The sequence below is a fragment of the Lipophrys pholis genome (genome assembly GCF_963383615.2).
Source record: "Lipophrys pholis genome assembly, chromosome: 19".
NCBI lineage: Eukaryota > Metazoa > Chordata > Actinopteri > Blenniiformes > Blenniidae > Lipophrys > Lipophrys pholis.
In genome coordinates this window covers 5,825,664-6,033,830 of record NC_137647.1, presented here as the reverse complement: position 1 = coordinate 6,033,830, position 208,167 = coordinate 5,825,664, and the positions used below count along the sequence as shown (strand labels likewise).

Genomic DNA, 208,167 nt, shown 5'->3' with positions numbered 1-208,167 from the left:
TCGCTCTTTCACCTGTTTCAAGTTTGTCATTTGTAACCTTTTTTTTAACCTCAAACACAAATTATAATAATAGACAGATTTAATCTTTTCGTACTTGTGTGCCATATAAGAATCACCATAAATCTTAATAAATCATCAATTTAAAACAAATAAGTAACTTTGTGTGTTGTGAAATGAGATGTGAAGTAACACTGTAGAGGCAAAGCGGGAGAAAACACATGGACAAAATTGAACTTCAAGGACAAAAGTAAATTTTTATTTGCAGGTTCAGTCCAAAAACAGCACCCATGTTAATAAGGAAAAATGAAACCTTCCACCTCTCTTTGTGCAGGCACTGTGGCCTTCAGAACCAGTCATCCATAATAACAACAACAACAATAATAATGAATTTTATTATTATTATATATATATCAGTGCCTTTCAAGACACACAAGGTCACTGTACACAATTAATGTGCTAAAATACAATGAAAAAAAAAACGAGTAAATTCACAGTAGAGTGAACAGGTGAAACATTTAACATTGACATATTTAAATAAAATTCCTCTCTTTTAAACAGACTCATAACAAAGTCAGCTTTAAAAGTATCAAATAATTTGTTCATTTAAATTTAACCTATGTAGTATATATGCATTCTCATCTTCATATGCAGTTTTGACAAGACTTCAGTTTACAGATACAAAAAACCCAATAATTAAATAAGCTGCACACGAAAAGTAATGGAATTTCGATCTTATACCAAAGCCTGTATATTTCCCTTTTAAATTGTGCCACCTTCGTAAGGAACATGCATGTTTAAGATGAGCAGCAGGGCCAATTCCAAACAGCTTTTCTTTGCTATCGTCTCTTGTTTTGAGACTCGGGTGCCCCTATGTGCAGACAAATCAGGGCTCTGGCAATGCAGGGATATCAAAATCTGCAAGCAGCGGTAATCCTATATTTCCATAACACCATCCTCCAAGATGACACCATTGTCACCCAAAGAGGGACGTTTATCAGAGCACACCTCCAGAGTTTGAGGGTGGAGAGTTAATTGACTTGCCTCACCCAAACTCCATCAACAGAAAATAAAAGTGGTTTGGCACCAGAAAAAGAGGTGAGGCTCATTTTAAGTGATACACGCACATAATCAACTCTGATGCTCATCCCACAAATGCATGCACCATTTAAAAAGTGACATCACACTTAACAACGGTATGAAGAAGCATCGGTACAACAATGATATAATAAACCAAAAACACGTTTCACCTTCTTTATGTGCATTTAGTGAACACAAATAATACTTTTAAAGTCTAAACGAATCTATAAAATTGCGCCTCCAACACCTTCACCGTTTACATGTTCTTGAGCTTCTTTGTCCACTAGGGGGCAGCACCACATTGCACCAAATCATTTGAGCATTGGAGGCATTACTTTGTCATCAAAACTTGCCTCATGCTCAATATTAGGTTTTTAAACACATTCAGGCAAACATTTGCTCGAATGTTTCGACATTTCCGAGGATCTGACCTTTGCCCTCAAAGTTTGTTACGCTTGAACCACGAGGTCGCAGAGGAAGAGAACGCCACCACAAGACATGTGTGGCATTCACATGTATTTACAGGTTATGGTTTTATAATTGAAGTGCGATTTTAACCCCATAATTGCCTAATGCTTCATTCATTCATGAAAACAGGCGGTTTTGTGGTGGAAGCGAGATCACCTGCGCCTGCTGGCTCGCCATCCGCCCTACCGGTTGATGGAAGGCGGCTGCTGTTGACCCCGTCATCAAATTGTGGTCAAGATGTCATCAGCTGAGGGCAGAGTGGTTGGTTCACAGTCACAGTTAAGGTCAGACGACCCACCTCCACCACCTAGTTTGAGCTGTGCTGGCAGCCACACTTCATAAAGAGGCTCTAAATCTGTGTGTGTGTGTGTGTGTGTGTGTGTGTGTGTGTGTGTGTGTGTGTGTGTGTGTGTGTGTGTGTGTGGTGGAGGTGGGGTGGGGTGATCAGTTGATGATGGGCGAGGCGGTTGGATGACTCATATTTGGAGTTGCCTAGCTACAGCCAGGAGTTGTTTTCTTTAGACTCAGTGCTGGAGTACAGTGTGTGTATGTCTGGATTTCATTGAGAGAGCTAGAGAGAGAGAGAGAGAGCGAGAGAGAGAGAGAGAGAGAGAGAGCGAGAGAGAGAGAGAGAGAGAGAGAGACCGTGTGGGTGGCACTCAGCAGGGAAGAGGAGGAGCAGAAAAATCGTCCCAAAAGAGGAGAAGAAAAGTCACGTGAGGAGAAAACTGGAGTTAAATGTAGTAATAGGAACAAGGAGGGGACAAAAAAGGAGGTTTCACACAAATGAAGAGAAGAAGAAAAAGAAAAAGAAAGGAGCACCCAGGGTGAGCAAGTGAATCAGGAATGAAAACCCCGGCCAGTAACCATGGCAACGGGTTGGCTCGACTAAATAAGAGGAATTTCTTCTTTTTTTCCCCAATGTAAACGGTGGCTCGGGCACCACACACACACACACACACACACACACACACACACACACACACACACACACACACACACACACACACACACACACACACACACACACACACACACACACACACACACACACACAGGAAGTTGTACAGTGGCTCACGTCTCACTGTTACAATATATGCAGCTCGTCTCCACCTGAAGCTGCTCCTGTCTGATTTCTATTCAAGCCACTGGCAGGCTGCCAACGGGGCACATGCTGATACTCCGAGAGGAATTCTCCAAGCTGCACGTTTAGCATATTCTTTCATGTCTTAATTTGATTTTGATTGCCCCTTCGCTCATAGTTCACTTCTGTTTATCACAGACATGTTTAGTGTCATTTCAAATCTTCTCTCCTCCTCTCTTCTCACATATCAACACATTAAACTAATGCTGTACATATAGCAACAATGAGGATATACGCACACAAATACACACACACACACACACACACACACACACACACACACACACACACACTGAAAGACAATAATGACCCGAAACACATGTTTTTGTACCTCCCACAGACAGACTCCTTAACTAAAGACTTGTAGGTATTCAACTACATCATGATGTCGACGACCAAATAATATGAAATAATGATAGAACATCATAGATATGAAAGGGAGTTTATATGTTGACGCGCCATGATTGTGTAGCTTGTCTCCAGATACTCGGTTCCCCCGAAGCCTGGACTGGGACGCAGTGTTGGATATATCGTTTTAGCGCCTGTAGGTTGTAAACTCCCCCCACATATTTAATATTTAATGGCTTCTGAAATGGGCATATAAAGTCAGGATAATGAACCCAATGTTCATCTCAGTCCAGAGCAGTGGCAGGATGTTGGAGCCAATCCCACCCAACAAAAAGGAAAAGTAAGAGGGAACCCTAGACCAGTGGTATCCAACCCCGGTTCTGGTGAACTCCTGTCCTGCATGTTTTAGGACTTTCAAGCGAAAAGGTTTCGTTTTGGATGTCCGCTTACATGACAAAGGCAGTTTGTACCAACGAAACGCTCCCAAAGTGGAACTTTTTGGAAACGTTCCGACTGTGTCGTCAAATAAACGGGGGTAAACACAACTATTTGAAAACGCTCGGGCTCTGTCTCCATGTACACGGCAGAGATGCTGCTTCTGCTGCATGTGCACCATGACATGTAGGAAATAGTTCTTCTGCACATGCTCAGTAGTTTTTACAATAACAACGGTTGACAGTCGCTGGAATAACAATCCAACTTGGGTCGTCCTGTCCATCCATACGGAGGTCCCTGTACTCGACATTAACATTAACAATGTGTGCATGTTTTCATTACAAAAACAACCAACAGCACCCACTAGTGGCCGTTTTCTTTCAAACTGTGTAAATGCTCAATCAGGTGTGGTGCAAGAAGAAAAAGTATAAAACAAGCAGGACCAGGACCAGGACCAGGGTTGGACATCGCTGTCCCAGACAGATACACAGAAAACCACACAGAATGCAGAGTCCCCGATCAACCCGACAAACTTGAAAAATGCGTGCAGGCATAATGAAGACATGATGAGGCGACGGTGCTAACCGCCGCTCAGCTGTACGCCATGGTATGTGCAGTACGGCAGGGTGACGAGTGCGTTTACATGTACGGAGGCATGCGCGGAGTGCGACTCTCAATCCTCGACTGACATGCCTGCACGTCCGTTTGTCAGCTGCAGCGGTGGGACGGCCCACTCCTCCAGTCCGCCCGCCTGCGGGCAAACGCCGAGAGTTTCGACATCCGACGTTTGGGGCCCCCCTCTTGTTTGTTTATGCCCGGTTCAGAGAATCGCCTACTCCACATTTCTTTGACGTTACTCCATCAAGTAGACCCTGTATGGGTGTGTTGGTTTTTTTTTTTTGTTTGGAAATCTGAGGGCAGGGTGCGACATTGTGAAAGATGGAAAAGGAATGAGCAGAGTTGAGACAGGCGGCCACAGACATGGAGCTTTATTATTGTGTAAAGCAGCAGTGACTGGCTGTGGTCAGGCTCACTCCGCTGGCATGTGAGCGCCGCCGTTCTGCTGCCGCTGGTTCACACACTCCTGTTGCAATCTTCCCCCGAGACTCCTCGCATTGCAAACACCTTAATTAAGAGATTTTGACACGAGTGACTCAACCACAAGTAGAAAATACAATCTGCTACAGGCCTGGCTGTATCCGCTCATCAAATCATTATCTAAAGAGGTTGGGGTTTTTTTTGTGTTTTTTTCTGGCACACATACGAGCGATGAATAGAACAGATAATTAAGAATTGAAGGCTCAAGATCTGATGGGTAATCTGTGATAGAGAGCTGCTTGTCGAGGATGTCGCAAAAGTCAGCCCCGCTCGACACGCCTTGTAACTCATTTTTCCACCACGTGAAACGTCAAAGTGTGATGCAGTTCAGTCCAGCAGATTGTTAGCTCTTGTTAACGATCCCTCTCTGTATATTAAACTGTGCACTGGAACTAATAGAACCGCACTGAGGCAGCCTGAGAGCGCGTCTCGAGAAGCCATCGTTAATACTTGTGCACACAAACAGTTGGCAGATCAGACAATATCACAACTGTTCCAAGTGATCCTTCATGACTCTGGTTTTTCCAGTACTGATCTGCAACAGCAGCGTCGACAAAGGGCTGATTGTTGAGAAAGCCTCCCCATTGGTCTTTTATCGAGCGCAGTGCCGACATGTGATTTGTCCACTTGTGTTTGGATGTGGAAAACGTGTTGTGGCTCAGCTCCCGCTCCTCCTCTCCATACAAGCAGCAGCAGATACTGATGTGGTTAAACGTCGCTTGGGTTTCTGCTCTGAGAAAACGATAGCTAACTGATTCATGACTCACTGCATTTCCTCTCCCCCAAAATACACCAGGAACTGAGAAATGAGGTTTGATTCTTACGTAACTCGAGTGACTGAAAAGGCGTTTTTTTTTTCTTTCTTTTCTTTCTTTTCTTGTTAACTCAGGAGCTCCCTGTGCTCTTGTGAAGTTATTCAGCGCTGAACCGGCCGAAGGGAGTGTCCTATCACGCTGAATAGTACATTGCAGAGTTAAACCTACGTGCCCCAGAAGAGAAGCAGGTCCAACCACATTCCCGCTTCGTGCCTCTGCCTCTCGCTCGCCCGCGTCTCTCGCTTCTGGCTTTTTCAAACTCCATATCGTCCTCGGCTCACGTTCCACATGCAGCCACAGATTAATTACCGTGTCAATCTTGTAACACGACGGAGAGAAAAAAAATTCCACGTGACGACGTACAGACTGATGTATGTGTGTGGGGTACGCGCGGTTGTTAGGGACATGAGCCGACCGGCTTCGCAGGTGCAGCGGAGAGCTCCGAGGAGATTGGGAAACCCCGATGGCACAGTCTCAACGGACACACATTCTTTCCCATGGGGATCTGGGTGGGAAACGTACGCGGAGCTGTCGTGGGAAGTTAAGTAACGTGATCAAGTCAAGGCGATTTAAAACAAGCAGCTAAATCAGGGGTGTCAAACTCATTTCAGTTCAGGGGCCACATGGAGCCCAGTTTCATCCCGAGTGGGTGAAAGAGTGCCAGAATTAGATTTAAATTCAAACTGAAGTTTTTCCTTGGTCGTGTCGCAGAGTACAAGTGATGAAAATGTCTATATTTTCATAAAAAACCAAAGAATAACTCGTGAAAATTACTACAATCTCAACATAAAGTCAGTTTTGATGATGCTTAATGGTGCAAAATGCAGTGAAATGTCATTAAAATAAAATAAAAAAAATAGTTGCATTATTCATGTTTTTACAAACTCAGCCTGACAGCATGGCTTTCAGGTTAGTTTGATAGCAACGAGGGAGCTTTCTTTCATGGCAGCATTACTGATATCTGAGCTCGGCTCTCAGTGTTGAGAAATTTTATTCAAAAGAAAATTGCTTTTTTGAGTTTTATACTTTTCCTGGAGGTTTGACGGGCCGGATTGGAGCTTCTTCCGGGCCGGTTTTGACCCACAGGCCTTATGTTTGACACCCATGAACTAAATACATGACAACGTCGGCCTTCTGAATTCTCAAGGTTGACATGAGACGATTCTTTCGGTTTAACACGGGACTGAAGCACGGCCCCTCAGCTCTCTCAGGTCTTTATTTGTGGGTAAACAAATTCCCTGAGCCTGTTATCATCCCGCTGGCTCACACCTGAGGCCGACGCGATACTGACCAGGTACTCCGCTGAGCCTTTGACTCACACATTTGTTGGCATATGACCATAGTTTTGTGCACACCAGAACCAAACAAGTGACCTCAGGCTCCCAGGCCACACCCAGATTATTTCCGTCTGCTTCGTCTTAGTTGTGTTCATGACTTTCCCGCCTGACTTCTTCATGTCTCCGGGTTCCTCCTCTTTAAAGTTATTGTCTAACAAGTTTTTTTTTTGTAGAAGGTCACAACTTTCCCACGCTTATTTCTGTAACCTTCATCCCCACTTTTTTTTGTTATTTTTTTACATTCAGATAAAAGCAGACTTCACAAAACAGTAAAATTTCAGAAACTATGAGCGATCTCGTCACCTCATTTTTCAGCCTTTTCCATTCCACAATCAACCAGGAACCAAATGCAAGCTTTGACAGCGGTCTCCACCCACTGTGCTTCAAACACCGAGAGCCTGACATCATCCAACTCACAGCACATTTCAACCATTGTATTGATTAACCCTTCAACTGATCATTCAGGTGCTGTCACAGACTTTTTTTTTTTTTTAATGCACATCTATGCAGCTTTCACCTGTTTAATTGATCGTCAACTAAGAGTTGATTTTCTTACAATTCCACTTACGTTCAAAACACTCTTGGGTACACGAGCCAAGATCTGTTATCTTTATAGCTGCCCACTTACGGGCTGACAGTGATCAGTGGAAGCTTCACGACCGCTGCCCAGTGAAGTCAGTCACACTGATTTCCTCTCGGTTCAGTTGCATCTATGAGACAACGAGCAAACAGCCTCGGAGCCCCTGAAGGAAAATGTGAGGGACGTTAATGACTTTTACAAGAACCTAATTGTGTTGGTAAGCCAAGTGAGTCAGCGTCTCTGAGATAACCCTGACATTAAGTGGTTGGTACCTGGCAAAAGGTGCTTTAGAGGAAGTATGGGCTGTTAATGGGGCACAAACCCGCTGATTCATGCAGCAGGTGAGGCTTTTTCAAAGGAGAGTTACTCCAATAAAATATGCAGACACTAGTGATACTTAGTATGATTGATTGATGTAAGAACTCACAATTAATATGTACAGTGACCGGTATACACATTGTGTCCTGTCTTATCACATCATTTTTACCACATACCATATAGTACTGTACTGTATCTTACACATCATGTTATATTGTCTCGTATCTGGTTGCATTGTGTTGTTTTACATAGTATTTTATAGCATTGTGTTGTACCTGTCCTATGTTCCACATTGTTGTTTCATTGTATTGTGTTGATTCATGTTGTGTTATATATTGCATTCTATTGTGTTGAAAGATTCCAACTGGTTTCTGTTGTTTCATCCTGTGTTGTATCTTGTGGTACGTTATTGGGCTGCATTGTGTTATTACAGGTTATCATGTGCGTCATATCGCGTTGCATCAAGTTGTATCACATCACAACACATTCCCCTGTGCTGTTGTGTGTTGTACTAAAGCCTTGTTGACACGACGTTATCATATGGCAAGAGAGAAAACTTTCGGAGCGTTTTAAATGTCTGTGTACTCCCATCGTTAATGCGTATAGCGTACTGTTCTCCGCACATGTGTGTGTGTGTGTGTGTGTGTGTGTGTGTGTGTGTGTGGGGTTTCACTACAAAAACAACCAACGGCACCGACTCGCGTCCTGCCGTGCTGTCAGGAGAATTTCCCCGTTAAAAAAACATCGGGGAGACAGAATACACAGGAATCAATCTGGGAGCGATTTAAAGAGAATTCATTACATTATTCTTGCAAGAAGTGACAGTGTCACAGTACAACCTTTACATGATTGTCCAGGAGATTGTCTGACTCTGAAGCATTGTTTTGAGGAAGAGCCACCTCCTTCCTGCGCTGAAGACTCTCAAGGTTACAAAAAGTAGCACAGAGGTTCAAAACGTGCTGACACAGGTGATCCTTGAAACGCAGGCCTCGAAATTACACGTCATTCTTTATGAGACAAAAACAAGATTATAACTCACATTATTAATACTGTTTTCAGTGTTTCTGCCGTTTCCGTGGAAACAGACATGTTGCCATGTGAACGTGAAACTTTTCTGAAACGGAATCCTCAAAACGATGACATATCCCGTGAACAGGGAATCACCTTCATCTCACAATGGCGATGTAACGTATCTTATCTCTTATTATATTGCGTTATAGTGTATATTTTCCCATTGTACTGCATTGTGGTGAAATGTGACATATCTTGTCCTATTGAATTGTTTTAATTGGTTTTGTATTATGTAATACGGTATCGTAATTGAATTGCTTCATACCACATTGTATTGTAACACAACATACTGTTGTGCCTACGTGTCATATGTGTATCTGGTGAAGAGACGGCAGCAGAAATCAGTAGAAGCAGTGGCGCAATACATCTTATAACAAAGGCAGTGGGCGTGTAGTCAGAGTCCTACATTATTACGTAGAGAACCGGTGAAGTTTGGCACACAATCTAGACAATGTTGTGCCGGAAAACCACCCATATAGATGTTTAATACCATTTCTCTACCGACCGTTAGAGACCCTGCACCCTCTGGCGAGTAGTACTGCTCGAGGTCGATGACCTCTTTCTACCAGACAATGGTCCTTGCCGCAGGTGGTTCATAAAACCCGACAAAAGACTTCACGACTCGACCTTCAAAAATTCTCAGATCTACATCTGAGTTAAGATGTGTGGGATGTGCTGCGGTCAGATCCAGCAAGGCCCAACCTCAGAACTTCAAATATCTCAAATAGTTTAGTGCCTGACACCACAGGACATCTTCCGAGGTCTTGTGGAGTCCACGGCCTTGAGGGATCCACGTTGTTGTGGTACCACAAGGAAGAACAGCACAATGGCGGTCATTTATTTTCATACGAGTAAACAGCAGCAGGTTTTCAGCTTCCGGCAAACTTAAATCTTTCTTTTTCACTCTCACTCTCTCTCTCTCTCTCTGTGAAATCTCTCCTCGTCTTTCTGTCCTCAGCGAACAGTGAACTGAGGAGTTGTTTTCCTCCATTTAAAGGTCTCAACTTAACAGCTGTCCCTGCCCAAAACCCCAAAAACAGTTTTAAGATCAAACCACATTGTAAAACTTTAGCCATGAGTAAAAGCTGGTTAAAACGAGCTTGTGTGCTTTCACGATGATGTGTTGTGTTTTTTTTTTTTTTTTTTTTTTTTTTTTGTGAAGCATTGCCATTGTTGTTCTACTAGTTCTCCATGGACACTTCTTTGTTAGTTGTTTTTTTTTTTTTTTTTTTTAAAACAGTCTTCCTCTTTTACTGTGCCTCATGTTAAAAAGGGAACTGACTACGTATTCTAATCCGGTATTCTGAGGCCCGGCCCCATTAATATCCGATGCGCCACAGGAATTCGAGCGCGCTTTCGCACCAGCGAAGACCATGACGAATGACTAAATGTGATTATGTGTTAATAAAGTATTACACGAAGTGGTTAAGAGGTTTGTTAAAATGCCCCCCCCCCCCCCTCCCCAGCCTTCAGAGTCAACTATTCCACGTGTGATCACTCAGCACCGGCAACGAAACAATGAGTAATAATTAATGAACAAAGTGACCCACCCACCGTCCCACCCAGCAGCCCCTCGCTACTTCAGTTCCTCCTTTAACCCCCCCCCCCCCTCCCCCCTTCCCTCCTTTTTGCTTCAGCAAAACGACTTGCACTCATTTGCCCCCACCTATTTTTCCCTTGATGGCACCCGGCAACATTCCTTCGTCCTGAAACTTCTTCCTCTGCAACAAAAGCGGGAAAGGAGAGAGGGCGGCGATCAGGAAGAAACACTACCAGCTCGTCAAGTTTGAGTGTTTTCCCTCAAAATACAGCGCCTCACACACGACGGGGGACATTGTGACTGTGATTAGCTGCAGCCTGTTGCCATGCCAGCACGCGAGGAGTCACAGTCAATATTTGCCCCCACCGTTTCCCAAACGTCAAGTGAGTCATGAGCCGCCTCACCGGACAAAATCACCAGCATCAGCTGAGTGACAAAGACGTGAGACAACAAACGAGAAGGAAGGGGAGGAAAACAAAAATCTGTCCGTTTGAGCCTTTGTGTGGGTGTGTGGGTGTGTGTGTGTGTGTGTGTGTGTGTGTGTGTGTGTGTGTGTGTGTGTGTGTGTGTGTGTGTGTGTGTGTGTGTGTGTGTGTGTAAAGCACATTTGAAAAAAGAGTGAGAGGGTGGGACAGGCAGCAAAGAGTGCAGCAGGAGGAGGAAGAGGAGGAGGAGTCGGAGTCGGAGGAAGGTTAGAAAAAAAGATTATGTGATCAAGCAGCCAAGAGGCTTGTCTGGGGTGTGTACTTAAAAAGAGGGCCGGGTAAAAGTGGGCGGATGGGTAGTTTCTACTGTTTGCACTTTTAGACGGCGAGTCTGAAATTAGTATCTTTGAGAGCAAGAGGAATTAGACTTGAAGAGACCAGCAGCCATCTGACAGTAAGTCTTCTTTTACTTTATTCCTTTCTTTTAAAAAAAAAAAAACCCAACCAAAAACAAACTTCTCTTCATCTGGTTTAAACTCTTCAAACTAAGAGCTAAAGCTGCCCTGTAGTTTTTTGTTTTCTTTCCCCCATTATAGTTAAGTAAAGTTGTCAAAAGTGAAGCAGTATGGGTAAAAACAGGTGTGACCACCTCCCAACATACCTGCTCACCTCGGCCCAGTGAAGCTGCTTTCCAGATGTGGCAGTTCCTGCACTATTAGTTTAAATGTTCAAAGTACGTTCAGAGTGAAACCCTTGATTTAACCTCGCTTTAATGATATCTTCTCTTGCCCAGAAGTTTTTCATTAAAAAAAAAAAAAAAAAAAAAAAAAAAAACTTTGATTATGTCGACGACTGTGCGCTTTCTGCTGGGCGCCCTCGGGCTGAAACGGCTCCATCTTTTTCATTAGCGAATGAAAGATTGGGGAGAATATCCGTGGGGATGTGTCAGGCACGATCACGTGCGTGAGCTGCCACCCTCCTCTTCCTCACCGCCGGAGCTGGGGAGCCTGTATTTGGTTGCGTGTGAGAGAAGGCTGGCGGGTGTTTGTGTGTGCGAGGGCCCAGCCCTTGACCACTCCTTCGCCCGTGAAGAGAAGTAGCACATTCCAGATGTGCCTCGTCCTCTGTTCGCACTCAGGCTCACATATGAATGAGGTTAAACACAAATCTAAAATCTGTGAAAATAACATCACGGGGAAGGTTTCGAAGGAGCAATTATAGTCACAATCGTGACAAACAGTCGAAATGGAACGTTCTTAAAGTTTGCCGAAGTGACACTTTTTTTGCGTGAAAGTAAATGTGCAGAAACGATCAGCGAGGTGAGAGAGTGGCGTGTATTCTCCACAGTTATTTTAGGGAGTGGCGGGTTGCTCGCAGCGCTCCAGACAAGCCCAAACTCATCTGCCCGCGGCGCGCTGAACTCCAAACCGTCTCTCTCTCTCTCACACACCAGCAGGCTCTGTTTGCTCAGGGAGGAACGGGTTTTGTTTTACACATCGTCAAATATCTTCTCAAAAACGTCCCTCGACACCCTCTCGTCTGATCCCCCCCCCCCCCCCCCCCCCACCCACCCCACGCTTGTCTCTATTTCCGTGCGTTTTACGGGGAGCCGTGTACGCCGGGGCTAATTAGAAGCTGAGCAGCCGCGCCCCGAGCGGCTGCCAGGTTCTGGCTCTGAATGAGTGTGTTCACCAGCAGCTTCCTCGCTCACAACTCGGGGTTTCTCCTTCATTGTTTGATGTATTGACCTGCGTGTTTGTTTACGTGGCACAATAAACACTTCTTTTTTTTTTTTTCCTTCTCCCCTTCTTCTCTCCTGTCTCCAGCACCGTCATCATGCTGATTCTGCTCGCTGCCATCTTCGTCCTGCACATCTTAGCCATCATCCTCCTCCTGGTGGCTACTATTGACAATGTAAGTCGGACTACTTTTTTTTTTATTTGTTGAGGTTTTACCCCCACGTACCTCTGGGTGCAGCATTGTTACCGAGCAAATCCCCGACTTCCTCCCGACTGCAGCGGGCCGTAACGCCCACGAACGGCAGGCTACTCACCTTTCTTTCATCAGCGGAGGCCTTCATTCCTGCTCCGTTAGTGGTCGGCTGAACTCCTCAGAGCGCTGCATATTTCACATTTCTGACCGACGGGTCGTCGTAAAACAGTGTCGTCTTCCTGCGACACATCTGTACACGCAGCACACGCATTTTGTAATGTAGGCGAGCTCCTGCTCAAGAGCCGCTGCATACCGAAGTAACAGAGAGAAAAAGATTTACAGAGTGCAGCGCTCCAAGACAGACATGCATTCCTCCGTCTGACTGTCACTCCTTCCCCCTGAATGCAAGTCAGAACACAGAGTGATGCACAAGCAGCACCGACTTCCAGTCACTTTTTTGCCTTTTTTGTTCACGACCATGCGACGCGAATTGAAACCTTTTGTGCCTCTGCTCTGTGTCTCCGCAGGCTTGGTGGGTAACCAATGACATCTCCACAGACGTGTGGGCCCGGTGGATTAATCAAAACGGAATCTGGAACTACACGGACCTTCCCGATCACTACCCAACAGGTAAGCAGCGGGAGGAGGAAACACTTCCGCACATAATCTCCAGGGTTTCTTCGGGGAAACAGGATGACAGTGAATGTTCTCCTGATATTTACTAAAAACATGGATCAGGGCGTCGTTGCCTCAAGGGGCACGTACATCAAGAGGTGTGTCTTGAACTCCCCAAAAACTCAAGCTGTGTTTCTGACACTATATTCCATTTCTATATTCAATTATTTGTGCCCTCAAACGACAGAACCCGACTCTGTAAACACATTAATCACTCACAATTAGAAGGTAATTGAGAATTTAGTCAGTCTTTACAGTTCTAGCTTTACTCAAGCTCGAACTTTCAGTCAGTTTGAGCAGCATTGATCCCACTAACAACAGAGCCAGGCAGTGGCAGTTAAACAAAGGTTCTAAAAGGTCAAATGAACTGTGACTATGTGTTGTTTGAATCTGAGCTGTTTTTAAACAAAACATCAGAGACACTGGAGCCCGGCGAACCTGCCACGTGACCCCTGAAACGTCTGACAGCAGATTTGAGAGACAGTTTCCAGGGAGTGCCAGCAGCATGATGTTTTAGCACATTTCTGGCCACACCTCTTCCTCCTTCCTCCCTCGTGCTGTGTCAACATCATGTTTCTCTCTCTGGCTCCCCCTGCAGAGTACCTCCAGGCAGTGCAGGCCAGCGCAGTACTAGCCTGTATATTCTCCATCATTGGCATCTTCGTGTTCGTGGCTCAGCTCTTCACCCTCCCGAAAGGACAGAGGTTCACCATCTCCGGCGTCTTTCAGATCCTCGCCTGTGAGTGTCCCCCCCCCCCCCCCCCCCCACCGCCACACGTGTGATTCCTAAACTCTGACCTCTGTCGATCACTCTCACTCATGACCTACTCTCTCCTCTCCCGGCAGGCCTGTGCATCATGATCGCAGCCTCCATCTACACAGATCGCTTCCACCTCGACGAGGCCCAGGGCTGGTACGGCCACTGCTACATCCTGGCGTGGATCTCCTTCGCCCTCACCTTCATCTCCTCCATCATTTATTTCGTCCTACGTAAGAAAACCGCGTGAGAAGGACACTAGAACTCGCTCCGGCCGGCCCCTGAAACCCCCTCGGTTGGGTCGACTCTTCCGGCTCCAGTCTGGTTTTGGCTAAAAGATGAGTCGGCGTTCCTATTCGTCTGTTTTAGATTCATCAGATTTGAGCTGTGAGTGACAATCCAGCCACTGATCCTCTCTGCTGATCCCTTCTCATACACACCGGCGTTTAACTGAGTCTGCTTTCAGGCTGTCGGCCTCGGCCGATTGTTTTGGTTCTTCCTGCTGTAAAAAAGAAAAAGAAAAGAAAAAAAAAAGCCGACTCATTCAATCACAGTCGTATTTGAGGGCATTTTAAAAGCAGAGTCGGGCTGGGTTTACTGAGGGCATCTGACAATTAAGAATATTTTTGTTGTTATCTGAAATAAAAAAGACCTTAATGTTTATAAGATAAATTAAGATCTATCACTAGTCCTGGCTTACAAGAAGAGTCAATTCTGTGGTCTTTTTTTTTTTTTGTATGTACATTTACACATGAATACATGAGTGTTAGATAAAATAAAAAAAAAAAGGGGGAGAGTTTTGATTTTAGTTTTATTGTTTATTTGTATTGTTTTTGTTCCTGTATCTGCTCTGGTCTTACTTCCTAAAACCTGCCACGAAATAAACAGTGATGGTGTTAAATGGCCTGAAACTCCTTTATCATGCCTCACATTACAGATTTACGTGTAATCTGAGAAGACTACGCAATAATTTAAAATCGAAAAACAACGATGAACATTTTAATGCAGCCGAGTTTGTTTTTGCGACACTGTAAAGGCTGTAAACCCGCCAGGACACTTTTACACATTATTATGCTACAGGTTTGTTTTCTCTGACATAGGTCGAAGCAATTAACTCTTTCTATTCGAAATCAAACCGTTCAAATTCGTCCTTTCCACATGGCAAAGAGGCTTGACTCCTGAAGCACGAGATGTTATGTGTAAATAGCATTTGTTACGCTCAAAGCTCTGTATGTCTGATGCTGTTTTATTTTTGCTACCATTATTTGTCTATATGAATGGCAATGAAAATGATTTTTACAATATTAAAACTTGATTTACAACCACCTGCTGAAGACCTGCGTGGTTCCTTCTCCGGTGTCCGTATCACTCAGCAACAAGCGTCTACGACGGTGTGTTCATTCCATTTAATATCTATGATTGTTCACATTTTCAGGACATTTCTGTATTTTTCTCAAGCGACACAAAACAGTGAGGTCTGCGACACCATTTCTAGAAATCTCAAGTGTACAAAAGCGATGCTTAATCTGTTATTTTAATTGGATAAGTAAGAAACTATAGTGAATGAATGGCTTATGGAGCGTATTAAAAGCACACGGCGGGATTAATGTGGATTTGAAAGGTCAAAGTGGGCTGTAGTCCTCGTCCTCCCGGCGTCCCGGCGTCACCCCGCGGGCGGGCGAGGCGGCCGGCGAGGGCAGGGACAGGCGGTGGAACGGGGAGGCGGGCGCCTGGTGGGCCGGGGGAGAGGGGAAGAAGGCCTCCGAGTGGGGGAGGGGCAGCGACTGGGAGTGTGTGAGCCGGGGCGTCCCGGGCGGCGACTCCGCTGACGGGGGAGGCTCATAGTAGGGCGACAGGTGGGAGATGCGCGGGGGCGGCGGGAGACAGGTGAGGGCGACGCCCGGGTTGGGAGGGGTGTAGTAAGGGGCCGGCGGCGGGAGCCCCACGAAGTTGAAGCTGCAGGCGTTGAGGTCGGAGCTGCGCCGGGGCCCCACCATCAGGACCTTCTTGGTGTAGTTGTTGAGGGTGGAGACTCCGGCCGACATGCAGACGGTGAAGGCGATCCAGGCCACGCTGAGGGAGACACGGGACAAACATGTGCTTCCCTGTTGACATCTGTGTGTACACGTGTGCTCATCTCGGCCATTCACAAAAAGAAGGGAAAAGGACTCAGTCCTCTTAAAAACATCCTCACACGTCCCCACACATCTCACATGTCTCCACAATCCTCTTGTCTTTCCTACAATAATAAATAAATAAAAACCCCTCCGAGTGAAAGGAAATCTCCGGCCAACCAAACCGCAAGAATGCAGCTCAAGTGTTGTTGTCGGGGCGCCCGCCAAACCAGCAGCCTCTTTCCAGTCGCCTGCCCTTCGATGTGCGAGCGCGGCGGCTTTTTAAAAATGACAACAGCCTCGTCCCTGACATGCAACATTTCTGTTTTAGCACCAGCTGAACATCTAACTCCAGCCAGTTCATTCTGAAGCCTTCTCTCCTTTAACTGCGAGCTCATGTGCCAAACAGATAAAAGTCCTGCGCGGCTTCAGCCACGTCCACACGGAAACAAAGGAAGTGGCTGCATTTCATCCCACGTGAATAACATCACTGTTTTGCCAGAGAAGCAAATCTATCACCTGGAAATATCTTCTTTTTTTTTTTTTTTTTTGAAAGTACCATATACTGTATATTTATGGGTGTACTAAAGGCTACGCAGCATAGAAGTAAACTAACTGAAAATGAATTAAAGTGACATGCTACTTCTGTATGAAGCATTAAATTTGTCTTTATGTTGGGACCGTAGTCATTTTCTGTGGTAATTGTTGTAGAAACATTTTCATCATATATACTCTACGCCACAACAATCAAAAACTTTAAAGTTGAATATAAAAGTTATACTTGCACTGTTTTACCGGTCCCGCCCACCTAAGACGATGAAATTGAGCTGTATGTTTCCCCTGAACTAAAATGAGTTCGACACCGCTGATATAAAGAATAATGAGATTACTTCATCGACTACAGATCATGAAAAAGGAAGTAATGAATTGCTACAGTAACTTTCATTACTTTTACGTCTCCTTCGGTTAAAAGTGACGCATAATTATTCCCTCAGTACTAAAAGAAAAGGACCTCTACTGTTTTGCGACAGGATATTTTCAGTAACTATCTTATTAAACTTTATTAAACCCTTGTATGCCATATTTTTATGACTAAATAAAAAATATTAAAAGTGTTAAATGATTCTATCAATTATTTTCTCAAAATAGAATATTGTTCTCACTGGATTTCTATTAAACATTATACAATTATTAGACTATCGTGAGCTACAGTGTACTTAATGGATGTGGTGTTACTAATTTTTGTATAATGTACATAATCCAGCACGGGCTAATAGTTTTTTAAGCATGACGCCAGTGAAACTACAGTCCAGGATCTAATAAAAGTGATGAGTTTCTGTATTTTTACACTTTAATCTAAGATTTTCAGTTTAGATTATGAGGCTGTTGGATGCTGAGAGGGAAACAGACGGATCCCACAGTTAAAGTCAGTGTCGTGGAAAATCTCTGTTCAATCCAGACGATCACGCAAGAAAAGAAATATCATTCCCATGTTGTCATTCCTAACACGAAAACAAAGTTTCACTCCTTATAAATGCAGCGGCGACGCGGAATTCAAACCTCGGCTTCACAAACACAATGAAAACGGCGTGTCAGCAAAGTTTTCCCCCAAATCTGAGAGAAAACAGATGCTTTGGATCCGCGTGTCGATATCTAGTGAGGAGAATGAGGCCCAACGCAACGATTGTTTTGCAATCATTCTTAATTTCCAGAGGGAAGCGTGATGCGGCTCCCTTTTTGAACTTACTAGAAAGCCCACGAGTAGCCGAAGCTGTGGGGTTTGAAGTCTTCCGGTCCCATGGAGGCGGTGGTCTGAAACACCTGCATGTACATCATGTGTCCCACCATCCCGAGCAGGCCTGAGGAGTAGATGCTTTTATTGTCAACGTACGCGAAACACAACAAAATCCGGTTGCAAATCTCTGACAGTAGAGAGACCTAGTCATAGTGTGCATTGGAAATCACAAAAAGAACATGAAAAGCACACATATATACAAATTAAAAACAAATAAATAAATGAGGATATGTAAGATAAAGTGAAACAAGGCAAACCTGGTTCAAATGATACGCCCAAGGCCTCGCTTACACGACAACATTACAAGTGGTTTTTTTCATTTTAGAAAAGTTTTGCAGAAACCCTGAAAAAGGTGTAGTTTTCATGTTGGGCCACTAGTGGGTGCTGTTGGTTGTTTTGGTAATGAAAGCACTCATTTGCACAGAGAACAATACGCTATAAACATCAACAATGGGCCAGACGACCAAGTTGATTTGATATTATGTTACTCTACAAAAAAAAAGAATCTTTAAAATACACTTGGAATCACTTCTGCACCGAAAATCCAACGAAAGAAAACGAGACAATTAGTACCGATTCCCACTAATTTCCACCCTGCAGTTGCTTAAATCGATCACGCCAACGTCGATTTGTTTACAAACAAATTTGTAGCCATCAAACTGTGTTTACGTTTCGCTAAATGACGTCATCTTCGGAAACCTGCCGCAAGGGTTTCTGGGATATCAAGGATGGCTCAAGAGAAAATATCAACATTTGCCCGATTCAGCCGATCGATCGATGATCGTTTTTTTTCCCCGTGTGAATCGAGATCTCGCGGGATCGAGTGTACAAACGGGATCTTGTGACAAAATGCGTCGGGTGTCTTCTGGAGTTTCCGTGACGCTAAGACATCAACAAATCGATGTTCTCCCAAATTTAAATGCCGAAAATAAGCGTTTGTATGAGCGTGATGACGAATTTTCTTCAGAATGGTATTGACCACCTATTAGAGATGTACATCCTCAACTAAATGGTTTCATTTCTCCCGTGTTGAGTAACTAAGACCCGGGAGAATATCGCAAAGTTTGCATTTCCCCCGTTTCACTTGAAGACATTGGGCCTGATGCAACTCAAAGTCCAAGGTGTCTCTTTTTGGGGGTATGTGGGGGAGTTAAGCCGTACCTCCAAGAACTGTGAAGACAGCTGCAAAGGCGTTGAGCAGCTGGCCCCAGCGCTGCGTGGACGGACACCAGGCCCGGATGCACAGCTGCATGGACAGCAGTGTGCAGCTGATCAACAGCAGGCCGATATAAACCAGCTCCAGCGACAGAGACAGCCACATCATGGCTGCAGAGGCGAGCGGAGCAGAGAGGAGGAGGAGGAGGAGGAGGAGGAGGAGGAGGAGGCTGAGGGCGCTTTTCAAAGAGTCCCGGCTCACATTAAAAAAACATATGAGAGGAGAGGAGAGGTTACCTTTCTCAGATCCTGGAGTCAGATTGTAAAATCCTCGGCACTTCTCCTCTGAAGGGGAAAAAAACACAAAACAAACAAACAGGAGAAAGTTCAGTTACAGCAGTAAACACACACACGATGAACCAATTCTGTATTAAACCTTCAACTCTTTTAAACCTAAGGTGTATTTGGAGGATATTCCTATACTGCAGTGTAAAGATGTACAATGACTAAAATCACACATATTTCACCATTTTGACTTACAAATGAGCTCAAACCAGGGATGTACCGATACCGATACCGATACCGATACCGATACCGGCCCGATACTGCGCGGTGTATCGGTACTCTAATACTTCTATTACGTGACGTCATCCACCAGCAAAATCCTCAGCAGGTAGACGAGAGAGATTCTTTAATAATAATGACAAAAGACCCACGGACTGTCGTTTATGTTCTACCAAAATATCAAGAGGGGGCAAAAGCTCGAACGTACAAAAACAGAAACTTAATCACCAGAGACATTCGGACCTGCAGAGTTAATTCAACTTTTAATCTAGCTGCTCAGCGGCTCGATTTTATTCCGAGCCGCGCTACATGCTAATGAGTTTCGGGTCTCACACATACAGCGATGCCACACATGACCAAAGTATGACTGAGCACTAAAAAGTACTCATACTTTTAAAAATTGGTATCGATGATTCCCTAGCAGTATTAAATACCACAATCCAGTACATCGTTTACAAAGAACAGTGCTCTAAATGCGACTTACAAGATTATCGTCACACGACGTTCAAGCTTGTTTGTTTTCGTCTTCACATTTTTAAGATTAATTAATCAGATGCACAACCTTGGAGAATCAATTTGTTAGTTTCGTAACCAGTGAACGGTTAATCCAGGACGCGGTTGTTTTTTTTTTGTAAACACCTCAGCAGGTGAGTAAGTGACCATTACGGCAACAATTTCCCGCGGCGCGCGCTCTCTTTGGACCCCGTTCATTCAAAAGCCCACCGGTCCGTGTTTGTTATTCATCTCCGTCGTTAATGAGTCTCAGTGATGTGTGAATACCCAGGAAGCCTTTGCATGAGTGGGTTTGTACTCCCCACTACCGAGGAGATTTTTTGGGGGGGATTTGTGCACATCTGGTAGAAGCTGCAAAGGGAAATATTACCGGTAAACATAAAGTGTAACTTTTCTCTTAGTTTCTCTCTTTCCGTTCCACACGCTGAAATTCAACATGAAAGCATTTTGTTCTTCGACCACAAAGATGTGCTCATTAAAAAAAAAAGAAACAACCTGTTTCCGCAGCTTCTCCGCGGCTTGTTTACCAGCCGTAAATAAAGGTGGATTCAGAGAGAGAGAGAGAGAGAGAGAGAGAGAGAGAGAGAGAGGAGGAAACATTCTCATAAAGTAAAAGAAAATGAGGAAAACATCTTGACCACACGTGCAGCATAACGCTGGAAAAATGAGAAAACACAACCAGTGTCAAGTTAGTTTGCTGCATGTACTTGTGTTTTGGCCATTTGTATTGTATTAGGATGGAGTTTATTTTTTTACAGTCCCTCCAGGATCTCGTCTTTTAAATCACTGTGGTCAAAAACACGTCATTTTGTTATAAAAAAAAAACTGCAGAAGGCGACAAAAAAAACCCTGCAGGTCAGAGGAAAAAGGGGGATTATTTTTTAACGTGCTGCATTCTATAAACGAGTCAAAAAGTAGCTGCAAATGTTTTAAGGCTTCTTCCCTTTTTTTTCTTTTTAATGACGTTTACAGAACTCAGATGTTGTTGGCAGGGCAGGCTGTCGTCCAATCCAAAAAGGTCGGTGGTTTAAGCCTCATGTCTGCACGTGTTGTTTGGAAAGACGCTGAACTGTAAAGAGTTATGCATACTGAGCAAGAAATATAGTTCATTTTACTCGAAGGACAAACAGAGAAAAAAAAGACTTACTTAGGAGTTCTGTGACGTATGAGATGTCGGGGGATGGTTTGACTTTCAATTGCACGGCTGAAGGTTTGCGTTTCCATCGTGCCCTGCCCACATGTTTTAGCGCCGGTTAGAAGCCGATATGTGACAAACGACCCAAAATGTATAAAAACGACCCGAATTGTTGTGAAATAAAATGTAATAAAACCCGAAATGTAATAACGGGTGAATAATGTAAGAAGACGCTGAGCCCGAAACTTAAAAACTTTTAATATTACGTTATGGGGCCGGCTAAGTGCTTCCCCCTAATATAATTAATATATAGACTTATATTTCCATATACAGTATATGGTTTTTATGTATTATTATTGCTGTTGCCCAAGTCATTTATAGTTTTCTGTTCTCTATAATCTGTAATCTATTTCTCTAATCATCAGTACAAAATAATGCATATCAAGAATTAATCATAATAAGATCATATTTAAATTCTTGTTAAATCTTATTTTTTACATTATCAACCAGTTATTAAATGTTTTTTTTTTTTTTTTAAGTTTTCATTTCAAAAGTTTTTGCGTTTACACAGCAGCGTTTTAAAAATGATGTCCATTTACACAGAAATGCTCCAAAAACATGTCGTTTTTATGTTGGGCCACTAGTGGGTGCTGTTGTTTGCGTTTGTAATACAATAGGTGGCCATGTGTCTGCATAGTTTCATTACAAACACAACAAACAGCACCCACTAGTGGCCAAACATGAAAATATCTTTTTTTTTTAAGCATTTCTGTCATCATACGTTTCCACATGGAAGGTGTAATTCTAAAACGGTTCCTTGTTTTTTCTGAGGGGGATACGAACGAACAAACAAAAATACATCCTGCTCCTTGAAGAAATGTACTACAAAGAGCTGACTAAACTTTGAAAATCTTATAATAATGTGACTAAAGTCATTTTGTACAATAAAGAAAATAACAAGTGTGACGTGCCTCCACAGGGAAACTAAAATGTACGTCTCTGGCAGATTAGTCCTGCTAAATCTGAGTCCACATTTAAGTTCCATATGATTAATTACAAAACGCAGAGTGATTTACTTAATTGACCGTATAGTAAGCAGATATTTTTGGCTGCACTTCAATCTCATTCAGGCTCAATCCTCAAATCAGCTGCAAAATGAGACGGCGAAAACACCCGCCCATGTTTGCGAATCCTATTAACCTTTCTCTCTCTGGGTTATAATCCATAATTGAGTCATGCTGTTGGAGTCTAAATCTCCGCGAGCTGAACCCACACGGCTGATAATCCTCTTTTATGTGCCGAGCGCGAACCCGAGTATCCTCGCACAATCGCGCTCGTACGAATGCAAAGCAAACACACCTGAGACCTACATTTGTCTTGGATTTTCTCCCCGTGACCTCTTTCATCACGATGTGGTGTGTTTTTCTTTTTCTGAGCCGATCCTCATCTCACCTTTGGGAATATCCTCTACCACACACACACACACACACACTCTAATCAGTAAGCAAAGACCAGCGTGGTTTCTAAGTCCTGTACATGTTTCATTGAGCTGCTATCGTAATGAAACAGGATATTTACTGTATTTTTTAACACTTAAATATATCTTTATATTTATATATATACTTTAAAATTAGACAACAAATAAACAGAGGAATTGTCCCGTTTTACATAACGTTGCCTACATCCTTTTGGATGCTCGGGTTCACCTGCCTCTAGTTTCTGTCACTCTTCCACTGGGTTGCATTCAAACTCTTTGAAGTACGCAGGCGATCTTTTCTTCGGGTTCATTTTTCAAATATTAAAGGTTTTATGATTCATTTTGTTGTTGTGGTTTTTTCTTTTTTTGGTGCTGTTGGACGGAGTTGCGATCCCTTCAGTGCCACGAGAGAAGCTTGACATCATGATGATGCCTCCACCATGTTCAACATTGGACAGGCTTTAGGTTGGACTCCATTCCCAAAGTGCTCTAGATTGGTTTAATCTGCCCATTCAACATAATCCCAGACAGATTGGGTCTTATCAGGGGTTAAATGGGCTTTATTGACCGATAGTATTGTTTTTAATGTGAGATCCTGAAGGGAGCGGCTGAAGGATGATGACGGACCATTGAAAGCAACCCGGGCTTCAGCGTCGTCAACACAAAGAAAAAGCAAGATAAGGAATCAAACTGGCAGCCTTGGGATTGAATTGGGATTACCCATTTCACCACCCGTAGACACATCGTCTGTCCTTATTCCATCTTTTAAAAGTCCTCTCCCTCTTACCCCATTCATCGGCGTAGATGTTCTCCTCGCAGATCATGAAGAGGCCGGTGTGAAACGCCGGGAAGACGAAGCGGTCGTCCCCGGTCTCCCAGAAGAACTGGATGTTGGAGGAGTTGGACAGCCCAGGGACCGGGATGCAGTTGGTGTGCTTGGTGGGCGAGCAGAGCGGCTTGGGTACCTTCTGACTGCCTTCGCACCAGTAGGACGACAGGAGGGCCACGGTGCTCAGCAGCAGAGAAACCACCGTCTGGACGAAGGAGAGGCGAGGGGAGCGCACCTGCTCCAGGAACGCCATCGTGCAAGGATCAAACCAGAGTGCCGGCTGCTGGACGGGACGCAAGGACGGAGGCAGATGTGGAAAATGAAACTGTGGAGAGTATGCAAACTGATGACGAGGTCAGAGTATGCGTGAAACTGCAGCTCCAGTGGGGCGTACCCGCACAATAAAAGAAGGTACCCAGATCTGGTGAGTTAGATTTACTTCTACATCATGAGGGTTGCTGACCGCCTGTGCGGCGCATTGCTCAATCCAATCAGCGTGGGACGTGCTGGAGGTAAAGGATGTGTTAACCTCTGCTTCCGAAGCAAACCGTCCGAGGTCCAACAATCGGAGAATCAGAGCAGTTTCATGTGGGAAAAGAGGGACCGACTTAATATCAGGCAGGTGGTGCAAAGGTACGTAGTCATCAGCATACGCTAAACATCCAACAATGGAGACTCTCAGTCAAGTCAATCACCGCCCTTGACTTAAGGTACAACTTCCACTCTCGCACGCCGCTAAAAACATCGCCGGCACGTTATTAGTTTCCAAGGAGAAGCAGCTCTGCCCAGTTGCCCGAGATGATTAGTGAGGCGTTTGCAGGACGGACGGCGGGGGAGAGCCAGAGGTTTTAGATTACTAATCGTATTTAGAGAATGGAAAGACTGTGGCAGAAACATCACAGGGCGAACTGGTCATCAGGAGGAGAAATAGGTGAAAATTGTTGTCGCCATGGAGCCTCTCAGGGAGACGGATCCTCCAACAGAGGCATCAGAGCTCTTCGTGTCGACCAGTGAATTACATGTAATTGGAAAAAGGGTAGAGAAAAAAAAAAATAAATGAAGTAGTACTCACCAGCCTCTTTTACTTTGTCCTCAGTATCTTCATCAAGCAGATTGGAAGGTGAGAGGACGGAGGAAAGTGACTGCGATCTCTTTCACTCCTCGTCGGCTACTGAGGGCGACGGAGGTTTTTGGCCGTCACACTGACCTCTGCGAGCAGAGTGACCGTCGGTCTTTATGAGCCGACCCCGGCCAGTCGGACACAACTGTGAGCGCGCGCGCACACACACACTCTCTTCTTTAATCCATCCTTATAAATCCCAAACAGCCAACTCTCTTCCATCTGTTTTCATTTTGATTCTTAGCCTCATTTTGTTCCATTTCATTCACCCCCCCCCCCTCCTGCACCTTCTTTTTCTACCTTTCCTTGCTCCCTCTTTCAATACTTCTCCAGCCTGTAAAAACATACAACACCGCTTTGATGTGAAAATCAACACGACCTTGAAAACTGCATGAAAACGGCACTAATACTCCAGGATACCACAACGATGGGACACCGCGGGGGCTGCAGGGTGGGTTATTTAATAACTGCAGTCATTTCTCAGGCTTTAAACTGTCAGATGAGGGCAGTGTGTCAATTTTCGAAAATAGATTAAGTACAAAATCGGGCGCTCCAAATCGCATCATCAACACAATCCTCGTCTTCCAGATGCTTTAAGTCCCGATGATGATGTCTGGCTAGAGTGGTAATTAAAACTAAATCTCAGCAGTCCTGCTACGTGGAGATAATCTCAGGGACGTTAGGCAAACGTAGGAGACAGGAAGTGAAACAGGAAGCACCAGTGTTTGAACTTCGAGATAAAGAAAATGGATTTTTTTTGGGTCGTAAAAGTGCAGAGAAGAAAAAGTGAATCAGTGGACAAAACCAACAAGAGGAGAAGCCTGGTTGAAGCATTTTGTAAGTGTATTCATAATTCATATACATATTGACAGGTTTCTAATACAGCATGGTTCTCATAGTGTAACTGTCTTCTCTCAGCTCGCCTTTTTTTTTCTTTTGTTTTTTACAAGAATAACAATAAAAAATGATAAAGACAACACCATGTACGACTCACTTTTTTTTTTTTTTTTTTCCTTTTCTTTTTTTTAAATCTTATGGCAATGCTTCTTTTTGAATGGATTTTGCATCTCCCGATTCAACCGCGGCTGAAGAATGAACCCGCTGGAAAGTAACTCGGTCGGACTCGCTCGCAGCTCCACGTTCGAGACTCTCCGACGGCCCCCGAAGACTCTGCGGCGTCCTCTCCTTCATCTCGTGTCCCCCATGTCCCCCCCCCCCAGTCGGCACAGGTAGCGACGGCGGCCCCCATAGTGTTATCTCTCCTCTTTAAACAAGTCTCTTGTCCTCCTCCTTCACGAACATTTTGTACTTGAAAAATAAGCTCGCGTCCATGTGGTTTTTCATGAATACTATCTGTACCGTAAAAACCCCCAAGTGATGAAAAATAAGAACACTTTTTAAAAGGACCAAAATGGAATCAAAAGACCCGGTGTGTCGGCGTTTTTTTCTTCTTTCTTTCTTTTTTTCCTCACCCGCCCCCCCCCCCCCCCAGCAACACGCACTCATTTTCTCACTCGCACACGAGACTTTTTGAAAGGCAACAGATGTCCGTTCTCCAAGGCAATAATGTCTTTGTGGCAAAACTCGACCCTGACATTCCAGGCAAACAGCGCTCCGGCTCCCCTCTCCTCTCCAGGAATGAAACAAAAACAACAAAAAAACCCAAACAAACAATCCGATTCACATGTCGACTGAATATAAAGTGAATACATCCATTTCGTTTTCATGAGTAAATACTGACGAGGATACAAAATAATAATGAGGGCTAAAATGATAACTGTGATTGTTCTAGTATACGATAAAACACTACTTGTGAGAGGATACAGAAGTGTCCTCCTTGCTCCCAAAACTGCTTCTTCAAAGCAAAACAAACTGGAAAAAAAAAAAAAATTATGTAAATGATAATACAGATCATGATAAACAAGAGTTTAAATCAAAGTAACCCCAGAGAGAGAGGCTGTTTCTTTTTGTTCTTCATAGAAAAGTTCCGTTCGCTCCTCCGTCAGGCTTCACGTCTCGTTCCATTTGATCTTTGTTGGTTCTTTTTAAAAGTCTTTTTTTCTTGTAGCGCCGCTCCTCAATGTTGCAAATCCTTGTTGTTTTTTTCACCCCCACTTTTAAGTAAAGAGCAATATTTCTTTTTTTTCTTAAAAAAAAGTTTCTTTTTCTCCATCGTCTTTGATGTAAATAATGCTGATTCCTGTTGAGAAATTGTACATTCCCTTTTGTTGTTCTTCACCGCGGATGCCAGTCGTGTCTTTTCACCGTCTGCTCGTGTCCCAAACTAACCTGGAAAAATAAACAAAACAGAACATCAGCGAACACGCGTTGGATTTATCACAATCAGAACGAACATGACTGGTCGGCTGAGGAAATAAGAGTTGTTCGTTTTTTTTTATTATTTTAGTTGGAAGTTTAATCATCGACCGGCCGGTTAATCAGACAAAAGTTGTCAGATTGACGCTGATGTTCAAGACTTATTTTTCACTAATAAAATGAAGGTAATGTGTTTTTTGTCCTGATGTGCTTGTGTTGCGTATCCAGTAGAAGACGCTCCGACTCCCTTTTATTTCACGCTCCAGTCACCTGCAGAGTGAAGTAGTGAAGAGTGAAAAGTCGACGGCGTATTTACTGAACCGAGCGCTTTGCCTTCATGGTAAGTTAACTAGTTTGTGAAATAAACAACAACTCGGTAATTTCCCCATCTGCCACAACCCGCCTTGTTGTGTCATTCACGCCTGACTGATATGTAAGCTCGTTCTCCGCCCATGTTTTTATCGCTGCTGCAGCACTGACTGGACGTCGCCATCTTTGATGTGATGCACGCCATTACTGACTGACGTACACACACACACACACACACACACACACACACACACACACACACACACACACACACACACACACACACACACACACACACACACACACACACACACACACACACACACACACACACACACACACACACACACACACACACACACACACACACACACACACACACACACACACACACACACACACACACACACACACGAAAAAGTCTGGCCGACATATCGGCTATTAGAATTTTCTGACTCTAGTTTTATCCAAGTACAAGGTGTCGCTTAACTGCCATGCATCCTCCCAACCAGTAGTTGGCGCTACGGAGCCATCAAACCACTTTAAGACGTTCCTGAGAACTCCGTCTCGTCTACATGAAAGCTTTCAAGAGAAATCAGTCACCGGGAACATCCCGAATGAGAAAAGTTTAGTTAAAGGTGGAAAAACAATGAAATTCTTCATCATTTTAGATTTAAAAAAAAACAAACAAAAAACCCCCCCACAATCTCAAAATATTCAAGTCCATGTCTCGAAAACGTGCTGCACATTAAAAATGACGTGTTCTCAGCCACGTTTAATAAACGTTTTTAGGTTTTGCGAGCCACTCGTGCTTATGTTTGTTTATGTAATGACACACGATACGCTAGAAGAACTGAGAATGCGAGTTTGCGGATAATAGTTGGGACAAATGACCAAGTTGGATTGTTATTCCACCGTGTCTCTCAACTGTAAAACTACCGAGTCCCAGGAGGATATGGACGGGGGGTCATGAGCAGGGAGCTAAACCATGCGGGACAGGGGTTCCACAGGGACAGGATTGGGCAGGTTGGGTTTTCAGTGGCTCTGAGCACCGTTGCCATGTCAACAAACACAACAAAGGATGTCCGTTCTCACTCGAGAAACGTTGTTGTGTGAACAACAGTCTCTTCCTCGCTGGTTCTGCTCCAGCCGTCGTCACACTCATGCTTCATTTCCCCCGCCGCTCCTTTAGAGCGTCTTCTCCGCCGCCATACAAGCACTGGAGGCATTTTAAAGCCTTTCAATGGCTTTTTAACACGGCCTCAGAACAAGACTGGAAGCCGAATATAAAACGAGTCCACTTTTTCAGGACTATCTCCAGGGGAAAAAAAGCAAAAATTGAAAGAGCCTTGAGTGATTGTTAGTTGATACGGCAGGCCAAAGAAGATATACAACAGAGTAGTCCAGTGGCCCAGTCGGCCTGAACAATGTGTTGCTCTGATCAGCAGCAGTGTGAATGTTTAATACAGTAGGTTCAATAAATACACGAATCATTCGCTTAAGTCCATTGTCTTTGGCTCTACTTGTCACACACAGAACCATATCATTGCACAGATCTAATGAAAGAAGGGGAAAAAAAAGAAAGAAAAATCCCTCTACTTCTTACATGTCGAGAAAAAGAGTGAAATGGCGCACATTCAGTTTCCATGAGGACAGGATGGATTGAGAGTGAGGGGGAGGGAGTGACGGGGAGTGACGAGCAGCAGTGCAGCTGCCGAGGTGAGCTGAGGAGGAGTGTGAGAGCTGGATGATTCTCCTCCACCAGGAGTCCAGGAACCGTTTGCAGGAGGAGGATTTTTAAAAACCCAATGTGACGCAACAAAGTTCAAACAAGATCTAATAATGACAAGAAACGATGGAATAGAAACTGGTTTTTCCAGATGAACGTTTGCCGTTGTGGCTGGGTGGTGGCTTTTATCCACTCAACATTTTAGAAACCTGCTGGCATGTGGTTAAAAAATAAATTAAAAGAAAAAAAAAAAGAATCGTCCACGAAGGCCTAGTTGGACAATATGGGTATAATTTTGCGACACAGCACACAGATAAGAGTACAACCCATGTCCACATGGCTTTTTTTTCTTCTTTTCAAGACTGTCTCAACAGGTGTTCACTTTGCATACAAGTTAATTTGTCAGTTTTGAAAATACTATACCAACATTGAGATTAAAAAAAAGACAGTTTTTTTTAGTTTATCACAGGCTCTGCTTTAAAAACATCATCAGCAAGGTGCTTCGTGTCAGTGCCAAGGTCATTCTACATTATTAATCATATTTTATCATCGAGCACAAAAAAACCTTTTGTTTTCGGTCCGAGATGTTTATTTCACACATCAACTTTTCAGCCGAGGTGAACTACACTGACTGCGTTTTAAACCAGGTGTGTGTGTGCACCATCAACACATCTTTTAGCTGATCCGTGTATTTACCGTGTAGAAGTGTCAAATTTACCCAGTGTTGTTTAATAAATAAAGTTTGCTGGAAAGCGTTAAGCTGTCCCGGAGTGGTGGTGATGAAATTAACCTGCATGCACTAATTTAAAGGTTTCCGGGATTAAACATCTGAATATCTGATCTTGATTCTTTTTCTTTTTTTTTTTTAAATCAATTATGCAGAGTGGGGCATAAAATAGATAAAAATTATCAGAAATAAAAAATCTTTTCAGAATTTGTAGCCTCAAAGAATGACGAGTCATCAAGACATTTCTTAAAACCAACGATCAAATAGCCGCAGGTGGATAAATCTGCAGAAACTCCAGAGGTGTGCTTTAAGAGTCTGATTCATTAACATGACAGGTACTGCACTACTAATAAGCTGCAGTGATTTGGACTAAAACTGGTTCTCGGGGTGGTTTTCAGCTCTCGCCGACTCTTCACGCTTCAGAAAAGCGACGTAACGATCGGTTCGTGTCATGCGCGTGTGTTTTCAGTCTGTGGATGATGAGGACTTTTACAAAAGGACAACAAATGCATCAAATCTCAGAAGCTGTTTTACACGTTCTGTATTTAAAGCCGTTTTCTTGTGCTCGGTTTCATTTGTGTTCAGTTTATCGGTTTCCTGAAAGAACTTTGGAAAAATGTCTATTTTGAATATTCTGTCGAGTTTTTATCATCCAGTACCTTTTTCCATTACATTCTGGAATGTGCACATTAATTTTCTAAATAAACTAAAAGCCCAGATTTTTTAACAACAGAGAAACAACCAGTTTCCTGGTGTCTTGCTGAAAACTCCACAAACAGAATAATTCCTCAAACGGAGGATAAGGGCTTCATGAACTTGAGGTATGAGGTTTACACGCACAAACACAAAAGGAGACTTTAAAACCATTGCCACAATCAGGATACCAAACACCTCAGCATCACAGCTAATTTGATTTTAACCAGTTTTCAGTTCTTGGAAGAAAATGTTGCTGATTTTTATTTTTCCCCAGTGTTGTCCACCCCCTGTTAATTGCCTGACTGTCTCCAGGAAAAAAAAAGCTACCCGCACCCAGGCAATTACCCATCTTCATATTATATTGACTGGATTTAATTTGATTTTATGGCTGTAGAATGATCAAAAAATGTGCAGTGACTGTTCGTGTCCTTTCCCCCCAAAATAACTTTCAATGTCCTTCAATATTGTTTGTTATTAAAGCTACACGTCTTGTTATTGAACAGTTGTACTGCAGAAGTCCTGTAGGCCACTTCAATGACCAGAACACAAACACAAACCTGGACTTGTCTGCATTTTAAAAATTATCTCTATATCATAAAGAGTTGAGGAGTTACGGTCACGAGATGTAGAAATACTTCCAGTGGGGACAAGACAGGAGTAAAAAATAGAAACATCTAAACTTACAGCTCCCAGACGCCTGTGTCTCGTCTTCCTCTCCATTTCTCTCAGCCTCTTTCTGACTGCTCCAGGTACACTGACTTGGCTGGCCGGATGCTCTGGGTAAACTGAATGAAGTAGAGAAACAAACCAAAGGGGACAGAGGAAGATCGAAGAACGAATGAGACCGAGAATGAAGTTAAAGGGCTGGGTTAAGTGATACCAAGCTGTGAAACTTCAGCAGGAATAGAGCAAGACTAGATTACGGTAACCAACCTCTCTTTCTTTACCTTGTGCTTCGGACACCGCAGTGAGAAGTTATCTTCATTCAGAGAGCAGTCTGACAAAGGGGAACAGAGAACAACCACACTGTTTAAACACTGTGCACATTATTTGTGTTCTACGTTAACACTTGTGTTTAATGCGCCCGCTCACCTGCTTCAATAGCACACAAGTGGTGATAGCGGAGCGTACAGCCTTTACTGTAGCAGCCCAGGGTTGATCCAACCATCTCACAGTACGAGCAACACTGTGGACAGAGGACATCCGATTGTCAGTGAAAAGAGGCTGAGGTAAATTATGAAAATGGCTGCTCAATGTAACAAAATGAACATAAAATTATACAACAGGACATACTGTATGTATTTTGTCAGCTGAGCTATTCCAAAATATACCAGGTCAAATAAACACAGGACACTCACTGTTTCTCTGGCGCCATCTAGTGCCTCCTGCAGGCCGTACAGTCTCCCATTGACGAGATACACCCCACTGGTCCACACTATACATCCTTCATGGACCCACAGCTCCTCGGGGTCCATGGGCATTTGAGGCAACTGTGCGAGTTGTGCCAGGGGTCCCAGGGAGTCCAGGGCCGGGGGAGGGGGCTGGAAGGGCAGAGACGCTTTACTGTTGGATGGAACCATTCTGGGGGAATCCTCACTGGACTTGTGCCTCCTTTTGAAGCGAGGATGCGAGGTCAGCTTTCTGTGTTGAGGTCGCTGTTGAGCTTCGTCTGCTGGCTGCGGCCGCTGCTTCTGAGCCTGCTGCTGGTCAGTTTCAAGGTCGGGCTCCCTCTTAAGTTCAGGGATCGGCCGAATGTCTAGATTCATGTCCCAGGTTAAAGACGGTTTGATGGTGCTGGAGGAGGAAGAAGACGATGTGGTGCTACCAAACTTTCCAGCCAAAGGCATCATCATTTCCTCCAGCCCAGCAGGGGAGGCAGTTCTGAGTGTAGTGTTAACAGTTGTTGGGTTAGGATCTAGGCTGAGGCTGTAGTCACTCTCACTCGAGGGCTTGGTAAGCGGAGCATCCTGTGTTTGTGCGTCTTGGATAGCGCTCAAAGCATTTACGCTCATGTCTGAATTTGGTCCTGCTTTGTTTGTGCCTGTGGTTGTCTGACACTGTCTGACCTGCGGCTGATTCTTGGGGAGCTTCGCAGCATATTCAGCTGGATAGAAAGGCCCATAGAGATCTCCGAGGTGCTTGTAATTTGCCCATTTCTGGCAGAGACAGCAAAGCAAGCGGCCAGAGTGATTGGTCTCTGTAATCACAGGGCCTGAAACAACATAGCCAGATGAAGGAAGTGCTTTTCCTGACTGAAGTCTAGTTTCCACCTCATCTGTCTCCCTTTTCTCTGATTCTCTGTCTCTCCGAGATAACTGGGAGGAAAGAGCCGAGGTCATGAGAGAATCAATTCCACTCGCTTTCCCTCCAACTGCACTGCGCTCTCCTTTCATCTTGTCCTCCTCAGCGTTCACAATGGTGCACACTGCCCCAATCTCCGGTACTTTTTTTTCCACATGTATGTGAGGAACAAATAAGCCTTTTCTATTTGGATCTGCAAAAACTCTATTTGCGCCAAAACTCCCTACTGCCCCTAAAGGTGTGTCTGGGTCATCTTTGGCCATGGGTGGTAGTGGTGCTGAAGCTGCCGGTCTCCTCCTCCTCCTCTGTCGTCCTCTTGCTTCCAGCGGCTCGCCTTCATCCTTCACACCTCTGCGTCTCCGTCGCGCTGGTTTGACTTCAATCTCAGGCTGTGTGTCTTCGCTCTCAACATCCACCTTCACCACCTGGGTCAAAATGGGTGGGGCGAGCGGGGGAGTGTCTTCGTTTTCGGCTTCGTTTTCGGGCGGCGGCGGGGGTTCTGTGGGGGCTGATGTGCTGCTGGCAGTCTGCACCTCTGTCTGGGGTGGGTCAGCAGCTGAAGCTGTAATGGGTGGAGTAGGCAGAGCAGTCATAACTGTGTTCTGTCCTGGGACTTGAGGCTGACCCTGGCCTGGCGTTTGGACTTGGTTCTGAGTCCGTTTTTGTTTATTCACGCTCCCAACAGGCCTGCCCTTTTTCTTGCCAGATGGGAAATAGCCTTTAGGCACAAGGCTCTCCAGTGGCTTGTCTTGTGGCGACATACTGGACCTACTACTGGACATCTGATGTCTGCTCAGCATGTGTCCTTGAGTTTGGCTATGGTGGGGTGAGGTGGTCCCATAGTAGTCACTGCCAGGATAATCATCAAATCCAATGCCAGATTCTTGAAGTTTCTGTCGAAGAAGGTTAGCAGCAGACTGCTCTCCCCTTCTCGTCTCCAGCTGTTGGTAAGTGTTAGTGAAATGCTGGATGTCCGAAAGAGCAGATGAAGACGGAGGTGGGGAACCCTGGACTGGGCGAGGAAGAGGGGGGGGAGGGGGTAAAGGACCAAGCAATGCGAAATCTTCCTTGTCGCCCGACACTACAGCAGCACCTAATCCAAAGTCAAAGTCCTGCTGTTTGAGGACTTGAGATGACTGATGGGGATCACACGGGTAGGCAGAGGGAGGTAAAGGTCCAGCGTCATCAACTCCTCTAAAGGGAATCATGTCATTTAATGAGTGACTTTCATCCATGTAACTATCATCCCCTCCTGTGGCCCTGGGGAAATGTGCTAAGTCTTGGTCCTGTGAATCATTAAATGTTGGTATTTCAGGGTGAGAGAAGCCTGGGTAATGATTTGAGTCATCATCAGCATGGACTGCTGGCTTTTTAATATTTGGTGTGATTTTCTGCACAATTGCCTCAAGTTTCGACCCCCTTCCTTTTCTGGAAGGCAAAACATTGGTGTTGCCACTTGATGGAGACAGAGGTTGTGAAAAGGTATTTTCTCCAAGTAGAGGGGACGAGAGCCTGGGACATGGAATATCTGAACTGGATGAGTCATCTTCATTGTGATGGCTCGACTCAGACTGAGCCCCGGGGGAGTGATGTGAATTTGTGGCAGCCCTCTGCTGCGACGCATCCTGGAGTTGCCTTTTGGCGGGAATAGGAGAGATAAAAGAACGAACTCTCCTCCTCAATATTAGTGGATTTGTGTCTCCAGAAGTCCCGGATTTAGTCTGACGATGCACCTGTGGCTGAATGGAGTTCACGTCAGCAGGAGGCTTAGTGGAGCTGGATGCAGGGGGAGGAGGGGGTGGAGGAGGAGGAAGGGGGCAAGGGTGCTTGACATCCTCTGTAGCTGCTCTGGCTTCAGTTTCTGCAGCACTTTGGCTAAGAGACAGGAGAGAAACGGGGCCGTGTGACACTACAGGTGCAGGAGGAGGAAGAGGGGGAGGAGGGGGAGCAGGCTGTGTTCTGAAGTAGGAGTCTGCCTCCATCAGTCGAGCGCCTTCTCTTCCTGGGTGTGCCGACTCCCACATTTTCATGTCATAGTAAGTGCTTTGATGATGGAGTGAAGTTTTACTCGGGTGTGGTTCACCCGGAAGGTCAGCTTGAGAGATCATCCTCGGTCTCTGCTCCGACTGGCTGACCTTGTGTCTTCCAGGAGAAGAGCCAGGCTGCAACATCATCTCCTTTGTTGGCCTATTCATTGCTTTTACCCACTCGCTCATGTCATGTGGGTGATGAGGGGGGCCACGAGGGTGAGGGTACATTTGGAGCTTATTTGTGGTCTGAGCTTGAGGGGATAAATTGTGGTAGGGATGGTGAGAGGGAAAATGGGGATTACTGCGCGACATGATGCCACCTTCTCTCGCATCGCCGTATCGATAACTAGGAAAAGCACTACTGCCACTGGCTGACAGATCAACGCCGTGGAGATATGACTGATGCCTTGACGGTGAAGATAACGGATTAGTGCTGATAGGATGAGAAGACAATGAAGTGATATCAACACTCCCTCGCCTATAGGGGTCAGGATTCATTACAACTGATGAATGAACCGACTTGGTATGAAACTCCATATCTGCCTCATTAGCCCCACTACTGCCCTGATGTTCACTTTGTAAAGTTGCAGGATCTACTCCAACCTCTTTAGGTGTCATTTCCATTTTTATCACTTGTTTACCTCCAGTATCTTTTTTACTTAGATCGCTCGCTATTGCAGGGGAGGAAAATGGTTGTTGGATCACGGAGGCTCCACTCTGACTTTTCTCCCGCTCCCTCTCTCGGTCGCTCTCCCTGTCCCGCTCTGGTGTGCTGCGTCGGTTTGGCGACACATCACAGATGACAGAGCGGCGCTCTGATGGGGCTAACACGGAGCCTGTTGATTTCTGAGACTCAGTTTGACCAATGCTGCCAGTAAGTGGCTCTGGCTCCTGTAGAAGCAGCTCCTGCACAGCAGAGGATGGCGTAGACACATTTGATAAGGCTTTTCTCTGAGGCAGAGAATAGTCTGCTAAGTTTATATGTTTCGGAGGCGGTTGCTGAGGCTCTGCAGCCTGTGGTGTATGGCTCTGGGACACACCCACTTCAGTTTTTACAGCGTTTTGCAGAATCTTAGCGTTGGACAAATCTGTCTTAACAGAGGACTGAGGATCTGTGGTAAAATCAGGCTCACTTCCATGCCTCTGGGTTGGGACTTTTCCAGAGCTACTCATCTGGGTGGAATGAGAACCTTCAGCTACTCCACTCTGCATTCTCATACTTTCAGTCATGCCATATGGATGTCTGCTTTGAAACTGTTGTTGAACTTGGAGATGTGCAGAATAGGCCTGTTCCTGTCTCCCATAACGTCTGTCTAAATTGTAACCTTGAAGAACCTCCTGCAAAAGGCTTGGAAATTGCTGCATCTGTGAATTTTCCTCATGACCTTTAGCCCCCACTCCTTGTCCTCTCTTCACCAAAGGATCTGGCATGGAAGTTGCATCTTTTGAATGCGCAGAGCCATAACCAGTTTGTGACTGTTGAAACCCTAGATATCTGGGATTTGATTCCATTACACTCACTGAGCCCGCCCTCCCTTTGTTTTTAATGGACAAATCTGACCCATATGTTGATTCTGGGTAGCCGTATTTATGCGAACCAGAATGCGGAGGATTCTGAGGCCTTCCAAAGTTTAATTTTTGGTGATGCGAGGAATACATGGTCAAATCTACCCCCTCATCTCCATTATGACTAGTAGACTCTTTTAAGTAAGCGTGTGGCTGTTTCTCCTCCACACAATTGTCTTGAGGATGCTTACTTTTATCAGTATGAGCTCCCTCAGACCGAGCTGAAACGATCACACCGATACTGGCATTCTGCTGCTCCTCAGACGTGTGCTTTTCTTCCCTCGCATTATTGTGTAATCTAGATGCCGAATGCAACATATTTTCTTTGTCCTGGCAATTTTGCGTATTGACTTCTCCATCTTGCTGCATGTGGCTACAGTCTTTCTCTGATTTCTCGTCAGCACATTCACTTTCATTTTTGATTACTTCATTTTTGATTTCTGTTGTCTTCCTCAAGCCTCCTCTGTGGTCATTATATGTTAAAGCAGGCTCCGGGACACAATTGGGCTGGGGAACACTGGAGGATGTGAATGAAGGGGAAGATGAAACAGGAGGTGTTGAATGGGAAGTTGGGCCCGTTTCTGATGACTGACATCCAAAGGATGGCGATGATGATGAAGGAATGTGAGCTTCATTTACTTTTGCTTCAGAGGCAATGCATTCTTCAGACTGCGACTCAGAAGTGACAGTTTTAACATTTGAGGCTTGTCCACTCTGTGGTTGGGTCTGACTCTGAGAGGGGTAACCAGTCGTTTCTGAGCCGCTGCTTGCACCACTCATCTGCCTCATTCTTGCATGTTCCCCTTCAGAAAACGGCTCCTCTCGCTCCATTTTGTTCCCTAATGAACCTCCGACAGATATCAATGAGGAGTCTTCATCAGCACCAGTATCTAAGCTGGTACCATCACTGGTCAGCGCTGCACCTCCATCTTTGACTGTGCTAGTGCTCGAGGCTGCACTCGCGTTTCGACTTCTGGATTGAGACGGGGGTATGCCATGGGCCCCCTGCTGCATCTGCCCACCATCTCTCTTCCTCTGCGAAAACACTGTGTCAGTGAGGAGCATGTGCTGGACCGTGTTCGGTAAATTGGCTACTTGTGAGCTCAAGGCATTAAGACTATTCAAGCCGGCATCTTGCATTTTGTCGAGAGAAGAGGAATAAACAGAGGAGCTCTCCTCTCGGGGTCCGATTGCACCGAGACCCATTTTACTGCGGCCTGTTGCAGAAAGATTGCTTCCTCCAACAGCACTCAGGTTATGAGCTTTATGACTGCCACTGCTACCACAACTACTGATGCTGCTATTTGAGTTGGGTGTGGGACTTAGCTGAGGCATGGTGTGCAGTAACCTACCATGACCATGGCTGCTACGAGGGTTTGATGTCGGGGGATGTGAAGGACCATGACCTGAGGGGTTCCCATGTGCCTCGGAGACACCCATCAAAGGCGAAGGAGAAGAGCTACAGCTTGGGGAATGCACTGCAGAAGCGGCTGGACTGGGGTTGGATATCGGGCTAAAGTTTTGGTTGATTTGAGTTTGTTGCGCATTCGGGTGCATCGGGGATTTAGCCATTTCTTGAGATGCTGGCTGAGGTATACTCGGATTAGAAGCTTGATGATGTTTAGCGTACACTGAGCCTGGAGATGGACCCTGGTGTTGCATCTTGAGCGAGTTGTCATAACCTACTCCTAAATTGTGCTGCGAGTTGCGGTGCTGTAATGCGGCCTGTTTGTGAAGTGAATGCGTCTGCGGAGAGTATCCAGGGTAATTTGAAGCATGGTAACTCTGTGGAACGTTCTCCAATGGCCCTACATTGTTAGCAGCAACTGAACTGGAGATTGAGTTTGAACTGGAGTTTACGCTCGGAGAACTGTTGACTTTCGGATCAAACCCGGCACTAGCAGCTCCATCCAGATATCTCTGTGGAGGGGGGCTGTACATTCCTGATGACCCCGTGGAAGCCGCACCCTGTGGAGAGTAGTGTGCGTACTGCGGGGTCATTCTGTGCCCGGAGTGCGGGTAGCTCCTATGCTGCTGCGCATGGTGCACAGCTGGGAAGGTCTGCCCATGCTGGCGGTGTTGCATTTGAGAACCAGGAACTGACTGCATTGCAGGGCTCTGACTGATATTATACTGGGAAGGAGAGAATCCTCCGGCACCTCCACCAGAACCACCACTGGAGGCATAGTCCACTGGATACGGTGACATGAGGCCCGGCGACGGTGTAGCGCTCGATCCAGGGTGCCGGTACTGGTGAGGTATGTGTCCATCAAGGTTTGGGTAGCCGAAGCCGCCTCCATAAGGCATTCCTCCTCTTCTGTGCCTGTCCTTGGCTCCCATTGAAAAATAATAATCCATGGCGTCCTTCCTGTACGGGTTGCCGCCGCCGCCACTGTGAATGTTACCCTGTGACGGCGGCAGCTCCAATGCTCCTCGGTTTCTCGCGCTGTAAGCGAGAATGTGGCTTGCTTGACTTGGGTGGTGATGGCCTCTGTGCAGACTCTGCTGTTGCATCGCCACGTAATCATCCGTCATCCTCGGGGAAATCTGGGGTTCTGCCGGCTGAGGGGGATAAGGAGGTCCGCCTCCACCCCTCCCACTGAAGCCGGGCGGCAGAGAGGGGGGAGCGGGGCTGTTTGAAAAATTCTGCATTGTTTGTCCAAGTCAGGATTTAAAAAAAAAAAGAAAAAAGAAGGAAATATCTGTCCGTGTCTATATCAGGGAATGATTCTGATTAGAAACTGGAAGGCCAATGGCAGTAACCTTAAATGACAAAGAGCTTGAGCCTGGCAGTAAAACAAGGAAATACTTTTGAAATCCACCAAAGAGCAAAAGCGACAAAATATATATATATATATATTGCAGATGTTATAATGTTGTTGTAACATATGTAGTGGATTACAAAGCTGATGATAGAAAAATTAAATAAAAAATAAAAGTAGGTTATTTTCACCTAGCTGGGACCTCAAAAAAAAGAAAAACGTAGTGAAGCAGACTTCTGAAAAATGAGGAATCATTCCCACAAAGCTGAAGCAGTTTGGCACTAAACGGGCAATGAAATCACAGACCACTGCCTCATCAACATGTGAGATTTTCAACCTTAAATGTCTTAACATGTATACACTCCACTATAATAACGGCTGGAGCGAGCGGAGCTATTTTAAGATTGAAGCAGCCCCGGATCCAATAGCATCTCGTGAAAAAGGAAAAAAGAAAAATCTGAATAAAAACATTGAGGCTGTGTTCTGTCACTGCAGTCCTTCAGTTCGTCAACATGTGCGAGTCTGCCGGGACCTGGCTCACACCTGTGTGAGACAAAAACTCCAGTAACAGAATCACAAGGTCTGAATACAGACCTTCACTGAACACTCCCGGGGGCAAACACTCCATGGATATTCTCATTGGCTCGTGGACTGCAGCGTGAAACACTTTTTCAGATGCTCTCTTTCTTGGTCGTTCCCTTTTTTTTTCTTTTTAGTTTTTAGCAGCATGCATTCATTCGGACTGTAGAAGTATTTGGTCCCTGTTTAGCAGTCGTCCTTTTCCTCCGGCTGCGTTCAGGTTCTCCACTCTCCCTCCTTCGTCTTCAGCATTTAGCAGCCTTACCTTTGTTTTTCTCTGTCAACCATCATTTAATTCTACCTAGTTCCATGGCAACAATTTTCCAAAGGGAGGGTAATCCATTTATTCCACTTCAGGTTCAGTCAATTTGAGCTTCCATTTTCTGTTTCTCCTCAGTATTTCCATGCAGATAACTTCATTTTTCCAGGAGCGGCCGACCAGAAGCCTTCACAACTCTGAAAATACAACAGACAGATCATGAGAGTTAGTACTGAGAAATTAAGGAGCAATGTTTGCTAAAGACATTTTAGACAGCAGAGTGTTCACAGACAAAGGGGGGAAAACACATTTTAACATAGCAACAGTTTGAAATATCACAATCATATCATTTACTGCAACACTAAAATTGAACAGATTTGAAGTCAGATTTGTTAATCGTTGACCCCGGGCTCTGATCTGGCATCACATGTTTCACATTACATCAGCGTTTCCCATTAGAGGGCTTTTCTTTCCTGGTCAACAACAAAATAATGACAGGGCCGTGGCACAGATACCGATATTCGCACATTGAACCAGCATTAACATACACATCGCACCATGTTGCACACAATCCATTCAGCTACATAAAAGGCTTCCTGGCCTCATATCAGTGCTTTTATTTGGTTATGTGCTGCGAGAACAGCCTTAACTGTGGCAGGCGCTTAAACAATACACGCTTAAGCTGCTTCTTCTGACTGATAACAAGCCAGAGAAAAAGTGGGTAAGCAGTGGCATGCAATTAAAGCAGCAAAGCAGCCCAGACAAGGTCACAAACACTTCCACACATGTAAACAAACAAGACAGGGGAGTCAAGACAGGAGCACACCATCGCCCACTTTCTTTCTTTTTTTTTTTAACAATCCAATTCACTTCACTGTGTTTAACTTGTGTTAATGGGATTTAATTATTATGGGGTAATAATTAAAGGGATGACGCCACCTTTATGGGGTCAGTGCCTTTAGTGTGTCTCTCCTGCACTGTAAAACAGTTAACGACTTCTCTTGTGTTGCAGATCCCACATTGGGAAGGTGATGAGGAGAGGGGGCAACAAAACAAAAAAAACGATCCCATTATATCCATCAGGAGAGGAGACAGAAAGACAAGACAGACATGCTGCAACACCAAATGGGTCTGAGCTCCCACTGAAGCCAAAAAGAAATGCACAAGGAATGATGCAGTGTGGTAAAGTAAGAAGGACAAGGATTGATCTGCATCCGCCTATTAGCCCATATCGAGATTACTAATTAATCACAGCAGCTCACTGTGCACATCCAACAGCACACGGAGCAGTGCAGCAATAACACACTCTGCCAGACACTCAATCAATTGCAAACCTAATTGATAAGACCATACGCAGTGTTTTTTTTTTTTTTTGCAGATGGAAGATACGACGCAAGCTTTGTTGTGTTTCGTCTGTTTAGCTTCTCACCAAACACAGGCTCTCCTCCGACTCCCCAAGCAGCAGCATTCTAGCCGAGATAGACGCAATACAATAGTGGAGCTGGGCTGCTTTAGCTGGGCTTTTAGCGTTAGCTCCACATTAAATATGCGAGCTGGGAGCTAGGCTAGGCTACCGTTAGCATCCTGGCAAGGCAGCTAATTTCTCTGTTTCGCGGAGCATGCACGGGAGGTGGGGGGAAAGAAAGAGGGGATTAAAAGCAAAAGAGGGCACGGCAAGAAAAAAAAAGAGAGACGTGATTAGTTGCAGATGTTCTCCCAGAAGAAACACACGCGGGCTCTGTGTGTGTGTGTGTATGTGTGTGTACGCGGGTTAGCTTGAGCAGCTATGAGGGAGCCGCATCAGAACACGTAGCGAATAAACACGGCTAGCTGATGCGTTACCTGGACCGGAGCAACACAAGGCCCCTCGGAGGAGCGAGAGGCTCGTTTTGTGGCAGGAAAACCCCCCAGACTCGAGTCGACTGCTCCGCCGCGTTTCCCCCTCCGCCTGCTCCGAGTCCAGACAACCCCGACCGGCGGGCGGAGAAGTCGGGAGGGAGGGGGGGACGACGGCCGTCACGACACGATCCCTGGGCCTTTTTTTCTTCTTCTCGTTCCCCCTTCTTGTTATTTTTGTGTTTTTTCTCCTCCTTTTGTCCTCACCTCCGAAAAAGATGAGAGCGGAGCTGGATAAGCGGGGTGGCTGTGGGTCCCGTCAGCAGCTCGGTCCATACACCCCCTCTTCCTCCTCCTCCTCCTCCTCCCCCCTCACCCTCCTCCCGTCGCCTCGCTCCTCTGAGGTGATTCCACCTTTTCTCCAGAACTCAAACCTTCGCTAACAACACGCCAACATTCCCCGTGTCACTTTCACGTCTCCGGGCTGCAGTTTGCATGGCTTCAACCGGCAGCTATTCCTCTTTACTGTGTGTATATGTGTGTGTGTGTGTGTGTGTTTTTTTTTCACTCTTTCCTCTTGCAACAGAAAAGACCGCCTTGAAAATGCACACACACTCATATTCCTGCACCCCCCCCTCTCCCCTCCTCCCTCATCTCTCTCTCTCCCTCCATCACATCCCTCCATCTCCCCTCCCTCTCTACAGCTTTCTGCTATTTCATTGATTTCCACCTATTCCTGCCATTAAATCTGATGTTGCACAGCAGTTTTTTGTTTTCCTTTATTGTATGTGTGTGTATATGTGAACATGTTGCCTGTGATCCTTTGTTCTGGTCTCGTCTCCAGTGAAAGGGAATGAGCCTGATGAAGGCACCAGGCTACAAAGCCAATATGGAGAGGAGACAGGCTTGAATGGAGGTTGAGTCTTGTAATGAGCAACAGATAAAAGACAATTTGTGTTGGAAAATAGGTGTGCCCAACTGCTTTCACAGGAAGACCGAGCCGGTGAAGTTCAGTGTGGTCTCTTAATACTGAATCACAGAGCGATCGCAGCCCCGGTGCAGCTATTTATGTGAGCCTGCACAAAGGAAATCCACTTAAATCATTAGGGTAATATCAAGCCATTGGTTAATGTTTGACACGACGCACTCGGGACATCATCACCGCCCGGCCAACAATGGAGGTGCTACAAACAGAATCCTCTCCTCATTTAATGTATTGTGTTGTCTCAGCCTCAGCTTATCTGCTCACACAGAGGGCCAGCCAGTGCAGTGCCGACCCACTCACACTCTCCCATCCTCATAATGATGTGCCCTATGCCCCCCATCCATGGTGCTGCACTTTTAATATACTGCAGTGTGTCATACATGCAAACACACACTGTGACCGTTTGTGTGTGTGTGTGTGTGTGTGTGTGTGTGTGTGTGTGTGAGTCTCACAAAACCTGCATACACACAGACACACAATCTCCAAACTCCAGTCAGTCCGCACACAAGCAAACACTCACTTAACCTGTCAATCACCAGAGTAAATCTCACTGTTTCCAACCAACAGTTCAATACATTTCATTCCCTTGCAGATACATGTCTATTTCTATCATAGTTGCCATAGCAACTGCATCACAGAGCCTTAACTGTGGATAATTTTTAGGCTACGTATCTGTCTACGTTTGTGTTTTTTTTGTTTTTTGTATTCTTCTTCTTCATGTGAAATTCCGTGCAGACACTGTGGTTTGCAGGTCCGAAAATTCATTAAAAAAAGAAAAAAAAGAAAAAAAGAAGAGAGAATCACCTTGCAAGCAAGCAGTTGTGCGTACTTGTGTTGCCTCTAAAGTCGAAGTGAAAGAGCTGAGAGGCGAGATAAAGGGCACTGATACCCTGGGCAAGCAAGTCAGCCAGCCAGGCCTATCCAATCAACAGGAACGCCTGCTGGGACACACACACACGTACACACGCACACACTCTCTTTCCATCACTGACAAGGTCACAAAATCTTGCACAGAGGAGGCTCTCGGTTGTAAAGAAAGCGGCTGCTTAATTCCACATCTTTTTATGCTCATAAACACATAACAACTGCACTGACACCAGAGGACTCTTTTTTTTTTATTATATACTTTTAAAAAATACACAGTTTAAATGATTCATAGATTTACTCATATGAAATTCATACTGTGCTTGGTGTACGAAAACAAGCTTTTCTTCAGAAAGAGAGACAGGCCCCCGTTCGACTCTGCAGTCTCCTATCGATCAGTCGGGTTTATTAGATTGAATGGTGATTGAAAAATATTCACTGTGATTGAACTACATACATTCATTACAGCTAATGGTTGATAATCAGCATCTGCCTGCAGAACCAGCTGAAATATGAGGGCACTCTTATTAAATACTTTAAAATGTCAGCCATAAAGTGCGATTTAGACATATTAAAAGTTTAAATAAAGTCTTACAAACTTTACTAAATACGACAAATCTGAATTTCTTAAAAGATTGCCTATACAAAGTGTTGCGCACCGCTCTCCGACTATACAGTGAATTATATGCTATGAATCCAAGTTTTTATTTTTTTTTAGAAGTGTGAGATGTTGAGATACACTTTGCAATCGTTGGTCTGGACGAAAAGCAACTCGTCTGATAAAAGCTTAAAGATCATGCGATGAAATGAAATGGCACAGTGTACATTTACTGTTTACCATCAGGATCAATCAGAAAAATAAAGCAGCCTCAGGCTCAGTCTATACAGATTCAATGCTTCACAAATGCTTTCACAGGTTCAGACCAGGGATGTCAAATATAAGCCCTGCGGGCCAAAGCCTGCTCTCAAGAGGCTCCGATTCGGCCAAAACACCAAGAATATTCAAAAAATTTAAAAGAAAGAAAGTATATTATTTAACCACAATACAAGAATGAGGTTTGAGCTGAGATATCGGTGATGCTGACATGAAAACTAGCTCTCTTGTTGCTCAAAGCTATGCTGTCAAGTTGATAAAAACATGCATAATGCAACAGCTTTAGAATTTTAATATATTTTTTTTTTTTGACATTTCACTGTATTTTGCACCAGAAGGTTTCATTAAAATTGGGTTTATATTGAGACTGTCGTCATGCTTTACACTAATTTTATAAAAAAAAATGTAATATATACATTTTCATCATGTATCCTCTGTGCCACAACAACAACAAAAAAAAAATCTAAAGTTTTAATTTAAAGTTGCTATGGCACTGTTTTACCGCTCCGGGCCATTCAAGATTAAATTGGGCCCGTATGTGGCCCCTGAACTAAAATGCATTTCAGGTTAGTATTCTGGCTTTATGGTGAGAGTAGTCCTTGTCCAGATTGGGATTTGGGGCCCTTCCTTATTGAGTTTGCATGTTCTTTCTGTCCATTCTCTCTGGGTGCTTTGCACAGTGAAAGTACAGGAAGTTAAATCACTACCAAGAGCTGTCACATGCGAGCATCTTTTTCAGGGGTGTTCCTAGACACTCCAGGGCCACGGGCAAGAGGCATCTTGGCCCCCCCCCCCCAATCAATATCAGGATTCAACATTGTTTTTTTTTTGGTTTTTTTTAAGATGAATACAGATTATTGATACAAAAAACATCAACACAGACTAAAACTGTGTTTGCTCAACAACATTTCAAGTGAAGACACTTTTGTTTTGGGTTTTTCATTTCAGAAATTCTTTGCGTCATTACCATGTTGGGCAACTATAGGTGCTGTTGTTTGTTTGTGTCATGAAACCACACACACACACATGTGCGCTGAGAGAACAAAACGCTATAAACATTACCAATGGGAGTACACGGACATTCGTATGGCCAGACGACCAAGTTGGGTTAATATTACAGTTGACTCTATGAAACTATAAAAGTACCAAGTTCTCAGGAGAACACGGAGTGGGAGTCATGACACTCTGGAGGCGAACATTGTTGTTATTGTCCACGTACTCATGCATGTGCAGAAGAACTATTTGCTACAGCTGTGGCGGCTCATTCAAAGTAGCAGCCTTTCAAAAAGGGGCATTTTCTCCCGTTTCCATGGAGACGGAAACGTCAAAAAGTTCCACCTCGGGTGTGTTTTCAGTGGCTTGAAAGCGCTGTCGTGTAAACTGAGCCTTTAGTGTTCACTTTTCTGTCGTTGTCACAGTGCGGGGTCCAGCCCCCCCCCCCATCATATCCCCCTTTTGTTCACATCTGTCACCATTGAAATCCAAAATATCTAAACCTCCACCTGTCAAATTTAAACGTATCTCCACAAAGATTTGGGGATATTTTTCTCCCGTGTGTGCAATTTCCTTCCTCACTGAAGGCCTGCAGGTTTGAAAAGCAGGCGAGATGGATGTCATTCAAGCCAGTGAATGGGTAATTAAACCTCTGCTGGAACTTAGTCTCACCAGCCCGGCGCATGTGGGGAAGGAACGGCGGCTAAGTGCTTGTGCACGACGTGCTCGCCGCTCAGCCTGAATACAATCCAATCTCAAGTGTCAGTTTTATGTGAAAGTTTGAGGCTGCTTAGAAAGTTCCTCCTGCCGCTGATTATTCTGAGTGCGGGCACTGTGATAATGTGTAGAGTCACTTGTTCCTGCAGCAGAGCCGTCACCAGCCGGCAGGAATAAAAAGCACTACAAATATAGCATATTACTCTCCTGTTTGTTCCATACAGTCACATCAAATCAATTCCAACAAAATTAATTTGTTGCTATTTTTAAACATGTCTGCAGTTTATAGAGGGTCAGACATGCAGTGAATAGTAATAATAATAATAATAATAATAATAATGATAATAATAACAAAAGAAGAAATTCATAAAGTTGATTGTTTGTTTGAAATATATATATAAAGATGTATTTTTCTACAACTAATTCACCACAGAAACCGAGAAAGCTGACAAGATAGACTGAAATAGTAATAATGATTGTTTTGCATTTGCAAAGTTTATTCTGTTAAATGGGATTTATTATTTTTTTTACTTAAAAAAGCTCAATAGCGACATAACTTTAGAACTAAGCTCTTTCCATAATTTATCTTAAAAGTCTAAATCCCTCTAAAATAATCATTTCCTTTCTGCAATGTAAAAAAATACTGACTAGATTCAGGAGGTTTTTCATTCCCACCTGGAAATAGAACTTTAGATGACTTTAAAGACACAATATCACCACAACTGAAGTTGCGTGACTCTATTAACATTTGGTTCAAAAGATCACAGCAGCATAAGTGAATAATGTAATATGTGTAGACAATTCCTATTCAGTAAATCCGGTTTGTTAAAGAACAGCAATAGATTTGACTTCCATCCGATGTATTTTATATTGCAGTTTTATCGTCTATTATAAATTCCAAGTATTTTGTTTCATAGACTCCATAACAGCAACTCTATTGCACCAAAATATAAAGCGCTTCTTACAATTCAGGAGGTTCTGGATATCTTTTTTAACATATTGTTCCTTGTTGCAGTTTTCTACATATTTGTTCACAACTGACTGTTTAATCACAAAAAGCGTTTGTGATGTAGGGAAACGTGTTGTAGTACTCGAGATCAGTCCTGAGACCACATTTTCCAGGTCAGGGATCCTTAAAGTCTTGGTCTTGGACTCAGTCTAGGATTAGGTGATCTTGTCTACAACCCTACCTGGAAGTGTCCGGTTGCACATAGAAAAACATTGCCCAGATCTAAAGTTTACACTGTGAACATGTGCTATCTGCCAAATTATTAATACGGAAACGATCCTAACTAAGATCAAGCCTGTCAGTTACACTTTGAATCTACATACAGGTGTGCGTACAATATTAAATGTTAATAATAAAAGGTGATTTTGATTGTGTAAAACAGGTTTAGTGAAAGCGCTTCTCAGAAATAGAATGAATACGAGGCATTTCATGTGCAAAGGTTGATTTGGAGAACGTCACACTGACCAAGACAACATTGGCATCTTGCAGCATTCACTGTACACAACTTCACCCAGTGATCCACTCTATCGCACAAGCAATTTGCAGTTTCCTTGATGACCACATGGAGTCAGAGTCATACAACAAACATGATCCAACATCAGATACTGGCCTTGCATTACAGCAGAACCCTGAATAAGATGGAAAATAACCCACACATTATTTTTGTTTGAAATCCCAGTCCATCAGTCCCTTTGAAGTGCACACTTCTACAGTTATGCTTTGGTACAATTTCACAGTCTTTGATCCTTTTCTTTGCACAAAGTGTCTTACAATATCACAATTAGCGTCCCACGGACTTTACGCGTTGTGGCTGCACAATGGGCGCTGCTTTGATAACGTCTGGCCCCCAAAAACCGATTTCTGAGGACACGGAGAAATGAGATGCTGAACTTTGATTGCTGCACGGTGTGGTGACCCTCTCTCCCAGTCTCAGAGAAACTCGCTTAGATCAAAGTGCATGATGCAGCACAGATGAAATCCAGCTTGTAATCTGTAAAATCTGTGACCTCAACAGAGTGTGATGATGATGCAAAGATGTTTCCTCCTCAAGGGGACATGGGCGATACATAATCAGTATTCCCTCTGTCCAGCACCATTAGAGAGATTGTTCCCATCCGGCATGTGATACACAACAAATCAAATAGTAGAAAAGCACACAGTGTTCTTAAGGAAGAGCTGTCAGACACACACACACACACACACACACACACACACACACACACACACACACACACACACACACACACACACACACACACACACACACACACACACACACACACACACACACACACACACACACACTCCCCTCTGCGTCATCCTTCTGCTTCCTCTAAAAGACATGATGAAGCTTAACCGCTTATATTCCACTCATTTCAACTCAGGATCGTCACTAAATAAAATACATTCTAAAAATACGAGATGAACCAAAAGGACTCTGGTTTCCTTCCACAGCACAGAAACATGTGTTTGAGATTGACCGATGACTCTGAATGACCTGTAGGGCCCCTGGTGACCTGCAAGAGGATTTCTGCCTTCTGCCATAGTCAGCTGGGATAAAAAGTGGTATAGAAGATGGATGGACAGCTTTAAAATGTCTCTAAATGTTTAAACGTTTCAGGGAATAGTCATCAAATTTCTGTAAAAAGTTGTACAATCTCGTTGTCACAGTCCATACGTCTCTGAATTGAACAATATCATACATTTATAACATTAGTACAATACTAAATGCCAATAGTTTTTTTCATCATTTTAACAAATTCAATGCAAGCCACATCTTTCTCGGTGTATAACTATACCATTTAACAGCATATCCCAAGCTGTGTTTTTGGTTTTTGAAGAAATGTTAAGAAAAATGAATGTTAACTGTGAAAGTTTGTAATCGATCTACTGAAAAAGCATAAATGTACATAGGTACTTTACTGAAAATAAGAAGTAACTTTGCTGTATTATTGTTATCTTACAGTGACATTTAGCTCAGGTATGTGTGGGTCTGAAATTTGTTCAAGAAAATCAATGTTTTCTCTGAAATTGTTAAAATTTTCTTTGTGGTTTGACAGGACAGATTGGAGTCTCTTGTGGGCAGATTCCTAAAAAATAAAAACATTTTTACGATAATGACATGAAGAGAAAGTAGCCACTAAAAAACTTAAATGCAGACAGCAGACAGAGCTTCTCAATATAAATTTATGGCTGCAAATACTTAGAAGTCCGAATTAATTGAGAATGAAGTTTAGTGAAATCGTAACAGTTAAAATAACAGTCACACAGAGAGAGACAGCAGCATTGTCGCTCTTCAACTGTCTCCATGTGTTCTAAGGCATCTTTTCTTCTCCACAGCAGGAAGTTACCAAATAAGGTAACTTATTGGATGAAGTGGTTCACAACTCATTCACAGCACAGTGGGGATGAGTAGCGAGCAGCCGCCAGCAGGAGGCGCTCTCCCCCCTAATCTCCCTCACTGCCTCTCGCATCACTCTCTTTCACACTGAGGCCAGCTGCCACACTCTTCACCGTCTCCTAGCAACCCCGAACCCTGCCTCCCATCACTACGGATACCGAGAGGGAGAGATGGAGGGAGGGAGAAGAGAGGAAGAGAGAGAGATAGAGAGAAAGAGAGGGGGAGAGAGAGAGTGAGTGGGTGGGTGGGGTGGGGGGTGGGGGGTTGGGGAGTCTGGCTGGCTAACTCGGTGTCGGCTTCAGCATCCCAAGCAGCAGATCTGACAGGGTTCATAGCTCGAGTGCCAGGTAACAAGTTGAGGAGAGAGGTGGATCGTGTCGAGCGAGGGAGAGGAGGTCTGATTGGACGGAGGTGAATCACAGAGCCGAGGTTCTCACAGACGTATTGAGATCACAATTCAAATCAGCCACATTACAGAACGTGAAGTGGAGGAGAGTGATTGCCTCAATTATAGCCGTTTGTCTTGAGGGTCCCCTTTGCTTAGCCTACACAGCCTCCCCGCCCCTTTCTCTTTAAAAAAAAATGTGTCATGTCTTTTGATCATGTGGTTTGGTATTTTCAGTCATGAGAGGAGGAATAAAGCACAGAAAATAGTGAATATTGCAATCCTTTGAATCATTCATGGTCCTTCCCTTCCTCTCTGTGATGAATTTGAGATGTTGCCCTCAGGTAGAAGGTGCCAATTACCAACAGCAAACCTAAAGATTCGTAAAGAAATCAGTTGTCCCAAGTGCTGTAAAGATATATAATGGAAATACCTGATAGATGAAGGTTTTCACTGCAGCAGACTGACGTGAGGTGATGTACTGTATGTACAGTACACCGATGCAACAGAGTCCACAGGCCAAAGCCAGCTCGCCACTAGTCCAGTCCCCTCTATGACCTTGAACAGTTTAAGAAGAGAAAATGGTTTTAATGTAAAAATGCTGTTTAGGTCTTTTTAGTCTTTTAGTGTTTACTATAACAATGAGACCTGCCAAACACAATGAGATGCTGCAGTGAAATCTGACTTTCTAAAATAACATTACCATCAAATCCACAGTGTGAGCACAAGTTTGCGACGACGTACAGAAACCTGATGAAATCATTCTGCATTAGAAGTTACAACCAAATACAAGTTTAAAGCGATTTTCATGAGCTGCGTTGTGACGTCACATTTCTGACAAGGAAATTCTTTACGATTATAAGAACAGCCTCACCCGCCAGTGTTGAAGATGGATTTATTAGGCGGTCTCATCATACTTACATCATACTTGTCATACATACAACATCCCTCACGTGTTGAGAGTGTGATCAGAAAAATAGAAATATGTGTTTGAGAGCAGCATTCTCTTCTGAATCGACCAGTCATGGTTTGCCAGCGAAGTGACGTTATGTAACAGACACTCAATCAGAATGAGTTTGTACAGTGGGAAAAAGGCTCGGCGTAAACCAGCCCTCTCATCTGGGATGGGATTATTTTCCCAAACTGGATCACAGTTTTTTTAGCTAAATGTGTTTACATGATGCATTTCCATTCTGATATTCGTTAACATTATTTTTGTCCATGTAAACACGGATGTTTTTGACATTGTAAGAGTTAATATGTTATAACTGTGGATCTTTTTTGATCCAGTGGGCTGTTTGTGGCTCTCGGATTAAACCCTGATGCACATAGTTCACTTGTTTTCAGGAAATAGATTGAATTTGACATTTTTGACACGTTGGTTGATTGTGACTTCCATGCCATGCTTTCATCTCCATCTCCTCTCCTCTCACTCTCACCTACATTGTCCTGCAGCCTATTAAATCTGATGGCACCATCATCATCATCATCATCTCTGTTCTGTCCTTGTGGCTGGTGGCAGGCCCTTGTGCTTTATGACTCCCACACGGCATCAGTCTCCCACACGGTGACCGACGTGCGCACATGCATGCAAAACAACACTACAGGTCAAGCAAAGACGGCGCACCGGCGCTGTCACAAACTCTCACCCGTCACACACACATCCTGGCACACATGTGTGTGCGTGTGTTTGTGCATGGCCAAAGAAGCACGCTCGTCACTCGCAGTCACAAGACTGCAGCTTTCACACACTCCCCGTGTGACGCCACCGTGACCTTAGACACTGGATATCCGCCTCCCCCTGTGGCGGCTGTCATGTGGGGCCGTGCCACACGGACACACACGCATGACGGGGTTCAGCCGGGAAAACCGAGCCATGATCGGTGTCGGGTTGAGGCACAAAAAGGAGTCACTGGAGTGAAAGCTGAGAGCGGCTCACAAAAAGTGCAAACTAATGCAGAGAAACGCGATATGATAGGTCCATCGCAGCAGGAGTGAACTGGAGGTTTGTGTGCTGGTATTTTGGAGCCAATCATCGTCGATTACTGTGACTGTTCACCTTGTTATTTACTTCACTCAACATTTAATGCGATTACCACAGCAATAGAGCAGCAGTAATGCAGTTTTGCATGGATGACATACTTTTACATGAACTAAATCTGCACACAACAACAAGATTAACCATGCCAAAAAGGTGACGATCCAGTGAAATATCTAATAATTACTCTTTGTTTTCATGGAACCACAATTATATCTTCTTATTGCTACTGTTTTGTATTAACATGACTGACTGTATTGTAACCAGTCTGCCTCGAATATTATATGTCATCATATCAGATGGCATCAAATGGAGAAATACTGTCAGAGGCACCAAATACCATGATAGGCACCGTTAACTCATGTTTCTGCATGAAAGTAATGAGAAACTGCAAATATGTCGTGATTGTGTAGTTTCTTCTAAACAGACATGTTTCAACACTGAAGAAAGAGAGTGCAGTTTCATTAATATTAATATTAAAAAAGAAATCGGTACACTTAGTAGCTACTGTGTACATGTGGAGGTGTTACTCTGATATGAACAACACTGTGTGTTACAATCTGATACAATATGATGCGATGCAATGTGATAACGTACCATCATGACGGGAAACATGATATATGATTCGTTATGATAAATGACATATGATAAGATATGATGGGATATATGACACGATGCGACACGACAGGATGCGATGCGATACGATATAGTACGGTACGGTATGATAAAATACAACATGTAATATGATACGATACAATACAAAATGATACAATATGATATGATATGTAACGACACAATACGTTACTACTTGATACGATGTGATACGATACAGGGTGATATAATACATTAGGATAGAATATGTTACAACATGACATGATGTAAGTATGAAACTGTGATATTGTGACATGAAATGACGACATGTGACACGATAAGATGCAGCGGGGTATAGTACTGTACGGTATGATTTCATACGATGCGATAGGATACCACAGGACATGATGTGACATGATACGATTCTGCACCAGTCATTTCTATAAACTGCCCGAACAAAAAAAAAATAAAAATCTGGGCACACGCTCATGTACACCTGCACACCTCTATCCACAGAAGAGATAAAGGAGTGAGGGATGGGGGGGGGGGGGGGGGGGGGGGGGGGGATGTGTATCTGTGCATGTGTGTGCAGGCTTGATAAAGGAAGACAAAAAACGCTGGCCACTGTTGCCGAGGCAACCATCTCTCTCCCCTCTCCTCTTTTAACCCTTTCCGCTCAGCACTTCCTTTTCACCTTCTGTCTTTTAGCTCTAACTTGTTGATGTTCTATCGCTCCATCTGTCCCTGTCTTCATCTCCACACAAATCTCTCTCTCTCTCTCTCTGTCTCTCTGTCTCTCTGTCTCTCTCTTTCCTCTGAGGTCGCTCATCTCTGCAATGTAAAAAAAAGAAGAAAAAAAGAAATCTCAAATCGTGAGCCACTCAGCCTCGTCTTCATCTTGATTATTCACCCTCGTTGTGTCGGCACACCTGTCACTTTGTCTGCACGTGGGCTTTGATATCTCAGATTCGCTCGGCACAAAAGGAGGCCCAAAATGTGTGCTGAACTATGTTGCCTATCAAGAAAGTCATTACTTCTCTTCAGGTAATTTCGATGATTGAACATTTTAACACACGCCGCATCAACATTACGACTGGCGTACGGGAATGTGATTAACCGCCCCTGAGCCTCAGAGGCAGACAGTAATGTGTGATCATTTAGACAGATGTGAGACACTGCAGCTACATTTTAAAATGCTTTCTCACAGCTTTGATAGGTTGTCACAGGTTTATTTTCTCATTATTGAGAGTCCGTTTCGATCAGAAGAAATGCCTGAAACTGATTAAACAGTAAGTTTAATGCTTTTGGTGAGCTACACATGGTCAAGACTATATAGACTAACAAAAAAAAAAGGATCTTAAAATGAATGCTATGAAGTCCTTGTGATTGAAGCACAATGAAAACAAAGACAATACTTGGCCATAAGCAGTATCAGACAGTTTCCAGATCCACCCTGGCTCATACAGGGTAGGGCTTTTATTTCTTGCAAATCAAATAGTAGGCAAAGATTTTGACCAAACCCTAACCCCATCATTTTTGTGTTTTTGTTTCAGAAACGTTTCACAATTACACTGCAACGTTTTGAAAGCGATGTCCCTTTACACGGAAGCTGCAGTAACCTTGAAAACGATGTAGTTCGCCTGCCGGGCCAGTAGTGGGTGCTGTTGGATGTTTTTGTAAAGAAATCACACACACGTGCGTGCAGACAACAATACCCGATAAACATTAACAATGGCAGTACACAGACGACCAAGTTATGTTGGTTATGGATTGTTATTCCGTGTGACTCTCAACAAGATTTGATAAATATACACACAGGTATGAATAAAGTAAGAATTGTACTTTATATAGTGGCGTTTTCTCCTATATACACAGAGATGGAGCCAGCGTACTCAAAAAGTAGTGTTTTCCCCCGTTTTCACGGAGACTGAGTCAGACAGTTTTCAAAAAGTTGTGTTCAGTGACTTTGAGCACTGTTGTGTAAGTGAACCACCAAAATGCAACAAAAGCTTTCTGTTTTCACTTGAAAATGTTGTTGTGTAAATGGGACCTTAAAGCGAATATATGTCAACTCTTTTTACCGTTTATGAGTATCTATGTGAATCTCAACCCGGCTACGGAGCTTACAATACTGATATAAAAATACAAGTTACTTTCTCAACTAATTCCACATATTGCCATGACAAAACAGTAAATTGAAATGAAATAAACACATTTCCAGTGTTTAGGTTTAGCTTTAAGTAGTGTTAGTAGAGTTTTCTGAGCTAATGCTTCTGGATGCAGTTTAATATTTACAATAATGACATTTTCACAGCAAGTATATAGTCTAGTATTTGTTTCTCTTGAGTAATCCTTTTTAAAATGACTACTGCTTTATAAAAGTGAATTACAAATCTAGAATCCATTAAATCGAGTCTGTCAATGACAAAGTAGGAGTTTGAAATGAAACAAATGAACAAAGATGAGCCGTTTCCCCCTTATCTCATATATGCAGTGCTAATTCTGCTGATTGTAGTTTTACATTCAGAAAACAGACGCGATAGAAGAAATGATTTTCCCACACAACTTCTGGCGTCGTCCAAAAGGACGGGTAATTCTTTTACAATGAACCTCGCCTTATATTGAATTCGCTCACATCAATCCATATCAAATCAACCTGAGATTCATTCAAATTAAAAATCACTCCAGCGTGACGATGTGATCTATTGGAAGTCTGTGACGACGAAGTAGGACATTTAGAGGTCAAGGGAGGGGGGGGGGGGGAGAAAAAATAAATAAAATACAGCGCCAACAGGCAGCCTCCACTCCTGCCAGTTTTTAGTATTTACTCCTTCCCTCTCCAAATGCTGCATCATGAAATATCACCCACACAGGCTGTAACTCTCTCCACTGCTCGATGGCACGCTGTCTCCCTCCACTGTATAGATCATCAATGCTGCTGTTTACGCTGCACCGGCCAGCCGCTGCGGGAAACCAGCGCCTCACGCTCCTCCACACACCAATACACTCACAGCGTCCAGATGAAGGGAAGAGTTTGCTGCTTTCTGTTGTACTAAAACGCAGGAATTCGCTTCGATGCATGAAATGCATCAGCGTCGCGTAATCGTACGTCTCCATTGACAACACACCTTATATTTTATGGACGCCTCGGATCTTTCTGCTCTCTCTTTTTTAACATAATATACCCTGTTGCTAGGTAACTGTTAATTGTTGATATGCAGCATTTCATAAAAAAAATAAAATAAAATAAAAAAAATGGAGACGAGAGTGACAGTGCCACGCTGGAAAAGCTGAACAACACTCTGCAAACAAATCACTCCTCCGAGGACACGAGTTTCAAGGATTTGGTGAAATGGAGGTTTACTTCGCTGCACCTCTACTGTCCTTTTTACCCCCCCCCCCCCCCCCCCCCCCCCCCCCAAACTCATTCCCCATAATCCATTGAACTTTCTTCCATAACTCATCGTCCTTTCTGTCTTTTATGACCACGATGCCTCCTCGCCATGCACACACACACATAACTCAAAATGAGCGGGGGAGAAGTGAGAGCAGGGTGAGGAGAGGAGAGGGGGAGGAAAGAGTGAGGGAGGGGTGAGTAGGTAAGAAGAAAGGTGGGCTCCTGAGTCGATGGGCAAAAAAAACAAACCCAACCCAAAACCCAACAACGACCCAGAAACACGTGATAATTCACATTTAAGTAACTTTACCGTCTCACTCGTATATGTTCACCTCACTCCTTCCATCAATAATTAAATACATCTTCCTTGCCACTGTGACTGAAAATTAATGTGTGCTGGAGTCGTGGGGGGGGGGGGGGGTTCTGGGGTGATTGATGGGGAGGTGGGTGTCATCAGGTTAGCTAACGGTAGCTACATCACAGCGTCGTCCAATCGTTTATCACAAATAGAGTAAATTTTACATATTTCAAACTGTCCAAAAAACTGCAGCTGTCAGCAAGTTCAGCTTCGTTCTTCTGAATGAGATCCCCGTTTTCCCTCGGTGGTCTGCGGGGAACGCAGGTGAGAGCAGCAGCTTCATTTCATCTTCACCATTCTGGGGCGGGACGGTTGAATTGATGGTCTCGGGTCCTACATTCAGCTCTCTCTCTCTCTCTCTCTCTCTCTCTCTCTCTCTCTCTCTCTGCCGTCATCTTTCACACTCTTTCCAAAAAACCCTTTCTCTTCTCTTAACGCCTGCACTTCATCATGTTTCTGTTTACTCTCTCCGCGGCCTCCTATAGACCGCTGACACTGGACTGCATTCCTGCACTTCCCGTCCCCGGAGAGGACGGAGCTTCTGAAGGATCGCTGTAATGTGTGGAATGAGGGTTTTATTCTGTGACAATGCTCCCTCGTTATTCTTGTAGCTTCTGCATCTCCTAAAAAGAGAGAAACCACGTTTGTCTGAGACAAACTAACTGTTTGTAGGGTTCAAACTTCTTAACTTTCCACATCAATGCATAAAGAAACCACGTATTTCATTTTGTCATTACCCTGGGATGCCAGTCAGCCGTGTGTTTGAAAGAGTCAATTTTGTCATTCAGGAAGAAAATCTATTAATAAGCCAATAGAATCTACCCATCAGCTCCATGTTGAATGAAGGTTGGGCTGAGAGAAAATGAATGGATGGATGGATGATTGTGTGTCTTTTAAATTTTTTTGACATAATTTGTTTGAATTTATGGACTCACATGTAACTTTTTTTATGAAACTCAAATTTGAACGTCACACAGACATGTTAAAGCTTGAATAAAATATGACACTGTAAATGTTTTACAACATTGTAAATATCAATCAATCAATCAATCAATCAACACAAAATAGCCATTAAAAGCCATTGACCAGTAACATGAAGTCCGTTAAAAAAAACAAAAAAAAAACAACTCAAAGCAGACAAAGTGCAGAAAGACTGTGAGACAACAATTTGCACTTTCGGTGTAAAAGAGGAATTGTTATAATTTTAACGTCACTCTCTAATCGTGCTCTCCAAACGTCACTTATTTTGTAACACTGTACACGCGAAAACCTTCAATTTTACTGTTTGCTGAAGTTCAAGTGCAGAGATGATTGGAATAGAAATCTACTTCAAGGTTGGTGAATTATACAGAACAGCCATCATGAGAATAAAAGCAGTAAAATGAAGACTTGCTGTTTTAAGCTCATCCTTTCTGATCATCTGTGGTGTTTCTTAACAGTTTCTGGATCGACTCTCATGTTGAAATATGGATTATCTTCTTCAGATAAATGTTTTTCATTGAAGTAAGAAGTTATTACTCCATTTAGATCCTTTTTCTTGCTGTTTAGCACATATGTTAATGGTTATAGTGCCAATATGGCCGAATCAAAGCTGAAAATCATCACGTGTTCAGATGAAGTTTCTTTCTAGCAGTTATAAATTCAAAGAAAATACCGTTAATTATTTTCTCTCACCACGGAAGCTCACTCATTAGGCTTTTCTACAGCGTCGGTATCGTATCCGTGTCAGCGATGGTTTCACTTGGTATCGTCTCAGAGCAGAGTCAAAAGGTATCGCACATCACTACTGAAACGAGAAATCTCAAACTTTCCAGCAGGAGAATTCTATCAAAGGCGACAGGTGAACACTGTTACTGCCAGAAACATCTGAAAACATTCAGACTGGACTTAGAACATGAAGAATATAGCGATGGTGATTGCTCCGTCTGGGAGTAGAAATGTGAGATAAGAAAGCAGGTGTGGTGGACGGCAGTGATGGAGGAGTCAGTACTGAACGTGACAAAGTTATCGCCAAGTCACCGGTGTTGAAAAACAGCCCCATCAACCCCCCCCTGCTGATATATTGTGCTCATTTTGTTCTACAGGGCAGTAAAAATCTTAATGCGCCTTTAAGTCACTCTTGATATGAGTGTTTGATAAACTGCCAAAACACTGAAATTTACAGCCTCCGCAGCTCGGGTCGGAGGAGGAGGAGAGAAAAACAAGATTTTGATTTGAGGCCTTTCAGGACAACGGGAGGTCAAAAAGCATCACGGGAACAGCTACCATGTACTCGTCTTCGCACAATGAATCTCGCCCTCATTCAGCACAACCAGAAGTTTGCATGTGTGGAAATCACAGGAATATAAATCTGCATCGATTGGAGGAGTTGTTCAGCTTTCACTTCCTCTGCGATGTTTGGTCTGCGTCCTGTTCATTATTCATAAATACACTTGCACGAGTCCGTCTCAATGTCAGTTGGTTTATTTACCCCACATCATGCGGCTTGTTAGACCTGCCCCTCGCTGGAGTTGAACCTGCAACCTGCCGGCTATACCGTGTCTTTTGGGATGAATCTCCTTCAGTTGGAGATCAAGCAGCAGCTGTGGCTGAGAGCGGGGGTCTCTCTTTTTGCCCAGGAAGCTCATGGAGCAGATATTGTGTGTGTGTGTGTGTGTGTGTGTGTGTGTGTGTGTGTGTGTGTGTGTGTGTGTGTGTGTGTGTGTGTGTGTGTGTGTGTGTGTGTGTGTGTGTGTGTGGGGTGGGTGGGGAAGAGGAAAGAGCAGCCTGGGAGGACCCCGAGGGGGCTGGACGCCATCAGACCAGCGCCAGCAGCAGAGTGGGCTGCAGAGGGGACAGACCCAGACCCAAGCACTCCACCATACCACCACCATATGGCCACCCACTCTCCTCCTCCTCCTCCTCCTCCTCTTCCTCCCTCGCAGGAATTCCTGCCATCGCTGGCAGCCCGGACAGAGCTAGAGAGAACGACTGTGGAAACAAGAGGAGGTGAAGAAACAGCCGGGTGAAGAGCTTTTAGTGACACACTGGAGGAACTCGTTGAGGATTCAGGTAGCTGGCTGGAGTTAAAACACTTCCTGGCTGTCTTATATGGAAAAATGGGACTTATTGCCTCGTACTGGTACAATTTAAAAGTCAATAGAGGCGTGTGGGTATAGTAAATGTATTATATGCTCAAACAACTGCACTTACAGTTTCAATGCCTTAGTATGAATGAAAAACGAGACTCAACTAGAGATTTCTCTAAAAAAAGGTTGAAGACGATGTTTTTGTCGGACTGAATTCTGCAGGCTGAATTCTGCTCAACACTACAAAATGCTTTTGCTGAACCATCTTCAAGTTAACATCTTCAGTCTATAGAAAACTTAACATAAAGTACCTAAACATTATTGGCCTTTTCCTCAGGATCTGCCCGTTTAGGCCCCGTTTACACGACAACGTTTCAAGTGAAAAACGCATCGTTTTTTGTGATTTTGTTTCAGAAAAGTTACACGTTTACACAGCAACGTTTTGAAAACGATGCCCGTTTCCATGGAAACGGCAGAACCGCTAGCATGCCAGGCCACGAGTACCGAAACCACACAAACACACATTTGAGGGGAATAAAAACATGAACATTACCAATGACGAGAACAAGGACATTTGTATTCATATTACGGTGACTCTCAACTTGAAAACTCCCAAGTCTCAGGAGAATACGGACTGGGAGTCATGACACTCTATTGTTACGTGTGCAGAAGAACAATTTTTCGTTTTCCCATTTCCATGGAGGCAGAGTCATAACGTTCTCCAAAAATTCAGTTTTCGGTTTTCCAAGCACCGTTGTTGTGTAAACGAACAAACCAAAGCGCCATGAAAGTTGCGTTTTCACCTGAAAACGTGTAAACGGAGTCTTGCATGTGTATTAATTTAGTAAAGACGTACATGATGAAGAGCTGAGACAAGATCCCGCAGCAAAACCAAGTATTTGTACTTCATTACTGAGCTTAAAGTAGCATTGTCAGGCATCTGAACTTGAGTATTTAACATTTCAGTTTTTTTCTTTTGGAACACAAATATCCAAGCTTATGCAGAATGACCTTTTAAAGGAGTCAAGTGCATATACACGTTATGATTGTTTTTGTAATATTATGTTTTTTCACAGTGGATTTGCCCAGTTAATCATTAGCAATGACAAAAATCACAATTCAACTTGTATCATAGCTTTGATCACACAAATAACTTAGCAAATCGAACGAAACAATGTTCACCTGTCTGGACACTGAAACACAATAAATTTCATTTCTGTTTTTGGAGAAACCTTAGGACAGCTTTTGGTCTTTCTAAACGTAAACATGAAGACTTGGCACACAGTTGTTGTTGATGTAACTTGAATAAACTGAAATTTGTGTTCAAATGTGGGTAAAAGTCAAGATTATTCAGAAAAAACAACTTAAGTACAAATACGTAAACAAATAAATCATCTTATGTACAGTAACAGAGTAAAAATGTTTCATTACCACCTCTAGTTTTCAGTATTTAACTACAGCCAGATTATTTGAAGTTTCCAGTGCGTGTGTTCACAGATAAAGCCACCACAGCGAGAAGACAAACTTGGACACAACAACAACAACAAAACAAGGACACCAAATGAAATGAATCAAGACTGGATGTAGAAGTGTGTGATTATAAACAATCAAATCAAAAAAACTTAAAAAGACTCAGTGCCAAATGCGTGAAACTTAGTTTTTTTTTATTATTAATACTCAACACTTCATTTTGTTCATCATGTACAAAGAGAAAGAATAGTCTTATTTCAGCACTTATAATTGTAGATAGCAGTATTATCCTTATTAGAAGTACCTTAATGATGTTTTTTGCAATTGTGTCATGACGTGGTTAAATTTCATTATTGAGATTACTTTGACCGTTTCCATACAAAAAAAAAAGAAGGTAAATATTTTCCCCAATATTAAGTATTTACACAACCTGTACAATTATTTGTTTTTGTGTGGTTTTTCTGTTTCGTATGGTGTAAAAAATTTGGCATTATTTCAAAGAAAAGGGCCACAAAAGGAGAAAAAAATGGCCAAGAATATCATGTATATCATTATGTATACAATTGATAGTGTTCATATGTTACATTTTTAGTCGCCCATAGTTAATTTGAATCAGGCTATGCAGGTTCAAGTGAGGATTTGTGTTTTCAGGAACCTTGTGAAATACATTTAGTAGCAACCCCTTATGTAACCGGCAGTTTATCGCCCGGAGAGAGCAACCGATTCTCACCTTGTGAACAATGAAGATGGAAAATCGCAGTATTAACAAACAAACAAAACTGTACACAGTTTAATAGAAAACTTTGTGTGCATCAGTATAAAGCAATATCAATACATAATACACATACACACTGACAGAACTCTAAAATATTAGTAAACGAGTTCTGTGATGAGTTAGGATGAAAAAAAAACCCAAAAACCCAGCAAAATTACATGAAGCTTGAGAATAAATCAGTTATAGAATATCACAGTATATTTCTTCCTGTCTGCATGAGAGCGGATCACACAAGTGATCCATTAATTAGATATATTTGCAGTTTAATCACCGTGAATGCAAGGGATATAACCTTTTTCTGCAAAAAAAAAAAAAAAACAACAAAAAGAAAACATAAAATGCAAATAAAAACAACTTTCCAGAGTCAGTTTGACCTCGGTTTATTTGTCGGTTCCTGCAGCTGACCGTGTCGTGCTGTTATTTGGTCCCAGGTGTCAGTATTCCTGACAGAAAAAAAAAAAAAAAAAAAAAAAAAACCCACGTCAGGTGCTATTTACATCCTCCACCTTCAGGATGTTCCAGCCCAATAACTTGCCAAAGCCATTTCTTGTGTTGGAAAAAATAAAAAAATAAAAAGGAATTTTTTTTTTAAAAAGGACAAAAAAGTGACACAGTGTTTTGCTCTACATCAACCAAATATGTTGTGGCACGCTCGCGTTGCAGAGACGGGAGGCCCGGACCGATTCTGGCCTTCAGGGAAATAAAAGACTTCAGACGAGCCCTGCTTACACTGCATCTCCGCCCGACCTGAACATGCTGGCTGCAGAGCGGAGCAGCTGGAGGTGGTAAAGGTCTGATTGTAGCATGTTTACCACAGTGTCAGGTGCACCTCGCCTTCCCAACGAGTCGCGGGGAAAGTAGCCCTATAGCTAGCCTCCTGATGCCCGGAAAACCGACGCGGAACGGCGCGTTTCTGAGAACCGTTTCTGACCGGCCGCGCCGTTTATTGCAAAAAGGGGAGGGTTAACGTGGTGGCTCGTGAGGGAAAATATATGCAGACCCAAAACGTGTGCACACAAGAGACATTTTTCACTTTTCAATCAGGCCCGCGGACGCAAAAACAGCTGAGGAGAAAAACTGAAGAGAGACGGATTTCTTCTCTCAGGGCCGAGGAGATTATCATCGAGACTTATTGGAATCATACTGGAAAGGAGCAAAGAAAGGATCTCTCACTGCATTGTGGCAGAATTGCATATGTACACAACAAATGACGGATTGCGATCCCTGCCTGGTACCGAGAGAATCACGGCACAATAAATCAGAATCCAGAATTCTCTTTTGTTTCAGGGGCGGGTCGGCTGTCAAATAACACAGTTTAGTCGTTTGCGAGCTCGAATAAAGCAACAGCAAGTTGATTCCCCCGCGGGCAAAAAAACTCCACACAGAATGAGACATGGCAGAACAAATGTTTCACCTTTTAATAAGGGGTTGCACAAATGCATTTCAGCTTCAAATGGATTCTCAATAGGATGAAACTGCACTCGTTCTCGGGTTCTCTGCGGTATTGTGCTGAAATTCTCAGCAACGCCAACACCAGCACTGGGAAACATCCAGCGTGCATAAGTGTGTGTCCTCATGTGAGCGTGTGTATTATATATTTGTGTCTATATATAAATATGTGAGTCTTCCTTTACCACAGTGATGTCTATCCCAAACATAGAGAGGAAACAGGATAGGCCTGGCCGACGATGGCTCTAAATTCTGTGTGCAATCACTATTAGAGCCCAGGTAAAATAAAGAAATTAAATAAAAAATAAATAAAAAAAAGGGCAACATAAACACAAATGTCTCAAAAAGTTTCAACAAGGACCGCAGCTTAAAAATGAAGGATCACAATATACTGCCTCTATATGCAAATATCATCTCTGTATACATGTAATATTGTATTACATAAATGTGTAGATAATCTAATTGATCTCAAAAAGCATGAAGAATAGCTTACCTTAAAAAGAGAGAGTCTAAACACAATTCAAGGGAAACTCAGCAAAGACTCCTAAAACTAAACTTTCCCCGTTTATCACCAAACGTCTACACCTACAGTAAATTATCCTCAATTTCCAACACTGTAGTGAAAATAAGAAAAAGCAGAATTCTTAAACATAATCAGTATACTGATTGGTAAACTATTATAATTAAGTAAACATGAGTTTAAAGAAAAAGAGGTTCAATTATATCACTTATGATTAGTAATATTTGTGTCTTAACTATATTTTGCATATTTTTGTTCATGTGTTTTTTTTGATTTTATGAGTTTTTATGTGTTTTGTTTATTTCTTAAATTGCTGTAAAACATATTGAAAGTTACATCCTTTCTGTCTGTTTACTGTACAAAGTGAAAAGATTCTTTTAAATAGAATATTTACAAGGAAAAGATCAAACATACGAATGCTGACGCTGATTGATGCCCACTCCAGAGGCCTTCTTCTGCTTCTTATTTCCTCCTCACATTTCCCCCCGGTTTTCCCAAACTTATTCTTCTTTTTTTTTTTTTTTTGGGGTCGTACCAACCCTCTTGCTGATAATGGTTGACCTGAACTTTCAAAATATGTGCGTATAAAAATTCCAGAGATTCCGATCTATTAATTGGGACAGTTGTGTCGGGGTTAGAGGGGGTGGGTTGGGGGGGAGGGGGTCTGATTTAAGGCTAACTCGATCAGTCCCGCTATGACAAGTGTTTTCTGTAGAGTGAGGGCCGAAGAGGAGAGAGTGTGGGATTTAGGAATAGTTATCAGCAGTGGGAGGGGCAGCCGTTATCGTTCAGTCACACACTCTCACCCATGTATCACAGAGGAGCGGGCAGATCGAGGTGGAATAGAGTGTTCCAGTTGTCTTCAGAATTCAGAATCCCAAGCCGAGATGAATTTGAGAGGCGGCGGTTCTGACGGGTTTTCTCCTCGTTGAGGTCGTAATTCCCAGTTTGCCATGAAATTCAAATTCAGGAGCGGAAGTTCTAAAAGACCTACTCTCTGGAAATTTGGTTAGGAAATTGAAAGGCAGATGTTCTAACGGACCTAACCCCTTCAAGTTGGAATTTCCGAGCTGGTTGTGAATCTGAAGGGCAGAACCTTAAAAGAGCCGCCTCTTTGAGTTCGGAATTTTGAGTTGTGAAAGACCCGGTGATCTGAGGTCAGAGTTCTGAGTTGAGGACCTGCCCCATTAAAATTGGAATTTCCAGTATGTTTTGAAAATGAGGTGCAGAAGTTCCCAAAGACCTCCTCCTCTGGAATTCTGAGTTGGTTTAGAAATTGGGGAGCAGAAAAAGTAAAAGACCTACTCCATGGAAATCTGAATTCCATGTTGGTTATGAAATTGAGGCATAAAACTGGAATTCTGAGTTGGCTTTAAAAATAAGGAGCAGAACCTTTGAAAAAAACTGACCTCCTCCGTCCTTGAGTTTAGAATTATGGGATGGAAGTTCCGGAGTCAGGATTCCAAACTTAGTAATGAAGTTGAGGAGCAGAATTTAAAAGAAAAGAGCCCCTTCCTGTCATTCAGAATTCCAAGTGGGTTACAAAATTGAGGAGCAGAATTTAAAGGACTTTAAAGCAGAAATCTAAAAGAGCAGCTTCCTTGAGTTCGGAATTCCATAACAAGTGGAAGTTATAAAGTTCTGCCAAATTCAGGTCAGAATTGTGAAACTGAATTCAGACGCCTTTGTAGAGTCTGAGTATAGATTCCAGTATGAAGACTTGCAGTGGGACAAAACTAAACTAATATTTTCATGATCTCCTTTGGGTAAGTCCTTTTTTTCCACGTTGACCAATCCTATTTCCAGGATGTGGAGGTGCAGCCACATTGCGGCGCTCCGGGGAGCTGAATGGGGGTGAAGAGTCTTGCTCAAGCGACCTATCAGCGATGAGACTCAAACCTGCGAATGCTCTTTTTACAGCACTAATGTGGCCTTTTTACCATTTGGATACGGAGCACTTCCATGTTGTTTTCTGTGGAGCAGCTTTATGAGAAGCTTTCAGAACCATTTTCGAGATGTGATCACATTGAATGTCACAACCCGAGTTGGGAATTCCAAGTTCTGAGACAACTGGACGAGAAAGATTGCAGATTGCAGTGGGCAATGACGTAGATCAGACTTGAGCAGCTTCCTGTCACAGACCGGCAAGACTTTGTGCAGCCCTTGAACGTTTGACTCCAACTAACCAAAGATCAAACCTCGACAGAACTTCTCGATTCTGCACGGTAACGTGACGAGTCGTCATCAGCAGACAGCGCGGGTCGGGGGAGGAATGGGATGATAAGGCATGTTTACTGAGTGCCTACACTGAGTTTAAAAAGTCTTGTGCAATAAATGAGGCCTCATCAGCAAAATAGACTATCTACAGCCGTCAAAGTAAAAATCTTTTCGCAGGATGGCCGCCTCGCCCGACGCCTCAGCCAGCGTTTCAAGCCTCTCTCTCGAGTCGACATCCGCCTCAGCTTGACGATTGTTTTTTTTAAAAAAATGTTTTATTTGATTTAAATCAGCATCAATGTCACGGGGCAACAACACTTCTACACGTTTGTTTTCTTCTTTGTTTCACCAACATTAATGCATATACTCATCATATACAATGTCCAATCAAAGCTTTCTGCGTCAGCCTTTCAGACCGCTTCGCAAAAAAATGAACACCTTCGACAAGATACTAGTGAGAGGCCAAAAAAATTAAGTGCCTGGTGACTGTCATTATGTAACCTGAATAAAAGAAGTGGTCTAAAGGCTGCCATGTTGTGAACTGAGACGCGTCGGTCTATCCGTAACAATGGGACATCCTGAATAGCGATTGGTTCATAAAACACCGCCCACACTTGACATATGAAATATTTTTTACGAAGATATAAAAGATCTTAAACGGCATCTTGTATCTAAACCATCAGCAGCAGCGTCTCAAATCTGCTGTAAAACCTTTTTTTGTTGTTTTTACTGCAGATTTTGGCTCATAAATGCGACGAGAACACCCGAGCGGCCATTAGAGGGCGCCGGGTCGTGCCGCGCGAGGACCGCTTTGTGAACTGGAGGACACGTCCACCGGAGACCATTAAGGCACGTCCTTCCTCTCAGTATCTTCAGCTTCTTGACGAAACATCGTTAGTTCACAGTAACACAAGTTCAGACTGACCGAAAAAAAAAGAAAAAAGAAAATGTGTTTTTATATGTGTGTAGGCGTGTGCGCACACTTGAATCATAACGTCTCAAAACATTAAAAAAAATAAAAAATAAAAGGAAAGAAAAAAAAGGACCTGTAAGCTCCAAATTTGTCTTCCAGATCCTGGTTTACCAAGCAAATAAATGTATGAGCATGAAGTAAAATATTCTACAGAAAACAGAAAAACAGGAGTTAAGGACTCAGTCTTTCTGGCTTGTTTGGTTGAACTAAGAACAACCTTCCTGCTGCCACAAGAGGCAGACAGAATACAACTACAGATACTAAAACAGTAGTGAAATATTATACCAAACAGAACACAAAACAAGAAAAACTTAGTGATATCATAAGCAGTGTTATCATAATCAGCACTAACATCTTTGTTATTCACAACGTTATCAGTATTATTGTTGTTCTTATACCCTGTTTTTTCTAGAAGAATATCTTATTATCATTCATGATTGTATTTCTCATAGCAAACAAGATCAGCTCTTTTGGCATCAGGGATGAGGAGGAGGAGGAGGAGGAGGAGGAGGAGGAGCGGGGGCTGAGAGGAAGAGGAGAGAGGGAGAAAAAAGAGAAGGAGAGATGGACGGGCCAGGCTGTCTCCAGCTGGAGGGAGCGAGAAAGACAGAGAAGTACCAGTCATCTCCCGTGTCGCGGCTCGGGTAAACGTGACAATGTCTACTTTCCGCAGTGACACAGGGGCAGATGGGCAGTTCGCTCGCCGTCGCTCTCGTCGTCCTTCCTCACAAACGCTCAGCGGGAGCCTTCAGACAGCCGTCAAGTCGCACCAGGCTCACGCGGCGGATATCGAACCGAGATGAGGTGTCGCCTTGTTACAATATCAACCAAGTACATTGACTCCTACCACACTGGTGGGTGAAATGATGGACTTGAGTCGAGGTTAAGGGAGATGTTAATTGACTGTTTGGAAATAAATGTAGAGTAGCTTTGGCCATTTCTGAGGGAGGGTTAACATCCCACACCTCCTCAGAGTGTCCTGATTTATTTACCCATATTTCCCCGCAAAAAGCAACGCTCATTTTCACATTCTCCTTCAAAACGTATATATCCGAGTCTCTACCTTTCAGTGCCTCTCTGTCTCGCCTCTTCCTGTCTTAATATGGGCTAAGTTTGTCTACAGTGTCTTTAGTATCATCCCTGATCTCCTAACACCAAAAGCCTCTATTGCTCCCCTGTTTCTCCCTCCCCATTTTCTGCTCCACCTCCCCCTTTGTTGTCTCTCACACATCAGACTCAATGCTGGAGAGTTTCTCGTACACATGGCCATTGCTTCCGTTGAAGGGACGTGGTGGGCCGACCCCCAGCATGGAGCCATGGTGGTTCATCCCACCGAGGCTGAGCTCTTTTGTGAACCGGGGTGTCATGTTGGACATCACCCCGGCCGTGGCAGACGCCGGCAGATATGACGTTGTACTCATCTGGCTCCTGAAGTCACTGCGGCTGTTTTTGGCAACTTGTTGTTGTTGCTGCTGCTGCTGCTGTTGCTTTTTCATGTAATATTGTTTGGCTCCGTGCATCAGACACTGGTCGTCGCCAAAGGTGGGTATAAAGGGGTTTTGGTTTACCCGGTCGGGGTAAAGAGATTTGGATAAAGAGAATGCTGCCCCGCCTCCTCCTTCCATCAATGATCTGTCCCTCTCTCTCATGTCTCTCTCTCCGATGGAGCGGCGGTGGAGGCCTTCGCCACCTCTGAACAGGCCAAATGGTGAGCCGGGTCCTTTCTGGCTTTCACCTCCATAAAACAATGGGTCCCTTTCCCTTTCTCTCTCCGAGCCCCCGTGACGCTCAAATATGTGTGCGAAGGGGCTGGTGCCTTCCATGTAGCGTTCCTTCTCTTTCAGACTAACACTCCTGGGAGGGGGCAGCATGCCTCCCATACCAGCACCGCCCATCCCACCACCACCCAAACCACCCATCAAACTTCCCATCCCACCTGATTCTTCTTTTTGAAGGTCGACAAATGTGTCATACGAGTGCTGCCGTCGAAGCGGTTTGCCAAATCCTCCGCTTTTCCGTCTCTGCTGGGCCTGAGATTGAGGGCCTCCGCCCATACCTCCTCCTCCCATACCTGTCCCACCCCCCATCTGTTCCAAGAGGTGGTTGTTGTCCTCGCTGATATCATAGAGATTTCCTGTCTTTTTACAACCTTCGCAGCGCATGCAGGTCGCAGAGCTAGGGCGGCTTCCTCCACCTCCTGAGGAGCCACAGCTCATACCACCATAGCCACCGCCGCCGTGCATGGACATCTGCTTGCCCCCAGGAGCCCGACAGTTTCTGCACTCCCACTCTCCGCCTGCCAACCCAGAACCTCCCACACTTTTTGAATCAGCCTTTTTGGGTTTGCTTTTAAGAAAGTCATCCACCGGGACCAAGGAGGTGCAGGGCCCACCATCTCTGCTCCCGGGGCCTTCCGTCAAGTCCACATGCTCCCACTGAGGAACGCCCTCTTTGGGCCGAAACTGGTCCAAATAAAAATCCCTAACGCTCTCCTTTTCTCTTAAAAGATAAGAGTTGCCATCGTTGTTCCCGCCTCCACCCCCTCCACCGCCTCTCTTACGTTCAGAGGGCAAAAGTGGGGGAGAGGAAGAGCGGTGGCCGTGGTAATGGTGGTGGCTGATGTGGTAGGGCTTCCTCCTGTAACCCAGCTCAATCTCGTCCAGCTCCCGTCTGGACTTGGCAGAGGCCGGCCTCTTTTTCAGGCTATCACGGTATTGTTTGCGCTTCTTGGCATTACCCTCCAGGTTTCCGTAAGTAACTGTGTGCGTAGAAATGTCAGAGACATCAGAGCGTATATTTCCATCGTCTTCTCCTCTCCCTCCACAGTAGCCGTGTCCGGGGATATAGGTCGAACTTGAGGCTCCTCCCTTGAAGGAGAACTTCCCGTACAGGTCGGGCAGACCTCCCTTGAAGCCCTGGCTCGATGGGGGCGTCTGTCCGGACAGCAGGTCAAACTTGCTCATGTTTCTGTGGGTTAATGCTGAGCATGGCTGGGTGGTAAAAATGGGCGCCACGCCTCCACCCAAGCTGTCGCAATCGAACATGCCTCCCTCCAGAGAGCTAGCACTGCCCAAACTATGAGGTCTGTTGGGAGGAGGTGCGCTCAGCCCAAGGGTCGAACCATGGTGATGCAGGTAGTGGTCCTGGTACAAATTACTGTCCTTGAGGTGGATGTTGCCAAACGTCCTCTCCACCTCGCTGATGTAGTCACTGAACATGTTGTCTTCTGGTAGATAAGGTGGCTTGCAGTCTGAGTGGCCCGCCAAGCTGCGCCGATGTTCAGAGATGTCATAAACAGAAGATTCACGGCGGATGAAGTCCAGAGCGCTGTGCGGGGAGCCGTTCACCCCTGACAGGGAGGCCATGTTCTTGGCAGTGCGTAGGAGGCGCATGATGTTGGAATGGGTGTTGTTCATGGTGGCTGAAGGGGAGTTCAGTGCTGAGCTGCTTTTCTCTTCGATCTGCACTCCGTGAATGCAGCTGTAAATGCCCTGTGAGGAGAAGAGAGAAGCATTAAAGTTCGCACATTACAGACATTATTTTGTGATTCAACCAAAGACTGTATATAAAGTTTGACAACAGTCTACCACTTCTGTTACTGTATAAAATGTGCTCTATAAATACGGATTGATTGATTGATTGATTTATTGATCGATTGGACCCAATCACAGGCCACTGCTTCACTTAAAACTGCCAATGATAAAATATTACAAACTAATTAGTGAAATGACGCCCAGTTAAAATGACGGAGACCATCATGAGGGAACATGCTTTCGTTGGCTGTTTTTGAAAATTAGAAACAGTAATGCATCCAGCCAACAGGGGGCAACCAAGTTTGATTTGAGTGTTGTCACCTCCTCTATCTTTCATAGAATTAAATATTGTAATCCACGGCTAAGCAGGTGTTTCTGATGCCTTCTTCCTACAGGCATCTTGTGACAGTGTGACACAATAGAACAATATTCTTTTAAATAAAGTCACTTGTGTGCACTTCTCTGATGGTGACTTGCGGAGTATGAGTAAATGAGTAAATAAGAGCCCAATGATGATTTTAGGCTTTAGGTTTTAACCCCGGAAACTTGGCAAGTGATTATTGTCAAAACTTTAAGTAACCTGACCATACCCACTGTAGACATTTGAAAACAGATAAACAAGTTGTCTACATACTTATAGGGTCAAACTAACAACCAAACACAAATTTTTTTGTTTTTGTTAAATCAAATATTTATTACAAGTTGGCAAACAAGGAATTGAGGCATTGCCGCTACCTAAAGGTAAAAAGTGTCTCCAAAAAGCAATGACAGGGAAAACTGACAGTCAATCCGGTTTCTTCCAACTTCCATTTATATAGAGTTAGCAATTAGTTTTGCCATTATTTACTTCCAGCTTCTGAACTGGACTTCAGCAGGGATCTAGCATTCAGCTTCATCCCGGATTTCACTATGGAAAGTAGTATATGGTATAATGTCCACAATGCATGCAGTATTTGTGCTTGGCGTGGGAGGCAGTTCCAAACACAGCCATGGACTGAAGCTGCTTCTCGTCTGCTGTTGTTCTACCCCGTGTAAGACCTCATGTATGCTGAGACTAACTTTAGATCATAGATCTGATGAGCAACCGGAGCGTTCGAATCACTTAAATTTAGTAACCTTTAGTAGAAACTAGAAGAAATTGAGTGTTTATGCCGACAATACCTTGCTGTGTATCAGTGGTTCTCAAAATGTGAGAAGATAAGCTCTCTCACAGACCTTAAACCATTCGATAAAACTTATAGGCAGTAACATATAATCTATTCATTGGTGTGAGACAAAGTGAGGCAGTGTCAGTGAAAAAGAAGATTCAGAGAGGACAGCGTGGCTCGATGGTGGATGATTGATACAGGAAAAGGGGCTGTAAAACACCGCTCGGAACCGTTGGTCAATACCTTTAATCAATGTGATTAGAATTCAGCAGAACAATATCCTTCGGCTGATATTAAACATTACACTTCCACAACCCCTCAATGCCAATGGCCACAACACAATTTCCTTCCAACAGAAAGGCCAAGTCAAGGAGACAGTGGCTGAGTCTCACAGTGACAGAAAGATAAACTGCCCCATTTACATTCAGTGATGTACGATACAATATTCAGATAAAAATGGATGTACAGCAGCGAGCAAACCAGGCATGACGGATGGGGACGGTAAAAGATCGGATCAATGCCCAACAATGATTTTGCTCAGTTTTTCAGGACATCTGTTAATGGCTGGGGAAATAAGGCAGCACTTTGGCCCCCGTTAGAGATCAAAGATGTGCTGATCTCCACCTCTGTGGAGAGGTCAGGACTCTGCAGAAAGGGTTAAGGGTCTTCCACCCATCATATCCCTTCCGTCGTTTAGTTGTGACCCCACCCGTTCGCCCCTTTTATCTAATAATAAGACTAGTTGACCCTCGGTCCCACCTTCCCCAGCCACTTGTTCCTGCTTGTTAATTAGCGACATGGACTCGTCCCGCATTGCAGCAGAAAGACTCATCCCTCATTCGGGGTTTATAGATAATGTTATTACTTCTTTTAATTTCACAGTCTGTTAACAGCTGAGTATGTAAAGCTCAACACTGGCTGGAACTAAGAGAGGTTAACATAAATATAAAGTGACTCAACACTATTAAAGAAAGGTGGGATTCGGAGTGCAGGGGAAATGTATACTCCCACCTTCAAGAGTGATTTCTTCTTCTTTCAATTTCACTTCGAACATCTTTCAATGTTTATCAGGTCCTTTCTCTGTCTCATCAGTGTTTCTTTTTTCCATCTGTCTGTTTATATAATGGGTCCTCACTTCGTCCCTTTTGTTTTTCTTCTTTTATTGTTGTGATTATGCCCCACCTGCTGCTGAAGCTGTCACATCTTCCCTCCCGTGACTTCCATGAAACTCGTCGCGTTGCGGGGCGAAATTTCCCAGAAATATTTGCCTTCATCTCGGGACGTTTTGGTGGATGTGGTGAGCAATGATGCAGTTTAAGAGCAAGGTCAGGATGCTTATTTGTTCTCTCTCTCTCGCCCTCTCTCTCTCTCTCTCTCACAAATAAACAGTGGCAATAACCGCGAGCAGGAACAAGAAGTTATGACTGCAGTGCATCAAATCTCGGACATCTAACAAAGCGATTGCTGCTTTGTATTCGATAGCAGATTTTTGTCTACTCTGCATGCCCACATAAAGTAACAGTTGGCAGATTGCTTCTGGCCTGGTGATACAGTAGATGATTATTGTGGACGGCAGTGTGAATAGAAATAACTGTGGCCTGAGGGTTCCTCAGCTCGGCGCAGCACATTCTATAGGTGATTACACCCATACAAAAAGGCAGGAAATCAGCAAATCACCTGCCGCCTGCAAGTGCATCCAACTGTACACGTGGCAGCTCATAACTTGAAGCGGCCCGAGTGCGACGCAACACGCACGGCGCCGAATGCAAATGAGCGCAGTCGCGACGTGACGTGCGCACTGTGAAAAGCGAAGTGATTAAACCTCTAATACATTTACTGTTCTGAAGTCATTAGAGGCTTTTTAAATCAATATAATTAATTTGTTTCGGTGCCGCAGGTGGGACCTGGAGGAGCAGGTAGCCCGGGGGGGGAGAGCCGCTCGCCGAGGGAGCAAACGCTAACCGACCGTGCAGCCGTGACCGGGGCCACGTGACTCACACCAGCCGTGACAGATGTCTCATTTTTTACACCGCCGAGCTTAAATGTTAATTGCGGCAATAACAATAAGGTTTATTGGATTATGCTGTGAAATTAAAAAAGCGGAATCAATCTGAGTGGCAGAGAGAAGGAGAGCGGAAAGTGAAGGGGGGGGTTATAAATGGCCAAGTCTGAAGCTGTGGCCGAGGACGGAGGAAAAATAAACTGTAATTTTCACTGTTGTTGTTTCACAGATTCCGTGCGCTGTGCTACATATTCAAATGAGCCACCCCAATGAATATATTACCCTTGAATATATTCGCATACTGAATCAACGGACACAGCAGCATTCATGTGTTGCATGAAAGTCAAAGGTAATTTCTGTAAATGAGAGCAGCCACCCAATGTTACACAAAGCATAATTGGTCTCTGATCCCATTCCTTTACAAATTACAATAATAATGTAAGAATCAAAAACCAGGCCGGGCAGGCCGGTCTTTGGGAACGAGAAGTCAGCTGACATCTTCGCAACAAATATTTTACACTTCATCTACACAGACGTGTGGACACACACACATTATAAACAAGGCGACATCGTAAAATTAACACCACACAAAATAATCAAACTTGGCCACTGGAGCGTAATATTAGAGGGGAAAATGTTTTTGTTTTTTTGTTTTTTTTCCCTCTTGCAGTGTTGCTTTCTTGGCACAAGCAGTAACGGCATATCAAATGCAGGGAGAGAGGCGGTGTGTGGCTTCACTGTTGTAAATTAGCCACGTGGTTTCGCCTGCAGCGGTTCACCTTCAGAGGCACGCAGTGAATTACACCGGAGCCATGTCAAAACAATTGGAATGCAAATCAAATACCTCGGGGGTGACTTTGGTCCCCCTGGAATCCAGTAATCTACCCACTTCGGTTTAGTGGCCGATTTTTTCTTTCTCGCTCGCTCTCTTTTTTTTTTTTTGTGAATTATTGATTTCGGTTCAACATTTTGTAAATATTTACCTCACGGGCGTCAAAACGGCCAAACAGAGGGAGAAAGCTCCTGCGTCTGTGTACACTTTGTTGCTAAGTTCGCCTCAGTTAAGGACACACGCTCGTTTGTAATTTTAGCATCTCTAAAGCCTCGAATAACATTAATTTCAGAGACATTAGCGCCGGTGAAGCCTATTCAGGGACGAGTGAACAAGCAGCGAAGGTGACTTTACACACCGGAAGGGTTCAGTGACGCAGAGGTAAACACTGTTTTGGGGTGTTGTCATTCAGCCGCGCTGACAATAATAATCAGGATTTATTTTTAGCTGTCACAGCTTTCGCGGCGAACCACAGAATAACAACCACTTCTAACAAACAACTGGACTTCGGTCTTTGCAGAATATATATGGGCATTTTTGGAGCAAAAATAAACTACAAAGGCTGGCCTGTCTGCCAGGCGAAGATGAGTTATGCATCTATTTGTGAGTATTTTGGTGTAATGAGCAGTGTCTCCCCTCTGTGTCCTGCAGGTATCTCTGGCATGGAGCTAAAAGCCCCTGATGAGTTGCCCCTGCTCCCGTCAACCTGCAATGTGTGTTGATTATTTTGCTGTTTGTTGTTCCCGGTCAGTTGCTGTTCCCGGTTCGGTTAGTTTCTCTCTTTGTCACCATCCACTGAGTCACATGCAGCTCTTCAGACTTTCTGCAGTGGGTCCCTCCTGCTTTTAATTTGAAATGAACAGTTTATTTGGTGCATAGCAGAAAGGTCTGTAGCGTTTAATTCAATGTGGTCAGACTGCGTGTACCTTATTAAGTTAAACAAGTTGTTTTTATGTTTTCCTCAGCATCATCACGTCTGCTTCCTCATGGGCTTTTTATTCAATCTGCATGTTGTAGGATGACTATGCACTAACTGCCATGATGTAAATAAATAGAACAATCGTGTCTTTGTAGGTTAAATCACATCTTTTTAGTTATTTTGAACCCTGATGCAGTCTTGTTGACATAAAAGTTGAGAGCGAGGACACACTGTGCTGTCGTGGTTCACTCTCATGCTTCACACCAAAGTTCAAGTCCGACCTTGGAGGCCTTTGTGGAGTTTGCATGTTCTCCAGATCTTAACTGTTTCTGTATCAAGCGGGACATAAGATGGCTGCACTTAAAAGATAAACTTCATCAGACTGATGCCTTTACATAACGTTTCATGTGAAAACGGATTTCTCTGTTTTTCTTTCCGAAAAGCTTCACACAGCATGCAAGGTCATGAATTGGGGCCGCTAGTTGTTTTTGTAAAGAAACCACACGTGCGCACAGAAAACAACACGCTAAAAACATTAACAACGGCAAGTTTAGGGATATTTTGTATGGATGTATAGCCGACGAAGACTCTCGACTATAAAACTACCAAGTCCCAGGAGAATATGGACGGGGAGTCATGACACTCTGGATGCCATCATTGTTGTTATTGCCCATCTATTAGCGCATGTGCAAGAAAAGTATTTGCTACAGCTGTGGTGTGCATGTGCAGTAGCAGCATTTTCAAAAAGTTGCATTTCCCCCAGGTTTCCACGGAGTCGGAGCACTTTCAAAGAGACGCGTTTTCAGCGACACTGAGCACCGTTGTTGGTAAACAGACGCTCAAAACGCAATAAAGGTTTTCCGTTTTCACTTGAAATCGTTTTAATGTACACAGGGCCTAAATCTTTCAGGCTTCTACTTCTTTCATTTCAGTTTTAGCAACTGAAATATGTGTTTAAGCTGGTGTCTTGGTTCATTTTAAACCGGCCAGTTGACTTTTACAGTATGAAAAGTTGTGTTAAAGTTGTTGTACATTGATCTGTGTTAAATCTGAAAAGTGTTTCAGGTAGTAAAGGACGGCTCCTACAGCAGCGATGCTTGACTTTGCTCCAGTGTACTTGCTCAACCTTAAACACACTTTATAGGCCAAATGTATCTTAGTCCAGAGCTGATAAACGTTCACTAGAGGAGAGCGTCTCCAACTGTGTGCAAACACTTGCTGCGTTTTGTGGAACCAAATCAAACCAACTGACACGAGTTTCAGTTTCAGACGTATTAGTTCAGTTGGTCACTATGAAGGATGTCAGCTCTGCAGCTTCAGTGTAGTGTGATTACAGCTCCCTCCTCTCCCCGCCCGGCTCACCCTGCTGATTGAGAAGACGAAGCCGGGCTGTCCGGAGCAGACGCCCATGAAGCAGAACCGCAGCTGCCAGTAGAACCAGTGTTCACAGATGAAGGTGATGAGCGAAAGCGCCATGGCGGCGCCCAGCATGTAGAAGACGCCGGCCATGTTGTCCACGTCCAGCTGGCTGGACATCACCTCGTTCTTCTCGTGGTGGCAGATTCCCGTCAACCACAGCGACTCCAGCTCCTCCATCTCACCTGGGTGGGGGAAATGTGAGGGAGTGGCGGCGATGAGGGGGGAGAAACAGATGGCGTAGAGATGGAACGAGGCAGGAAGAAGGATGGGAACCATGGAGCAACAACAAGGAGGAGAAGGATAAGTGGAGATGAAGATCAGACAGATGACGGGGGGGGGGGGCAGAATGACGACATGTCCAGACGTGTTTGAATAATTTGACCGAGAATTGTAATGAAAAAATAAAAAAGTGGGAATGAAGTTAAAATATAAAGTAGAGGTTTGGTGTGATGTAATAGGAGGAGGGGTGTTGAGGACACCAGGGATGGAGAGAATGATGCAACACAGGCAGGGAGGAGGGAAGATGGTGGGCAAGCGGAGAGAAAAGGAGAGGGGGGGGATCAGGGTGTAAGTCAGAAGTGAAATAAGGCCTCTGAATTGAGCAGCGACAGAAAACCAACGCATGCCACCGGTCACAAGTTAATTACATCAATATTATTCACACTGCTTTCTGCAAATAATTGTGTCTGTAGATGTCTGCCGCTCGGTCCCTGAGCTGCCGGGCCTGTTTGTGGGTCACCTTCTGTTTCATCACGAGCTGTTCTCTATCAAAGCCGGCCGAGGCAGGACAGGCGTCGGTTAATTAATCTTACATTCATCCACTGTCGCTACACGTCGGCGCCACTCATGCATCGCGGCGCTGGCTGGCCTCTGAACATCAACAGAGATCTCCGAAGCATACAAACTCAGAAAGAAGCACCACACACACACACACACACACACACACAGACAGACGTCAACACAACCAGGTAGCCTTCTTAAGTAACTATTAAACTAAGTCTGCAGCGATCTGCTTCGCTGGTGCAACCTGTTGTGTTTCGCTTGTGTGCCGCTTCACTTAAAAATCAAACAAATCCCAGGAAAATACAGTAAATCCAGGCGTACACTGCAACCTTCAGCTTGACCTGTACTGTAAGTAAATCCTTTGTGACGTAAAGCTTAAGCATGTGATGGATGTACTGGCGCCGTGCACTTCGATTGTAAACCCCACACACAGTGCACGTGAGGAAGTGGCCTCCAGTGTTCCTGTGTGGGGTCAGGAGGGAAGCAGCTCACCTGAAGATATGGACGGAAAGAGAAGGCCAACCTCTTTGTTTTAACAGGAGCCAAGGCAGAAATGTACAATGAAGTGTCACGACAATGCAAATGACTCGTCGTCGTTGCATTTATGTTTCAGCTTTTGCGTTGTGTTTGATTATTCCAGTCAATATGTGTCATTATCCATGTCGTCTTATAGGCAGAAACTACGCAAAAATACAAAACAAAAGATTATTATATGAGGAGGAGAAAACATTAAGGAATTATCCTAATATAACAACCCCTGCTGTCTGCATGAGGCACCATGTTGTCATGATTACTAGTTGTACAGATTGATTAAAAAAAAAAAGATCAATATTTCCAATAAAAATGTCTGTTTTTGGATCAATACTTGTTTTGAAGCAGGGGTGTCAAACACATTTTAGTTCTTAGGCCACACACAGTCCAATTTCATCTCGACTGGGCCGGGCCGGTAAATAGTGCCATGATGACATTCAAAATTGTACTTTAATTTTTTTTTGTAGTAGCGCAGAGTATGCGTGATGAAAATGTCTATATTTTTCCCAAAATCAAACAATAAGTACTGAAAATAACTACAATCTCAACGTGAAGCCAATTTTGATGTAACCTTTTGCTGCAAAATAAAGTGAAATGTTAAAAAAACTATTCTCCTAAAACTGTTGCATTATCAGTGTTTTAACAAACTCACCCTGACAACTTAGCTTTCAGGCTAATTTACTAAATACCATCTAATTTTAACATTTAATTTATTTTGCTATTAACTGGACATTTTGAAAACTGGTTGGCCGATATTCAGAAATCAGTTCGACCTGCTGTATTTGTGGAGCAACACAGGATGACCTCATATGTTTACATATTTTACAGGGAAACTATCACTGTATGTAGTGGCACTAATGAAAACGGCCAAAGTTAAGAAAAAAAAAATGAGCGTTGTCAGGATTTACTTCCTTTGATATTCTTTGAAACTTCAGTTAAAATGTGCTGAGATCAGCTTCTCGCGATCATGTGCTTCTGGCCAAGCAGGACTACGAGGCTGGTGTCAAATTACAGACACTTTATGCTGCGTGTCTGCAGGTTTGCATGATTAAAGAAAGACTTCCTGCAAGCAAGTCAAGCTGGAAAAAAAAAAGAAAAAAAAGAAAAAGAAAGAAAAGTGGTCTGGAAGAGATAAAAGCTACCGCAGCTCGTTTCAGCCAGAGGGTAAACAAAAGGGCTGCATGAAGATTTCTTTTTAAAACTCTGAATCATGAAAAGCCAAGAGGAGCTCCGTGGTGTGGAAAATAGCTGAAAATAAAAAATAATAGGTTCCCTTTGAAGTAACATTTGGGGAAATGTGTTTTGTACTTACATGAAAATGTTTTAGACATAAAAGTAGCATCAATCTTCAAGTCTAACTCACAGCCATAAAGTAAATAAAGCTGTTTCCCTAAAACAACTACTTTACCTTTCTTATGTGCCTCCCTTTGTGTGTGAGAGGAATAAAATATGGGAAAAAAAATAAATAAAAAATCCGCTGAGAAAATGACAACTCTATTAACTGAGTTTGATCACCTGTCAATCCATTTTTCTTACATTTTAATCAAAACGGTTTCATTTTTCAGGGCGAATGTCAGATTTTTCTTTGCGTCACACTACCCAGACTGCTTCTCAGACGTGTGGACGCCGGCCACTGGGCCGTCCGCGTGACTCCGATCGCTTTCTAGGCCACCAGGAGGGGAGTGGACGGCGTGGCGTGGCAAAGTGACATTGAAATCCTGAGAGGGCCGAGACGGCGCCGCTCGGCTCCGGTATTAATGCCGTGGCACGGGCTCAGGGGGCGGCGCTGCAGGCCGACCCACATTCAGACAACACCGGTACACATGTGCAGGCGGACACACTAATTATTACTCAAAAGTTTGGGAGAGTACTCAGTCGAACGTCTAAACCGACAGTCGATGAACGTGACAGTACAGAGACATAGGCGGGGTGGGAAACATACATCTTGTAAATAATCAGTAGCTCCACACACGCACGAATACACATCACTTACACACACATGCAGTCTAATTTTGAGAGGGATGACCCATATTCACATGTGCACACACACTCACACACACACACACTCTCATGCACTCGCAGTGTCAAAATACACCAGGAGCTATGCTGGCACCTCTAACTGGGACGCGCTATCGCGGGCCCTGGAGGGCCCGTGGTTCACGATGCTACAACAACACACACAAATACACAAACTAACACACCAAAATTTCACTGGATTTCCTGTTCTGAACTGAAGTGTATATCAAAACAGGACATTGGTCGATAAACTTAGCAGGAGGTTATTGTTGTAGTTTTTGTTTGATAAACCATAAAGCACACACCGCGCAGGTTAGCGACGGACAGAAGGGATTTTGTTTTGTTTGCCGCTCGTTCAGAGACTCATTAAGGCTGCAGCTCGAGCGGTAACGAAGCGCATTTCAAAGGAACAAACCCCGGAGAGCTTGGACCGTCTCCCATAAAAGGCCAGGGTGATCATAAAGCGCAGGGCCCCACGCTGGAGCTAGATCTCAAGTTTACATCTCTGCTCGCGGAGCGTTACCTTTACGGTCCGGTCGTAGAGGAAACAGAGGAACTCATGTACATTTGGCTTCAATCCGACTCAGAAATACCTTAAAAGAAACTAGAATGATCTTTCACAAGGACCGCCCCTCCAAGTATGCAGAACATAGTGTGTGTAAGGTCTCATTTTAAGAACAATTGTGTTCTTAAAATCTGTCCAAGTAAAACAGTGTTTGTGAAGCACGTACATTTGACCGTATTTTGCACAGAAAATGGCTTTCTGTTGCGATTGTAGCCATTTTCGGCTGTAATTGTTTATTTTTTATGAAAGTATTGACATTTTCATCATGTACACTCTGCGCCACAACACAGAAAAAGGCTATTATGGGACTAATATATTGGTCCAGATCACTCCAGATGAAATTGAGCTGATTGTGTCCTCTGAACTGAAATGTGTTTGAGATGCCAGGATTCCTAAAAATACTCCTTTTCTACCTGTGACATCCAGACAGAAAGTATGTTGACAGTTTCACACCATGATGGTGCAAGTCACATGTCTGGATAAAGGCAGAAAAGAGCATGATAAGCAATAAGCAAGCGGAATATGAAATCTCTGCCTTTTGTGACTATTGTAAGACAAGAAAACCAACAACAAACAACTGATTTCTTCAGTCTTTAGCATATATCATGGACTCACCATGACAGTATGGGTTTGATCCTGAAGCTATGCCACTTGCAATTTGAACCCCCAGTGGACAAACAAGGTACTGCACTTTGACAGCCCTGGTATATACAAACAGCTGGAATTAGCCTCTGTCAAAAAAGATGAAAACAAAAATACAGTGTGCAGAGGGGAGGTAAAAAAGGGAAAAGCTCTTGAGCCAAAGCAGCAACTCATCTGTCAAACATGGCTGCACTTGTGTTGTGGTTCGGACATGCACGGCTGTCACTGAGACTGGCACATTGACCTTTGTTGATTTCACTGCTGATGGGAGCAGCAAGACGAATGCAGAAGCATTCGGAGGGTCCAGTATGTTGGACAGCATTTCAACGATCCACAAGAAATGGACAGATCATCTATCTATCTATTAATTACAGAAAACATCTTCCATATATAATTTTTCATTCAAAATGAATATTGCGAAGTAGCGCAAGAAGAAAAAAGGTGTATCTCCACGTACAGTAACGTGTCCTCAGAGCCTGGCCGCAGGCTTTATATACAATATTGATGAGCAAATCATGAGCCCTGGAAAAGCTCTTTCAGGATGATTCTGCTTTTGTACAACTTTAAACTTTGTTTCTGCATTTTCTTTTTGGTTTAGTTTCTACTGTTGAAAATAATCTTTTCCTCAAGTGCTGAGCTGAACACTGCATGGTGATAAAAAACAAAACAACGAAGGACAAATCGATGACGTTTGGAACAAATTAGACAGAATTTTATTCATTTCTGTCATGAAAGTGCCCAGTTTAAGCGTTTACATTAAAGGTGTATGAGTCACTTAAGAAATTTTTTAAGTGTCGGCACTATACACAAAGGGAAGACTAAACCAACAGTCACACAGAATATGACTCCACAGAAGTAAAGAACAAAAGTAGAGCTGAATTCATCTTTTGTGGTTGAAGTTTGAAACTGTATAAGCTGAAGCGACACCGGTCCACCGAACACCCCGACACCGAGTGTAAACCGAAAGAGTTTATCCTCAGAGGAAAGGAACACTGTGCTACACAATACAACAAAGAAACTGTATTTCACAAGGCTCCTTTAACATTTTTTTGCAGTTGTACAAGGTGTGACGGGGGCGAGGACGGCGGGTCGGGTTGGTTTGCAATGATTAATGATTAAAATTTGGTTTACTAAAAAACTTATTGAGCCACTGGGGTAAAGCCAAAATACAACAAATGTTTAGGGTTTTTACGTGAAAATATCGTCTAAACAGGTCTTCTCTAAGTACAGAAGAGTATTAGAGCCACTTTCCTAAGAGGAGAAACTGTACCACAGATAGGTGAGCCAAGCTTGTGGTATCATATTCAAAAAGACTTGAGGCCGTAATCAACAAAGTATTGAGCAAAGGCAGTGAAGACTTCTTTACTTGTGATTTCTTAGTTGTTGTTTTTATTTATTTATATATTTGCAAAAAAATATCAAGAAAATATTTTTCACATCGTCATTATGGGATGTTGTGTGGAATATTTTGAGGGGGAAAAATTTATTTCATCCATTTTGGAACAAGGTTGTAACAATGAAATGTGGAAAAAGTGTGAAGTGCTGTGGTTACTTTCTGGATGCACTGTAATTACCTCAGTAGATTCTGTGCACTTTTTATTACCTTCGCCAATGAAAGTTGGCCAAAAAGGTTGTGTTTTCTGTGTTTTCTGTGAGTATTTATTCATTGATTTGTCTGTATGTATGTATTTTACAAACTCTTCGCAAAAAACTACTCACCCAAATCGCATGAAATCTTCAGGGACGATTTATTATCATCAATTAGATTTTAGGACCCCCCCCAAAAAAATCTGAAAATGTCCCTAACATTGTAAAAAAAAAAAAGTCCCATACAAAGTGGATGGTCGAGGCACCTCATGAAGGAGATCAAAGAAGATCAGGGCTTGTTGCCATGGAGATGCTCCCTGCTCAGTGTTTCACACTGTGATGTTGCTCCCTGACAGGCTGGTCACCATCGACATGAACGGCTAACATGCTGGCAATGCCAACTCCGTTCCACAAACAGTTGTGGCGTTGGCGAAGGTTCTCGTTGGTATATCGCGTCACAGATAAACCGGTGGGGTTCGGAAATGATCTGCCCTCAATCAAACACAGTCTCTGCTGAACTCCCTGGGAAAACTGTGGTTTCATCTCCGTGGCTCCCTGATGTATTTTGAAGTAATTATTCATCCGATTCATCAGTACGGCCGTTTGCGTGACGGGGGTCTCCGCTGGCCGGGCGCATTAAACGGTATTTATGAATAAAAAGGGGGAGGAAGCGGCTCCTCCTCTCTCACCGTCTCCGAAGAGCTGCAGGATGGCCAGGTCCACGTGTCTCTTCCAGAGCGACTCCTTCTGGATGGCGATGCCGTACCCCGTGGTGGCGAAGATGTATCCGCTGCCGATGGTCACCAGCTTGCAGCCCTCGTCCCTCCCGGCCATGTAGTTCAACACGGCTGCGTCATAAATGAAAGCATCCAGTTTGCTGAAGAAAAGGAGGGGGGGGGGGGGGGGGGGGGGGTAGAGAGAGAGAGATAGGTTACAATTAATTAGCACTTAGGAGTCAGACATCGCAGCTACAACATTCCAATTAACCTGCTAAATAGCACTAAGCTGCTGATAACTGTAATAGACTTCCTCTTGGTTTGCCAAAGGCTGGAGCTGGCACGCAGACCGCAGAACAGGCACACTCCATGAAAACTGAAGAGGGGGAGTGAAAGTATTATTAGAGTTTGTTGGGCTGCAATATGTTTGGAAATAAACAAAGACTTCAGCATTGACTAGTATTTGACCTAATTTACCAACATTCATCACAATGTGCAGAAATACGGGGTCCGAGCATTCCATGTTTTTATATTTTCAGGGTCATCTGAACCCAACCGAGACGTGAGGAGGATTTCTACCATGGCTCAGTTTATTTAGAGCATATTCATTACATTAGAGCAGAAATTCTGACATTTGAATACAAAAAGGTTTAAATGCCAAAACCTGTGTCTGTTTCAATAATGCAAGCTAGCAATATATATGTTTTAAAAAGAATTGATTGTTTTTAAGTCTGGCCAGGTGATGACCAGCTTTTTTCTTTATTACGTAGAAAATAACTTCCCAAAGGTTCACAGTGGATGAATAAAGTAAACGTTTCACTCAAGTATCTGTTCACATAAGTGTAACAATGAGCTGAGTTGTATTCCACCGTGTGGTCAAAACACATTTTTATCAATTTGAGAACACATCCCGCGGGATCACATTACACCGGTCTCAAAGCCATTGCATTGGCTCCCCGTGTCTTTTAGGATTGATTGTAAAGTTCTTTTAATGGTTTTTAAAGGTCTTGCACCTTCTTATCTTCCAGATTTACTTTAATCTTATGAAGCATCGTGAGCCCTCGGGTCCTCCGGCACCGGCCTTTTAATCATTCCACCGTTAATACAAGAACCTGCAGTGAGATGCTTTCCAGAGGACGTTCATGTTTTTAACAGCAGGCTCGAGACCTTCCTTTTTATTAAGGCTTTTAACTAATTTTGACCTGAGTTTTTATTCGTTCATTTATTAATCTTTAATGTATATATATACACACACAATAGCAGGGGGTGAGCGGATGGTTATTGGGTTTCACTTTTACCCCCACAAAGCACTTTGTGCTGCATTTTATTGTACTAAAAGTGCCATATAAATAAAGTTTGATTGAATGATGTATAAATCTGTATGAAATAATAAAATATATCTGAGGTTGTTGTTTTTCCAATTGTAAACTGTTGTGTAAATAAACACCATGATGTGCCTTTTTTATGAGATATGAAATGTGTCCAAGAAGTACATTTTGGGTAGATAGGTTTAATGTGACATAAGACATATGACTAAATGCACTGGGGAAATGAAGTTGGACATAATCATGACAGGAAGTGAAGCAAAAGGGAAAACATGACATCATATGGGTAATTATGAGAAATGTGTGTCATGTTCGGTGATCAGCATACTTTTATTTTGAACAATACACAGCCACTAACATCCAACAACTTAGAAAACATGATATCCAAATGCATTTCGTCTCTACTGAGTGGAAACACGGTCCTCACCCGGCCTTGAGGCTCTGCAGAGCTTCGTTGACGTTCCTCTGGTGAAACTTTGTCATGTACGAGTGCATCTCGGGATAGTTGTTCCTGATATTTCGCTCTGTGCTCCCGTTGGGGACGGTGCCAAACCGGAACGGGGGAGAAAAGTCGTTGGGACTCTGGAACTGAACACAGGAGAGACGAGTGTGAAAGAGATCCACTGTGGGAACTGCAGAGACGAGAACGTGCCGGAGCGTCGGGCACTTTTACCTTTTTGTCCGAGAGACCGGAGACCTGGTCCACGTATTCCTCCTGGATCATGAAGGCGGCCAGGTTGGCAGTGTAGGAGGCCAGGAAGATGACGGCGAAGAAGGCCCAGACCGACACCATGATCTTACTGGTGGTCCCTTTGGGGTTCTGCACCGGCACGGAGTTGTTGAAGACCAGACCCCACAGCAGCCAGATGGCCTTCCCGATGGTGAAGGACGGACCGTGAGGCTCTAGAAAAACAAAACCACAGAATTCATAAGTTTAGGAGAGTCGTGGAAGATGCAGACATCTCTTTAGTTCTTGTGCCAGCTCACTGGAAAAAGTCAAAATTTCCTCGACACTACTCTAGTAGTTTGTAGACGACATTTGCATGTAATCTGTAGCACAACAGCAGCAGATATTTATATTCAAGAGTGCCATATAACCTTTCATCCAGAACTAGTAAAGTACTTTTTAGAGATGCGGTGAGCAACTTTAAACTGCTTTATCCTTTTGGTTTATGGCAAATACATTTCCTGTTTGCTTCAGTTATAAGTCAACAGTGGTTAACAGTATATATATATATGATGAAGATGATGTGCAATTTACCCAATGAACTATCAGTACGTGAGTATGTTTTATTGTATTTATTCAGTAAGACAACAGATCTTTAGGGAAGATCTGAGCCTTCAGGAAAATATGCATAAATAAAAAAGTCATCTTATTTTAGCTTATTTACACACCAGTCACTTTCTTTGGCTAAAAACGGCTTTAACAAATAACAAAAATGGGAAAAATAGCTAAAAATCACCATACATGAGGAAAAATGCAAAAACAGTTTAAAGAATGACTAGCATTACTAAAAGAATTTTTTTTTTAAATTACAGCTTAAAAAATAGAGTCAAGATGGTTAAAAAAATCAAATTCCGAAATTGTCGGAAAAAAGGCTAAAACAAAAAAAACTGCTAAAATCAGGTCCAAAAACAGCTGAAAATGTAATGAAATGTTTTTCATCCTAAAATGGAATCAAAACATCCTGAATGCAAATTTGTGCACATATATCGAAACTATACATTAAACTTTTAAGCTGTTTCAGACTCATTTTAAAGGTTATTTGATGGAAAGTGAGAAAAACGCCTCTGTTGGTCATAAACGATGCAGATTCCTGATTCAGACCGTCAAGCTGTGCTTCTTCCATCATACGTAAAAACATACCAATAAAGAGGAAAGGTACTTTCACATATTTCAGCAGCAGTAATTCGGTGGTTTTAAAATGAGGATCTGCAACTGAACAAGGTTTCAAATCAGTCGTCACACTCGCCTTGTTGTTTTTAATCGTGCACAGTACGGGTGTGCGTAGATATACGTGGTTCACATCTTGTGTGCACGCAGCCGTTTAGAAAACATTTGAATTAGTGCTGTATTAAATGCCCGACACATGACCGGGATCGGCCAGCATCTCACACCGAGGGATACTGAACTTCGTTCTGTGGAGCTGTCACATAGTCATAGTTTTTATTTCTTACACAACATTTAATGACAGTCCTGATTTCAAGCTGTCACTTTCATTACTGCTTGGCATTTTCTAATGCACACATACAGTTTACAGATAAATTCACGTAATAGGTTCAAACTCTATTAATTAGTAATCTGTTCGACTAGTTCTAGATTATCCACAATGAATGAATGAACGAATGAAAATAGCAAAAGCATAATAAAATACTCCTAAACATTTGGCTCACAGGCTTTTTACTGTGAATTTGGGCGTCTGATTGTGTTGTTTTGTGTCCTTTACATAAGATCTGCGCATGACAAATATTGTTTTTGTGTTTGTAATTTGAGAGGAACTGTGTTAATTCAGTTCTTCTATGAGCTGGCAGCAGACTCCAGCCATTATGCTGTGATTAGCAGTTGGTTCATAATGTGTGTGTGGGCATGTGTTAGTATGTGAGAGAGAACGAGTGTTTGTATGTGTGTCGAAGTGCATGTGTGTGTGTGTGTGTGTGTGTGTGTGTGTGTGTGTGTGTGTGTGTGTGTGTGTGTGTGTGTGTGTGTGTGTGTGTGTGTGTGTGTGTGTGTGTGTGTGTGTGTGTGTGTGTGTGGGTGGATGTGTATTGTTGTATGGCGCTTTTGTTCATGGAAAAAGTGGCTGCACCGTGCCAAGTATCTCCTTTGTGAAGTTCGCAGGAAAGTTGTTTAAATGAATCGGGCGAAGATTTTACAAATCTGCAGCTCAGCCATTGATACGCTATTGCATCAAATCCTTTGAGTCCAAACTTCGATCTGCACTCTTCATGATACCAAAACTCCCACAGAGCAACAAGCAGATGAAACGGGGAGGCACACATAAGAGAGCAGCGCTTTAGGGAGGAGTACATCTTCTCCAGGAGGTGATGAAGGAGAACCATTGTGTCTATAAATAGCAACGTCAGTGATGGAGTTGTGGGAGACGATGAGGTTTTTGTTTTTGGCAGTTTTTTCTTGATTGAGGACATCTGAGACAGCCAGCGCGTCAAAGCTGATGTGATTTGGGGAAATATGGAAATGAATGCTAACAACTTGCCCAGAATGAGTTGTGACACACCTGAGGAGGAGGAGGAGGAGGAAGAGGAGAATGAAGTCATTGGGTCAGTGAGGATAGCTAGTCTCCATGAGGACGCGGCTCGCAGCGAGTTTCCCGACAGTTTCTTTTTTTGGCAAAACACGAGCGGTGCGGCGCAGCCAGATATTTCAATTTGAACATTAAGCAGCACCGACAAAGCGTCTCCACCTGCAGTCGCTTGTTCCAGCAAATCGCTACCTGGAGTTTTTGTCTGAAGCACCAAATTACCCAGGACTGTGTTCGCCGCGCACTCACTGTCCTCGCAGCGGAGACGGAGCACTTTAAGTTTTCAGTCCTCTGACAGCGTTCGGGTTTGATGGTCTGACAGCCGTCGGCTTGTTTCGAATCTGAATTTCATTTCTGACTGCCACGACTGCGGCGCCGCTATTATGTTGTTCTGATCGACTCGCAGCCACAACGTTCCGGCGGGCCAATGAACATCCTTCCTGTTCAGATGCTGGTGAAAAGATCAGCAGCCAGGAGAAGGTCAGACAAACATACGAGGGACAGATAATTGCTGGGTTGTGCTGGTGGGAGAGTGTGTACCTCCAGTCAAGTGTTGTTTTAATCATCCGTTACGAGTCTCATACAGAAAAGTGAAGGTGTGAAATGGGAGAAACAAAGAATGATTTCGGCTTTTTGCTTTGGTTAGCAAGAGTTTCACAAGTGGATCCAAGGTTAATAAAACTTCATCATGAAAGAAACCTCATTTTTATTCTTATAATGTCTCTGCTTTTCACAAGAGAAGAATTACACAGGTGGTTATTGTCTTTTTTTTAATGATTGTGGTGACAGCATTTTGAGATCTCACTTCAAGGGGCATTACGTAAAAGTCAAGTGATGCCTTTGTTGGGCATTAGGTGGCGACATTGAGTTGAATTAGTGCCAGACTCTCCTTAAAAATGTCTTTTACATGTTTTGGCGTTTTCATTTCAGAGTTTCATGTTTAACCGGCAATGTTTTGAAAACCATTCCCATTTTCACTTGAAAACTTGTCAGACATTATTGTGTTAACTATTCCTCCTCCTGTTGCTTTGAGTGACTCAATACACCCTCTGGTGGTGCAACCTTATATTGCGTGACTAGATGCGGGGGGGGGGACAAGTTGGGTAACCTGTGTACTTAATCAGAACATTAACTTAAACATTATACTTAAACTTGACATTATACTTAAATTTTAAATACATTTATTTGATGTGTTTTGAGCGTTCTACTGCTGAAGTAGTACGGCATTGTGATGAGGGGAGACAAATACAGTATATTGCATATAATTCAAATGAAAAACCTCTAACGAGCACACGTAAAGAAACGCCAATACTGCATATGGGTGCCAACGTTTCGAGACAATGTAGGTGTGGCGTGACTTTAAATGTAACTGTGAGAGTTTCACTTTGACGCACGAGAGTTTTAAAAGCATAAACTTTGCAGGTTTAGTCCGGAGCCAGTCGGCACTGATCTGAGCAGATGGCGGGACACCTGCATCGCACCCGGTCTATACGTAATCTGGCAAGTATTACAAACAAATTGTGCTTCATCCAAAGATCAATGTTGTCATCTTGCTCTTTTTTTTATTTTTTATTTTTTTTTAATGCAAAAACAGCACTTTCAGTACATGTTGCACAGGTATAATTTCAGCACCTGCGCCTGACCTCCCATCTGGTCGATTTTGAGGAAGAAGAGTGAGAAACGAGGACGACAAGTAGGAAAAAAACAAACTGTTTGCAATAATTTACATCTGTATCCTCAAACGGTTCATCTCCACAGCAACTGTGTGTGTGTGTGTGTGTGTGTATGTGTGTGTGCGTGTGTGTGTGTGTGTGTGTGCGTGAGTGTGTGTGAGAGTGCGTGAGTGTGTGTTGAGTGGAGGCCTCTCACCTCTGCCGTCAGCCAGACAGCGGTTGTAGCCCACAGGGCTGAAGTACTCGAATATAAACACAGCCATTGCTGACACCAGCAACAGCATCACGAACATCATCACCCACACATCTGCGCTGAAGGGCTCTGGAGGGTGAGAGAGGGATGAGAGGGGAAGAAAAGATGAAGGGAGACAAGGGATTGAGGGAGGCAGCGTGGACGGGCCGAGATAAAGAAACAAAAAGAGCGGCGGGGTAAAAAAAAAAAAAAAAAAAGAGGGTAGAGAGAGAGAGAGAGAGAGAGAGAGAGAGAGAGAGCGAGAGAGAGAAAGAGTTGTAGGAGACAGAAGACAGAAGAAATGGGGGGGCGTCGAGAGAGCGGGAGGGAGAGGAAGAGCAAGGGCGGGAGAGAGAAAGAGAAAATGAAGCGAGAGAGAGGAGAGGGCAAGAGAGATATGCAAATGTGGTGTGCCAGATTGAGAAGAGGAAGGAAGCGTCAGAGAAATGGAGTAGGAGTGGGAAATATAGAAGGGCAAAGAGACAGAGAGCGAGGGGAGAGGAAAAAAAAAAACTAGTTAGCCATATTCTCATGCACTCCGGTGTACCGCGTCATTGTGTAAATGCACTCAAGTTTGGCTCTCGTTACCTGGAGTGCGCAATAAACTCGTAAACACACGGAAAATAATTAATGCCAACTGAAAGAAATCTAAAAAAACAATAAAATCATTTAATATGCCAGAGGTGTTACATACACCCACACTATGATCACATTTAGGCCCGACCAACATAAACAGCATATTTAACCCACAAAACAGAAAACTCAAAAGTTTTGTCTTTTTTTTCTTTTCTTTTTTTTAGTGAGACACAAAACACACCTTGCCAACTTTAACTTTTAATGTAGCACCTATAAAATACACAATGAACAATCTGAAATTTGTGTTTCTCTCCCGACGTGGTCAAACACAAGATTTCTCATTTATTTAAAGGGTCTTTGCTTTTTGATGCCGACTATTAAACACGTTGGGAATAATTGAAATATCCTCGATTACTCGGCTATGATTAGATTTGGTATCCATACGTTAGTTTTGGATTTTGCTCATCATGTTTCCATGACATTTCAGCCTAAACAAGCCAGCTCAAGTCCTGCAGGTATACGGAACAGTCGGACCGATCCTGAGCCGACGTCAAACGGCTCAAACAGATGAAGCTTTGTATTGAGACGAATACAGAGACACACTTGATGACAGTCCTGATTTCAAGCCGTGGCAACATTTGTAGGAACATCTAGCCATCTTCATTAGCAGCTTTAAGGTCAACGAGAGCCTGAGCTCAGAGCATCCCACACTAAGTGAACTGGACGGGACATAGACAGACCGCCAGACCTCACCGGACGGACACAGTGAGACATAGTTCATCTAACCAGCATATATTTGCGCTGATGGAGGAAACCAGAGTTCCTGCAGAAAACCCACATGGGCACAGGTAGAACATGCAAACACAGTGTAGGTGTGGTGATAAAGGATAAAAAACATTTAATCCAGCCATGGTTGATCCATTTATGACTTAATTTCCATGCACACAACCTATTCTGTAAACTTCACACCTTTACACCGTCAATGTTTTTGGCTGCTGCAGCGGAAATCTGGAGGAGCAAGCACGACAACGGAATCCAAAGTAGAACACAACAACTCCGTAAAGCTTCTGAATTAACAGGTACGTTTATTACATCCGATTCTTTTCCACTAATACCGTAGAAAAACATCCCGCCCATATGAGCAAGGTATGGACTTCAATGTTTTGGGACAGCGTCCCGGGTGCACTGCTCCACACTCTGTCAAAACACGGCGTCCGCCGCGCCCCTCACCTAGGAAGGCCGAGGGCGAGACGGTGCCGTTACTGCGGGAGACCATGACGCTGATGCCCGTCTCGATGAAGGGGACGGAGAAGTCGATGACCTCCGACCTCTCCTCGTTGATGGTCAGGGAGCCGACGGCCATGTGGGCGTTCTTCAACACCACCTGGGCGAAAAGGGAGACGCAGAGACAAGGAGCGACCGTTAGGTAAACGCCCGTCATCCACCCGTCAGCTTCAAAAGGAATAAACTGTCCTGAAACTTCAACAAGGGGGAAACGTCGTGGCAACAAATTAAATCGACACAATTAAGAATAGCTGATAACCAAGGAGGCAAAAAAAGCATGTAAATAGCAAATCACAGACATTCATTCATTTGAAAGTGACTGTGAAGAGTCTCTTGAAATATGAGTGAGTCCTGTCAGGAAGCTTGATGGTACCAAAGAGGCACTCTAACAGTCGCAGCATATTTAAAGAACAGAGTGCATTTACCACCGGTTATCATCTTCATTCTTCACTTTTTGCTGTTTGTTCTTCTCAGCGGATAAACAGGTCAAAGCGCCTCTTTGCATAAGCGCTTTTAATTATCTCTAATTCGCCTCATTAAACGAAGGAAAAACATCATATTGTTATTGTTTTTCCCCCTTACGTGTCAGATTCACACTTTTCTACTGTTCTGATGGATTTCAGGTCAGCTTTCTGCTCAGGACGGGATCTGACACAATTGGGTATTCACATTTAACTGGAACAGCTGTGAGACTGAAACATAAAGACGGAAATAAATGCAGTGCGGCCTACGTATCCTCCACATCCTGAAGCCGGCCACAAAGTGCAGTGCGGAGCACTAAATATGCCACAGGCCAAAAATAGCAGCCGTCGTGATGAATTATTGAAATTCATGATAAAACGTGACAACAAACGGGCACCGTTAAATCAATATGGGCAACATAGAAAAGATCAAATCTATTGTGCTGCTTTCCTTTCCTGTCAGCGTTTGTTTGATTGCGCCGGAGAAAAAGAAAAGTAAAGCAGCGATGCAGGATTGAATGAGTTGAGTGAGAGGAGAGACGTTAAGTGTCTTAACCAAAACAGCAACAGGACGAATACGAACGTTTTCGGAGTGAGAGAGAACGTCGGTCATTAATAATAATATTTTTACTCATGCAGAACTTAGCTGAACATGATTTAACCTCGTCAAACAAGAATCTAATAGGAACAGTTTATTTTGCAAGTATATTAACAAATTGTTAAGTATCATGTTGTTAAGTGTGTTTGCAGTAAAGCCAAGGCTGGTGACAACAAGGAAGTTCATGTTCAATGCTTTCTGATGACATTCTGAGGCTATCCTTGTTTCAATACCTGAGATTAAAACTTGTCAGAGCAGGTATTGAAACAAAAACGCTCATGTGAGGTTAATTTGAGACCCTAAATTGCCCCTCGGCGGGAATGTGAGTGTGTGGTTGTCGGTCTCTGTGTGTTTGCCTTCCGATGGACTGGCGACCTGTCCAGGGTGAGACCTGGCCTCACCTGGATTAAAACAGTATAGAAGATGGAAGGAAGGAAGAAAGAAAGAAAGGAGAGATGAAGAAGAGCAACTAGACAAATATCAGATTATCACCAATTTTCTTTTGATGGAATTTCATTTAGTTTCAACAAAACAAACTTTATTTTCTGCATTTTTCACTCTCTTGCTGTGTTTTTTTTTTTTTTAATAATTAGAATATGGGAGTAAAACGAGCTCGAGACGTTCAGTGAGCTCAAAGCTTTCATGCAGCCAGTTTGAGTTTTCTCCGAGTTAAGTGGAAAACTCTTAACTCCGTGGCTGCGCTGTCATAGATCCTCTTGTCTTCTCTGTTCACATGTATAAAGGATGCAGCGTATCCAGCTCCTCTCTGTTAGCTGTCAGAAGGTATCCGCATCAAAATCTGACACCGCGGCCGACAGAACACGTCGAGGGAAAATGGAAAAAGTCTCAAAACGGCGAGCGAAGCGGGGCCGACGAGATGCCGCGTTGAAATGGCGTCCTCCAAAGATGGAGGCCGGCACACTTTCCCGAGCGCGGTCGTCGCCCCGAGTGGACACTCGTGACGATCGCCGGGGGACGGAGAGATGGAGGAAGACGGAGAGGGGGAGGAAGAAAGTGGGTTACCACACTGGGTCACGTCGGCTCTAAATAGCCGGCCCAATGGCTTCCTCTACCTGCCTGTTCGCTCCCCTCAGCACCGCTGCACAGGTTGTATATTTAGCCCCAAATTTTATCGCCCTGCAGCACCGGGGGTAAAGTGGGACGAGACTGTCTCTCCGAGTTAATAAGGCGTGTGTGAGTCAAAAGCTCCACGATGAGCTGCAGCGTTCAAGTGTGCGCGTGCGTGTGTGTGTGTGTGTGTGTGTGTGTGTGTGTGTGTGTGTGTGTGTGTGTGTGTGTGTGTGTAGAAAGGAGTGAGTCATAAAGGGAAAAAAGACAGAGAGAAGAGAAGTGAGCGAACCTTTGTTCACTACCTGTGAAGTGGACTTTTACAGGTGGGGGGAATCTAACGCATCTACTTTGCACATTATCTGCAATTTACTGAAAAAGCATCGACTTGCGAGTATTTGCGCACGACTGCATTTGTAACTTTTCAATCTTGTTTATTCCGTCGGCATGGTGTGTTTGTGTGTGTGTGTGTGTTTGTGTGTGTGTGCTTGTGCCGAAATGTGCGAACATCTCCCCGGGGAAGAGAGCGAGTCCATCCAGCAGTGTACTCACTTCCTCTCTCGCTCTCTCGCTCTCTCCATCTCCCTCCTACGACTTGTTCTCTCCGTTATGAAAGTGACCCATGTGGGTGTTATTGAGAATGAGCGAGCGAGGATCTGCATTCGCGTGTGTTTATGTGTCTTGGCCGGTGTGCGTTTTGCGCGCGCGCCAGTGTGCAAGTGAGGCCAGATTCATGTAATCAAGTGTATTGCCTCTAATATTTTAGATTCGGGGCATTCGGGGCAGCGCGAGTCATTGCAGCTCATGAAATCTGACGCCGACTGCCAGAATCGAGTTAGGACAAAAATCTAGGCCTTCTCAGAGCACTCACTGATTTAAAAAAAAAAAAAAAAAATGTCCCTCTTCTTTTTGATCTTTTGTCTTTGAGATGTGACAAATTGTGTAAAGGTCCTCTGTGAGTGTTGAGGGGTGCGCTGAGACACGTTCCAGTGTGTGTGTGTGTGTGTGTGTGTGTGTGTGTGTGTGTGTGTGTGTGTGTGTGTGTGTGTGTGTGTGTGTGTAAGTGTGAGTGTCAGCATCAGTCCAGATCTCGGTCCATTAAGGGTGTGAGATGTACTGTAGTTTTGGCTGCGCTCCAGCTGTAGAAGGACACCGGTCCGGTTTTGTTAGATGCAGCAGATACGGCTGAATTACGATGAAGCGTGTATGATTGAGACAAATTGACCTTACAAGTGCTTTTCTCCAGAGAAAGGAATCCGGATGCTTCCCCGAGCCCGCGGCTCCATGTGTCTGCATTCATGCATGTATTCTCTTGTATCTCGGATCATTCATGCATAAGTGTCCCTTTTGTCTGTTTGTGACTGTGTGTATGAGAGGTGGATGACCCCCCCCCCCCCCCCCACACCCCCCCACCCTCCTCCCCACTACCCCCCTCCCCCCTGCGCCTCCCTCCTCCTAATGACCATTCATCTGTGGAGGTGAGAAGGAGTCTGCACATTACGGCGCTTTTAGTGGGTGTGAGGGGGTTTATTACAGGTGAGCATGCTTTCAGCTCAATGCCCACTAAAGACACTGGTAGCGGGGCTGTAATGGCTTTATGTAAGAGATTAAATTGGTCGGTTTAATGTAAATTGAATGGCAGAAGTTTTACAGTGGGGGAGGTAAAGAAAAAAATGCACACACAGTATAAAGCGGGTGACTTCTGAAGGTGAGTGGAACTTCAGCGTGTCTTCAACCTGTGACCGTCGGGCTGCTATTGATCCGTTTGCCTTTTCCTTTATTAACAAATCGCCAAAGTCAGGCAGCAGACGTTTAACCGGCTCTTATGGGCTGAAGTGCGAGGAGTGACATCGCCCTTACCTCTGGAACCAATGTCGCTTAGGACGCGTTGAGGTAACGACTAACTTCATACACCCTGGAGAGGAGTTCACAGCTTATCTGAGGTACGCATTAGGCCTGAGAGGCAGAGGGAGGACTGGGAAGGGAGAGGTCAGGAAGTGAATCCTTCAGGAAGCTCGGATGAGAGGATCACACTTCAACGAGCTCAGACAACATCTCTAACTTTGTCCTGGTTTTTGACTTTCTCATCACCTTCACCAGGGCAGCAAGGCAAAGAAACCACCAGGAACTCAGCTTCAACTCATAACCTGCTGCCATAAAAAAAAAAAAAAGAAAACCAACAACTCCATTCTAGTAACATTTTTGACAAAGTTACAATGGAAGTAATCGGAGTAGCGCGTTCCTAACAAAGCTTCGTATTAAGCTCAGTATAACACTGTTGTTTCACCTGTCTTTCTGAACATTCTGATTATTTGTGATTGTGATATTGACATAGTTGTATAATTATTTGCTTTTACCCACCAGCGCATCAAGCATGAAACTGGCATTTGACCATAAACTCGCACTCTCATGCTGTACTTCTCTCCTCACGCGGCGCCGCAGTCTTCAGCCTGATGTTCCAAACAAAACTGCGACCACTCGACATGTACAAGGGGAGCGCTTTTCATTTTTAAACCAACGATCAAATTATTTTAACTGTCTACAACCAACATCACATGGTTTTTTAATTTATTTTTTTATAGCTTTTCAACACTCCTCAAGTTAATGTTTTCAAGTGAAAATAGAAAACTTTTGTTGCATTTTGTCTGTTTACATGACAACGGTGCTCGGAGTCACTTTTGAAAACTCTTCCAAAAGTGGAATTTTTGGAAAATGCTCAGACAATTTTCTGTGTGAAAGTAGTTTTACAGTTAACGGTCATCGGAATAACAATCCAACTTTGTCGTCTGCCCAATACGAACGTCCGTGTATGCCCATTGTTAATGTTTATTTCGTATTGTTGTCTGCACACGTGTGTGGTTTGTTTCATTACAAATTTTTTTTTTTTAAAAAGCAGCCACTAGTGTCCATATAGGAAAACTGCAATTTCACTGTTTGTGCCGTGGCCACGTAAATGGATATTGTTTTCAGAAAATCAATGTGCAAATGCAAAAAACAATCTGTTTTCACTTTGGAACATTGTGTAAACAAGGTCTTACATTCCATTATTTCTCCTCAATGAATTACAAGAACAAAGACTTGCTGGGTGATTCTAGTCTCTTCTCAAATGTCTTCTTTCTTTCTTTCTAATCCAAAGGTAACACACACACTGCTATTGAAAGGTTTCTCAGATCAGAACTTCACTGCTTTTGAAAAAAACACTGAAGATTTATAAAAATCACGGGAGATTTACAGTAACTGATAATAATTTTTAAATCAACCGTACTGTTATAATTACTAAAAATCCAATCGGTTTACTTGGTGTCGTACAGAGTTGCTGTCTCAGTCGCTGTTTAGCTAAACTTGTTCCTGTGTCCTATCAGCTGCCGTCCGCACGTTTGCAGGTTCATAAATCTATTCTAGCTGAACTTATTGAGTGAATCAGTCACTTATTATTATTATTATTATTATTCAGACTCACAGTTTAAGGGGACCTTGTCAATGTATGAAAAAACAGTAAATGCATCTAATGTAAGCTCCATCACCTTGGGCCAAATTCTTCATTATTCCAGTGATAAACATGGGTTAAAGGTTGTGGATCGTTGTTCTTGGCTGCCTTCCAGCCAAACACACCAAATTAAAAATGTGCACAGTTGCTGCTGGGTGAAATAAATTGTTCCCGTCAGTCAGGAGACCTCCGCTGATCTCGCATGAAATGACCCACACATAATCGCCTCAGCTGAGAGATATACATTCTCTTCATTTTGTAATTATATTAGTAAGTCTGAAACGAGGCTTCTATGTGACTGTGATGTTTTTAGAAATGAGAGATACGAGTGGAGAGTACATCAAATCAACACTGGGTTGAAAAGAACAGCAACAGGCTTTTCTTTGGAATTAAACTAGTATTAAAACTAGTTTGCACTTAATCCAACCATTAATTCATCTTCTATGCTGTTTCAGGCCGCAGGAGCTGCTCTCGGGTAACGATGGGTTAACAGTCAATCACAGGGCAAACATTCACTTCAGAAAACGGGAAACTCATCAAAGTAATGCCCCCAATGCTCTACCTGGATGCAAACTGAACATAATAGTCCAAAAGGTCTAAACTCCAGCTGATTCCATTGTTGTCATTTTGCACAGGACTGACAATAAAGTGAATATTTCTGCAAAACTGCACCAAATCAACATTCTGACTTTAAAAGTGGACAAGGTGAAAAACAAATGACATCAACATCTGTTATTCACATTGTGCCCCCCCCCCCCCCCCTTTCTGCACCATCTGCTGTTTTTGTAGTGATTTAAGGACCAAAAAACACTTCGGCAACAGCGGCCGCTTTGTAATTGGAGCCTTTTCCCACTCTGACCTCAAAGAGACATTTTGCAGCCGCTCTCCGTTCTTCACCTGACTCTCTGCCAGATATGCTAATGTCTTGTACACAGATGCTCTGATAGTCCGAATGTCTCCACGGCACCTTTTAAAAACAGCAGTAACATCAATAAAGGCTGTGGATCGAATGCAATCCTCATTTGCAAGAAAATTAGACTGTTGAATCATTTACACCGTGTCAAACATGAGGCCCGCGGGCCGAAACCGGCCGGCAAGAGGCTCCGATCCGGCCAAACTGCCAAGCACATTGTTCAATGAAAGAATGTCACCTATCAAAGTGGCATTAATGCGACTTTGGTCGTTCATATACTGACATTGGAACACAGAAGCCTAGAACGCTCACAAAAAAGCTCATTTGTGTGGAGAAAACAGTAACAAACATAAGCGACTTGATTACTACTTCAAATTACGAGAGGACTCAACCAACACACAATCCCACACTTTGGTTGAATCAACGTTTTTTTTTTTTGTAATTTAAATTTTTGGTTTTTTTATGTCAAGTCTTGTGTTTTTGTGTTAAATGTAAAATAGTACTCTCAAATAAAAAGTGAGAAAAATATAATTGGAAAGGAAATTAATGAAGATTGAGAGTTCACAGGTTCGACTCTCACAGCAGACAGGTCACCACTGTGGGTCCTTAAGCGTGACCCTTGACCCCCATCAGCTCCCTGGAGCGCCTAAATGTGGTTGTCCACCGCATCCTAGATATGGGATGGGTAAATGTGGAAAAAGGAATTTCCCCAAGGCGATTAATAAAGTATGATTAGTTTGGTTTAGTTAGACTCAAAGTCATTTTGTCAGGGTGACTTTGTAAAAACCTGCATAATGCAACAGTCAGTCAGAGGTGTTTTATATATATATCACTACATTTTGCACCAGAAGGTTTCATTGAAATTTGATTTATATTGAGATTGTAATAATTTTTTGTAGTAATTGTTTGGTTTTGTACAAATAAAGGCGTTTTCATGACGTATACACTGCGGCACAACAAAGAAAATGTGTAAAGTTTAAATTCAACGCTTATTCTAGCACTATTTTACCAATCTGATGAAACTGGGCTGGGTATGTGTGTGGCTTCTGAACTAAAATATGTTTGACACCCCTGGTGGACGAAAACATTTAACTTATCGACTTCGATCTGGCCTCAACGCGAGCTCAACTTTAAACTTTTCATTGCAAATACAGAAATGCAGTTCTATCTCCTCACCTCTCCCACCATGCCGTTCCAGGTCCCATTGATCTTCTTCCCGTGTTTCCCATTAGTGACCAGGTAAAGGTCGTAGGTAAATTTCACTGACTTGGCGATTTTCTTCAGGATGTCAATGCAGAAACCCTTACAGCAGCGCTTGATGTAGATCCCCGAGTCCTTCGTCTGGTTCCTGCATCAAACAGACACGGATAATTATTTAATCGGGAGCGCACATCTGCCTGGATTGGCATGAATAGTTCATTTTGAATGCGATTTGCTGTTTTTCTGGCGCCGTCACTCTCATGCCGGTGAGGTGTGAACTCATTCTACCTCCGGCTCCACGAATCTGACGCCGGAAATTAACGTCATTTACAAGCGGAGTTTCGGCAGTCGCCAGGTTTTGCCTTCCCCTCGTTTCATCTCTACTTTGGTCGGCTCAGAACTGGGCGGATCTGCGGACTACTGTGGCAGATGGGCAGAAAAATTATCTGTAACAACCTATCAGTGTGTGCCGAGTTGAATTTTCACACCAATTTAAGCGTTCGCTCTGTGGGAATGAGTTTTCATCTCATCGTGCGTCGTTAATCTCAATTCTCAGGAGTGTGATTTCACCTGGTAATCTGACACAAGTTTTTTTTTTTTTTTTTTTTTTAAGGTTTGAGGCTCACAATGTTTTGATCTGTTTCCGGCAGGGCACCGTGTTCCTCATGCAGGTCCCACTGAGCGGATCCACGTCTTCCACGATGACGAACGGAGCCTCCTCCAACGTCACGATGGACAGGTGGTCGTCCTCCCGGGTCGCCGCCCCCCCATACAGCTCATAGCGAGGCCACACATGGTACTTCATGGACAGGGAACCGTTCTCCCATTTGCCCACCTGCAGTATAAACACACAAGCAACAAACACACCTTCAGACTGCCTTAAAGAAATCACACACAAATGAATAATGCATTTTCTTTATGCCGTCATTGACGGTCGGCACCGCTGATTGTTTTCCTCGTTGCTTAATTGCAATCATGGAGATTTTAAAGTTGTCTGAACGATTTGGTTGGGAATCTTTTTCTTATGTGATCCTTCGACTTGTCATTGAGAGCATCCTGTTGCAAAACCTGTAAACAATGCATTCACACACACACACACACACACACACACACACACACACACACACACACACACACACACACACACACACACACACACACACACACACACACACACACACACACACACACACACACACACACACACACACACACACACACACACACACACACACACACACACACACACACACACACACACACACAAACATTCACACATGCATGAGCTCTATTGAGCCCCTCTTGAACCGCAGTGAGCGTTAAAGGCAGCAACTGTTCTGTCTTGAATTGTTTTGGTGTTTATCCGCAAGATTGTTGAAGAATAAGAAGAGTTTAATGACAGATAATCGGCATCTTGTAAATGTTATGCAGAGGAGAGGAGAGGAGAGGAGAGGAGAGGAGAGGAGAGGAGAGGAAGTGAAGACAATGAGAACAAGGTTATCCTGAAGGACGGAAACAGAGTAAAGAGCAGAATTCAGATCAAGAGGAGAGGAGAAAAAAAAAAACGCTGAGTGACCACGAGGTGGACGGGGAGATTAAACAACAACAACATAGGGTCATTCTGTTTGTGTGAGAGGAAGAATCCAATGTGAGAGAAAGAGTGTCTATTTTAGAAGAGAGTTGAATCCAGAGAAGGAGCTCATTCAGATGCAAAACGCTGGCTCTTCTGCGCAGGAGTGTCCAGCTGCACGTCTGGAGAGCCCTCTAGCCCTCGTGGCTCTCCTCCACTGAACAAGCGTCATCAATTAGTCAAGTTTCCCCAGATGTCACTCACAGAAAACCTCACCTGGAGACCCTGTCTGAGCCGATTCCCCCTCCACATGTGCCCAGTGGGCCGTTCTCATCAAGGGGAGAGATGTAGGTGGAGGTAGGGATGGATCATCAGCTAATTGGACGCAGTATAATGCGAGAGGTAGGGCCGGATGGGGAACTGTGGTGTGAGTATGTAAAAGTCAGGTTTGCACACTCATTAAATATGTAAATGTGCTCAAACACATCGCACTCCGGGGAACACAAACTTGGCAGGGCTGCCTGCAGTGGACAAGCTGAGGCTGTGTATCCCTCCGGCACAATGCATCCTTTTACTATCCGGACAAGAAAGAGGGGAGCAGGAGTCAGGGGTGGAGACGGAGAGAACGGGAAGGGGGAGAAACACATGGGGAAAAGGGTTAATATCAGCCCGGAGGGGCGCAAACAGGAGTGGACACGACAGAGTTCTCACACTATACTTCAAAGGTGCACTTGGAAGGATGGTTATAGGAGCTGGAACTCATTAGGATCCAAGAAAAGTGGTTCAGCTGGAAGTCAAGCTAAGAATTAAACATGAGCGAGGGAGCGGGAGGAGGAGGAGGAGAGAAGGGGTGGTGCAGCCTGGAAAGGAAGGAGCGAGAGAGAGCGAGAGAGAGACAGGAGGGGAGCAGCTCACCTTGTTCTCCGATCAGAGGACAGAATATAGATTAGAGAGGCAGAAGAAAGAGAGAAATCCCGAGAATAAAGAACAGGGGGGAGTCAAAGGAGTCAGACTGCAGGACACAGACACAATGGAGGGGGAGCGTCAGGAAAACGCAGATGCATGCTGGCGACTTGGCAGGTGGCGGGGTGCGTCGGGTTCGTTTAAGGTTACGGATACAGAGTGTGACTCACGATCACTGTTGCCATATGTACACGGCCGTCTTCTTCTCCATCTGCACTTTGAGACTTTATCAACTATTCATCCATCTGTGCAATGTCACATTTTAAACCTGCATTAATTGAGCGTGCTGGAAATTCTAACAGTCCGAGCTTTTAGCCGTCCGTCTTTGCAGCTCGGTGGATTCTAACTCCGTGTATCTGCCCTCCATGAGAAGCTGGTTCTCCTCCCAGGGTTCTACCTGCAGGCCGGAGCCAATCCTGCCTGACAAGGTTCAGAGAGGCGGGACGCAGTACAGACGAGCTGCCAGTCCGACACCCAAGCTGACATGAAGAGAGGCAACCCTTCCTCTACATGTTCAACCTTACGGCCATTTTTCTGTAGCCTCCAGACCACTGGCTGTGGCAGTCGAAATACAATATACAATTATAAATAAATAAAGTTATGAATATATAAGTTTACTTCAGATCACTAACTCAGCATCGTTGTTGAATTCCTCGGCATTTTAAACATTAAACTCAGAAACTTCAAACTAAACGCACACCTTTACTTTTAACGAAAATAAATAAGCAGATTCTGCATTAATCTTTTGCTGAGCTTTCATTTCTGCAGGGGAGTTGTTTTTTTTGGGGGGGGGGGGGCTAAATAATCTAAGAGGAACACAATCAAGAATTCTGCAGACCAAAACAATTATTTGGTTGTATTAATTTGCTTTGTCGTGTTGAATAATTGAATTTGACTAATAAATCAGTTTGACTTACCGTGGGGGGTCTGCACTTGGTTTTCTCGGCCCCTGACCTTCTAGTTTTTGATACTCACAGGATACCGCTTCAGGTTTCTCAAAAAAGAAAGTTCATGTTTCCAATACTGTGATAATCTAATACACCTTTTTAATCCTGTGTAACTTTGATATACTTTAGTCTTATGACACACAGGTGACATTTGTACAACTTTATGTTGATTTTAACTTAGTGTGTTAATTTCCTCGTTATTTACAACACATTGACACACCAGTGGTGACAGCTGCTCTGTGCTCCGCCTCCATTTGGGGTTAATAATGTTGCTCAAAGACACTTCAGTAAACAACTGTGAAAGATGTAGAATCGAACCCTCAACTTTGCAATCGCGTTACATCCACCCCAATTCAAAAATAGCATCCATGAAATGTGCAGGCCTCTTTGATACGTCCCTTGTCAAACCTGTCCAAATGTAGGCACTGGCTGACCCTGGAGGCTTCCTGTTTCTCAGAGACTAAGATGAGCATTTAAATGTAAACGTCAGTTTGACAGTAATGATGGATTCTGCAGCGCCTTGCTGTGTCTTAGTTATTTCAGGAAAATCTCAGAGCATTTCCATGGAAACAACAGAGAAAAGACTGAGGGTCTCTGGATTTTGTGAAAATGCCACATGAAAACTTCTAAAATTATAAGAATTTATAGTCTAGTGGTTTTTTGGGTTGTTTTTTTTTTTTTTTGGTGCATCAACACTCTGCTGTAGTGAATTGCTCAAAGGCACCTTCGCTGAGTTGATAATATCTAATCAGGAGGGCGCCTGAAAAGCTTAAGGCTTGAAATGCTTAAAAAGTGAAAATCAGATGATTAGAGTTTCAGATAGAAACGCGCGCAGACATTCAGGGACTAAACAGGACAAAGACGCTGCTCCTGATCATCTTTTTGCACATAATTTCACTAACGTCAGGAGACCTTTAGGTCTGACTGGCGAGTAAAGGTCAGGAAAGGCTATATTATGCAGATCATCAGTCATTTCATTGAAGGATTTCTCTTTTTTTTTTTCTTCTTTCCTGAACCAGAAACATGATTATGGTGACACACACACACACACACACACACTATCTGTTTCCGTCTCACCCGGTCCCACTGTCTCTCTTTGTTGAGCAGAATGATAACCAGCTTGGGGTGCATCTGGTATCCGTCCTCGCTGAACGACAGATTACGCCCCTCAAACGTCACATTCATCAGGTACCTGTAGCGGGAAACATTGAGGAGAAGGACAGAGGGAGAGACAGAATGAGACATACATCATTCTGTGAAAAATAAGCTCCTCAGTGGCATTTCACAAACATCTCACTTGCTCTATATTTTCTACTTCCATTCTTGTTGAATGCTTGTTTCATGGCCATTAAAGTGCCACTACATGTTCAAATATATTCAAGTGTTCGAAGACATTACAAATACATACAGTCCTTGTGTACCAAGAAGCCGATATCAGCTTTGCCATAAAAAGAGTAACCGAAATGAGTCACCATGTGCACATGGATCATAGAGCAGAACAGCAGATGAAGGTTTTAAGGCGGATGTGAGCAAAATTTATGGCGGCATATCAGAGCTTTATGTTGAATATTACACATTGAATCAAAGAAAGGCAACGCGTTCACCCTTACCTAATGGAGGTTGCATGGAAGTGACAGTCGTTCACACAATAACAGAAAATAGGTGAAACAGCTGAACTGGCTCTTCCCAAAGTCAACAAAATCGACCCATTTCCAAAGTCAAACCTCATAAATGCATCCACGACCACATTACAGATTATATTTTAACAATTTGAAACATAAGGTCGGAAGTTCTTGGCAGAGGAGTTTAAGGATGTGCCTTGGCAGTGTTCACACTTGCCCCGCCGATCCTTGATCTCCCAAAATTAGATCAACTAAAAGGGAAAGTCTTGGTTTATTAAAAGGCCGTGTGGAGCGCCTCCTCCACTGAGGGGCGATAGAGAGTTTTGAGACGCTGCAGCAGCAGGATAAATCGTGGGGTCAGGGGAATACCGTAGAGTTCATTGATGTGTGATCCTACAAACTAACTTCCACAGCAGTGCTGTGTGCTGGGCTGAACGCAAAACAGCGCAATGCAAGGGGGACGCCTGTGGTGGCATTTTTACAAGCTGAGGACACACAACATCTTAAAAAATGTATCAAGGACTCAAAAGACAGGCAGATTTTTCCTTTGTTTCACATGCCAACATCAACTAAGATTCACTGCGGTTCAGACACATGTCGCCTCCTGTACATTTCCATTCAGACGTCGCTGGTCTGCATTCATCTTTAATCCAAACTGCAGCTATGGGCTTTATGGTCTGGCTGCTTGTGCAACAAATCTTGACTAAGATCAAACGCACAGCGGGTGTTCAGGGTGTTCGAACACCAGGACTATCATGGAGGCAACATAAAATAAACAAATGTGCGTTTCATCCCCATTCTCTCTGAAGGTCAGGTGAGTTTGCACCTCAGCTTTTGTAATAGCAGTTTTATATTATATTACACGAGAATTCACACCTGCACATTTGCAATTTAAACAACGTGGGCATGTGGGAATGTGACAATGACACCTACATCGATCTGAACCTCACACAGAAAGCAGGTGTGAGATTGAACTCTATTTCTCATTTGGATTAAAAAAAAATGATGCTTCGAGCGGGTTGTTTGCAAGAAAGCTGCTGATTTCGACAAAGAAAAATATGAGATTACAACTTAATTAGTGAGCTTCTGGTGGGAGAGATACTGTAAACTACCCCCACTATAGTTTTAAGGCAATTTAAGGCTTTGAGTCTTCGAGGCAGTTTTAGGGAGTTGGTGAAGATTTCTGCACAAAGGCACACAAACCAAACTCTCAAGACGGTAATGATAACATTGCAAATGCTGGGGGAAAGAAAATCCACAATCCATCATTTAAATGCTACCTAAAACACTAAGTAATAGGACTGAATCCAAATAGTAAGCCATTTGGATTCAATGAACACATTATAAAGCAAATACTGAGTGGAATTGGAAGAGCACTGCAGAGAGGGACAAAGAAAAGGAGGCTCGCAAACAAGCAATGCGGCGTGTATCTGGTGTCACAGGCAAGAAAAAAGAAGTGTATCAGGAGAGAGAGAGAGAGAGAGAGAGAGAGAGAGAGAGAGAGAGAGAGAGAGAGAGAGAGAGAGAGAGAGAGAGAGCAAGCATTGCCTCTGTCAGGTGAAATCATTTTACCTCCCCTCACACACAGGCACTCAGCAGCGTATTCTCTTGCAGTGATTACGGTTCATGTGCGTGGGAGTGTGTAAGTGTGTGTACATGAGAACGGTGATGTTTATGTCAGGTGAACTCAGATTCACTTCCCTGTCATCACACACACACACACACACACACACACACACACACACACACACACACACACACACACACACACACACACACACACACACACACACACACACACACACACACACACACACACACACACACACACACACACACCCTTTACACTCGCTCTCTCCCTTTCTGTGACTGTTTCCATGGAAACACTTTGCCTCAAAAACCGCACACAGCGTATGTATATGTAGATGAATAGCTAAATGACAAAAGAAAAGTGCGGGTGAGTGTGTGAGTCGAGTACTGACTTGGTGACAGTGTGCTGATGGGGGGGGGCGTCTTTGCGCAGTGAATGGGTTAATGTATGAGGACCTATGATCATCAGCAGCATCACTTTGTGTGTTTTTTTTTTTTTTTTTGTACAAGACACTCCATTTACTATCCATACATCTACACATGCATACATCCATCTCAGACTTATGTAATCCAGCAATTAGTCTAATGTCAGCTTTCTTATTCTATTTCCTGTATTAAATATTGATATTTTCAATAGGCTCTGATGATCTGACTCCTCCAGCATCATACCGTCTCCTGCGGCCCCATGTGTCCGGCTAACAGCCCCGTCCTGTCGAGCCTTTGGCACGGATACAAAGTGCAGAGAATCTGCTGCATAAATCATAAGCCATTTACAAAATGACTTGACGCCATGCACCCCCCCCCCCCCCCCCCCACAATTTAATCTTCACATAGAAAGCTATTGTTGCGGCCAGCGTGCATGTGCGTTTGCCACTGTACACGCCGACAACAGCGAAACACAAGCATATGTGTGTTGCCATGGCATCCACAACCACTGTGATTTCCAAGCCGATGTGCCGCGTTGCTATGGTGACGGTAATCTCGCCGAGGGTGGGGGAAAAAAAGACACAGAGAGAGAGAGAGAGAGAGCGAGAGAGAGAGAGAGAGAGAGAGAGAAAGATGGAGAGGTGGGATTCAAAGAAAAACAAAGAGGGGAGGGGATGGGACCCGTTACAACGCGACTGCAACATGCTTCTTCTGCTCTTCTCCCTGCGTGCTGCGACTCTGCTGCCTTTACAGGAAGGCACTTATTCTCCGCGTCCTCTCTGTCTCTCCCTCTCTCCCTCTCTCTGTGCAGTCACCTCCTCTGAACTCCCAGCGTTGCTACCGAAAAAAAAGGACACACACACATATACGACATAGCGACAGACACTTAAGGAGTTTACTCAGCGTTCGGGCTCAAAGAGGTGCGGAGAAAGGCAACATCTAAAAGCCGCCGGGCTCGCTCTCTGAGCCGCTGCACTGGAGCAGTCGGGTGTTAAGTGGCTTGCTTGGAGCTCGATGACAGTCCATAACTTTCGCTGCATTCCTCTCTGCAGATAAACATGTGAACACAAAGCTAACCTCGACCCCCCCCCCCGCCACCACAGCATGTGTCATGGAATAGCATTAGGTTGTGTGCATGTTAGGAATCCTGTTCACATACGGTGTGTGCATCGCATGATAAGACTGAGTCACACATCCACCCACCCGCTAAACCCCGAGGTTTTTTTTTTTTTGATATCCTGTTGAACCTGTCAGTTTTCGGCTTAAGCTGGAGGGGAGCATCTCAGCTGTACAGTACAGGAGGTGAATTAAAATTCAAACAGCAGCAGCAGCAGCAGCAGCAGCAGCAGCAGCAGCAGCAGCAGCAGTCGTCTCCACCTGGATAAGAAAAGCGACCAACACCAACCGGAGTCCGACATGGAGAGCTGCAGTCACAAACTACCGCAGCAATTTCACTAAAGTCTTCATGCCTTAGCAGCATGACAGACAATACGATATTCCAGTTTAATTTCACGAAAAACCTTCTGTGGAGAATCCGAACGACTACCACACACACACACACACACACACACACACACACACACACACACACACACACACACACACACACACACACACACACACACACACACACACACACACACACACACACACACACACACACACACACACACACACACACACACACACACACACACACCGCTCTCAGACAAACACTTGCCATGCTAACTCCATGGCCTGACACAGATACGTTTTAGCGCATGTTCTGGTGTGAATAATGGAGGAGTTGTGTGAAATATTGATAAGTCAGTTTTAATAAATTAACCCTGACATGAATTAATCATGAATTACACTCCTTAGCAATTACTGTGGTGCAATGTACTTATTGGATTTGTAGAGGAGGAATATATATGGAGAACGATAACATACCCCATATGGCATTCTGTGGTCGAGGCAGACAAACATACTGAAGCGTAGCTGCATGCACACTTTGGGGTGTGCAGTGTGAAGGCGAGGTGAGAATTTATAGCGTGTGGATGCATTTGTAAGTATCTATTGTGCATGTGTGTATTTAATCATGTGGATGTAAGTAGTTTATTAATTCTTATAAATGGGAACGGCTATAAAGAAAGAGAAAGGAAGAAGGTAGACATACGGCTATGATTGTGTTTACCTTTGACACTAAACACTAATTATGAGATTCATTTTAAAGGGTCAACCTTGAACAGCTTGGACCTTCTATATGGATACCTGAGGCAACATTGGTCGCCTCATGATTTCCTAATTTCCACACGTCCTGGAAAAAAAGAAAAATCTTCGAAAGCCTCAAAAGGCAAATGTATATACTGCAAAACAACTGAAAATCTATAACAGCCTGCAGGAGGAGAAAGTAGGTGAAGCAGGGAAGCAGCAAACGGCCCAAAAAAAACCAGGTGAAAGAATGTTATAAAAATAGAAAGAAAGGCAACGACTGCATTGAAAGACAAAGAAGTGGAGGACTCACTAAAGCTGATGGAGAATTGAACATATTTGCTGAGAGACAGATTAAAACATCTGGGTGGAGAAAGGGAGGCAGAAAGACAGTTGGAGGGAAGAGAGATGGGGGGGAAATGGAGGAGGGGGTTGTGAGCAGGAGCATCCCTGACCTAGTTCCAATCAAGCCCCCTCACAAACGGGGTGACACCTCCTACTGGGTTGTGCCATTAACACGAACCCAAGCCCTTTATAGAGACTGAAGACGCTAGAAACACACAGACACAGATAATTATGTTTGACCTCAACTTTATCGAATTCTAACTTGACTTTAAAACCTCTCTCAATCGTAGTTTGACATGAGTCTCCATGACTCGCGTTACAATCACTGTGTCCCCATCAGTGTAGAAGAACGTGAACTCGCACACGAACGTGTCGTCATATTTTTTAGGGGCACTGCATTGACCAAACTTATGTCAAACCTTAAAACATGTCCTCATCTGACATTCTTATGATTACCCCGATGGGAAGCTCAATTTGTGTCCCCATGAGTCAGTGTGCAATCACAACATCCCCACCAGTCAGGAATAGCAAGCAGACTCACAAACACAAAGTGTTTTCATGCATTAATGCATTGGCTTACTTTCCTGAAAAAAGTTACTGGGAACAACCACAAATACTACTGACCAGGGCTTTCATTTCAGGACGTTTGGAGACTCTGCATTGACTTACATCTACTTACAGACGTTTTTTTTAAGTCCAACACGACTACTTAAGTGTCTAACATTCAAACCAAAGTCTTCTTTCAAGGAACTTTTGGTCTCACAAGGATGACAAGCCCCGCCCTGGTGTGAGAGCGTCAACAAAATTCGGTCGTCACAGTGAGAAATACACAGACACACATAAACACCTGAACGGACACACAGTCGGATGCTCGCTTGGCTCAACAGCGTCAAGTTGCTGCTTCCAAATGCTCTGCACCCAGAAACAACCGCACACAACCACTGCACTAAAAGCATCGCTGAGGCCACACAAGTTCACAAATGTCCACCGAGCTTAAAAGCACTTGACACCTTTCCAACTTGAAGCTCATCTGGAAGCCGTCCATACCTGGCAAGGTCAGGGCCACTGTTGTCAAACTCGTGATTCTCTCCACTGTTGTGTATTGCTCACACCAGCGGTCCCTATTTCTGTCTCCTCATTCACTCTGCCTTTTTTTTTTTTTTTTTTGCTCCCTGTGCTCTGCTCTGCTCTCTTCTCCCCTCTTTCCACTATCTTCATTCGTCAGGCTCGTACTGTAGCATTAGCTGGAATGTCACAGTGCCGGCTACAGTGGACTTAATTTACTTAGCCGAGTGACGTGTCCTCCTCTTGTGGTTTTTCTATGAAAGCACTCAGGGCTAAACAAGGAAATGCTAAGCGGAGTGGGATCAACATAACATATGGCTTATAAAGTCAAGCAGATGACCATGACTATAGAGCAATTCCTCATCTTTCAGAAGACTTAAATGTAAACTTGACTTGATTCACGTATGCAACAGCCTAAACCATTTGTAATCCAAAAACAGAAGACATTACATTGTTCATTTTAGTTTGAGATGACAATCCAACCGTCTCCTATATGTTTCATACAGACTAGGGTCACTGGAACTATATAATAGGAAGGGGGGGGGGGGGGGGGGGGGGGGGCACTATATTACAGCCACACAAACACACACATTTACACTTGCAGCTAATTTGAAAAACTAATGGCTGACATTTCCGTCGGGAGTGGCCGGGATGGACAGGATTAAAAATGATCAGAACAGCAAAGGTCGAGCGGTTCAGAGAGGACAGACGGAGACAGTTCAGACATGGGCTAAAGAGGAAGTAGATGAATTGGACAAATGATGGTGAAGATGAAGCTGCCAGGCAGAAGAAGAGGAGGACGATTGATGGATATCGTCGGCGACCACTGGAGGGAGTGAAGGAATAAACCAACACGGATGTTTTCAGATTGAATTAGGAGCCTCGAGTACATGGATGAAAACCTCCCAGGCACAAACTGTTGCTCTGAGGCTTTACGCAACCTTTCAAGGGAAGACGTGTTGTTTTTGCCTTTTCGTTTTAGATAAGTTCCACGTTTACTGGGCAACGTTTTGAAAACGATGGCTGGTTTATGGCCACTAGTGGGTGCTGTTGGGTGTTTTTGGAGTGAAGCCCCACACGCCTGTGCGCAGAGAACAATATGCTTTAAACATCAACAATGGGAGTACACGGACATTCGTATAGACAGACGACAAAGTTTGATTGTTATTACAGATGACTGTAAATTATAAAACTCATTCAAAAGAAGCTTGATATGACGCGCGCTAACCACAGGACCCTTGTGAGTCGTGCAATTTTGGTCATATGCACATAATGGACATAAATATTTAACCTCACCTGTTAATTACTGACTTCAGGTGTTTCAGTCAGACTCCTCAATACAGCTATATAAAATCAAGCACATACCAAGGCATTGTGGAAAACCTTATGCTCCCAACTTTCAGGCAAGAGTTTAAGGAAGGTCTTTCTCCATTCCGACAAGTTGTGCCCCAGTGCACAAGGCAAGGTCCATGAAGACCTGGTTTTGTAGAAGAACTGTCACTTTAACCTCATCAAGCACCTTTGGACTGAACTGGAATTGATATTGTGAAACAGGCTTTCTCATCTGAATAAATCGGCAGCAAATCCCACAGAAACACTTGTTTTTGAACACAATGTCAATACGTCCCCTGTTGGTATGGCTTTTTTCATAAAACGTATGTCTGTGATAACATGTACAGCTGCTCTATTCTTCCTTTATCTCTCATCCTTTGCAGTGTTGCCTCAAATTTTCCAAAAAAAAAAAAAAAAAAAGCCTGAATCACCACCCAGAAATTGTGGAGTAATAAAGCACTTCCCGACAGTTCTCTCTCTTGTTCTTCATCAGTTAGTGGAGTTATGTGAGGAGGGAAGTCATCCTCAGAACCACAAACCCCCAGCGGGATTACTTTTACCCTCGGGGGCTTCTGCTGTTGCCTGAGGGTATTTAGAAAGACTATCAAGTAGCTCAACTCATTTAAAAGAAGAAGGATTTAATATACCATCAAAATAAACTAAACGTTGAGTCAGCTGTGAGCTAAACAATTACTTTAGGTTGCAAGTGTGTGGAAGCAAATAAAAGCATAAACAACTTAAATAAATATAATACTGAATGTAAACCCGGTCAAAACTGCTTCACCTTTCACTTCTCACAATCTATGATTTAATAGCATTCAAAGTGCATTCAGATGACCACATTTGTATTTTGTGAAGTAACTATGGCTCGCCTTTTTCTGAGTCACAGGTAGTTGCACTGTTGTGAATTTGAGTCTGCAGTCTGACCCAAACAGCACAGCAAAGTTTACTGACCGTCCGGTACGTCATGAAGACTCACAATGGACCGAGAAGAAAGATGTGCATAATTACATGTACTTTTTGGAGACTTTTCCTCAGTCAGTCAGTAGGTACATGCTCGAGGCAACACAAGCAGATTTGCTGATGTTTTCACTGCAGCTTTGTTGTCTTTTGCGTCTTGTGGTTTGCTGTTTTGTTTAACAGATTGTAATGAATTTTGATGTCTTTTTTTTAAGGGGGGGAAATTAATGTTTTAATCTCTCTGTCATTTGCATCCCTCATTTCTGGGAGTTTACTATACGAGTGACAGATAAAAGATATGGACTCCGCAGCTGGTGGCGTTGGCGAGCAGGTAATCCGACGGGGTTGTGGGGTTCCATGTTACTCCGCTCTACACGAAGCCCCTTAGCTTTCTGATTAGTTTCACTTCCATCACGAGACCAATCGATCTTTATGGATGTTTTCCAGATTAATAGCACAGCAGCTAAATGTCATTTTTGACAGCTGAGAATTTATTGTGACCCGACTGAATTTATTAATGACTTACTTGGAAGGTTTGGTGGAAAATGTCTAAACAGTGCTTGGATTCACCGGATGGTGACGAGTCTTTCTATGCTCATCTAGAGGTGAACCAGCAAGGCAGCGGGGGAATCCGTCCAGCCGTCCAGCCAACCAACCAAGCAGCCGATGAGCCGAGCAACCAGCCGTTCAATCAGTTTCTAGTCTATAGACTGTAGGCCAAATGCTAATCTCCTGATGGAACACTTAAAGACAAAGGTTATCACCAAACAAATTTAGTTAAGGCAGCGAAGGGCGAAGGATCTTAGCAGCGCTCACAACTGATCTAATCAACAACACAGCTAAGTTGATTATCGGACTGCAGGTCTGGAGCACAGACAATGGCTGGGGAGGACCAGGACGATGGAGATGGGAGGAAAACCGAAAGTAGAACACCGGAGAACAGATGTATGGAAGCAGACCGGCCAAGAGAGGACAGAGAAGGAACGTGATGGAGGTTGGAGGGCGCCGAGCGCAGCTGAGAGCGGGCACAGGACACCGCGGAAAAACTCCGGAGCGAAGTTGAGAAGAACAAAGTGAGGCACACATGAACAAAACAGGGGAATTGTATTCTGGGGCAACAGCGGCTGCCATGAACTCGCCGTTATCTCAAAGCAGTAAGCAGTGGTGAAACAAATGCTGAGCTTCAGAGAGGAGTGAACCGCGGACACGGGCTGAAATGACATCTGAAGAGCAAGCTGGAAGGAACAACAAAGCTCTGTTGCCTTAGTGCAGGATTGCCGTTGAGCTTGGACCATGAGCGGAAAAAAAAAATAAATTATCTACATCCCTCAGAAGCAGCGCAGTCAGAAAAGGTGAGCATGTGCTGCTTTAGTAGACTCGTGTTTTCTCCTGCTGCACATGAGAGGGAATACATCCATGTCAAAAGCTGCATTTCAGATGAACGTGTACCTTTGATCAATCAGTGTCTATCCCAAAAGAAGAGGTATTATGTTCTTCCACTGCTACAGCTACACCGCTACCGATCAACATGCCATAAGTAGGAAACATCCTTCAACAGCTATAACACACACACACACACACACACACACACACACACACACACACACACACACACACACACACACACACACACACACACACACACACACACACACACACACACACACACACACACACACACACACACACACACACAGAGCCGGCCCTCCTTGGCAGTCTGTCTCTGTTAAGTGCTGTAAAAACACACATACCCACACACATCCAGCTCCAGCAGACATGCAGAGTGGCAGAAGGGTGAAACTGCCCTCTGAATATAATAGTGCGCTGAGCTCTGGAGCACAGCGCGACAGGGGATGGTGTTCGCCGACTGAAACGCCATTGGGACCAATTAGGCAGCGCGCAGAGCAAAGCGCAGCCGAACGCTACGCTTCACAACCAGTTCAAAAGGCCTGCTGCTGAGACGGACAGCTGAGGGGGTGGGGTTGCTTTTCCTGTGGAAGGGGGCATGCAATGTGTGTGTGTGCATGTGCATGTGCAGGGTATTATTACATAGGGGGAGGATGATCACAGTATGCGAGGGATGAAGGACCGCACATGTGCTCTTGGTGTGTGCGTGTGTCAGCATCTGCTGCGTTCGTGATTGTGCTGATCTACGCCGGGACGCTCGTGTTGATCTCGGACCACCTGAACCCAGAGCCGTTTAAAAGCTGCTGAGTGCAGCTTTTCAACGTCCATAAATCATTGCCGCATTAATTCAGATACATTAGTGTAATTGTAAATAAAGGGCTGTAAATAAATGAGACCACCGCTGAGAGACATGCCCTCTACGCTGTACATTACTTTCCGTTTTTGCCCCACAGACCCAGTATTTGTGGGATTTGTGCAGAGTTGCTGCAGGGCAAAAAGTGAGCTTTTTACTGCATAAACAGGAACAGTTCCTCCAGTACACTCTGTCACAACAATATGTTGGGACATCTCATGAGAAGGTGAACGATTTATGGGATAAAGACACACACACACACAAATAAATAAATAAATAAATAAAACACCACTAAAACTTTTGTAATAAATAAATTAAAAACTTCACAATCTCCTAATGGTACTTGTCACATTAACTGGAACTGTGCACATGAAGTTAAGAGTTTCCCAAAGCTTGAAAATAACCCTGATTATACAATACTGATGTCAACACCATCACAGAGTTTGGGCTTAAAACTTAAAAGTTTTAATAGGAGGTCTGTGCAATGAACTGTGGGCAGGAGATAAAAAAAAAAACACCAAACATTTCGTAGAGACTTTGATGGCAGATTTGGGTCAAAATATCTAAGTTTCTCTTTTGAAAGTGCACTTCAAGGTTGAATTTAAAATCTTGAGAAAAATATGTGTGAGAATGTAAATTTTTACCGAAACATTCAACTCACTTTTTTTAGTATAATGCAGAGAATTATTGAGACATTATTATAATCGCATTTTCCCAATAATGTAATAAGTTATTACGTAAGTACATTAAGGAGTAGCTTTTAAAAACTGCAGCCAATATTTTAATAATACAAAAATAGGATTGCTGGAAATAAAGGCCTTTTTTTTTTTTTGCAGTTTGCTCATCCATAAGAGTAAAATGGAGAGTCGGCATATTCAAAAATCTTGTATTATTTTATTGCATTACTGGCAGTTATCACAATATTGGCTGCTACAAACCCTGACGTCTCAGTGAGTGTACCGTTTGAGTCTCGGTAGCACTCCTGTCTTCGCGTTCACTCACCTGAGCACTTCGTTGGGGTTGCCTGAGATGGGGGTCTTCTTGTCCGGGCTCCGTGGCACTCAGACTTCAGCAGGGTGTGCGGCCCCCGGTCCATCATCATGGTGGACGTGGCCATAGTGATGATCGCCACACCGTCACGGACGCGAGCCTCAAGGCCGTAGTCCCACTCGTCGTAGGACACGGAGAGGAGGCCTGGACGGACGAAATGAGAGGAGGAGAGACGAGGATCAGAGGAGGTGCAGAGTGAAAGAAGAGCTGTGAGGGGGGGGGTGATTAAAAGAAAGGAAGGATTCAAGACTCGAAGGGAAATACAGAACAACAAAGAGAAGTGATGATATGGAAGAATATACAGAGACCGACAAAGGAGCGTCAGACAGATGGAGGAAGCGAGTCTCGGGGAACTGGGGATGATCCTGCGAGGGTCTATAGAACGTACATGTTTTGAGCTGAGTCCAAGAGACGAGCATACACTACACGATGACTCAGAGAGCAGATGAGCTGCAGTCCCATTCTGCCTGACTAAGTGTCTATCACCTTGCTGTGTTTGTCCATCTGTCTGTCTCTGTTTGTTGGCCTTAGCTCTGTCTGTACGCCTGTTTGTCTGTCCTCCTGTCTGCCTGTTCTCTCTTCACAATCTGTCAAATGTTTAGGAACATTTATTTGTACGTCTCTCTCTCTCTCTCTCTCTCTCTCTCTCTCTCTCTCTCTCTCTCTCTCTCTCTCTCTCTCTCTCTCTCTCTCTCTCTCTCTCTCTCTCTCTCTCTCTCTCTCTCTCTCTCTCTCTCTCTCTCTCTCTCTCTCTCTCTCTCTCTCTCTCTCTCTCTCTCTCTCTACCGATGCCCTTCAAACCCTCCATCAGCCCATTCAACTGTGGGCAGGATGCCTCCTTCACCGCGTCCTTCACTGCCGCTGATTATCAGAGAGTGACGGGCGAGTACCTCACCCATACATGGACATTGAACGCATTCTCAAGGCAGTTATTCATCTAATAACTTTGCTTTTATGCATGCAAACTACCAACAACAGACTCATTTGACCTTATCTTTCTGTTCTAAGAGTTTCTTTGCCCTTTTGTAACCTTAATATATATTTCTTTTTATTATCCTCTATCTGGCCATCCATCCACAACAGGTTTGTTTAACAAAACCAGTCCAGTAAAGTAAAAAAAAAAAAAAAAAAAACACTTTAATTTCTTAATGAAACCAGCTGCTGTTTCGAATGTTTTTACTGGGAGTTACACAGGAATGTTGAGCGCCGAGACGTCAGTGATGTAGCAGTGAAAGCTGCGTTATTGCTACTGAAGCAGCATGAGACGCGAAGACAAACTGTGACGGTGGATTGCATGAAGGAGGCTACAAAACGCCACAAATAGAGGACATTTTGGACATATCACTGTTGGAAGGCTTGTTAAAATTGTTTGTAGGCCTTTTAAATTGTGTTTAGTGTGCTTAAACGTGAGAATATTTTCTATCAATCTATCTATGTATGTCGACTGGACTTTAAAAATGACATTCATATTATTAATGTGTTTTGAAATATATATCCCAGTGTATTCATACTTTACAGCAGATTTTAAAAAACACACACGGCCGACGAGAGGGGTTGATTTACGGGTAAAATTAGGCTCCTGTGCATATAATAAAACCACGGCTGACATTTTGATAATGAGTTCCGCCTTTATTAAACCTCCATTATTGACAATATAATCCATTATAATGTTCAATCATAATATGATTAACTCATGACTAATAGTCACCATTAATTGATGACACACGGTGCATGATCCCAGCGCTCGATGTTTATCTCTTTTTAATGACCGATCATTTGGTTCTCCAGTTTGCCCGTGTCAGGATTTCATCTTGTTGGAGTTAACAGGTGGGATTGTACTGATAGTCTCACCCAGTTGTCTGCAGCTTTTACACATTGGGCTGAAAGAAAACTGGTCTGGAGTCACAAAAAGCTGCATAAACTCTGCATACAACTGTTTTCTGGGACTAAACTCAACATTAATCACCGGACGTAAAGGGAGCAGGTGGTCGGATGAGAAGTGGGACGTGGTGCATAGTTTAGTTGAAATAAACAGGAAGTATTTGTAACTTTTGAGACCTAAGACTGCATGATCGGGATTACCTATGAGAGCTTATCGGTCGAACAAACACACTCGGAGCCACAAATAATAGTGATGATAATAATAGTAACTGTGAATCCACTTATTTTCAGAGGCTGAAGATCCACATGTTGCAGAGACCTGGTGCAACCCTACTGGAAGAAGATTCAAGTATAATTAGGATGTTCTGGATTTCAGAGAACGGGTGATCATTGAATCGGGTCTAAAGTGGCACCACCAGTCTCTCATCATTTATGAGAAAAGGCACAGAATCGCCGTCTTTCTTTACACAGAAGCATACGGTTGAATATAAACATCCAGCAGTAATCTAAACAAAGCTCAAGCATTTAATATTTTAGTATTCAACCAATAACCTATAAAAGCACCGTAATAAAGATGCTAAAACTTCTCATCAGGCTCTCATGGTTTATCGCATCAACTGTTGCTTGGCAACAAGAAACAGCCGGTTGGTGCATGTGACATGCAGCAGCTTCTCCCGGTCAATTGTTTGTAAATGTTCTCAATATTTCTACACTGTGACTGTGATCGATCGGCTAAAAAGGCCGGTGTCTGGAGACGCCGTCGTGGCCACACTCAGCTTCACCTTGGTCAGATGTAATTGACTCACTGTTAACTGGGTGACAGAGACTAAACGAGCAGCAGGTACAGATCTCGGGTCTGCCTGCAGGCTGAGTAGAAAGGAGAACAATCACAGGTGTCTCTGGGGTTAAAAGCTAAATGTGCCCCTCCTCGATTAGATTTACAGAAGTAAATATGTCTTCATTACTTCTTTATACACCATAGTGAAATGTTTTGACCAGGGGTGTCCAACACACTTCAGTTCATTCTGCCCAATTTCATCTCCAGTGGGCTGGACCATTGAAATAATGCCATAATAACCTTTAAATTCAAATGTTTTTCTTTGTTGTGGCACAGAGTATATGAGAGAAAGAAAACAACTAACAATTACTATCATAAACTACTACAATTTCAACACAAAGCCAATTTTAATGAAACCTTCAGGTGCAATAAAATATAACGTCCAAATAACCTGTTGCATTCTGCATGTTTTCCCAAACTCACCCTGACATGGTTTTGAGTCTAGCATGATCGCTTCTATGCAGATATCTCAGCTGGATCTCAGTGTGATCTCAGTCTTGAAAAAACATTGTTTTGTTTGAAATGTTTACAATTTGCTTGAAAAAAATGCCAGAAGATGGTTTGGTATTGTTACGATATAAATAAAATTTGTTCTTTCTCCGCTTGTTCATTTACTTTTAACAAAATCTGGATTTGATGTCGTGACCGACAGCTGCCGTGAGGACTCAGTCACGATCGGGTCAATAGTCTCTCTGCACAGTGACTCTGATGATAGCTGATGTCTGTACTAGTCTGAAGAAGACACTTGTGTGCAGTAAAAGCAAACAAGGGCAAGTCAGCTGATGTTCAGCCGACATGATGTTATTAGAAAAGCAAAGCCTGCTTTACTTTGCCTCGTCGTGAAAACAGCACCATATTGCTCCACATGTTGCTTGACAGGAGTTGCTAACGGGGACAAGAAACTACAGAAGAAACCATTTAAGGTGGAAAACTTCCCCCATCCAAAGGTCAGTCAAAGGTGCAGCAGAGTTTTTAACTCGGCTAAAAAGGCCTCCGTGACTTCTGATGTTCTTTCTGGGCGGGGGCCCGTCAGACACCTCCGAGTTCAGGGTTCAAGCAGCTCTCAGCGCAGGATGTTCCCGCTTTCAAGTCAATTCGTCGGGCCGTCCGTCCGTCCGTCTCCCCTCGAATCCGTCAGGCGGTCCGCATCCATCTGACAGCGTATGACCACATGTCAGCCAGTCCACTACCATGTCAGCGGGCAGAAATAGACAGGCAGCCTGGCAACCTGCCTTTCCTCGGGGGGCCTCGGCGCTGACAGCTCCGGGCCCTTCAGGACCACATCTAATGTCACACACTGTTGACACTTCCTCAACGCTCGCCCGCCCCGGTCGCTCGTTCCTTCCTACACACTCCCGCTTTATTATTTCATGGGCGGGCTTCTTCTGGGGGAGATGTATGTGCACGGGTGCAGGCAGGATGAGCTCGACGGTGTGTTTTTCTCTACGTCTGGGGAGCTGCTGCCTGATGTGTATTTATTCCTACCTCTCTCAGGACATGTTTAAATGTCACAACATGGACACGTCAACTGGCATTGGTAAAGATGAAGAGCCCCGTGGCTGCTGCTGCCAAGACTTCTTCTTCTTCTTTTTTTTACTCCGGCCAGTGAAGTGGCTACTGCTTCTACCGAGCAGCAGGCTGTCTCCCCGTCACAGATTTGTATACAAAGAAACATGAGAAACAGCGATAAGACAGCGAGCGTCTATAGTAGGCAAACCGATTGGAGATCGCAACAGCAGATATTTTTGGAAACAGCTTATTATTGTCAGTGATGTCAGATGGGGTGGTTACGTTAGCGCCGTCTGAGAGGCAGCAGCGTGTAACTCTGATCACGGAGAACAGAGAGAGAGAGAGGGAGGGAGGGAGGGAGGAATGAGAGGGACTGAGAAAAGTCAGACAGCAGCAGAGACACAAAGGCACAGAAAAAATAGACCAAAATCTGAAGGGAGTAGCAGCGAGTTCGGGGGGGGGGGGGGGGGGGGGGGGGGGGTTGGGGTTGGCGGAGGCTGAAATAGTGAGATGGGAAAACACGGAGAACAGCAGCCAGAAAGAAAAGGAAGGAAACGGGAAGGAAGGAGGAGAGTGGGTGGGGAGATGGTTCCCCAGAGCGCTACTTAAGGAAGGCGTCAGCCGAGCTACCCGGGAGAATTGGAGGCTCTTCATCACACATGGTGCAAATTATTAAGTGTGCCTTGTAAGCAAATTAGCCTCACAGCGTGCGTGCACCTCAAAGTGAACCCTGGACCGCTGGATTCACCCGGGGCACACCGGCAGTGACATTTCACTCTGTTAATTCACAATCATACACTACTATCACTCCATACGGCGTTGGTTTATCTTCCTTTTGTGCTGATTAACTCGTGACAGAAGTCCTGGGATTTTTTCATTAAAAAATGAAGTGAGAAATTGATCTTTTCAGGATATCAGTAGCGCCAATCCTATAATAGGATTGTATATACAGGTTCACTAAAACAAGAAAGCAAACACCTTCGGTTCAGGCCTTGTTTACTTGACAGTGTTTTCAAGAAAAAAAACATCGTTTTCGCCTTTTCCTTTCAGAAAACGTTCATGTTTGCACGTCAACGTTTTTGCCCCGTTTTCAAAAAGTTGCGTTTTCAGTGGATCCGAGCACCGTTGTCGTGTCAACAGAAATCCAAAAACGTCACAAAAGTTTTGCATTTTTTACTTGAAAACGTTGTTGGGTAAACGGGGTCTTGAAAGAGAAGTAATGATCAGACGATAAGCTGATCGCAGAGGATGCACAAGAACAATGAAAATAACGTATTATCAAATATAAAAGTACTAATTCACACGAGATTTATTAAGAAAACATGTTTTGTTTTCTGTTGGGTTTTTGTGTCGGACAGCTTCAGTAGCATTAGCGTGACGGCTAAAGCGAAACTGAATTCACGCAGAATTAAAAGATCATGTGACTTTGTCAATAATAATCTGAAGAAACAAAAGATATAGAAAAAGAATTTAAAAATGCTGTTATTGTTATAATTTCCCCCCCCAAAAATTACTTTTTCCGGTTTAGATTTGTTCATGGTGTACTTCTTAGTAATCAAATAAAAGCATTTTGAGTTGCTCTCATTGATAAACTATTAGGCTCTAATTTTATTTAGTATAATAACAGTTGTTGTATCATAACAATACAATTACAGATCATGAAGCAAAGTCACATTTTTCAGTCAATATATTTCCTTCAATTTATGAAATTAGAGATTAACAATACTTATACTTTTACTAGTCCAGTATTTTTAATCATTAATTTCTTAACCTAATTATATGGAGCTACATGGACCTATTTGGTGTGTAGGTATGAGAGAGCACCTTTTCGGAGGAACATTTGGTTACAAGAAAGTGGCAGCAGTTATTTATGGCTTGTGCTGCTTAATGCTGAGCTACGTCCCTGTAACTATAGAAAGTAAAGAATATAAGACAAATCAACACAACTTTTATCTTAAAATATCTTAAAATAACAACAAATATGAAAAAGACTCTTTGCAAACTTGCCCCCTTATTATGCCTATGACAAACATAAGTCGCAAAAGTATCAAACATGTGAAAAATACTCTAGAAATGAGCTCATTCCCATTATCACATCATCATCCTTGCAGTTTTTGCAATTCTTACCTTCAGCAGTTTAGTTAAAACTAATTTGGATCTTTTTAAATATAATTATATAGCTATTGGCACTTAGAAGTCAGTACATCTGATTGGGGGAAATTTTTTTTTTTTTTTAAAACACTACCTGACTTAAGCTACAATAGAAATACCCTCCTCCATTAAATACAAGTCATGCTGTTGTTAAGAGACTTTGAGTCTCATTTATTTTGGCACATTCATCACGCATAAAATGAGAGAATGACATTTAGCCTCCTCTCTGCCATTATGTCCCACATGATTCATGCCATGATAATTCAGTGTTAACTGGAAGAGGTTCGTGTGAGTCCATCAGCGCAGCCGCTACACTTTGTAAACCACCCAGGCAGCAACGCCAGCGAGACACGATTATCTCAGTGGCAACATAAATCAAGGGGGAAGTTGTTGCGTGATTTACATAACTGATACGGTGATATATCAAACTTCATAGAGTGGAACCCTACTTCTGAATAGACACACACACACACACACACACACAAGAGTCTGGTCCACCCAGGCCAACAAGTACACACACACTTGATTGTAGTCGCCCATTATTTTCCCATGCAAATTAAACTCTGATCCACCAGCACATTTCACAGACAAATGCACCCAGACGGTGGACAAAAACTGTGGAAAAAAACAGACAAACACAACTGTGTGAAAACTCACTCCTCACTCCCATTTAAAGTAAATCATCCGTGGACGTCAATAAGGGAAAGAGAGTTTAAAAAAAATTCAAGGTGAAGTGCTTCAACAAGACAACAACGGCTGAAAACCATCGACCTCGTCTACTTCCCTACCGAGTATCAAAACAGCCACAAGTTGTGAAAAGTTTCACGCTCGCGTCGCAAACAGTTAAAGGTTTGGTTCCCGCTGGGAGCTGGCCTTTCTAAAAGTGCCTGCACCTCCCCCCTCCGGGCGCCGCCGGGCCCGTTACATGAGGCGGTCTGACAGGTGGGCCTGAGGTTTGGGAGGGTAATGCGACGCAACCTGATTGTCACTTTGGCTCCACGTTTGACCTTCAAAGGTTAGAATGACCTCCAGTGGAGTTGTGGGAAGAAACTCTCCCTCGCTTCTTATCAGCAAAGGTCACTTTGTTTTTGTTTTGCTTTGTTTGTTTGTTTTTTTGTCTCGTAAAGAAATATATATTTTATCAATCTGTGGGGGGGATTTGTGGAAGAGTTTGGAGTTAAAAAAGGGACACACATTTTAAAGAAGGTATAATGTAAGAAAAACTGTAAGAAATCATGGATTTATTATACTTTTCTGGGACATATATATGTATTTTTATGTATTTAATATATGTATAATTGTAGTAGAATATAGTACATAATGTTACTAATATAACATTGTGCGCTATGTTGTTTTTCTGTCTTCTTTGTTTCGTAAATACAAAGAAAAAAAATATTTGTAATCAGTTTCTTTGTTGTAGTCTTTTCCGAACATGAATTAAATAAAACTATTCTTCCTTAGTGGAGCTAAAATTGTCCGAATTGACCAAAAACTGCTGCAAATTGGACCCTACCACCTCTTGGGTGACGGCAGATGCTTGTTTTATTGAGCAATTACTGACATTTCGGCTTTTCACTCAGAACCCTTTTACAGCTAAAATACACTGTGAAACAATTCTTTGGGGAAAGCGTTCGACCGGGATGCCGTGGTCAACATGCTCGCCTCAATGGCAGTTTGAGTTCGATGACGTAATCGTGGGAAACGAACAATTTATTAATTGTTTGTGCATGTCTCATGCTGAAATATTTGAGATAAGAACAAAATCAAAAGTAAAATCTGAAGGGGAAACGCATTCATCTGTATATTTTACCTTTCAAAGGGGAAAACATTTTTAAAAGGAACTAATAAGAAAATGTATTATACAACAATTGTCAAAAGCACTGTTTTTTAAAACGTATTATTTCTCGTTTTTCACAATTTAAAGTGAAATATTTTATATAGAATATCTACAATATCACAAATTCTATGCCTTTTTTCCTGTAAATGCCAACTTGTAGTTGAGAATAAAGATGTAATTATATCACGTTTGTGAAGACATCGCTAATGTTGTTTGAAACGTTGCTGTGTAAACGTGAAACTTATCCGAAACAAACAAAAGTAAAAACAATGCGTTTTGTTCTTAATTTGTCATGTAAACGGAGCCTGAGTTGAGGTCACACTCGTCTGATCCCAGAAAGATCCCCGTTACATACATGAATTACTTCTTTTCCCCATTTTTACACATTTCATCATCATCATCATCATCATCATTATCATTACGTCATCCAATGGGCCAGATTGTTTCCTGCTCACAGGCTAGTTTGAGCCCCGAGGCTTCACATTTGACGCCAGGGGACAAAATGCCCCCAATGACAAGGATCATCAATAAGTCTTGATGATCCATGAATTTTTTATCTATTTTTTTTTCTATTTGATGAGGAAAAAACTAAAAAGTTTGGGAGAAGAGAGTCCCGACTGTTAGATCTTCTGCAAATCAAAGTCAGAATTCCTCCAAAGAAAAAAAGAGCATCTTGTGTACGGCCAAGCGTGTTCAGCGCAGCGAGGATGTTTTACTGCTTCGGGGCGAGCTGCCATAATAGAGGAAAACATTCATTTTGCTCTCTGACAGAAAATCTTGCAGGAGAACATGTGGTCATCAGTCGGTGAGCTCCAGCTGAAGGACCGTGATCTCACACGTGAAAGAGTACGTCTACCAGTAAGCGGCTCATTCGGATGTTGTGGTTTAAGACCTAAGAGGGGCATTTAAAGAAAAGTAGCTCCTCCGTGCAGGGGTTGATTACTCTCTAGGTATGACACATAATAAAGCTGTCATTTATGTTTTGTGTTTCCAGAAGTTGTGTTCAAAGATGTGGCACCAATGCAAAAATAGAAGAAATCATGGGAGAGTTTGACACGTTTTCACAGCATTCTACCTTTTTGTAATTGATTTTTTTACACCACTGCTGATCCGCCCAACCTGAGAAAAGCCCAGAGGAACGAAGAAACAGTGTGATGATGAGACTTGCTTTTTAAATGAGGCCACCTTTACTCAGAAATACACGCATCTGAACAGGCGTCAACCAAAACACTGCGCGGCTGCCGTGTAACTGTTGTACTCCAAAGTGCTTAGGATTTAAGCTCAAAGCAAGCAAATATCTTTCCACGATGAGATTATGCCGGATCAAAACACCAGATCCAATTTTAACTCAGTCCCACGTTTCCTACCTGTGGGGAACTCTGCGGGCACGACGTCAGTGTCTCCGGCTACCAACGAGGGCACGATCCACGTGTAGCCGTAGCCGGTGATGCCGACGGAGTGGGCCACCTCGAAGATGGTGTTGGCCTCCTCCTTAGTGCAGTAGAGGAGAATGACCGGGCTCTGGAGCTTCTTCAGCTGGTTCTGAATCTTTGAGTCTCCGTCGTCGACGGACATGTCCAGCAGCAGAACTTCCTCCATTTCCCAGCCCACGAAACTGTTCTCGATGGTGTTACGAATCTGGATGCGCCAAAGGAGAAACGTCATGTTGAGTTGTTGTCATCTGGATTTGACACTTCTACTGTTTTAGATTGACACGGTTACATCACCAAATATGTCTAGTTGGGATTTAAGTAGTACAACCTCACAACAGGGAGTATCTGATGGGGATTCAGTAATATTGTGATACTGACGACCAAACCAAGTTAGTTAAACTTTATTAGGCTGTTTTAGAAAGTGTGATGAGGGAGAATATGACAACATTGTGAATACATCTGCTTCAGATTAAAAAGAGGAAAGAGATTTTTTCTTCTACAGAATCTGTTTGACTACAGGCTTGATTCATCCTGTGTTCTGAATATGAGTTGTTACTATCAGACAGACAATAACAGGGTTTAGAAGTGTAAAACAGATCAGTTTAAAAAAACTTGGGTGATTTGATTTCCAAAAAGAGGACCGCTTTCCCCAGTTTACCAGTACTTTCAATGATACACAAAGTTTACTCAAATTATATGCAACAAAGGATCACAAGAGCCAGTCAATCTATATACATGAATTGGGCCCAGGTCTCATGACAACGTTTTAAGTGAAAAACCTAACGCATCGTTTTTCATTTCATTTACTCCGAGACATTTTGAAAATGATACATGAAAATGGCAGAAACACTAAAAACTGTCGGGACACTAGTTGGTGCTTTTGTTTGTTTTTGTAATGAATTCACAGACACATGCATGCAGAGAACAATACGCTATAAACATTTAACAATGTTTTCTACAGTGTCCACTCAGCGTCAGAGCATTTTCTTTTTGGAAAAGTTCCACCTTGGGAGCCGTTTTCAAAACATTTAGTTTTCAGTGGCTCCAAGCACCATTGTCGGACACCCGAAATGCAAAGAAAGTTTTCACTTGAAAATGTCATAAATAAATGTCATATAAACAGGTCCTTATAGTCCCCGGAAAAACAAGATATGCAAAATAGGACATTTAGTCAATTCACTTAAACAGTAACACGGATTATCAAGATGTCACAAGTCATCCTGGAGAATGTATTCACAAATAATTTCCTGTCCATTATTTTTTATTATTATTTGTGTTTCAAATAGTTTTGCTATCTCTCCATATATCAATCATAAAGATAAATTAGAGGTGACATAATTGCAGAGCGATACGGGCATAATAACTGGCCTAATGTCAATTTTTCTAATACAACATTCAGCCACAAGATGATGTATTCACTCGACTCATAACAGTAATTATAACTATTGGTTTACTTAATACACATACACGTGTTTTCAATTGTAATGTTACAAATGAATGTAACTTTCTATATAAATTCAGGACACTGTGACAAGTTGACAAAGATATTTATATTTTAGTTAAAGAAAATCGACTTTTTGCAGCGAGGAAGTTCAAGAATTTAGCCGCAGCTGCTGCTGCTGCTTCTTCCCAGGTTGAATTGAGGACAGATGGGACTCTGGAATGACTCAATACACCATCTTGTGGTTTGAAGTGGTATTATAAAAACTGGACATGTTCAGCTTAGTGTGTTGCTCCGCAAACTTCTATATATTTTCCACCAGCACAACGAAATGACATCTCTCAGATTACATAATAATCCATTAAGATTTGCATTGTATTGACAATCTTAGGCTGTTTTGAACGCTTTACAAATACACAGATGAATCGTTTGCATGTCAAACTAATTAATTCATTTATGGTTTTATCATTAATGTTTTATATTTGTGTTTTTGTGATGCACTTAGGGACAATTTGTCTGTTAGTGTTGTATATACATTAAGCTGCTCTTTTTCCAGAAAGAATACGCTCATTTATGCAGTAAATCTCCCAGTACAGTGCTGCTGAAATATCTCTGCTGTGGAAGCTGTTGTTTCTCCCACACCGTGCCATTTTTCCTCTACGTCCTGATTATTTGTGCATGTTGCCTCAGCTGCATGCCGTTACCTTGGTGACAAAGTCCTGGTAACCCGGGTAGTACGTTGTGACAATGGAGAAGATGTACCAGTCATATTCCTCCATGATGTTGAGGATGACTGAAGCCTGCTGCTCGATGGAGGGGCCGAACTGAAAGAACATGGAGTTGTCATCCTGCAAATGACAGAACAAAGGCGCAGAGTGTGAATGGTTATGCAACAGCACCGGCCTGGACTTTAATATAGCCGGCTCTGCGCACACACAAACACACAAACACACATGGGAGAATAGCGGCTGCTTAAAGGACGACGGCGGTTTTGTAACAATATTGGTGCGCACATTAATTTATCTGCCTCTGTTCTCTCGCTCGCGGAGGAGAATCGGAGAGGACACCTCTCGGGGTTGTAATGATACCAGTCATGATTTTCATTAGTTGCCTTTATGACTCCTTTTAATGAGTTTGTACATGGGGGTGGCGGGAGTGGATTCTGGGAACACAAAGCCGCTGTCCTTAATCTCATTGATCATTTTCATCAATTTGTTTTTTATAGCAGGCAACAAATCAATTCCAGTGCAGCCCGGACATTCCGAGATTTATATTGGCAAGCAATGTACTGGAGGTGGCACAGACAGACCCAAAACGCCAACGTACACAAACATTAACTGTGGTTTAATTTAAAAAGAAAAAAACCACAGAAAGAGCAGAAAACCAAACAGTTTTACTGTCAGACATTGCTAATGCACTGATACCCAAGCTTGTGCCTCGGCATCAGTGTTAAAGTGGAATATTGAGGTGGACAGAAGAAGAGGAGGAGGAGGTGAGAAATACTAGTCTAGACAAGACTGCAGCCCTGCAACAAGAACTTCTTGTTGTGCATGTGAGTCAATTTGTGTTTGTCCAACTCTCGTTTCCACAAGGTACAGTAGTGTGTTTATGTTCCTGGACATTCATCCAGCCAATATGGCAAATTATATGAATGGAAATCCATTGTGTTCGGCTGAATGCGCGAGTCATGTGCTGACAGTCAGACCAGAGAGGCTGAACTCCTGGAGCGTCACTTGGCATCAGATTCTAACCTGCTCCACCTCAGGGGATCCACATGGGCTGATTGTCGGCTTTTTTTCCTGCATAAACCAGTTTGTTCAGGATGTTGGAGACAGTTTTCTTTTTTTAGTAACTTTTTCCCCCCTCAAAATTGAGATATAAATTGTTCATTACAAAATACATGTACCTGCTTACGTTTTACAATACACTTTTAGGTAGCTTCAAAACATGTATAATATTGCCACATGTATCATGTCTTTTGACAAATATGGATTATGATCATGATACAGCCGAGGAAATCTCTCATACATCACCCCCTTCGTCACTCCTTCCATTTTCTCCCATCAAGTCCCTCCGGCCCGCAAAAACATTTACAAAACAAATCCTTCATCCCAAATGCAATAGCCACTTTAAACAAAATGAAATAAGAAACCGGACTGCACATATGTATAAATGTTATTCCATTTTTATCAGTTACTGTTTCTGTTTCACAGTTCCTTTGTGTCTTCCTTGTTTCTTAAGTGTGTTATAAATATGTGTTGTATTTTATTGTTTAGGGCCTCGTCAAAGAAGAATTTCGGTCACAGCTTGGGGCTATCCATCAATCTATCTATCTATCTATCTATCTATCTATCTATCTATCAATAAACCATGCTGTGTTAAGGCCTCTTGTTATAATGGGAACATACATTTAAAGTCCAGACTTCACATAATGTGGGGACAAAAGTTATTGCATCTCTCAGACCAGCCAATTTGATTACAAATTTCAAAAAGTTTCACTTTCTGTAAACCTAGCACTTTTAGTATTTGATGAAGGATATTTGTAGATATCCAGGTTGAGGGAATGAGAACACTTTCCTGTGCTTTGCAGTGTAAAAGTGTCTCTGAAGCGGCTTTCTGCTTGAGTTGCACTACAATGTTGCACCTCGTGCAAAATAGTTTTCACCCACTGAATGCAAAATTTGTAAAAAAAAAAAAGTTCTGCAGGATCAATCCATTTATTTTCTAAACAGCTTTAATCTCACTCAGGGTTGTGGATTACTGGAGCCAATCCCAGCTGACTCTGGGTAAAGGCAGGGTACACAGGTTACCAGTTCATCATCGGGTAAACACACAGATTTATGCCTACGAGCAAGTTGCAGTCACACATTAACCTCAAAGCGTGTGTTTTTGGACTGTGGGAGGAAATACAGAATTGACTTGGAACGGGGAACTTCTCACTGTGAGCCAAGTGTCCCGACCACTACACCGCCATGTGGCTCATTATGCGGGCTCTGCAAAGGTTCCTCTGTGATTTCCTGAATGATATTTCAACTGACATGGCATGCGTGGTTACATGTTGATGCATGTAAAGCTCAAAACGACGGTAAGGCCACGCTGGCAGTGCAGGGTATTTCTGAACCGTGTTAATCACTGCGATCATACAATTGATGGGATCAGAGCAACAGCATCAAGGTGGCGTGTTCAGGAATGCAAAGTGAGCGAGGAACCCTGCTGCAAATGATGAAGGCAGCGTGCTGCATCCGGCAGGTTGAAGACGTGTCGTTATCCTCTGCAGCGTGAAATGTAAAACAGCCTCCGAGTTCAACGCAGCAGCTACGTCTCGGAATCATTAAATAATGATGCGTTTGTGGATGTTGTGTAAGTTAAATCCATTTGTTGCTCAACTTTCTGCCTCCATCTTTCTCTCTCATCCTTCACCCATCTCCATCCATCTCTTCTCACACTCTGCTGTCCCATTAATACCACTGGAATTACTGCCAGGGCACAGTTATAATTGAATTTCCAGACTTGTGCACTCCCGTTCTACCCTGCTTTATCCTCCACAGAGCGGCCCTGCCACCCTGCTCCCCCCGCACACACCCCCACACACCCCACCATTTCCTCCGGCTTCCTCTTTTCAATTGCTCTATTCTTAAGAGCAGTATTAATGTACTGCCCAACACACTCATGCAGAGTTCCAGAGGTCTGCAGGATTTTCATTAGCCTTTGAGAGAAGTACATGCCAAAGGAAGAGCAAACTCAGAAAGTGAAGGTGGGGGGGGGGGGGGGGGGGGACAAAGGAAGGGAGGGGTAAAATAAAGAACCACTGGTGGGAGTGGGTTGACTGAAATGAAGTGCTGCAAAAACACCAGTCTTCATTTACAGCAACAATAATTAGGGTCTGGCCACATTATCACCTCTGCTGGCACGAGGTGATCGATTAGTGGGTATTAAAACTCCCAGAGGAGGATCGCAAGGCCAACGAGTCAGTCAGCCAGACACCGGGAAGCCAGGCCAGCCAGGCTTTGAATACTCTCTCAGCCGGTCGCTGTCTTCTTCTGTGGATCCACGGCTTACGTCAGAGCTGGCTACTGTACACAGACAACAATACAATGCAGCAGGATGAATGGCCAGTGGAGAGAGAGAGGAAGATGGAGAGATACGGCGAGAGGCAGAAAAAAGGAGCAGATAAAACTACAGAGGAGAAAGCAGATGAGACAAAAGAGGCAAAACAGAGAGAAAAGGAATTAGGAAGAATGAAAAATAGAGATGTACACAAAAGTGGCGTGAGTGCGGTTGAGGTTTTAAGACCCAGGAGGGATGGAGGCAGAGGACAATGAGGGGACAATAGGATGAATGGAGAAGAAGAGGGCAGGCTGGCAAGACGGCTGTGATCCTGCGTGGAACGAGCGAGCGGTGAAGGGGCAGGGAGCCAGGAGTCGCTGGTGGAGGTGGAGGTGGAGGTGTGTGTGTGTGTGTGTGTGTGTGTGTGTGTGTGTGTGTGTCAGGCAGTCAGCCAGCCGTTTACGCAGGAAGAGGATAAGCTTGAGTTGTTCGACCACGGAGGACCGCTGCTGTCAGAAAGACGAGACAGAAACGGGACACGTGTGGCCTCCTCAACAGGAAACGTGTGCGACTCTATCCCCCGATAGAGTCGCTTTGTACGTCTGTATGAGCACCTGTGTGCGCATTTTGGCCTGAATTTTTACTCGTGTTTTGGCAAGTATGCGTTTGTGGAGGTTTTGTTTCAGTCGGCCTGAATGTTCTATATGTGTGTGTCTGTGTGTGGTTGACTGGCCTTGCTCTGTCAGAGGAGCCAGATCTGCCCCACAGCCTCCAAATGAGTGCACTCACAGACTCACGGACTAGTTATTTGACTCGGAGGGGAGAGGGAGAGTCAATAAATCAGGTATTTCAATTACACACACAGGGGCACATCAGTGACTGCAAAAGAAATAGACCCACTTCCATTCTAACTCCATAATATGGGCGCGCGCACACGTGCACATTCGAATGGGTTTAAACACTAACATCAGGGTGTCTCAGAGAGGCACAGAAATGTACACGATTCCAAACTCAGCCTTGAAATGAGAATTCAAACGCACACGACACGTAAACTCCGCAATCACACACTCGCATACTCGGGCGTTGCTATGGACACACACAAGCACTCGTACATGCTTTAAATAACGCAGCAGAAAAGCAGGAGGCATGCTGCTCAGCAGGAGAGTGCACTGCATCGCAATCACGTAACGCAACGCAAATGGGAAGATGCAGGTCAAGTACAAACGTTTGCGCTTAGATTTGTTGGATTCTGTGCATAAAAATTTAGATTTTATCACTCACAATAATTTGTTCTTTTAAAATGTTCACTATCTCCTCTGCTCGTCTCTCAAGATTAAATGTGCTGTAACCTTTAAAGAAAGCCAGTGTGTTTCCTGATTGTCATTTATGCTAAGCTAACTGGTAGCTGTGAGACTGTTTTAAATATTGTTGTATAAATTGTATTACTACAATCAAATAAATCTTCAGCAAAGATTTCTAATCGACTCTATTTGTACAGAATTTGAGAAAATCACGGCACAGTCAAATGTGGAAATGTGGATTGTATGAGTGTTTGGGTATTTGCGATTTCCACAAAGTTGATAACACCACATTTTTTTTCCACAGCTGATGATGGATTTTATCGGGTCTTATCACATAATATTTCAAACGACGTTACTCTCTCGCAGACGCACGTAACCGAGTACTGGTAGTTCCTTCAAAACTACAGTCCCGGCTACACAACAATGTTTTGAACGCCAAACTTCTCTGAAATGAGGACGTACGTCTTCACTTGAAACGCTGGGGTGTAAACGGGGCCTAAGAAACTTGTAGAAGCAAAGTGTTTTAATATTCAGAACCGCCAGCTACCATCACAACCGGAGATCATTGACATACAGGAAGCCTGCAGACATGTGCCTACCTGTCTTTTATCAAGGACCCTGTAGCGCCGCATTACGGAATAATGGTGCAAAAATTTTAATAATTTAATACATTTTCCAACTCATTATGTAATAAAACCACATTTTGTAATAATCTGCCACATTTTGTAATAACATTCTTGAACGAATTTTGGAATAACTTGTTACATATTGCAACAGTTATTATAATGCGAGTATTCCACTTTTTTGTTAAATCCAATAATTCGGTGCATTATGTAATAAGTTTTGCCCTTTATCCATATACATGGTTCTATGTTTAATAATGAGAAAAAAAATGCAAGCTTCAGTTTGACTAGAATTATATGTTACCCTTTGTTTTTGCTCATGTCCTGCCAACATAGCAATGGTAGAATGCAGCTCTATATCAGGTTTAACATTTTAGATCAGCTGCCATTGTGGCTGGTAGATTTTTAAAGTTAAAAGCCAATCAGTATTTCCACCAGTATTTCCACCAGTATTTCTGTTTTTTTGAAGAAATGAAACCAGATTGTAAAGGCTACCCAGTGTCTTTTAATCATTTAACAAGCATTTTGTAATAACTGTTGCAATATGTAACTGGTTATTACACAATGCGGCAAAGTTTATTACAAAATGCGGCATTATTATATAATGAGTTGAACATTTATTACATATTGCACCATTATTACATAATGCGGCACTACAGACCTCCCACAAGTTTATGTTCCAACTTACAACAACATAAGAGACACAAAAGTTGCCACAAGCAACAAAGTGTAATAAGAATTTATCAAATCTCACTTCTATTTTGGGTGTTGAATAAATGCAAGAAATCAAACAAATAAACTTCTCAAGATTTAGATGTAATCACTGGGCAAAAAAAAGACATTCTCACTTATATATGCCAAACAGGTAGTTTTTCTTTGTGAGGGAGTCGAGATCGGGCTGATGGAAATAGTGCGAGTGGAAGAGAGACAAAGCTTGAGAAGGTAGAGAAAGTCAGAGAGAGATGATGGTGTCTGTTGCTGGGAGGTTTTTTGGCAATGCATATTTCTATCCTGCCTATAAAAGAGCCTTTGAACTTGGAGGGGGGGGGGGGGGGGGGGGTTCGATTGACTGCCGCTACACTGCCTGATGGAGTGAGAAGCCAGCCAGAGAGAGAGAGAGAGAAAGCAAGAGTGGGAGGTGAGGCGGGAGGAACGAGAGAACAGCTGGCCTTCGCTTGAATATAGTGAATTTAAAAGACAGTGGGCAGGAGATATAAACTCACCACAGCCACAGGCATTCACACACACACGTTCATTTCCGATAAAGCCTGCGAGCACGAGCCGCCATCACCACGTGCGCTCAAATTACGTATTGATGACGAGTCGTCCCCTCGCTTCCCTCCTCCTCCCGTCCCTCGCTCACGCTCTCTCGCTTCACACACTACCCCCCCCCCCCCCCCCCCTCTACCTCAATTAAAGCTCGCCTCGCTCCTCGTCTTTTTCTCCCCTTCGTGTTCGCCCCTCTCATGCCTCATCATCACATTTCTTATCATGGAAGCCTACTTATCTTTAATCAAACACATACAAGCTTAATTAGCCTGCACATTTGTCAGACGATCATCTAATTAACAGTGACCTTATTTTAAGTACTTTTTGAGTCTTAATTTGAAGGGGGAAAAAAAAAAATACAGGTCTTCATTAAAACTATATTTCTGCCTTAACGTCACTTTGACTGCGACGTGACAGTCCTGTTAGAGCAGCCGTACCTTTCCAGGTATTTTAATAAAGAGGCACGGAGCTGCTGAAGGGGGGGGTTCTTGTTTCCCGTCTTTGACAAAATCAGACGGCGTCTGAGTGAAAGTTAATGCCACTTAACGTTCACACACAGACAAGAGACACACACGAGTGTGCAGATCGTTTCTCTCTGGCCCATTTCTGCTCTAAGTTTAGCAGGAGGCCCACTGAGGGGCCTCTGCAGTCTGATGCTTTTCCTGCTGTTGCGTGTTTGTCCCCTGGTCCTTGTAGAATGGTAATCGCTCTTCCCCCTGCTCGGGGGGGTGTGTGTGTGTGTGTGTGTGTGTGTGTGTGTGTGTGTGTGTGTGTCGGCAAGTTAGACTAAGGGGACCGAGTCGGGCGGCTGGAGAAGCAGGCGCGTGCGTCTGAGAATACACAAAGTGGGGCTGAGTGAACGTTAAAACTGGAGACGTTAGAAGTTAGTAATTAGGCACTTTTGAACTAAACAATTTCATTGACTACTTCTTATGTTGAAACTTTATCGCTATGCTATAAAACACAAATCATTTAAAAAAAAATTCAATTATCAATCAAATATGTGTTGGGTTTTATTGGGAAGGGAAAGACAAATTTTCCAAAAACACATCTACCCTGCCTGCGTACCACGGCGTTAGGAAATAGTTCCTCTGCAAATGCACGAGTGGTTGGACAATAACAATAATGGCGGCCGCTACAGTGCCATGACTCCTGGGCCATATTTTCTTCTTCAAGCATTTGTAATTTGACACCAGCCTCGTTGTCCTTCCAGCTCCTGCTTTGTCTGCAGTTAATGTGAAAAATGAGACGTCGACATCAGATTGTCTGAGGGTTTGTCCTCAAAGGAGCTGTTCTCACCGTTGTTACCAAAACAACATTTATTGTACGTGATCATATACTTAAAGAAGATAAAGAAAAGTAGAATAGGTCCCCTTTTGCTGGTTTCGGAAAGATGAGAATGACTCAAAAACTGTGGTGATGAAGTCTTTATCCCAGCGAGGGTCACGGGGGCAGAAGCTAATCCCAGCTAACATCAAACAGAGGTCAATCCTTTTCCTGGAACAGTCGCCAATCCATTACAGGGCCAATGCAGAGAGACAAAACAAATACACACATTTATACCATCAGGCAAATTGGAGTAATCAAAACACGTCTTTTGTGCGAGGAGGACAAAACAACATGAAAACTCCATGGACGCTCCTGATTCTCCAAAGTCGTTTTGAACGGCTTCACTCGTGTTTTAAATGTTTACGGACAAAGAAATAGAATAAGCCTCGGGATTGGAAGTAGAAGCTGAGACCACAAAGTGTCCCATGATAGCAGTAAAGTGGTTTGGGGATTTGGGGGAGGTGAGCACGCTTCTGTAGCCAGACATCTTTCTTTATGTCCTCGGCTCCGAGCGAAGAGGGGGGAAAGGTGAAGCCGGGTTGAGCGGGAGCGGAGGAGATACCAAGACGGAAGCAAGGCGGGCAGTACAACCCAGATGAGGGATGTTATTAATCCATTTATTCCCCCGTCCGGCTCTCTCAGTCTGTCCTCTGCTATCTCCTCCACTCCAGTCATATCTTGTGATTTCAATCTCCTGCTCCGGCTTGCCCTCAGCTCACTGCTCTCATAATATCCATCCGTTCACTTCTTCCTGCCCCCTCTTTCATGCACAACCTCTTCACTTTTCCCCCCCTTCCTTCTCGTCTTGGCTTCCCTTCCAAAGTCCCTCTTCTCTTTTTCCTCCCTCTCTCCATCTATCATGCATCCCAGGGTGCACCTGGGCCACACTGTCAGTTGCAGGCCCAGAGCCATCGTCATGCTGAGGCTGTTTCTCACTGCTTCACAATACGAGAACTGAATTCACTCTCACACATACGAGCAGATTCTCATTTACGCACCGTCAGGCTTTCTCCACCTCACCTCACCCCCGACTTTTACTGCACATCAGCAATATATCATACAGTATGCGTCAGGCAATATGCCGGGACCGGGTCATCATTTACCCTGAATACCGTCTTATAATTGTAGAAGCAGGTGCAACATGCGACCTTCGATCTTTGGAGGGGCGAGAAGGAGTCGGCGGTGAGGAAGAGGAGGAGTAGCGCAAAAGGAAATAGAGTAGGAGAAACTGGTGATATGCACTTCTGTGTTCCTTTCCTGGCAACATGATAAAGGCCTACTCTCAGTCACTGTCAGTGGTGAGACCACCCTCTCTATCTCCACACTCCCTCCTCTTCCTCCTCCTCCCACCTTGCTTCTCCAATCCCATCCCTTCCGCGGCGAAGACTACCCTCTCCATCTCACTCCTCTTTTATCTCCACTGCTTCCTCCTTAAATGTTTTAAATGTACACTTTAAGGATTCAGCTGGCACTCTCATCCAGAGTGGCTTAATAACATGCTGGAGAGGTGCAGAGGTCAAAGCTGCAGATGTTCTCAAACACGTGAACAAGGCGGCAAAACCAGAGGAAGACATTTGTGTATGTCTCCGACTCGCACGCGGACCACTCTGTCTGTCTCTTACCAACCCACTTCCTGGCAACTCCTTCCATTCGCTGTGGTGACAATTAAAATTCTAATCTGCTTTCCTGGCGTGACAGTGGCAGGGGGGTTGTCTCCACAAACAGAACATGTTAGACGACGGGCTAAGACAATAAGCCTATCTGTACGCTCCTCTTCTCCTACCTCGGCCGGTTCCAGCCCCCCCAGCCTGTTTTGGCTTCCTAAAGCTGTGCAAAAGTACTTAAAACCCTCCTCGCTCTCACTCTCGCTGCGTGCCACCCTCCGTCCTCATCACAGTCTCTTAAGACGCTAACATAGAGAGACACTCTCTGATTATGTCACCGCCGGGTCCCTTCTCGCTGAGTGCTTGCGGTTTACCTATGTGCATGTCTGTGCGCCAACACCTGTGTGTGTGTGCGACATTGTCCTCATTAAAAGAGAATGGACCCAGCGAAGCCTTAACAGAGACAAGAGAGCAGGGGAAGCAGGGTGGCATGCGGCAGAGACGTGAGAGGATGTTTAGCTTCAGGACAGACGGAGTGAAACTCGCCGCTGGACTTATGAATACTTCAAACTGCTAATCCCAGGATTCACTTGTTTTCCCTTCATCTGAGTGTTTATTTCCCAATTCATCTCATAGGTTAGTGCATAAATATCCTAGGGTTGAAATTGTCATCCTTAGCATCTTTTAACAGCAATAACGCTGTTGTCTATAAGGTTTTCTGTATACATCACACCCATAGCTTATTCTACATTTAGACTGCACGTATCAGATTCATTACTTTCTTTGCCTAGATACCCTGTTTTGATGCTTTATATTCTATTAATTCTTATATAACTTTGATCTTAATATTCTTTTGTACACTTCTTTGAATTCTTTAATTTGCACATCTGACCAGAGAATTCTGCAAGAGTCCGATGCACCTGAACCATGTACAAGAGAGTTCACTTATATAGAGCGTTTCTACGTTTGAGCAGTAGCAATCACATTCACCCATTCCCACATCAGTGAAGGTGACTGCCATGCAAGCTGCTCAATCCATCCATTAGGAGCAAGTTGGGGTTCAGTGTCTTGCAGTGTCTCAGTGTCAATGGTCCTTACTGTTGGAGGCCAAGTCTTGAATTTCTACGGCGGACTCTCATCTGGCCACAAACCATCCAACACACATTCAGAAAGAACAAAGCATCTGTTACACCCAAAGCTGCTTTCCGAGGTTCAAACTCAAAAATTCACGATAGTTTCAGTACTGAAGTAATGAGTACAGCTTCCAATCAGCACACCTGAACTCCTCAGCAGCCTTGTTCTGGCAAAAAAAGTTAGCAGATAAGGACACAGATTTCTAACTTTTTTTTTCCCGATGACTTGCAGCAGCAGCCTTTCGTAGAAAGCAAAGCTTTTGTGAGTTCTTGAGGGAACCCAACGCCTTAAGGGTCTCACTTGATCTGCTACCAAACACACTGTGGTTCAGCTTTTTCTAAAGTATGAACACAGCACAGTTCAGATGCCGAAACAGACCAAACGCATGCTGAGGAAGGTGTTGGAGCCACAGTGTGCTTGCAGCAGAGCTTCATCGTCGTGTGAAATGGAGGGTTTCTGCTGCTATTTTGGCTCACTTGTACATTTTCTAGGATCTTTGTGAGTTTTCAGTTTGTAAAAAAAAAAAACATTACCACGATAATTTCGCGAGTTCATAAACCCTAAAAGTTCTGTTGCATTCTTTCTTAGCCTAGTTTTGGCTGTTACATTAGCAGACGTGCAGAAAAAGCCCTTCAGGTTAACTATTTGATTATCGAATTTTTCCCTGCCGGGCAGAGATTGGATTTGTCCCGCCCAGAAGAGGGGAAGCGTAGAGCACAGAACTCCCCTCAAACAAATGTTGGATTGTACCAACGAATCATGCTACATGTGTAGATACAGACAAAAAATACCAACCTGCAGACAAGAGCAAACAGTTCAGCTGAAGTTTATCAAATACATCACAGGTGAATACTAACGTTACTCACAGTGGAGAGATTTCGCGATGCTGTCACCTTGTTCAGACAAAGCTAAACGCTGGTTCATGGAACAGGATAGAAATCCAGCAGCTCAGCCACATTATACATAATTAACTGGGAATCTGAGGCCCCATTTTCCCTGTTTTCAGTGGCTCTGAGCTCAGATGACGTGTAAATATCCAAAATGCAACAGTTTTCTGTTTTCCGTTTTCACATGAAACTGGGCCTTGAGATATTGTCGCCGTCTTACTAATTTGAACTCACGAATCAGTTACTGACGTGACACCATTAAAAGTGGTGAAGTTACAGGAATGTTTTATTCCATAAGGCCACAACACTGGCCAAGAGCAGTGAAATATCCAAGAGACAAACTATATAAAGCACCACAATCATGAAATCAAGGTAAAACTTAGTGGTACTAATAATTCATGTGGTAGGCGCTGCTGTGCTTCACAAAATACCCAATGAAACCAGCTCAACCAGAAGGAAGTCTTCGACTAACACTCAAAGTACAAGAGGGGATCAATATTTGCAGCTGAGAAAGAAACTGCTATTTTCACTCTTCAGCTTTAATATGATGTAATTATGCCCCTGTGCAATTTTCAGAAGGTTTATGAAACATTTTAAGTAAGCTTGAGTTTTTATCGAAAAGTCAGGGATGAATATTTCATTCCAGAGGGCATTGTGCTCTGGCGAGGGTGTGAAGGGTGATGATATGGTCTCTTGTTCAAAAATGTGGTGTGAAGCCAATCTGAGGTCAGGACAGTGTTGAATGAGGACATTTTCAAACGGGCGCTGTTCAGGTCAAGACTCTTATAATCCCTGCACTTCATAAATCTTTTTTTTTTTTCATGCTTAAGAAACAATTCAGATCTTTTCGTCCCCGGCTGATGTAACCCACCTCCCCGTCCCCTCTGCGTGCTGCCGTGACAGGCGTCCTCTGTGGCTGCCGAAGCCTCTTAACCCACAACAATATCTAAATGGCACACTGCGGCCCATTGGAGTCATCAAGCCGTGAAACCAGCAAACGGCAACCTTCAGCTTGACAATTAGGAAAATTTCATTTACCCCGTCACCCAACACACACACACACACACACACACACACACACACACACACACACACACACACACACACACACACACACACACACACACACACACACGGCCTATCCATTACCCTCCTCTGGTCCGTCATGCACACGCTCCCTCTCTCTTTTATCTTTTGCTCTCCTTCGATCTCACCCTATATTTTGCACGTGCACTACACTCTCTCTCTCTCTCTCTCTCTCTCTCTCTCTCTCTCTCTCTCTCTCTCTCTCTCTCTCTCTCTCTCTCTCTCTCTCTCTCTCTCTCTCTCTCTCTCTCTCTCTCTCTCTCTCTCTCTCTCTCTCCTCTCTCTCTCTCTCTCTCTCTCTCTCTCTCTCTCTCTCTCTCTCTCTCTCTCTCTCTCTCTCTCTCTCTCTCTCTCTCTCTCTCCTCCCCCCCTCCCTCCCTCCCTCCCTACTCCAGCGCCCCACAATCAGTGTCATGATCGATTAACAGATTTCACACCGCTGGACACGGCATTTATAAAGAACCAGATGAAATGAAAAGAAGGCGCAGGCCGAGAAAATGAGGGGGAGCAAAGAGAGAAAAGGTTTAGAGCGCCGCCGTCTTGCGCTGTGTCAATCGTACGTGTGTGTAGTTGCCACATGAGCGTGTCAAGCCTGTGGAGGCTGCATGGCACATGAAGAGGTTTGGAAATAAAAGGGAACTTTTCCTGCTGATCCGAACAGTATTCACCTGTCATGCCAATAAAGCTTGCTTTTCAAACCTTTCAACCTTTGAACTGAGAGTCGAGGCAACCGGACGAAGACAAGCTAGAAAAAGCTTGTTTTATTCTGACTATTACAGGAGGAGAAATGATGCATGTCCCTTGTTTTTCTCGCCTCTTATTTGCCTCAAAAAGTCTGTAATTAAATTTGAAACACCTCTTCTGTGTCATCATCATTATTCATGTGAATCAATTCATGACATTTCAATATAATTCATCTCACTTTTTCTACACGCACCTGGATGGATTCCTAATGGTTTACACGCAAGAGAAATGTTCATAGAAACTCCACAATGTGGATCCCAACCTGACATTAAAAATAATGGAACTGAAAAAACCTACGCAAAGTCCATGAAACCTTCAAGCTTTTTTTTTTTTTTTTCCAATTTATGAAAATTCTATCACAAAAAGTGGGTCTGTACATAGAAACAAATTCTTCTTGTTCAAAAGAAGAATAACATTAGTTTTTGAATGTGGTGTGGCTGGACATTCTCATTCTACATAGGTGTAAATATCACATTACCCATAATTCACAGCCAAGAAAAATTTAGATTTTTTATGAAGAAGCTGGAAATCTGTAAAGAATACCAGAGTGTAGTAAACATCTGGCAGCCTTTGAACTCTGTGGCACATGAAGCACCGGGGAAGGCAGCAGTAACCAAAGGTCTGGGCTTCGCTTCAAATCATTTGATAAGGAGGGTTTGATCATCCTGAATGATGCTGGTTAAAATTCTTCCTTTCGAGCTCCTTTTTTTTTCTCTTTTTTTTTCTTTCACAGCCGCTGATTCACAGCTGGTTTTCACTGCCAGCAGAGGCAAACCCGCTACTGGCCGATTAACCCTTTGGCTGCGATTTCATACACGTATGCACCTCTGATGTATGGTTTTCTGTATCCATAAGGACCGGTTATGATTTCACACCTCGCTCATACACCCCCCTCCCCCCGTCCGCTTGACAGTTGGTAGCAACAGCAGCCGCCGAACACACATGGTGGAAGTACGAGCCACTCTTCCTCTCCCTCGCCAAGCCTTCGCAAGGACGGATGAATGCGCATGTATTGCTTCTGTGCTGCAGACATGCAGCAGTGTGTGCGTTCAGACACACACCAGCTGTGGCACTAAAGCCCTCTCCTGGCATTCACAGCCGCAATCTCCTTGCTTTGCTGCACGCTGTGTATCAGAACAGAAGTTCAATTCTGCATCTGGAGCCTGTAACCGGTGACACATACACACACACACACACACACACACACACACACACACACACACACACACACACACACACACACACACACACACACACACACACACACACAGACAGATCCTATGTGGCCGATGTATCACCGCTGTGCATGCATTTATCGAACACACCGACACTGGGGTTACCTTCCAGTCTTAATGTCAGAAAGTGAAAGGAGATGAAGTGAGACACCAGAAATAGACTGATTCTTTCTAAAGGCAGATTTCAAACGCTTGTTTTTTGTTTTTTTAACTACTACTACGTTATACCATGTTTGTCTTAAAAACCTCCTAACCTCGTTAATACAGGCCCCCTGCTGTTCTCATTCTTTAGTCTGTGAACTCACATCTCTCATCACTCTTTTTCCTCCATCCAAAGAATCTGAATTCTTAATCAAAATGTATTAATTTTAAAAAGATGCTAAATATATCTGCCAGGACACGGTAGCGCAGTGAACACGCAAGACACACAAACAACCAAGTGGGAGCGTAGCCATTGGCTTTGTTTTAGAACAATGCACTAGAAAGAATGGAGCTATCAAACATTGAAAGCATAAAGCACAGAGTCAAAAAAAAAAGCCACGACGCCGACAGTCACAGCATTGAGATAATTACACAGTGGCTTTTTTTACCTAAAAACAACCAAAGTTACATGCACGGGTGAAGTGAAAAGGCAGGTAGGACACATGTAAACGGTGGAGCACAGCAGCGCCCACGACACGAATTAGATTAAAAGAGGCAGGCGGGCCGGACAAATCCCTCGGCAAGCAATGGCGGGACAGCGCTGCACTCTGAGGCGGAGCGCTTTGCATTACAGTGAGTTTGCGTGATGAGTTACCTCGCCTCCGAGAGTACTTTCAGGGTATGAACTCTGAAAGCAGACATAATGTATTGCACAATTACTGGCTGAGGGTAAGCGAAGTAACCGTATTTACCGAGCAAGGCGAGCTGGGCCTCAGCCCGGCAAATAGGGTGACACAGCAGCAATTACACACCCGCGTACGCGCATGTACACACATGCAGCATTTGTGCCATTGAAAACATAATTACAGCCGGAAACACTTGAGCTGCACACTGTCCGAGTGTATTCGACATTTTGTTAAACAAAAGCAATTGCAGCATACTAATGGGGTCATTAAACAAGCTAATTATTGCATTAATAAGGAAATTATTCTATGTCACACATATTTGTCCCTCTCATAATAAATGTATACCAATTATCCACTGACATATGCAAGCAAACGCAAAACTTGTTTAAATGAGTGTAATTTAAGATAAACAAAGAAATTGATTTTAACATCCGTATATACAGACAAGAAAAGGGCCAAAAACAAGCTTTAAAAAGTAGGTAGTCGTATTTCCAAACACTCCAGCAAAGCTGGGTCATCTCACCTTCAATTCCAAAATTAAAGCTGCATTTGTGAGCCGCAAAGCGAGGTCTGGCTGCATGCACACTTTTGAGACTGGAGTTTTCATCACATCACGAGACAAATCAGTGCGCTTCAAAGAGGCCAAAACATCTGTGCCCAAACTGCAGGTGCACTGGCCAAAAAGCTGCTCGTCTATTATTAGATTTTTCATATGGCTGACACTAACCAGGCGGGACGTGATGGACATAGAAGAGGAGGACTGACAAATGCTGAGTGACACATACGGGCACGCCAACTTTATTTTGACTTCCGCAGTACTGGAAAGTGTCGAAGCACATTTCATCACAGACTGTGTTTGCATACAGTTTAGGACTGTACTTTTGAGTGAGGTATTTTTAAACTTTCCAATTGTGCTCCACTTGAGTACGTGGCTGCTTCACAGGTTCAGAAATCACAAAATATGATGGAAAAGAAAAATCAAGTTATATGTATTAATAGTGGTTTGTTAATTATAATCCGAGCAGCTCGTGACTGGGTGACCTTTAAGGGGAGAACTACATGAGAAAACGCCACAATGAGATGCTGCTGATGAGTTTGAACCCACAACCCACCAGTACCCAGTTTGGCCACTCGGAGTAATGAGTTGGTTGTAGATCCAGTAGCTTTGGTTAGAGCAGGGGTGTCAAACACCAAAATCATTCCTGCTCGCCAAACAACCAAGCAAAAGGTAAAAATTTCAAGCAAAACATGGATTATTTTTTCTGAAGTAATTTCTTAAGAGTAGCAGACACAACACGCCACTGAGACTCAAGCTGAGATGTTGGTGATGCTGCTGTGAACGCTATCATACTAGCATTAGCCGCAAAGCCATGCTTTCAGGGTTGAGTTGGTAAAAACACCCATAATGCAACAGTTATAGAAGACATTATTGGGACGTTTCACGGTATTTTGCACCAGAAGGTTTCATTAAAATTGACTTTAAGTTGAGATTGTAGTCATTTCCGGTAGTAATTGATTGATTTTTGTGACATTTTCATCACGAATGTTCTGGCTACAACAAAGAAAAACTTAAAATTATGGTACTAGTTTAGTCACTCACTCCTCGGTTAGAGCATGCAGTTGTACTTTTTGAAAGAAACAAAATGCTCCAGTCTCTGTCAGCAATGTTTTCAGAGAAGAACTTCCTCTCCGCTCTGAGATGAGTTTGAATAATGTTAGTCGTCTGTGAAGCTTCTCCCTCATCCACATCATGTTATGTCTAATTACATCACAGCAGCATCTGGACTTTCTTCTCATCCGAGATGCTTCATCAGACTTGACGAGAGGTAAAACAACTTCAAAACTTCAAGCAAGCAAAGGTGTGTTCATGATGGGCCTACATTTTCAAGTTAATTTCCTCAACTTTCCTCAAAAAGCCACAAACGGCGTCTGCTGACTTTGTAATGCAGCATTAGCACACGTGAAGACAGCAGGAGGTGGAGTGTATGCAAAGTAGTGGCACGTGGTTCTAATGAATTAAGCAATAAATCGCATTTCAAAGTGTTTCTCTGCCTTTACCTATAAAAAAAAACACACATTTGCATGTATGGAGGCATACATGACGGAATCATTGATCATAATCTTTAACTTGTCACTAATGTATAAATCAGTCAAACCACATATAAGATGTCAAATATGCAACTTGAATGATTTATAGCACCTATAGAAGATGTATGTGAAGACTGGTAAAGTGACCACTTACAGGAGTTAATCATCTTACGAGACTTATGAGCCTCATAGGATGCATTACACACGCTATTCCGCTTTTTTTTTATCTGTGTTGGAATTGAATGCAGCGTGCCTTCACCTTTAGTAAGCTGGAATTGGCAGTCTGCAAACCTGATCAGGATAGAGTGGAATCAAAGATGAATGGATGGATTTTAATCCAGAACAACCTTTCTGTTTTACACTTTTACTGATGATACAACTTTACTTTCATTTCAGTGATGAGGCGCTTTAATGGCACTTGTTAGATACACCGAAATATATTTTTGTGAATGCATGTAATTAGAACTCTTCTCTTTCAAATCTCTCTGCATTATGACCAAGAACAGGCTGTTTTGTGTCATTATTGTGCAAGAAAATCCAGCTTTCTATATACACAATGAATTGACACCTCTTGGTTTCTTATACATAGAGGGCAGCAGGCTCAACATGTGACGTCTACAAATCTTTTAACGTCACACAAACCTACGACTTCAACCAGCTCGACTACAAATGTTACGTAAAAGATGTTTGCATTTCTGTGTGCGACACTCACACCGACTTTTCCACATCCACTTGCTTTCCAATCAAAATGAAACTGAATGAAAAGCTGCTCTTCTACATCACGGTACCTTTAAGGAGGACATGGATCATTCATGTGCAGCATGGAAAAACTATAATCCCCAAATAAGCAGAGAAATCCCTGGCCTGATGCAAAGCATCCCGGCCCGGCCGCTGCCTCTTTCTTCTCAGTGATATTAAATTACCACCTGACCAGGATTCTCATTAGACTAAAGAGGCAGGTGCTCCATCATTGGCATTTCATTTCCATCAGGCCACCGCCCCGTCCTCCTCAGAGTAATGCACTCCTCGTGCAGCTAAAGCGTGACTTAATGTTGCTTTTTTTTTTTTTTTGTCCGGCTCGCGCCGTCAATAGGGCAGGGGTCACTCCTCTTCAATCAGGAAGTAGGTAAAAGGGAAAGGAAGAGGAGAGGATTGGAGAGGGTGGAAGCGACGAGAGGAAAAGGGAAATTGCCAGAGGGACGGAGGAGTGAAGGCAGGAGCTAAAACAGACAAATGCTCTAAATCTTGCTCAAGTTTGCATGAGCTTTTTTTCCCCCCCCTCTCGTCACACTTTTTGTTCCTTCAGCTTTGTCGCTTCACATCCGTCTCCCTCCCTCCCATCTGCGCTTGTCCTACACATGCGTCACTCCCATTCCTCCGTCTCTATCAGCCTCAATCTTTTTTGCATGTTGTTATCCCCACCACATACACACACACACAGACAGACACTCCTCTTCTTTCCCCATGCTCAAGCCTTTACTTTCATGTCCTTAGCTGTCCTCTCCCTTCGTCTGGATTGGTAACACACCCGCCATCATTCCCCTATTTATCCAAACTCATCTGTCCATTCTCTTTCAACGTGCGCCTCTGTCTTTCACTTTCCTGTTTTATCTTTTTTTTCCCCCAACTGTTCCTGATTGGATTATTATTATTCCCCAAATGGATTTTTGTTCTGACAATTCAGCATTTTGAATGAATATTTAAAGTGGAATTTCTGAAGTTATTATCCTCCAAATGGATTATTATGCACGGCACCCAGCTGGAATTTATAAAGTAGAGTTTAGCGTGTTGATTTTTTCAATTTGGCTCATTTTGTGAGCCTTCTCAACCCTGAATGCTCTTCCCCTCTCTCACGCTTTTTCCCTTTGTCCCTTGCCATCTCTCTCTCTGTCCTACTTTTGAACCCAGTTATTCCATCTATCTCTGTGTCCTCCCTCCAGCCCCTCACTCTCTCTCCCTCTTATTGCCAACCCGCCCCCTCGCCCCCTCACCCTCCTTCCTCGTTTCCTTTACTGCTTCCTCACCCACCCCGGTTATCTCCTCCCCTGCCCTGCTTCTCCATTTCCCCCCTCCTTCTCAGTCACTTCCCCTGCAATGTTAATTCAAATCGCCTGGTTCGGGAGGACAGTACAGTTCCAATAATGCCGAAAGCACTTAGGAGAACATAATCAATCTCTCGCTCTCCGTCCTCCTTCCCTTTCTCTCTGTTTTCACACTCTATTTTATATTCCCTCCATATGTGGAGCAAGACTCGAACTCCCAGCCTCTTTTAATTCTCACAAGGATCTCGACACTCTGCTCTAATCAACCTTTTTCTTTCCGGCTTGAATCTTTTATCCCGGCACTCTAAATGTCTCCCCCTTGTTATTATGAGCATAACATACATGATGGCCTGCTTTTCTTGTGATCCGCTCTTGATCTCTCTTTTGCAATTAAGGGAATTAAGGGAATTAAAGGTGGTTCTTGGACTTTTTTCTTTTCTTTTTTTTTCGTATCCTGCAGGCCCAAGAGGATGCATGAGCATGTGGGCGACACATTACTGCGACCAGGCTTCCTGCTCCTCCACAGATCGACTGTGAGCTGCAATATCACACACAGAAATGCTGGAATGTGTCAACAAACAGGAAAGACCCAGACTGCCAGGACTACAAAACTACGACAGGAAGACCCAGGATGCAGAACGGCGGTGAGAAAAAGTGAGACAGGCTTACAAAATGCAAACAAAAGATAAACATGCATTCTGCAAAAAAAAAAAAAAAAAAAAGCATGGATATCTTAATGATGCAACCTATAACATTGTCTGTGTTGTGTTGCATATTGATAGACCAATTTATCTTGCCTTGGGTTAATTGGGGAACAAGTTGGCGCTTTAGCACCGGTCATCAGTATCAAGTGTGGCTTTAAAACAAGAACAACAGGGAGGAAATTTCACTTGCAACAATAAAAATGTGTAAAAACACTGAATCTGTTTGCTTATTACTGTCAGATAGCTGTTAGCGCCACTCATCTCCCTTCATCTGCCTTTGCAAAACGGTCAAGCTTGAATGAATTAAACAATTTTAGGCTACAGGGTACACATGATGAACCGGATCGTACTGTTCATCATGTAAGGATGCCTTCACTTTGTTTAGCAAGACACTCGACGGTATATTAAAGTAGTGATTTCACCAAGAACTCACTGACTAGGAAGGTGAAACAGCCTACATATAGAGGGACAATAAAGTACTGTATCGTCAATGTCTGAATTTTGAAAAATATGTGTATTAGTTAAATGGAACTGAAAATACTTACACTTCTTGTCTAAATTCATAGGAAATCATTTTCTCTGGTTGTGTTGTCGCTGTAATGGAGTCCATCCATTTGACAAGTTTATTTTACAGTTTAGTGCTTTTATTTGTCGCACTCTTCTTCTGTGACGTTTTATGGAAGTCAATAAAAAAAAAAAAAAGGAATATAAAAAAGGAAAATGAAAGTATGTGGCAGACACTCTGCAGAACAGCGCTCATCTCCAGGGTCCTTGGATTGTGAGCCTGAACAATGTCCACTGCATGGAGGGATATTTTCTTCGCCAGACTTTAGACGGCTGACATTCAGCACGTTATCATCAAATCTTCAAGGAGCAAGTGTGTTCAAGTGCGTTGCCTAAAGATACACCGCAGAAAACCTCATGGCTCAAACCTGCGGCACTCGAGAGCTCTGACCTGTAGAGCAAGAAAAAATCTGCAGCCGGCTATTAAAAACTGCAATGCAATTAGGAATGTTGCTCGTAAAATGTGGTTTATACAAAGTGCAGTTACTTTTTTATGTGATTATAAGTTAATGTTTGCTGATGTAATTATTCCAAGAAGTATGCATGGTATTTTTGTCTACTCTACGTGATAGCAGTACCTAAAAAGGCATCTTAGCAGTAACAGAGTGATTAAATAACCCTTTTATTCCTACGCTGTTGCTGCTGTTAGGATATTTCATGTGTGCTTCTCACAAATATGATTACAAGACCATCAGATACACAGTCATTAAAGTGGCTCCACAGACAGTCACAGAGAAGTTCCACAGCCATAAAGACCCAATAAATCCAGGAGACCTAGTCATAAAAGGGTTAAAGACGTTGACACTGACTGTGGAGCGGAGAGTCAACGCGGAATGTTTCCATCCAGAATTCAAATTGAAATATTAGCTGGTCACTGCTTTGACAATCTGATTGAATTCTTTCCTGATTGAATACTGAATGAAGTGATCAGATTTATGTGTGGGTTTAAATGCACCAGGATAATCCTCCGATTCAGCCAGTGGCTCAATCCCATAATGCTTTGCACTGTGACAATAGCTCTCTGTGACATGCGCAGAATTCCACATCCAGCTTTGCTCAAAACCCCGCCAGGAATGAAGACGGATTTGTTAGCCGGACTAATCAAGCCTTTTGTGTTTCTTGTGAAACTGCAACGCCAAAGAAACAGTCCCTTTGTTCAGAGTCTAACCATGAAGACACGAGAATGTTTTAAAAGCAGCGCAGAGTTGTATGTGATTTACTTTTAGGCAAACCAGATTGGGAAAGTTCCCCTGAACGGACTCTCAACACAGCAATGTTTTATCCCAAAATAGCGGAAAAACAACTTGATTGTCCTGTATCCCGCACCGCACACTGACTTTCGATTTCATCCAGCACCTCCGGGACGGGATGAAACACCCGAGAAACCACCGAGCATCATGGGAAAAACTGCGCAGCTCCTGATGTGAGCAAAATCCTGCAACCAGGTCCAAAAATTTGGAAATCCTTTCCTGAAAAATCGATTAGACTGTGCACCCACTGAAAATTCTCAAGTCTGACCGGCTGGAAGGTGAGGATAAACTTTCAGAAACTGCACAGTGTAACCAAACAAGATGCAAATGGCAGAAACTCTTACAAATCAACGTCAGTTGTATAAGCACTTGGACAAGTTATTGGAATTTTGCATGCAAGTGGTCTCATGAATAAGAAAAACAGCCTCAAGTCAGGACTTTCCATATGATTAATGTTGTAAGAGGAACATCCGTTAGCCATTAAAACTAATAGGTTTGGACGCTCACGCTCACTTGTCTAAATACTTTTGGCCTTTTATTATATTTCTTTGCCTTGTTGCTACGCGTTCTATTACAAGGCTTTAAGTCTTCAACTTGCCCTCCTCAAATCTTTCTGTCACATCCCCGTGTCTCTCCCTCCACCCACTGTTCGTTCACTCTCGGAGTTTTATCTAAAAAAAAAATCCACTCCCACTCCTCTTTTCACTCTCTTTCATACTCTCCTTCTCTCTCCCGTCCTGTTTTCCCTTGTCAGTCTGTCCCCTCGTTCTTTCATGTACATGCACACCTCTCTCCAGGCATCGGCTGCTGCCCCGTCAGGTTTGAGACGGAGACAGGTGGAGGAGAGAAACAGAGAAGAAGAGACAGGGAGGGAGAGGAGGGAGGACAGAGAGGAAGAAAGAAAGAAGGAAAGAGAGAGGAGTGGCAAAGTGGGAGCAGGTTGAGAGAGGCTAAGAGAGGGAGTGAAATACTTCTAATTCACAGAGACAGGCTGCGTTTCCGTGGCAACGTGGTTTCCATCGTAACAGCCCTGCTAAGGATGCCATTAGTCGGGAACAAAAAGAGAACGCCACTCACCACTTGTATGGTGTGCACACGGAGGGAGGGAGAGAGAGAGAGAGAGAGAGAGAGAGAGAGAGAGAGAGAGAGAGAGAGAGAGAGAGAGAGAAAGAAACACAACTCGCTCCGACATGCTTTAATACACCGGACTAGTTAGAACTCACACAAGACCGGGAGAGACTTGGCAACACCAGGATGTGTGGTCAGATGAAAGTAATCCAACCCTTAACGTAATCCATGTATGATTACGATCAATTGATCATCCAATTTTCAATGATCTCTTGTCAAAGGCTCGAAATGTGAGGCAGATAAGAGCTGCACCTCCCCTCGAAGTACACAATCCCATAAAACTGGGATGAGTGTATTTATTTCGCTGTCTCATTATGTCCAATGTAAGAATCACACTTGTATTACGTGTGCTCGGTTTTTAAAGAATAGTTTATGCATTTGATTTATGTCAATAAGATATTTAGTCTTGCTAATTCTGATCAAGAATTGGGCACAATCTGTATCTCTGCCTGACCCATAGGTGGCAGTGCTGAGCATATTGCAATTCTTCTATAATCTGGGCAAAAGAAAAGAAAAATACAAAAATACATGATCAGTTTTTATCTTTTGCTCGTTGCAATTGCATCTTATCTATCTGTGCCAAATAATTGTTTCTTTTCTCTTTCTGCACCCGAGACTGTTTCCTAATTATGCACATGCAGTTTTGGCAATGTCTCCGCTGCAACATCAGTCCTGGATATTGGTTCAAACAGAATAACCTAAACCTAGAACAATGAGTTACATGAAATGTCAATCAAATCCAAAACATGCCCCCTTGTACTTTTTACGTTTCTGTGCTGGAAAAAAAGTAAAAACAAGTAAGATCAAGGTAAACTGCAGAATATACCTTCAGATGTTGTGTGTCTAGCATCATAAAAAACACATGTAATTCTTGTCTATCAGAGGTCAAACTCATTTTAGTAAAGGGGCAATAAACAGCCCAACTTAATCTTGAGACCATGATGGAAATGTCTATATTTTCATAAAAACAAACAATCACTAGTAGAAATTACAACAGTCTCAACAAAACCCCAATTTTAATGATACTTTCTGGTGCAAAATACAGTGAAATATCCCCAAAACCTCTCCTATAGCATTATGCGTGTATTTAGAAACTTGACTTTGAGCAATGAGGTAGCAAGCTTTCATGTTGACATCCGAGTCCGGCTCTCAGTGTTGTGTTGTGTCCGCTCCACTTATGTTTGTACAAAAATGTTTTGGTTTTTTTTCTTAGAAATTTTTATAATTTGCTTTGTGGTTTGGAGCCTCTTGCAAGTCGGTTTTGGTCCACAGGCCTTATGTTTGACACCCCTGATGTAGATTATATAGAAATGAGGAGAATGACTGAGGTCCACTATTGATTCTTCTTTTTTAATCGACTGTTCTATATAATGAAAATGAAAATGTAATTTTGAACAAAAGACTATTTACGCATTCCCAACAGAAAATACTACAGTTAACATTTTACAATGTTTTTTATATTTGGAAAAAAAAATTAAAAATAAGCACAAATTAGGGCATCATAATGATCAGATTTTTTAAATATTTCTATTTATTATCATTATTATTATTATTATACTGACAGGCAGTCCTAAGCACTCATCAGAAACACAAAAACGCACATCCAGCCGCCCACACGGCGCTCTGCTCCCCCCGTCCATTCAACACACAACCCAACACACATCCTGCTGCCATTTTCCCACTGCCCACACAGGCTGCTCAAACTTATACAGACATACACTAATCTATCTCCCACCTGCAATCAATCCCGCTGTGTGTCCTATATAATAACAGTGTGGAATCACTTCACACTTTGAGCGGCGCAGCGAGGTCTCGTCGTGCTGCGAGGCCCACAGGCTCCGGGGAGCAGCCTCCATATTCTGCACCAACAACGGACTTGTTGAAAACAAGGCGCCGGAAGAATGATGGACATTTTTGTGCAACACGCCGCCTGACCTTAACCGCATTTGAACATTGGAGAATTCAGCAGGTCCGCTTATCAAAAGAAAGGCAGGAGGAGGAGATTACATTTGTAAATCGCCAGCGTGGCGAGCAGACAGACGACAGTAAGGAGTGTGAAGGTCAAAGCAGCGGCGGCGGCGGCAGCAGCAGCAGCAACAGCAGCACCGGGACTGCAGAAAGTAACTGCTTCCTTCCTCCAATGTTGGTGTTTAATAGAGCGGACGAACCAAAAAATACAAGAGATGTTTTTTTTTCCTTTAGTATTCAGGAGGCACGAGGATAGTTTGTTATACAGAAGACATGCTGCTGACCCTTTGCATCACCACTCAGCGATGCTCAACGGCATCCTGATCGCACTGACAGGACGAAGGGCCAGAGAGCAGGATGAAATGAAAGAAAAGCTATTTGCCCGGTGTGTGTTTGCGAAAATTAGACAATTTGTAACTGACGGTGGCCTGTGATCCTCCTGTAACTGGTAGAAAACACTGCAGTATTTATCTTCCAACTCTTAATGAAGTTAAAGAAACACTGTGGTGGGATGCACAACGTGTACTCGATTACTCTCAAAGCCTCAATACAAGACAGCATGTTGATATTACTGTAGGCAGCAGGCATGTTGCTCGCTCCCTGCTCTGCCCCGGGGGCATCGGATAAAATAACCTACTTTCCACTGCAGGGCCGGATCGCCAAACCGAGCTCGATCATAATCTTAGTGCATGTCACTTAAATTTCATCTCGAAATAAAAACCTGATCTGCTTTGTTCCTTTTTTTTCCCACACACACAAAAAAAAAAAAAAAATCAAACAAATGTTTAAAAAGGCTTTCATCCCAGCATGAAACAGAAAAACAAAAAATACTGGCAAAAGCTTTTAAAGTAATGGCAGGAAAATAATGAAAATCAAACAAGCAAGGGTTACTATCACTTACTATCAGTGCTTTTTCAGATGACATCCCAGCGCCGGAAATCTCACAACACGGTGAGATTTACATTTAAAGCGCCTTCCAGCCTTGTGATGGGAGTGAGGAGTCGGTGGCCATTGCAGGCTGAGACTTTTAAGGTCATCTGTAGCCGCCTCAATGTAATGAAACGCTTGATACGGGGAGTTGTGATCTTGATATCAAAACAGAGAGCAGCACATTCCCAGCTGGCGGCATCGCTGTGGGCCAGTGGAGATGTTGTTCCTCTCCATACAGGAACAGCCTGCTATTCCCATATAGAGTGAAGCTCCAGCAGTGTTTACAGTCATGTGGGTCATTTCTCTGTACAGCGTCACGAAGAAAAACGTGACCCGTAAGGAAACCTGTGCATTTATTAAACTTGCTTCCATCAACGTTATAGTCACGGGTGAACGTCATATATAGTAATTTTGTGAATTCTGTAGGTCTGTATGAGGCTAATATCATCTTAAAAGCCACGTAAGGTCAATAAAAGTTGTGAGGTGAGAGTGCAAACCACTACTGCACCAGTACTGCACCATGTGATTCATGCTTCCCCAAAAAGATAACAAATGTTTGAATAAAAAATACAACCAGCAGGCTGGAGATGTGTTTTGCACAATATTCATACATTTGATTGATAAAACTAACTTTAATATGTTTAGTACTTCCTATATTTCTTCTATTTGTGACCCTTAGGGAAACCAGTTGGGACACGACCGTCCAGGAAGGTTTAATCTGGAGATGATAATAAAAGTATGATGCATGACCTCTCAGGGAAAAAGAGAATAAGGACTGCTTATCATCTCAAGGCTGGTAGACGAGTCTTACCAATATATCTGCAACAGTCTGTAGGTGATGTTTGCAAGGCTGCATGGAGCTTCAACACGGAAAGTCCACCACTGTGCAAATGGTTTGTGGACTACAAAGACACAACATATCGCAAATCATGATATCCTCCATTACTTTGTGTTGAAAATAAATGATTTCACCCTCCATTTAAAAAAAAACGAAAACATGAGGAAATCATCCCACCTTGTCACAACCGGCCAGAAGTTTGAAGCACAAAAATCAAGAATACGTAAATAATACCAAGTCAACAACTGCTCTGCTTCTGAAACACTGCTGGTGGGAACACAGACGCTCATGTGATCATGTGAAAAGAAAAGAAAAACACAATGCAGCACAGTTACCTTCTGTTCAAATTGAGTCCAAAAAATGAAGGCTGCTGTTAATGTAAAGTAAAAATCCCAAAACACAAATACATTAGCTTTTGGTTATGAAGTCAAATCGTTATCGCAGCACCCGACTCTGCTACATGTTTAACGGACATCGTACAGCCCTAACGTGGACTGATGAGAGCGTGCTTTGGAAGAACCTGAGGCATGGTGGAGGGAGCATCATGACTATGAGCTGGATTACTACATTAAGAGGTGAACAGTTAACACGTCTATTTCTAGTGTTATTATACTATCCTACAATTCTATATCAAGATGATGGTTAATAAGGCTCAGTAGAATGTTGTGAATTTGACCTAAATGAAATACTTTGAAATGACCTCAAACACAGCACTCACACCAAACATCTTCAAAACACGACAGACACTTACTGCCACGGAGCTTTGACCAGTTAGAAAGTCACTACAACTCACTAAACCGTACTGTGTGTCCATACTCAGATGAACTGCAGTTTTTAACAATTTATTGGATAGCACAATCCAATCCCTGGGGTCCACATGGTTTTTACCTGCACTGCACAAAATGCAGAATATTGTGCATTCCCGGGCGAGACCCATGCAAGCGGTCTTCAAAAAGCAGCGTGTAGTTTTGTGTGTGTGTGTGTGTGTGTGTGTGTGTGTGTGCGCGTGTGTGTGTGAGGGGTTTAAGGTGCCTCTCGGTGTGTGAAACACAGATTACACGGTTCCATCCATCATCCGCACAAACACCTCCGTTGCTGCCGTTCACGCCGCCACACAAGTCAGCAGGAAGATGTGTTGGAGAAATTATTTTGAAAATAGAGTAGCACTAAATCAGATGCGGGCGAATAGTCCTCCTGATAACAGAAACTCCTGCAGGGTGCAACACAGAAAAACAATGCTTGTGCCCAGAGATAGCCGAGTGGTTAAGTCGGACACCCCTCAAGCCGCATGTGTCCCCACACCGACCTTGGATCACATCCTGGTGGAACTTTATCCTTTTGGCTTAAACTTTTCAGGTTCACACATCAAAAATATGGACTCAAGAGTGACACAATTGCGATTTCCAAAAATACAGATAAACCAGCAGGGTCCATTTAGATATAACCATGCACATAAAAGACCAAGGTGGCGTGCAACAAAGAATGTGTGCTTCATCACTCTTCTCCTACTTTAAAAGGACGATCTGTTATCTATTCATTTTCCGACCACTTTTTACTTTTACTCCCTGAATTTGAATATCTGTGCGTTCAATCGCTCTACTTTCTTCAGCGTGATTTCTTCCTTGTTTTAGGCCCCGTTTAGACGACAATGTTTTCAAGTGAAAATAGACAACGTTGTGTTTTGGGTGTCTGTTTCCATGGAAACGAGAGGAAAGGCTTTATGAAATGCTGCCAACTGCTCATGCACACAACAGCCGCAGTAAATAATTCTTATGCACATGCTCGGTAGACAATAACAACAATGTTTCCTCCAAAGTGTCATGACTCCCAGTCCATATTTTCTTGGGACTTGGTAGTGTTGTAGTGGAAAGTCTCCTGTAATAACAGTCCAACAGAGTCGCACTGAATGGGTCAAAGTAGCTGATTGCAATATAGAAAACAACAAATTCAAGAGAAATTAAAAAAAGGTAATTATATAATCAATAAATTCCCCAAATTCCTGTTACAAAAAATAATTCAGTACAACAGAAATGGAATAAAGCATGGACTGCTTATTGCAATTGTTGACTGTGTTATTATTGATAGTTAAACTGACAATAATGGTGCAATAATTTTAGTTATGTCTGTGTACAATTGATTACCACCAACAGAAAACGCCTTTAAAAAAAAAGGCATAGCATAACAAAAAATGGAATTTTTACTTTATACATTTTACAGACTTTTATTGGCAAACAAAAGTCCTCGGATTTCGTTTCATCGTCTGAGTTTGGAAAGACACCTGCCAAGTCCATATCTTATGACAAACATTAAAATAGTTTATCCCTATAAGCGCCTTTAAAAATTTAACCGAAGCCAGTAAAAACAGACAGGATGTAGATTTTGACAAATTAATACCACAAGCAGTTTAGTCCAATTTAGGTTAATTAATGGACATTAAAAGACCAACACCTGCCTGTGGCTGTTGGCTCCATCAGCCAACAGTTGGCAGACATTTTGTGTTTTTCTGAAATTCACATCCAGAATTCAGTGAGAAGGAGAGACGACAGCGATAAATGCTGGTGATGATTCAACCGTGTGGTTGGTGCCACTGAATAGGTGAATGTTAAAGGAACAATCATGGCTGATTTCAGAAACTCTTTCCAGCTCTGAATCTCCGCAGCCAAGAAGAAAAGGTCAGAATTAGCTTTAACTACAGATCAAATCAGATCAACACAAACTGTAATAGTCGATTGAGCAGACTGAAAGAAACAGAATTTTAGCTTTGTCGAAGTCATCATGTAGAATTCATGAGATCCACCATGCTACCCTACAGAAAGTGGTAGTACTATACATGAGCAACGAGAGGGATTGACTTCACCCGAACTCTGATCTCGTACCCATAATGTCGATCAGGGGTGTCAAACACATTTTACTTCAGGCCCTAGCTCATATTGAGTGGGCTGGGCCCGTGAAATAAAAAATAAAATCCAATAAAATAAAATCCAATAAAATCCAATAAAATCCAATAAAATCCAATAAAATCCAATAGATTAAATTAAATTAAATTAAATTAAATTTAATTAAAAACATAGCTGTTGCAATATGCATGTTTTTTACAAATTCACATTGTTATGCTGTAACACTATCTGCAGCATCACCGATATCTCAGAGTTGTGTTGTGTCTGCTACTCTTGAAAAATTAGTGTTCAGAAAAATCTATATTTTCTTAAAAATTTCCCCCATTTGCTCCGTAGTTTGTCGGGCCGGATTGGAGCCTCTTGCGGGCCGGGCCGGTTTTGGTCCACAGGCCTTATATTTTCTACCTTGGGAGATTCATTTCGTCCAGTGACTGCTTCTTACTGTCAAGTAATGGCCAGGGTGCAGGGCTCTATGGCTGTTGTTCTGTGCCCCAAGGTGAAAGCATATATCATTATGTTGCCACATTTCAGCGAGACACCGGCCCTCACACGGAGAGGATTCATGAGCACATTTCCATGGCCTCTTCTCTCTTCACAGTGAAACTCCAAGAGACACAGCTTCCCACCTCTCTAATCCCCAAGAGAACAAGAGCTTTTTCTTCTTATCAAAATCTACAGCGCACAATTCAGGATTTGAGCCGTAAAAACCCGAGGACAGGTGAAACTGCAACCGTTCTCCCCATTCAATATACGGAGCTAATCTCACGGGATGTTTATTCTACCTGGGTCACCCTTCATGTAGTATATTTTCCTTTGTGGAGTCACATACATCATGTGGCGAAAAGTGCGAGATCGGATCGTACACAAGGATACAGATTTCTCTCCTGTTTTTCCCCAGACACTTATCTTGGTTGCTGGCATCACTTGCCGAGATAAAAGTTCAGCTGCAGCTGCAGCTGCAGCGCGTTGCAGCATCTACTTGATCGACTACGATGCACAACATGCTGTAGGTAGGCGCTTACTATCAACTGGCCTCTATCCAGAACAAGAAGAGAATACAACAGAGGCTTGATGCCGCCCTATCTGGAAAATAAAATAACCTTGGCACACCTTGGAGAGCGCTGCAAAGACTTCGATGTGACAGGAACAGTTGTGTCTCTGTCAAAGAGTGGCACCCTGTATGAATTCCAGACACGGTAAATGGCCTCAGTTGAACTCCACATCCATAATTCGCCTCTTTTTTCCCCCCTTCAAGCCTATAGCAAAACACCATTAAAGTGTCTTTAATATCTAAAAAAAACTCCTCCATTTTAAAAGTTAAAAGCAACTCGATGCATTAATGCAGGCTTATGGCTCAGGTCCTTGGGTGTGTATAGGACTGTGTTTGGTGCTGATGTGCTGGTTGATGTCCTCGTACGCAGAGTTCTGTTTATTAGCATATTGCATTGTTTAAAAGCCCCCCTCAGCGCCCAGCCGCCTCATGCCAATAAAAGTCTATTAAGCCTGTTTGACTTTGCTAATGCAAATCAGTCTTTGGCTGCGAACAAGAGAGGCAAAGCTCCAGTTTACCAAAGAAGTGTCTGAGACACGACTGATGTGACAGAGAACAAACGCAAGACGTAATGCAAATAAACGAAATGCCCTGCGGGGGTTGTTTTACTGATGATGATAACGATGATGATGACGGATGATAGGGACCGTGGCAATAAAAATAATGGGATTCTATAAAGATAAATAATTCTGTGGCACAATAATATCATGTTAGGAACTCAGAAATGTTTGTAGCTTTTAAACAGGAAAGGCTGTTTTTTTTTTTTTTAAATGGAAGTTTTTGTTTAGTTGATTAGTTTTTGTTGTAAAAATGTTTGTTGATAACATATCATTTACAGTTTGGAAGCCTTTTTATTTCCTACTTAAACAATGCAACATTTATTAGTAGTAGGTTTTTGGGGCAGACGTGGGCATCATAAGGTTCGGGGGCCATGCACGGCCCTTTGGATGAGCTTGACTGGCCCTTTGTGTGCATGACGAATGAAGTTCTTTTTTTTTTACATTATAAGCGGTTAATGCTTTAATAATGGATACGCTGTGTCTCCCAACTTTGCGAGCAGAACAAACAACCTGTTACCGCACAAATTTAGTGGTTCACAGTGAAGAAAATACAGTTTTTATTCCCTTGTTTACTGAACTTCAAAAATTTTATTGCGATTACAAGACAAAGATAGAAAAGACTTTGACCAACAGTGGCTCATAATAATAGAGACACAAACAGCTTTTTATCCAGCCAAATTGAAGTGAACTAATGTCTCAGCCCTCCACAGTAGTATTAATTTTCCATGTGTGCTCTTGGGAAAATGATTTTCCCACCGTTGATTTGGGGGATAAGCAGATAAGTTGAGTATTACAGTATATATATATAAAACACTATACTTGCCTGAGAACTTATTTTGCTGTTGTTATTGCCTCTTGTTTTACACCAGATCAACAACCGTGCCATTTAAAACAGTGATCAATAGGCTTCCCAACAATATAAATAGGATTTATTACTGACAGGCATGTTAGAACAAAGATATAACCTTTGGCTTTCAGAAGGATTCTATCCAAATGAAGGACAATACTAACTCACACCAACAGTGTGATGCCAAAGAGTCCAGTCTATCAAAGATTTGTCCCCCAAAAAAATCATTTTGACAGCCAGCTGTCGTGACTTGAGTGAGAACTGCCTCATGAAATTAGAAATCCTGTTCCAGTATTAGTTTGTCAGAAGGTTTTTTCCGTAAATGTGTTGACATCTGTTGGACAAGCATAAATAAACAAAGTATTCTCATTCAAATTCCCCTGAGGGAAAGCTGTGGTAATATGATCAACTTATTCTTCATACACTCACAATCACAGGGTGAGAACTTACTTTTATTCTGCACTTTGGTTTATAGGCCAGTAAAATAAGATTTGTTGATAGAAATGACAAAAGAAAACTGTCAAACTACTTTTAAAGCTAAAATTTGGTTTGTAAAACACGACAGCTTGTGTAGGTTTCAATGTTTAAGTCATGCAATCGTGGCGAAATGAGCATCAGAATGGGTAACGACACGAATGAAGTGACGTTAAATATCATGAAGCGGCATCATCACAGGTCCGACGATGTCACAAACTGCTGATCTGCTGGGATTTCCTCACACAACCATCACTTGGGTTTACATAGAGTGGCATGACAAAGAGGGAAATGTCCAGTGAGCGACCTAAGTCTGCGCGAAGAGGCGTCGTTGATAGCCGAGGTCAAAGGAGAATAGCCAGACTGGTTCAAGGTGACAGTCGGGCAACATTAACTCAAATAACCAATCATGAAAAACCAAGGTTTGTGGACGACCACCTCTGAACACACAGTCAATGGGACCTTGAGGCAGACGGTATTACTCCAGTCAGCGAAAGAACAAGAAGCTCATGCTACAATTTATTTACGCTCACCAAATATGCTCACGAGTAAAGTGACTTATGTTCAGTCAACAATATGAAAACATGGAACCATATTGTTCTGTCTGGAATTTGTTAGTACCAACTGAGTATTTTATGAACTGTGTGGACGACCTGAGTATTGGTGCAGACAGTGTTCATCGTTTTATGACCATAAAAGATGGCTCCTTCCAACAAGATACAACACCGTGCCAAAACTCTCAAGTCACCTCAAGTTGCGTTAATAGGATGAGCTCAGTGAACTCAAATGACCTTCAGTCACTTGAACGCCATCCAGTAGAGCATCTTTGCTGTGGAACAGGAGCTTCGTATCACTGACGTGCAGCCGTGTGATGTGGTCGTGTCAATTCGAATCAAAATCTCAGAGGAATGTGCTGAGTATGTTGAATCAATGCAACCAAGGGCTAGTGCAAAGAGGGGTTTCAAAGCTGGTTCTAGAAACGCTTTTCTAGAGGTGTGTTGATTAAATGTGTATATCAGGGGCGTCAAACACATTGTAGTTTAGGGGACACATTCAACCCAGTTTCATCCTGAGTGGGCTGGATCGGTAAAATAGCGCGATGACCTTTACATTTAAACTTTAAAGTTTGCATTTGCCATGGCTCAAAGTATACGCGATGGAAATGTCTATATTTTCACAAAACTAAACAGTTTCTACCGAGGATCAACATATCTCAACAAAAAGTGAATTTTAAAGAAATCTTCTGGTGCAAAATACAATGAAACGTCAAAAAGACTTCTCCTACAGCTGTTGCATTATGCATGTCTTTACAAACTTACACTGACAGGCTGGTTTGATAGCAATGAGGTAGCTGGCTTTCATGCCAGCATCACTGATATCTCAGCTTGGGCCTCAAGTGTTTTGTTGTTTTCGCTATTCCTAAGAATTTTGTGTTTTCTTTGAAATTTTCACAAGTTGCTTGGTGGTATTTCGGGCTGGATTGAAGTCTCTTGCTTGCCGATTTTGGCCCACGAGCCTTATGTTTGACATCCCTGATGTTTACTGTATTGATATGGGTATTTGTAAAACTTTACAATAAATAAAGGGTAAAAGGTTGTGTTTTCACCACTTTAGCAGTCTCAAGGTGATTTACACCTTCACACCTATTCACATCAATGGCATGGCGGCCATGTAATGTCCATGAACACTTTGATGAACCACCAACAGAGACGACCGCCTCCACCTTTGGTAGTTAGGTGCATTGGTTTGTTTGAAATTAGTAAATGTTTGCCCATAAATTCAAAAAGGACAGTCTCTGATATGACTGAAGACTCTTAGGTCTTGCTTACAAGTCCCTTGTTTTGGGTATGGTTTAAGAACTGAAAATAGTGGTTTATTAGCTAAAAATTCTCACTGAACATGTGCTTTCATTGAGCGGCTGTGAGAGCGACGCCTGTCGAGTGGAGACTCCTTGTTCCAGTGTGTAGTCGCGCCACTCTCCTTTTTCAACAGACCTCGATTTGGTGCCATTATTTGCTCCCGGACCATCTCAGAGGTGGCACTCCCATTCTGCATCCATGCAGAATAGCAACACAACTGCTCCTGCCTTGAACGGGCTGTGTAAAAGGGGCTTAAGATAACCAGACAAACTCTTGCGAGCCGCATTGTGCGGTGCCCACTGCAGAGAACACAATGTGCCTCGCCTGCTCGAGCCAGCACTGCCACACTGATGTAACTCCTGAAGTTGTCAACTCGTATCAGTCTGTGTCACCATGTGTCACGGCGCAATAATTTAAGTTGACACGTGGCAGCTTTAGGTTGATCCCTTAATGGAGGGAAACAGAAGCTTGCCGGCAAATCTACGTCCACAGATAAGAGTACAAATCCACAGGATTTTGTCAGATTTCAAGTTTTAAAGGAGTAATTATTTTTCCTGTAAACATCAATGATATTGCCACGTCTGAGCTTGAAGAATGGAACATTTTGGGCCAAATGCAGCCCGTTCTGATCTCAAATTTTAAATGTTCGCTTTTTGTGTAAGTGCAAAGAACTATATTCAATTTGATCAATACTAAAACAAAAGCAATACAATTTCAAAATTAAGACATTTTTAACGACGTCGCCGAGTATAAAGTGAACCATGTTTCTTTTTGCAGCCACTTATTTTTTGTTGCAAATAATCAATTGTTATTGTCAGAGCACTTTTCATAAACAGAAAAACAGGGTGACTTCCATTGAAGATAGTCTGTTTACACTTGTTGATTGTTTACACTTTGAATTTGTTGGGATCATCATTTGGATCATCAACTACAATTTTGGCATGTTATGACAACTATATTTTAGACAAATAAGTGCCCAAAGGTGCTGCTGAACAGGAAATCTTGCATATAATTTAGTGAAATAAGCCTGATGATGATGAACGTGAGGATGAGGATAATGAGCCAAGCATATTCAGAAAGGAGCTGGCAGCCCGGAGCCGTCCGCAGACCGAGGAATATACATGCTGGGGGTGCATTATCAGTTAGTCACGTCTGACTCACATGTCTGTGTGTACTGTATCTCTGGATGTGTTTGTATGCATGCTGAAGGGTGGGCAGATCGCTCGCCGGCCGACGTGCGAGGACGCGCTGCGGGATTGTGGGTAAATGCAGACAGACAGAGGGAGTGGAGAAAGAGGAGGTGGTGTGTTTGCTGTAATTTAGGAGAACAAGGGATGGGAGGGGCGACATTTACATTCATCACAGGAGCTCGCCTCACCTCAACTCACATGACGTGAGAAAAAGAGGAGAGAAAGAGCAGCCGAGATGGAAAATGGGGTGAGGGAGGGATGCAGCCAGACAGAATGGGGTTGAGGGAAAAGATATTTTTTGTGTTTCTTGCCCTTTTTTTTTTTTTTTTTTTTAATTCAACCCCAAGAATGCTTTTGTGGAGACAGATCTATAAATACGAGGCGGGGGATTTTCAAAAGTGAGCAAATATGATATTCTTGGGAGTCAAACGGTGCACTTTTATGTGTAATTATACAAACTATAGACAAACTGTGCAATTTCCAAATAATGCCTTATGTGCACTTCTGCAACAAACGGTAGCGAAAGGAAGAAACAAGCACCGGTGGGGGAAGCGAGTTTGCTCCTGTGGCTTCATTACAAGGAGGGGAATCAACGGATTTAAATCCGAGGAAAGGACTTCTGTTTATTTACTGTAGTGATTGCATTGCACTGCGCTCTCTCTCAGCCCACCTGTATGAGGCGGCGCACAAACAGGGTGTCGATGGTGGAGCGCCTGGCCTCTTTTCCCACCTGGCATCCATGTCAGGGTGCAGCGCCGGCACGCTAACAAGGGCCGGCTCAGACGGAAACAGCCTGTGACACCCAAATAGATTGGACTGTCACCTGGGCCGAGTGCAATCGTGCCAGTTCCAGCAAAAGTGCTTGTCGCTGCCTTCATGTTTTAAGATATTCTGTGTGCGTGTGTGGTTTGGATGGTTGTGAACTCACATGAAGGGAAAAATTGGGTTGACTTGCGCATGAGCATGCAGACTTTATCCGTACGCAGCGCAGAGGGTGCCCGGGCTGAATAATTTTTGTGCTGCGGGTCAGCAGGAACACATCGGAACATATTGAGCTGATGTATAGGCCGCTGGGTGCGTCTGCAGGTTTAAGCGCGTGTGTGTCGCGGCGTGTGGCTGATGACGGCCAGCTTGGCTCAGCACTGGTGAGTAATTGACTGAGCACATTGTGGTCTTCTTCCACATCCCTGATTTCTTTTCTGGCCACTGACTTGCGTATCCCTCCTGCTTCTCCCTCTCTTTTTGCTTTTGGTCCAGGTAACACAGGAGGCCGTGGGTGAGTGCGGGTGCAGACAAAACAAGGGCATCATAAAACAAGCGGGTGAAAAGGTCCAAGAAAGACAAACAAACTGAAGAAAGACAACAGAAAAGAAAAATAAATCATCCACCCAATAAAGCCTAGGAAATATTGTATATTTCCTTGGAATAAAAGTGATTGCAAATGCAAATGTAATGAGTGATAATATTTTATTTATTGTGCAGCAGGAACAGCTCATAAAGCTGGAGCTTCATATTCTGTTATTGTTTTATAAATTACCATTGTGAAAATGAACGTATCCAAGCAAACTGTGATTAAAAAGGAAAATGAGCTACACATGTTGTATTAGAGTTCAGCCTAATTCAAAACCAATGCAGCATGACTAACACGGTTAATAAAACTGATTTAATGCGAATGTATTTGTTGCTTTGTGACACACGCTGTATGAAATGGACTTTTTTATTTTATTTATATTTGTGATTATTTCTTCAAGCAGAACATTGAGTACCAGCAGTGCGTGACCAAAAGGATTGAAAAACGAGCATCTTTTTTTTTTTTTACACACAGCTTTGTTCATTGTCCCACAGTAAATCTTATCTGCCACTTGTTCCCATGTAGTGACACGATCAGATCCCAACAACGGTCGTTTGTATCCTTTCAACTGAAAATGATTAATGGGAAAACAGGTCAAGTTTGTAGATTATTTACAGCTGAAATATTGAAGTTCTTACCATAAATTGTAGCCCCATTGTATGAAATTTACTTTTAACCTTATTCTAAATCATTAAACTGTTATTAAACATGTACAGATGAAAAGAGGAAGTAAAGTTTCACAGATCTCAAAGTGCCCCTTCGCTAACTTGGTCCATTTTTTTTCCAGTGTTATTTCTTTCACCCTGCAAACTATGAGGCTGAACAAAATGTTTCCGTCTCTTGCTTTTTTATCAGACTGCCTCGAAAACAGACTTGTGGAGGATTTTTTCTGCACTGACGTGACTCACACTCAGTGATCCTCCGATCTCAAACTGAAGCTCTCCACTCTGCAGACCCAACTGACGCTGGATAAAGAGACAATGTCTCAGTGAGCAGGTCCTTCATGTCGGTGCTGCTAAAACGGACACAGATGTATTATATGCTCACAAATATTTGTTGGGCAGTTGACCCAAGTCTTCGTTAATGTCTATCCTTTTTAATATGAAAACTGCAATGTTAAAATCTGCTGAAAAGTGAAATACAGATCGAGATCAGGTGCATTTTATTAATTCGCTAAAATAAAGCTGAACAGCTTTCATTTCTCTCTAAATTCCTGTAAAGGATTGCTAATGTAATGCCTTGAAATACAATGTGGTACTGCAAAAATGTGTAACAATACACATTGAAACACCAAAGTATATACTTTGCATGGTTTTTTGTATTTTCTTGAGTTCAAACATAGATTAGTTGCACTAATTTAGGCTAAAAGACGCTTTGCAAAACTGATAACTGCGCAAAGCAGCTATTCATTTATCCGTTTTGTGACCGTTAACAATTTACTGGCGTTCGTCTTTAACAAACAGGAAAAAAAAAAATCCACAAATATATTCAGATGGCCAATAAAGGGTTAAGCAGACCCAGAAATATAAGCCAAGAATAACTCGTTAAAAGGCATATTAAGTAAAGGTGGGAGTCTTCTAATCAGAATATTTATTGCTGACATTAAAAAAGTGCTTCATGTAATGTGCAATGGCATTTAAAAATCAATATGCTATGACTGAATTCTTGTGATAACCGGGTATAATTACCCTAAAAAAATAAGAAAATAAAAAAATCAAGCCACATGACCTTTATCTGAATCTTCGCTTAACGAAATATTTGTTGAAAAATAACCCAAAGAGAGAGACGTCTTGTTTATTAAAGGAACAGCATGTCTTTTATGGTCCCATGCTGGTAGATTTAACTAAAATTGTACCGAAACCTATGAAATCCGACGCTGCCAGACTGTTCGGCAACAGACCGGTTTGTTTACAGGGGGATGTACTAATGAAGCCAAGTGAAAGCAGCAGGGATTTATGGATGTTGAAATACTCCTCGTGTCACCTTTGATTGACGCGCCGATCGCGAGTTGCAAACGAAGTGATATCGCGCTCAACTGCGTCCTCGCAGGAACACGCTGGGTGTTGCAGGGGCTGAATCTGTCACGGTTTGTTCACAGGACTATCTCGCCACCCGTCAACAGGCACAAGAGTGGCAGGAGCTCAGAAGTGCACAGAAAGTAAACAGTCGAACGGGGTGGGGGTGGGGGGGGGGGGGATCGGCCGTGTTAAAGGTTAAAGAGAAGCGGATCCTTTCATCCCCTCGCTCTAACAATTAAGTAGAAACTTAGTTTTGTCCTCCATCCGTCTCCTCTCCTCTCTGCATACGCTTTGTAGAAAAGCACTGACTCATCGCAGCACATGAATAGATAGAGGTTCATTCCCTCTCCACCTATGAATCAGGGTGGAGGCAGGCAAAGATAAGGCTAATAAGGGTCCCAGCAAAGGGCCGGTGTGAGGTCCGCCAGGGGATAATAGGGGAGGATGGAGGTCGGAGAGGGCGAGGAACGAGGGGGAGGAGTTCCTTGTAGATCATCTGTTGGTGCTGGTAATGGAGGGAGGAGAAGGCATGAGGAGGACTTATTCAGTCCAGAGGGAAGAGAGGTAAAGAATGGGGGGCGGGAGTCCGAAAAAAGAGAGTGACAGGGAGAAGAAGGGAGGGAGGAGGAGGAGGAGGAGGAGGAGGAAGGTGTAAGGCCACATCTGGAGGGAGACCTGAGTGGAGGGCTGGGAAGGAGGGAAAAGTGTGGCTGGTCCCAGAGCACAGACACAGGGTGTGAATTAAGTAAAAGAGGCCAAGCAGAGTGAACAGAGAGAGTCAGGAGAAGTAGAGAACAAAAGGATATCAGGTTTGGTAAAAGAACGATGGATGAATCTGATACTCAGTGAGGCACTCATGACTTTGGTGGGAAAGATATCACAAAGAAGACGTTCAGATCTTGGCCAGTAACACCATTTATCAAAAGAGAGAAAAGCCAAGAATAAACAGGAATATTTTCCAAATCCAAATGTTCACGGCTGCTAATTTCATTACTGCATCTGCTTAAACCATATTTGAAAAGGACACATTTTCTATACAATTAAAAAATCTTAATTTAGAATTAAATCAAGATCATTATCAAGTAACCAGCTCTATTTGTGTTTGTTAAAGCCACATTATTAAAGTATTTTTAATAAACACAAAGCTAAGAGTTTAAGAACATTTCAACACTTTGAAAAGTAATACAAACATTACTATCGCACCATAAAAATAATTTAAAAAAAATGACATTTCAATTACAGACATTAGCTCATTGATTGGTCGTTCAATTTGCTAAAGGAAGTTAGCTTTATTGTGAAAAAAATGTAAAAGGTATATTTCATAACTGTGAGTTAACCAGTTCAATTGTTTAGTTAACTGGTTTTCATCTTTTTATCTATTTATTGTTTTTGTATAAACTGTTGGGTCAAACAGTCAAAACTAAAACTCGGCCAATACTCTCCAAATGTGAAGTTTAAAATCAGACGCAGCTTCTGCAGATTTTCTCTGCAAAACGTCAAAACCAGCAATTTATTTATTTATTTATTTAAATTATTATTTAAGTTTATGAACAGGGGTGGGAGTTAATAAGCTTGTCTTCTTCCCACTCTTTCTTTTATTGTATTTTTTTCTGGCTTTTATGCCTGTGTTGTGTAGCTCGAAATAAATTTGGAAATGAAATGAAACAATAATCCACTCCTGCTGCATTATAACAATCTGTGTCAGTCACTTTTTCACTGTTTCAAAATTAAACAACAATAACCCTATAGCGGTTATTTTTCAACCAGCAGTTTCAGGTGGACAAAATATCCAATTACTGTGTTATTTACATGTAGTTTATGTGGGGAATTTTTCTTTTGCCATAAACAACACAACTGCAGTGGGAAAGTAAAAAACATAAGTGAAAGAGTTTGAAAAAAAAAAAAAAAGGCAGATCTCAGAAGGTAGGATGTAAAGTAAAAGGTGATGGAGAGATTTTAAAAATGGCCACAATCTAAATAAATTGAGACCAACATGGTTAGAAAATAAGACACAGTACTTTTGCTACCTCTCTGACTTTTTTCCCTGATAAACACACACACTCCCACACACACAGAGTGGGCCGTCGCATTTTCTAAATCAGGACAATGAGAAGGTAAGGAGACGGCAGCAGTGGGACATTTACTCTATTAGAACTCAAGCTGTGCTTACAGACTCAAAGCATCTTTGGATAAACCTTCTTGACATTTGCCGTTCCTCATGTCGGTAAAAGAACATTTAGCTTTTAACCCTTGCACCTTTTTCCCCCAGAGAAACTGACATTGGCATTTGACAATTTTCACATTAACAATCGACCCGAGTCCAAATCACAAGAGATCACAATGCATGTCTTCCCCCAAGCGGTTGTAATAATGGGGTTTTTTTTTACGATGTGATTGAGCCGGGTCAACGTGTGCCACTGATCATAAACTGCCCGTGCTCACAACAATTAATCATTAATCACATTCACACCGACTCTGCACCATGGAGGTGGTTAAAATGATTGGGTTGCCAGTGAAATACAGCTTCATATTGGTGTTATAACAGCGCTGACAGGATTTGGCTTACATATGTCGTATAACATCTTACAACAACTCCTAGTCAGCCTAGTCATATACTAGTTCTTGGATTCTTATTTTGGTGACGCTCAACTATAAAACTCCCAAGTCCCATGAGAACTGGGAGTCATGACACTCTGGAGGCAAACGTTGTTATTGTCCACCTACTGAGCATGTGCAGATAAACTATCTACTATGGCCGTGGTGCGCAAGCACAGTGGCAGTGTTTCAGAAAAGTTGCCCGTTTCCACGGTGATGGAGCATTCACAAAGAGTTCCACCTTGGGAGTCATCTTCAAAAAAGTGCGCTGTCAGTGGCTCGGCGCACCATTGTTGTGTAAACAGACACCAAAAATGCCTTAAGCTCAAGATCACAACGAAATGAGAAGCTGTTTGGTAAGTTGTGGGCGCCGGTTCTAAATCATCTCCCAAACAACACAGCAGACCGACAAGCAAAGTGTGCTTTGATGTAAAGTGGCGCCAAGTTGCTTTTTCTCGGCCTAAACAAGTTATTTTTAGATCTCTTTTTTTTCTTCTTTCACCTGATCTGTATTCCAGGACTTACCATGATTGTATTTTCTGTTGTTTGTTTTATTTCTTGTCTGTTAAAATATAATTTTTTTAAAAACACTAACTTCCACACATTGAAAGTTAACGTTATATTTTAAAACTCTGAATTCCAGTGGGTTAATAATGTTCAAATAAAATTTTCAACAGTGATTGTTTATCAAATATGTTTTAATACCCGTTTAATGAACTGCTATTTTTTGTCTAGCGACAATCTCAACAATAATATGCAAAGTTCCCAATAAAGAACTTTCTAGGTCATGCTTTTTTTTTTTATCAAAAAAATGCCATTTGAGAGAGAGTGGTCGTGGCTGAGAGACAGTAACACAACGAACAGAGAGGCTCCTGGGGATAAAACCTCAAAAATACAAGAAAAAGAGAGCAAGAGAACATATCAGAGATGAAAAGGGTGGATCAGGAACCTGTTACGACGGCTTTACTGTGCTTTTTACTGGACAAAACAAAATCTATGAATGAACTAAACAATTAGAGAGACGTAAGAGAGACTGGAACAGAGAGAGAGAGAGAGAAACAGATGGGGACCGGGGAAGGGAAGTAAAAACAAAGTCTCACACCGACAGAGACGTCAGGCAGAGGAACACTCACTTTTAAAGCTCTTATCATTTGCAAACGCTCTTAATTGCGTCTATGTTTTAGAGAGGACGCTGTGCTGCCAAGTTACATTAGGAGAGTACAGGACTTGTGTGATTACAACAATAGGTGCTATTGTCGGGACATTAATTGGGAAAATAAACGCAGACACATTCGTGTTCAGCCAGTTGGATTAAAAAATCCTCAAGAGAACGCAGCAACTGTACCTCAAGGAAGAGGAATCCATCTACTAAAATCCACTCCCCTTAACACACACGCCACGTTTTGGTGACGACAGTTATCAAACATATTGAACATTACAGCAAATAAATCCTAAGGAAAAAAAACACATGAAGGGAGAGGATTATTTGCAAAGTGACAACAAAAGAAAATATCTTGTAATAAAGTACAAAAATAAAAGTGATGGGGCGCCAGCTGAGGAAATGCTTCTTGCCTCATTAACAGCAGCATCTGTGCTTTCAAACGCAGTAAAAACACACACAACATTGAACAACACAAGCGGATGCAGTATATCACATTGCACATTGTACATTAGTCTATTTGCAAAACATACCTAGTATTGTGCATTTTCTGACAAACACTCCCGTTACTCCATATTCACTAAGTTGATTGCATTATTTGTGCGTCTGTCAAACATGATCGATAGTAGATTAGTTTACACGTGTGACAAACGTGTCACACGTGTAAACCTTTAGTAGATCAGAAAGTAAATGTCTTAACTTAACCTTAAACTGTTAAACTTTAGATATGAAGCCACATCTTTACGCACAAATATACATAACCCCGCAAGGGTAAATCAAACGAGTGCGGTCTCACTTTTCACATCTCTCAATGACAGAAACATGAGTTCATGCGCGCGCGCACGCACGCACGCACGCACGCGGTCAAGTTCAGACACAAAATCGCTCTCTCACTTCTTACAAAGAACTTGGACACCTACTGGCAAACGGCCACGTCTGAAACGATGAAAAGCCTGAATTATTTGGGAAAAAGTTAATTGATCACATCCTGCTGTTTTGTTCCTGGAGAAAGCTGCCAGTTACACAAGTGACGTCCGGGAACAGATTTGTTTGCCTGTGTGGGAGTGCCTGAGCACACACACAAATGCTTTTGTGTGTGTGTGTGTGTGTGTGTGTGTGTGTGTGTGTGTGTGTGTGTGTGTGTGTGTGTGTGTGTGTGTGTGTGTGTGTGTGTGTGTGTGTGTGTGTGTGTGCTGCCGCTGCAGTTCACTGTAAATGCGGTTTCGAGTTTCTTCCGATTGCTCTTTAATATTCATACATTAATTAATTACCCTTGTAACATATTTCCCGCTGTACATTTACAAAAACACACGTGTGTGGGCGTGAGGCTGCCTGTGTGTCCTCCTGTGTATGTTTGCATGTGTGTAAATATTATTCATATTATGTTACACGTTCCCTCAGGCCATCAGGGTTGGCTGGTTTCCCTTTTTTTTTTTTTTTCCATTAATTGCATACGATCCTATATTAAACTCCAATGCACAAGTGGATGTTATCGCTCACCTAATCTACAGCAGTAGCAGCAGCAGCCTCCACTCATGGATTAGCTCACTGTTCGCATCGTGCAGTGGCCCTGGGGTGATCAGTGACAACTACAGCTATTTGTAACACTACAAAGCCATACCTTCTAGACAAGCTGAGGAAAATAGCTCGCCATGTCTTGATAATATGGGCATTAGCCAAAGCTTTAGATCATTCTGATTACTGCGGTCCAATAGACGCTGTCGAGCGGCAACGCGCAGGGTGGTGCTGGAAACCACTACTGACGAAAGATTGGCAACGACACAGCCATGCTGGCTAGGTAACTGCACACACAAAAACATGAATGTGCACACAAAGGCCCAAAGACCACACACACACACACACACACACACACACACTTTAAACTGTGGGGAAGAGTCCTTCTGTCTTCTCCAACTCATCTTCCTTTATCTTCTCCCATCTTTCACAGATGTTGGTACAGCTGTGCTTCATCCATCTTCCTCCCCTTCTTCGCTTCGTCCCCATCAAGGCTGCAATTTCCAGGGCGAGGAGGCAACGTCTATCTTTTGTTTTTTTTTGGTATATCATCGGCATCATTGGATGGATGGCAATACACCTGCCGCGAATGAGCAGTGTGCGTCGCCCCGCCCTCCCCGCCATGTGGCCGTGCACTCAGTGCACTCATTCTCTTACTTACCTCCCAAACCCGCCCTCACTGATCTTTTTCATTGATATAGATGCGACTGCCCTTTTTGCCTTCCTCCATCTCTTCCCTTTCCCCTCGTTCCCTGCCTTCTCCTTCACTTCTTGTTAATACTGGAGTCGCATGGCTTCCTCCATCCATACCTTCATCTATTCCCCCCATTCTTACATTCAGGCATTTGCAAATCTACTCATTTTTTCTTCATTAATTACAATCCAAGTTCCCCTCCTCTATACCTACATGGATGATTGAAACAAAAAAAAATCTCACGACCAAAAAATATGCTTCTGAGCTTAACTGATGGCATCAATTAACATTTACCAGTGTGAGTATGTATGTCTGTCTCTGAGTTAGCTCTGTTGTGTGTCAGTGGTGTTATTCACCCTGCATAAGCATAGAAGATAGAAGGATGAATGATAATATGAATTAACTTCCTGCTCCACAGGGATTTAATATTTTTGTTGCTCGAACCAGAAGTTACCATTGTTTATTGACACACAACACACTAAGACATTTAAGACTAACTTTTATACACTCAGCAATAGTGAAAGGCTACTGAATGGCTGATAGTGAACTAAAACACAGGCGTATTTTTTCAACATTATTAACACAAAGTAAATGGATTTAGCACTCTGTCCTCTTCTTTAAAGGTCCTGCTCTTAGCATGACTCTACTTGTGAACTGACCCACATTAAAAAGGTACTTTAAAAAGATTAACTGAAAATAAAGGCTATGAGTGACATTTTTCTTTCATTTTAGCTCTAAGTGGAACCGGGATCTGGTTATGTGGCGAGACAGCACTTCTTCGTTCTCACAGCATATCACACACAAATTTACTGGTTCATATAAAAATAAAAGTCTATAACGTCTGCTCTGCTCATCATTTTGTAGAAAATTCCCAAAACACACTCTTGTAGTCATTTCATCTCCCTGCACTCACAAGCAGGGATAATCCAGAAAAACCATTAAAAGGAGACAATTTTATCTCTAAGTCAGAATTCAAGTTCTCCATAAGGGACAGTCTCGCTGATATATGTGATTAATTACTTCCTGACCCACTAACTTTGTGCTGCTAGATTTTGTATGTTTTATTTTGTGTGGCGTTCAGGAATGTGTATTTTTATGCATAATTTGTTGATAATCTTAATTTTGTATTCTCATTAAGCCTCTCTTTGTCTACTTCAGAGTGCATTGCCTTTAGCCAGGTCAACTTGCAAATACCAGTTTCTCCTGAATGGCTTACCTGGTTAAATAGAGTAAATAAAAAGGGATTTCATCTAGCATATTTTAAATAACTCTATGCAGTCCACTTTTGAAATTGCTCCTAGGAAATCATTTGTCGTCCCCCTCAGAAGCCACATTTCCACCCATACATTTCATTTACACTTCAGCTGTATGCAGACCTGCAATAATTGTGCTTTAGTCCCGTATTTTATTGCTGAGCTGCTGCTGCAGTGTTGCTCAATCCCCAAGAGGAAAGACCAACAAAAAAAAAGTTGTAAAAGAGTTGTAAAGCTGATTGAGAGACAGATGCACTGCATATTCTGTTTATGTGAGTCTCAGGTAGTGATAGCGGACTGAATTTCAGTACAACATCTCCCACCGGCACATTAAAATGTTCTTAGCTTTGTGTTTCATTACCACAAACATCAAGTAACACTCCATGTACTCGCGTATGTGAGCCGAGAAGCATTATTCTGATCGTGATTCGACTCGACTCTTCACACAGCACGACAGCGGTCCACTCCAGCGGGCACATTTTATGGAATTATCTTGTACCAGTCGCCCAAATCCTTCTCCTCTTCAGCCCGCACCAGGAGTCAAAATGCTGTATTCTCCGCCTTTTGTGTCGCTCTCTGTTATCATCGCTCTTTGGATGTGTAATGAAAAGGAGGGGTTGTGTTGTCAGCTGTAATAGCAGCATTTGGCCATCAGTGCGTGTGTGTGCGTGTCTGAGTGTGTGTGCGCATGCAAGAGTGTGTGGTGTGTGTGTGAGAGAGAGATTGCAAGATGCCAGAAGATAAACACCTCATATTGCAATCCCTATTTCCCAGTCTTTGTCAGGCCATTTCCTCGAGGTGCCTGCTAAGAAAATAAATAAATAAATACTGCAGCCCAATTTTTACAACCAAATTTTTCTCCATCTTGGCAGTCTATACAGAAGAAAAGTTTCCTCTCCTTACTGTCTTCTTCTTTTCTTTTCTTCATATCTCTTAACACAGCCCCACTCAATTTCAGAGCCATTTTTTTGCTCAGCCTCTATTTTCTTTCCTTGCAGTGTAAACGGAGTCAAACTCTTCTTCTAGCCTCACCTGTCCAACACCTCCAGGAGCAACCGCGTCTGAACCCGAGCTGTGCCGGGTCCCATTCCCCTCCTCGCCTGCTCAAAGTACAAATTCTTCCACCCAATCTGACTGCCTCTTCTTCACCATCTCAATTCACCCCCCACCCCCCCCCCCCACCCCATGTTTCTTCCCCCGTCTGATCCCTCTCTATCGTATTTTCACCACTCCATTGTCTCAGCCCATTAGGCAGACACAAATCCGTTTGGAGACTGAGCCTTAGCGCAGCTCCGTCCTCGCTCTCCTGGGCCTCGGTGCAGCCAGGAGGAAGCTCTCAGGAGAGACACACTCTGGCTTGTGGCCGGGGAAATCCATTTAAACCTTTGCCACAAACCCCCCCACCCCCCCGCCACAGCCTGGTACACTTAGGGCACATGTGCTTAATGAGTAATACTCCGCGAGTACACACAAACACACGCTGATCCATGCATTCCTCTATCCCCCACTGCTTCTTTACTCCACCCACGTGCCTCCATCTTTCAATGCAATAAAACACGAGCATAAATTTTAACATGTAACACGGCCATCCATACTGCAGGAGGATGGCCGGAGTGCCTTAAAAGATTTATATGTTTTTAGAACCTGTGGTTAGCGGAGATTGGGGGTTAAAGACATGCATGTGTGTGTGCTTGCGTGCTTTGTGTAGCAGTCTTAGAGCACGGGTGAGTGCAGTTTTCCTAGCAATTAATTCCCTTAAGTGTGTAACAAGAGGGAAATGAGAGAAGGGCTTCAGTGGCTGCCACTGGCCTTCATCTGACACTGCGGCTCACGTCTCTGCTGCTACAACGACCTGTTGACACCAGACCAAGCAGATAATCTGGAGTACAACAACGTGGAGATGTAGATGGTGCAGATAAGACTGAGAATTCAAAGAAAAGTCGGCAAGAGTGACTGTCAGTGTCTTAGGTGGATTTTATTTATCTTTTTTTTTTTTTAATTATCTCATAACTTGTTATTATTCAGTAGAGCAGGATTTATGCACAAACTACTGAATGAATGAGCTGGTTTTTGTGGAATGGAGTCCAAACCGAGATCCCAGGCGGACACAGATAAAGCAGCAGCAGATTGCTTTATCCCATTAGGAAAGGCCTCGTCAATAGGCAGAGATCTAGCTCTCTGTGTTGGTGCAATCTCCAGCTGATCCTGTCACTGGCATCAGCTCTGTTGGCAGTTTGTCTTTCAAGTTTGACACCACAGCTTAGTCTGCCCATCTATCTGACTGTCTATCGGCACACAATTCGTACCGTCGCACGATTACAAGAGAAGCTCAGACACCTTTAGTATTTGTTGGATGTTTTGTTTGCAGAGTTCATGTTAAGAGGACACCAATTTGAAGGGCATTCACAAACGTTTTGTTTTTTGGAAGGAACAGAGCAAGAACCAATTGGATTATGTTTACTATCAAATAAGTGAAATCACCAAAGTACAAGTTAAAACGAGGCTGTGGACTGCCTCAAAGGTTTTATTTGAAATCTTGTTTTTGATTTTTGACACACAAACGTAAAGCTATTACCCAACTATTGATGCAATTTAATTATTGGACCGCATCAAAAATGCTTACGCTGCATCTTTGCATACAGATTCAAGGAATTATCACTCGAATAGCAACGCTGGCAGTAAATCTGTATTTAACTCAATTAATGTTCGACTGTGCAAGTATTTAGAGGTTCATTTGCATGGAAAGCCTTGGGGTGGCCGTCTGAAGATTACAAACAACTGTGATTGCATCTCAGCTTGTTGTATTGTTTTTGGAGCAATCATTTATGAAGAAGACTCGAGCTGAATCTTGAAAGGGTGTCACATTTGTAAAAAATATTTATATATATATATTATAATAATAAAACAAAATGAGAAAGCTAAATAACTGCAGTAGTTTACAGTTATGTATCTGTGTTTGATTGGTCAGCCAAAAAAAACCAAGAGGCACCCAGTGTATGGCAACTTAATCAACTCATGACAAGATTTCACAGCAGAACAAGTGTCACAGTGATCTGCAGCCAACTGACATGAAATCGAGGACAGATTCAAGTTTCAGGGATTTCTTTTCAACACGACAGCAACGAGGTGATACAGTGGAGTAGTGGTGAATGCTCTCGCCTCACAGTGAAAATTTCCCCGGTTTGTGATTGGTGTGTGTGTGTTTGTTTTCTCCAGGTACTTCGGTTTCCTCCCACATTCCAAAAACAGAGTAAAGATGGATGGATGGACGCATGGAAGGTCAATGTGTACCTCTGTTGTAGAATCTAGTATTTTACAAGATTATGAATGAAAATGAATGTTTGTCATTGATTGGTTGTTTGTTTACTTTCTGAGATACAATCAAATCAAAGTATCTTTCGCTGCGATTGTGGGTGAGTGCAGGATTGTACATTCATCACTGATGACCAACACTTTCCATTCACTGTTTTTCAAGGTGAGGCCCTCTTAATATTCTGGCACTCAAGCCGCCCACATGCACTTCCTCACAAAGTGACTAGAAATGTTGAGGTCTTTTTTTTTCCCTTTTCTTTTTTTTTTTACATGTCCTGTGCTGCAGAGTGAAAGATTCCTACCTTGGCGGCCATAATCATGGACGAGCCTCCGCGCACTCCGAGGATGGGGATATGAGTCTGGGCCGAAATGAAGTCCAGGATCTGTGCTATGGCCTCCTGGTCGGTGTCGTCTCCAAACACTACGCCCTGCAGCCAGTGCTCGGTCATTAGGTCACAGATGCTCTTGATGATGCTTTTAGGATCGGTCTCGTTCATGGTCAGCACTTCCACGTTGGGCGCCATGTGGAGGAAGTCCTCCTTCTCGCGGGCCCCGGCCAGCGCCACCTCGCTGGAGTTGCCTACCAGAACGACGGCGATGCTGAGGCCGCGCAGGATGTTTGGCAGGGCCATGTGGTGCGGAGGGGGCTGGGGGATGGGAATGTAGTGGCCGCCGCCGCCACCACCGCCGCCGCCACCACCGCCGCCTCCACCTCCACCCTTCTCTCTCCGCGAGTGGCAGGCTGGCGGCAGGTGGAGAAGGCAGAGCAGCAGGAGGAGCAGGGCCAGGCAGGGTGGATGTAGAGTTCGGACTCGTTCTTGCACCTTGGCCACCGGTGGGGCGGAGGAACGAGCCCCGGCATGACCGCGAGGCGGGGAGAGGCCACAGCATCCGCAGACAGGCATGGTGTGGGAGTGGGAGAGTAATACCTGAAGAGGTGAGGGAGGTGAAGGAGAGGAACAGATGGAGATAGAAGAGGAGAAGAAGGGCAGAGGGTTGATAATGCAACAAAAAGAGAAAATAAAGGGAAAAGGGGAAAGAGGAGAGAGATGGAGAGAGGGGAAGAGAGGTTAACATACTACGATGCAACATTGATTGAATAAAATGAATTGCCAAGAGGCTACATGCATCATACGAATCACTGCATATCAATGTCAGTTAACAGAAATGGAGCACAGAAGGGCGAGAGGAGGAGGAGGAGGGGGAAACCTTGTGGAAAACTAGGCTGTAAACCCGAAGAGGGATGAGAGAAGAGGTCACACTTGACACATAAATAGTATATAAACACATACGCACATACACACACACTCACTACAATGGCATACAGTTTAGGTATAATCTCACACAGATCAATAATTCACGGAGAATGTTTCGAAGCAGCTTTACACTATATATTATGGAGGATATAATCTGTCCCTGCAGATGAGATGCTGGTTTCTTGACAAGCGAGGAAGGCAGCAACAGAAGCAGGGAAAGTAAGCAAACGCAATCAACACAAAGGGCAGATGGAGGGAAAGACGGCTTCTCGCCAACTTGGGCTGACTGGCAAACTGTCGAGAAAGAGAGATGAGTGACACACCAGCTCGAGACATGCACAAACTGACTGACGCCGAAATTGATTAAGTGATTGACGGCGGAGGAGCTCGGAGCAACTCGCAAGGCTTGGATATGACACTCGGCGTCCGCCCTCACTCCCCTGTTGGCCTACTTTAGCACTGGCAGCCGTTTTGCTGTCCATCTCTCCATCCATCCTTCCTCCTCCCTCCCACGTTCTACTTGACCGTATCTCTCTCTTTTGCTGTCTCACTCCCTCTTTGTGCTTATTTATAGAGCTTTTCATTAATAAGGATGCAGTGGGGAGAAAGGGCCAGGTGAGCCGGGGAAAGAAATGGAAAAAGAAAAAAAAGAAAGTCAAAAGAAGAAGGGAAATGAGATCCAGTCAAGGAGTGAAAGAGATGACAGCAGCAAGATAAGGACAGCAGCAACACAGCTGGAGACAAAGGCAGAGATGAAAAAGGAGCTCTTGGAGAGAGATATTTGTGTTCTTTGTATGTTTACATCTGAGCGAGTGGGAGGGCATGTGTCCTCTTGAGTTTATCAGCATATAGTCGATGTAGGTGTGCAGTCGGAGGGAAGAGATGTTCACTGGTTTTGTGGGCAGAGATACCCCGGGCGATGGGGGTGTAGTTGCTCATAAACTTGTTCTGAGCGGTGTATTGTGCGTATATCTCAGACATGACTGCCGCTAACGAGGCAGATGGAAGGTACAAAGAAGAACAAAAACACTAAAACAATATCCACGCTGCGAACGCTGACAGCTAATAAGACGGGAAATGACAGAGCGGAGGAAAAAAGTGAGCTGGAGATTGAAAGAGGGATAAAGGGACGTATGCGGAGATGACAGAACAACTTCTTTAGGGAAAACTAATTGCTGGAGGTTCGTCAGCTCTAATTGCAGGTCCCTGTGTTAATAGTCGATTGCGCACCGCTCTTCAGGAAGGACGACGAGGTGGGAGGAAAGGAACAAGGGAGGGATGAGAGGAGGCGCACAGAAAGCGGGGAAGAGAACAGCCAGACAGCAACAGAAAGTGCAAACCAAGAAGGACCTTGGAAAGAAAAAGATGCAAGAAAGACGGAATAGAGAGGAGGGAAGATTAGAGAGAGGGATAGAAGAGAAGGAGCGACAGAGGACGGGAGGGAGGGAGTGTTACAGAGAGAAAGAGAGAGAGAGAGAGAAAGATGCCCTCTTTGAATCTGGACTTCTCTGGCAGCACTCTGTTTCCATGGCAACAATTAAAATAGGCCTACATGCGCACACATAGAGACATGGTTGATGGACACAGAGATATACAGCGATCAGCCATTACATTATGACCACCTGCCTAATATGCTTGTGCTGGCAAAACTGCCCTGACCCGTCTTCTGAAGGCGCACTGGGATGCCTGGCAAGATGTTAGCAGCAGACACTTTAAGTAATGAGTAATCAAACTGGTTATGTACCCTGAAGAATCATCGTGCAGAATAAGGCCACTGCCATCAAGTAAATCTGTGAAATCCAAAACATTGCATAGGTAGGTGGTACATGTCAGAGAGACATCCACACAAACTTCCCAGCAGCACGTTGCTCAAAGCATCATGCTTCATTTACAGACCGGGTTCCCATAATGCATCCTGATGCCATGTGCTCCCCAATGTGAAAGTGAAGTGACGCATCAAGGCCAATAGTCCATTTCTGAAGGCTGGTTGTCAGTTTTGGCATTTAACATCATGTAACTGACGCGTTTCGATCACATCCTGCATTCACTTCTGCAATTTGAGCTACAGTCACCCTGTCACATCGGATCACACAAGCCACCCTTCAGTGGTAAATGGCCGTTACCCATCATTAGTGTACTCATGGAGAAATTATTCCCTCCTGTATTAGTTAACTTCAGGGACCCTCATCGATACCTGCAATCCTCAGATCACATGTCTGCTTCTCTAACCACTTCTTGAGGTTAAACTGACTTGGCCAATGCAGACTGGGACACATCCTACTTGAATTGCGCTTTACAAGTTGCTCTGACTGAAGTTGTCTGACCATCAAACTCGCTCGAATTCTTACTCGAATCCATCGTTTTGCAATCGAACGCATTAACCTTGCACAGAAAATGTTGTCAACATGTCCCACCTACTAAGAGGTGCTATAATAAAGAGATATTTTACCTGCCAATGGCCATAATGTGGCTGCCGATTGCTGGATAAACCACCAATTTGTGGTGAGCATTGATCATGTAAATGAAAAAGTGTATCGGAAGAGTGTGTGTTTACTATGCAGTCCTACCCACTGTAGGACTGCACAGTAAACACATACTCTTCCTTACTTGTGCACCCCCATAAACTATCGATGCTGCTCTTCCAATCTTCATACATGCTCTGTAGCAGTCACACACACACATACACACACACACACACACACACACACACAAAGATTATACTCGCCAACCCACTGTGTAACGCCAATGATCATTCAGAAAGATGAGACCATTAGCAAGGCCCACAGTGAGTCAAAGCATGTCTCGTAAAGAAACACAAAAGGCGCGTACTAAACCGTAGATTACGCGAACGAGGTTATGACTGTAAATGACCCCATTTCCCCGTCAGCCAGCCCTCGCGTCTCACCCACCATTTGCTCCATTAGCCACACCAGTGCACACTGCAGCCATATCAGTTACACACGGGTGGAGCGCAGATAGCCTCCACCCGCTCAAGACCCCCAAGGTGCTGATACCCACGTGCCCTTTTTTTTTTTTTCCTTTTTTGCTTTCGCCAAGCCTTTTTTTGCAAGCGGAAAATATTGCTGAGTGTGCATGAATGAGCATATTTAATAACACTAAAGTGTATATTTGCATCTGTTGAATCACGTGTGTGAATTTAAAAGGCAGGAATCATTCAGTGAGAACCTTTTAAAAACAAACTTTGTTTCTTCTGGAAATGAATATCTTTCATTTATGTCTGCAAAGTAACTTGTTTGTGGGTGCTTTCCACTAATCTTAAAGCCTGTAATTATGATTGATTATGGTGATGTTATTTATATTCTGATTTATTAATTGATAAAGTCCTGTTTGTTTTGTTTTTTTTCCCATTTGTTTGTTGCTGAAGTTTAAGCTTATTGAAAGAGACTTTGCAGAAGAGAAACTCAGAAAGAGAAAACCTGATTTTATCTCCTTTTGGACAAATTTGGCAGGATAACGCAGAGCATCAAAAATTGTGAATGACTGCCATAATCTTGTTTACATTTTAAGATATAATTTTTAATGGTTTTCGCAATTCATTCGGAATTTCTCAAGGCTAGTCAATCTAGAGAATAAAACTAATTCAGTAATAAAAATGTTGATGGAAAAAAATTAATGGTCCGCTTCTTTTTCTGTCATCATGTTTTATTTTAAAACTCCTTAAAAAGGCATTTCCCAGATTTCTCTTGCACAGGAACCCCTTCCCATTTTCTGAATGGTCAAAGCGGACTTTCCAAGTAGTAGAGATGCAACATCACACTTCAAAATTTAAAAAAAAAAAAAGAAGAAAAGATGAGATTCCTTTTTGGAGGCCATCATCACACTAGTTAGTTTTACACTGATGTGTTGTTGCCATAGTAATCTTTAAATAAGGCAATGACAAGCTTTATATCTGATTAAAGCTTGTTAAGAAACTCTTCAAATACAATAAACACAATGACTTCTGACTTTTGGCAGATGGCTGAACACAAAACACTTTAAACCCTGTGGGAACTTCCCATTATGAAATTTATAATCACATTTCTTTTAAAGATCAAACAAGTATTTAAGTAAAGGACCGTCTGAAATGACCGATCACTGGTGACCAGTTGCACCTCATATCGCAGAATATGACTATTTTCAATAAAAAGCAGGATATTCTCAGTAATGAAACAGCATTAAAGAGACTGCATCAGTGTTTGTGCTACAGTCCCCACTGCCTGTTTGAGACTGCCTCATGCTCTGTTGCTGTACAGATGCCACGAAGCGTTGGCCAATTAGGTAAGAGCACCGTGTTTCAGGTAGTCGCCCACCACAGTCAAACACAACCAGGTACTAAGTTGGCCCAAATGGACGATAACAGGGGTTATAGTAATTAATGAACTTCAAGACTTACATGGCTCATATTGTTGTAACGGAAGGTTGACGGGGCAGAGGATATGAGGCATGACGCAGGTAATACAGCTCTGTAATTGGCTCCCTTCGGTCTGTTTTCTTGCCATTGTGCTATAAATCACTACACAGAGCCACTGAAAAAAACTAAACACCTCAACATGGAAAGGTACTCATTGTTTACTCAAGTACAAATGAAAAAAGTAACTTTTACCTTTACTGATACACAACATCCTGATTTGTTTTTTGATGGTGGTGGAAGTGGGGTGATGATTGCATATACATGTATGCACACATGCATTTTCAGCATGAATACTTAATCATGAGATCACGATTCATTTTGTATTTTCTGAATTAATAAAGTGGTATTAACTTAGCTGGACTTCAACAATATGAATTTTATGTAGACCTTATATTTTGGAAGATTTATTTTTGGAATAGATACAGGAAGTCTTCTTGGCATGCCACAGTTATGGATGTAAATTATTAACTTCTGCTTTGGGGGGGACTCAACTGCCGTGAGCCTTTCACTTTAATTCTGAAAAGCAGGAGTGTTCAACATGTGGTCTGTACAATGTGGAGAATACAATGAAAACAAACCATTTTTAATAATTCCCCAGGCTGAGAAACGGACATAACACAGGGTTGGTCTGTCGCTTGGTTGATAAAAATATAAGAATTTAATCCGTAGAAAATTTGAATTGCAAAATTTAGTGCACATGAGGAAAGAAGCCCTTATTCTTGCCCTTGCCACAGAATGTTAATATAACATGCAGTTTTAGGAAAAACAACCACAAAAAACAACGGAACTTCAAGTTGAACTGAGACCTGAACAAAGAAATGTGTTCCAACAGTTAACTACCCGACTGGAAGCGAAGCGGCACACGGCCTCAAAGCATGTACCGTGAGGGAGAATTTGTAAATGCATGCTGAAGGCTGCAATGTGTTGCAATTCAAAGACATTCACGTCGATATACGATGATTCTTACTCGTAGCGTCATTTGAGGGCGGGGCCATGGCCAAGCACATCATGGAACAGGAAGTCCAATGTAAATAGCCTGTATACGGTCCCTGAACTAAAGTGAGTTTGACATCCCTGTCGCAGAGGTTACAACAAGTGTTGAACTAGTTTGAAGAGTTTACAGAGAAGAAAGTACAGATAATTGTTCTCCAAGGTAAGAAGCAAACATGATAATGTATCCTGTCTAGGTACAGTAACAGAGTACGAATACTTTTTTACTTACCACTCTGGCAAACACACAAAGCATGGCAAAGGAAAATTGGCTCTCCAGTCAATAAAAATACCTCGCCTCATCTTTACAGGTGAACAAACAGGCGGCGTAATGTTGAGTTTTGGTGTTTAATATATGTGACTGAGCAGCACTCTGTTCCAGTCACTACATATTCTGCTCGTGCAGTAATAAATCTGCACAGGACAGGAGGCATTACTGCCGAGAATGGTTTGTGTGCTCGTGGGCAGCATGACTGTGAGTGTGTGTGCGTGTGTGTGTGTGTGTGTGTGTGTGTGTGTGTGTGTGTGTGTGTGTGTGTGTGTGTGTGTGTGTGTCACTGATGAATTTGGTTTGAAAGGTTGTGAACAGTGTTGGCAGTGGCTTGCTCTCCCTAATGCATTTTTAGATGTGACATTTATGTTTTTTGTGTTCAAATGAAAGCCAGCAAAGAAAAAAAAAAAAAGTAACCTTAACGTTAATCTTTAGCGACGGGGCGGCCCTGATTTGAAATTGATCCGATGGCAGACGGCACACGGAGATATTAAAAACATTTTTCAGACGGTGGTAGCATTTTGAGGAGGCAAAACCCCGGCCGCCCCGGGGATGTGGCCGGGCCACGTCGCGGGTCACCGCCGCGCATACTGATGGGAGCAGGAATCAGCTGGAAGCCGGACTCACTGCCAAACCTATGATACGTGAGAATATGAAAGAATCGTCTGCTTAATGTGCAAACTCATTATGAACTGCTCGGATAAATATTCATGCAGACTGTCTGTGCAGCCTGCTGTGGAGGTGGAAGGTGGTGTTTGAGCGTGCGTGTGCGTGCGTGCGTGCATGAGTGCGTGCGTGTGATTATGTGTTTGGACCTGTGTCTGTACATGATGTTCTGACGCAGCCACTCACCAGCCCCCTCACCAAAGCAGTCCATCCAGGTTTTCCTCTCACATGTTCACTGGTGCTCCTGGACTCACTCCATTATGAGTCTCTATTTCCAAGAAGAAGGGGACACAGGTTCCCCAAGTTCCCCCTCCTCTCTTTTTTCTAAAGTTTTACCTCTATGCAGTCCCTTCTTTGATGCGTTTATCATTTTGTCTCTTAACAAACCTTCCTCTCAGTTCTCCCACTTATCTCTCTCTCTTGTGCTCCCACTCTCTCATCACCCTCTTCTCATTATGTGGTAAGTGTCAGGTTTGTCGATGGCGTTATTTGCATGAAAACTGGAGGACAAAGGCGACTGGCAATTTTTCACATTTATTGCCGGGCTTGATATTTAAGCAGACAGCAGAAGACGGCTTTGGAGGAGACAATCTCTCTATATCTTTCTGGATGACTTCAAACGTCTGTGCTATATGTGAATTATCTTAAGCGCCAAGTCGAGCGTGTTGTGCTGGCTTCATTTCTTCTTTTAATTGAAATAAGAATGTCATCACGAGGGGCTCACACGTCAGTAGCTGCAGCAGCATTAAGGGGAAAAGTAACAGGAGTTTGAAAAATTGCCCGTTGCATATGCTCAAGGCTACTTACGAGTATAATTCCTCTATCAGTGCTAGAACGTGATTTCATTACGAGAAGCGAACAAATGAGGAGGGGAGACTTCATCTCGGGCTTTTAGTGCTCTGCGAGGACAACGACTGGGACTGTGTTGGACGACTGTAATCTAACGTTGTGGACTTGTGCGGCGCCACATAGCGAGCTCCGTGTGATTGGAGGCTAAAACCCTCAGGTGGCGCCTTGCCCTCACCCAGAACTACTGCTGACAGGTGATGAAAGAAAAGGTTACCCGGACAACCTCTTTGACCACACAGCGGTGAGACGTGGGGGCGGCTGATCTCACACACACGCACACACATACACACACACACACACGCACACAACCCAAACCTGTGGCACTGTGCTGAGTGGGTAAGAGCACAGAAACAGTCTAATTAAGGTTCTAAACTCAAAACCCTGTTGTTTCCTTCAGTTCCGGATCAAAATTTAGCAGCAGAATGTCCGTCTATTTTCACAGTTAATAGATCAGCTCGGGCGGAAGACACTAAAACGTCAGATTCAAAATCAGAAAACATCACATTTAGTGTAATTACAGCTGCTGATAATTAGACGTACAGATGTTGGTTATATAAGGAATAATTATGGCGGGAGGTAAGCGGCAGGGGCCGCGATCACGCTTTGCATAAGGTCTGTGATTACGCCTCTGCACACATTTACCCCCTTTTAGTGTGTGTGTGTGTGTGTGCATGTGTGTAACTTTATGTACAGTATCTATACAATGTCTCTTCATTCGACCTTCTACATCCATGATAGCAAGCAAACTAATTTTCTCTGCAGTGTCACAAATAACCCACTCAGTGAGCCGCTCCATGAAGTTAAGTCCAGCCATTTTTTTTGTTTGGACAAGATGTGATGTAATAATAAAAGTGGATCCCTGCCTGGCCTTCTCTCCACCTGCTTGCAGCCCTGCCGATAGAATCCTGCTCAGGCTTTCATAAATATTATCTACAGGTTCACACTGCATTTTCCAGCTCGCTCTGGCAGGAGAACGATACCAGCATTGTCTGAAACAAAGTGCCAATTAACCATTGCTGTTTCGAATTGACGTTCACGTGAGCAAGTTACTTTAAATTAAATGTGAATGTTTTGTCTGTAGAGATTTTACTCCAGATTTGCATTTGCTATGAGGGTGTTCACATGTGTGCTGGGATATGATGCAATTGATGGAAATTCCGTAATTGCATGCACGGTATGTGCACCAGGCCAAAGTATGAAACAAGTCATGAAACTTGATTATTTTAATGTAATTTTCAGCCGGAGTATCCATAAGGCTCAGACACGCAGCTGTAACATTGGAGCAACATGGCCACAGGTAAATTTGCACATTTTCCCAAATTTGCAGGAGCGTGGTCTGGAATGGAGTTAATATGATAAGCTAAACTTGACGCACAACCACTGGCATATGGCACACGCCTTAAACTGTAGACTGTGAATTGGAAGCGATGCAAAATAAACCCGTCCACAAATCATGCTGCTTTCGCCAATTACAGGACAGCATGAAGTGGTCGTCCTTAATGAATTAATGAAATTATGAGGGCATACATTTCCGCTGGGTTCCAGCCACCAGCCTGTATGAGTGTATAAAAGAAGCAAAGGAAGAGCAAAGGCACTGTTTCTTTTTAAAGGGCCGTGTTAATAAGGGCCTATTGGACATTTACAACAATCAGCAGGTATTTGGACTTCAAAAGCACAACAGAGTGCCACCTGGTCAGTCACTCTCTCAGTGCATCTGGTCCTCTGAGTCTATCATCGACTCCAAACAACCTTTCACTGGGGAAGCTTTCAAGGCCCTTCAAAAGATAATACACCCCCCTATCGGACTGCACTTTCTGTGCAACACAATTTCACGTTTAAGCAAAGTTGTGATTTGCATGTGTGTGTTTGTGCACCGTCCTGTTTCTTACATAAGGTTTCAGACCTGTGAGGTGAGCTCGTGTCTGTCTGTGAGCTGCACAGCCTTCGCTACATCGTGTTAATGTCTCAAGGCTACTTTAAGACTTGACAAATGCTGCATCCTTTCACTACACAGCAACAACAGGCCAAGAAATATTCACCCTTCAGGACGAATAAAGATTATTTCTGTATTCTATATAAGAGAACCATTGTACACAAGGTGATTGTTGCTTATCTCACACTAATTATGATCAGGTGTTTTGTTAATTTCTTTTAGATTTTTAACTGGAGACACAAGTTTGACAAAACTGATATATTTAAGGTTCATTTTATTGGACAAGTGACAATACTTTGCAAAACTGACGTTCTTTCTCATTTCTTCCAAACTGATGAATTAATGATGGTGACAGTTCACAGGAGGTAAAAAGATATGCTTCAAAATTAAGGCAGATTTTTCTCTACATTATATAGACAAGAAGCCATCTCGTACTGGAAGTTTACAGAATCAACGTAGCAGCACCACCACTGACCATGGCGTCAGTTTTGAGCTTAGAAGAAAATAACAAATGCCGGATGTTCTCAAAGAGTGACAGCGTGACACTTCAACGTTTAACGCCCTCAACACCGTGTCTGATTGTGCCTCTCTCCCAATATCAACATCAGTGGTTTGTCCTTACAATTATCTTTACAAGTAACACTTAATACTTCTTGGTATTTGATCAGTACGTTAGATTAGGGCATCGCCCTCTGGTGGATTGACTGAGAAAAGCTTATGGATGGATGGATGGATGGATGGATGGATGGATGGATGGATGGATGGATGGATGGATGGGCATTTTAAACTTGCTCACTGACCTTTTGTTGACATTTTGTGTTTTTGGCGAGGTCGGGCCACATCCCTACGTTTACCAATCTTCCAAATGGCGGGTAAACGTCTTAACAATATATTCAATCTCGAGAATTTATACTTGAATGGATGACAGAGTATGGCTGCCTCCACAAGCTGAAATGCTGTCTACCATTATTGGGGTCAAACAGCTTCATTCTTCTGTCTCACATTATTCCAACAAGCCCAGACTCTGTACGTTTACCTGCAAACTACCTATTGGGAGGGACAGGCCTTCTTCTTCCGCTCTTATCATCCAAGTAAAATTTTGCTCGAATCTCTTTCAGAATGTAAGCGCAGCACTTTCACAAAAGCGGCTGCAAAAGTTATCAGCAATGATATTTCAATCATCCTCTCTACTTTTTCACATTCAATCAGATACTTTTTGTATGAAATCGCCTGGTCTGAGACAAATCGGCAATGGTCTGAAATACTGGACATGATGTTCTGATGTGGAAAGATTGATTTCGGGTCATTTTGCCACATTCACTCTTCCACAACCTTTTATCCTGAAGGCCTCAGAGAGCTCTTCAGATAACAGTACCAAAGAATATTAAATAAAACTATAGAAGTTACAATAGGATTTCATTTGTGTAATGATAGATAATGTTGTTTTGGGTTTTTTTATTAACATTTGTTGGTCACACCTATTCTTTTGGCATCTCTAAGTACTGCAGCAAAACAAGCTCATAAACAACACGTTTTCTACAAAATCTCGCCCCCGGTTGAGTAAGCATAATGCAGATGTGCTTCCCTGGCTTGAAGCAGCTGTTTCTGGCTGTGTCCAAACCACAGAGCTGCACGGGGAGTCCACAATTTGTCCAAGGATGGTCCCACAGGACGCAGCACAGCGCGAAGGGAAGCGTAAGGCCAGCACCGGAGCCCCAGACTCCCTTGGCTAATTTACTGGGCAGAGACAGGCACAATGTGAAGCATTCTCTCATCGTTTGGCGAAATGCGGCAGCTGTTGAACGGGTACAAGCGCCTGCAGCTGTTTGATGATGTGCTGGTCCTGCAGCTGAGGGAGTGAGACCGAGGGATAATGCATGATCAACTTGCTCATCCACACTCCTCCATCAAGCCAGGGGGTCAGACCACAGCGACAACAGCTTCGCTTTGTCTCAGGTGGCGTATGGGCATGTGTGTGCGTGTGTGTTTATGTTCGTCCAGGTCGTGTGTCCTTGCAAGCGCGATGATTTGCTACCAACCATCTGCCATCCACCATTAGCTGTTTGTTTTTGCATATCGAGCCTCCTATAGATGCAGAGACACTTAAAACACTTTGGATTGACAAATGTGTTTTGACAACACGGAGGGAGATAAGCGCTGGTCTCCAGGATCTCTCCCAGGGACACGTTTCTATTTACACCTACTCCTCCTCACAGAAGAGACGCTTAATCTTCTCCCATGATTTGTGGCTTCACTGCCAAAATCCCTCTCTCCATTCTGTTCTGTTTTTTCCCCTCCATCCCTACTTTTCTGTTACTTCCCCTCCACTACTTGCTTTTTCTCTCTCTCTCTCTCTCTTTTCTCAGATGCCTTGCTTAAGCATTAGCGCTTCAACTCGCGTGTCATTGTGATAGACCTTTATGAGCGGGAGTGTTTACACGTGCAGAGTTCGGCAGCAGACTGCCGAGAGGTAAGGCAGGGGATAGGAAGAGCACGGTGCATTGACCCCCGTGCCAATAACAGTGCTGTAATCACTTTAAATGTGTTTTATTGTCAGCTTTTCACAGATTAGAGCCACAATAATCTGTCCTCCTCCATCCATCTCATTCCAAGCTGTTATTTTTGGCATCAGGATTCTGCCTTTTTGGATTAGTAGGTGTGCAAGTGGGTTTTTTCCCCCCCAATATTTTTCCTATTCTTTGTGAGACTAAGTGTGTTTGTGTGTATGCATGGGAGAGAGAAGACAGCAAGGTTGTACAGCAACACATCTACATCCCTCTATTGTGGCGAGAAAATATTCTCAAGTGGATATTTTGTTGGATAGCTTTCTCAAAAAGAAAGATATTGTGGCTGCAAAGTCTGCCTCTTCAAGTGGAAATCAGCATCTCATGGGCATGGGTATAGATGGATGAATAAAAGAAAAAACCCAAGCCCTGAATGAAATATGCTTAAGCAAGAACATGGCCTAATCCACTACTCTGCAACACAATGCACACATAAAAGTGAACCTAGAGGAAACACATATTGTTAATTTTGAGGAACACTTTTTATCCCCCCCCCCCACTTTCTCTAAAAACATTTAACATTGCCAATTGACCTCACAAAATCTGTAAACTCTGTGAAAATGTGCCGCGGAAAGGTTATGTAAAATCACCCACCCATAATCTTTTATGGACCTCTTTAACTCACACCACTCAGTCGAACACACTGTAGAGGAGCGATCTCCTCGCTCTCCCCTCGGGCCGAATATTGACTGATGACTTTCATTTTCAGCTATCAATTCTGTTGCTAATTTTACACATTTCAATTAATTCCAGGTATTCCTGCGCAGACTCTCAATGATTGGAAGCTGCAATGAAGGTTGCTGTTTTCACCACCGCCATATATTTATGCCAAAGACGAAGGGGAGAAATATATATCAGGTGTTTTTGCATGATCATCACAACTTCCCTACAGACTTAAGGCTGTCATGCATCTCACCTTTCCTTTCTTTCTAACTTATCTGTCTTCTCCATCGCTCTCACTCAATCTCCTCTCTTTCTGTCTGTTTTCCTCTCACTCATCCTCCCTTTCTCTCCTCCCATTTCTTACTTCATCCCATTTTTCATCTCTACATTTTTCTGTCTCTTTGTCTATTATCTCTCTTTCTTTTTCCATCTTCCTCACTCCCTACTTTTCTTCTGTCTCTGCATCTTCATCTGTCCATCTCTATTTCTCCCTCTTCTTCCCAGGCTGATGTGAGCGTCTCTCTGCTGCGGGATGATGATGAGACTCCCCACAGGGATAATGACATCCAAGAGCGTCTCTCGAGCGGATGTCCCCTGGATTTAATTCCACCCAACGTTCAGCCCGAGAGAGAGAGAGAGAGAGAGAGAGAGAGAGAGAGAGAGAGAGAGAGAGAGAGAGAGAGAGAGAGAGAGAGAGAGAGAGAGAGAGAGAGAGACAGCAACACAATACAGACACACACAGACAGGTGGCTTTGCCAGTTCGACAGGCAGCAGCCGCTGAGATACACAAAGAGACAGTTAGTCAGGCTGGCCAGCTCACCGGCAGACATCCAGCAGGAATAGAAGCAGACGGGAACAAACACCGCTGCCACAGGTGAACACTTAAGCAATAGTGGGTGGCACCAGCGTACAACTGGTCTCCATGAAGCAAAGAAGAGAGCTTTCTTAATCTGAGAGCGGTAAGATGGGTCATCTGCCCAGGTGATGAAAGTGTATCCTCCCTCAGCTGGTAACAAACTACCGATTGGCTAAAAAGCAGCTTCTAAAAAAACGCTTGCTTCTTCAACAAGGTAACCTTGAAGCCATTGGAGATTCAGCGCATAGCTCAAGGACACTTCTGCAGGTCAGACAGGCTTCAGAATTCCTGCTGTGCAAACTTGCTGCTGCATCATAAAGTCCTCAGCACCTAAAAACAGTTAATATTTACAATACGAATTGTTAAAATTCAGGAATGCATTCATCAAAATACTTTGATTTCATGTGTTCTGTTAGTGGGGTAGCTCCATCCTGGGCGAGTGGCCATAAACTGTAACTCCCACATTTCTTCCATTTCTTCGACTAATTCTGGCACACGTGAGAGTTGTGGAATGTGTGAGCGTTCTAGTACGCATCAAAAAAATAACTTAAACAAAACCCTGGGAAGGAAACATTACATTTCCAAGCAATTAAATTGAGGCTGTGAATAAATAAAAGGTTTTGAATTATCACAATTAAGGCCATGTTTACACCCCAACGTTTTCAAGGGAAAACAGAAAACTTTCATTGCGTTTTGGATGTCTGTTTAAATGACAGCGGCGCTCGCAGCCACTGACAACACAACTTCTTGAAAACAGCTGCCAAGATGGAACCGTTTGAAAATGCTCCGACTCCATATCTTTGGAAACGCAACAAATGATTTTCCAGCCTTCACCCAAAAAACAGGCCTGCACCACACAGCCTCCACTGTAAACCCTCCGTGGTTAAATGGATGGCGAAAGAAATTTGTACTTGACCGGTAATCACAAACCTGCACTGATGTACCAACCACAAAACAGCTCAGTCATGAATATTCATGGGTGTAGATATGTAATCAAGCGGTGGCACCCACTGTGGAGGGGGGGCTGGTGTAGGAGATGATCCGACTCCCCATTCAGGTCAGATCTCCAGAGCGCCTTGGCGCCAGAGGACTCCATTTGCTGTGGCAGAGTCAGCGGGGTGAGCCGCTCCAGTACCTTCAATTAGCAACCTATTATCATTCATGAGTTTGTTTGTGCAAAGCTGTAAGATTGAATTCCAGTTAGTCGTCTTCCTCCTCGCGCTCGGTCCGCTGAAGTTAAAGGAAAGTGGCGAGCGGGAACACGACAGCCCTGCGTGTACGCGCTCTGTGCTCCATTGAGCTCTTTTCTGCCCCGTTGAGGGTTGGTTCAGTTCGTATCTGTGCAGGACGACGTCGGTTTCGCTCACAAGACGTACAGAAGGTCATAAATTCACAATAAGACCTGTTGAAGGAGACACGCTCAAGCTGGTGGTGCTCCTGAGAGTGGCTTTTAAGACTCACTGTTTTGCATTTGAATATATTCATAGATTTGAGTTACATTTTCTTTCATTTGGCAGTATAGAGCTGCTCCTCCGTGTCATAAAGAAAAGCAGGAACATTGTTCACTCTTCATGCCACATGGCTTCTGGACTCATCAAACACAGCCAGTGGTGTCTCTATTGTTATGACCATAACACAAACTCCTTTCTCTCTTCCTCAACCCAACGACTACGTACTCCACCACTCAAGACACGATTAAAGCAGCACTAGCATGTGGTAAACAAAGCCCACTGGCCCGGTAGCTTTACTGTTGTTTCTGTCCTCCAGGCTGTTCTGTGCGATATAATGGTGTTGACCCCAGTGGCGCCAGACCCTCCATATTGAGTTATTATATTTATGCAACCACTAAGCTTCTCGGCTATTTCACAACGCTGTCAGCTTCCACTACCTGCGCTTGGCCAAGGCCTGCTGTGGACATTCGCAATTCGTGGTGGAAAATTGAGCAGCTGGCAAAAATAAATTTTTTTTTAAATGTGAGCGCAGCGGAGAAACCCAACGAGAGGCCGAGCAAGTGAGACAGGAAGAGACGGAGAGGGGAAGAGTCAGAGGGGGAGAAGAAGTGAGCCCTGTATATTTTATTCAGTGGCAGCGGAGTACAATTCATAATCAGGGCCGACTGATTCACAGTTTTAATTAAAAAGTGGCCTTATAGTGCCGATGGTAACATCCTGATTTATGAAGACCCGACCACAGGCTTCCATCCACCAGGGAGAGTGAGTCCACCGGTGAGGACGGCGGACTGGAGAGGGTGCCAACACTCATGGAGGGGAGGGTCTCCCTTCCCACAGCAAGGCAGTGTGCACCGTGAGCATACATCTCTGAGTGTGCGTGCAGGCCAAACATAAGTGCAGGTCTGTTTAAACAATGCAAAACATCTTCCAGTTATTTTTGCCACAAAGTCAGAATACACTTCATATGGCCTTTTATACAATGCATCGAAACTGTATACACACAATGAACCAAATGTGAAGTTGCTCCCTGAGAAATGCATGAGAGAAATGAAAGTTCCAAAAGATTTGTAGCCATTCGTGGGTCAATAATAATTACAATTAAAAAGACTCCTCGTGATGATAAGTTTGATAAAGTGGTAAGGATGACGTAAATCAATAATAAAAATAGTTTATAATCATCTCTCTATTTTTCCATCATGCTTGATAGATAAAGTGTCACTTCAGCAATCTTGTGTGATCAGATCTTGATTTTCAAATATAAAAGTCCTGAAAGCTGTTTAAGAACCAAAACAAATCACTTCAAATGAATTAAGCCATTTCTGAATCTCAAGCTAAGGCTGTTTTTAACCCATTTAGTTGTATTTTATGCACATAAATGCACTGATGCAGGCAGAGGCAGGATACTGCCGGCTGTTGCCGAGCAACCGATGCAAAAATGTTCAAAATGTTGTGAATGCTTGAGAGTCAAATCTTTCCAAAGATGAGCCATTTGAAAATCGAGGTCTGACTGTCCCTTCATTACATGCTACACGGTACGACACGGATGTCAGAAACTTCAGAACGTCTTATTTGTGCAGATTGACGCCGTCAACGTCCACTAAATGGGAGATGACGCCATACACGAGTCAAAAAAGAATTTGTTCGATATTGTGATCAGAATACAGTTACAGGATGCACATATGTTACCCTGAAACTTATTAAAATGTATAAATCAGTCAAACTACATAAGCTGCTCAATTAAGTGACACAGTATAAATCATGTGAACAAGTCTTTAACAAGCCTTCTATTTGGTCTTTCTTATTGAATTTTTGAAAGGTTTTGATGGTTTCGGTGTTCCATTTTAAACAAAAATGCCCTAACACAACCTTAAAACAGACCAATACTGCCATTGAGGTGTCATTTTGAGACATTTCATGAAAAGATCAACTGGAGTTAATTTAATTTAATAGCATTAAGATCCCAGGATAACCTGAATGTATGATATTAGTTCTTCAATGTTACTGTGTGTGTTTGGTGGCACTGATAAGCTCTTGTTACAAATGGGTGAAAATGTGTCAGGAGTCCTGGGGGCCACGGTGATGAATAGAAGACGAGAATATTGGCCTTTACCTGGATATCTTTTATACCGTTGTTTAATTCTTTACATATTCTAACAGGTATGATGCTGAATATGACATATGGATTTTGTCAAAGGAGTATAAAAATATCAGCTTTTTCTGCAGCGAGTTGTCGGCGCATGAATAGATGAAGCATTTAAAAGTAAATCAGCATGTGGAATCACATTTCACATAGCATCTCAGTTGAGATCAATTTTATTTCATATGTGTGGATGAACACACAGTTGAGTCTGTCAAATGAAAAAGGCAGAATTTACAGAAAACTTTAATTTGATTTAAAATGCAGCTAATTGCATATAAAACGGAATATTTCCTTCTGTCCATCCCTATATGCTCGTCTTTTGTCATGTTAATGTACTGTAAGATTTATTTCTCCATTTTAAATCAAAGAAATTGAAAAGTTTTGTCCTGATATTAGTTACAAATGTTGATCGTTGGCCCCCTTAGGCAGTAATGTAGAGACTCACTGTTATAGATTTCGTAAACACTTCAGAAGTTATGGTTATGAGAAATATACGCAAAATCCTGTCAGCAGTAACAAGACAGTCTGACTCATCTACTGTGATAATTAACATAAGAAGATGCTGCTGAGGGAGGTGCAGCTTTTTATAAATTGATATCTAAACTTTTTCTGTTCCAGAAATGGCGTGAGCTGTTTTGGAGGAAACGGTCTACAGAAATAATATCTTCCTAATGACGTTAATGAAGTAAACTTTACGTGCTCGAGAGTTTTATTACCATTTGTGTCAGCTTAAAAAATGAAGTATTACAGATCCTACAGTCTGCACACACACACACAGGCAGATACAATTACAGACGCATACTTCAGACTTAATACACTAAACTTAAAGAAAGAACAGCATGAGGGACTATCAGCGAAAAAAAGAAGATAGATTGGTGATGGTATAGATATTGGCTGTAGAATAAAAAAGCTTTTTGGAAAACAGCCAGCCCTGCAAATTTAAGCAAGGCTGATGGAATTTGCTTTGGCCTGACAGTAATGTTACGTTTATGTCAGGCCCTCCATTTAAATCACCACCATAACAGAATCCCTTGACACAGAGAGATTTTAATTAAAAAACTGCGTGAGAGAAAGGGGGAGATAAATGCAGAGAGAGCATGACAAAGAAGAGAGGAAGAAGAAAGGATGGGAGGGAGGGATGGAGGATTAGATGAGAAGAAATGATGCGGAGAGCCGAGTAGTTCGCCTCTAAAGTGAGGACGAATAGTGGGGTGTGTGATTAAATGAGTGAGATAAGAACTCATTCCATCAGAAAAGCTCAGTGCGTCTTCACTTTTCTTACTTCTGCCTTTATTTTTCCCAGGTTTTGCTTGTGTTTCTGCCTCCTCCCGTTTCCTCTCGTTCTTTGTCACGCTCACTGATTGATTATTCTTTTTTTTTTTTTTTTTAAGGCCTGGCTCACTACCAATCACAACAGAAAACACAGCAAAAGTGCACACATGCAAAAAAAATGCTGAAACACACACACAAAGACATGCACACGGAGGGGGGGGGTTGCATCAATTTGAATGATGCATGCAAAGACTGCAATAATCTATGTATGCACAAGCGCTCAATTTTAAGTAATGGCCACGCAAAGACCAACTGTCAACTGTTGGACCACTGGAGCGCGCGTCCTCCACTGGTGAAAGATAACAGTGACAGAAACTCTTATTAAGATGACAATTTCTCTACCAATCCACTCGGGCATCAACTCGTGATTAAAAAGCTCTGAGAAATTGTCCAAATTGCAGATGACTGCATTGCCTCTTTTGCAAAAACGTACCAAAACGGGGGCGACTCGCTTGAATGTGTGAAAAAAAATAAAATAAAAAAAATCTATTGTGAATAAAATGGCAATACTTCAGAGGTTTGATTGAAAGAATCAAGCCAAAGTAAACAAGAAAAAAAAAAACTGTTAACACATGACTCACACTTGGAAGATAATGAGCAATATGTGGCGGGTGGAGAGTCACTTCACATGAATGTTTCTTCTTTCTCCAAATCGCTTGCATCTGATTTGCATGGACGCAGTGACTGGAGAACATGGTATGCAGATGAGAAGTCGCAGAGCAACTGAGCGGACGCTATCTTAAGCCACCCTGAGGGTGTCCCCACTTCATAATAGATATCAGGCACTCGGGCCGCAGTTCCACATAATGTCAGGGGGCAATTTTGTTGTGACAGATATTGTAATTCCGGCGGCCTTCAGATGAAAAATATTATCATTCTGATGTCAAGACAGAGCTTTGCAGTTTGACAAGTGGAAACGGATACTTTCCCCATCTTTTAACATTCTTTTGTGCTGCTATTAAAGTGCACCATTTCTTTTTGCGCAAATCAATTAAGACATATATAGTAGTTTATAATAGCGTCTACATTTTACCTCTTGTCTACAACAGCGTCACATTATATTAGCTGTGCAGATAAAATCTGGGAAGGATTTATAGCCGCGGTGTGTGTGCAGAAACTGCTTGGATCTGGCGTTGAGTGCTCAGTTCAGAGTATTAATATGGATGTTAGACGTCCTGTAGACGTAATCGTCTGGGACACTTGAAGGCCGATTGCCTCTCCACCCTCCTCTGACTCTGATGATACAGCTGACTTTAAGTTTAATGGAACACCCAGCAGAGCATTGTGCGTTAGATTTATCTGTAACAGCTATGTTGAGGTCTGTGGACACGGTGGAAACGAGGTGCTGGTGTTCAGAGTGTAAAAAATGAAAGGAAACGGTGACTGAAGTTTACGACGTTTAACAGGCAATTATTTCTAAAATACTTATAACATTCTATGATTTAGTATCTGTGTTTGATTACAGACAACAAAATGTGTCCAATGATGCAAATGCACTAGTATGCACTAGTGATTAGTGACTTCAGGGACACAGTAAATTCTGCAGCCTTCAGTATAGTTTTGATGCTTTTTTTATACAAGAGGAGGCTTTTTGTTTGGTTTTTTTGACAAAGTGAGTCAGCATGCTGCAATTTTTTTGCATGCATGTTGTGTCTGGTCTGTTAATTCCACTAAAACAATGTGAAACCCAATGGACACATTCGATGCAAGGTCCTGTGGGCTGAATCGGACTAGTTTGGCCCACAGGCTGTATGTCTGACATGCCTGATGGAGGGGAGATTTTCTGAGGATACAGCTTCGCCTTAGTATCAACCAAACGAAATTGAAAACCTACAACCAAAGAATTGTGACACACCCTGACTAACCCTTCATGTTTGGTATATATCAGCTCCCAATGGCTGCTTCCAGCCGGATACAGCTCCAATCATCGAAAACTTGTTTCTTGAACAACTGAGATTTCAAGCAATTGAGGGAAGTTGTCATGTTAAAATGTACTAAAATCTGCATGAGACATAGAATGAAGGAAAAAAAGAGGTCAACAAAGTGTTCCTAATATTGTGGCTTAAGATTCGCCTCTTACATGTGCTGCTCAGCTCGGTTTCAATATGTTCTTCAACGTCCCAAGTATTCAGTGGAATAATTCAAAACTACCCACAGGTATCCTCTAACTAATTTACTCTCCGTCTCATACACACAAACACAAACACAAACACAAACACACACACACAATCTGAGACACACACACATCTTAATGAGGGTGCCATCAGGGTCTGGCTGTGTGAGCTTGTTCTAATTGTCTCATCTTTCGAGGTGGCACATTCTTGGGCCGAGGCTTAATTTCACACCCAATCCACCCCTCACACCGCTGTTATTTACACCCTAACCCCATCAGCACCGCGCACACATGCAAATACCCTGGACTCACCCCTCCACGAGCACTGGCGTGCCCTCGCCGTCACCCCTCTCTCACAACCTGCGTCGTTTTGCTCTCTCTGTGTGTCCTCTCGCTCCCTACTTTTCGTCCCATCACCCAACAGCAGCCACGCTCTGCTCATGCTAAATTAATTGGCGAGCTGCTGTCATGCATTACCAGCTGCATTAGAAACAAGCTTCCTCTGATCTTGTTATTCTGTTTGTGAACCACAATGTGAATGCTTTTTTTTCTCCCTCTCTCTCGAAACAGCTCGCCACCAAGTACATGAGACCCCCCCAACAGCACTGACTCATTAAAAGGTCTTTCAAACAAAGATATTAACTAGCTGGTAACACAGAAACATTCCTCATGCATGTATTACTCTTGCAATGTGATACAAAAAAAAAAAAAAAAAGTAAAGTACCACTTTATCTCAAAATGGTTTGAATCCATCCTTTCAAATAGACAGGAATGACCCAAAAACCTGCAACTATAGTCTCCTTTTTTCAAAGAATGCTTCATTAGATGCCTGAAATAAGGTTTAGGCTTAATATGTTCTGTTAAAACATACTAAAATGAGACACTTAAAAGGCCCAATCTGTCAATTTCTTAAGATTATGTCAGGTCATGCAAAGATACAAAACTTGACAAAATAATAATATTCCAATAATCAAATCTTTCCATTGAAAGTCAAACTGAAATTATTTCACAACCTGAAATCTGCATTTAATGAATTTTAGAGACTTGGACAAACTGCAGTCATTATAATATAAGAAGAAGTTACTACTGCTAATAAAAAAGTTCAACTAAACAAAGCAACAATACACAGATAACTTAAATTAAGCAGTACTCCAATCTGTGACAAATATGTCCCACTGCGACTTACAAAAGACAAGTTTTTCATTTAAATTTTCCAAAAAACAACTAATGTCACACCTCAACTGAGCCACAGTTTCGATGCCAACAGGAAAGATTCAGCATCATCAGTCTGTGTCCAGGTGTCTGCTGTCATACTGCACATCTCACACATTTCAGTGGATGAAAAACTGGAAATTAAAGATCTGAAAAGAAAAAGAAAACGCGATTCCTTGGATTAATTCATTGCTTCTTGCCCCATTTCCACGATCTTGGCTATTGTATGATAGCTTGTAGAAAACGATTCTTAAATAATCTATAAGGATGAAATCGCCTGTGCAAAAAAAAAAAAAAAAAAAAACATCTAACACCCGCGGTGCATCGTTTTCTATAGTTTTGAAAAGTCCGGCTCCGGCTTTCCGAAATCGATGCGAGATGCAAACAGGAACAATCGACTGAATACGCAGAAGAAGTTAAATGGCTGCAAGAGGAGCGCTGCATCACCTTCAGGTACTTTCAGTTTAATCAGTCAGAGTTTGACAAACCCATTATGTTTGTGTTTCTCACAATGGCCCTCACATCACAGCCTCCTTGCTCTCGTTGTTGTCTATGTGCCTCGTTGGACGTATTACAGCGTCTTCCTGCTCAGTATGAAACAGATTGTCCCCCACACACACACGCTCCCCGTGTGCCTCGCTCTCTCTCTCTCTCTCTCTCTCTCCACATATCACAGGTACTGACAGTACGTGGATGAGGTCCCTCGGGGAGGCATTAGCTCCCTATTGGGAGTCCTCCTGCTAAACTTCTGCCCAGCATTTTTCCCTAACACAGCCCAATCAATAACTTTTAATATTATCAAGTGGAGAACAGAGTCCCAGCAAAACGGCTGCGGGAGTCTCTGGGATGGACCGAGACTGAGGGCCTCCTGTAGGCGGCAGGTAGGGCTAGTTTTGCTTTAGCGGGGCCACTGAAGCGGGATGAGCATCAGCCATGAAATTTCAACCGGAGCCGGCCCCGTAGACGTGGCCTCGCCATCCAGATCCGGCCGGCAGAAAAAAAAAAAAATTAAATCCATGATCAGAGACGGTTGAGGGTCACTGCCCACATTCGCTCATTTCATCTGTGCAACGTCACAAACAGGCTTTTAGATCCTTTGTTTGTTTTTGTGAGTATCTCCATCCAGTCTCGTGGCTGTATCGTACTCCAGTACAACACTGTATCAAAGAATCTCTTTTCTGGTATACACTGATTTATTGTCCGGCGCAGCTTTCATAATGGGAAAGAAAAAACGTAGGTTAGTGGTGCCGTGATGAAGTAAAAGAAGTTTAGAATGCATTACTTAGTTGCAGCTCCCGCACAACAGCACATAAATCACATCTCGTAGTGGAGCATTAATCACACACAAGGACGGAGGTGCTGTTATTCCCAATTAAAGCCGAATCAGAAGAGATGCCCTCAAACGCAGGACGACAGAATTTCCAAAGTCACGTCTGACCTGTATCGAGTCTGCGAACGGCGCGATTTGATTGTAAATCAAAGTTCTTCTGTTTCGCTCTGAGCGCCGTTAATGTATGGATTTCCCCCGTCTCGCTGCTCTTCCAAGCCCAAGTGTACGAAAGACAAAACGTGTTTGGTTTATCATTCAGCTGCAACCCTCTTTTCTCTCAACTACACGGCAAAACACCCCGGCAGTCTGCATTGTTCCGTGAGCGTGAGTGTTTCCTGTCAATCACGGCCGCGTGAAGATGCTGACCCGTGGCATTCGCACACCGAAACAAATCACTCACCCGCTCCCGCAAACACAACCTTTAGGTGAGGTCAGAAAACGAGCCGGCCGAAGCGGAGCACGAGAGCTGCTTTAACAGGGAGCTGCATTAAAAAAATCACACAAAATCCACATTATGTATGTAAATATTATCCTAATCAATTAACAAATGGAAAAGGAATAATTAATCAGAAGTTCAGACGAGATAAACCTTTGAATTTGAGGCTCTGCTGCCCTCTTTGATAATAAAGTGTTTTGTCATCATGCCAAGATATGAGAAGCTCTTCAAGGCTGTCGAAATGAAGTGTGCAGATGTCTTTAAGTCTGACAAGTGATTTAAAATGATCTCCAAATTATTTGAAATAAATGACTTAACAGTGAGGAAAATGATCTGTAATTGGTAGCAGATTTCAAATCGACGCTGCTCGACTGCCCCGGCGCATTAAAGCCAGAGAGCAGGCCACTGAAAGACGTCGGACAAGAGGTACTGAAGATGGATGAATCCATGCTTGCTTGTAATTACTGAAATATTTGAATTTCTTTTTTTTTTTTTTCAGGAGTTCCTGGTATGCTTGCCCTGATAATTGTGCAATATCACTGTGAACATACACTTTGATACTAATGTTTTTAGAAGCTATCAACAGATTCTGAGTTCTTCAAAACTTCCTGTTGCATCAAAAGTTCTAATCAGGACGGCTCAGTGGAGCAGTGGTTTGCATCCTTGCCTCACAATGACGGGTCTCTTTCCAAGTAACTTTGAAGCTGTTTAAAATTTAAACCACTTGCAGATCATTTTGGTCAAAGGTGAATCATTCACTAAGAATTATTAGATTTTTTTTGGAGACGGTTCAAATCACTTTATGGGCTCAAAGACATTCACAGCCCTTTTTTTTTTTTTTATAAAGGTCCCGGGGGTGCTTTTGAATCTTGACATGATGATAGAAACTCAATCTTAATCATAAAGGGAAAAGAAGCATCCAAAAATCAGCAATTTAAAAAAGACAGGCTCCACCTGTCACTTTATGACCAAGTAACAATCATTTACAACTAATCTGAAACCTCCGACTTAAATTTGATGGCTGTTAATGTGAGTTATCTGCAGGGGCTTTTAAAGTATGCTGTCCATACGTCGTCGCTTTAGGGCAACATTTTTGCTGTACGGCTGGAGTCGATTGCATCTGGCAATGAGCTCAGGCAGGGTACGACCTGGACAACCAGTCCATCAGGACAAAGAGTAGCTGTGTTCACATGGACACAAAGAATTCTGAATCACAAAGAAAGTCTGATCAGAAAGGATAGTACTCATGTTAACACATCTAGAAATAGATTCTAGTCCGACTTTGGTGTCACGGTTTCAACAGAACCACCACAAACTAAATTATTCAAATCATTAGTGGCGGGTTTGCGGGTGAAAATGGATGTGGGATCCTGTGTGCATGTCACAAACAACCATCGTCCCAGTGTAAAGCATCATGGGATTGATCCACTGGTTTTCAGCATAATAACTACCCAACGCTACGACGCAAGTTGGAAATTGCAAAGCAGGCTGTACCTTATCACTTTTAAAATGAAAATGCAAATGTTATGAGTTATTTATGGACATCATCCAATTTAACGTAATGTGTGTTAGCTGCAGGGTTGTGCTTTATTATTTTAATGTGAACTCAGGATAACTAAAAGCCTATATGTCAATTTTATGTGTTACTTGTATCATAATGTCCATTCATTATTTCACATTTTTGCACATGACTGAATATATTAAACACACACACACACACACACACACACACACACACACACACACACACACACACACACACACACAGAGTCAACAGTGGAAAGCACACTCATGTTTCCATGCACACAAGTATGGAAATATGAATTAAAATCACAGTGTGAGATGAAAGAGACGGCAGCTGGTGTCCTAAAAAACAACTGGAAGTTGGTTATTGGAGCCTCCTCCACTGATTTGACCTGCATTTAAACTGCACTCCCTCTGCGAGTCATAACTCAGTCAAATCTGGACACAAACACGACGGGGCTGGCTGCAACATGACAGAGTTTGACTTTTTTAAGTCATTAAAAATGAGAAAATTGCCCGCACCAATCACTATTTTTTTTTTCTTTTTTCTTTCCGGACCACAAGATGACGTCTGCACGTTGCACATTTTGCTCAAACTGCAGTCAGAGTTTGAACTGATATAAAACAGAACGTGAAGCTTCAACCAACAACACGTTGCCGATTAAAGTTGTGAAATCGACTCATTCCGGTCCATCCAGAGTCCTGGAGCACAAACACTGACAGCACCTGAAGCCTCCTCGCAGCGGCATCTGAAGTGTTGCCAGGAAATAACAGATGCCACCAAAGCAAATGTTGGAAGTGCAGCGCTCAGCTAATGATTGGATCTGCGGGCCGTTTTCCAGGTGACTTATGTTACTCCTCCACTGCTGGAGACAAGGATGAGTGAAGCGCTATCGACCTGCTGTTTTTCAACCGTATCGATCCAACCACACAGATCTGAGCCGTGTTTTCAGGTCAAGCTTAAGTATGACAGCTCACAATCCAAATCTAATTAATGTAAACACATATAAAAACATCACTCGGAGAGCTGTGTGCACCCTGTGTGACCACACTTCCATATCTCACCAGTTTATTCAATTACGAGATAATCGAACAACCCTGACGCCGGGGAATGAACAATAAGATTGGAATTCATTACATAGAGAAATATGCCAGGGTTAGTTTACAATGCCTGGAAAAGTTTCCCCAAATAAGACTGACTTGTTGAATTAATGAGATGTGCCCACACACTGCTGTGTAATTCTGCATGCGCTGACAAAACAAAATAGACAGCAGCACGGGCACATCAGAAGTCATTGTCTTCTTGAGAAAACACACAGCTGCGCTCTTTCCATCCCTCCACAAAAACAACGACCAAAAAAAAAACAATAAACAACCCTACTTCCTCACTCTCCATCTCTCACTCTCCCCGTGTTCTTGTCTTCATCAAAAGCCTCCCAACGCCCAGCATCTTGAATTTGCTCTAATTTAGGAAGAAAAGGGGGGAAAAAAACAAACCTCTCCACTCTTCAATAAAAATGCACAAAACAAGAGTGATGTCAATTATGATTATTCTCCCAAAATAAACACCAAGGCCTATTCAGCAAAGGAGCACAACAGCAGATTATAAGAGGAAGACAGACATACATGAGAAGCACTTGTTTATCTCGTTCCAGAACAGAAATCTGCCATAATTGCATTATGTACATCAGCATATTTTATTTCACCACTGAAAGACTGTCGGCTGGAAATGTGGTGGAATATTTGTACGCTGGGTAAAACTGAGGACCATTGTTGGTTGTGGCATGTTGCAAAGTAGAAAGATACTGTAATCACATTACTTTTGTCGGTAACAGCGCGATGTGACACATTCCTGTTGTGAACAATTATATCACTACCTTGCATGATGAAGGATTTTCGCTTATTATCACATCAACTACATTTTCCTGCTAATTTGTGTAAGAACGATTTGATGTCTTGTCTAAGCACAAGAATTTGCGCATGAAACTTAACGGTGAAGATTATTTCTGATTTGCTGAGCAAAACGGTGAAAACTGCACACAGTTAAGCTTCGTTCCACATATTTTTTTGCTTTGTTTCAACTTTTTTTTTTGCAAAATACTTTAATAAGGAGCGCAAAGGCAGAGAAGCCTTTGTTTGTCCTTATTAAGGAAGGTTTTTCTGCTGATTGGTGAGCATTTGGATGGTTTGATAGTTTACTATTCGCCTGTAATTATGCATTTGTGCATGTCGGATGTTGCAGAGTGACACAAAACAAATCATACCGCACGACCTGCCATTCCTTTTTTGAAAAAGCACCAAATAATGTATGATAAAATAGTTTTTTGGAGTCACTGCAGAAAGTGTGATGATTACGTGGGCTTTCACAGTCCAAACCTGAATCTGTTGAGTGACTGAAAAGCCACGCTGCACTTCATTAACAGCACCGAGTGGTGTCGTTATAATGAGGGGCCAGTATCCCATTTAGGTTAGATACACAAAAGGTTGGAGATAAAGCTTTTAAAAAACTCATGAGACATTATTATTCTAATATGTTCTCATTTTAGCCATTAATCCTGTCCTTGCTTTTTATAAGCAGTTTATATAAGCGCACAAAGCAGGCAGTCTTGAATAATAGGCCTAATAAACTAATAATCCTTAAATGTACAAGTGAATGCTTCATCCCACCCCCCCCCCCCCCCCCCCCCCCCCCCCACCCCCCTTCTTTCAATAGGAATGGCCGGGTGGTCTTGTTAATGAGATTCACCCTCCTTAGTAATTCATCTCCTGTACGTGGTAATGTTTCATGACGTCAGGCGATAGTAGAAAATCTGCAGCATCAGCATGAGCCAGAGCAGCTGTGTGACTTTCAGCAAAAAGACAGAGGGGCCGGGGAAGAGGCGCCTCCTCACAAAGCAGCGCCATCGCCCTGCTGCTGGCTGAGGCAGCGAGCAGCTTGAAGTAGCAGGAGGACGCGTGTACGGGCACAATTTGTAGTGTCCTCACACGGTGCACACAGTTCATCAAAATCACCGCCGCTCCCCGCCTCCAACCACCGGCGCCCATCAAGAACAGGAAGGCATTTGGTTTCTTCTCACTCATGCTCCTCGGCACCGAGGCTCAGTATCTTAAACGTCATGGCTGATTAATAGCGCATGAGGAGCGAAGGATGGGGGGAATAAAACAGTTATTGTCGAGGGAGAGAGAGAGAGAGAGAGAGAGAGAGAGAGAGAGAGAGAGAGAGAGAGAGAGAGAGAGAGAGAGGAGCAGAATACTAGAAAAAAGTCTGCCAACAGCCTAAGACAGAAAAAGCTCAGCAGTGAGGCATTAGAAGAGAAGACTGAATGAGGAAACGATGAAATCCGCTGATATGATAATGACCTCTCATGGGCCCTTGTGGCAAATACATTTGCTTTGTGTAATTTGGTCCTTGGACAGAGGAAGAATTATGTCTTCTTTTATCTTATCACACAAAACATACTGTCCCCGCTTCCTCCCTCTTCACTCACACAGCGTGACAACGTCCAAACGGCCGCGCACTATACCGCCACAAAAATCTTATTCAACAAATCCTTTAATTGCCTGATCAATGCCTGTAGAGTCATGCAAATGAAGCCGATAGTCGATACGGGCCGGGGGTTGGGTTGAGCGTCCACGCACTGACAAACGCCATTGATCAAAGTGCACACTGCGGATTAAACCGTTCGTCTGCACGCTCCACCTTGAACCTGTATCCTGACCTTAAAGCAAAGCCCGAGATACAAAACAAGGGGGTGAAAAAAAAAAAAAGCCTGCAAAAGTTTCATAACATCCATCACTGGGCTTTAGGAAAGGCGTACGATTATGGAAGCACAAACACGCACATTTGAGATAAGATGGGTTGTTTCGGCCGGGCGACACGAGAAAACTGAGAAGAGCTCGGGCTGCAAAGAGGCCCCATGCATCAATATTGTCTTACCTTGTGTTTTGCCAGCCAAAGTCTCATCCCAGCGTCTCAGAAGTAGCATGATGGTGCGGCCTGGGACTCCTCTCTCCCTCTCATAGCCTCAGACTAAGGGAGGCCAAACTGGAATCAATACGAGAGAAAACACAATATGACTATAGAGTTTCTAACAGTATTCGAAAAAATCCAACACAAACAATGACACTTTTCTTGTGGTTCAAATAGTTGCACAAGAGTTTCCTTTTTGTGGCAGGAGATACAACTAATCACTTGGATTTGCACCACCTGTCAACATCATTCACCAATTAATAGAAAGATGACTTTAATTAACTCCCAAACAGAGAACGAGGTGGTCATGGGAGTAAAGCAGCCCCTCATCATTTTCAGGTGTCATTCCACTGGCAGGTTTGTTTGCTCTAACCAGCTGCACTTTATCAAACAAATGTGTTTTAGTCGCCGTGATTAATTGAATTACACCTCTCTACCAGGACACCTCATTAGCTGTGCGGGGTTTGTTGAAGCAAATACAGATGTTCAGGAATGGAGGGGCAAGTTTTTTAAAAAAATGGGGTGAACGTCGGCGAGCATTTATCTGGTGTCTGCATCATCGATTGTGAAACGAGGAGCCGGCACGAGGGACTCACAGCGGTTTTTGGGTAAAAAAATCCTTGCCGGGTCAGGAGGGTAAAGCAGCAATTTCAAGGTAATTGTACTCCACAGGAGCAGCTTCACTTCTGTTCCCCCGAAAAGATGTTTGCAGTCGCTTGTTTTTCTGACGT

The 208,167-nt window shown here is 43.2% G+C and overlaps 4 protein-coding genes across 5 annotated transcripts; 1 reads left to right on the top strand and 3 right to left on the bottom strand.

Annotated features, from left to right (window-relative positions):
- Positions 1-10,414: 10,414 nt before the first annotated feature.
- LOC308125159 (epithelial membrane protein 1) lies at positions 10,415-15,345 on the top strand. Its single transcript, XM_080488689.1, has 5 exons — positions 10,415-11,110; positions 12,483-12,570; positions 13,116-13,218; positions 13,862-14,002; positions 14,110-15,345. The coding sequence occupies exons 2-5, from the start codon at positions 12,493-12,495 to the stop codon at positions 14,268-14,270; spliced, it is 483 nt and encodes a 160-aa protein (XP_080344815.1). The 5' UTR covers positions 10,415-11,110; positions 12,483-12,492; the 3' UTR covers positions 14,271-15,345.
- Positions 15,346-15,406: 61 nt separating this feature from the next.
- On the bottom strand, positions 15,407-23,879 carry gsg1 (germ cell associated 1). The gene is made up of 5 exons (XM_080488688.1): positions 23,561-23,879; positions 19,382-19,429; positions 19,091-19,255; positions 17,882-17,993; positions 15,407-16,093 (listed from the first exon to the last, which is right to left on the bottom strand). Exons 1-5 carry the CDS (start codon positions 23,853-23,855, stop codon positions 15,643-15,645), a joined length of 1,071 nt encoding a protein of 356 aa, XP_080344814.1. The 5' UTR covers positions 23,856-23,879; the 3' UTR covers positions 15,407-15,642.
- A 1,663-nt stretch (positions 23,880-25,542) lies between these two features.
- tcf20 (transcription factor 20) lies at positions 25,543-39,048 on the bottom strand (the record flags this gene model as incomplete). 2 transcript variants are annotated; one of them, XM_080488549.1, is made up of 5 exons in its annotated part: positions 25,543-27,011; positions 31,184-31,284; positions 31,433-31,496; positions 31,592-31,685; positions 31,858-39,048. In XM_080488549.1, the coding sequence occupies 5 exons, from the start codon at positions 39,046-39,048 to the stop codon at positions 27,007-27,009; spliced, it is 7,455 nt and encodes a 2,484-aa protein (XP_080344675.1). In that variant the 3' UTR covers positions 25,543-27,006. The 2 variants fall into 2 exon arrangements, with proteins under 2 accessions (XP_080344675.1, XP_080344676.1); XM_080488550.1 differs by having other exon boundaries at positions 31,447-31,496.
- A 29,091-nt stretch (positions 39,049-68,139) lies between these two features.
- On the bottom strand, positions 68,140-207,430 carry grin2ba (glutamate receptor, ionotropic, N-methyl D-aspartate 2B-a; the record flags this gene model as incomplete). The annotated part of the gene is given in 16 exon segments (XM_080487578.1): positions 68,140-70,407; positions 76,713-76,951; positions 83,583-83,770; positions 85,362-85,522; positions 85,608-85,837; positions 90,064-90,189; positions 91,906-92,059; positions 99,663-99,834; positions 100,313-100,521; positions 104,244-104,358; positions 115,959-116,007; positions 116,010-116,150; positions 125,590-125,860; positions 127,801-127,944; positions 177,772-178,398; positions 207,404-207,430. Coding segments are annotated over 16 exon segments (5,121 nt in total).
- Positions 207,431-208,167: the final 737 nt, after the last annotated feature.

Bases quoted from the DNA above. Each gene is read 5' to 3' on its own strand.
- LOC308125159 (XM_080488689.1), top strand. From the start codon at position 12,493: ATGCTGATTCTGCTCGCTGCCATCTTCGTCCTGCACATCTTAGCCATC. The intron at 12,571-13,115 runs GTAAGTCGGACT...GTGTCTCCGCAG, and splicing joins TGGTGGCTACTATTGACAAT to GCTTGGTGGGTAACCAATGA. The intron at 13,219-13,861 runs GTAAGCAGCGGG...CTCCCCCTGCAG, and splicing joins TCCCGATCACTACCCAACAG to AGTACCTCCAGGCAGTGCAG.
- gsg1 (XM_080488688.1), bottom strand. From the start codon at position 23,855: ATGGCGTTCCTGGAGCAGGTGCGCTCCCCTCGCCTCTCCTTCGTCCAG. The intron at 19,430-23,560 runs GTAAGAGGGAGA...TTTCCCCTTCAG, and splicing joins CATCTACGCCGATGAATGGG to AGGAGAAGTGCCGAGGATTT. The intron at 17,994-19,090 runs GTACGGCTTAAC...TCTACTCCTCAG, and splicing joins TGTCTTCACAGTTCTTGGAG to GCCTGCTCGGGATGGTGGGA.